The sequence below is a fragment of the Canis lupus genome, chromosome 17 (genome assembly GCF_003254725.2).
Source record: "Canis lupus dingo isolate Sandy chromosome 17, ASM325472v2, whole genome shotgun sequence".
NCBI classification, from domain to species: Eukaryota; Metazoa; Chordata; class Mammalia; order Carnivora; family Canidae; genus Canis; species Canis lupus.
In genome coordinates, this window is record NC_064259.1 from 7,155,103 (window position 1) to 7,416,501 (window position 261,399).

At 52.8% G+C, this 261,399-nt stretch overlaps 2 protein-coding genes, 3 long non-coding RNA genes and 1 other non-coding gene across 8 annotated transcripts; 3 read left to right on the forward strand and 3 right to left on the reverse strand.

Moving 5' to 3' along the window:
• Positions 1–25,353: 25,353 nt before the first annotated feature.
• Positions 25,354–29,227, reverse strand: LOC125752848 (uncharacterized). The gene is made up of 2 exons (XR_007403302.1): positions 29,156–29,227; positions 25,354–25,960 (listed from the first exon to the last, which is right to left on the reverse strand). It is a non-coding gene; the product is annotated as an uncharacterized LOC125752848 (long non-coding RNA).
• A 42,482-nt stretch (positions 29,228–71,709) lies between these two features.
• Positions 71,710–76,859, forward strand: LOC118351170 (uncharacterized). The gene is made up of 2 exons (XR_007403250.1): positions 71,710–71,828; positions 72,994–76,859. It is a non-coding gene; the product is annotated as an uncharacterized LOC118351170 (long non-coding RNA).
• Positions 76,860–86,339: 9,480 nt separating this feature from the next.
• On the forward strand, positions 86,340–199,623 carry HPCAL1 (hippocalcin like 1). 3 transcript variants are annotated; one of them, XM_049095970.1, is made up of 5 exons: positions 86,340–86,461; positions 172,854–172,939; positions 192,147–192,542; positions 195,028–195,133; positions 198,753–199,623. In XM_049095970.1, exons 3-5 carry the CDS (start codon positions 192,165–192,167, stop codon positions 198,848–198,850), a joined length of 582 nt encoding a protein of 193 aa, XP_048951927.1. In that variant the 5' UTR covers positions 86,340–86,461; positions 172,854–172,939; positions 192,147–192,164; the 3' UTR covers positions 198,851–199,623. The 3 variants fall into 3 exon arrangements, with proteins under 3 accessions (XP_048951927.1, XP_025310458.1, XP_048951928.1); XM_025454673.3 differs by lacking the exon at positions 86,340–86,461 and adding an exon at positions 87,263–87,549; XM_049095971.1 differs by lacking the exon at positions 86,340–86,461 and adding an exon at positions 98,486–98,572.
• Positions 199,624–208,494: 8,871 nt separating this feature from the next.
• On the reverse strand, positions 208,495–216,978 carry ODC1 (ornithine decarboxylase 1). Its single transcript, XM_025454672.3, has 12 exons — positions 216,823–216,978; positions 213,798–213,944; positions 213,579–213,712; positions 213,126–213,299; positions 212,758–212,930; positions 212,355–212,489; positions 212,156–212,237; positions 211,884–211,967; positions 210,781–210,943; positions 210,586–210,698; positions 210,281–210,495; positions 208,495–209,510 (listed from the first exon to the last, which is right to left on the reverse strand). Exons 3-12 carry the CDS (start codon positions 213,678–213,680, stop codon positions 209,366–209,368), a joined length of 1,386 nt encoding a protein of 461 aa, XP_025310457.1. The 5' UTR covers positions 213,681–213,712; positions 213,798–213,944; positions 216,823–216,978; the 3' UTR covers positions 208,495–209,365.
• LOC112665133 (small nucleolar RNA SNORA42/SNORA80 family) lies at positions 215,295–215,427 on the reverse strand. The gene has a single exon (XR_003140240.1). It is a non-coding gene; the product is annotated as a small nucleolar RNA SNORA42/SNORA80 family (small nucleolar RNA).
• A 733-nt stretch (positions 216,979–217,711) lies between the features above and the next one.
• Positions 217,712–228,589, forward strand: LOC112664840 (uncharacterized). The gene is made up of 3 exons (XR_003140035.3): positions 217,712–219,707; positions 220,262–220,357; positions 223,815–228,589. It is a non-coding gene; the product is annotated as an uncharacterized LOC112664840 (long non-coding RNA).
• Positions 228,590–261,399: the final 32,810 nt, after the last annotated feature.

The following is a 261,399-nucleotide window of genomic DNA, read 5'->3' on the forward strand; positions in this document are numbered from 1 at the left end:
AGGGCCCAGCAGTGGTGCATTTGGACTCTGAAACCTCAGCTTCATGGTCCTGGGCTCTCCCTCTCCGTGACTCAGCTTCCAGCCCAGCCCCCGCCACCGACAGCCTGCATCCTCCAGCAGGAGGCAGAGCGAGCGTCTTGGCCTCTGGCCCTGGGCCCTCCCTGCTGTCCCTCTCACTCAGACCTGCCCTGGGCTCCCTCTGCTCTGACCGCCCCTAGACAGGGAGAGGCCCTTTTCCTGCAGAAGAGGTGAGGAGCCAGAGGTCTCAGGTGGCAGACTCACTCAGGCCTTGTGCCAGGCCCTCACATCTGTTCCATGTCGTTCTGTGCCATCTGGGTCCCTAGGGGCAGCCTGCATGGGCTTGTCACTGACTCACCTGTCCCCTTGTGCCCACTGGGTTTGGCCGATGGGAAGCCAGAGCTGGAGATGCAGGAGCAGGAAGAGAGAGGCTGGAAGGTTCCTGGTGCACCTCCCTGCCTCAAAACTGCCATCGGGGCCTGGGCTTCTCCCTCCCCTTGGCCTGGGAGTAGTGCCAGTTTCCCACAGAGCCCGACGCCAGGGGCCTCAACGTTTCTCGCTGTTCTGCTGCTCCTCTCATTCTTCCCCACGCCGGCTGAGTGCACCTTCAGGAGCCTCACGGGGACACAGCACATCCCTACAACCCGGGCAGGGCTGCTGCCCTGGGCGGCACCCGAGAAGGGACTTCAGGATTTCTCGGCAAAACAGGCAGCGGTCACAGAGCAACCCTTTCTCACCCCAGGTCCGGGCTGGGTTGTATGGGAGCGAACACAAGATTGCAACAAAAGCAGAGCTGTGAAGTAGACCAGGAGGAAGGACGCTCGGGAATTAGCAGGTTAGTGGCCGCTAGGTTTGATGTCCCTACGCATTTGTATCATGGCTGGTCCTGGGCTGCAGCGTGGAATCAAGAGGCATTTTCACAAATTAAGATAAATCCTGTGAACCTTCAGCCCATTTCGATGCTTAATGCAAAACATAAACACATTAAGGTCATTTCAGAATGTGGAGGATTTTGAATAATTCAGGCCCCATCGTCATTTACTCCAAACGGCTCATTTCATTTTATGAGTCATCCTTGAAAGGAAAAGAAGAGAGAGATGTGTGGTGGCAAATGACTTGGGATCAGAACCCAGAAAGCTGGAACGGCTCAGAAGAGGAGGCTGCCAGCTCCCTGGAGGGACATGGCTGGAGCCAGTTTCGGAAGCAGGCCTGGGGAAAGTCTGCCCAGCCGGGGTGCCGAGAGGCCTCGGGGGTGAGGGGTGGGGGGGAAGGCCAGACTGAGTCTGATTCCTGGGGTTTGGGGGAAAGGCCTTGTCTGGCCTGGGCCTCAGTTTGCTTATCTGTGGGACTGGAGCATGAGTCCTGTGCCGGGGTTGCCTCTTGTCATCTGTTTTCTGCAGGGGGTTGGGGATAATATTGCACCTTCCCTCCCTCTGTGGGAATGAGCAGGGCTGGTGTCTGTGAGGCTTGGCCCCCCAGCTACCCCCCTCGGGTGGCCCATAACAAGTACGGTGGACACATTGGCCATTGCCCTGGTGTTGTCCAGCAGCAGTGTGCTAAAAAATGATGCCTGGAGCCACTGTAGCCACCTTGTAAGCGTGCAGGGCAGGGCAGATGACCTGATGCTGCTGAGTGGCAGCCCTGGAAGTGCAGACCGGTTATGTGCTATCAAATGGCTTCATTATTTAAGTAATTAGTTAGATAGGCTGCTTCTCATGGGCACACACGTTCCTAATTGATCCATTGTGTTAAGGATTTTGATTTTATTCTAGAAGCAATAGGAAGCTATTAATGGTTTGAACATTTGAAGAGGGCCATAATTATATCTGTGCCTTCTTAATATCACTCTGAAAATAGATCAATATGATCTGCTGTATCAACAGAATAAAGAAGAAAACCATATGATCATTTCAATAGATACAGAAGTATTTGGCAAAATCCAATAATGACTCATGACAAATACTCTCAGCAAATTAGGACTGGCAGGGAACTGCTACAATCTGATAAAAAGCTCCTACACAAACCCCACAGCTAATAGGATACTTAGTGATGGAAGACTGCTTCCCTCTGAGATCAAGAGTAAGACAAGGATGTTTGCTGTCATCACCTCTGTTCAATATCAAACTGGAGGGCCTAGCCAATGCAATAAAGCAGGAAAAAAAAATCATGCAGACTGGAAAGGATAGCTTCTATCCACAGATGATGTAATTGTCTTTGTAAAAAAAATCCCAAGTAATCTACAAAAATCCCTACTAGAACTAATAAGTGAGCCTAGCAAAGTTGCAGGATAGCAAGTCAAGATACCAAAATCAATTGTATTTCATTCTGTCTTAAGAGGTGGTGGTTTTGCAAATCTACACATGATAAAATGTTGTGGAATTATACATACACATTGTACCAAGGCCAGTTTCCCAGCTTTGATATTGTACTATAGTTGTGTAAGATGCAATCATTAGGGAGAGCTGGGTAAAGAGAACCGCTCTCTACTGTCTCTGCAAATTGTTATGAATCTATAATTAAATAACAATTTTAAAATACAATTATATTTCTGTGTAGCAGTGATGAGTGATTAGAAACTGAATAAAACACTGTTTACAACAGCTTCCCCAAGTATGAAATACTTAGATATAGATCTAACAAACATGTGTAGGATTTGCATGCTGAAAACTGTAAAACACTCAGGAGTGAAATTAAAGATTTAAATAAGTGGAGAACACATTGTGTTCATGAAGGGAAAAAAACTCAACCTTTTTAGGGTATCAGCTCTCTCCAAAGCGATCTATAGGTTCAATGCAATCCCAGTCAATATTGCTCTAGCCAGAGCCTGGACAAGGGCTTACAAGGGGGTCCAGGGAGGGAATGAGGAGTCCAGGTCGGAGAAGCCTGGCTGAGAGCTAGGTAAATGTGGACCAGAATGGCTGGGCTGGAGCTGGAGGTGGGAAGAAAAGGATGTACTGGGGGAGTTAGTAGAAGCCAAGATCTCTGGGACTCGGTGATGGGCTGGCTCTGCAGAGTGGGGGAGAGGGGAATGTTCGGGATGACTCACATCTCAGCTCATGGTTCTTTGACCTCCAGGAGGTGAGGCACCAGGTGAGGGGCAGGTCAGAGGTAGGAGAGGGAAAGCCCAAAGGGGCAAGGCCAAAAGGGCTATGCCCTCTGAGGGGCCAGGGACCCTGCTCCCCTGTCCCCTCAGATGTAACCACTGGAGATCAATTTCTTAGAATTTTAAGTTCTTTTCAATCCTCCAAATTCTCTTCTAAAATAAAAATCCCTAGTAGGGGCAATGCCTGGAAGCTTTTCTTCTACCACCACTTTGCCTTGGCCAGGACCCTGCTGCATCTGGACTCATGTCCTTGCCCGAGGCACAGCCAACAGGGTCTCCAGATGTGTGGGAAAGGAGGGCAGCCTTGTGAGACCAGGCGAGGGCCACACTGTGCTCTGACAGCAAGCCCATGGCTCTAATGGTGAGATGGGGTCTCCAGAGTGGTCCCCTCTTTTCCTTCCATGGTTCTCATGGCTCCTTGGAAGATCTGGGTTGATTCCCAGGAAGCTGCTGTATTAGGGATTGGCACACACCACCAGGAGCCCCAGAGCCCCCCCACCCCACCCCCGTGTGGCAGTTTCTGTGGCAACCAGCACGTGGGAGAGAGGGGCCAGGAGCAGTTCCTGAGGGTGCAAATTTAGGAAACCGTGACCAGAGGTAAGACTGCCAGCTGAGATCCCTGCCAAGGAAGGTGTGAAGAATCCAGCCTGGCCGCACCCAGTAGAACACTCACTGTGCCAGGCCCGGTGTGGGCACTGGGGATCCGAGGATGAATAGAGGCCCAAGGTGCTCCGAGTCTAGGCCTGCGGCAGGGCAGACAGAGCCGGGCAGTGGCCACCCAGGAGGATGTGCCTGGCAGGCCAGATGCCCAGCCCCAGCCAGGAGGCCTGGGACCACTGAAGGCTGAAGATGCCAGGAGCAGGGAGGGTGGAGCAGGGCTGGGGGCTCGAGTGGGACCCAAGGCCAGGGTCCCACCAAGACCTGGGGATGATAGAGCGCAGACCTCAGAGAGGCGGGTCCCCAGGGCAGTGTGTCCCCTCCACGACCACACTCCCCAAGACACTCCCCATCCCTCAAGCACTGACACTACCATTGGCCTTGTCTGGGAAGAGGCTCCAGGACCTGGGGGAACCAGAAATAAAGTGAGCACTTGACTCCAGAGGTCTCCATGCTCTGTTCCAGACCAGCCCGACCAGCACCCCAGGCCCAGCACCCCGCTGCAGACCTGGGACGTCCAGCCCCCCGCCCCCAGCCCCTAGCCCCCAGCTCGCTCAGCTCAGTCTCTGAGCTGTGGCTCTCCCTCTTTCTCCCGCACCCCTGCGTCATGATGTGACGTGGGTCAGGTGAGCTCACGGCAGGGTGCCCCCTGTGAAGGGCTGACCCATGCGTGCAGGGCGCTGCTGTGAGCTCTCGGTGGGAGCGTGGGCTGGGGCTGGGGGAGCTCCGCCGGCCGGCTCGCCCCACTTCTGCTCTGTCTCCTGTGCTCTTCATTCTGCCGTTTCCCCCTCCCCTGCCAGTCTGGGGGGTGGCGGGCAGCTGGTGACTCGGGGACAGGGCTGCACAAACCGCTCTGGGGGGACAGCCTGCAGCCGCGCTGGGCCACCCCAGCAACCCCCGAGGGGGATGGGGTAAAGGCAGGAGATGGCCTGCCAGACACAGGGGAGGGGTCAAGGACACAGAGGCCACCAAGATGGAGGAGAGAAATCCCAGTGCGGCATCTGATGGGCTTTGCTGGGCAGGTGGCCCCGGCAGCTCCCAGGCCTCTCCACCCCGATGTTTGAGATGAAGTCCTGTCTGTCCTGCTAAAACTTTCGCTCCCAGGCAGGATCTAGGTGGCTGTCGCCAGGCCCCGCTCCCTGATGTTCCCCTCGTCCTCTCTTTGATCCCCAGCATGGCAGGGGCTGCAGAGCCCTGGCCACACTCGCCTGAGGTGGGCCGTGACGGGACGGCACCGCGGGGGTGCTGCAGCCAGCTTCGGGTATGAGCACCCACCTGGCAGCTCTGAGGCCGGGGCCATGCTGCGGGTCCCCCTGGGCCAACCACCCTGTCCCCCTGCCCCCTGTGGCAGCCTCCTCCGGGGCGGGGCACAGATCTCCCCTGCACACCCCCGAGTGCTCCAAGCACGTCTGCCCTGCCACGGGTGTCAGCCCTGACTGCCACTCACCCCAAAGCGGGATGAAGCCCTCCTCTCTCCCCAGCGCCCACTTCCCCTTCAGGAGCTGCCCCTTGACTACCATGTAGGGGCACACGCTGACTTCCTGGGACCCCGTCCACAGGGTCACGTCTTCAGTAGGACAATCGTCCTAACATCCTTGTCTAGAACCAGGGCCACTCTCAACTTCTGCTCCTCCCTGTATTATTTTTTTTAAAAGATTTTATTTATTCATGAGAGACACAGAGAGAGAGGCAGAGACACAGGCAGAGGGGGGCCTGATGTGAGACTCGATCCGAGGACCCTGAGTTCAGAACCTGAGCCAAGGGCAAATGCTCAACCACTGAGCCACCCAGGTGCCCCGGCCCCTGTATTACTAACATCTTGTCTACATTTACTTCTGTGTGCTGATCCGGAGACAAACCCGGGTTGGCCTGATGAGCTCTACTCACGTGTTCCTGGGTCTAGTTGCTAAGTAGTTAGCACCCCCTTAAAGCTAAACAGCCTAGACGGCGGGACAGCCTGCCGCCAAGCTGGGTCTCACCAGCTTCCTGGCCCGTTTCCTGAAGCTGTGAACTCCCTTCCCGACCTTGCAAGACAACACAGACTTCCACCTTGTCTTCTTCTAGTGTTTGCTTTGGCTCTTGCTGCCAACGTTGCAGCAAAAACACAGTAACTTTTCGGGGCTGCAGCTTGGCCGAGAGGCCAGCGAGGGAGACGTAATTACCTTGGCAGTGACAGGTGTGCCGGCCGCCTTCGCCCCAGGAAGTATCTCCCATCCATCAGGTGGGGCCTGATGCCGCCTGCACCTGTCGGGGGGAGCAGCCCGCAGCAGGGAGAGGCCAGCTCCGTGTAAGTGTACGGAGTCATTCGCTCACTCGTTCAACACACATGTGCTTATTATACATCCCAGGGGCAGCTGGCTTCGAGGAGGATCTGGGCCCAATCTGGCTGTTCTCCTTTCCTGATGGCCACTCACTGGCTGTGGCTAGACCTCCCCACGCCTCAGTTTCCCCCACTGTAAAATGGAGGACACGAATGGTAGCTATGCACACGTTGTGAGGAGTGAGTGAATTAATACATATGAGGGTCCGTCGAACATGGAGTCCTACTCCAAGCCACAGCCCCTCTTGGTGAGATCAGGGATGTCACCACATGCCACTCACATTCATAGGCATTGCCCAGACCAACCAGACCAACCAACCGAGACCGACAGGGGGCTCTGTCGGAGGCAGAGGCATGGTCCCTGGAGGATGAGGCGTAGCTGGAGCACCCTCAGAACTAGTGGCCAGAAGCTGCTGTGTCATCGGCGCACAGTTCTATGAGCTGTCTTATGCAAACCCCTCTCCGTGGCTCCTTTGTCCTCACCTCCCTCCTGGTTTCTCTGCTCCTTCTGAGTCTTGGCTCTTGTCCAGACAAGTTCAGGCTGGTGGCCAGGAGTCAGAGACCTGGATGGGAGGGGAGAGGAATGAGGAGAGAGCATGGAGTTTAGAGCTGAGCCGGGACTGTGGGGAGAGGCTTAGAACTGAGGCTTATGGAGCAATCCATGAGGCGGGGTGTAGACATGACATCTCCAGCCGCAGCCCTCAGTACATTCTGGTGAAACCTCCTTTCCTTGCTCAGAACAGCACTGGAGGCAAACCCAGAGTTTTGTCATCACTGCAATCATGGGGGCCGGCTTACTCATATACCTCGATGTTTTGGTCTTGCACAGTGATTAACTTTTTCTGTCCTTCCTGGGTGCCATGGACTTAAGTCTGAGGCTCGTGAAGGTGGAGGGAGAGGCCTATTTTGTTTTATTTTTTACTTTTCAGGCCCTACCCTCTCAGGGAGCTCGGCAGGAAGAGAGATGCAAAAGGGACATGGGGGCCTTCCACTTTCCAGAACACGGCAGTTTATGTGTCTGCAGAAGGCTCATGGCACAGATGCTGGCTGGAAAGCAAACAGCAAGCAGTTTGGGAGTGTCTTTAAAAGTTAAACACACATCTAACCTGTGACCCAGAAGTCCTGCTTCTAGCTATTTACCCAGGAGAAATGAAAGCACATGTTCATTAATAAAACAGACTTGATAAGACTGTGCGTAGCAGCTTTGTTTATAACTAGACATCTATTAACATGTGAAAGAGTAAGCGTGGGATACCTAGCTTGGGATGCTGCCCTGGCATAAAAGACAGATGAAAAGAAGGTAGTTAGAATGCGGGACATGAAACACATAGAAGGGGAGTAAAAAGTCGAGGTGCAGGGTGAGAAGGTCCAATACGTAACAGGTGGCTAACCGGGGTTTCAGAAGGAGATAACACAGAGAACAGGGAAGAAGCAGTATGTCCAGAAAGGCATCAATCCTCATATTCAGGAGCATCACAATCCCCAAAGAGAACAGAGAAGCAGAAATCCGCACCCAGATACGTAATAGGGAAACAGTGGAACACCAAAGACAACGAGAAGATCTTGGAAGCAGCTCGTGTAACAAGACACATGCCCTCGAACAACAGTGAGTGGATTGACAGCTGAATTCTCGACAGCAATCGTGGGAGGCGCGATGTTGAGAGGAAATGAAAGCCAAGTAGAATCCTGTAGGTAGCCAGCATATTCTTCAAGGGTGAGGGCAACGAAAGGTATTTTCTGATAAAAACTGAGAGGAGTTGTTACAAAGAGACGTTCACTAAACGAGCCCCAAAATCCTTCTTTGGGAAGGAGAAGGCCTTCGGAAGGAGGAACTGAGAGGTGAGAAGGAGTAGCTGTCTCAAAGGCAATTCAGTGTGTCCTGCGCTGAGCTCGTACTCTGCTCGGCCCTGCCTCCTCTGGGGTTTTCTCCCCCCTCCCCCTCCTTTTTAAAAGACATTTCTTTCTTTTAAAAAATATTTTATTTATTTATTCATGAGAGGCACACAGAGAGAGGCAGAGACACAGGCAGAGGGAAAAGCAGACTCATTGTGGGGAGCCTGATGCAGGACTCGATCCTAGGAACCCAGGATCCTGTCTTGAGGGAAAGCAGATGCTCAACCACTGAGCCACCCAGGTACCCCTTCCTCTGGGATTTCCTACCTTGGTGAACGGTGCCCATAATTACACCGACCAGAAGCAGAGACATTGTCTGATGCCCCTTGTTTCTTGCCTCCCCTGTATCCAGTGTCCCTGAAGACCTGACATCTCTGCCTCCCCAGTACTCCTCAAATTCATGCACTTCTCTCCACCTGTGTGCTGCAGCCAGTTTCTGCTAATCTCCTGCAGCCAGACTTCCAGTCGCAGATGCCCCTCTGATTCTGTCTCCACGCTGCAGCCTGGGTGATGGTTTTGAAATGCAAATCTGGTGTCTCCCTTCTGTTTAAAACACAAAATGACATCCCATTACTCTCTGGATAAAGACAAAAGTCTTTATCACGTGAGAGTCTTTATCTGTACAGTCCAGCCTTTGCCTGCTTCTCACACTCACCTCTGCTGTCCCCTTCCCACCACCCCCCACCCCAGGCCCTCTGGACTCTCTAAGTCCCTAATGTGTTGTCTGTTTTGCCCACATCGGCTGTTGCTTCTGTGTTTCCCGCGGCACAGAGGGTCCTTCCTTTTTTTCTTTTCCTAATTAGTGACCCTCATCCTTCAGCTCTCAGTTTAATTGGCACTTAATCCAGGAAGTCTGCCTTGATTTCCCTGCTGATGTTAGCTTTCTCCCCTTAAATGCACTCATAGAACTGTAGTGTCCTCATCTGTGAGCATTGTTCCTGGAGCAATTTCACACTTATTTGTGTAATTAATTATGATCTGGCTTCCCCAGTGGACTTCTGTTCCCAATAGGGAAAAACCTTTCTCTTTTTTCACACATTAGTATTTCTCTGGGACGAACACAACCATGAACACGTAGCGAAATCTGCCAAATAACGGTAGAATTTACGAATTGGTGAATGGTGCTTCCTGTCCCTCAGTCCCCCTCGAGTGAAATTCTAGAATATGCAGAGTCACTTCTTTTTCACATCAAGAGAACATTGGTCCTCGTATAAATGAATTGTGAGTCTGTGCAGTGGGAAAACATTGGGAAAAAGGGACCGGGGATTGGGGAAAGGAAAGAGAGGAAAAACTCAGCGGAGCTCAGGCTGTAGCTTTTTGCAGTAGGGCATAGGGGAGACGCGGGTGGTCAAGAGGAGAGCACAGGCGGATGGCAGGTGTCTGGGCAAGAGGTGAGACCACCCAGCCTCCGAGGGGAGGGGTGGGGAGCAGAGCCACTGGGTTCTGCCAAGCAGGTTAAATAAGGACCAACAGGGGCTTCTCCCCATTTGAAAATGTGCAATTCTTTATGTCTCTGGGACTGTGGTGAGACCCAGGAAGCAGGAATAAACAGCCCTGAGTCATAAAATCATTAAGGCATTGAACGTTTGAGTAGACAGACACACAAATGTGCTTCGTCTACCCGTGGTACTTGCAGCAAAGCCCCATTTCTTTTCTTTTCTTTTTTTTTTAAGTAAAGCCCCATTCCTTCCACAGGCCTCTTATGGCCTCATCTTTGTTAATCTGAGATGTGGAAAGGGTTATCGATTCTCTCTTTGTTTCATAAGCTGCTTTAATATTTCATTACAGCAAACAAAAATATTTGTGCGGGGGTTTTTATGGGTTTGCTTGCAACCTCAGCCTCCCCTGAGCTGCAGAGCCACGTATCTGAGTGCCCGGTGGATGCCTGCGTGTCAGTGTTCTACAGGTCCTTCTGGCTCCACTGACCCCCCAGCCGATGGCTCCTCCTGCCACGGCCTCGTCTCAGGATCTAGCCACTCGGTACCACGCTAGCAACCCAGACACTGTCCTCGATGCCTCTGCACGCCATCCGCATCCAACAGATGCCCACTCAAGGGCCCTCGCACCTCTCTGTCCGAGACCTCCTTTCCCCCTGTGTCCTGTGAGATTGCCAGCCTGCTCTCCCCAATTCTGGTCTTGCTCCTCCAGTCCATCCTCCCCACTGGGATGCAGGGCAGAGGCTGTAAGGAGAGCTGCTGTGAGCAGGAGATGAGAGGCCCAAGGGAACAGAGTGAGGGGTTAGGCTGGCCCCCAGTGCCAGGCCTACTCAGAGCTGGCTTCTTCCTTCAGCCCATGCTCAGCTGAACCGACTGTGTTTCATGAAATGGGGAAGAGATCGTATTTATTTACTCAACAACTGTTATCAAGCACCTATAATATGTGCTGGGCCCTATAGTGGGCTCTGGGGTCATAGAGGCAACAACACCTGACATGGGCATTATGGAAATTCTTTACCTTGACATAAATACCAAAATTCTCACAGAGATCCCAAGGAGCTGTGACAGAGGGCGTCCATCACAGTGTTGGTGGTGGTCACCTGGTGTTCATCACAGGGTAGATGTGCAGGTGACACTTGGCAGATAGACATAGGGCTGGACAGCTGCCTCTTGCTCTTGGACTTCTCTATTCTCTCTGTGTCACCCCCATGTCCCAGATTCCCTCGCTAACCAGGTTCCAGCTATACTCATCCAACAGGAGGCCCTGGCACCAGATTAGAAGTCGGGCTGTTATGTAGGGCTGCCATACAGAGAGTCAGAGACTGGCCTAACTGACAGTGATCCTGGCTTCCAACAAGGTCATGTTCTCAGGTCCTTGGGGTTAGGGTGTCAACATACTAATTTTGCAGGGACATACTCAACCGTAATGGTGGGCAAAGGTGTAAGGCTTTGTGCTTCTAGTGGTGACTCTGGGCACAGGGGTGAGCTCAGGCTGCGGCCCCAGCCCAAGGGGGGGCGATAGCTTCCTTATCTCTATGTGCACCCCTCTATGTACCCACTGCACCTCCAGCCTGGAAGTGTAGCTGTGCCCTGCTCTCTGGGTCACACCGCCTCCTCTTCTCTCCATTATTCCTCCTTAAATTAAACACCTCTTTGTTTGAAATAGTTAGAGGGGTTTCCGTTTCCTAACTCGGCAGTGACTGATACACACACCATGCAATGGTTAGATGTCACAGACCTGATGTCACAAGGCAATTCAAATAGATTTGGAAGGCAGCATTGGGGAGGGTGTGTGTGTGTGTGTGTGTGTGTGTGTGTGTGTGTGTGTGACTTATATGGAAATGCAATGGGCCAAGAAAAACTAGATGACTTTAACAAAGGAAAACAGAACTGGAGGATCAATGCTACTAGATTCCATGCCTTATAACTATTATTTTTTAAAAGATTTTATTTATTTATTGGACAGAGAGCGAGGGAGAGGGCACAAGCAGGGGCAGAGGCAGAGGGAGAAGCAGACTCCCCGCTGAGCAGGGAGCCTGACACGAGGCTTGATCCCAGGACCCCGGGAATGTGACCTGAGCTGAAGGTAGATGCTTCATCGACTGAGCCATCCAGATGCCCCTCCCTGCCTTATTATGATGCCACAGCAATCGAGACAGCACGCTGATTGCCAAGGGTGGACAAATAGACAAATGGAGCGGAACAGAGAATCCAGAAGCAACCCACACATGCAGTGCCACCTGATTTTTAGCAAAGGTGTAAGCATTGTGTGATGGGGGAAAGGATCTTTTCTGTAAACGATGTAGGGTTCAATGGCTATTCATATGGAAAAAAGTTAATTTTGATCCCTATGCAAGTGTCAATTTCAGACGGATTGTGGGTACACATTTTCAAAGCAAAATAATAAGGTTTCTCAAAAGACACAGGGGAGAATGTCTTCATGACCGTGGGGCAGGCAAATATTTCTTAAGCAGGACACAGAAGGCGCTAGCCGCAAGAGTAGCAGTGGCAAACGGGGCTGTGTTAAAAGTAAGCACGTCTGTTCAACGAAAGACACTAAGAGAGTGAAAAGCTAAACCAAAGGGGTGAAAGAAACCTGCCACACGCACGTTTGACCTAAGACTTGAAATCGGAATGTATGAAGACCTTCAGATCCATGAGGCAGACGAGCCAACAGAAAAATTCGAACAGGGGCTTCACAAGCAGAGCATATGCACGTGACTAATAAGCAATCAGCTTTGTTAGTCCCCGGGAAGCGGGACATGACAGCCACCACGCGGTACCGCTGCGCCCCGGGGAGGGGGGCTCAAGTTCCAGGTCGCCAGTCACCAGAGCAGGAAGGATGTGAGCAATCGTGACTCGCCCGCATCTCGGGAGGGTGTTCCTGGCCGTGTAAGTCAAGCTGGGGGTGAGCACCCCGGTGACGCAGCAGGACTCCTCTGGGTGTCATTCAACAAATATGTGGACGCGGGCCTGGGGTCACCGAAGCACGTGTGTGAATGTTCGCAGCTGCGGCGCACACGACAGCCCAGACCCGGAGGCGCTGCTAACGTTGCCATCGGATCGGGGGAGCCCGGGGCGGTGGGCTCACACAGCGGGGACCCCGGCCCGGCGGACAGTGAGCCCCTCGCAGCAGCAGCGCCGATGATCCCGGTCAAGTTCAAGACCGGCCACCCTGCTCTGCCCCAGTAGCAATAAGGACAGCGTTTGCCCTTGGAAGGGGGCACGAGGGGGCGGTCCCAGCGACGCTCTCCTTCTCCATCTGGAGGGTGCTTCTCAGATACCCTCACTTTGTGGGGACTCATCCCGTTGGATGAACTGTTGCGCTTTTCACGTAAAGAACGACCCCTTGCAGGTTGTGTGCTGTTAAACTCTTGTATTTTTACACAGAATAAAACTGATTGCACGACTGACAGAATCAAAAGGACTCAAATTTCATCTCTTGGTTTTGAAAATCATCCCGGGTCCCCTCCCTCCCCACACACACACCAGGGCACCCCCACCCTGCACGCATGTGGCCCCCAGGCAGCATGCCCGGGCTCTGCTCCCACAGCCCTGCCTGGGCAGGAAATTCCCATGCCCGGGGTGCCTGGGTGCCCGGGGTGGGACAGTGGCCTGATGGGGAGGGGAAGGGGGCACAGGCTCTGAGTGGAGAGTCCCCTCAGCCCTGTGTGGCCGGAGGAGACTCAGAGCAGGAGGGTACTGGCCACCTGGGTCTAGGGGCAGTACCATGGGCTGCCAAGGCTGGTGGCCTGGGTTGCTGGCCTGGGAGCAGTGTGGGCACCAGTTCCCATTTCCTAGAGTGGGGAACACCCCCTCTACCCAAGGAAGACTTTAGAACAGGGTCGAAGCACCTCCTTTAAGCAATCCTGGCCTTGATTTTGGCATCATAGGGAGGGGCTGTGCATTTCAATGCAGGGGTGCTGGCTGTTCCTGTCTCAGAGGCAGGTGACACCCTTGGCCACGGTGGCCAAGGGCGGACCTGGTCCAGTCCAGGCCTTCTGCGGAGGTCTCCAGAGCTCTCTGCTTCCTACCACGTGGTCTGTGCCGGGACACAGGCCTTTAGCTCAGGGTTCTTAGCACCTCATCACAGGAAGTGCCTGTGTGTGTGTCCAGCACAGAGTCTCCAGGGCAGGGCTGGCTTCCCGAAAGTTCTCTGTGCTGCTGGCCTGGGAAAATGCACTAGCTGCTTGGAATCCAAGCCAAAAGGGACCCCCTTGCTGTGCGGGAATGGGCCAGGGCTGCCTGGGTGCACCTGGGTAATTATCCCCCAGAGACCCCACAGGTCTGGGAGCAGAGGAACCATACCAGGAAGTGGGACACGTCCGCACAGTCATCTGAGCCTGACAGTAATTTTGTGCTGGGCAATTAATGTTGCATATAATCGAAACCTCTGTTACATTCTCTACGAAGTTCTCTCTCAGTCTCTCTCTCTCTCTCTCTCTTTGGCCCAGGATAACGTACTTACTCTCTTTGAGCTTTGGTTTCCTCATCTGTGAGGGGAGGGAAAATCCTCTGAAACTCAGTCAGTGCAGAAAAATGGGCTTTTTTGTATATGAGTACTTCCAAATGTGTTGTGACATGTGAGTGTCTCCGTATATTAATAGGCCTTAATAATTTTTTTGGAAAAGATTCCTTGGTTAATTAAGTTCACGAGACACTGGGTTGAACAAAGTTAAACAGGTTTTCTTATTGCAGGATTTCTCAGGGCCTTTAAAACGTGGGTATGCGTTGTAGATTGCCAGGAGAGGGGTATTAGCTCTGGTATAACGTGTGTGTGTGTGTGTGTGTGTGTGTGTGTGTGTGTGTGTTCCACCTCACGGGATTAGTTCAGAGAAATCCTATGGTGGATTCCGTCAGCAAATGAAGAACGTTGTTCATACGCAAACACCAGTATTTCTTTCCTAGCACAAATGTCCCAATGCAAACAGAATATAACAAAATCTACCAGTTAGGATGAGGTTTACTCTGGCAGTTACTGTATCTACTGCCTGGGTGCTGAGGGGAAAGGCTGTGGCTCAGAAACCCCCCAGACACCTGGATGTTTGGAGGAATCTTTTGTTCAAAGGACTTGGGGGTGGTGCTTCATTTGCTTAATTTGGGCTCAGAGCAAAATTGTGACATGGACACCCAGACAGCTGGAAGCTCGTCCGCAGGTGGCTTGAAAAGTGTACGTGAGAAACAGGCCTGTTTTTGGCGAGTGTTTTGGTTTGTTTTTGGTTTGGGTGAGTCTTGAACAATCAGCTGACTTTCTCTAGGCTGCAAGTGAAAAATGCTTTTATCCAAGACGTTTAAATTATTCAAATTCCTGCAAGGAAAAGAGTGTGTTACTGCAAATCTGGAACACTCCAGCTCCTGACTCCTGATTTCCCAGAGTAACAAATGTTTTCCTAAGGGGCGCTGGGGCCACGTGAGGTTTCTTCGGTGCATGACTTGTAGGAGAGCTCGTCTCAGAGCAGAGCAGGCTGGGGTGGTCACCGGTGGCACCCGTTTGTGCGTCGAGGTGGGATTCTGTGTCCTGTCTCCACATCACTCTGTCCGCTTCTTCATCTGAAGGAGTGAAGCCTTTCATCTAATTTTGTCACCAATACTAAATGGCCTTTCTATATTTTGACACACTGAATCACCATGTCCGAATTCATTCCATTATTTATGATGGCTCATGTTCGGGGATGATGAATCATGGCTTTTTTTTTTTTTTTCTGAGCCCTTGCCTCCCAGAGCAGGGCCCTCCTTCCTCTCCTGCTCACTACTCATTGAAGGCAGACCCCCACATGTGGGGTCGCCCACCAGGAGCCCGGTGAGGGCTGGCCATAAAGATGAAAGGAGGCCTGGAACCTCCCGGGTCTGCAAGCAGGCGAATCCCTACCCAGCAGATGAGTGGCCGAACGGCAACGTGATGCTGCAGGCAAGCAGAGCATCCTGCATCCTCGGGAGTCTCCCGAGTCTCCATGGCAGCTGGGACCAGGACAAAGTAAGCACGCTCTGCGTTGAGCCCCGTGACTCTGAGGGGGCAGGGCGGGCCAGAGAGCAGAGCCCAGGCCGCAGCCTCTCCTCCACCGCACATCTGGCCTGCGTGTGACCGCCCCGTCCCGTCAGGAGCCCAGAGCCTTGAGGTGACTCCCCCTGGGTGGTGTGACCTTTGCACAGCTCGGTGTCAGTCTCCTCAACTTCTTTCCTTGCTGTGCTGGGACAGCTGCCCTGGGCACCCTGGACTTCCTTGTGCTTCTTTCTGCAGCCTTGGTCTGGCGACCCGGCCCGGGCTGGTGCGCCCGGGAGGCAGGGCCCAGCAGGCTGTGAGTCTGGATACTGACAGGGTTTGAGGTCATGCCATGCCCTGAGCAGCCACCAGAACCCTCATCACCCTGCCCTCCTTTGACTTGGTAACCGACCGCCTTGCTTTCTCCCAAGTCCTCCCCAGGAAAGCTCCCGGGACCTCTCAGCTGGGGCAGGACTACCCTGTCCCATCAGACCCTGAATTACCCTCCACTACCGTCGTCAGTCTGGGTCTGCCTCCTCCATTAGACTGGGAGCTTGCCGAGTAGGTGCTGCACCTTACGCGCCTTCACCCACCCCACGCCTCAGGGCACCTAATAACTCAGCCCAGTGTCTTCAGGTCAGAAGCCAGGCACCCACGTCGGCGTGCTTCCTCCAGAGCAGGTTTCCCGCCCTGGGAGTGCCCAGCCTGCAAGGCTCTGTTTGCCACTCCAGGCCACCTCCAGCCAGATCGCGGGGACGGGAACCGACAGTGCAGGGAACGGCCGTCCTGATGGAAAGGTGGCCCTGGCTGTCTAGCCTGGAGCTGGCCATGCCTCTGTGCTGGCACCCTAGGTGCTGGCCAAGTCTTAAACCAAGAGCATTTTCCTCAGGGTGGGGGTGGGGGCCCCTGTCCTCCCCCAGAAGGAGCCAGCCCTCTTCCTGGTGCGTCTTGAGCACCGCTCCCACCTCGCGGCAGCAGGGCTGAGGCCAGGCTGTGTCAGGCACGGGCTTCACTGGAGAGCAGTGATTAGGCCTTTGAGCTGTTTGTGCTAATTTTCCTATTAAGCCATTGTTCGCATCAGGGTAAGGCGGCCAGACTTGGGATAATTAACGGTTTTGCAGATCAACAGAGTGCGAAGGAGATTGTGCTGTTGGTAAACAGTTTGGCAATTTGAAGAGCAAATTGTGGCTTGCCTGCGCCGAGAGAATACCAGGCTATTCCTCTGGAAACGCTGGGGAAGGAAGCGGCTGTCCGGGGCGGGAGTGGGGGTGGAGGGGCCCGAGGAATAGGGATTAAACTCAGCGTGGACCACGCGCTCAGCCCTGCGGCAGGTGCCCCGCGGGGTTCTGGGGGTGGGTGGTCTCGTCCCTGGGATGTCGATCCAGCAGGAGACAGGCATGTGAGTGGGTTCTTAAAACAGCAGCACAAGCTCAGTGAAATAAATACCAGCTCACACGCACCAGGATGGCTATCATCAAAAAAGGGAAATGACAAGTGCTGGCCAGGAGGTGGAGAAATCGGAACCCTTGGGCGGTGGGAATGCAAACCGGTACAGCGAGAAACAGGATGGCAGGCCCTCCAGAAATTAAATATAGAGTTACCATATGGTCCAGTGGCCTGGAGGGGACATTTGCATATTGTACCCGTGTTCATAGCGGCGTCATCCACAGCAGTCTGAAGGTGGAAGCAACCCAAGTGTCCATCGATGGACAAGTGGATAATCAGTATGTGCTGTGTACATGGGATATTATCCAGCCGTAGAAAGGAGGGAAATTCTAACATGTGCTATGACATGGATGAACCTTGAGGACATGGTGCTAATGAGCCAGTCACAAAAGGATAAGTACTGCCACGATGTCCTTTGACAGATGAATGGACAAAGAAGATGTGGTCTATACACAATGGAATATTACTCGGCCATCAGAAAGGACGGATCCCCACCATTTGCTTCGGTGTGGATGGAACTGGAGGGTATGATGCTGAGTGACGTAAGTCAATTGGAGAAGGACAATCATCATATGGTTTCACTCATATGGGGAATATAAGATATAGTGAAAGGGATTATATGGGAAATGAGGAGAACTGAGTAAGAAAAATTAGAGAGGGAGACAAACCATGAGACACTCCTAACTCTGGGAAACAAATGGTGGTGGAGCAGGTTGTGGGCAGGGGGATGGGGTGACTGGGGGACAGGCACTGAGGAGGGCACTTGATGGAATGAGCACTGGGTGTTACACTATATGCTGGCAAATTGAATTTAAATAAAAACAATGTAAAAAAATTAATAGATAAAAGAAAAAAATAATTTTTTAAAAAGAGACAAATACTGTATGATTCTGCTTGTGTGTGGTACCTAGAGTCAAATTCATAGAGACGGAGAACAGAAGGGTGGTTGCCAGGGCCTGGGGGTGGAGAGGGAGCCATTATCTTCGTGGGGGACAGAGTTTCAGTTTGGGAAGATGACGAGGTCCGGGAGATGGGTGGGTTGCACAATAATGTGAATGCCCTTAATGCCACTGAATGTGCACTTAAAAATGACTAAGACAGTCAATTTTACATTAGATACATCTTACCACAAGAAAAGCAAAACACAACAGTGCTTGGGTGGGGATCTGAGAGCATAGAAGGTGCTAGAAATCAGAGTAACGGACGAGGCAGCAGCCAGCGCCCCCAGGAGACAGGTTCTAGTACCAAATACCCGTGGTGAGGATGGGCTGAATCATTAATAACCCAGCAAGTGCTGGGCACATCTTACCACACGCATCTGCTGCCTGTTGAACCCAGGACACGCCACCCTCCGGGGGCCCCAGACCCCGGGAGGCAGCGCCGACGAGGATGGAGGGCAGAGCCAAGGGCGTTCCAGGCCGTGGGGGCCGCCAAGGATACAGCAGGGCTCCCTGCGCGGTTTTCTTTTCTTTCTTTCTTTCTTTTTTTTTTTTTGCTATTCCCATTAGGCCCCCATCAATAGCGAAAGTAATTTCGGGTTCGGCGGAGAAGAATGCCCTCAATCACCCAGCGCCTATCATTTCCAGTAATGACTGTGTTCTGCTCACTGCGCTGCGAGATGCCCCGAAGCACTTATTTGCTCCAACTCTCAAGCAGCTGCTGGGGGGGCCGTGGGAGCTCCTGTTCCGGAGATCGTGGTCCGGGCCTCTCCGTCTCCTGCAGGAATGTCGCTGTCCCTGCTGGGCTGACCGGGGCCTGCGTCGGGCTCTGTGTCTCCAGGCACCTGCTCGGCCTGGCGGGTTGGAGGCTGGCTGTCACCTGTGGCCTCCCTCTGTGGGGAGGCTGTTAATCAGGATGATGATGACGAAGACGGTGACAGCCCCTTCAACATGCACGGCCCTTTACAGTTTATGCCTCACGTCCCCAATCGATATCTCATTTCATCTTCCCAGCCACCCTGGGGTTTTAAGGATTATCTGTATTTTCCAGGCGAGGGGCATGAAATGCCTCACCCAAGTGGTCATCAGTACAGATGACATTCCCCTCTGACGTGACCGACCCCAGGACAGAGTTCCCCCCCCATCACAAACAGGGTCAGAGACTCTGACTCAAGGACATGCCTCGTTGTTCTCCATAAAAAGGTGTCACAGAGGTGTCCCTGCCTGCCTCGTGGACATGGTGGGAGGGCCTAGTGACACGGGAGACGGGACAGGGACTCAGGAAACTGAGGGGTCATGAGTCTGGTGTGGTCAGGACCGCTGTGGTTATGCCTCACTTTGTTGGCACCCTCTGCCTCTGCCTCAGAGTAAATTCGGATACTGTGAGTCATCCTTATGTAGGGAAACGGGCTGGGGCCCAGGATCACCACAGCGATGGGGCAATTCACATTAGTTATAAAGGGATAAAAAGGAGGGACCCCCTCTGAGATACAATCAAGTGAGCTTCAAGTAGGAGCTGGTGTCATGGAGGGAGCCCCGCAGAGTTAATGGTGGGGCGACTGATTGAGGCCCTTGGGGGAGGAGGCTGGATGAAGTGGGTTAGTAAGCTGAGGTTGCCTGGTCGCTGGGCCCAGCCTGTGCCGTCCTTGAGGGCTGGGGGTCAGCAGACCTGGTGACATTATGTGCACGACCACAAGAGCTGGAGTCATCCCACAGTTTCCTTGGGCTTCCAGGAACTTGGTTAAGTATGACTAAGTCGGTGCCCTTGACTCATGCCTGACATAAATCTGGGGCTGGGGTGAGCAGAGAAGGAAGAGTCACCAAAGGCTCCTGAATCCAGGGCCTGGGGAAAGGCATTCTTAGCTCAACCAGACCGTCTTCCTCTTTGGGAGACCCGCTCCTTACCCACTCGCAGCCCTCATCCTTGGTTCAGGGTGGACCTCATGCTCCCTTGCCCTGACATATTCCAAAGGTGGGCATGAACCAGGTCTGGCCAACTGTAGGTCCCATGCTCTGGGTGGGGAGGGAAGGGACCCAAGCTGGAAAGCTGGCCCCTTGGCTGGAGCTGCTGGGGACAAGGCACGTCTTTCCTCCGGGATATGGAGGTGGTGAGTAAAAGGCTGCAGGTGCCCGTGGGCCCCCTTGCCCTCTCGTGGGCTCTGAGCTGAGGAACAGAAGCAGCTGGCAGGAGAGCAGCTGACAGAGGAACGGCCAGCCTAAGGACATCCCTCACTGGAGCCCCTCATCCAGCAGCGTCCGAACCCAACGACCCCCCTGGACTTAGCGTCGTGAACCAACACACTCCCTTCCCTCTTGGAGCTCCATGGTGCTGAGTTCCTGTCATTAGTGCCCAAGACTGTTCCAACTAAAAATATACCAGGTATTTTAACTTCTTTAAACCTAGTTCTAAATTATGTATTGCTCCTTTAAATATAATCATTAGTGGTTGGTAATAATTTATCTTCGGGTCTTTTAATAAAATGTTCTGTGTTGTAGAAAACCCTAATTGAGTGGAGAAGCATTTAATAAAGGCAGCTTTCTTTGCTACGACAAGCCTCGGGAGGCCTAGCTTGCCAAGAAGGTGGTCATTGCAGGGGCCTTCGGGGAAGTGGATCTCCTTGGGGGGCCGGCCCTGCAGGTAGGGTGATGGCCAGTGAGGTGGTGGGACTCAGGGAGGCCCAACGGGGAGGCAGTGGTCCCCACTCAGTAGGAGGAGAGGGGACGGATGCAGCTCCATGGATCAGGGGTCTGAGCCTCGGGATGCCTGAGCTCAGCCTCCTGATCCACTGGGTCATTTCATGCTCAACAGCAAGGCTACCACAAATGTCATTGTCCCCATCTTGCTGCCCAGAAACAGAGGCTCGGCCCCTGCTGATGTCTTCAGCTAGTCAGTGGCAAAGTAGGGACTCAAAGCCTAGTCTCCCCATCCTCTGGCAGATGCCCTTGTGGATTAGGAGGACAACTGTCATCTCCTTGGAAGCAGCTGGAAATGGATTGCTGGCCCCAGTCTACAGATGGTCACACTGAGGACCAGAGGATTAGGGGCCTTGCCCAAGGGACTGAGGACATCCCTGGGGTCCCACATTCCTATATGCTTCATTGGGTCTCCTCCCAAGGATATGTTAAGCTCCAACTCCTGGGACCTTATGTGGAAATTGGACTTTGGCAGATGTAATCAAAGTGAGATGAAGGTCTTATTGGAATGGGGCCCTAACCCCAAACTGAGTTAGGAACAGATGGGGCTAGGCAGGAAAAGATAAGAGAAAGGCCGAGAGTCAGGCTCCCATAGATCCCAAAGACCCCGAAAGGCCCAGAGTCACGCTCCTACCCATCCCAAGGAAGCAGAGATAAGGCAGCAAAAACAGAGAAAAAACTAAAAATAATAAATAAACCTGGCTCCCTAGCTCCAAAATGTTAGGGAATATCTTCCTTTGATGGATACCAAGAACCTACCATATGTCGACCACTCAAGACAGCACCAAGAATCTCAAGGCCACAAGCTGCCTGGTCAAGTTTTCAATAACAGAGCAGCCTAAAAAACCTTCAGTGGCAAAACAAAACAAAACCAAACCAAAAAACCTTCAGTGGCAACCCTGTCAGGACCCCTCTCACTCCTGAGAGCTCTGTCTATATTCTCACTTAACAAACTTCTATCGCTGTGCTCGCTTCGGCAGCACATATACTTCTATCGCTTTACTCACTCTCCTTTGTCCGCAAGATTCACCTTTCGACTCCGTGAGATAAGAACCTAGCTCTCCCATATCAAAATGACTGGTGTCCTTATAAGAAGAGGAAAGAGACACAGATGCACAAAGGGATGGCCATGTGGTGACAGAGGCAGACGTTAGGGTGACCCTGCCACAGCCAGGAGCGCCGGGGCCACCAGCAGCTGGAAGAGGCCAGAAGGATCCTCTCTGAGAGGAAGCACAGCCTTGCTGACATCTTGAGTTTGGATTTCAGGTTTCCAGAACCGTGAACCAGTGCATCTGGGTGGTTTGAAGCCACCCAGGGTGTGGCGCTTCATTAAGGCAGCCCTGGGCAACTCGCACACTTGGTACGCTGGACATGACCTGGCCACCAGGGATGTGCAGCTGGTCTGCTTGGAGAGAAGCAAGGCAAGTGAGGGAGGGGTGTGTGGGTTGGAGGTGACCGGGTCATGGAAACCACAGAGCGCCTTTAGCTGTGGCCTGGCTCAGTGAGGCTCAGCCCACGAGGAGGAGGAGGAGGTAGTCGCACCAGCCCACTGCAGAGCTGCCCCCTTGCCCCCGGGGCTCTGTAGCCCTGGGAGCCAGGAGCACAGGATGCTCTCAGAAGGGGAGGTTGTGACACCAAGAAAAACTCAGATGTTCGGTAAACAGACTTCCATGCACAGTGCAGACTGCATTCAAGGCTGGTTTACACCGAGGGGCGAGGGGCACTGGGCAGGGAGACAAGGCCCCCTGCTGGGTGAAGCAGCGGGGGCGGGGGGCTAGGATGGCCCTTCTACAGCTTTGCTGTACAGTGGTCGCGGGGTCACTGGGCGCTGTGGGGAGTGCAGCATCTCAGGCCTCACCCTGGTCCTCCTGGGCCAGAATCTGTGTTGTAACCAGTTCCATATGCTGGAGAGGCCGCACGCTTAGCGGTGTGGTGAGAATCAGTGAGGTTGCCCGGTACAAATAAATCATCAAATTTGGATGTCCTGGGAAGCAGGGGCAATTATTAGTGCTGATTTTTTTTTAAGATTTTATTTATTGATTCACAAGAGACACAGAGAGAGAGGCAGACACAGGCAGAGGGAGAAGCAGGCTCCATGCAGGGAGCCCGACGTGGGACTCGATCCCGGGACTCCAGTATCGCGCCCTGGGCCAAAGGCAGGGGCTAAACCGCTGAGCCACCCAGGAATCCCCCATATTTTTTTTTAAAGATTTTATTTATTGATTCACAAGAGACACAGAGAGAGAGGCAGAGACCCAGGCAGCGGGAGAAGCGGGCTCCCTACAGGGAGCCTGATGTGGGACTCGATCCCAGGACCCCGGGATGACGACCTGAGCCCAAGGCTGATGCTCAACCACTGAGCCACCCAGGTGCCCCTATTAGTGTTGATCTTTGAAGGAATTCACTGAGGTAGGGACAAGGAGGGGCTCAGTGATGTTTCCCAGGTCCCACGGCCGGGAGGTGGTGGCTCAGAGCCCTTGGCTCCCAGGCCTGGCCCTTCTCACTGCCGCCCTCCGCGGGCCCTGGCTCGGGACCACCGTGCAGCAGCTATGGTGCACCCTGGCCCTCTGCTGAGGAGTCATTGCCCCGGGCTCACACCAAACTGGGAGGCAGGCCCCAGCACCAAACTTTCTCTTTGTTCTGTGTGCCCAGCTCTGTGTTGTGTCCCAGACACCATGTGCCATCTTGTCCTCAGACATCAGAGAGACAGATGGTGCATGACCATCGAAATTTCTGGGCTGGGGTTCCGGTTCAGAGCAGGATCTCTGACTTAGCCCAGATGAGGAGGAGTGGGCACATGGAGCAGGCCACCCGAGTCATATGAGTAAGATGCCCTCAGCGCTGTCTGACATGCTAAAGAGGGACGAACACGCATGATGACCAGACAGAGAGTAGCTAAAATCCTGATTATGGTATAAATTAAGAAGTGGCTCTCCTTAGCTCTGAATTTCCCAAGTGGACACCCCGGGCAGTGAGGCCTTTACTCTGTCAGGGGCTATGGCTGATGCTCCCCACAAATGGGGCTCCATTTGGTTCTCACAACCCCGGGCGTAGGGGGTCCCGCCTCCCCTCCATCAACGAGTGAGGACATGGACTCAGGTTAAGTCGCTTGGGCAGGCCTAACAGTATAAAGTGACGGAACCAGATTCGGGCCCAGGCCTGCGGGACTCCAAAGCTTGGTGTGCCCCCATCCTCACCCCGTGTCTATCCCCACTGGGGCCTGGGGCAGAGTTAGGGTGCCCACAGCCTTCTCACGGTGACCCCCTTGATCTAAGGAGGAGGTTGGAGGCTTCCATCCTTGCTTCCTACCATGCCCGGGGGCCGGTCCAGTGTCATTTCACGGGGTCCTAGTCTCTCCCTCTCTCAGTGCTACATTAAGAGACTTGTTTAAAGTCCACTCTGCTGGGCTCAAAGCGTGAGCATTTGAACATGGTGTCCTCTGGAAGGACCTATGTTCCTGAAGTCTCGCCGAGCCCTGGTCCCCAGGAAACGGCCCCCCTTCCTGTTCCCTCCCCCCACCTGCCGTTACCTGCTGTTGTTCTGTTCCAAGGCCAAATGCCCCTTGTCCGCAGCCCACTCTGGCTACCTTGCTGGAGGCCACTGTCCCCAGACACCGGGAGGCCCCTCCCATCCCCCCTGCTGACCTGCGTCCTGTCTTTTTTGCTCCATTGGGCATCCCCCTTGTGGGCTCTCCCCGCGCCCCTGCTCTGCCCCTGTGAGCACGGCCAGGACACAGCAGCCATGAGGACCTGACCAGGTTTGCCCGACCTTGTGTCACCCCCTGGGTATCCCCATCCCGTGAAGGTTAGTCAAGGGATGGCTGGAAGCCCAGGTGGGCTGCTCCTGGGCCTGACCTCACAGCCTCAACTGTGCCTCTGGATTGAATGGCTGGGTGACGCGAGGCACGGCCCTGAACTTTGCAAGCCTCTGAAACACCGTTTGTGACCCAGAAGCTTCTGAAATATTAAAATCTCGTTAGCTCCTGAGCTCCTCCAGGGTTGCAGAGTCTATGACTTCCTCTGGTCTCAAAAGTCAATTCTGGATCGTGGCCGTTCACTTCTCTTTGCAGGGTGAGACTGGGCTGGGAGCAGATACCCCTCCTGGTCGCCGCTACCTCCCCTCAGCCCTTGGCTACCGGGTGAGGGGTCTCCAGGCCCTCCCTGAGCCACCCCGGCTGCTCACTCGGCCACAGCACCCTGCACACCGTTCTGGAGCAGCAGGAACTCACACAGTGGGTGCAGCTCTGATCCCCCTGACCCAGGGGACCCTGGGGTCAGCGGACCCAGGCTCCGTGGGCCTTGTCTCTTGCCCAAAGTTCTCTGATTTGGGGGTTTTGCCAGCATTCCACAAATCACTCAAATGAGGTATTCCAGTTACATTCTGCTGTGTAAGAAATTGCCCTGGGGTGCCTGGGTGGCTCAGTGGTTGAGCATCTGCCTTCGGCTCAGGGCGTGATCCTGGGGTCCTGGGACTGAGTCCTATATCGGGCTCCCCGTGAGGAACCTGCTTCTCCCTCTGCCTGTGTCTCTGCCCCTCTCTCTGTGTCTCTCATGAATAAATAAATCTTAAAAAAAAAAAAAAAAAAGATAGGGGATCCCTGGGTGGCTCAGTGGTTTGGCACCTGCCTTTGGCCCAGGGCGTGATCCTGGAGTCCTGGGATCAAGTCCCACGTCGGGCTCCTGGTGCATGGAGCCTGCTTCTCCTTCCTCCTGTGTCTCTGCCTCTCTCTCTCTCTCTCTCTCTCTCTCTCACTCTATCTGTCTATCATAAATAAATAAATAAAAATAAATCTTAAAAAAAATATATCATTAACAGTAAATTAAACAAAAAAAGATAGAAAGAAATCACCCTAAATGTAGCAGCCCAGAAAATGTCACCAATCTTTTTATTGTCTCTCATGGCTTCTGTGGGGTCGGGGATTTGGGAAGGGTCCAGCTGAAAGATCCTAACTCAGGATCTCATGTGGCTGCCATCAGACACGCTTCGAGTCGGAGCAGCACGAGCTGAAGGCCTTGGGGACCAACCAGGCATCACTTTCTTGAAGTCTCAGGGGCTCTTCTTACAGTCTCTCTCTCTCTCTCTCTCTCTCTCTCTCTCTCTCTCTCTCTCTTTCAAGCTGATTTGGGCTTCCTTACAACATGGCAGCCCCACGGTAGTCCAGCTGCTTGTATGTATGGCGGCTGAAGGCTTCACAGCTAATATCCCAGTGACTGAAGTGGAAGCCAGTGAGGGGGATGGTTGGGGGGATAGGGGCTGAGGTAGGTATGCTCTGCAAGGTGAGCTTGAGCACAAGGTGGCCTCCTGGACAGGCCACTTGGCCTCTGGCCTGTCAGCAGCGTCCCGGGTTAGCCGTCACTGGCCGCTCCACTGGGGGTGCGATGGCGTGTGTCCCGTCAGCCCCACCAAGCTCTCTTTCTCCTACTCCCGGGCCCTGCAACACGGCTCCAGCTGTCACCATGGACCTTTTTGTCTTTACTTTTCATTGAAGTGAGCGAGAAAAGTACATACATCGTAAGCGCAGAAGTAAACACTATTCTGGTTTTCAATGCATTTGCTTCATTTTGCCTGTTTTTTAAACTTAAATGGACTCATAGTGTATATTCTTTCTACGCATGCACCCCTCTGTCTGGATTCTTCCACCAACATTACGTCTGTGGGCTTCAGCTGTACCGCTGCATAGGATTCTAGTCCCCACGTGCTCACGGCTGTGAAGTCCCTCGCACGATTGTGGTGCTGTTCATTTATCCATTCTACTCTTTTTCTTTTTAAAGATTTTATGTATTTATTCGTGAGAGACACACAGAGAGAGACAGAGAGAGAGAGAGAGAGACAGAGGCAGAAGGAGAGGCAGGCTACTTGTGAGGAGCCCATTGCGAGACTCGATCCCAGAACCCCGGGATTATGGCCTACCCCAAAAGTAGATGCTCAACCACTGAGCCACCCAGGCACCCCTCTACTCTTCTATTTTTGATGGCATCTGCGTCATTTTGCTTCTTGGTTAATACAAAGAGTGCTGCTAAGAACATTCCAGTGCATATTTTCGGTACACAAGTGTACACATCTGTGTTGGGTATAAACACAGGAGCCTGTTGGGAGCAGAGGTAGTCACGTATTTCAGAAAGGTCTCCAAGGATCTGTAAAGATGAATCTTTTCACCTAGAATCCCTCACACTAGCGAGAGAGTGAGCAGAGCTTGCTGGGTCATGCACCAAGGCCAGCCTTCACCTCAACCCTGAGAAGCTTTGGAGAAACCCCAGCTATTGGACTCTCTGCACCTGGGCAGCCTCTGGGCAGACAGGGCTGCCTGCTGCCAGAACCCTACACACTACTGCTTCCTGTGGGCCAAGTCACCCTTTGAGGTGATGGGGGAGTGGATGTTTTGATTACAGGTTAATAATTAACCGTTGTCACGGTGAGGACAGAAGCCACAAGAGAGCAGGACTGGGACGCTCAAAGCTCTGTTTCTCACATCTGCCTAGAGAAATGTGTGTTCATGTGTGTGTATGTTTAGAAGAATGCGTCATAGGGATTGGAGGGTGGGCAGCTTGCAACTGTGGAGGCTGGGTAAGCAGTCTCTGGAAGGCTGTTATCCTTGCAGCTGATGCTGGAGCCTGAAGTCCCCAAGACAGGCAGGGAGGGAGGGAATTGAAGTCCCCAGGACATAAAGGTGGGAGAGAAGTAGACATCAAGAAAGGAGAGGAAGAACAAGTGGAACCATCGAGCGGAGCTGGAGCCCACAAGGATGGATTCAGATGTGCATCAGTTCTGTTGCCTCTGACCTTGGGGTGTGGGTATCCCCCAGCAGTGGCACCCTCCTCATACAGCCAAGTACACACAGCTGCTTTCTTCATTTCCTTTCTTTTCTTAATTGGTTTCTTAATGTCCTTTCCAAATTGGCCATTGGTAGTGGATAGCAACATAACTGTTTTTATGTGTTGATTTTGTGTCCTCCTACTTTGTTGAACTCATTTATTAGTTCTGATAGTTCTGATAGGGTTGTGTGTGTGTGTGTGTGTTTGTGTGTGTGTGTGTGTGAAATCTTTAGGATATCATCTGCAAACAGAGATCATTTTACTTCTTCCTTTCTAATTTGGATGCCCTTTATTTCTTTCTCTTGCCCAAATTTTCTGGACAGAACTTCTAGTACATATGTTGCACAGACATGTAAAGGTGGACATCCTTGCGCTGTTCCTGATGTTAGAGAGAAAGCTTTCAGCCCTCCACCACTGAATATGGTATTTCTGGTGGGTTTTCCATCCGTGGCTTTTATTATGTTGAGGTACTTTCTTTATATTCCTACTTTACTGGGTGTTTTTTATCATGAATGGGTATTGTATTTTATCAAATGGTTTTTCTGCGTTGATTAAGAAGTCATGTGGCTCCCCCACTTTCTTCTGTTGATGTGGTTTATCTCAGTGATCAGTTTTTATATGTCAAACCATCCTTGCATTCTAGCAAGAAATCCCATTTGGCTATGCTTAATTTATTTATTTTTATTATTTTTAAAAATTTTATTTATTTATTCATGAGAGACACACAGAGAGATAGAGACACAGGCAGAGGGAGAAGCAGGTTCCCTGCAAGGGAGCCCTATGCAGGACTTGATCCCAGGACCCCAGGATCCTGAATCATGACCTAAACCAAAGGCAGATGCTCAACCGCTGAGCCACCCAGGCATCTCTGGCCAGGTTTAATTTAGTTTGCTAGTATTTTATTGAGGATTTTTGTATCAATAGTGATGCAGGGATACCTTTTCTTGTAATGTCTTCATCTGGCTTTGCCATCAGGGCAGTGCTAGCCTCATAGAGTGACTTAGGCAGCATTCCCTCTTCATTTTTTTTGGGAAAGGTTTGGGAAGGATTGGTATGCATTATTCTCTAAATATTTGATGGGATTTACCAGGGAAGCCATTAGATCCAGGGAATTTTTTTTTTTTTTTGTCAGATGTTGATTACTGATTCAATCTCCTTACTAGTTTTAGATCTACTCAGCTTTTCTCTTTCTTTGTGATTCAGTCTTGGTAGGCTCCATGTTTCTAGGGATTGCATCTAGGTTGTCTTCTTTGTTTCATTTACAAGTGTTCATAGTACTTTTTATAATCCTTTCTATTTCTATAGGATCAGTAGTAATGTCCCCAGTTTCCTTTCTGATTTTTGTAATTTGAGCTTTCTCTTTTCTGTTTAAGTCATCCTAACTAAAAGTGTGTCTGTTTTGTTGGCATTTTTCAAGAACTTACTTTTGATTTTTAAAAAAATTTCTGATTTTTTCTCTTCTCTATTTCACTTATCTCAGCTCTGATCTTTATTATTTCTTTCTTTCTGCTAGCTTTGGATTTAGTTTGTCCTTCTTCTAGTTCCTTAAGCTGTAAAGTTAGGTTGTTGATTTGAGATTTTCTTTTTTTTTTTTTAAGGTAAGCATATATAGCTATAAAAGTCCCCCCGACTACTACTTTTGCTGCATCCCACAAATTTTGGTATGTTGCATTTTTTGTGTTCATTTGTCTCTAAGTATTTTCTGATTTCCCTTATTATTTATTCTTTGACTCATTGGTACCTTAAGGCTGTGGTATTTAATTTCCACTACTTCCCGAATTTTCTGGGTTTTCCTATTGTTCTTGATTTCTAAATTCATCCTGTTGTGGTCAGAGAAGATACTTTGTATGATACTTACCTTTTGAAGTCTGTTGACATTTCCTCTGCCATCTGGCATATGGCCCACTCTAGAGAATGTCCTGTGTGCACTTGAGAAGAATGTGGGTTCTGTTGCTGGGCACAATGTTCTGTGATGTTGTTAGATCTACTTGGTTTATTGTGCTGTTCAAGTTCTCTAGCTCCCTATTTATTTTCTTCTATCTATGAGAGTGGGATACTGAAGTCTCTATTAGGGTAGAATAAATATATGTTTTGGGGAGACACAATTCAACCCATAACCCCTCCCTCCAACTATAGCCATGTCAAAATGCTTAAGACCTGCAAATATCTTGTGTGACGTGGTACAAGGGACTTTGTAAGTGTGATTAAATTAAGGGTCTTGAGATTGGAAGATCATCCTGGGTTTATCGGGTACATCCAAAGCAATCACAACAATCCCTATAAATAAGAGAGAGACAGGAGGCTCAGAGTCAGAGAAAGAGATGAGAGGACAGAATTGGAGGTCAGGGGGCACCTGGGTGGCTCAGTGATCGAGTGTCTGCCTTTGGCTCAGGTCATAATCCCAATGTCCTGGGATCAAGTCCCGCATTGGGGTCCCTGAAGGGAGTCTGCTTCTCCCTCTTCCTATGTCTCTGTCTCTCTTTGTGTGTCTATCATGAATGCATAATAAAATCTTTAAAAAAAAAATAATCAGAGGTCAGAGTGACACAGGGCACAAGCCAAGATCCAGGGCAAACACTAAAAGCTGGAAAGGCAAGGAAACAGACTCTCCCCTAGAACCTCCAGAAAGAACACAGCCCTGCTGACCCACTGCAGCCTGCTACCTTCCAGAACTCGATGAGAATAAACTTGTGTTGTTTTAAGCCACTACATTTGTGGTGATTTGTCACCACAGCCTGTGGAAGCTGGTACAGTGCCCATAGCACCAAGGGTCTCTTGGGTATGGAACAACCAGAGCCCTGAGGAGGCCCTCCATTCTTGAACCCCAAATGCAGACTCTGAGGGGTTCTCTATGACCTAGGGAAGGTTACTCCCTCTCCTCTGCCCCTCTGTCATCTGTCTGTAAATGAGGGTGTGGAACCACATCCATCATTTCTAGATTCTGTAACTCCCAGACCCTAACATCCTCTTCAGATGGGACCCACAGAGAGTCACCAATTTCCCGTGATAAGAAGGAGGGACATTTACAAAGATAAGCAACTGCCCTCCACTCTCCCATCATCTCATGAACGAGGGGACGTGATCACACACTGCAGCACGAAGGCCGGGACGTCACAGTGGACACTCTCAGCTTTAGGAAAACCTCAGCCCACAGACATAGTTCTCCCTTTGTTGCAGGCCACCGTCTCTCACAGACTGTAGAGCAGGACTTCTAGTCAGGCCTCCTGATGGCATCGCCCAACCAGAGCCAGCTCCTAACTGGCTTTCTCCCGGCTCCAGGAGAGACGTCAGCTTGTTACATCCCCTCGCCTCCATCAGATTCCATCACGCCCTCTGAACTGTGAGATCCAGTCAAGGCCACCAATCTTAAATGGAATCCCATCAAGACCCGTTACCTGGGACACCTGGGTGACTCAGTGGCTGAGCATCTGCCTTTGGCTCAGGTCATGATCTCAGAGTCCTGAGATCGAGTCCCACATCAGGCTCTCTGCAGGGAGTCTTCTTCTCTTTCTGCCTATGTCTCTACCTCTCTCTGTGTGTCTCTCATGAATAAATAAATAAAATGTTTAATAATAAAAAAAAGACCCATTCACCTGAGTGTGGGGGAGGAAGGGGAGCTGAAGACACAGAGCCTGTATACTTGGCATGTGCTCCCACGCCCTCTGCTAGCCTGAGAATCTGGAAGCACTGCTGTCATCTTCCAGAGTGTAGACTTTTTGTCTCCCCAGGTTCTTTCTTTAAACTCACCTTAATGTGCCCCCTTGATGTCAGAGGCAGGACCTGGTAGCATCACTGGCTGTGCTAAGCCTTCCATCTGCCTTTCAGCTGGGCCCTTTCTGCCCCTATTCTTGATGACTCCATGCTATGTGGTGTCCTCTCAGCTTCCCTCGTGAGGAAAGCTTTTACTGTTTTTTGTCTTTAGTGGGACCCCAGTTTTAGGGCATAGGCTTTGCGACTCTGTTTTGACAACTAGGAAGCTTCCCTCCAGCTGTGTTGTGTGCCCACCAAGAGAAGGCATACAAGTGTCCTCCGGGCAAGGAGATGGTGTGGTGAGAGCCCATGGTGAGAGCCCAGGGTGAGGTGGGGGGAGTTTTGCAAGCTGCTTGTTCAAATGTGGTGACTTGGTGGGAGAATCTACACCACCGGAATTGGAACAACTACCCACCAGGCACCTGGCCCCATTTACAGTGATGGGGCTCCTGTAACCCTGGGCCTTCCTCATTTAGCTCAGCGGGTTTCAGTTCTGGCTCACAATGCAGTTGCCCGCACAATCCTTACCCCCACCCCAAATCAACTACATCTGGGACTAAGCTCTGTGCATGGGTCATTTTTTTTTTTTTTAGATTTTGTTTATTTATTCATGAGAGACACAGAGAGAGAGGCAGAGACACAGGCAGAGGGAGAAGCAGGCTCCACATGGAGAGTCTGATGTGGGGTTCGATCCCAGGAACCCGGGATCATGATCTGAGCCAAAAGCAGATGCTCAACCACTGAGCCACCCAGGTGTCCTGTGCACGGGTCATTTTAGTCCCCCGTGACTTTCATGTGCAAGCAAAGTTGAGAAGCCAGAGCAGAACCTCTCTTCAGAGAGGTTCACCTCCAGTAGACTAGCTGGCTGGGCCACCTCTGACGCTGTTGCTGGTTGCCCCTAGCAGGGCTGGGGTCAGTCTGAGGGGGCAGGGCGGGGCTGCTTCTTCATTAAGAAGGGCTGTTTGGGCAGCCCGGGGGGCTCAGGGGTTTAGTGCCACCTTCAGCCCGGGGCCTGATCCTGGAGACCTGGGATCGAGTCCCATGTCAGGCTCCCTGCATGGAGCCTGCTTCTCCCTCTGCCTGGGTCTCTGCCTCTGTCTCTCTCTCTCTCTGTGTGTGTGTGTGTGTGTGTGTGTTTGTGTGTGTGTGTGTGTGTGTGTCTTTCATGAATAAATAAATAAAATCTTTAAAAAAAAAAAAAAGAAGAAGAAGAAGAAGAAGGGCTGTTTGTGCTGTGGACCAGACCAGCCGCTGATTCCCAGGCTGGGTATTTACCCAACACTTAACTGGCTCTTTATCGCTTTCAACAGAAAGCACCTCGGGAACTCTGCCGTGGGGCCGAGCATATACCTTTCCAGGTTGCAAACACACCTGTCGATTACCCTCCCTGCTCAAGCGAGCCGCCACTCCCTGTGGGCCTCTGCCCTTGGGTGTGAATTGGGGCTCAGGAGGGGACAGGAAGCCCCTCCAGCTTTGCCCCTGGGGACTGCTCGGGCTGGAATCACCTGGTCTCTCTTCTCAGGAGACACAGTCTGAGAGGCAGAGCTGGGCCTGGAGCCAGGCCCCCTCGGGACACCACACTCCCTCTGAGGTGTGGGCCCCAGGGTCCCTGTCCCCAGGCTCCACCAGGAAGCCCATGGCTGTGACTGAAGTCCCCGAGGGGAAGTATGGACACAAGGAAAGGGTGGAGACCCTGGGGAGCTGGGGCCGGAGGGGGGAAGCTATCCACGTTGGAGGGTAGGGGGGTGCCTACCACGTTGGATATTTTCACCCCTCTTGTTAGCAGAGCCTCCAAGGTCTGAGTGGGGCCAGATCCATGTTCCTCTTTGAAATGACCTGTTTGCGGTGAGGACCTTGCCAAGGAAGTAGAGGCCTGCCCACCAACACGCCGTCAGCAATTCCGGCTCGTGGCTGGAAGAGCCGCAAGATGGAAGGAGCTGGAGTCACCTCGAGTGAGAAGTGAGGAGACCTCTGTTGTCGAGCTATCTTGTGTCCTGGACTGTTTGTTACAGCATCTGGAGCTGTCCTAACCAACACCGTCTCCCCGCACTGTTGGGAAGATGGAACAGATGCAGAAGAGCCTAGCATGGTGCCTGGAACACAGAGAGTGCGGGTACTTACTAGAAGTTACTTTGCTTCTTTCCTAATTAGTATTAACTTTTCCCCAGCACATGGGTAGACGTGGCCTCAGACTTTTCCTAGACTCTGGATTGATGGTTTAGCTCATTTTATAATTATGTTATTAATATGAATGATAATAAAAACGAGTAGAAACATTTTATTATTACTCTAAGCTTAGACTTTGTTACGAACCCGGTTTTTAAGGGGCCACTATTAGATACTTCGCATTCATGGAGCAGTGGCATCCAGAGAGCTTTGGGTTGCAGGTGACAGAAAACCATTTCAAACTGGCTTAAACAAATTAGGCAGTTGATTGATACGTAAATACACCAATAGGAATATAGATGCTTAGAATGTGTCATGCAGGTACGGCTGTATCCAGGCCCCTAGACGATGCTTCAGAGTTGTTTCCCCACCTCTCAGCTCACCTCCCTCCCCCCGCTTTTTTTTTTAAAGATTTTATTTATTTATTCATGAGAGACAGAGAGAGAGAGAGAGAGAGAGAGAGAGAGACAGGCAGAGGGAGAAACAGGCTCCATGCAGGGAGCCTGACATGGGACTCTATCCTGGATCTCCAGGATCACGCCCAGGGCTGAAGGCGGTGCTAACCTGCTGAGCCACCCAGGCTGCCCACCTTCCCCCTTTTTTTTGTTACTCTGGGGGAAGGTTCTCACATGAGTGGGCCAGTCCTCTGGCCACACCCCCTCAACTCAGCACCCAGTTCAAAACAAAACTTTTCTTTCCCCAATGCTACAGTTTTGGGGTGGATATTTAAAATTTACATGTCATACATTTGGCTGCAGGAACTGAGGCTCTGCAACTACCATCACGAAGCAGTTTTCCCAAAGTCTCCAGGCCCCTTTCTAAAAACCCAGACCAGAACCATCCTCTTATTTCTGCCCCTTGGGACTATGGGACAGAAAACTAGATCACAAAGGGCACAAGCTGAAGGGACAGGGAAAATTTTAGGCCAGAGAAGGGATGCTTGAGGAGGTCAGGAGAATCGTCTTCGCTCTCTGGAGAAGCAGTGTGTTTCTGTGCCATGTGGTTCTGGAAGGACACAGCTGGACGGACACAAGGAAGCTGGATTTTGCTCAACCCGAAGAAGCACTTTTTGCAAGACAGGGCCCCCCAGCACTGGAAGGGCGGTCACGGGGTAGTAGGTGGTCGTCCGCAGCTGTGAGGCTGCGCAGTTCGAGGGGAGGCTGCAGTCGGAGCCAGGGCCCCGGGGAGGAGTCTGCATCGTGGCTCTGCCATGGATTCCGGAGCTCAGGGTTTCTTTGGTCCCGAGGGGTAACGATAACGCCTTCGTGGAGATCCAATGATAGTAGTTGAGGTGGTGTTTTGCAAACAGGAGCATGTGAAACAAATACGACCACACTCAGTCCAGGAAGCTGCAAGGGCACAGGGCAGCGGGAGCTCAGGGGCAGGTGTGTGTGCATGCAGACTGTGTGTAGGCACACGTTTGGGGCAGAGTCAAGGCCTCAGAGGCCAAGGAGGGATGCTGATGCGGTGCCACTGGCCAGAGCTCTGCAGAGGCCTCAGACCACAGCCTTCAGTTTCCTATGAAATGCCAGGCCTGGCTCCCTGACATCTGGGAGCTCACCCTACAGGGAGTGGAGCCTGAGCAACAGACACAGGACATGAGCAAGCTTATTGATGAAAGAAGGTGTGATCAGTGCTTTGGGGGAAACGTGGAGCACGATCAAGGAGGCTAGTGTGTGCACCGGGTGCCCCATGTTCACAGGCCTCAACGAGAAGCTGGGGGCTTCCAGCAAGAACAGGAAGGATGTGAAAACTCTGAACCCATGCTCCTAAGTGGCGCTGGCACTGCCCGCCCCGCCAGCCTGGCAGCCCTGCTCCCGGCTCTGGGCCTCCCCCAGGTGGCCTGAGCCACTGGGAAGGGCCCCGTGGGGGTGGTGGTGAGGACTCCTCCTACAGGAGAGTCAGGGCTGAAGCTGTGCCAGGAGGAGAGATATCCTTCCCCTGATAGATCCAACTGAGCCATGCTCCTCCAGACAGCCACCGGGTCACTCGAGGTCACCAGGGAAGGGCTGGGTTCTCGGACACGCCAGCAGGCCTGCAGACATCATTTTATCAACGTCTCAGGAAACACAGATCCATGTGCGCGTCCCTCTGGCTACTTCCTGTCGGCTGGGCTCCAGGCCAGACCCTGTCCGCTTTCCTGGGAACATCCTAGAGGGAGGCTGTGGGCTGCAGGGTAGGCAGGAGAGGGTTCTAATCCCCATTTGGCCCTGGGGCTGGGGATTCATCTTTGGGGGCCTTCATTCCTTCACTGGAAATGAGGAAGATGGCAGCTCTTCTTAGGGGGAGGGTCAAACCGGTTGTGACCAAGGTGTGGAGTCGGTGACTGGCTTGTAGGAGCTGCTCAGGGATTCCCAGTGGAAAGGGGGGTGTGGGTTGGAGGCAATGGGCCTTGAGCGGCTCTAAGGGTCTGGAGCACAGCCCCAGGGCTGCCATCCTCCCAGCAGGACCGTTGGGAATGTCCCAGGAGATGATGATGGGACAGGGCTCCTCAGGGAAACAAGGCATTGCTGAACAGCCCTGTTTTGGGATTGAGAATCTTCTAAGGAGCTTCTCAGTAGCTCATTATCCCCAGATATGGCCTTCCTTGTCATCCCAGGATTGTTCCTGAAAGAGCAGGAAAATCATCCCATAACCACTTCCTGGCCTTCCCACCAGGAGCACTTCGTCATGAGGACATGAGTGTGACTTGTGACTTCGGGATCAGTGCTGAGGAGTTTACAGAGTGAAGCCACATCTGCTCTCTCGACTTGCTCTCAGACACCCCATGGGTTATGTCCTTCTGTACCCATTTCATAGATGAGAAGACTGAAGGCCAGAGAGGTCAGGTGCCATCCTCAGGGGTACACAGTCAGCAAATGCTGAGCCTGTGCTCACCCAGGTCTTCTGGAACAGGCTGAGTGCATAGCTGGTGCCCTGACTGTTCTGCTGGGTATCCGTCACTCAGGACCACAATTAAGAGGGCCTTCCCCACCCTCAAAACCACCTTGTTTGAATTCTAAATTATATGATCTGAAATGAAGGCCGTGATGGTTTCTACTATATCCCTGATGATTTCAAGGGGTTTAGTGTAATGGGAGGTCCCACAGCCCACGCTGTGGAACTGGGGGGTGAGAAAGGGGGAGAGGGAGGCTCTTCCCAGAGAGTCAGCTACCCCCTGCCCTCTGTCTAGCCTTTTCCAGCACCAGACGGGCACTTCCTGCCCACTGTCCACCTTTCCACTCTTCCCTCTCCTCCTCCATCCTTCCAGGGCTCCCTGCAGCTCTGGCCACCTGCTCCCCAGGCCATCCGCTCCCCGCGGCTCTCCAGGAGGCCACACTTGGGCACCTCTGCAGATCCCCACTGGGAATTCTCCAGGGATAGCTCTGTCTAAAGATGTGGGTATGGTTCAGTGGATCCTGACTTGTCCCCACCCCTCACCTCTGGGGACCCACCTTCATCCACCTCCATCCCTCACCACTTCATCCACCCCCACCCCTCACCACTGGGGACCCACCTTCATCCACCTTCATCCCTCACACAGGGGATCCATCTTCATCCAGAGGCAGAGCTCCAGGGCCTCCAACCAAGTCAGCCAGACACTGCCAGATGTCACTCCCCTGCTCCTTTCCAGCCACGTCTAACTCATGGTACCCATTGCACCGATGGACCATCAGATGCACGTTCTAGATCCAGGGGGAGCTGGGTAAAGGGGGACGGGAGCCCCTCCACTTGCAGGCCAAGCCTGTTTGGGGTGTAGTGGAGGCTGGGACCCTGTCTGTTGTAGCAGGTACACCCCAAATCTAAAGAGCAGACATGGGAAGGGACCCGTGGAATGCGTGGCTCCTGTCTGAGCGCAGGTAGAGGGCGGACGTGGGTGCGGGTGAGTCACGCGTGGCTCTGGGACGGATTCCCAGGAGTGCCCTGGAAAAGTACAAAGCCATTATTTACAGGGCAGTGTGACGCCAGCTTTTCCTTTGACATCGATTGTCGCCGGGCTGCTGCTGCATACATTTCCGAAATGCCTCCGGTGGGTGACATTTATCAAATCAAGTGCTTTCTAGTTTTATTCCCCAAATACATAGACAATTTTCTTTGTAGATAATGTTGCCAGCCTGCCCGGGCCTGCGCAGTGAATGATCCGATTGTGGGGGGGGCGGGGGGCGCGGTATCTCCTGGCAGCAGAGGGAAAGGAGAGCGAGGCCCGGGGTCCGCCGGGGGATATAAGGGCAGGTGCGGCTCGGGGTCCCCCTCCACTCTCTCCTTCCCCACAGCGGGGTGTGGGGGGGTGGGGGTGGGGGCTGCAGGCTCCTGCCCCCCTTGGCCTTGCGCATAGATCTTTGGAGACGGTCGGGCCGCCGCGGCCTTCCTGCAGCCCGAGCCCCGAGCTGCGCACCATGCCAGGCGGCGGCCGCCCTGGGGTAGGGTGTGGTCCATCCCCCACCACCGAAGGGGCTCCACTGGGGGCCAGCACCGCCCCCCAAGTCCACAACAGCACGAGGAGTGGTCGGCCCTGTGACCCCACCCCAAACTCATGCTCTCCTGCCGCCTGTTCCAGGAAGAGCTGGCCAAAGGGGATGTGGGGAGCCGCTTGCTGCCCTCCTAGGCTCTGGGCACACTCCCTGGGGGCACCCCAGGAACGTGTCCTGCACCCTCCCTACGTGCCAGGCCCTGGGCCAGGCAATCTGTGGCCATCCCGTCTACCCCAAGGGGTAGATCTTGGTCCTCTCCCTTTTTATAGGCAAGAATATTTCCTTGCCCAAGGCCACCCCTCTGGTGTCGGGCACAGCTGGGGCTGCACCCCTTGTCCCCACCCCGTGCTGCGCCCATGACCTTGACGGCTCCATCCGCTCTTCCTCCCCGCATGCAGGGGCTGCCCCGCTGACTGCTCCCTGGGCTGCGCTGCTCGCGGGGCCAACCCTGAACCTCAGGACACGCTGAGGGGCCGTTGGCAGAAGGGCGGGATGGAGGAAGCCAAACTGACTGAGATCCAACCCCCCGACGTCTCCCCCCTGCCCTCCGGGAGGCACCCCTCTTCCCGGGGCCCCCTCTACAGGAAGGGCACAGAGGGGCCGACAGGGTCTCCGGGCCCTCTGGCTCCTGCTCCCGCAGCTGCAGTGTCCTGGGTCATTCTGGGAGAGGCACGAGGCCGGTCCCCAGATGGAAGACGGTTCCTTCAGAGCAGCCTGTAGGCGACAGCGGCAAAGCGCGCCCTCGGTCACGGTGGACGGAGCAGGTGAGGCGATGGAGGCCGGACACGACAGCTGTGCCCACTGCCACCTCCACGGAACGGAGGGCTCCTGCCTCCTGCCTCTGTGTGAGCACAGAGCGGTGACAGCTGCGGCATCTCATCTGTGCGGGTCACCTGCTCCCGCCCTCCTCTGAGGCTCTGGCGGGCTGTAACTTGCCCACTGTGTCCCAGAACTGGTGGGAGAGCATCCAGAAGTTTCACCATCTTGGACACCTGTGGCTGGGTCGGTAAGATGACCCTGTCCCCCCCCCCCCCCCCCCCGGCCCTGACATCCTCCCGCTGTGGACGGCATTGACAGCATTGTTTTTTCTAAAGCTCCATCATGGGTCCCGAGCCCGAGAGGCTTGAGTGTCAGTCCCTGCTGTCCCCCCACCACGCGGAGAAGATCAGAGGGCCTGGAGCCCTGGACCAGCAGGAGGCCTGGTGCCAAGCAAGGCGGGAAGGAGCGTGGCTCCTCCGCAGACCCCACAGAGGCCTGGGGACCAGGTCTCTCTACAGCCCCCCACCGAGGAGGCAGTCTGCTGGTCGGTAGAACTTGCCTGATGAGACATCTTGGTCCCCTAAAGGAGCTGTCGTCTCTGGGTGGCTCCCAGAAAGGCCCTCCAAGCCCCCCTCCTCTGCAGCCCAGCGCCATGCAGAGTCTTCACGGGAGACCCTTCAGAGGCTGTAAGCTGGGTGTTGGGCTCCCCGTGGCTTCCAGCACACCTCACCCCACCCCAAGGTGCCCAGCCTGCATTTTCAACATCTGTTTTCTCTTTCAAATGGAAGGGGTAAAAATAACAAAGGAAAGGTCCCAGAAGATCTAAAAGGTTTTCAGTGCTGTGAGCACTTAGGCGGCCGGCTGAGCAGTGAGCGCCTGGGAGGACACTTGGGCCCACGAAGTCACAGACAGAATTTTCCATCTCGTCCTCCTCCTGCCGTGGTGTGCATCCCTGTGAGGGGGGCCCTCGGGACAGGGGTGTCCGGGGGGTGATGGCAATGGCCTCCCCCGAGGGAAGAAGCGCTGGGCGAAGCTGTGTCTGGGAGTCTGTCCTCCGGTGCCTGCTTCCATCTTCTTCGGGGCCCTGTTTCCTGCCGGGGGAGCAAGGGGGGTCCCAGCCCAGAGGGGTGGGCACCCCCTGCCTCGACCGTCCCCAGAGTGACCGAAACCCTCCTGTGTGCCAGCTGCCGGAAGCTCGGGGGTCACGGGCAGCTGAACGCTTTTGCAGGGCGAGGTGGTTAAAAGAGGCACAGAGCCCACACTGAGGTGTAGCCCCCTTGGGGACCCCTCAACTCACTCGCAGGCCCTCACGGTGCCCCCTTCACACCCCAGCAGACCAAGAACGGTGCCCACAGCACATTCATTCACATGCACTGAACCTACGTGCTGCAGCAGGAGGTACCCGGGCAGGTGCGTGGGCAGGGCCTGGGGGCTGTGGCAGGTTCCCTGACCTCTCCTGAGCCCCAGGGTCCTCGTGTCACATAAAGCTGGCCACCTCACCCCTCCACCCCCCGGGAAGCCTGTCTGTTCAACCAGAGGTGCCGGGAAAGACAATTACTGCTGCACACACCCTCTTACACACGCATTCACCCACGTACACACACGTTCCCCGGTGCACGCACGCACACACACATTAGAGAATCTACAGCTGGGAAGCACGGGGCTGAGCAGAGGTTGTGCAGGTAAGAGCAAAGTGAGAAAGAAGCTGGGGACCCGGCTCAGCATCTCCCGGGCAGGGTGGGGGTGGCTGGAAGCCTGGAGGGAGAGGCTCGGAGCACCTGCCCTGCCCGGTGAGGCGCTGCCCGGGCCGAGCTGACACTCTGCAGCCACAGGCCTCCCTCTGCACCTGTTTCCCGCAGCGTGTCCCTGTCCCTGAGCCATCCTGGAGTCCCTACCCTCCCGCCGTGTCCAGGTGGAAGTCTCAGATCTGGAGGAAGCGATAGACAAGTTGCTCCCAGCCTCCGGGCCTCCCCACCCCTCAGCACCCCCCACCCCCTGTCTCAGACGAGGCAGTGTTTGAGACACCCGGGGCCTGGGGCGGCCCTTGTAGATGCGGGTCCCTTCCAGGGGGCGCTCAGCCTGACAGCCCCGCCTTCCTGCCCCTTAGATCTCTGAGCGCCATCGTCAAGGCGCGCTGGCAGGTTCCTGCCCCTGGGGGGACCCCGCAGGACCCCTGTACACCACAAATCTCGGGGGGAGGGGCAAAGGGTGTCCCGGGCCAGGAGTGTTTATCAAGAATGGCTGCCTCTTCCTTCTTCAGTGTCTCCCGTAATTAAAAGCCCAGCCCGGTATCTGCAGTTTTCATTTTCCAGAGCTGTGGCCTTGGAGATTAATCATTATTTGCAAACACTGCCTCCTCCTCATGGTCACGGCAGGGCACGAACCACTGCTGCTGGCAATTCGGAAGGAATGAGGTGGAGGCTGCGGGGGCCGGGGGGGTGGGTGGGGCGGGCTGCACGGTGGGCGGAAACCCTGGCCTCTGTCCCCCAGCAGGCTGCCGGCCACGAGCCATCGAGCCATCGAGCCATCGAGCCATCAGCCATCGGGATGGGAGTTGTTCCTCCTCAGGGCCCCTGGCGGTGGGGCGGGGGCGGGGATGGGGGCTAGATCGTAGGTGAGCAAATCCACATCCAAGCCCAAGAGACCAGTGCCCTCAGAGTTCTCCCCCATGGCCAGCCCCTGACCTCCCGGCCGCATGTCTTTGCATCATTCGGGTGGCCTGTTCTTGCGGCAGAGATTTTATAAACCAGGTCAACCCAGGGCACTTCTGACTCAACCTTGTATTTCTAAGAAACACTCATACTCATGTGTAGCGTTTACCAGCCGCAGATCGGCCCCACGCCTGGGCTGCTGAACACACCAACACGGGTCCCCCCCGCCCCCTGGCCCAGCTCAAGCCAGCCGGCATCTGGAGAGAATCAAGGGACTTGCTATTTCTCCCAATTATTAAATGGAGCATTTAGTTTGCTGTGGATGTTGGAGTGTGCGCAGTGACCCCACTCTGCTTTCACTCTTTTTGACGCTGAGTCGTAGGATCCACGGTCAGAGCGGGCTGGATCTTCGCCTGCTCATACAAGCCCCTCTCTGTGCCCGCAGCCCCTACTGTGAGTGCGGAGCTGGAAGCAGAGACGGCTCAGGCCTCTCGCAGCTCTGGGCCCTTCTGAAAAGCAGCCAGGCCAGCGTTCACCAGCCAGGACTCAGCCTGGCATCAGCTGGGCGACTCCTTGCCAGCCGAGAGGCCCCACCCCGTCCCTACCCTAAGTCCTGAGCACCCTCCCCACCATAGAGCCAGGCCACAGATGCCATCTGAAGCACCTGTTGCCTCCCTGCTCCGGCAAGGTGGGTGTTGAGAAAGGGGGAGGCCCCAAGAAGCTGCATCTGACCTTCGCTAAAATTAGGTCCCAAGTCCCAAGGGGCAACTGAAATGAGGATGAAAAATGAGAAATTGAGGGCACTGGAGGATGTTAAAAATATGCATCTATATTAATGGAAGCCATGAAACCAGGGTTCCCATAGGCCGGTGAAGCGCTCGTGTGACCGTCATTATTATAGTAGCAGTCAGAAGGTACAGGGCCAGGGGGGTCCCCGGGGAGCACCTGCTCCTCCATGTCTCTTGTTCTGCAGACAGGAAAGCTGCCCGTGGGGCGCAGGGACGTGCCCGAGGCCACGACCAGAGCCATACCGGGCCAGGCACACACGTGGACCCAGACACCCCTCCAGTGGGAAGGACCCTCGGGCCCTGGTGTGGGACGGAGGGTTGTCTCCTCAGCCCCTCCTGGCTACCCAGGGCTTATCACGGTGCCTGGGATATAAAGGTGCCTAATAAACTTCGCTTATTACTTTCATTATTAATATTGACCAGTGGAGTGGAGTGACGTGAGGACACTGTTTGCAGGAAATGACTTCTCCCCCAGCAGACTGAGTAGGCAGAGAAAAGCAGGGCTGGGCCAGCCGGGGGACTGGGTGGGGAGGTGAGGGAGGCCGAGGGAGTGACGCCGGGGGTCACAGACAGTGGCAGTGCAGCAGTGACAGTGACCTCTCAGTGAGCACCTCCTGGGTGCTGGCGCTGGGCTGGGCTGTCACTCCCGTCCTTCCCTCGGTGCTCACACCGCAGGGTAACCACCTCCAAGCCACAGACAAGAGCCCCCACATTCCCGAGCCCGCCCTGGAGCACCCACCCTGGCTGTCCCCTCCTCAGCCCAGTCCCTGATCTGCAGCCTTCAGAGGGAGCCCCACGTTTTTTGCTCCGGCCAGGCTCCTGCTGCAGCTTTTCACCTCCTGCTTGTCTGCTAAACCCACCCTGAGCAGAGCTCTCTCCCGGGATGTTGCATGGGGCAAAGGCCTTGGTGATCGACAGCCCCCCTGCTTCACCTGGCCCTCTCTGGGCCTCGGATTCTTCATCTACTCTATGAGCCCCAATAACCCTAGATGCCTCTGGCTGGACAACGAGCCCAGGATTGCCTCCCGGCAGATTCTACAGGTCTAGTGCACCCTCCATGCCCCCGTGATGTCCTCTTCTACAGGCTGGGGCCCTGTGGGTTGGAAAGGGGGAAACTTTCCTTGTCCCCAGGAACTAAACACAGAGGCCAGGAGGGGATGGGGTGGAGAAGACCCAAGTAAGCCCCCCACCCAGGACCCCAGCTCCTGTAGGCTCAGACCTCCCTGGAGAGCCTGGCTCTGGGCTGGGGCTTTGGGGAGCAGGGAGGCAGAGGGGAGAAGAATGGAAGATGGGGAGCTCTCTTGCCTCCCTGGGTTCCACCTGACTTGTCTGCACAATCTGGAGGTGTATTGGGGTGATTTTCACTGCAAGCAATAAAACTCAATGCTAACTGACTTACGTGATAAAGTCAATTTGCTATGCTGGTCTCTATTTGAAATATTTCATAATACAAGTACAAACACAAGAATGGATGCCAAAGGGATGAACTGCTTTGTGAATCCATCAAGGAGGTGAAATGGCTCACCTACAGAAAGCCCAGTGATAGTCATTTTCGGGCCTGGTTAGAGGGGTTCTGGCTGTTTCTCTGCAGGTCTCTGGGCTCTGCCCTCTGCATGTATGGGCCCAATGGGGATGCTCCCTGCCACTGGGGTGAATGGAGTTGCAAGCGCTTTCCCACAACCTGCTTTGGGGCCGGGCCCTCATAAGAGCTAGCCCGTGGGCCTCAGACAGTGCCCTGAGCCTGGATGAGGCTGCTTGGAGCTGGGCTGGGCTATAGAATAGGCTAGGAAGCCCAGAAATAACCTGTGCTTGGTGGTCAGGGACCGTACAACAGAGGAGGCAAGAATGTACAATGAAGAAAAGACAGTCTCTTCAATAAATGGTGTTAAAAAAAAAAAAAGAAAGAAAGAAAGACCAGACAGCTCCATGCAAAAGAATGAAACTGGACCGCTTTCCTACACTATACACAAAAATAAACTCAAAATGGATCAAAGACCTAAGTGTGAGACCTGAAACCATAAAGCTCCTAAAAGCAAACAAATGCAGTGATCTCTAGGACACCAACCTTAGCAACATATTTATGGATCTGTCTCCTCAGGCAAGGGAAGCAAAAGCAAAGTAAACTATTGAGACTATACCAAAATAAAAAGCTTTTCACAGGGGCCCCTGGGCGGCTCAGTTGGTTAAGCATCTGCCTTCAGCTCAGGTCATAATCCCGAGGTCCTGGGATCCAGCCCCGCGTCAGGCTCCCTGCTCAATGGGAAGTCTGCTTCTCCTTCTCCCTCTGCCCCTCCCCCCACTTGTGCTCCCACTCACTCTTTGCCAAATAAATAAATAAAATATTAAAAAAAAAAGAAGAAGGAAAAGCTTTTGCCTAGTGAAGGAATCCATCAGCAAAACAAAAAGGCAACCTAGCAAATGCGGGAAGATATTTGCAAATGATATGTCTGATAATAGGTTGATATCCAAAAAATATCAAGAACTTCTACAACTCAACACCAAAAAACCCAAATAATCCAATTAAAAATGGGAAGATGACCTGAATAGATGTTTTTTAAAAGATGTTTTATTTATTTGAGTGAGAGACAGAGCGAGTGAGCATGAGCAGAGGGAGAGGCAGAGGGAGAAGCAGACTACCCGTGAGCAGGGAGCCCGAAGCGGGACTGGATCCCAGGACCCTGAGATCATGACCTAAGCCGAAAGCAGACGCTTCACTGACTGAACCACCCAGGCGCCCTGAATAGAGATTTTTTTCAAAGAAAACACACAGATGGTCCACAGACACATGAAAAGATGCTCAACATCGCTAGTCATTAAGAAAATGAAAATCAAAACCACAATGAGACATCACCACACACCTGTCAGAATGGCTGGTACCAAAAAGATGAGAAGTAGCCAGTGTTGATTAAGAAGTGGAGAAAAAGGAGCCCCTGTACACCATTGATGGGAATGTAAATTGGTGTCTGTCCTCTGCCTAACACCCTCTGGAAGCTTCAGTCACAAAGCAAACCCAACCTCATAACATCCTGTGAGGTGTGGGCCTGGGATGACTCCGCCCCATCCGGCTTCCTCTCCTGTCATCTCAGACACCGGGAGCTGCCACTTCCTCATCCCTCTGCTCTAGCTCTTCCCTCTGACCTGTGAAAGCTGGGTTCTTCCTATCACTCAGGTCGCGATGGCATCTCCGTGAGGAGGCCCCCCTTGACAGGAGGCACAAAGCTAGATAAACAGAAGGTTTGGGGTGATGGGGAAAAATAACAAGGAATGTGTCTATTGGACAGAAATGAACCTGGAGGTCCCATGTACCCCCTCCAGTTATCCCTCCCAAGGTTAACTTCTGATGCAACCATCATGCTTGGCCAGAGCCAAGAAACTCTCATTGTGCAATTCATAGGGCTCGTTGTGAATTTACCATCCACTCACTCACTCACTCACACGTGTGGGCGTGTGTGTAGGTCTATGCAACGGTGTTCCATGCACAGGCTTGTATAGCCACGACTGACATCAAGATACTCAATGGCACCCTCCCAAAAGTCTCCCCACATCAGTCCTTTGTAGTCACACGCATCCTCTCCTCTCCCATCTCAAAAACACAAGTCTGTTTTCCACCTCTGCGAGTATGTTATTTCACGATGGCTGCAGAACCGGAATAATGGGGTATGTGTCCTTTTGAGATTGCCTTTTTTCACCGAGCATGACTTCCTTGAGTTCTGTCTGCATTGCTGTGTATTTCAGTAATTCATTTCTGTGTATTGCTGAAAGGGTATAGCATGGTTTGGTTAACCATAAGCCCTTTGAAGAACGCAAGTGGTGTCCAGCTGGGGGCTCACATGAATAAAGAAGAGTTTCTGAAACATCCCTCCAGGCTATGGTGTGGAGAACTGATTAGAATGGAGAGAAGGAGAAGCGGGGAGAACACTGTGTTCACTGTGGTCCAGGGAAAAGGTGAGGGTGGATTGAACCAGGCCGTTGGTGGCAGAGATGGAAATATAGTTAGATCTACATTGTGCTTGAGGTGGAGTCGATGAGATTTACTGACATGGGGCATCAAGAACAGAGAGGAATCTTATGTTTTTGGCTTAAGGAATAGAGTAGATGGTGGTGCCCAGGGGTTTTCCATTTGTCTGAGTTGGAGGGAGGCATGACAGCCACTTGGAACATTCCAGGCCTGGCCTCTGAGACTCCGATTCTGGAGTCTGTGTGGTGCAGTGAGCCTGAGCTGGATCTTCCAGAGTCTCCCTGCACAGCCTGGACTGGCTACAGACATCTGGGGGGAGTTTTGGGGGCATGGGCCCCAATATGAGAGCCCCAGTTGCAGAGAAGCCTCTGTGCTGGGGTGCTGGGGGCAGGGTTCTTGGAAGGAGATGAGGTCTGGCTGTTTATCCTTAGCAGAGAAGCACGTCACCCTTGATGGCCTGGAGACCTCAGCCCCTGGTGAGGGTGACAGCAGGGAGAGAGGTTATCAGGGACATTCCCCTAAAAGGAACTCAGCTCCAGCACGGCGTATGTTCAGCTTGAACTGAGACATCCCAGGCTTCAAGCCGTGACGATGCTGGCACAGCCTCAGGGCCGGCTTGGGGACATCAGCCCAGCAGGCAGTGAGGGAGGAAACTGTGATGACCCCAGGCCATGGAGAGAGCTGGCCCACTCAGCAGTGACTCCCAGCCCCCCCTCCAAGAAAGGATGCTGCTCTTCTTGAAATGTCAGATCTTCTTAGCACGCTGGGCCCCTGGCCCCTGGGTCACTGGGGACACGGAGGGAAAAGCAAGGAGGCAGAGGTCAGTGGAGGGTGGCATGGCTAGGGTGGCCAGATAAAACAGAAGATGCTCAGTTAAATTTGAATTTCAGATAAACCCCAAATAATTGTTTCATATAGATCCCAAACAATGCATGGACACCTTATATCTTTATTTGCTAAATCTGGCATCCTTATGCACAGGACACCAGCCAGGGCATCTACTGAGTGCCTTTAATGTACTATATACTCTGCTGAGTAGACACTTTCTTTTCTTTCTTTCTTTTTTTTTTTTTTAGATTTTATTTATTCATTAGAGACACACACAGAGAGAGAGAGAGAGAGAGAGAGAGGCAGAGACACAGGCAGAGGAGAAGCAGGCTCTCTGCGGGGAGCCCGATTCTCCACTCAGTGCCGATCAGGACTGATCCCAGGACCCCAGAATCATGACCTGAGCCGAAGGCAGATACTCAACCACTGAGCCATCCAAGTGCCCCTTAAATAGACACTTTTAACTATGCCCTTTGTTCTGCTACCAAATATTGATGGGGTGCCTATTGTGTCCTGGGACCATTCTAGGGAGAGGTAGGGATTCAGCAGTGAGCAAAGCAGGCATAAACTCTGCACCCTTGGTGCTTGCATTGGAGGGAGGGGGCGAGAAGTAAATAGGCAGATAAAAATAGAATGTCAGATGGCAAAAGGGCTAACTAGAAAAGAAAGCAGATGGTGGAAGAAGGGGGCTCTGCTGCTAACCTCTGTAGGGAAGAAGGACGTCTACTCTGAGCAGAGACAAGCAAGGGGCGAGCGTGCCTGAGGGAGGAGGCGGGAGGAGCAGCATGTGCAAAGGCCCTGAGGAGGGAGAAGTAAAGGCGCGGAGAGGCTGGAGCAGAGTGAGCAGGGGCTGGTGCTGGGAGCACGGGGGGAGCCACCCCCGGAGGGGTTTGGCTCTGAGCGAGATGGGGGCCATCAGAGGCTTTCAGGGGAAGCAGCAGAGCACGGCTGTGCCGTGGGAAGGCTCGCTCCCACCTTGATATTGGATCCCATCCAATCCTCACGGTGGCCCCACACACCCTTTGGGTGGCCAGATGAGGGCGAGTGCTCCCGGGCCCTCGCCTGTCCTCCCTGCCTGCTGAGCTCCCGAAGCCAGTGGGAGCCAGGACTCAGAGGCAGCACCAAGCAGAGGCTGGTCTGAAAGCTGCTTGCTGGGAGGGAGAAACGTCACTGTCCACTGTCGTCCACACCAAGTAGCAGGAGGGGAGGGGCCAGGCAGGCCTGCGGTCACTGCTGTTAAAGTCCTGGCGACAGTGCCCCGTGTAGTCACCAAGGGCCCCTCGGAGAGCAGGCTGGGGCTCCCGAGGCCAGTGTTTCTCCCACATTCGGGCCCAGGTGCAGGACCAGGAGCCCCTGTGGCTTCCAGCCCCAGGAGGGGCCTTGGCGGTTGCTCCTGTGTTCTCACGCAGATATACCCCCACGGATGTTTCCTGAGGGCCTGGCAGGTGCCGAGCACTCTGCTGGATGGCATACAAGAGCATTAAGGAAGGTGACAATCACTGCAAAGCCAAGGTCAGGGCAGGGTAGCTCTTCCCCCCGCCCTAAAGGTGGCATCTAGAACCAGGAAGGAGAGCGTGGATAGAGCTGCAGGGAGAGGCCGTACTGAGCCCTGTGGCGTCTGTCACCTGAGGCGGGGATGCAGGTGGGCATCAGGAGACCTCCATGCCCCGGGGGAGGCATCGGGTGGGTGCCAGGCTGGACGTGAACCTGGCCTCGGGGATGGCAGTCTTCACTCTCATGGGCCACCGGGCTATGAGTGCTCCCAGGAGGGGCAGGGTCACCTTGCAGTGGTCAGCAGAGCCCAGGTCTCCCGGGCTGCTTCCCGCTCCACGCCCAGCACTCCCTCTGTCCGCAGCTGCGTCCCTCTGTTTCCGGTCTTGCGTGGCCTGCCTGTGGTGCTGGCACCCCAGCTGACCCCAGGTGAGCCCCCTTCCCTCCTGTGATGCTGGCACCCCAGCCGACCCCAGGTGAACCCCATTCCCTCCTGTGATCCCGGCACCCCAGCCGACCCCAGGTGAGCCCCCTTACTGCCTATGGCACTCGCGCCCTTAATGGCCTTCAGGTGAACACTGTGGCCTGCTAGGAGCCTTCCTCCTCCCACCCAGGTGCCAGCCCTGAGTTTTGAACCAATTCAGAGAGGTCTACTTTCTGGGCTCTTTCCCGGTCAGCATCCCCAGCGCCTAGACAGCCTGATGACACTCGGCTGGGGGGGGGCCCTCAGTGCCCTCAGGTCGGGGGTGGGCTCCAAGTGGCCTCTTGACCACCCCCTGGCAGCGCTCTCCAAACTTGGCAAAGCCAGCTCTGTGGCTTCCAGGATGGCCTTCCCCTCCCTTATTAGGCAGGGCCGCTGCTACTGCGGTGAGAGGAGTCACAGCCCGGCGGGTGGAGAGCCCTGCAGCCGGGAGCCACCTACTAACAGTCTTAGTGCCGGAGGGGCTGGGGGCACGGAGCAGACCCAGAGAGATGTGGGGAACCACTTGTCTCCCTTGAAAAATTCTCCAGGAAGAAGCTGTTTGCTGGGCTCTGTGTGTGTGTGCGTGTGGGGGGTGTGCATACAGGTATGTGTGGGTGTGTGTGTGCATACGGGCATGTGTGTGTGTGTGTGTGTGCATACGGGCATGTGGGGGTGTGTGTGTGTGTGCATACGGGCATGTGGGGGTGTGTGCATATGGGCATGTGGGGGTGTGTGTGTACACAGGCATGTGTGTGTGTGTGCATACGGGCATGTGTGTGTGTGCATATGGGCATGTGTGTGTGTGCATACGGGCATGTGGAGGTATGTTTGTGCATACAGGCATGTGGGTGTATGTGTGCATACAGACATGTGGGGGGCTGTGTGGTTGCGTGCGGTGTGTATGTGCACACGGGCGTGTGTGTGTGTGTGTGTGTATGCACGCACATGTGAATGTTGACCTCCTGGTGGACACTTAGGCCGTGGGGCCCGCAAACACATAAACACAGCTGCAGTCCTGGGGAGCCGGGGCCCGGGCGAGGGGCTGCGCAGGTGGAGAGGTTGGGGCTGTGTGCCCCGCTCCGACTGCTGCCCCAACCCCTCCCCTTCAACATGACCGCCCTGGCAGGGGACACCCAAGTCACACTCTGTGTCTGCCGTGTCCCCGGGGCCCCCCACCTTGCAGCCATTTCTACGCCGCTGGATTTCCTCCCCTTCCTGAGGCAGCAAGAAAAACTGGCAGACAGTGGGCGGCCAAGTGGGACCCAGAGACTGAGCCCAGACTGGCCCTTCCCTCTGTCACTGCCGCAGAGCGTAGAGTCTACTCGGTGACTGTCACCTACTACTCTCCTGCCACGGGTGGGGGTCCTTCCGCCGACCGAGGCCTCTTACTATCAGCCCACTTGACCGATGAGCAAACGGAGGTTGAGCGAGCTAAGGAATCTCTTCAGTGGCGGAGAAGCAGGAGAACTGGGATTCAGTCCAGGGCCGTCTGGCTCTAACTCTGGCTCCCCTCACAGTCCTCCTGACCAGGGGCCCGGGGGAGGTTGGCTTGTGTGGCAGGGGAGGTGGAGGCAGAGCCCTCCACGGGGAGCATGGGCAGGGTTGCAGGAGGAGAGTGTGGGGAGGACAGCGTGGGGAGGACAGTGTGGGGGGCAGCAGGAGGACAGCGTGGGGAGGGCAGCGGGAGGACAGCGTGGGGAGGACAGTGTGGGGAGGGCAGTGGGAGGACAGCGTGGAGAGGACGCGTGGGGAGGACAGCATGGGGAAGAGAGTGTGAGGAGGACAATGTGGAGAGGAGAGCATGGGGAGGACAGTGTGGGGAGGACAGCAAGAGTGCCGTGGGAGGACTGTGAGGAGCTGCTCCGGGCTGGTAGGCCCAGAGGAGTGGGCCCCCCAGGGCACGGAGCCTGGTTGTTGGGTGCAGGGCCCGGTCAGGGCGGTTACGGGGAGGAACAGACCCTTCTGCACATGCGGCTGCATTGTCTTGCTCCTAAGGACAATAACGTACCCTCGTCCTCGCCAGCAGAACGTGTCCCCTGGTGCCTGTGGCTGAGCCAGCACAGCCCCAGCAGGAGGCCACGCTGCAGTCTGGAAGCACGGCCAGCACCCACATCGCGGGACCAGAGCCCACTTGTCCGAGGGAGAGCTGGCCTCCAAGGGCAGAGCCGGCTCCACCATCAGCCTCTGGCCAAAGTCCAAAGCCTCCAGTTTGCCCAGAAACAGGCTCCCCGTCTACAAGGAGGGACGGAGTCTGCCAGGGAAGGGCAGAGAGCACCAGACCTGGGTGGGTGCTGGAAAGGGGGCCTGGGAGGGGAGAGGCTCGCTGCGGGGAGGGCACCCCCAGGTGACCCCTACGGATGGCCTCCTTTCACATGCCTCCGGGGGCCTGGCAGGGCAGCCCCTCTGTGCCTGTGCTCCAGGACGAGGTCTGCAGGTCGTTGAACTTGGCCCACTCTGAGGCAGCCTGGGAAGGCTTGATGCAAGGAGCTCCCTTCATCCTGGGGAGCCCTGGCACAGAAGGGGCGCCCCTCCCAACCGGGGCCCGGGATCCAAGCTTGTCATGTATTCGCTCGGGCTGCCCCGAGGAGGCCGCCACACTCTCCTCCTGCAACCCTGCCCATGCTCCCCGTGGAGGGCTGAAATCTTCATTCAAAAGCTGTCTTCTCTGTGTGGCCCGTTGTGAGGCCCTGGGGGGTGGGTCAGAGCACCAGGAGGCCGGGGCTGAAAGGTGGGCACGGCTCAGTGTGGTCATGGGAGAAGACCGAGTGCTGGTGGAGCTGCTGCACCCCAAATGCAGCTGAGGGGTGGGAGAAGGCAGCTGGTAAGAGGCAATGGGAGGAAAGTTCTGGGCCTGGAGCTGAGGGGATGGAACAGACTCTGCGTCCCCTTGCAGGACATTCCAGAAGCAAGTTAGGACAAAAGAGCCAAGATCCAGCTAAGTCCTGGCAGGAGGACACCTATGGCTTTGCCACGATGGAGACAACTCTGGGCCCTGGGGTGCAGAGGTAAAGTGGGGGGCAGACACCTCAGTCTTCCTGCACCTGTGTCTTAGACCAATATTAGGTTCTCCAGAGAAACAGAAGCAATAGGGTGCATGCATGTGTGCTGCATTTGGGGAACACTCTGTATTCCAAGGTGAGGGTCCCCCCGCCCCCGACCTACTGGAGGGGCTACTTCCTGAATGAATGCAGGGCAGGTTCTGGTAGACGGTTTCTCTGAGAGGCCCGGCCGTGCACGCTGCTGGGCCCCATCTCCTTCCCCAGTGCCCTCCAGCCCCTACCTGGCCAAGGTGGTAAGCACCAGCGGTGGCGCTCCACACCTAGCCTTCCTCTCTCTGCCACTCCAAAGGCCCGAAAGGTAGTGCATTCCTCCTGGAGTTTTGCTTTTCTGATCCTGAGCAACACTTGACAGGGGATGGACTGAGCCAGGCCGTGGGATGGAGAGTGACTTGGGTTGCTGGGAGACATAAATGTCCTAGAGTCTTCCATGGACTTGTCCTCACAGGCCCGGACCTGCAAAACCAAGAACAGACTTGTCAGACTCTCTCAGCAGTGGCCCCAAGCAACAAACAGAAAAACCCCACAAACAGCAGTGACAAGATTAGGTCCAGTGGCACACAATGTAACTGGAGCCTTACTGGAGGCGCATCGCATGGAGACATCGTGGGCTGACACCACAGAGAGGGAAGGGGGGAGCCACAGGAGCTCCTGGGGCCTGAAGGAGGTGTCCCCAACTGTCTGTTGGACGTCGCCAGCCCAGTGGCCAGGTGGGAAGGTTCTAGTACCACCCCACACTGCATGAGCACAGGAAAAACAGGCCCCAACTGCTAAGCTGGTCAGTAATTCGTGCTTCTTAAACGACCTGTGTCGGACTGGACCCAGAGGAGGCGTCCAAGATCACACTCCAGGGAGCGCAGAGTAAGCCCAAAGGCGGGTCTGCTTCCAACTGTGAACTTGCAACAACTGCCTAACAAGGTGGGAACTCACCCCACATGATGACCCAATGTGCTGGAACCCCAGAACCTCTCCAATTGAGGGGAGGCTGAACCACCCGTGGCCTGGGTCTGGACGCAGGGCCAGACTTGGGGAGCCCAGGATGGACCCAGTCGCCACCTCTCTCTGCCCGTGGCCTGAAGGATGGGCCCCAGGCATCCCGCCGAGGTTCCTGCCTGTCTCCTTCGCCGCCCACGAACTCGTCCTGGGTGCCCGCTTGGAGCCCGGGGAGAGGCAGCTGTGGGGAGTCCAGGAGGCGAGTGGATTAAGGATAAGGATGGCCTCCCTGGGCTCAGGCACCCAGGGGACTGGAGGCCAGGGCGGCTGTGTCCCAGGGGCACGAGGGAGGGCCAGTGAGGTGCCTTACAGGGCTGTCTCCCTGGACCCTCACAATAGCATCCGGGAAGGAGGTGGCCTCAAAGCCATTTTACAGAGAAAACAGAATTCGAACCATCTTGCCTGAGGCTGGCATTAAATCTCGGAGCCTGGGCATGGCTGGAGAAATCCCAAGATGCCTTAAGGGCGACAGAGGAACAGGGCATTCCAGAATTCCACCCCGCCCCGTCTGAGTGTGGTGGACACTCTGCCTCAGTTTACTCAACCTCACCTAGGTGCATCTCCTCTGAAACGTCCTGGATAAATCAAAGTTCATTTCCGAGCTGCAGGGCACAGCCTCACCTGCAGAAGGAGGGTTAACGCCCATTTCTCAGGGTCCACCTTGACCACCTGGCACCCAGGGGCGGGGTGCACGGTGTTGGGAGGGGTGTCATTAAAACTTTATTGCTCTGTTAAATTTTCCTGGGAACGCAAAGAGCTTCCACCAGCCGAGAGGCTCGCAATTACAGCTGAATGAATCACCGCCTTTTGAACAGCCCCACATTTCTGCAGAGCTCCGCGCAGCTCTCCCTGTTGGTAAATCGCACCACGCCTCGCTTTCCATGGCTCCCCATCCCCTCTCCCCTTCGCCATCCTCCACCTCCCCTCAAAATTGCCCTTGGACATTTGTGTTGATTTTGTAGTAAAGCCTGGATGAACGACGCTATGCAGGGAACGCAGGCCTTGAATTTATTGATCAAGAGCCGTAGCATCCTAGAAAGCAAATTGGACTGGAATGAGAATCAGGAGACAAGGCTGAGGCCTCCGCCCACCTATTGTGTCCTGGATTTTTCTAGAAAATACCTTTCAACCATCAACTGTAGAATCCTGTGGCTTTTCTGGTTAAAGCAGACAACACTGGACAATTCTTTCTGATTGGACACTTATTATAGAAAACTTAGAAATACTGATTGAGCCCAAGCCTGGTGGCAGGCACAGTGTAGTGCTTTGGAGACAAGGGTGATTTTTAGGCCATGTCATTGTTCTCTGAGAAGCTAAGGACATAGGGAGACAAGAGGTGTCTTAAGAACCGGGAGTCTGGGGTGTCTGCCTTTGGCTCAGGGCATGACCCCGGGGTCCTGGGATCGAGTTCTGCATCGGGCTCCCTGCAGGGAGCCTGCTTCTCCTTCTGCTTGTGTCTCTGCTTCTCTCTGTGTCTCTCATGAATGAATCAATAAAATCTTAAAAAAAAAAAAGAACCAGGAGTCTTCTGGGGCATCTGGGCGGCTCAGCCAGTTAAGCATCCAACTCTTGGTTTGGGCTCAGGTCGTGATCTCAGAGTCATGAGATGGAGCCCCCTGTCTGGCTCTGCACTCAGCATGGACCCTGCTTGAGATTGTCTCTCTCTCTCCTCCTCTGCTCCTCCCTCCCTTCTCTCTCAAATAAATAAATAAATCTTAAAAAAAAAAAAAAAAAAAAAGGAACCAGAAGGCTTTCAGTTGCCTATGGAAGAAATCTAGACCATTCCAAAAGGAATCATCTTTGGCTTGCATGGCTGGGGAGTGTAGGGGCTGATGCAGGCCTTAAATGATCCTGTCTGGACTCTCTCTGTCTCCTCCACTTCTCTGTTCTGCTTATCTCCACTGCCCTTGGTGCCTCAGCCTTGCACCCTCCTGCTTCAGACGTGGCCCAGACTTAGGAAGAAAGAAGGCTGCTCTCAGCCCTGAGCCAAACCAAAGAGAGGAAAGAACTCTCCCTTTCAGCAAGCATGTGGGCAATCTCCCAAGGAGGGTTGTTCAGTTAGTGTTGGTCCAGAGCAGACGTCTACAAAATTCGGCAGCTGATGTGTTGGCTGGGGGTTAGCCGATCCAGGCTGGGAGCTAGCTGGGGGTTAGCTGGGGGTTAGCTGACCAAGGCTGGGGGTTAGCTGGGGGTTAGCTGACCAAGGCTGGGGGTTAGCTGGGGGTTAGCTGATCCAGGCTGGGCTCTGCTGGGCTCTCTTAGGTTTTTGCATTCAGCTTGCCCCTGAGCTGTGGGCACAGGCCTGCTCCCTGTGTATCTATTCTGGCCTGGCTGAGGGGGCAGCAGGCACCCAGGAAAGCTCTTTTCATGCTGACGGGGAGGGGAAGTGCAAGAGCTTGAGTGGAAACACCTAGGCCTCAAGCCAAGGCTCAGAATTGGCACCTTATCTCTCCCACCCAGTCCCAGGGTGCAGTGGTCTGCATGTGGCCCCCCTTGCCACCCCTGTTCACACTGAAATCCTAACCCTCAAGGCAATGGCGTTAGGAGGTGGGGCCTCTGGGAGGTGCAGAGGTCTTGAAGGTGGAGTGGAAATAATGAGATCAGTGCCCTCATAAAGGAGACCCCGGAGAGCTCCCTTCCATAATCTCTGCGGAGGTACAGAGAAAAGATGACGGTCCAGGAACCAGGAAGCAGGCCCTCACCAGACACCCAAGTCTGCTGTGCCTTCATCTCGGATGTCCCAGCCTCCAGAACGGTGAGAAATAAATTTCTGTTGTTTATAAGCCACCCAGACAGTGGTATTTCTATCACAGCAGCTCAAATGGACCATGGCCAAACCCCAAAGATTAATGTGGGAGGAGAAACTTCAGTGTCATGTAGCTGAAGGTATGGCTATAGGCAAGGTGAAGGGTTGGGGCCAGTCACATCTGGACCACAGTTTTGATTGGCCTGACAGACACACAACATCCCACTGTGATGGGTCAGATCTGGGCCAGGTGCTTTGATAGATGGCACCCCAGGACCACAGCGAAGAGGGCGAGGGCCTTCTGCTCTCCAACTGGACAAGGGTGCTGGGCAGACGGAACCCCACAAACATGCCCTACACGCAGGAAGGCAGGTCATGGCCTCCCCGGGACACAGGGGGCGTGAAGCGGGGCTGCAGAAGCCCTTCTGGAGTGAGGCCCTCAAACTGAGCCTTGAGCATGGGAGGAGGGGTATACAGGCAGGGGACCCGAGCAGCGAGGGGACCTCCATCCAGGGACAGAGCACAGAGCCCAAGCTGGTGCAGGAGGGGCAGCGGTGGGGATGGGGACAGATGGGGAGGCAGGCAGTGCGCAGAGACCGCAGAGGGGCCAGTGCCAGGGGGAGCAGCTGGTAATGTGTCCCTGTGGGGGTTTAAGGAGGGACATGCACGATCCACCCCGGCCTGTGAGAGGTGACCCTGGCAGCAACAGGAGGGTAAATGGGGGTGAGAGGCACTGGGGTAAGGCCTGGAGACAGGAGACTAAAGATGCCGAGACTGGATGAGCAGCGAGGGAGTGAATCCAGAGACATCTGGCACCTGAATAGCCCTGAACCTGCTTCTCTCAATGGGAGATGAGGGAGATGGGGGGTCCAGAGTGATGCCCAGTGCCCCGGGCAGGGAAGTGCTGCTCCTCTAGCAGAGGACCTCACACATCTCAGGAGCTCAACACAGAAATCTTCTCTGTTGCTCAGACAATAGTACGATTGGGGTGGGGGGGGGCGGGGGCAGCTCTGCTGGGCAGCTAGAGGTGAGCAGAGACCAGAGACCAAGGGGTCTCCCATCTTGCAGACCTACCCTCTTGCCATGTGGCTCCCCGAGGTCACCCTGCAGGCTGCCTCCCCTCCAGCCCACTGGGAGGGAAGAGGAGAGCAGAGGGTGAGTGCAAGAAGGTGGCTGGGCCGGGCCTGAGAGAGCTGAAAATCACATCTGCCCCACTTCCTGGAAGGCCTGACGGACGGACGGACATCTAGACGTGTGTCTAAGTGACCGCACTGGCAGGAGTTGCGCCATGGAAGTGCAAAGAGCACAGGTAGACAATCTGGGGGAGGAAGACCTCTCTGGGAGCTCTGAACGGAGGCTGGAGGAAGGAGCTCCCAAAGGAGCCTGAGTCCAGGGAACACCATCCTTATTCTGGGGGCACTGGGGAGTCACTGCAGATCTTTGAGCAGGAAAGTGACCGATGCAGCCAGCTTCCAAAGGAAGGCCACCCCTGCAGCCCTGCAGGGAAGGGAGGGAGAGGGTCTAGAGCCCTGGGGCCAGCCTCAGTGAGTGTTCTCTGAGCCCATGACACAGGGAGGGCTTTGGTTCTTGTTAATCTTGCATGGAAGCTTATTCCTTTTCTTGAAGCTATTTTTGTTTCCTGATTAAAGCCAAATCCACTGAGAAAATTTTTGTTGAGAGAAAGCTTCAGACATTAGAATTGGGAGAGAGGAGGGTTGGTCTGGACTCGAGCTAATGGACGTTTTCTGTTTTAGGTTCCTTTATAGTTTCTGCAAAATACGTGACTGCTAATGTTTTAGCTTTCAGTGAAAGCAAAGAATAAGGGATTTAAAAAAATCAGGAAATTAATCTGCTTTTTTCTCTAATTGAGACCTAACCTATTTTCCCTTTCATTTTCTTTCCCTCATTTGTCATACACTTCCTTTATTCTATTTTCAGAGTCTCTTGTTTGTGTGTTACAAATCCTTCCTGAAGCCAGGCTCTCCATCCCTACATTTGTGCTTCGTGTCCTCTCCCCTCTGCGTGCGACCTGATTCCGAAGCCTGATGGCTGTCAGGTGCTTCGGTTGGGGGGGGGGGGTGCACAGCCTCCAAAGGAGCGTGGCCCCTGCCCTTCCCAGTCCACCAGCACCACCAGTTCCAAAGGCACATGACACCCTCGCGTTTGCCAAAGAGCCCTTGGCATCGTCCTCACCTGATCCCTATTTTGTTACATCTTCTGCCTGTCAACTTGGCCCCTACATTCTTTTTTTTTTTTAATTTAAATTAAATGAATTAACATATAACGTTATTGGTTTCAGAGGTAGAGTTCAGTGATTCATCAGTGAATGAATTGCGTATAGCACCCAATGCTCATTACATCAGGTACCCATCACCCAGTTACTCCACCTCCCCTCCAGCGACCCTCAGTTTGTTTCCTAGAGTTTAGAGTCTCTTATGGTGTCTATATACATAGACCACATCTTCTTTATCCATTCATCTGTCGATGGACATCTGGACTCTGTCCATAGTTTGACTATTGTGGACATTGCTGCTATAAACATTGGGGTGCAGGAGCCCCTTCAAATCACTACATTTGTATCTTTGGGGTAAATACAAAGTAGTGCAATTGCTGGGTCATAGGGTAGCTCTATTTTCAACTTTTTGAGGAACCTCCATACTGTTTTCCAGACGGGCTGCACCAGTTCGCATTCCCACCAACAGTGTAAGAGGGCTCCCCTTTCTCCGCATCCTCGCCAACATCTGTGGTTTCCTGCCTTGTTAATTTTAGCCACTCTGACAGGGGTGAGGTGGTGCCTCATAGTGGTTTTGATTTGTATTTCCGTGATGATGAGTGATGTTGAGCATTTTTTCATGTGTCTGTTTGGCCCGTACATTCTTGAGCTCAGCGGTGTCCTGAGTGGGGCTCCCAGGCTCTGGTTTAGTCATGGCTTCCCAGGCTTGAGGATAACTTCACCATGGATAATGTATTCGTCTCCTACAGCTGCAGCGACAAACTACAACAAACTCGGCGGCTTAAAACAATGCATGTTCAAGAGTTATGAGAACACAAGCCACAGACTGGGAGAACATATTTGAGAAAGACATACCTGATAAAGGACTGTTATCCAAAATGTACAAAACCCCTTAAAACTCAACAATAAAGAAAAAGCAACCTGATTTTTAAAAATGGGCCAAAGACCTCATCAAAGACGACATACAGATGGCAAATAAGCAGATGAAAGGATGCTCCGTGTCATATGTCATTGGTGAATCACAAACGAAAACAGCAATGAGATGCCTCTGCACACCTACTAGAACGACCCAAGTCCAGAGCACGGACACCGCCACATGCTGGGGAGGACGGGGAGCAGCAGGGACAACACTCACTCACCGCTGGCGGGAATGCAGAACAGTGGGGCCACTTTGAAAGACAGATGGGTGGTTTCTTACAAAACTAAACATACTCTTATCATATGATCCAGCAGTCATACTCCTTGGTATTTTCCCAAAGGAGTTTAAAACCGATGTCTACACAAACACCTGCACATGGATGTGTATAGCAGCTTTACTCATACTTGCCAATGTTTGGAAGCACCCAAGATGTCCTTCAGTGGGTGATCGGATAGATAAAATGTGTGGTTCATCCAGACCATAGAATATTATTCAGGACTAAAAGGAAATGAGCTGTCAAACCATGACAAGACATGGAGGAAATTTAGATGCACGGTCCTAAGTGAAATATTGCAGTCTGGAAAAGCTATATACTGGTGATTCCAACTACGTGACATTCTGGAAAAGGGGAAACTCGATATAATGAGAAGACCAGTGGTTTGGGGGGGTGGGGTGGGGGGTGTTGTGGGGAGAGGGGAGGAATGAATAGGCAGTGCACAGAAGGTTTTTAGGGCCAGGAAACTACTCTGCATATTATGACAATGGTGGACACATGCCCTTATGCCTTTGTCCAAACTCACAGGACGTATAACACTAAGAATGGAGCTTGATGCCAACTGTGGACTTTGGCTGATACATCTAACGATGTGTCACTCTAGAGTCTTCAACCCTTGACAGATGTCCCACTCTGGTGGGAGATGTTGTTGACAGGGAGGCTCTACGTGTGTGAGGGGAGGAGGTATAGGGAATTTTTTCCTCCTCATTTTGCTATGAACCTAAAACTGCTCTAAAAAATAAAGTATATAAAAAACCAAACACTGTACATTTATTCTTTTACAGTTCTGGAGATCCGAAGTCTGAAGTCAGGCTCACGGAGCTAAAACCAAGGTGCTGGGGTGGGGGGATGACTCCTGGGAAGTCTCTCTCCTTGCCTTTCGGTTCCTGTCCCATGGTTCCTTCCTCCATTGTCAAGGGCAGCAGTGGGGCATCTTCAGATCTTCCTTGTCTGTCTTCGCACCACCTTCTCCTCTGAAAAAAACTTCCTCTGCCTCTGCTTCCTAAGGCCACTTGGCATTGTGTTTGGGGCCCACTCTGATAATCCAGGCTAGTATCCCCATCTTAAGATCTTAGGCACTCCTGCAAAGACCCTTTTTCATGTAAGGTAACATTCACAGGTTCCTGGGTTAGGACATGAATGTCTTTGGGGGCTGTTGCTCAGCTGACCACAGGCAGACAGGAGCCCTGAGCCACACAAAACCCTGACGGGAGGCCAGGCAGTCCAGAGTCCCTCCCTATGGCAAGAACACCCCTGCCCCTGCCCCTGGCCCCCATGCCCCATGCAGTTACTCCCTGGGGTCAGTTTAAGGCCGGACCACATGCAGGCAGGACCTCTCCCAAGGAGGCTGCCCCTGCTCCCCCGACCCAATGCCAGAGGTAGCCTCTGGATGGACCTTTGCTCCTGGGCTTGTCCCCCTGGGTCCCGCAGCCTTCCTGGTGTGCTCACCTCCTCTGGAGGAAGAATTCAGCTCACCGCCTCTGCAGGCATCCCACTCAGATTTGGCTCTTTCCTCCCCACCTCCCCTGAGCTCCTAGGGAGGGGGCCCTAGGGACTCCAGCATTCTGCAGTCTCCCAGGATGGGGGCTTTGCTCTTCAACACAAGCAACAGGCTGCTGGGCAGCCAGCTTGGACCTCACTCTCCAAGGAAAGGGTCCAGGGTAGGATACGCTGACTCCGGACCAAGCTCTGTTTCCCTGAGCAAGTTGCGGGGTCTCCTGGGGCTCAGGGCTCCTTCTGGTACCAGGAGGGGAGCTCTGAGTTCCTCCCAGGGCCACTTCCCAAAGCTCCATGACTGGCCAGCTCTAAACTTGACCAAACACAAGGCAGTGATGAGGTCTTGGCTGTTTTTTGTTTTTAATCCCCCCCCCTTTTTTTTAAGATTTAACTTATTTATTTGAGAGAGAGAAAGAGAGAGCATGCACAAGGGGAGGAGCTGAGGGAGAGGGAGAAGCAGGCTCTGTGCTGAGTGCTGAGTGCGGAGCCTGATGCGGGGCGCAATCCCACGACCTTGAGATCATTACCAGAGCCAAAATCAAGAGTTGAACATTCAACTAACTGAGCCACCCAGGCACTCTGAGGTCTTATTTTTTGTGGTCTTTTTTTAAAAAAAGATTTTATTTATTTATTTGAAAGAGAGAGTGCACAGACCACAGGAGGGGCAGAGGCAGAGGGAGAAGCAGGCACCCCCCTCAGCAGGGAGCCCATCCTGGGGCTCAATCCCAGGACCCTGGGATCATGACCTGAGCCAAAACCAGACTCTGAACTGACTGAGCCACCCAGGCACCGCATCCCCGCTTTGCCCCAAAGTCTTGGTTTTTTAATGACTTAATAAAGTGGCTCTCAAACTTTTCACTCAAGAGCCCCTGGTTGGCAGGGGTTTGGGAATGAGTGGTCTGGAGGGTAAACATCTTAGGGTATCCCAGGGGGCCAGAGATGTTCTTGAAGATTCCCGGTTCTAATCCAAAACATACACAGTCATTTTTCATTCACTTCCATAAAGCATCTATGTTTGTTTTAACATAAAAATTGGGCTTTCCTTCCCAGTCTGTGAGCACAGAATGCCGCGGGAGAACCCAGCTTCTAAGCCCGTGCCCTGTATACCCCCCAGACCCCAGAGCCCACCTTCTAATGCCTTCACACACCAATTTGAAAAGCCTCAGTTTCTCAGATACTGTGTTCTTTGTAAAAGCAAAAACAAACAAAGAACAGAAAAAAGAAAAAAAAAAAAAAAGACCTTTATTGACTTAGCCTAAAAAAGTGAGTCATTTAATACGGGGCTTTCAGAAACTGTTCGAGGATTGCGGCCGAAAAATATGTGTCTATGGGGTTCTTTTCTGCATCTTTCACACCTCCTCCCTCCTTCACCCTCCGTACTCAGACCTGCCTGGAATGAGGATGAAGACCCAGACCCACAAGGCAGGCCGCCCCCCTTTCTTTGCTGGGTTCCCAGCAGTTGGGAATGACTGAGGAGGCCGCCCTAATCTCTGGCCTAGCTCCCTTTCAGCTTTCTGGAAGTCCTGTGAGCTTTCTAGAATTTTCTTACTCACAGCTGGCATCTCCACGAGGACACCCCTGAGGAGCTGCCCCAACCCCCCAATCCAATGCCACAGGTAGCCTTGGGATGGTGTTTTGTCCCTGGGGCTTGTTCCCCTGGATCCCGCAACCTCCCTGGTGTGCTCACCTCCTCTGAGGAAGAATTCAGCTCACCTCCTCTGCAGGCATCCTGCTCCAATTTGGCGAGTATTCCAGAGCATTCCAGCTGCCTTAGCTAAGAGTGCCCAGTGGGCTCCATTTTAAGAAAACCGGAAAATGCACACGAGTCAGTGAGGGCACCACCGGTCTCAGTTCGGATTAAAACGCCACTTGGCAGCTGCATCGCCCTGCGGCTCTGTCCACTGCCCTCCTCCCGGTGTATTTAAAATAGTCCATCCTCAGCTCCTATAGATGCCAAGTGCTGGACGGGTACTGTCCTGGGGGTCCCCGGGGGCACCAGCACCAGCACCAGCACAACTCCCTGTGGCTGTAAGCAGGCAGGGAGATGTGTCCAGGCTAGATCGGGGCGGCCAGAGCCATTGCCGACCAGAGGACGTCCCAGGGGGCTCCCCTGGGCCTGCATCTTCCCGAGCTGCCTGACTCATGAGGATTTCCAGATGACATGCCTAGTTTTGGGGCTCCCTGCCTGCTGGCACCGTACAGCTTATCTTGCCAGGTGTGGAGTCACTGCCAAACAGAATTCCCCCCTGCGCAGGATGACACCAGCCTTGCCCCACAACAGCTGCCCTGCGTGCCCACCACCCCCTCGCTCCGCCCTCCATCTGCTCCCAGGAATGGGCCTTTGCGAGCTAGGGTTTCCTTAGCTGCCCGGGGAAAACCTGCCAGTGCCCTTTCTCCAACAGCTGAGGATTGGTTGCACGCCAGGTCTTGGGCTTGGAGGCTATACGCGTGGAAAAGATAGCCTCCCTCCCTCCTTCCCGGTGCCCACAGCCAGGTGGGGAGGCAGGCCCGTGCACAAACAGTGCAACAGCTTGTCCCCGGACCAGTCCACGGGTCCTGGAAGGAAGACCTGAGATCCACCTGGCCTCCCAGGGAGGCGGTGAGCCGAGGCTGGGCCCGACTGCTCCTCCTGCAGCCTGCAGGCTGGCCTCGTCGGGGCTCTGCCTCACCCCTGCCCCCAAGCCTGTCACAGCTCTGGGCTGACATGAGCTGGCCCTCGGAGCCGTCTGCAGAGTCCCCCATCAGCGATCATTATAATCCAGTGTCCCTGACTCTAAAAGGCCACCTACTGAAAGTTGCACCTGCGATTACAAAAGAGCGTGGGGGGAGGGACAACCCAAATGTAGCTGGATTAGGATCAGGATTTTAGAAATAGCACCACAGTGGGGGCAGGGGAATGAAGCTCAGAATCAAGGAGATGTGGCGAAGGAAGATGAGGCATGAAGCAAACCATACCACGGAGAATGTAGTACAGCGGTTCTCAAAGTCTGGCCGAGGGGCACCCCTGGGGGGCTCTAAACTGGCCTCAGGGACCTGCAAGTCAAAACTATTCCCGTAAAAAGAGCAAGACATTATTTGCTTTTATTGTTCTTGTTCTCTCCTGAATGTACAGTGGAGTTTAAATGCACAATCCTCTATCAAGCCGAACATTAAAGATTTGCCAAAATGTAAAAAATGACATTTTTCTCACTAAATTGTTTTGTTTTGAAAATATAGGTGCAGGAACCCTGGGTGGCGCAGCGGTTTAGCACCTGCCTTTGGCCCAGGGCGCGATCCTGGAGACCCGGGATCGAATCCCACGTCGGGCTCCCAGTGCATGGAGCCTGCTTCTCCTTCTGCCTGTGTCTCTGCCTCTCTCTCTCTCTCTCTCTCTCTGTGTGACTATCATAAATAAATAAAAATTAAAAAAAAAAAGAAAATATAGGTGCTTTTTTCATTTAAGATGTTACTATGCTAGCATGTAATGGGCCCATTTTAAAGTGGATCAACAAGAAATTTCCTGAAATTGTTGTTCTAATTCCTAACATAATATCAATAAATATAACTCTACTTCACAAAGCATCTTTTGGGGTCCCCCAATAATTTTTAAGAGCATAGAGGGGCCCTGAGACCATACAGTTTGAGAATGCTAATCTCAAGCTAGCCCCAAAATACAAGCTATTGAGACATGACATGGGGAGGGGGGGGCGGGGCAGGGGAGCTGAGTGGGAACTTAGAGCAGGATACAAGGGCTTGTGGGCTCTGGGCACGTGGTTCATCTCTCTGCCCATCCTTCTCCTCTGCCCGGGATGGTAATTCCACTCTACACTCAGAGGATACGTGTGTGTGTGTGTGTGTCAGTGAGGGGGGGACATGGCTTCAAGCTGAAATTCTGTGCAAATGACAACTTTATCACCTTTCCCATTGCTCCTTCTGCCTTCCCTGGGGATCAGGAGTACGTATGGCCAACTAGAAGCCCAACTACGGAAGCGGCATAAGCGGTAGACAGGGAGTGGTTTCCTTTTTTCTGTTATACACACACACACACCTCTGTGGGAGGTTGCTCAGGTGCTAGCCTGTTTCTGGCCTCCAAGCTTTGGCAAAGCCAGGTGAGCCAGGTAGCTGGCTCTGAGAGGTGTGGAGGGCAGGTAACGGTACAAGGAGCAGCAGCTGGCCAGTGGAGTGACTTGGGGCATGTCTTTCTTCTTCCATGGCCTCAGTCGGCCAGCTGTGAAATGGGGGGGGGGGGGGGGTTGAAATCTGCTCTGGGATCTGGAGACTCTATGGGGGGGGGGCTTGCCAGGCTTCTACTGACTTGTCCAAGGGGAAGGTGCCCAGGGACCAAGCCCATAGGACTGCCTGGCTCCACCTGGCTGACCGGCCAAGGGTGTCAGCCAGGTCCTGTGAGCCATGCCAGCTGGCCTCTCTGGTGCCAATCCCCTTTCTTGGGCCAGTGCAGGAGCCTTATCAGGGTAGCCCTGCCCAAGACACCCAATCTAGAGCTTGTAGACCTGGCATCTCAGGCTGAGTGGAAAGCATGTGTGTGTGTATGTGCACGTTTACTCTCATGCTCTGCCTCTGTTTACGCCAGAAGGATTTCTCTAATTGGCTCTTCCTAGACCTCAGGAAAAGGCAGCGCCAGAGGCCTCCCAACATATCAGCTCCTGCCCCAAAGGGAGGGCTTGTCCCTGAGATGCTGTTGAGGGTGGGGGAAGGGAGGTGCTTTCTTAGAGCCCTGAATGCCAGGCAGGGGGTGTGGGCTATAGGGGTTGTGACCACACTCCCCTACAAGAAAGAGGTTTTGAGGAGTGCCTGAGTGGCTCAGTTGGCTAAGTGCCCGACTCAGTTTCAACTCAGGTCATGATTTCAGGATTGTGAGATTAAATCCCGCATCAGGTTCCTCTGCTCAATGGGGAGTCTGCTTGAAGATTCTCTCCCTCTGTCCCTCTGTGTTCTCTCTCTCATATAAATAAATAAATCTTAAAAATAGAAGTCTGAACCCAAAGAAAACAAAAAACACTAATTCAAAGTGCCCCTAAGTTTATAGCAGCATTACCTACAATAGCCATGATATGGAAGTAGCCCAAGTGTCCATCGACCAATGAATGCATAAAGGAGATGTGGTGTGGAATATTATTCAGCCATAAAAAAGACCAAAATCTTGTCATTCTTGGCAAGGTTGAGTGCAGCTAGAGAATACAATGCTAAGTGAAACATCAGGCACAGAAAGACAAATGCCATACGATTTCGCTCATATGTGGAATTCAAGAAGCAAAAAAGCAAAGGAAAAATGAGAGTCAAAGCAAGAAACAGACGTTTAGTTATAGAGAACAATCTGATGGTTGCCAGAGGGGAGGTGGGTGGAGGGATGGGGGGAACAGGTGATGGGGATGAAGGCGGGCACTTGCGATGAGGCACCAGGTGATGCGTGGAAGTGTCAGTCACTATCTGTACACCTGAAATTATATAACATTCTTCATTAACTAAGTGGAATTAAAATAAAAACTTGGGGAGAAAAGAGAGGTTTTGAGCATGCCCCTTGCTGTGTTCACCTTTATTCATTTGTGTATTATACACGAGTGTTCCTGTATTAACATATATTACATAAATTATAAAACATTCCCCAAAGAGAAATGTAAAGGGCGAATCAAATCATGCAGAGAAGCTATATTTTCTAACGTGGGTGGTTCCCTACCCCCACCTCAGGGGGGTCTACATTGCGCTTCGGAGACCTTTGGAAGGATCCGTCCTTTTAGGACCCAAGCCTATTCTACTTGTGGACTCAGGCTTTGCCTCCCCCGACCAGGCAGCGTAACCCTTTCCAGACCCATATCCTGGCTGTCCCCTGAGGTTGGCATTTTGCCAGGAACACCCGACCCCTGAAAGAGCCCCCAACCTGGGAGCATTTCAGCCTGTTTGAAGCCCAGAGTCCGGCCCTGATGGTCAGGCTCTGTCCTGCCCCACTTTAGAAGCAGAGGCTGACCAGCTCTGTAGGACTCTGAACCCATTCTGGGAGTGTGTGTACACTCTGTGTGTGTGCGTGCGCGTGTGTGAGCGTGTACCCTCCCTCTGCTTCCTGTAAGGGCTTCCGTTGTGAGGTTTAGCTCGTGAGAAGGATCGCTTATAACCCGCCTTTTCCTTCCCAGATGCTGGAGTCAAACACCCACAGCAGAGCTGGCAAGAGGAGACAAATCGAAGTTTCTTTGGAAGGGCGACGCTGTCACACAGGGCCAGACTCCATATATGCGGCCAGGCCAGGCCAGGCTGACAGCCTCCAGGGAGGCAACTACACGCACACACACACACACACACACACACACCCACCCACCCACCCACCCACGCATGCACGCACACATCCCTCCCTGGGCTGGCAGGGGAGAGACTCACAGGGCCCTGCTTTACTCTTTTCTTCAGACTGTCTGGCCGATTCATATTTTCCTAAAGTCCTAGTGACCTCACCACCTCTTTATCGCGCCTGTGGTTGTGGCTGGGTTAAAATGTTTTTCCAACTTCCTTTTACTCTTTCCAGCTGACTTAACTTTCCACGCTCAAGGCCAAATTACACACCAGTTACTCCCAGTGAGGAGCAGCAGTATTGGTTCATGCCTCGATGCAAGGTGCCGGGTTCTGAGGGGGAACCCCCCCTCCCCAAGCCCTGTTCACAGAGGTGGGAGCTGAAGCCCTGAGAGGGGAGAGGCAGGGCTGGGTGGAGGGGACCCAGGGACCCAGGGACCCGTTCTAAATTAGGAGGGCTTCTGCTTGAGCCCACATTCCATGCTGATGGCCAGGATCCCTCCTTCCCCTCCTAGCCACACAGAGCTCAGCTCCACGCCCCGCCCTGCCCTTGCCCAGGACATATTCCATCTGTCAGGACCTGGTTGGGGCAGCGCCTGCTCTGAAGCCCACTCAGATCTCCCAGGTTGGATTTGCTGCCCTTCCCCCTCTGGTTAGGGTTGACTTCTGTCCCCTTCAAATTCATACCGTGAAGCCCTGAATACCCACCCCAACTATCTCAGAATATGGCTGCATTGGAGACAAGGTCTTTAAAGAGGTAATTAGGGTAAAATGAGGTCATATGAGTGGGCTCTGCTCCAACAAGACCAGTGTCCTTAGCAGAGGTGAGGACAAGAGAACACGCAGCGGGAAGACCGTGTGCGCACGGGGAGAAGGCGGCCCTCTGCAAGCCAAGGAGAGAGGCCTCGGGAGAAGCCTGCCCTGCTGGAGCCTTGACCTCAGACTTCCTGCCTCCTGGACCGTGAGAAAATAAATGTGTGTTGTTTAAGCACACCCCCTTCCCCCAACTGTGGTATTTTGTGGAGGCCCCAGACAAACTAATACCCTCCCTTGGGGTCTTGCACCTCCTGGCTTCCCTCCGCCCCACTCCCGGGAGCACCTGGCTGAAGTACTCCCTCTACCTTGATGTTCCCCTCCCCAGATGGCCACTTCCCTGGCGAATTCAGCTCCTGTGGTTACCTGGATCTTCAGGTGCTCAGGAAACACTTCTTGGAGTGAACTAACCTTTTTTGGGGCCCAAACACACAGCCTTCGTACCGCTCCCTGGTTCACCAAAGGAATAATGGGTGGACCTGGGATCAGAGACTTTCCAACCCTCTCAAGGGCTCCAGGGGCACCAGATGGTACATCTGGGTCTATTCATCTCTTTCTGACGAGGCCCAGAGCGCCTCCAGCTCTCCTTGGCCTGCCCGCGTCCCTGGGCAGCTACAGCTGGCTGTACCTGACCACCTGTCAGTTGATTATGGTCCCAAATCCATTTATGTTAGTTACGCTTATTATTATAATGACATTGTGTAATTCAATATACATAAAATGATAAAGTAGGAATTCAAATCGAGGGTTTTTTTATGAACACTAAATTAAATGCTTTGAAAAAGATTCATTAAGGGCGAGTTGCTTTAAAAAATATTGCTGCTGAATTAAGTTCTGTAGGACAGCCGGTCTCCATGCTGGGCCTCCCCCCTCCCCCTCCACCTGGGGCCGGTTGCCTCTGGGTATTTGCACCTTCTTGGAGCATCCCCCACACTGCGAGACCCCAAGGATACAGTGTCCACAGCACTGCGTGTCTCCCACGGTGGAGTGTAAGGCACTGCGGCGCCTGCCTGACTGTCCTAGGTCATGAGGTAATGAGGTCATGAGGCTGTCAATACCACGAGGACACTCCAGCCTCTTCGGAGAGACCCAGTGGGCCCAGGGCAGGGCCCATACCTACCTCCACCGTGGGAGGGAGCAGGTTTGCAAGCTGACCTGGTAGCCCCAGGCAATTCTTCTCTGGAGGGCAGCCCTGGGCACCAGCTGGGCGCAGCCCCTGGAGAAACCTTGAGCCAACCTGTTCAATTCACCCAGTACCGGGCCACTCAGTACCGGGGTAATTTGTTGCGTGGCCAGAGGTAACTGGCACACATAGGGGAGGCCTCTGTGAAAGAATCATAGAAGAACAGTAAACATCTAACTGGAGGGACGCCCGGGTGGCTCAGCGGTTGAGCGTCTGCCTTTGGCCCAGGGAGTGATCCTGGAGTTGGAGGATCGAGTCCCACATCGGGCTCCCTGCATAGAGCCTGCTTCTCCCTCTGCCTGTGTTTCTGCCTCTCTCTGAGTCTCTCACGAATAAATAAATAAAATCTTTAAAAAAAATCTAACTGGAGCCTGTATTTCAAAAAATGGTAAGTAGGAGTCAGGAGTATGGTGTGGAGTGCGCTGATGTTAAGAGGGTCTGCTCATGCTCCAACCATGGGACTTCCACTTAGAGAAGCCTTTGCCTCTATGTTGACTGGTGAAATACTTTTGTCAGATTTAAGTTAAAAATAAAAATCTTAGGGGCACCTGGGTGGTTTAGTGGTTGAGCGTCTGCCTTTGGCTCAGGGCATGATCTCAGGGGCCTGGGATCGAGTCCTGCATTGGGCTCCTTGCAGGGAGCCTGCTTCTCCCTCTGCCTGTGTCTCTGCCTCTCTCTCTGTGTCTCTCATGAATAAATAAACACGATCTAAAAAATAAATCAAAAAATAAAAAGATAAACATTTTAGAGGTGCCTGGGTGGCTCAGGCAGTTAAGTGTCCAACTCTTGGTTTCAACTTAGGTCATATCTCAGGGTCTCAAGATCCTGCCCCTAGTTGGCTCCACATGGACTCAGCAGGGAATCTGCTTGGCATTTTCTCTCCTTCTCCCCTTCCCAGGTCCTTTCTCTTTATCTCTCAAATGAATAAATACATCTTTAAAAAAATTTAAAAATACAAGTTTTAAGATATGTTTAAGTTTTTAAAAATCATTTTCCACTTCAGCCAACTTTTTGATGAATTAAAGCGACACCAGCCCCAGAAGCTTGGGACAAGCCCCTGTTTCTGTGGACTTCTGCAAATACAAGTAGCTATCTCTTTGTGCAGTGACCTGAAAGGCTACATGTCAATCAGCCTGGAAACACTTGAATTCTACTTCAAACATCCAATCAGATGCTTTGCACAGAAAGGCCCATAATTAATCCTTTGACCTAATTTGAGTGCAGGTCCCGAACACAAGTAGGCTTGGTGAGGAAGGAGGATTCCTACAGAAAGCTGTTTTCTGCTGGTTCCCTTGTCCCTCCTGCCCTGCTCGCTTGAAGAGTTTCTTCCTCTATGTTTTCATGAACTGAAAGAGGGTTGAGAAAGGGCCTGGCACCTCCGCCAACCACTGGCTTTCTGCTTTCCGCTGGCATCTGCCCCACGCTGCTCCTCCCACACTCAGCCACCTCCTCCTGGCTGCCACCCCCAGCTGTCCCTGCCCCAGGCCCGGGGCCCATGCATCCAGCCACAGGCAGGGCATCTTGTGTGCGCCCACAGCTCTTGCCATGACCTTCTCTCCCTTACCCAACGCTTCACCCCTCTAGAGCCCTCTCCCAGACTGCTGCCGTCGGCCCCGTTTCTGAGCCAGGAGCCTGGGCTTGTCGCCTCTTCTCTTTCCTGCTCACCTCCAGTCACCAACCTTTCTGCTCTCATGGCCCAACGACCCACCAAGAGTAGCTGCCATGGGGATCAGCACCACCCTGATGTGCCAGCCAGGAAGAGGGCCCCCACCAAGAGCTAAATCTGCCAACACCATGACCTTGGACTTCCCAGCCTCTGGTACTGTGAGAGGTAGTTGCCTAAGTGATACCCCCACCCTGCGCTGCGATATGTTGTTCTAGTGGCCCAAGCGGACTACTTCAGAGACCAGCCCCAAGGTCTCAAGCTCCATCAGGAAAGAAGTTCAGAGACTGGCCATCCAGTGTGGGGACGAAGGTGATTCCCTCGTATCTGCCCTTCTGTGTGTCTCTCTCACACACAGTGTGGTAATACCACTGTCCCCTGACATCCGTCTCCTGGGTCTGCAGGATAGGGTCAGCATGTGTCTGAGCCCCAGCCCTGTAGAAAGGAAGCAAAGGTCAAAAAGCTGCTTCTTTCTTTGGAAAGCAGAAGCTCAGTGCTACAAGGGTAGCACACCAGAAGCAGGCAGTGAAAGGGGAATGCCAAGCCATGATGCAGGATGGACTGTGACCATGCCTGTGCCGACTGCTGCTTCCTCAGCGGGCAGCCAGGAGACACAGCAGGCTGCTCAGCGGGCATCCTGCACCCCCACATGGGAAGAAGGTCCGTGTCTGCCAATTCCAGCTGATCCGGGTCACCCCACAGGGAACACCCGTGGTCCAGGGTATGACGGCCTCTGGGAAGTGGATGGCAGGTTCTGCAGGTGCTTCAGCCAAGGTGAGCGTGCACCCGGCAAGGATAGTTGCCCCGAAAGACAGGGAAGCAGCTGGAGGCCCCAGAGCCTCGGAGGACGCAGGTGTTCTGGGCTGAATGGCCCCCCCACTCAGCTCCTCTGTTGAAACCCAACTTCAGAATGGCTCCTCCCAGGAGAATGGGCCTTGATGGGGGTAATCACAGCTAAGTGAGATCATGAGGTTGGTGCCTTGATTGGAGAGGACCGGGTCCTTAAAAGAAGAGACACTGGAGAGCCCTCTGTCTCTCCTCCCTCCCTTTCCTCGAGGACACAGCGGGAAGGCTGTCTCCCTGGAATCCTGGGAGAGCTTCCTCACCCGAAACCAAATCTGCCACCAACTTGATCACGGACTTTCAAGCCCCAAATCTGTGAGAAATAAGTGTGGGCTGCTGAAATCACCCACTCTGTGGTATTTTGTTACGGCAGCCTGTGATATTGTGATTTTTAATAAGGAATAGATATATTTGGTCTTCATTTCTCCCACCCCTCCCCACCCTACTTCCTGGCACAGAGCTCCTAAACCCTAGGAATTTCCTAAGTGATAAGAGAGATAAAGCCTCTTTCAACCACACCTGAGTTCATGTTGTTGAGGTGACTTTTAGAAAGCCCCTGAGGATGGGGGCTAGTTGCCAGGGAAACCAACCAAACCATTAGAGGCTTGGAACTCTGGGAGGGGATGGGGCTGGAGATTGAGTTCACTCACCAATGGCCAATGATCGAACCAATGATGCCTCTATAATGAAGCCTCCATAAACCCCCCAAAGGATGAGATTCAGAGAGTTCCAGGTTGGGGAACCTGTGGAGGTGCTGGGAGGGTGGTGCGTCTGGAGAGACCACGGGAGCTCCACACCCCTTCCCGCATCCTGGCCCTGGGCATCTCTTCCATCTCGCTGTTCTGAGTTGTATCCTTTTACAACGAACTGGTAATCTAGCAAGTGGACTATTTTTCTGAGTTCCATGAGCGGCTCTAGCAAATTCGTCAGCCATAAGAGAGGGTCATGGGAACTTCCAGCGGCTCGGTCAGAAGTGCAGGTGACAGCCTGAACCTGTGGCTGGTGTCTGAAGGGGGTGGGGGTGGTCTGGTGGAGCTGAGCCCTTAGCCGGGTGGGACCTGCCTCTGTCTCCAGGTAGATAATGCTGGGATTGACTTGTCGGTGCTGTAGAGGTGCTATAGAATTGCTTGATGCGGGGGAAACCCATAGGTCTGGGATTCTGGGATGCACAGTACTCTGTGAGCAGATGGAACCGAGGATTTTTTCTGAGACACAGCCAGGGTTGTGACCAATACCGTGAGCATGGGGTCAAATTCACCTCTGCTTCTTGCACAGTCCCTGACTGGGTGCAGGCCTGAAAGTGTCCAAAGGAGGAGATGAATGAGCTGTGTCCCCGCTCCTCCGTGGGGAGGAGCCCATCCATGTGCAATGAGGGCTCCAAGGCCTTCTCCCTGTGTGTTCTCACCCGGCACATCCCGGGGACAGGAGGGCCTCAGGCCATGACATCAGTTTGTCAGAGGAGCTAGGAAAGGTAGGGAAAAGGTGGGGGGGTTACAGCCCCATGAAGCCAACAGAGCCTTGGGCTGCCCTCCAAGGGCCCCCACATCGCCTCTCTTCATCAGCCGTCCCCCACTAACTCAGCTGTCAGGAGGTGTCACCAAGCATCACCCAGCTAGAAGCCTGTCATCAGCCCAGGCCTGGCTGGCTGATATTCTGGGCCCTTCAGCGAGGCTTCCGTAAGAGCCAGTCTGCGGGGAAAGGTTTGTTCCTCACGGCCAGCTGCTGGACCCCCAATCTCAAGGCCCACTCATGGTCTCTTCCCCCACAAGAAGCTCCTCATCCCCACTCACCCCTCCAAAATGGGCAGCTGGAGGTGTGGCGCCTGTCTTGTCTTTCACCCTTGTCTGTTTTCTCTTTCCACCTTGAAGCCCTATTCTCTCCTTTTTCTTTCACCTCAGACCCTGAGAGCCTAGATCCGCCTCTCTACAAAGGCCAGGATGGCTTAACTTCCAGACACTTCCTGGATATAAGGGAAAATATTTGCATTTTCTCCTGGGTGGTGCATTCAACCCCGAAATGGGTTGGATCCTTTTTATGCAACAAAGAAAATGAAGAGGAAAAAAAAAATCATAGTTTCCATATCAAACTAGGTTGTACATTTATTTCCTGTCTCACGTCAGCCAGACATTTGTTGTCAGGGCCCTAACAATAAGCTGGGGCTACGAAGGAGAATAAGAGCAGTCCCTGCCCTCAGCTCTCCTTGGGCTGAGGCCGGCATCACAGCACAGGTAGTGCTGGCTGGAAGGTTCCTCTGGGCCCCAGCAGCTCTGGCTGGCCCAGCAGGGGAGGGGCGAGGGCTTCTCTGGCCCTGGGTTGGGGGTGGGGGGTGCCTCATGACCCCCGGCCTTGAAGCGCAGAGGCAGGAGGTGCTTCAGCCTTTCGGGAGGGGCAAGCAGGGCGAGCAGGGAGCCGAGGCCTGTGATGGGTTTGCTTTGTGAGAGCCTGGCACAGATGCCAGGGTGAGTACAAAGCCACATTGTGTCCTCTGGCAGGAGCTAATGGACCCCGTGCAGCCAGCCGAAAACAAGAATGGAGCTGAGGGGGGCTGGCACCGGTGGATGGATGCTTCCACCAGCTCCATTAGCAGCTAAGCAGCCTCCCTCCCCACCCCCCCCACCCGAGATCTGAGTACACCACCCCCCAACACACACACACACACACACACACACACACACACACACACACACATCCTGCCTGCACGCCTTGCAGCCACCACCAGCCCCCCGCCGCCGCCGCAGCAGCCTCAGGACCCAGATCCAGATTGTCCAGGATGAGCACCTTTTCCCACCATCAGTCTGGGTGTCCTGATTCGGGGTTTGGAAAACACAACCACCATTGTGCCCCAAGACCTGGACAGGGAAGCAGGTCACATGGGACCTGTGCAACCTATTTATCTCAACTGCACTAACCTTTGCAAGCTTCCCTCTCACAGAGAACCTTCCAAAAGGTGGACTCCTTTGCTCCCCACAACGCCCATGAGAGGAGGCCTGTGCAGTCAAAGCCGCCTTCTGAAGCCAGAGATGGACGGAAGTGAGGGCTCTGCCTCAGGGCATATGGCAAAAGCAGGAATTTATGTTTGAGTTTGAACTTCAGTGAGGGACCTGCAGGCCGTTGCTTTTCTTTTGCCACCACTGAGCCTGCCCTCTTGTAAGAAGGAAAACTTGCAGGGCGCCTTCCCTGGGCCCTCCGTGGGGACACGGCAGGGCAGGCACCCAGAGGGGCACCAGGGGATACCTAGGGGCTATAGGGAGAGGGTGCACAGTGCTGGGGAGCCACACCTCTGCTCGTGGGGACACAGGGTGCTGGGGAGGAAGGTTGTCAGGGACTCTCGCCGGATGGGCTGCCTGGAGAGGCCACAGCAGGAGCACCTCTGCAGAGGTAAGAGAGCATGGCACCTGCAGACAAGGGACAGGACATCCAGGGCAGAGGTCATGGTCACTTAATTCCTGAATCAGCTCTAGGAGGAATGCTAAGACCCAGTCCCTACTTCCCAGAAATGAGCAAACCCAGACCCAGAGAGGTTGTGCAACATGCCCAAGGCTACCCAGCTGCAAATGGTATGTTGGAAGCTCAAGTCTGGCCCCTGGTTGGGGGCTGGCAGCCCCAGGCCCTAGAAGGCATGAGAGCTCCCTGCTGGCTTGGCAGGAGGAAGTGGCCGGGGTTCTCAGCAGGAAGCCTGCCTCCAGTGCTGAGTCACTCTGGCCCCTGGCTGGTACGGGGGCAGGAGGAAGGTAGCTGCCCAGCAGCCCTGTGGGGCCTGTGCTGCTGTGTACAAGCCAACCCACGCACCCCTCCCTGCAGGGCCTCGGGAGGCCCGACCCGGCCTCCACTGCTGCATTTTTACTGGGTGAGGGCTGCTGCATGCGGATGAGGGAGCCCCCACCCCAGCGTGCTCTCAGGATGATGGTGGGGGTATAGCCAAGTCACCGGGTATCACAAAGCCCAGGCCAGGCAGCGCCCTGGCTGCAGGAGAGGTGCCTAGGGACGTGGCATCCAGCTCTGAGACAAATTCTGCGGGGTGAAAGGTGCTCGATAAGTAGGGAATGTGGGGACGGCGTTTCGGGCAGGGAGGGGTGGGGAAGGCTGGCGTGGGCCAGCACAGAAGGAATTCCAGGGTGGGCCTGAGCAGAAGGGCCTGCGGGGGGGGGCAAGGGAGAGACGAGGCCAATTCTCTGGCCGCCCACGCCTGCCGTGGTGGTGGGCCCTGAACCCTCAGCCACTCCACTCTTACCAGGGCTGGGTGGGCTCTCGAGCAAGGAAGGCCGGCAGGGCTCTGGGCAGGATCCGGACTTGGAAACGTCTGCAAATAGTTTCCTGAGCTCAGAAAACAGTCTTGGGTGCGAATCCCCTAGGGGCAGAGGGTTCCTACCTTGTAGGATCTTTCCTGGATGTACAGCTCTGGTGGGGAGTCCCTTCTGGAGAGGCCTGGAACAGGGCCCGGGCCCGGGACAGGGCAGGGAGAGTGCCAGGCCTTCCTGCCTCCCCGCGGGCAGGCCCTGCCCTCCACTTGCCTCTGCTCTCAGCTGGGGCAGTGAGGCCCGGGGCTTCAGCCGGTCCGTGGGCACAGTCCCCTGCTCTCTCTGGGCAGGTGCATTCTCTGATAAACCAGGCCCGTGGGGGCGTCCTGGGAAGGCCGTTGAAGCAGGAACAGCCCCTCGAATGCAAACCGGCAGATCACCTGTCACCAGGGCATTCCGAGCAGAGCCTGGCACCCTTCCCGCTGACCCAGCACAGTCTGCAGCCCTGAAAAGAGAAACAAAATGAGGTGTTCTATTGCCTGCAAAGCTTTTGAGTTCCTTCTCTTGCTGGTGTCTTGTGCACACTCCTACTCGAAGACAGTGATGGGGAGACAGCATCTGCCCTGGGCTTTGGGGCAAAGCAACAGAAGGAGGGCACAGCATCGGGTGGGGAGGACCAGCCGTAGGCTGGGTGGGATCCAGAGCCCCAGTCTCTCAGCTACAACCGTCACTGGCACAGGGAGGGGCCTGGGTACACTCATCCTCTTCCACCTGTGACAGACATAGGTGGAATATTCCAGACCCAGACTCCCTGGAGCCGCCTCCTGTGAGCCTCTCCACCACATGCCTGAGACGTTCACACTAATATCTCAAAGCTGGGGGTTCTGGTGGCACCTGCTCTGAATCCAGGGACACTGGGCATAGAAGGGGCTGTCTCCTCCCCGAGGCAAAACCCCCCGCTGCCCAGCCAGCCCAGGCCAGGCCGGAAGATATAGCCTGGCAGGGCCCACGATGCCTCTCAGCCTCCATGCAGCTTTCCCTGGGAGCTAAAAGGAACGTAGGTTACTTCTTTGTTTTACTTTCTAGGACGTGGGGAGGGCAGGCAGGGAGACTGGGTTCTCTGGCTCTGTTCTTTCAGTGTGGAAGGGAGGATTGGACAAGAGCGGGTTGGTCTGCGACAGCCTGCCGCTGGCACAGCCTGTATCCAGGCTCTAGGTATAGAAATGAACTTACAAGAAACGTCCTGCCCCCAGGGAGCTCACAGTTTGGTGGTGGAGACAGGCAGATGTTGAGCATGTGACAAAGCCGCGGGACAGACTCCCAGAGGAGCAGGGCAAGCGCAGAGGGAAGGCTTCCCACGGAGCCAGGGCCTGGGCAGGGAGAGGGAGACGCTCGGCTCACGCCCAAATGTGAACGGGCACCGAAGACTCACCAGGACAATTCCATTTTAACGTCATGTTTTGAAAACTCCAAATTGATGTAAAAAAAAAAAAAATCCATGGTGAATAAAATGTCAAAAATTTAAACAGAGACCGACTGCTGCTTTTCGTACGAACCTACGCTATTGAACAATGGAATAAGTGTGTCCAATCCACCCAAGGTCACGGCCATGTCACCTTGTCCCCTGGACAGATTGACAGTGGCAGAAGGACTGAGCCACTCAAGGCTCTCCCCACAGCCATGGCTTCTGAGTGTAGAGCTTCTCTTCCCATAGGCATTCAGAAATGGGAGGAATCGTGATGAGTGTACAGGGGGACACACATCTTCCCTTCAGCCCGAGGCTGTGGTGTGGCTCAGGACTTCTGAGGAGCTTCTGGAGGCTAAATGGGTTTCTGGGTGGAGGGGGTACTGGGAGTGCCTCAGGCAGAGGGCACAGGGCCTGCAAAGGCCTGGGGGCAGGAATGCCATTGCAGGGGACCTGCCAAGAGAATACAGGAACCTGAAATCATTTTTTTTTTTTTTTTGGTAACAGCTTTATTGAGATATAATACACAGTATGCAATTCACCCATTTAAGTGCACAATTCAATGGTTTCTGTTGTTCACAGAGTTGTGTACCATCACCACGACCAATTTTAGAACATGGTCATCACCCCAAGAATGAAACCCATCCCCTTTAGCAGTTAGCCTGCATTTCACTCTGATCACTGCCTCCAGCTCTAGGAAGCCAGAAGTTTATTAAGAAAATAAAGTGATTTTTACTTTGGATGTTTGATCTTTGCAGATCCTAAACCTGTCTCAGTGGTATAGATACGGAGTTATGCTGACATTTTGATCTTGCACCTTCATTGGGAGAGCCCTGAGACCTTCCCATGGTCAATTTTCTGGTTTGAAGCTTTCCCTTTTAAGCATGCAACATATTCTTTTATTTAAAGCATTTTGTCATGGAAATCTTCTAAGATATTGTGAAAATGGGCCCAACAGTGATTCCTCTTGTCCCTTAACAACAGGATCCCAAATTTATTTGGAACTGCAAAGACCCCTTTAAGAGCTACACATTTTCCGGCTTCCTTGCTGAGGTGTATGACTGCGTTCTGGCCAATGAGATGTGAGCAGAAGCATTGGTGGCACTTGCCTTCTCTTTAGAAGGAAGGGCTGGCCCTTTTCCCTTTCTTCTTCATTCTGCCTAGACAAAGGATATAAATGCTGGAGCTTTTGCAGCTGTTCTGAGCCATGAGGTGACTTTAAGACCAAAGATCAGGGAAGATGGAGAAAACAAGAAAAGAAGAATGAATTCCTGTCATCTGGGACCATTTTAAGCCCAGACATCCTGTTTCTGGACTACTTAGAAACAAAAAAAAAAAAAAAAAATCAACTTTAAAGTTTTCTTGTACCTCTTTACATTCCATCTTTGCTCCCCCAGATCTCCATACACCCGTCCTGGGCACCACCTATCTGCATTTTGTCTTATGGAACAGTTTTGCCTTGGGTTGCTTCTTCTTCTTCTTCCTCTTTTTTATGATTTTATTTATTTATTTGAGATAGTGAGTGCATGGTGAGGGGGGTGGGTGTAGTAGGGGCAGAGGGAGCAGGGAGCCCAGTGTGGGGCTTGAGCCCCAAACTCTGGGATCATGATCCGAGCCAAAGGCAGATGCTTAACCAACTGAGCCACTCAGGTGCCCCACCCTGGCTGCTTCTAAACAAGGAAGAACTAAATATCTATTTGCCGAAGCCAATATTTTTGGGATCTTTGTGATTTGCAGCTGATTCTAACATAGAAGTGAACATAGATATATTACACGCAGCCTCAAAAAGAGGCTCCTAAACACATTGTAATATTGTCTTGACCCTTGTTAGAGATCCCATGTCCTAGATTGTTCCCTAGGAAACAGATTTGGAGATGAGATCTTCGAACCAGAGGTTTATTAGGGAGTGCTCTTGGGCACACACCCCTGCAAGAAGGGCCACAGGGTGAGGGCCGCTGCATCAGAGCCTCAGCTGTCCCCACAGGGAGCTCTGAGGCTGAGGGAGACCTTCAGAGATGTCCTGGGCTAGGTCCCCAAGTTGCCAGTCACTGGGTGGGGGCTGACCCTGGGGAGCAAGGAACCTTAGGCCAGGCAGCTCTTTTCACTCAAGGGCAATTTCCAGAGAAGAATCAGCCAAGAGCCATGAGCAGCCATCACTCCCAGCAGCTGAGGGGTGCATGTCTCAGCCCTGATGGGGAATCTGGGAGGCATGTCACGGCAGCCGTGACACCGTGAGTTGTCCTCAGGGGTTCCTTAGCTGTGTGGGAGCAGCCTGTACCTGCCTGCAAGACCTCATGCCATTGATGGGGCAGATGCCTGGCTCTGTCCCTCTGCAGGGACAGCTCTGAGGCTGTCCCTCCTGGCTTCCCTCTGCACAGAGTCCCCTCACACCTGGGAAGCTGTGGTGTCAGATGATTTCTCTCCCTGTCTCTCCAGCTGCCCCCTTGCTGGGCTGTCTCTCCACACATTGACTTTGGCAGTGCCTCCCTGTGTCCTGGCCCTTCCTTATTTTGAGCTGCACATTGATTTCACTGGTCTCTAGTCCAGAGACATGAGGTTTAGCATCCTTCTGAGCTACTGGCATTTCTCCGCTCTGAGAATAGCTCACCGTGTTCCATGATTCTGCCTCATTTTACCTACTAAGGCTGAGAGGCATCTACAGAATTCAGGACCTGGGCTGCATAATGAACTTCCCCTCCATGGCAAGAGCTCTTCCCTTTACTTGGTTTTCAGTGCTGAGTTCCCAAAGTCGGGGTTCCTGGCACTTTGACTTTTAAATTCGCTGGGCACGATCGTAAATTAGAATCCAGACTTCGAGACAGACAAAATGAGGGACAAGAGATACTGTTCGTGTTACTTTTTTTAAAATGAGAAATATTGTAAAACACAGATAAATATAGAGAATAATATCTCAGACACATACATATCTGCAACAGAGTTTCTATCTGAACAGATTGGCTTCATATTTTTAGAAATACTGCACGTCAGGTACCCTGGATTAGCACTGTACTGTACTGTACTCTCTTTCCCATCTTGCCCTGGGCCAGGAGCAATCACTAACAGGAATCAATGGGCTCCCTTTCAGTCCATTTTGATACTTTTGCTATGTTTGTATACATTTACACAAATGTACTTTGTATTGTTGTAGGTGAACATTAACAGTAACATGCCATTCTGTTTCCGTTCCTTATCTTTTTTTAAAAATCTGATTTTTTTTAAGATCTACCCATGTCGATTCAGACGTATTGAGCTGATTTTACTGCCATTTATAGTAAACCCTCGTATGAATATCCACCTGTTTTGTTCACTCCATCCCCCCCACAAGGCACATTGAGGCTGCTTCTCACTCCTCCTATGTTGTGATGTGTTCTTGCACATGGCTTTTTGGCTTACACACAGAAGTTTTCTTGGGGTGAGTAACCAGAGTGGCTGAAGGGTATTTGTCTCTCCACCTTCACCAGATATTGGCAAATCATTCTCCAAAGCAACCATTGCCACTTATCCTCTCCCCTAGAGCCTCTGAGGGCCCTTACCCCCTATCCTCTCCATTACTCTGTAGCTATTGTGAAGAGTGCTGCTATCAACATTCATGCCCAAGTTTTGGAGTGGAGATGTATTTTCCATCCTCTCCCGTATACACCTCGGGGTAGAACTGTCAGGTCACACTGTAAACTCTAAGTTTAACTTTTGGAAGAATTGCCAAGCTGTTCTTCACAGCCAGCACACTGTTTTATGTTACCACCAGCAATGGATGTGGGTGGGCTCCAGTTTCTCCAAATCTCTGCCGACATTTGTTATTGTTTGTCTTTTGGATTATGACAACCCTGGTGTATGTGAAGTCGTCTCCCAGAGTTTTTGCTTTGTATCTCCCTGGTAACTAATGATGTTGGCCATCTTTACACGTGCCTACTGGCCCTGTGTACATCTTCCTTAGAGAGACGTCTATCCAAATCCTTTTCCACTTTTAAATTGGGTCATTTGTCTTTTTATTGTTGAGTTGTAGGAGTTCATTATATATATGCAATAGAGGTTCCTTATTAGATAGTTTGCAAATATTTTTTCCCTTTCTGTGGATTGTCTTTCATTTTCTTGATGGTGCCCTTTGAAGCACCAAAGTTTTACATTTTGTCGACTTTTCCTTTGATTGCCTGTACACTTGCTGTCATAAGGAGCCGTTGCCTGATCCGAGGTCCCAAAGATTTATGCCTGTGTTTTCTTCTAAGACTTCATAGCTTTAGCTCTTACATTTAGGTCTTTGATCCATTTGGAGTTACTTTTTGTAAGTGGTGTGAGGTAGGGGCCCAACTTCATTCTTCTACAGGTGACCATCTGGGACCACCCAGTTGTTCCAAAATGACTTGTTCGAAAGCCTATGCTTTCTCTCACTGAATTGTTCTTGGCACACTTGTCAAAACGCCAGTTGATTATAAATGTGAGGGTTTATTTCTGGACTTTTAATTTATTCCATTCATCTATATATGTAACCTTATGCAAGTACCACACTCTCCTGATTACTATAGCTTTGTTGTAATGATATAGTTTTCCCAGATGTAAATTATAAAGCATGTTTCGTCTGCCTCAGAAGACTGCGGAGGCCAGTGGTTCTCAAAATGTGGATTCCTGACCAGCAACATGATCATCAGCTGGTAATTTGTTAGAAATGTAAATTCTCAGGCAACACCCCAGATTTTATGAATCATTAACTCTGGGGGTAGGACTTAGCAATCTGTTTTTTTGTGAGCTCTTCAGGGGATTCTGATTTACACTAAAGTTGGGGATCCATTGCTCTATATCTGCACCATCCAGATGACAGCCACTGGTCGCATATGGCTATTAAGCACTTGAATTGCGCTAGTTTGAATTGAGATGTGCTATAAATATAGAACACATACTGAATGTCAAAGACTTAACATGAAAAAAAAAGAAGGCAAATATCTTATTCATAATTTTTAGAGTGACTACATGTTGAATGACATTTCCTATACATTGAGTTAAAAGAATGTATCATTAAAATTAATTTTGCCTGTGTCTTTTTATGTTTAAAAATGTGCCTGCATATGTGGGTCACATTTTCTTTCTGTTGGAACTTGGACAGTTGGCTAGAAGGTGAAATGAGAGACAAGCAGGGCTGTGGGGGTGTTACTTCCACTCCACATTAGCCGCTGAACTGTTTCAGAGCGGATGCTCACCTACTGCCCTGCTCAGGTCATGTACCGATTTCTCAGGCTCCAGGAGCTCTAGTTCTCAGAAGAGAAGCCATCGGGAGCAGAGCTGGAAAGGCAAGAAGCCTTTTCCGGTTCAGACTGGTTGGAAACAGCGGTCAAAGCCACTGTTTGTGTTTGGCTTTGGGTTTCTTGCTTTAGCAGGAGTGTCAAGCAGCCAAAAAGACTCTTGGCTGCTTCCCTCATGGTTCACCAACATGGAAAAGATGTCAGGCCTGGTGTGCAGCTCCCCAGGTGGGGGGCTTTGGCTTTACATGCGGGGGGCGGGGGGGCCTGGCAAGCTGCTGCTGGGGTGTGCTCCTTTTACACCAGGTAATCGTGCAGGGCACGGACACAGGCCCCCATCGATCCAGTTGCACAAACCAGCAAGGTACCCCTGTCCCAGGGGCTCCAGTCCAACGCACCATGACCACTCCTGGTGGAGCCATGACTTCAAGATCAGCATTCACGGAACCAGGCAGGCAGGCAGGCAGGTACTTCAGCAGGGTACCAGGCCACCATCTGACCTCCTCTTTGCTCTGGTCACCTGAGGCAGTGCTGTCCTGAGGAAACAAGCTCCCGGGATTTAGGTGTCTTATTCAGGTGACATAGCCTGAACGTGTCAGAACTGGGACTAGACCGGGGGTCTCCTGAGATTCACTGGGATGCTTTCCTCTATACATTTGTACTGAGTCAGTCCGTCTTTGATGATGATGCTGACGATGTAAAGGGAAGGTCCTTATCACTTACTGGGTACCGATCGTGCCTTGGGGTCCTTTACACTCATTGCCTCTTCTAGTCCAAGGGAGACACGAATACCCACATTTTATAAATGAGGAAATTGGAACCCTGGGTTAGGACTCAGTTGGGATTGCTGGAGAGAATGTTCTGGATTTGCTAAAGTTGAAGGAGGAAGGAGCAGGAAATGAAGGAGGAAGGAAGTTATTTCCAAGGTCCCGATGGCGGTGACTGCAGGAACAGACCTGCCTCTTGGTCTGCCTGACCCGGAAGCCCCCTCACTGCCCCTGGACCTCAGCAGCAGGTGTGCCTTTGGTGATGCTGAGAGACAGCCCAGCTCCTGAGCCCTTACAGGCAAGCCGGGCTCCCTCCCACCTCACCCCCTTCCCCAGGGAGCAGGGGCAAGTGGAAGAGGCACTGCTCTAGGTACAAAACAAGGTCCTGAAAGACCCTGGTCCTGAGGACTGGATCCGGGGGACCCACCCTTGCAGCTAGAGGCGGGGGCAGCTGGGCAGCTGGGCAGGAAACAGAGGATGAGAAGATATATTGGCATGTCTTAGCTTGTGCTGCCATAACAAAATCCCAAGGCTGAGGGGCTTACCGAAGACATTTATCTCTCACAGCTCCAGAGGCTGGAAGTCCAAGATCAAGGTGTTGGCAGATTCAGAATCCGGGGAGGGCTCCTTTCCCGGCTTGCATATGGCTGCCTTCTCTCTGTGTCCTCACAAGGCCTCTGTGGGCGGAGGGAGAGATCTCATTCCCTCTTCCTCTTCTTACAAAGGTCCCAATCCTATTGGATTAGGGTCCCACCCTTATGACCTCATTAACCTTAATTACTTCTTAAAAGCCTTCTCTCCAAATACAGGTGCTCGGAGTGTGTCAGGGCTTGGGGTATGACTTTTGGAGGGACATGCCTCAGTCCATAGCAGGGGAGTTGCTCACGGCCCACTCCAGTCCCAGCAGCCACACTTCTCCCCTCTGTAGTTGTAAGGACACAAAGGGACAGAATCAAAAAGAGGACCTGGAGACAATGGGCCTTTACTTCCCGAAGCATTCAGGAGCAGGGGTTTGTGAGCTAGAACCATGTTTATTGGAAAGAACCTCCTTAGTAGGATGTGCATTCAAGTTCATCAAAGGACTGTGAATGTTTTTTTTTAAATAGTATTTTTTAACTATATTTTTAAATTATTTTTACTATTTTTATACTATTTTACCATTATTTTTAACTAGTATTTTTCCAAAGCCTGTATGGGCCCAGCCCAGTGACACTGAATCTGTCTTTTGGACTTGGCTGCCCCTGATGCTAATATGTGTCCTTGGACATTTCCTTTCTCCAAGAGTGTGATCTCATCTGTAAAATGTAGTAATAATCTCAAGAATGTTGGGAATAGCATATGTAAAAGTGCTTCGAGAACAGTAATGTCATAAAACTAAGTCAGATAGTATTAAGAATAGTCAGACTCACTCCTGACTTTTAGTGTTTACAGCCATATAACTGTAAATAGAAGGCACACTGTATATACAGCATGCCACCTGTTAGGTGTTGAACTGTTCCCCCATAAAGATGTTGAGGTCCTAATCTCCAGTACCTGTGAACCTGACCCTATTTGGAAACAGTGTCTTTGCACGTGACCAAGGCCATTAGAATGGGCTCTTGTCCAATAGGACTGGTGCCCTTATTGGGAAGAATTGGAAACAGAGGCAGACACACACAGAGGAAAGGTATTATGAAGGTATGGGGAGAAGACGGCCATCTCTAAGCCACGAAGCACCTGAGCCTACAGGAGCAGGGGACAGGCTCGGGAAAGATTCCCCACCAGGTCCCTCAGAAGGAATCAACCTTGCTGACACATTGATCTCGGATTTCCCAGCTTCCAGAACTCTGAGACAACACGTCTTGGTTTGAGCCAGCCAGCTTGTGGTACTCTGTCGTGGCAGCCCCAGGAACCTAACAGAACACCATACCCCGAATTTGTTTTTTGCTTTGCTCTAGTTCATGAAATTCAAAAGTACTTATCGAGTAACTACTATGTGCCCTTCCTCTGAAAGAATAAAAGGAAGAGGTCAGGTTGTATCTCACCTGAGGGAGACCCTGCTCCTTTAGAAGTTCAGGGAAGGGGGAAAAAAGTTCAGGGAAGGGAAATGCATAGGAGCTGAGAGGTCAGAGCCGGTGAAATCTGAGCGGAGCCCTGAGGGGTAGGTGGGTTCCAGATGGGTGGGAGAGAAGGGCCCAGGCAAAGGCCCCGAGGCCCACTGATAGGCGGGGTCCAGGATGTGCCTCTACCCACCTCTGTACTCCCTGAGATTCCTCTACCTGCCTCGCTCGGGATCTACTGAGCTTTCCCCTCCTCCTTATATTTCAAGACCCAGTGAAACCGTCACCTGCTCTGTGAACCATTCCTGACCCTCTCCCCCATGAGCTGATTTTGCGGCGGGGAGAGGGGGCACGGCGAGCTATAGCGCAGTCCTCGATGACGGTGTTATCATGCCCTATATGGATGTCTGTCTGTTGCCCTGTGACTGGGCTGGGGAGACCCGTGCTCTGAATCTGTGGCAGAGACACTGTGATGTGCTCACCCAAATGACCGTTTCCTCCTGGGCACAGAGGAAGGCTGTGATTGCCGGACCCCTTGCAGCCCGGTGGCACCAGTTCTGGTCATTGACTGCGGACCCATGTGATGTGTGCCTCCTCCAGGCCTGGCTCGCAGTGACCTCCCACCCCCACCCGGAGACCCCCAGCTCGCACTATCCCCTCCCTTGTGGCTGGCTGGGAGTCAAGGGGTTGGGGGAGACCTCAGAAGCCCTGAGGGAAGAATCTCTAGATGGGAGAGATTCTGGTGGAATCTCCAGATGGAAGCGGCTGGAGTTCCTGAACATCGGGAGTGTTCCCCGAGGAGTCTTCCCCGAGCCCTCTGACTTAGCCCTGAACCGCAGCCTGAGTGAGAAGTGGGTCTTACGCGTGACCCCAGCAGCACTAGCCTATGCCAATCAACCCAGTATCTGCAGTCCCCCTGCTGATGGGCCTGGGCTTGACACGTGGCTGGGGGCCTCTCACCTGTAACCCCACCCTCTGCACCGACATACTCAGGGAAACCTGCTCAATGACCCTGGCCCCTGGTCTGCTGAGAAAAAAGGGTGCTGCCCCTGGGTACCAGAGCTGCTCTGTGTGACATCACCACAGCCCCATACCGGTGACGGTGACGGGTGACGCGGGCGCTCACAGTCATTATTGTATTTAATCCCCACAGCAGGGCTGCCTAGGAGACTAACTCCCTCTGGGGTTGCCTTTGCCATTTGCTTGCTGAGAGAGGGGTCTGGGCTCAGACCACCTTGCCAGCCAGCAGAGCTCCCCCTCTCAAGCCACCCACCAGCATTGCTCCCTGCAGCCTCCTGTGTAGTGGGAGTTCACTCACCGTGTTTTTGTGGAGGAGGATTTGCAGGAGGATTTGAGTTTTCCCCTAGAGACGCCAGAAAGACAGTCTGTCTCAGCCTAACACTAACGCCCAGCTCCACATTCAGGGCTGTTTCTGTGGTTACCTTTCTTCGGGGATGTTTGGGGTGGGTGGGTGGTGGTAGTGGTGGGTGTGTGTATATATTTGCTTTTTCCAGGGCCCAGATTTTCAGGAGCTACTGGGGCGAGGGGTTCTGGGAAGCACAGTCCCTCATTCCTTCCCTCAGGGAGGTGCCTTCGGAGGGGGACAGAGGAAGTCTACAGGAAACACAGGTTTGTCTCTCCCTGCCACCCAGGCCGCCTGTGTCTGGGACCAGGATGTCAACCAAGGACCCGCAGCCCGTGAGGGAGGGAAGGGCCCCGGAAGAAGCCTGCTCCGCCGCCTGTGCATTTTATAGGTGGGGAAACCAAGGCCGCGGGAGCCTCAGGGACTTGCTGAAATCGCCCAGAATTGGCAAAGGCAAGCAGAACTGGAACTCAGGCGTCCCTCCTCCCGGTCCTCCGCTCCTTCCCCGAAAGAGGCAGGCGCGGTTGGTAGGGCGTGTCTGCGCAGGGGACTGGCGGTGAGGGTGCCAGAGGGCGCTGGGAGACAGCCTGGGGCGACTCCGGCCTCTTCCCTTTCTGGGCCACCCGGGCCGCACTTCCTGCAGAGGCCGGGGAGGGGGGGCGCGGAGCTGGCCCCTCCCGGTGCCGCCTCCCCGCCTCTCCCACGCCCGCAGGCCAGAGGCCAAGGGTTAGGGAGGCGGCACCGGTGCTCGGCTCCGCTCCGGCCCCGAGATCCGCCCGGGACCGGGACCGGGCTGGGGCCCGGGCGGGGCGGAGGGTGCAGCGGGGAGCAGGCTCGGAAGCCCGCACCCCGGGGTCGGGAGGGGCGTGGCCAGGGCCGGGGGCGCGACCCACGCAGGCAGGTGGGCGGGGCCGAGCCCGGGGGCGGGGCCGAGCCCGGGGGCGGGGCCTGGCGGGGCGGGGCCTGGCGGGGGCGGGGCCGCAGGGAACTCGAGCGCCGGCCCCGCCGCACGCCCCGCCCCCGGCCCCCGCCTCCGGGTCCCGCCTTCGAGTCCCTTCCTTCCCGGCGCTGGCAGGCGGGCCGCGGCGGCTGCAGGCGGCGGACGGGCGGGCCGGCGGACGGGCGGGCGCCTCCACCTCGCTCGCTCCCTCGCCGCCGGCTTCCTTTTGTCTTTCTGGGAGGCGATGAGCGCAGGGCCGGCGCGGAGGCTGCGGGCGCTCGGAGGCCCGCGCTCCTAGCCACCCCTCCCGGCCTCGGCGCGCTCGTCCCGGGCAGCGGCCCGCGCCCGCCCCAGCGCCAGCCGCGCCGAACTTGGGCTCGGGAAGCCGGCGGACCGCGTCCTGCGCCGGAGCAGGTAGGGCTGCGGGGAGTGCGGGCGTGTGCACCGGCGTGAGCTGCGACCCGGCTCTCTGCGTGTGCGCGCGCGCGCGTGTGTTGGGGTGCCTCTGTCTGCGTCGTGGAGTTGTGGATGACCGCGGACGGTGCTGTGTCCCCGGAATGGCGTGTCCTAGTGGGGATCCGTGTGTACAGTGGGTGTGCACATTTTGGGCTGCGTTTGTGGAATTGTGTGTCGGGGCGCAGTTGCTGGTGTGAGCGGCTGCGCGTGGGGCGCGGGTGGCGGGGTGGGCGTGGGCGGGCCAGCCCTGCCTGCGGAGCCCTCTGGCCCCCGCCGGCCGGCGCAGTGCGGAGCTTCAGGCCACCCCCCCCTCCCCGGATCCCGGGGAGCTAGCGCGGGCCTCTGGGCAGCCTGGGTTCGCCCCGCCGGGGGGCAGGTCCCGCAGCCCACGTGGGTGGCAGGTGCGCTCCCGCCAGGGTAGGGGACGGCGGCCATCCTCTCCCTGCTCACTAGGCCCAGGGGCGACGGCCGAGCCCTGCTCCGCAGTTAGGAGCCCTGGCCTCGCCGTGACCCGCACTGCGACCTGAGCCAGGCACGCCACCTTCTCTGGTTGAGGTTTGCTTCTCTCCCTCGGGGTCTCTCATGACATTTGAAACGAGAACGCGCTAAAGATAGCGCTTGGCCCAGCGCTTGGCACACAGTAGGTGCGTAAGTTAATTGCATTAGTGTCAAAGAGTGTCTCTTTTTTAATCCTTTTTTCCCCTCTTTATCGTGGGTGGTGCTATTACAGCCCCCTCCCGCGAATGTTGTGTGCCTCCCTCACGGCCCTAACTTAACCGCGAAGCACCGAGATTCGAGAAAGTTTGGGCTGCCGGGTGCGCCGCCAGCTCTGCGCACCTCCCGGGCGGCGCCGCCTCGGGTCTGCAGGAGCGCGCAGCGCCCAGCCGCGAAGGCTCCGGCGCCCGAGCTGGGGGTCCCTCTCCTGGCCAACTGCGGCGGCGGCTGCTGGAATCGGGAGCCTTTTTGTTCAACAAGTGCCTAGTCCCTGGGGCTTGCAGCTCGCGGAGTCTGGCGGCAAGGGCGTGAAAGTGGCGCTCCCCGCAGAGACGGACCTTGGGCTCCCAGGGCATCCCGGCCGCCCGGTCAAGCAGAAGGCATCCCCTCCGCTCCCGGCCAACGCCGATTCCCCCTGGAGGGGGGTGTTTGCCAGAACCGCCAGTCCTGCATTGGGGCCTGGGCGCTGGACACCCTCTGACCCTACCCCCACCCATCCAACTGCGGCTCTGATGGATCAGCCTCGCGCAGAGGAGGCCAAGGGCCAGTGGGATCCTTCCTCCTAGTCAGTCCTACACCTTAATTTTTAAAATATTTAGTTTGAAGCCTACGGCCGTGTAACATTGAACTGCAGTGAATGTGCGCACCCTCTAAGCACGATTCACTCTCAGGGAGAGTCCTGCCAACCGCAGCATATCGCTTGCTCAGACCCAGCGGGGCCAGCTGGCCCTGGCTGCCCTGCTGCCTTCTGCCAAAGCTGGTGATTCCTTCCCTCCCTCGCTGTGGTTTTTTTCTTCCTCTCAGGACCCTTCCCAGTCGGAAACACAAATAACCTTTCACCAAGAGAGCTGTGGACCTCATGGTGCGTGCTGCTCTCAAAATGGAGCATCTGCATGGGATGGGGCTGGGGGCATGGAGATCATCAACTGGGCTGTGCGGAGGCGTGGGATGCATTTCCTGGGATCACCTGCTCCCGGTGGGTGTGCTCAGGGAGCTGGAATCCTTTGCAGGCTTTGATGACACAGGAGCAGAAACCTCTTGCTTGGTCTGTCTTTACCAGCACCTTCTGCTGAGGCCTCAGTGGTAATGGCAGGCCAGGGGATCAGGGGACCTGGATAAGCCAAATTTTCATCCGATTTGGTGTCAGGGCACACTTAGAATGCAAGCTGCTTTTTCTGTTTCATAAGATGATTTTATATCCAAGAGGAGAAAAGGGCTTTTCATCTGAATCCTACTCTCTTTCCCATAATCAGATTGAATAATATTGAAAAAAAAATCAGGCTGGCTTCATCAGCTCAGAAGACAGATCAAAAGCTGGGGTATTTGTTGTTGTCGTTGTTGTTTTGTATTTTCCTGCTTAAAACCAGCCCTTTGTCTCAAGCAAAGCAGTGTTTTGGCCCTAGATCTATTTCTGTTTCACTTTTGAGAGCGCCTGTAATTACTGAGCTCTTGAGGTTTTATTGGATAATGTGCCAGAGGGAAGGCCCAGGGGCTCTGGCTCTCACTTGCCGTGGGATGTGGTGCGTTGTAGCCTTGCCTGCTCCCTTTGGGTTCCACTTTGATGCTTTTCATAAGGTGGAAAATAGATGTGAATGTGTGATAATAACTTGGGACACCTGGCATTGGGAATCAGATGCCTGGAAGCTCAGACTTGTGGAGACACAACAGGTCAAAACCCCAGAAGAACAGAGATTTGCCCAAACCCTAGCCAGTGATCCATTCATTTCCAATAAGCCTTCTAGAGGGAAACTCTGAGATATAAAGGAGCTTGGACTAATTCCTTCAGAATTTATCTTAATGCCCCTTTCTGGCCACTGGGTTGTGCAGAATTAGAAATACAAGCTGTTGAGTGACAGGAGTGGACTCACCTCTGCATACAGTCCCCATCCAGGCCTCCTCCTTACCGAGCTCTGTCTCTACCTGGAGCTGCTCTGGAGTTTCATCATGGTAAAGCAGTAGTGCTGTCTTTCTGGGCTCAGACCCACTGCCATTGGGGCTCCACATGCATGGTTCCTAGGGTTGCCTTTTCGCAGAAAATACCCTATTGTGTATTTGTGTGTGAGGCAGTCTGTCTCCCCCTTATGCCTACCGTCCTTCCTTATACTTCTTCTAAGACCTAGTATTGCCACTCATAAGTGGTGAAGTGCCCAGGTCACTTAGGAACCAGTGTTAATCCCTGATACTACCAAGGAGCCCCAGAGTTTATTTGGCACCGGAGAGTAAGCTATTTGGCAGCTGAAATTTTATCTAGATCAGGATCAGGTTTGTGTTAGAATTTAGCATTCCAGCAAGCCTGAAACCAAGCTTGTTTGTTATGGGATAATGCTTCTAATTTGTGAGTCGCTGGCCCAGGCCTGATGGGGGATTATGTGTATTTTGCTAGTTTGTCAGCCCTGGATGTCATTGTATGTGAAGGGAGGGCACTTGTAAACTTTAATCATGCTCTGTCTACTTTGGGATTCACTATCCTCCCATAGTCTCAGTGGGTTTCTTTGGTGTTTTCATGCCCATGTGTAGGGCTGTGCATCTGTGCATCTCACGTGGCTTTTGTTCTCTTCCTTTGGGGTTGAGTTTCTAATCAGGGGACAACAGGTCGTGGTGTATGGAGATAGATGGCTTAGGGGCCATCTTGGTGATTCTTGCTCCATGGGGAAAAATGTTTCTTTCAAATCACTTGGTACCAAACAACAACAACAAAGAATGGAATCTGGTGACATGGGTTTTAATGTAACTTCTGGTAATCGATACAGTTTGACAGGTGAACAATTTCTTAGGCACTGATGAGCAAGGTGCAAGTCTAAAGAATTTTTTTTTTTTTTCCATCATCAGGAAAGCACAGTAAATCCTTTAGGAGAGCCCTGCCTTGGCCATGTCCTTTCAAGTATAATTGAATTTCAGAGGCAAAGCTTCATATCTCTGCATTTATGAGGTATGACTAACTGAAGACACTTTCCGAGAGATCTCAGGCTCTCTTCCTGTGGCAGCCCTCCCCTGCCAGCAGCAGGTGGGCAAAGATGCCTTCTTGGGGCTCTTTTCATTTACCTTTATAAGCCAAGCGCACCCCCGACACCTGCTAATCCAGCAGCTGTGTTTTCCGGATATTTGTTGCTTTTCAGCTCTTGAGGTGCAGTTCAGGTTGGCAGGAAGCCAGGAGCCGGGTCGGGGTGCTGGCATCCATCCCACCTGCCTCACTAGATGAGAAGTTTCTGAGGAGCCAGTGATGGGTCTGTGACCCTTGGCTGAGAAACACTTGGGATTGTTAAATTCGTACTCCCTGGAGGAAGCCGCCGTGATTCTGAAGACAGGGAGAAGGCTTTTGGGGGTGCGTGGTTCTCCTCGTGGAAGTCTCCCGAGATTGCCTCAGTACCCGGTGGCCCAGCTGAAATCCGTCCTTGCTGCGTGCCTCTTTTGGCCATGAGGGTGTCCCTTAGGTGCTCTTCTAGTGTTTTCCTTTCAGCTGGGCTCACGCTGTGCGTTGGCGGCCGAGCAAACCTGAGCTCTCCCTACACCCAGACCCATGGCCCTCATCATGCAGGCTCCATGCTACTGCACATCAAAGCAGAGCCCAGAACTTCCTGCCACCCCCAAGCCGGTCCCTCTACCTGTTGTAGTGAATGACTTGCCTCCTCCATCATTACAGCTAGAAATCTCAGGAGTGTTTTTGGGCTCTTGCCCCCCTCTTCCTCTGTCCATAAATCATGATGCGGTCAGTCCTCTGTTGTCCTGGTTCCTTCTCTCTGTCCCCAGGGCCCCCCTGTTCCTGCAGAGCAGAGCTGTCTCATCCCTTATCCTGGGTCCTGGAGACCCACTTCCAGTCCAGTCATTGCTGTCATCAGGTCCATGCTGAAGACAGATTTTGTCATCTCACTCAGCTCTCTGGCCAACCACCCACTCCGAGTTCATGCTCTTGCTCAGTAAGTGTTCTTCTGAACACCTGCTGTGTGCCTTGCACTGAGCAGAACTCTGAAAGCCCCATACAGGCTTCCTGCCAGAGCTCAGCTTGGGCTGGGGGTTGGGAAGACCTCCAGAGGAGTCCTTAGAGCTTGACAGGGGCTCCAGGGAAGCTCCACCCCCTGGGCAGAGGGGGCATGATGTGGGCTTGGGAGCTAACCTTCCAAGCTGTGCTGGGAGGGGTGCAGGTGTCTGGCGGGTGGGGAGACCGCGAGGGTGAGGGTAGCCGGGTTGCCACAGCACCTGCCTTCTCTCCCACCCAGACTTCTCTATGTGCTAAACTCTTACTCATCCTTGAAAAAAAATTTTTTAACAGCTTTATTGAGATATAATTCATATACTGTGAAGTGTACCCATTTCAAATGTACAATTCAGGAATTTTCAGTAAACTTACAGAATTGTGAAACCGTCACCACAATCCGGTTTTAGAACCTTTGCATTACCCCCAGAAAGCTCCCTCCTGCCCATTTACTGTCACTCTCTGTCCCCGCTCCTACCCCCAGGCCACCAGCCAATGGGCTTTGTGCTTCTAGATTTGCCTTTTCTTCCTGCCTCTCATTTTATAGATACGGCTCCAGGGCCTCTTCCCTGAGGCTTTCCTGGGGTTTTCCAGTGAGAGTTGATTGCTCCCTCAGGCTGATCAAATAGCCTGGGTGGTTGCCCACCTGTGGGATGGCCAGCTCTGTGACGCAGTGACTGTGTCCATCTGGCCCCCTTTCCTCCCCTAGCACAGCGCTGGGTGCCTGGGGTGCACACAGGGCCTGTTGGCTGCGCTCAGTGAAGTTGCTTCCCTCACATTTCTTTTGTCAGCTCCTGAGTATCCAGCAACGAGTTAAAATTTAAAGTACGAGGTGGGGGTGGGGGAGTAATGATGATGTGGGGCGAGAACATGTGAGGCAGAAGAGGTCAAACCCATTATTTTTTAAAAATATTTTATTTATTTATTCATAAGAGACACACAGAGACAGGCAGAGACACAGGCAGAGGGAGAAGCAGGCTCCATGCAGGGAGCCCGATGCGGGACTCGATCCCAGAACTCCCAGATCACAACCTGAGCCAAAGGCAGATGCTCAACCACTGAGGCACCCAGGTGCCCCCAAACCCATTTTTAAAATTTTATCTATTTATTTATTTGTTTATTTAATTTATTTTTAAAGATTTTATTTATTTATGATAGACATAGAGAGAGAGAGGCAGAGACACGGGCAGGAGAAGCAGGCTCCATGCCGGGAGCCGGACGTGGGACTCGATCCCGGGTCTCCAGGATCACGCCCTGAGCCAAAGGCAGGCGCTAAACCGCTGAGCCACGCAGGGATCCCCCCAAACCCATTTTTTAAACAAAAAAATCCAGGATGCCCAGAGCACAACAGCTCACCCAAAGCCGTCGGCAAGAAGTAGAGGAACCAAGAATTAAGCCAGGTCACGTTCTCTCCCACCCCCGTTTGGTAGTAAGGATCTGCTCTTCTGGGGCTCTTCCTGGAGTGTTTAGTTTTTCTTGTCATAGCCTCCAAGCCACATAAATTCTGTGGAGGGCACAAGCGGTACGTAGCACATCTTCATTTGCCCCAGTGCTTGGCTCACAGCTGACCAGGTAGGAGTGACTTAAGTATGCGTGGGTGCAGGGTCTCCTGGGAGACAGACGGACAGAAGCCCTGGGAAGGGGGTGCACTTGCCCGGCTTGTACATTTCAGAAGACCTTCTCTTCTTGGGTTATTTTTGTAAAATAAATAGGAAAAAGCAGAGGAGGAGACCCCATTTTACAGATTGCAGATTGAGTCACAGAAATTGCCTATGCAGTGTAGACAGGTAGATCTGGGCCTGGTGTGTGGAGACCAGGTCACAAATGGTTGCTCTCCACTGTATGTTAACTAACAAAATTAAAAAGACAAGCCAAACAAAAAAGAAACACTCCTATAAGAGGCAAAACAAAACAAAACAAAACAGAAAACACAAATAGCCCCTCTCTCCTAGCGAGGCAGAGAACATTCACAGTGGGCAGCAAGAGTGTCTTGTTTCTTTCTGAAGATCAGGGGTGTTGGGGTCCAGCAGCCCTGGTTTGAGTCAGGCTCTGCTCTTGTCACTTATCAGCTGGGTGATGCTCTCTGGGCTCAAGTTTGCTCATGTGCAGGAAGGGGTTCCGGGGCCGCGTTAGACTATCACAGGGAACCTGGACGTAGCGAAGCCATGGAGTCTTTGGCTGGTCACATGTGTGGTAAGTGGTGGTGGCCATTGTTGCTATTTAAACGTTCTTGGAGGGACCCCTGGGTGGCTCAGTGGTTTAGTGTCGGGCTCTCTGCAAGGAGCCTGCCTCTCCCTCAGCCTATGTGTGTCTCTCTCTCTGTCACTCATGAATAAATAAATAAATCTTAAGAAAAAATAACGTTCTTGGGTGGCAGTGCCTCCTCTGTCACTAAGGATTTCTTTTCATATTCAGGTTTATTAGGCATCTTTTTGACCCAGACTGTAGTAGCGAAGCGTTTGATGTGAGAGCCTGTGACTGTGTGAAGGCTCCCGGGGGGGAGCTGCTGTGGGCCGCGACTGGGGGCTGAGGAGCCGCCATTTTGGATTGCCCAGCTCATGCCTTCTGAGAAGCCTCTCTGAGGGTCGCCGACACAGCCGAGGTGACCCCAGTTCAGGGGGCTGCACGAAGACATAGAGGTGAAGTCATTCCTCAGACCCAGTGAGGTCCCGACCTCTTGACCCCCTGCCTTCTAGAACACTTGGAAGCATTTCTTGAGTTTGCTTGTGAGCGTGCTCATGTGCCTATGGCTGCCCGGGGACTCTTGGGAACCCCGGCAGAACCACGATTCTGTGCGGCCGTGTGTATGGATCACAGCACTTTTTCCCCCTCCGGCAGCAAAATGCTCAAGTCTCTGCTTCCTTCCTGTGCGTTTATTAGACACTTCCAGAAAACAGAATTGACGACAGCTCCCCACCCCTCCCTGTCACTCCCATCCTTTCTCTTTGCTGTGCTGTAATCCATTTTTGAAGGGAAGTGAGAACCTCTCAAGATCCATCACCTGGGTTTAAAAACAAATCATTCCCAACACCGTACAATTTTCCATATTTACGTGTGGGGCTGGGGGGTCAGTCCTGCCAGAGTGGTGTGCGATGTCTAGAAAAGCCTGTGCCCCAACCATGGGCCCGAGGCAGGGCTGTGGGTGGGCAGGACTGGTGGCTCTCTCTCTCTCTCTCTCTCTCTCTCTCTCTCAGCCCTCTCCAAAGCGTGGGGTGGCAGTGGCAGGAATAAGACTTTATTAAAAATCCTCAGTCATGCAGTGCCAATCCCATGCTTGGTGACGCAGCCTGGACAGTCTGGCTCAGCTTCCACGGGTGGGAGATGAAATGTGGTGGCTGCTTTGGCTTCTTTGGGTGTCTTTCTTTTCAGTGAGTGAAGGTAGAAAGAGGCCTCAGACAGATGTTGACGTTTGGCTTTCTTTCATGCTGGACCTTTGGCACTTATGATCCATTCTTATTCTCCGGGGAGTGTTTGTCCCTCTTCTTTCTCTCTGAAGATGGGATGAAAAATTGCTACTTTTATTAGCATATGTTCTTGATAATATGCTATTATCTGCCCTCAAAACAATATGGCCTCAGTGATTGTTTTCAGAGCTAGCTGTAAGGTGACAGCTTATGCATTTGGGAATGATTTTTACTATCACTGGAGGAAGTACGGGAGGCAAGTTGTAGTACAGGTGAAGTCCAGGTTTTCTCGGCCGGGGCCCCCCAAGCAGTGTGAAGATCTCACTGCGGCCCATTGCTCCTTCTCCCTGTGCTTTGTCCTGGGTCACATGCCGGCTTCTGAGTACATCCACATTATCATTTTCACCATCACCACCCCCATCATCACCACCATCACTATCATCCTCCTCCTCATCATAGCTATCCCCATCATCACCACCATTACCTCTATCACCATCTTTGTCCTCCTCCTCATCATCACCACTATCACTGTCATCCTCCTCATCATAGGCATCACCATTATTACCACCATCACCACCATTGCTGTCATCACCATTCTACTCCTCCTCACAATCAACACCATCACTATCATCCTCTTCCTCCTCACCATCATCACCATCACTGTCATCACCACCATCATCATCCTTCTCCTCATAGCCATCAGCATCATTACTACCATCACTATCATCACCATCCTCTTCACCATCACCACTATCACCATCACCACCATCACCATCATTTTCTTCCTCCTCCTCCTCCTCATCACCATCACTATTGTTACTATCACCATCCTCCTCCTTCTCCTCTTCATCACCATCATTACCACCATTACCATCATCACCATTACCATCACCACCACCATCACTGCCATCACCATTGTCATCTTCCTTATCATAATCATAACTATCAACCACCATCATCAGCATCACTGTAATCATCATCACCTTTACCACCACCATCACCACCACCATCCAGTCTCTACCTTTGGTTCACTGCTTCACATAGCCCATTTCTGTTGAATTAAGGGTTCTTTGCTGGCAGGTTGTGGGAGGACACCTACTGTGAGGAGGGTAATGAGGGGGAATTAGTACAAGATGATGGTAGGTATGGAGTGGATGATGGAATGTTACTCTAAAAGAGGCCTTATGAGACTCACTAATCTGGAGTAGTCTTGGAAAATCCCACCCGTGCTAGTTAATTTTATATGTCACTTTGACTTGGCTATGGGATGCCCAGATAACTGGTAAAACTTTATTTCTAGGTGTGTCTATGAGGGTGTTTCTAGAAGGGATTAGCATTTGAATTGATTGATTAAAGAAGACCCCCCACCCCCACCCCACTCCCAACAATGTGTGCAGGCATCATTCAATCCACTGAGGGCCTGAATGGAACAAAAAGGCAGTGGAAGGTGGGATTTACTTTGTCTGCTTGAGTTGGTGTGTCTGTCTTCCGTTGTCCTTGGATGTTAGTGCTCCTAGTTCTCAGGCCTTTAGACTCTAACTGGGACTTACACCATTGGCTGCCTTGATTCTCAGACCTTTGGACTTGGACTCAATAACACCAGCTTTCCTGGGTCTCTGGCTTGCAGATGACAGGTTGTGGGACTTCTCAGCCTCCAAAGTCACATGAGTTAATTCTGATAAGTATCCTCGTATATGAATCTCTTATTGGTTCTGTTTTTCTGGAGAACCTTGACTGATAAACCACCTATTCTGCAGGCCAAGGAGAGAGCCAGTGGTACCTATTCTGTTGAGCTCCCCATTGCCCTTCCAGGGAGGACAAATTTGGCTCCCTATTGTATTCTCCAGGCCCTTTGCTGCCCCTCTTCACCAGTGCTGGCTGGAGCCTGACCTTGCTCGCTGGACACTGTGCTTGTTTGCCTCTCCCAGGACGGTGGGCCTCTTTGCATGTAAGACCTTGTGATTTCTCCTCCGTGGCTCCCCCCATTCCTGGCACAGAGCCTGGAACAATGGATGTCCAGATGTGTGGCTAAACCACCACTCCCTTCCCTTGACTGTAGGATGGTGGGAGAATTGAAGTATTTATCCTTAACACCTTCGCCAGAGGGACTTGCTTTTGCAGGCCTGAATGTGTGATTGGCAGGTCATTGTTGTTTCCCATGCTCATCACCGAGTGGTGAATGTTTTACCTGTTTGCTAAAATTGCAACATGGTGGTATAGAAGCCATCGAGGCTTTCTGGGCTGACAGAACGATCCCCATCTGATTATCCATGTCTGGCTCTAACTTGGTGTGTGTGTAGTTTTTCTTCTCCAGATCTCAGTTTCCTTATCAGTTGGAGCTCAGGACTGGGTAACCTCTACATTGTCTGTCAGCTCTGTGGGCCAGGAGAAATGTTTAAAAATGTATACTTGAGGGGCTCCTGACTGGCTCCGTCCCTCGAGCATGTAACTCTTGATCTCGGGGTCATGAGTTTGAGCCCCATGTTGGGTGTAGAGATGACTTAAAATAACATCTTAAAAAAAATGTAAACTTGAATTTTAGGACACATCCAACATGAAGCAAAGAGAATTTTCTTAGCTAAACCGACTGCAAAAAAAAAAAAAAAAAGAGAGAAACAGAACATTTTAGAACACACAGATACCTTAGCAACTGCCATCTCAATCTCAAGAGCCGGCACCATAATTCAGAAGAAGCTGAGCGTGTCAAGGAACAAATTTGTGGAGCACCAATGAGAAGGAAGGGGAAGGGTCAGAGATACTGAGGTTGAGGGGGTGAGCTCTGTGTGTTTCATCCACCCCTCCGTCCATTCAGCAGGTTCATATACATGTCCCAGGACCGGTGTTGTATGTGAAAGAAGCTGAGATGAAGAGGATGGGCTCGAGTACAGAGGAGGTGAGTGATGTCAAGGGGAGCACAGAAGGCTGGCAGCCGAGCTAAGTTCTTAGGCTCTGGATCTGGTGCCTGATTTAGAAGCTGTTCACTATCCCTTTGAGAGGACACGCCCAAGGAAAACCAGTGCAGAGGATGCAACCCTCCTCTTTGTCATGGTGCGACTCTCTTCTTTCTGGGAAGCCCACTGATTAGCAAGAAACTGGTGGACTGAACTTTTTATTGTTGTTTTTTAAAAGATTTTATTTATTTGAGAGAAAGAGAGAGAGAAAGAGAGAGCACAAGCAGGAGGGAGGGCAGAGGGAGAAGCAGACTCCCCGCTGAGCACGGAGCCTAATGCAGGATTCCATCCCAGAACCCTGGGATCCTGACCTGAGCCCAAGGCACATGCTTAACCGACTGAGCCACCCAGGCGCCCCTGAACTTTTTGTTTTGACTAACTGTGAGTTAGGGGGAATTAGGGAATATTATAGAAGACAGGGAATTGTGTTATAGACAAAAGTATGTATTAATGCAAACTCCTGAATTAATTGAGTTAATGAATTATTAAGAATTCTTTGAGGGGCGCCTGAGTGGCTCAATCGGTTAAGCATCCAACTCTTGGTTTTGGCTCAGGTCATGATCTCAGGTCGTGAGGTCGAGCCCTGTGTGGGGCTGTGAGTTCAGGGCAGAGTCTGCTTGAGATTCTCTTCTTCTTTCTCTGTCCCTCCCCTGCTCTATAAATAGATAGATAGATAAACAAACAAACAATAAATAAAATCTTAAAAAAGAGTTCTTTGAAATGAACACATTTGTGGTTATAGGCTGGTAGGTTTTTGCTAAAGGGGTTGAAAATGAGCAATTTAAACATTTCTCCTAAATATGTGACTGGGAAGCCAGGTATAGAACTATTTAGACAGTTTCATTCCAGTTATGTTTGGGAGGGGAAAAAAAGTTAGAGAAAACAGATGAGAAGGGCATACACCAAACTTTTAACTTTTATCAGGTTGACTCTGATGGGATCATGAGCGGTTTTTCTTTCCTGGTTTCTCATATTTCTCTACATTCTGAATTTTTACCAATGGGTGTGTATTACTCTTGCACTGAGGAAAAAAAAAGGTTTTAAAAGGAACCCCAAGGACACATTCCTCTGATAACCTTGTTTACCTTATTATTTGCTTAGCAAACTTTCTTTTTAATATAGTCAGACTGGCTGGAACCCACAAATTCCATAGTTGTGATGGTTTGGATTAATGGAATTTATCATAATGCATCATTAGAATTTGCTAATTTCATCTAAATTCGATGCTGAGTAACTTTATTAACTAGAATATGAAAAAAAATATTCTGAGCCTTTCTAGAAACTTGCCATTTCAACATGGCAGAGGGTGGAGTTTGTTTATTGTCTAGAATATGTTTTTTCTTTTTTACTTGGCAGACCCTTCACCACTCCCTGTGCTGCTCCTGCCTTGGACCTTGCGTTGACTTGGGTTAATGTTGGGTTGGTGTTGGGTTGGTGTTGGGTTGACTCTTTATTTACTGGCTGAGAAGCAGGATCCTCTCAGTCCTTGTTAGGGCCATGCCTGACTTTTGGTGGTATCCTTCCAGAGGCTTCTTAGGCTGTTATTTTTTTGGAGGTTTGATCTGTCTGAGTCAGCAGTGGAAGAGTATGGAGTTGAGGCCAATCATCAGAGAACTTGGCTGATATGAATAATTAATTTCAGGGTGAATGAGGGAGAGACACTGGTGGCTGGGCTGGCTCTCCAGGCAAATAATACCGCTATATAATGTGAAAAACTAGAGGTTGCCTTTGCTCCTAGCTCAGTGTCTGCGTCTAGTTTCTTGGATTTGAAATTAAAAAAAAAAATCCCATCTTTATAGTCTGCTGTCCATATTTCTGATCTTGAGCAAGAAAATACTTGTCAGCAAAATTCCACACACATCTGGTAAACTATTTCAGGATCTGAACCATAAGGAAACCATGTTAAAAAAAAATTAGGATGGCTACAGTGTTCAGAAATTATTATTTTTGAAAGCTGGGTCCTCAGTTTATTGTAGGATTCGGCACAGAAGCAGGAAGGAAACCCTCCAGTCACTGGAAACAGGTAGGTTACCATGGAGACTGGGTGTGTCCCTGTGGTTTCCTGGGTATCCCAGTTGTCCTGGAGAAGGAATAAGCCTGACTTCTATTTCTGAAATTGTGCGCGTGAACGAAATTTTTCTAAACAAAGGTTGCGTTTTGTGGACTTACACTGGTGATTTCTGACATAATTTTGCCCTCCTTTCTGGTTGCCTAATTATTAATGCTGTGTACCCTACCTTTCCTGCCAGAAACTTGAAAATGCATCAAGAGAACACCTACCTGAAACAATAACCAGAACAAAATCTTTTAATAAAGCTAAGGACTCTCTCTTTAGTGTGAACGATGACTACTCAGTACAATTCGGCAAATTAGTTCAACCCTTTTTTTTTTTTTTTTTTTTTTTTTTTAATATTTTTTTTCAATTTTTATTTATTTATGATAGTCACAGAGAGAGAGAGAGAGAGAGAGAGAGAGAGAGAGGCAGAGACACAGGCCGAGGGAGAAGCAGGCTCCATGCACCGGGAGCCCGACGTGGGATTCGATCCCGGGTCTCCAGGATCGCGCCCTGGGCCAAAGGCAGGCGCCAAACCGCTGCGCCACCCAGGGATCCCTAGTTCAACCCTTTTATATTGTGCGCCACGCTGGGCTCCAGGCCCTGGGGAATGACAGTGAGTGGGATGTTGGGGGTCCTGCCCCTTGAGCTTATGCTATGGTTTTGACCCATAATAGAACAACATGAAGCCAAGGAGGGGTCCTGGGCCCATCCACTCCTGGCTCACACTGGCAGCTAGTCCCCCATAGCATCAGCAGCTGGAGGCTCGTGGCCGGCATCCCTGGCCTGTCTCTGTCTCTCTTGCCAAATGTTTCTTTGTGGCCACTTCAGCAGAGGAAGTCACGTCCACTCTTTGTCCTCCCTTCTGCAGGTCTGTGTCCCTCCCTTCTGGCAGGGACCTCAAGTGGGCTTGTCACAGCCTGAAGAGGCTACATGTGGGCACGGGGAAGAGCTGGTGGCCACACAGGACATTGGTGATGTTGAGGGCACGGCAGGCTCCAGCCTCTTTGCGTGCCGTGATTTGATCAGTGAGCTTGGTCTTCATGGCCGCAGAGGATGCTGTCATCTGAACAAGAAAACAATCCTCAGGCCCCCAGTGGCCTGGGCTTCGAGGAGACTTCCTGTCTCACCGAGCCACAGAGGGTGACTCCAGACTAGAGATGTTTCTTCTTGTTTTTTGTCTTTTTTTTTTTTTTTTTTTAAAGTAGGCTCCACGCCCAGCATGGAGCCCAACGCGGGGCTTGAACCCATAACCCTGAGATCAAGACCTGAGCCGAAATCAATAGTTAGATGCTTAACCGACTGAGCCACCGTAGAGATAGCTGAGCGGCCCTAGAGATGTCTCTTCTTGACACTGGACTGACTTCTGTTCTAATGGAAGTAAACAGACTGTTGTTTTCAAAAAGAAAAAAGGCACCTGTATGGATTTGGTCAGCAGCCACCATCGTCTTCCCCACGCAGGTCCCTTGGGTCTGCTGGAGCACTTCCCAGTTCTTCATCTGAAATGGGAATTATAAAACCTCTCTCCCAGGATTGTTGTAAGAAATAGCCATTAGACTTCTTGTAAACTCTAGAGTGCTGTATTTGTGGAAGGGCTATTGCCATCATCATCATCATCATCGTCGTCATCATTATCATCATTGATCTTTTTATATTCACATCCTGCAGCCCCTGAATACCTGATGGTCTAACAGGACAGGTCTCCTTGCTGGGTCTTTATCCCCACCCCACCCCCACCCCCCATGGAAACTGAATTCTGAGTCTTCTGATCTTTTCTTTTCTCCTAGTCTGGGGTCAACCTGTGGTTCTCCTTTCCCTCCTGTGAGGTGTCAGCCCACAGAAGAGGCCCAGAGAACAGATTGTCCAAGACTCACAAAAGACATGGAAATTTGTACTTGCTCGCTCATCCTCTGGGACTGTCCGATCAGCTCCATCTTTCTGCCTGCCAGGCAGGGGAGTCACTGGCTGAGTGTGTGTCGGGCAGCCTGGAAACTTACTGGTCAGATTAAAAACACTTGTTCAAATACAGACAGTCCAGCGTGGCTCGTATCAGGGTATGTATTTAGCAAGCAGCTCTCCCATAAACCTGCTCCCGGCTTACAGCCAGCTGTGTGGTCACCTTTGTTGGGGACCAAGGGTGAGGGTGGGGGTGAGTGGGGCAAGGACTGGGGGTATAAGACTCTCAGGGATTTTTTTCACTCTGACTTTTGCCTGCTAAGTGGAGCTGGTCCTGGGGTGCAGAGTGCTCCCCGTCTTGGATCTTGGGTCTTGGTTCATGGGGAAAGAAAACACGCACCTTGACTCTCATCGTTCGCATCATTTGAGAAGAGAAACTCTCCTCCCGCAACCTGGTGAGCACCCACACATCCTTCAAGAAGCTAGTGGGGCTTCATGTGCTGGTTGATGCCTTTTCCCTGGCCTGTGCCCTGTGCCCCTGTACTCGACTGTCATTTTATCAGTGTCTTTTAGAGGCAATGACATTAAAAAATAAGTCTGTTTTCCCAGCAGACAGAGTCCCCTGGAGAGTGGGGAGACCAAACACGACCCCATTCATCTCCATTCCCCCTTAAGCTTTGCATTGCGGCTGTAACTGGCCCTTGCCATGGAGGGACAGTCAGTGGAGTTGTCGGTAGTGAGCTCCAGGTGAAGGCCCCCAGGTGAGCCCCCCACACTTGCACCCCTTATTCTTACAGCCCCAGAAACATGCCACCCTCTCCAGCCTGGAACTGCAGCTCACTTAGAATGAAAATAGTAGAAGCCCAGGTAACTGGCACCCCCTAAATGGCCCTTTGCCGCAGGCAGTGAGAATGAGCCCTCATTCATTCATTCAACATGCAGTTACCACGGGTGCCCGCTATATGCCAGGGATGCGAGGCACCAGGGACGTGTCTGTCCACGGCAAAAAGAAATCTCTTGGAACTCACGTATGCTTCCATCGTCGCCACTCCCGCACACCCTGAACTAACACACAGAGCATCCTAATCAGATTTATTTCTTAATGTGACACGAGGATGATCTAAAGGATGAAATTCAACGTGCAAAAGGTCCTCCCGTCTTCTCAGAAAAAAAAGAGAGAGAGAGAGAGAGGATTAAGCCAAAAGGTACTTTCAGAAAGTCAGTGAAGGATTTTTCCAAACAGGAAAATACGAAATTACTAGCTTCCTTCATGCTGCTGTAAGGGTCCCCTGATTTAAAAAAACTCACTCACCCTGTTGTTATTAAGGGTGAAACCAAGACGTTTAGTTATGTAAAAGCCAATTAAAATAAATTAAATGCAAATACGGTGTCATTGTAATGTAAATTCTGAGAACCGGATCAATCAAAGGTTGTGGAAATGCCAAAGTTGTTAAGACTTTGGTTGCCATGACAACAGTGCTCTGTTACGAGTGGTCTGTTCCCCGGGAATTCTTCTGGGCCTGGGCCTGGCTCTGGCAGTGACTGCATCCCTGGGGGCCAGCGCCGAGCTCTCTGGAGGCCGGCCAGGCTACCTGTCTCATGATCTTGGGAAGAAAGCCACTTGCCCCAGGCCTCAGTATCCTCCCCTAGGGGCAGCCACTCGGTGGCTCCCAGTGTCACATAGTCCTGCAGCACCTCTCAGAAGTGACCGCGCTAGTTTTGGGGATTCCGAATTGGCATGCTGGTTTTCTGGCCGCCTTTTGGGGAGAGCCGAGGGAGGGTGGAGGAGCTGCATCCTGGTCCTGCTTTGTCTGTTTGCACTGACCTTGGCTGCGGGTGCCATCCTTTGTCATCTTGGCTACTGGTCAGCGAGAACCTACCTGCTCTGTTGCTCTGTTTTTGGGGTGTGTATGTGGGGGGGGCGGGAGTTGTTGGGATTTGACCCACCAGCCTCTGGGGCTATCATCATGTTTCAGGTGAGGGATTTACAGACATATTGGGGTTCAGAGGGCTCCCTGTTGAAGGTGTCAGGGCCCTAAGGCGGCCGTGTCAGGATTTCCATGGGCTCCTGAGGACCAGGCAGAGAGGGTGCTGTGTCCCAGGGAGGCCCGGAGGGGTCCACACTTCTGGGCCTTTCCCCGTACCTGCTTCTGCAGAGGCTTGCCCAGAGCTGGTCCCAGCCACCCCTCCTTCTCCAGATTCCCACTGACCAGCTCTCTTAATCCCTAACACGGGGCCCAGAGTCACCATGATGTGTTTTTTGGGGTGTCCCTGCAAAGAAGCTTCCTCACATGGTATGTGCTTTTAGGACATCGAGATCCAGAACTGTGAATGCAGATGAAGCCTCTGCTCTCTTTGCTGGGAGGAGGGCCCAGAAGCATCTGCTCGGTGCCACCTGGCCGACTCACCATCCCGGCCCCACGCTCCGGCTCTGCGGCTAATTAGTGCCTCTGTCCAGGTCCTTATGGAATGGGACTTGACGGGGGACAATGGTTGGGAAATGATGTAGCAGCTGGGGATTTTTAAACTCTGTAGGAACTAGGTTGCTGCCCTGACAGTATTTTACCCTCCACAGAACAGTGTGACTGTTCACACCCAAAACAGAGCGACAGTGTGACCGTCCGGTGGAACGGGAGACCCCGGAGAAGGCAGAGGGCGTGAGATCGAGGGCTGCGTGTGTGCCATGGGCCACGATGCGTCCCCTCTGTGCCCTGACCAGAATTCCCCTGGGGGTGACTGCCTGCCAGGTGCCCACGGACCACCTTGGGGGAGCATGACCCCAGAAGGCAGCAGGTGGTGCTGGAGGAGACAGGTGCACTCCTAGCCTGGGGGGGGACAGGGGGGCCTAAAGCTTAAGTAGCCACGTTTTCTTGGAGTTGCTTCTCAAAGTAAATACAGAGGGGATCTCTCTGCCTCACACGGCCACTAGCAGATGCTGCCCTGGCTCCCCTGTAGTCGATGGGGAGGTGGGAGGTTGGTTTTAGAGCACGTCGAAGGAGCCTGGCGTGTCCTCTTCATCATCCTCAGGCTCTGAAAGTAGGTGGTGGGAACCCTGTGGGTGATCCTGCTTTCGTGGACCCTTGACCTTTGAAACTCTTTTCCTTGACCTCCAGAACCTCAGGGAGGGGGTCAGGGGCTGTAGGTGGGACTCTTGGGCCAGGAGCCAGCGAGCTGGGGGTGCGCCGGCCCGTGTGCCTCCACCTCCACCCCAAGGCCCAGCGCTGTCGCCTGTGAGTTAGGCCCTGCCCGCTTTCTGTGACTCGGGGTGGGGGGGTGGGGGGTGAGGCTGGCTTCAAGCCCCTGGTGCCCCACGTGAGGGATCCTCTCTCCTTCTCAGCGGCGGCGCTGATAAATATATGAGACCAGTCGTTTCTCCCTTTGGGGAGAATTGGGGCAGTGTCACTTGACACATATTCCATCTTTTCGAGAACACTTGCCCCTCTTCCTCCTCCCGTGCATTTTGAAGTTGGCTGGTGCTTGCTAACAGATGCTCCAGGCTCTCAGCCTGGGCCGCTGGCCACCGTGTCCTCCCCCAGATCCACCCTGCGTTCCAGCTGGGTTGGACTGTCGCCATCCCGCAAACACACACATCGGTGTGTCCTTCTGGCCTCCAGCTCTTTTGTCTTCCCTTGTCCCTCCCCCACCAAGCTAGCGTGAGCTTTTTGTCCAGGTGGCCAGAGCACATGGGGCTGATCCCTACACTAGCCTGTGGGCCCCATACCTTAGAGGGTGATGGTGCCAGAGCCCCTCTGCTGCAGCGTCCCCAAGGACTGAGCCGAGCCCATCTGGGGCCCGAGCTGGGGCTCATCCTTGCCCCATCCAGCATGTGGAAGGAAGGGCTCCTGTCGCCCGAGTCTACCTGGAATCCCACTTCACTTTCCCATCACTCCTGTGATTTGCAGCCATGGCTAAGAGCTGGAGAGACACCTGGCAGCGTTCTAAATTATGTTAGGATTGCAGTATGAGTGTTTTGTGGATAAGGGTCCTGTCACCCCAAAAGGTATGAAGCAGCTCCCCAGGGGGTATTGTGGGCCTGCTATAGGAGGGACCGCGCCCCTTGCTTTTCTTGATCCCTTGCGATGGCCAGTAGAGGGTTTAGACCTTGGCTCCGTTTCTGGGCCCTGTGAGGGCCCTGAGGCCTCAGTTTCCACACTTGGTGTGTAAATGGTACTGACCTGGAAAGGCTGCCTTGAGGACCAAATGCCCAGGTTTATATTAGGGTGCTCCGTTCCTGCTAGTTTATTCACATCAGGGCTCCGTTGATTTTCTGAAGCACTTTTAAGGCCGGCCCAGAACCAACTTGCCAGTCGTCAGTGGGTGTAAGTACTCTCACCTTCAGACAAACCCTTGATTTTGGCCAAGAGCCTTGTCTGGTTCCGCTAGAGAATGGTTCAGAGCCCGGTTGTACGGGACTGAATTCTCTGGGTGGCATTCTCTGCAGGTGGCGTTAACTGAGCTAATGCCTTACTGTCTATGTATTCACAGGTGGGTAATTTATGGTTGACATCTGACCTGTAACTTCTCATTTCCTGACTGATGTATCAGAAGCTTTGTTCGTGGTGGCCTGTACGACTTAGTGAGTGTGAAAGACAGAAGTTGGGGCCATCTCTGTCCCCAGCTGTTCGTGTACTCCTGGAGCAGCCTGGCCCCCCCGCGCACTTGGCTGTGTGTGTGGGTTCAGGCACTCTCCACGGTAAGCAGGTGATGGCCAGGATCCCTCCTCACAGCGAGGACGCTCAGGCCCAGAGAGGTTAAACGACGCCTCCGAGGGTTCGTGGCTCGATAGTGACCGTATGCACTGGGGCTCGGGTACGTCCGACCCACTGCCTAGCTTGGACCAGGTGCTTGGTTAAATTTGTTGTCCACGATCTGGTTTACTGGCCCACCTGGACGCTCTGTACCCCAGACGTTTGTTCCTGTTGTGGGCTGCGGTGGGGGTGTTGGGGCAGATGATTGAAATGCAGCCTCCTGGCCCCAGCGCACCTCTCCAGCATCAGGGGTGATAGGAGTGAGCCTCCAAATGCCTCTGAGCTGCCCTGGGGCTTTCTGTGCCTCCAGAAGTGAAAAGCCACTGCTCTGGCTTTGGAGAATCCATCCCCTTAAGGGTCTCGTGGCAGGCAGGACCCCCCACCCCGGAAGGCTGACTGTACCCCCTTACATGGTAAAGGGCTTTGCAGTGTGATTAAGATTGGGGATCTTGGGACGCCTGGGTGGCTCATCAGTTGAGCATCTGCCTTTGGCTCAGAGCATGATCCCTGGATTCCAGGATCAAGCCCCACATCGGGCTCCCTGCATGGAGCCTGCTTCTCCCTCTGCCTATGTCTCTGCCTCTCTCTCTGTGTCTCTCATGAATAAATAAATAAAGTCTTTAAAAAAAAATTGGGGATCTTGGCTCAGGGACAGTAGCCCGGATAATCTGGGTGGGCCCAGTGGCGTCACCTGAGCCCTCGAGAGGGAGGAGCCTCCCCCAGCTGCAGTCAGAGTGACGGTGATGTGAGTAAGAACAGGCCACCACGACTGGCTTTGTGGAGGAGGACAGGGCCACCCGCCAAGGATGAGGGCGGCCCTTGGAGGCTGGGAAAGGCAGGGAAGCTGAGTCCCCTGGGAGCCTCCAGAGCAGAGGCAGCCCTGTGGTACCTCCGCCCCAGACCCGTCTCTTCCTCATCACTCCATACTTTCCCTCTGGTGTTAACCCTTCCCATCACCCCTGCCTGCTGGTTCCACCCCTGCCCCCTGGGTCTCACTTCTTGCCCACTGGGTCCTTCCCCTGCCCTCTCGGCCCCACCTCTGCCCCCTGGGTCCCACCCCTGCCCCCTGGGTCTCACCCCTGCCCCCTGGGTCCTATCTCTGCCCCCTGGGTCCCACCCCTACCCCTGGGGTCCCACACCTGCCCCCTGGGTCTCAACCCTGCCCCCAGGTCCCACCACTGCCCCCTTGGCCCCACCCCTGCCCCCTGGGTCCCACCCTGCCCCCTGGGTCCCACCCCTGCCCCCTGAGTCTCACTCCTGCCCCTCGGCCCCACCTCTGACCCCTGGGTCCCACCCCTGCCCCCTGGGTCCCACTCCTGCCCCCTTGGCCTCACCCCTGCCCCCCCCAGGTCCCACCCCAGCCCTCTGGGTCCCACCCCTGCCCATGCCGCCCAAATTCCAGCCACAGGAACTCGGAACTTAAAGATCTCACTGACAAAGTGCATTTGAAGTGGTGCTGGTCCCAACATCTTGGCCTCAGCCTGTCGCCTTTTTTCTGAACAAAGTGGTCCGACTGCGCGGGGGTGCGGCCCTGGCTGTGTCAGGCAGAGCAGGGTTCCAGGAGTCTGGCTCCTTCTCTGTAGCACACACTCTCCTTCTACCTGCACACATAGTCTGCAGCCCTTAGAACATTTCCTGTTATTTAAACCTTGGTCCTTTTGATTTTTTTTCCTTTTAAACTAAACACTTGACTACAATTTTTGTGGTAAGCCACACAGGTTTGCTTTTTCCAAGTGGCCTGGTGATCTCTGTGCGAGGAGGGCCTGCAGAAGGGGGGGGTGGGGGGGTGTCTGGTAGGCCCACTGGGTGGTCCCTGCGTAGACACCCCTGGTGAGGACAAAAGATGATCAGTCTTGAACTTTTGGGTGGATGTTAACTGGGTACAGAATATTCTCGCAGGATATAGTCTTAGTCCTTTGAGGACAGTGGTTGGGAGCATTAGCTTTGGAGAGGTTGGGAGGAGTGGGGTCTTGGGGTCCATGGTGTCCCTTCCTGCCTCTTACTGGTAAGTTCCTTGACCATGTCACTCGCTGGCTGGGGCTTCCACATCACAAAAGTCTTCTCATGGTCCTGGAGGCTCCAATCTGGAGGCCTCCTGAGCATTCTGAGCCCTCTGAGGCCTCTATCCTGGGCTTGTGGACAGCCGCCTCCTGACTGGGTCCTCACATGGTTTCCCTCTGTGTGTGGCTCTGCCCTGACTTCCTTTTTGGGTAAGGACACCTGTCAGATTGGATTAGGTCTTTTTTTTTTTTTTTTTTTTTTAAAGATTTTATGTATTCATTCATGAGAGACAGGGAGAGAGAGAGGCAGAGACACAGGCAGAGGGAGAAGCAGGTTCCATGCAGGGAGCCCGATGCGGGACTTGATCCTGGGTCTCCAGGATCACGCCCTGGGCTGAAGGCGGCGCTAAACCGCTGAGCCACCCAGGCTGCCCGGGTTAGGTCATTTTAATCACTTCTGTACAGAACCGGTCTCCAAGCACAGTCACATTCTGAGGTCCCGGGCTTAGGGCGTCCCCATATGAATTTGGGGTGGGGGGATACATACACCTCAGCCCATAGCTGGGTTCCTATTCACATGGGAATTATGGTGCTCACCTAATACGCTTGGTAAGAGATTGGTTTAGATGCTGATGCATTTAAGTGCTTAGCACACTCAAGAGGTGGCAGCCAGCGCTAGCTGTGGAAGATTTGAGGGATTCTTCTGGAGTGCCTCTTGCATGCCAGGGCTGGGTTCTTGCTAGACATTAACTTGCTTAATGCGCCGGTGATGGCCGTCTGTGCTGTGTGTCTCAAAATGTGGGTCATGACCATCTATCAGAGATTATAGATTCCTGGGGTCCCACTAGGCTTTTGGAGTCAGAAGCCGCTGGGCCAGGGCCTGGGAACCTGCGTTGTGAGCACTCCCGGTCCGCTAACTGCAGTCTGACAACCGCACTCCGTCCTCGGCCCTCTGGCCTGCTGCCTTGTCATCGTTTTGGTCCAGGCTTGTCCCTCTCCTGTGGCCTCTCCCGTGGGCCGGGCTGTGTCACGTCCCTGGCTGGCTCCATTTCCATCTCACACTCCTGTCTGTTCTCCTGGCTGCAGGGGTGACTTCTCAGAGCCACACGCGGCCTCCCTGCCCTCCTGCCACACGCTTCGAGGACTTGCCAGTAGTCTGCAGACGGCAGCTCAAGCCCAGGGGACCACCCGGGCTCCTGCCCACCTCCCAGGCTTCGAGAGCCAAGTGCCATCTGCTGAGCCCGGCACTTCTCCTGCCTCCTCGACATCGCGTGTGCCCTTCCTTGCACCCAGCACCCCTCCCTGGCACCCCTCCCCAGCACCACTCCTCCCGCGTTTCCTCCCGCCTGTGTTCTCAAGCTCCGGGCTGGGCCCTCCTTCGTGTCCTTTATGGTCCTGAGCACCATTTCCGAACCTGGAGACACTCAGGAAACGTCTGTTGGCCGAGTGGATACAAGAAGGGATTTGCCGGGTAGGAAATGAACTCCCATCACTTTTTTGAGGCTGCGTCATGGCCAGTGGCCAAGCCGAGACGGACAGCCTGTCTTTTTTTAGGCGTGTTCTTCAGGCCAGGCTGGGCTTGCCTTCCACCGACGTCCCCAGACTTTTGTGAGTTCACAGATTTTGTACCATTTCTGTCTCCTTTGCTCACGGCTCTCGTGTTACCTCCAGCTGCTCCTTCCTCCCCATCTGACGTGTTGCTTCCCATCTCCTGTGAACTTGGAAGTACGCTGCCATCGGTTGCTTAGCCACACTGGCCACATGGTGGTGGCCCCTGACTGAGCTGGCTGCCGGTGTTGGTGAAGCGCCCTTGACAGGACTTGGTGAGTGAGCCCGGTGTCACCTGTTGTCATTTCACCAGGGAGACTCCGTGTCACTTGTCATTTCACAAGGGAGATCTATGTCACTTGTTGTCAATTCACCAGGGAGCCCAGTGTCACCTGTTGTCATTTTAGGAGGGAGCTCTGTGTCACCTGTGTCATCTCAGGAGGTAGCCCTGTGACACCTATCGTCATTTCACACCCTTGGCTTCTTGCTGTGCTATAACCCGGCGCACACATGGGCCACCGGCCCCGAGCCTCAGCGTGAGTGCTGCTCCAGGCAGGCGTGGGGTCTGGTTGAGCTGTAGGTCACTGCTCTGCACAGCAGCCCCTGGGGATGCAGGAGGGTGGGGGTAGCTGGGGCGGAGTGAGGGGCGAGCAGCTCTACCTGCCTTACTAGCTCAGCCCCCCCAACCCCCCATGCATACATTTTATTTTGAGGTTCTGGGTGAAGTTTCATTTAAAAATCCTTAGCAAAGTGTCTGAAAAAACTAACCCAGGAAGTCTCTAAGGCCTTCCAGTGCTAACCTTCTTTGGCTTATAGAACAAATCCCTTCATAACTGTGGGTGGATTCAGTAGAGGTCACTAAGGTCAGGTAGGCCTGTCCCAGCTGTCCCTAAGAGCTGTCATGGCTGCCCAGAAAGGGCGGGTGAGCATGGCTGAGCGTGGGGCATGGTGGGGGGGCTGGCATTTGTACTGGCCTTGGGCATCCACAGTGTTCCCCCACTGGTCACACTTGGCAGAGGGGGCAGGCAGGGAGCTTGCTCTTGGCCAATGGCTGAGCCTCGGGCCTCAGCCTGATGGGGCTACAGCTTTGGGAGCAAGGTGACACGTGGGGGTCCACTCCCCAGCTGGTGGGCTGTGGCAGGTGCCGGAGGCTTAGCGCCCTGGGCGTCTGTGCCTGGTCAGCAAGGGCCCCTGGTCATCCTGCCGACCAAGCCTGAGACAGAAATTGCAGCCTGCCAGTGAGCTGCGACGGGCTTTCCAAAGTGTGTTAAGTCTCATAAAGCCTGCTGACCTCAAAAGTTTAGTTCTGAGTGTGGATTTGCCCGGCGGTCGGTGGAGACAGGCAGCCCTACGTGGATTTCCTGTGTCATGCGGTGAGCATCCTGAGTGTGTCCCCCTCCTGGGGCAGATGAGGCCCCTCTGCCGGATGGATGAACGGATGGATGGACAGGAGAGTGGAGGATGGGAGTTCCTTATCTGGTGTCCTTTCCCTTCCTACTTCTGTGGAGGTGACAGAGTGCCATTCTGTGATAGTGACTTGCCCAAGGTCAAAGTTGAGACCGCGCAGGGACTGGAGCCCTGTCCTGTCACCACTTTTCCCCACGCCTCCTCCAGCTGGAGGATTCTCATTGAGCTTGTTGCTCAAGACAGACTAAGGAGTAAGAAAGCATCAAAGGTCGGGGTGGGGAATGCGGTTAGGCCACGGGTGGTCACATGGGGGAGGGTGCAGGCCCCTAACCTGGCCTTCCTAACCTGGCCCAGCTGGGCAGGTGGCAGCCAGGGGGGGCTCTGCGGGAGGGGTTGCGCTGGGCTCCCTCTTACATCAGCCTCCTGGGCTTGTGGATGCAGACAATGGTATTTCTCTTTTTAAAGTCACTTGTTCCCCAGTGATGACAGCCATGTGTGTTCACCGTAGACTCAGGAAGTAGAGAGGGGCATAAACCAGGCGGTCATGGCTAATTGTCGCTGCCCGAGCCTGTGCTCAGGAAGGCGGTTTGGCGGTTCTCCTTTTGACTCCTTGCAAATCTGTGAGCCGTGGGCGTGGGGACAGGGATCCAGCCTGCGCTCGGGGCCCAGGAGCCAGCCCCCGGGTGTCAGCAGCCTCGGGTCTCCGGGCACCGGCAGCAGGGAGCCCTTCCCTCTGGGGTGGGAGGCGGGAGCTGGCCGGGGGCCTGACGTCAGGTGCCACGTCCCCGGGCCACCGCGGCGCAGGGCACCGCCGCCTAGGATGAGCTTCCCGGGCCCAGGGTCCTGTCTTCGCAGGAGGCAGGTGTTTTCTCCCCAAAGCCTCCCCTGCAAGCTGGAATTGCGTTACGCCCCCAGAACTCGTGGGCTCCGTATTCAGCTGTGTCCATTTTGCTTTTGTGCTTGACTTAATCTTTGAAGAAACGATTCATTTTCCTGCACAGAATTCTGCATCCGTTTTGGTAAGATGGGCAAACACAAAAAAACAAAGGGAAAAAAAAAAATCCTGCATAAAATTGTAAACCTCCCCCCTCCCCGCCCCCCAACCTTGTTAGGGTTCTGTGGTATACCCCCCAGGACGTGCTACTCTCTCCGGAAGGTGTCCATGGTGTCTGCAAACGTAGGCAGGTAGATACAGCGTCCTCTTCAGTCTGTAAAGGAATAGAAGAATGTCCTCTGTGTCCAGATGTTACAGATGTCCTATACAGACATATAATTAAAATTGTATGGATTTTATGTTTTACAGATTGTATTTGTTCATTTCAGAGGAGAGAGAGAGAGAGAGCACTAGCAGGGGTTGGGGGGAGAAGCAGACTCCCCACCGAGCAGGGAGCCCGACGTGGGGCTCCACCCCAGGACGCTGGGATCAGGACCTGAGCTGAAGGCAGATGCTTAACCAACTTAACCCACCCCCAAATTGTATGTATTTTAGCAAAATGAGATCATAATTTCATTTCATTCTGACTACTTGTTGTATAAAGACCTGGAAGCATGACGGAGCAGCCAAAGCCCAACCTCTCCTCCTCTCTGCTCGCCCCCCCGCCAGGGCTCCCCTCTGCCCAGGGATTAGGGCTCTGTCCACCCGTGTTTTGTGTTCTTGCCACACGTGCGGTAAGAGCTTTAAACAAACATTCATTTTTAGGTGTTAGATATACTCATCCGTTCTAACTCTACTTATTATTCATACCGTTCCATAGCTTGGCCTTTGACAACATATCCAGCACTGTCTTTGGGGTTAATCATAGTGACACACAGATGTGGTTCGTGGTCTTCTTTTCCCTTTCGTTTGTGAATTGCAGCCTAGAGTTCCATTGTCTCAATAAAGCACACTTCCCCATTTCCCAGGTCATGTACAGTTAGGTTGTTTCTGGGGTTCTTTTTCTTACCATTCTGGAGAAGGCTGTAACGAGCTCTGTATTTTTCTCGAGTGCCTTGGAAGGCAGCGTTGGATGTGGCACCCAGTGACCCCTGCAATCCTCTGTGATCCCCTGCCTTCTGGTGTGGACTGGACTTAGGGATTTGATTCTAAGATGGAAAATAGCAGAGGGTTCCATATCACTTTATTAGGTTATAAAAGAGCTGTGGCTGCTTATGTGGTGGTTCTCTTGCCCTGGAGCAGACCAGCTGCCACACTGTGAGGGCTCCTTGTGGGGAGGCTGCCAACACCCATGTGAGTGGGCCTGGAGACAGAGCTCCACCCCAGCCAAACAGCCCTGGACAGAAACCCGGCTGGACCCACAGGGAAGACTTTCCACCAGAGGCCCCCAGCTATGCTGCAGCCAGATTCTTGCCCGAAGAACCTGTAAAGTAGGGATGTCTGTTTGGGCGCCTGGGTGGCTCAGTTGGTTAAGCATCTGCCTTGGGCTTGGGTCATGATCCCGGGGTCCTGGGATTGAGTCCCATGTGGGCTCCCTGCTCCGTGGGGGGCCTGCTTCTCTCTCTGCCTCTGCCTCCTTCTCTCTCTCTCTTTCTCTGTATCTCATGAATAAATAAAATCTTTAAAAAAAAAACAGGAAAGAAAAGAAATAGGAATGTTTGTTTTAAATATTGCAAAGTTTGGGGGATACTTTGTTACATAGCAGCAACTAGCAAAGTATACTGTGAGAATTCCTGAAGCTGTATAGACTCTAGCAGTGGAATCGCTGGAGCCTGTGTTGGGTTCCTGCTCACTGTTACTGTTTCTATTAAATCAATCTTCACAGTGTTTGTGGCAGTTTATTGTCCCCACTACAAGGATAAGCAAGTTCCTTTCCCCACACCTCTCCAGCACTTGTGTTCTCCGATGTTAGTGTGTTGACTCATTTTTCTGATGGATGTACAACAGTATCTCATGGGCTTTTAATTTGTACATCCCGAGTTCTAGCGAGGTTGAACACTGTTTCAACATATATATATTTTTAAGATTTTATTTATTCATGAGAGACACAGCAAGAGAGCAGAGACATAGGCAGAGGGAGAAGCAGACTCCCTGTAGGGAGCCCGATGTGGGACTTGGTCCCAGAATCCTAGGATCATGATGCTCTGAGCTGAAGGCAGACGCTCAACCACTGAGCCACTCAGTCATTCCTCAACATATTTATTGCCCTTTCTGGTTTCCTCCACTGTGCCTGGCATGTTTGTTTCCTTTGTCCAGTTTCTTTTTTGGGGGTAAATTATCTTTTTCCTATGGATTTGTAGATATTTTTATGTTTTGGAGACTAATCCTTGATCAGTTATACTATTTTATCCTCTGCCTTTTTAAGTTAACAGCATATTGAGAATGTTTTTCTATGCTGGTGAACACATTTTTGGCTATGAGCTATGAACATTTTATTGGCATCATATTGTAGAGATACATATGTATACACAGATACATAATAAGATAGAGTATATTTATATATAAACATATTGTATATAGCACGTATACAACATATATAAACATTGTATATATTGTACAACATATAGTGTGTTATTTGTTAGTACTTGTGTGTATTATGTTATTTAGCTGGTCATTTAGGTTCTTTTCAGTTTTGCATTAATGGGAACATGGGTGTGTATCAGCTAGATTATGCTCTGGTAACAAATGACCCCCTAAATCTTTTGGTTTGCAACAATGTAGGTTTTTTTCTTGCTCAAGTTACATGACCATTGACTCTTGGCTATGGCTCTGCTCTTTGCCCTCATCCCCCTGGGACCCAGACTGACAGAGCAGCCTGTGTGAGATGTTACTGGTCTCACGATGGAGAGAGAAAATGTGGTGGTACAAGGTGATGGTTAAACTTCTCAGAGTGGAAATTGCTTGTACTGCTTGTTGATCCCCCTCAACTAACTTACTTACTTACTTTCTTTCTTTCAAATTTCAGGGAGTTTCAGTGATTCATCACTTACATACAACCCCCGGTGCTCATAACAAGTGCCCTCCTCAATCCCCATCCCCTGTCTAGCCCCAACCCTTCTCCACATCCCTCCAGCAAATCTGTTTGTTCTCTGTTGTTGAGTCTCTTATGGATTGTTTCCCTCTTTCCTTTTTTTCCCCCCTCTTCCCATATATTCAGCTGTTTTCTTTCTTAAATTCCACATGTGAGTGAGATCATAGGTATTTGTCTTTCTCTAACTTATTTCACTTAGCATAATACACTCTAGCTCCATCTGTGTCGTTGCAAATGGTTAGATTTCATTTTTTTGATGGCTGAGTAATATTCCATTGTGTATAAATACACCACAACTTCTTTATCTATTCATCAATTGATGGACATTTGGGCTCTCTCCATAGTTTGGCTACTGTGGATAATGCTGCTCCAAACATACCCTTTTGAATCTGTATCTTTGTATCCTTTGGGTAAATACCTAGTAGTGCAGTTGCTGGATCATAGGATAGCTCTATTCCCTTTCATATTTCACTAGCTAAAGTAAGCCATATGGCAGGGCTTGATGTTAGTGGGCCAAAAAGTATCATCCCCCTGCCCCCCAATCGAGAGGGATGATGATGATTTTGAGTAATGAAGTTTTCCACATGCTGTGATGAACATTTCTATACCCTTTGCCCTCACTAGTTTGTGTAATTATGCCTCAGGATTAATTCTCAGAAGTAGAATTGCTAGGTTAGGAACATTCACATTTGTAAAGCTTTTGCTCTTTATTATGTTAGGTTTTAACTATTACTGCATTCCTGCTGTGAAATTAGAAATAATTATTAGTCCCGATGACTAATTTTTAAGGGAAAAAATACTATTGCTTGGAAATACTCCCCTGCACACACTCCCACCCCCATGACTGTAACAACTTACTTCTCATAGCTGCTTTGTGAGGTTTGGTGGTGCAGGTGTTTCTACAAGTGAGAAGCCTGAGGCTCAGAGAGGTTGAGAAATTTGCCCATGATTGCACAGTAGGTAATGATAAGAGGCTGTGACTTCTGCTCAGTCCTGGACTCTTTCTCTGTTACTCCAGTTTTTGGAGTCTGTAACTAAAATCCCCCAAACCCCATTGTTCCCACACCCCCAGCCCCTGCTCCTGTGTCCATTTCTAGATGTGCCTGGTGGCTGGTTGTGTGGTCCTCAGAGAAGCACCAGGCCCAGGCCCCGTGCTGAGGAAGCCCATCAGAGCCTGCTGTTTGAGGATGAGCCAACCACCACGGTATTGGCTTAATCTGCATTAAGGTATCACTGACCATCTTTGGACTTGGGGAGGGGATTTACTATTTTTAGAAAAATGTAAGGGAGCGTTGTAAATCCTGTTAGTCGGCGGAACTGAAGAGGCATGCTTGTTTATTGAGGAGGATGAGTCTTTCATAGGAATGGCACATTTTAGACTGGTGGGCTGGTTTCTGTGATGGGTGAGGGCTGAAATCTAGGTAATGCTCACAGCAGGGCCAATCTAAATGACAGGATTCCTTTCTTGGCCTCTTGTGGGACCTCAAGGGTCTGCTTGGTCTCTAGACCAGAGGAGAAGCTGATCTAGGAATAGTGCCTTGTGCTCTTGATTGCTTTGAGACTGATATGACATGCTGTTGTCTTTGAGTCAGGTTATTCATTGTCTTTGGGCCTGCAATTTGCTCATCTGTCAGATGTAAAATTTGGGGCACCTGGGTGGCTTGGATGGTTAAGCCTCTGCCTTCGGCTCAGGTCTTGATCCTGGGGATCTGGGATTGAGTCCTGTGTCAGGCTCCCTGTCAGCAGGGAGTCTGCTTCTCCCTCTCCCTCTGCCTCTCCCCCCTTCCCCACTCATACTCTCGCTTTCTCTCAAATGAATAAATAAAAATTCTTTTAAAAAAATGTAAAATTCTTTCCTGCCTCCTTTCCGTGCTTACTGTGGGAGCCTGTGAGATTTCACAGAAGTGCAGTGTGAGCTGTAAATGCCCAGACTATAAATGGATATACCCACTGGGATGGCCAGACCCAAAAGATGGACAATAACAAGTGTCGGTGAAGATGGGGAGAAATTAGAACTCTCATTGGTGGTGGGAGTGTACACTGGAGCACCACTTTGGGGAAACAATCTAGCAGCGTTCCTCAATTAAACATAGAGTTACCATATGACCCACAGCTCCATTCACAGATATGTGCCCAGGAGAATAGAAAGCACATGTCCACACAAAACGTGTACATGGCTGTTCACAGCAGCATTATTCATAACAGTTAATAGTGGAACAATCCAGATGTCCCTCAGCTGGTGAATGGATAAACAAAATGTAGTCTGTCCAGGCAATGGAATGTTAGTGAGCCATAAAAAGGAATGAAGTGCTGCTCATGCTTTGACATGGATGAGCCTGGAAGGCATGATGCGGTGTGGAAGATGCCAAAAGCAAAAGGCCTCATCTCGTATGACTTCATTTATATGAAACATCCAGAATAGGCAAGTCTAAAGCTTGGGAGTGGCTGGCACATGGTTTGGGGCGTTTTAGGCGTGGCGAGAACACTTCGAATTAGACAGTTGGTGATGCTGTGCAACCTTATAGATATGCGAGGAACCATGGAACTGTATCCTTTCAAAACAAAACAGGAAACAATAATGGACAATATTGTGATGAGTTATTGGAATCATACAAGCCTGGATATTAGTTGTGTGATTTTTGTCTTTTTGAGCCTCAGTCTTCCCACTTGTAAAGTGGGGGAGTTGCCACTTTGGGGTGGAGTACGGACTCGGCAGGGTGATGTTTGCATCGCTGGGCACTGGTGGGTGCTCAGTTCTGTGTGGGCAGCAGGTGCATGAAGACCATAAGGCACAGTCTCCACCTACGGAGCACACCCAGGCACTGAGTCAACTTGGTGAGACCTCTTGACACCATGTGCTCAGAGGGTACTGTTCAAAGAGCCCACCCCAGTATGATCTCTCTCCACCCACAATGAAGTTCTGTCCCTGATGAACCCATCTCAAGTTGAAAATGCTGTGAGTCGAAAATGCATTTAATACACCTAACCTACCAAACATCATCACTTAGCCTGGGCTCCCTGAAACACGCGCAGAACACTTCCATTAGTTTATAGTTGGCAAAGTCATTCCACACGGAGCCTATTTTAGTATAAAGGGTTAAACATCTCATGTAGTTATAGAGCCCTGTCCTGAAAGTGAAAAACAGAATGGTTGCGTGGGTGCAGCGTGGCTGTTAGCATTTGCCCTCGTGATCGTGGGCCTAAGTCAGGGTCTGGCTGTGTTCCATAGAGCTTTGATGCCTACCCATGAAGTGGCTGAGGCAGGTGACAGTGGCCGCCCTCCCTCCGTGGGAAAACCAGGGATGCATGGAGATCATAGTAGCCCAGACTGCCTGAAGTGTGGCCCGGATGGTGCAGTGCTCGTGTCGGCTCATTTATTTAATAATAGCAAGGAAGACGAGCTGCTGGTTCTTGAGTACTTACTAGGCAGGCTACTGGGGTCTGAGTGCATTATTTGTACCGTCTCTTTTAATTCTTAAAGCAGCCGGCTGAGACAGCTAGTGATGGATTGGGGATGTGCTTGCCGGGGAACGTGGGGTGTGGGCCTGGAGTGTTGCAGAAAGGGAGGGAACACCGTTCACCATGTGCTGGCATCTGAAGCCAGGTCATGGGTACCCGTCACTCATTATTCGAGTCTCTCTGTTTTGTATGTATTGGAAATTTTTTATAAGAAAAAGTTTAGGGACCCCTGGGTGGCTCAGCGGTTGAGCATCTGCCTTCAGCTCAGGGCGTGATCCTGGGGTCCTGGGATCGAGTCCCGCATCGGGCTCCCTGCAGGGAGCCTGCTTCTCCCTCTGCCTATGTCTCTGCCTCTCTTTCTGTGTCTCTCATGAATAAATAAAATCTTAAAGAAAAAAAAAAGTTTCAAAACCAACATGGTGAGGTAAGATGCCATGATCTTCCTTTTACAGAAGGGGAAATCGAGGTACAGGGTGTGCAACGTTGCACAGCGAGACTCCGCTCTTGTGGATGAAGTGAGGCTTAGCATCCAGGGGGGCGAAGCAGGTCCCCTGGGCCAGTGGTCCTCCTGGGGTTTACCTGAGACCGGTTCTTTCTCCTGCCAGATGCCTGGAGGGTTCCTGCATCCCCAGCCCGGCTGGTACTCTGCTCTCTTTTCCTGTCGTGAGAGATCTAGGCTGGGCACATGTGTGGGAGGGGCCGGAGAGCCCAAATGCCTGAATTCGGGGATTCTTGGTTGTTCTGGACTTCACGATGTCGGGGGTTCATTCACTAGATTATATCAATCTGGGGGAACCCGTGGGCACACGACATCGCTTGGCTTCTCATACTGTGATTTTTCAAAAATATGAGCACTGAAGAGGAGGTGGGTGCGTACCTGCCCTGCCCTCTCCCCCGCCGTTCTCTTCCCCGCAGAGCAGAAGCAAGACATATTCATACCTCGGTGTGAAATTTAGTCCCTCATCTGCTGTGCGGCTTTGGAGAAGTAGCTTAACCTCTCTGAGCCGTTTCTTCTCTTGAACAGAAAGGCTTTTAATGCTTCCTTTACTGATATCTGGAGCTCCTCCGTGTAGGCTTCGAGACTGTTCTGACCACATAAAGAATAGAGCTGTTCTGTCGTAGGGGCCCTGTTGCTAAAAACTGCACAGTCTCGGTAAAGGATAATGTCTTGCAGAAGTTGGCAGAGAAATGTTCTGGTTATTAGCGTCTTTGCTGTTGGATACACCAGAACGCCGCTTACGATAGAAGGGAGGTGAATTGGGAGAGACCAGCTGTAGGTGGGCACGGGATGCCCCTGAAGGGGTGGTGCCCCTTTGGTCCCAGGGAGGCTCCTCTGGGCCTTGGGCTGTTGGAGAAGACACCCTGCTTCCTACACGGCCCCGCACGGGTACGCCTTGCTGTGTCCCCGGCCACCCCGGTGCCTCCCTGTTGACTGTCCTCTGGGTAAGAAAGAGCTTTTATAATCCTGATGATTTTACTAAATTAACCCTCAGCCTTCTGTTCTCTGGGCTTAATCAGCCGTCCCACCCCAAACATCTGTTATAAATTCTAGATGCTGTATTGGAGTCGTAATAAACTGCAAATAAATTACATGTGATGGTCCGCTACACTGTAATGCATCCAGAGGCAGGATTTCAGCAGGGTCATCCTTTAAAAGGCCCGTCCTGGCAGTTTTTCTTACAGTCTCGGTTCACACCCGGGGGTCTAGCTCCATAACCGGAACCGTGGTGGAGACTGAACTACCCGCGTGCCGTCAGGCCCTCTCTGTCGGGCGTGGCTGGGACCGCGGGGTGAGGGCCTACAGGGCTGGGGTCCCGAAGCAGGAACTCCCCGGATACGCTGGCAGCTGCCCACAGGCCCAGAACCCTAAATGGGAGCCGTGAGCTTTGTTCGAATTGGGAAGTGATCCTGTGGCCGCCTGGTTGTGTTGTAACCCCCGAGGGAGGGTGGGGCCGGGTTGGGGCCCCCCTGCTTCCTGACAGATGCCACGGTTTTAGGGGCAGCACCCTCCGGATTGCCCTGGAGAGAATGCAGATATTTCAAAAAGATCCCGAGGTTTGGACTTTAAGGAAGGGGTCCTTCGTTTTTAAGTGGTGCTGTTTGATTTAGACAATGGTAAGATTCAAGATGGAATTTCATTGCCGGCGAGGAAAGCCTGACTCCACACGGATTGAGTGTGGTGGTGGTGGGGGTGTTGGTGGGGGCAGGGGCTGCGCTGCTTCTCCCCAGGGGGCCCACTGCATTCTCCCCAAGGTCAGGCTCCTGTATCCGAGTACAAGGCCGCACAGTTCTGGGCCCCAGGCTAGGGAGATAAAGAGCTACAGCCCCTGGCCTCCAGCCCTATGGGGGGGGGGGGGGACATAAATAATACAGCCCACAGGGACAAGTGCCCAGAGAGCTCCAGGAGGGAGTAATTAACCCAGCCTGGGAGGGGCTCGGGAGGCCTCCCAGGGAGACACGCTTGCTGGGTCTTTTAAGGATGCTGGATTTTGGCATAGGAAGAAATTGGGGCAAGTACATTCCAGGCATAAGGAACAGCATGTGCTAAGGCATCTGGGCTGTAAAGAGCCAGATATGTTGAAGCCACTCAGGAAGCTCCTTTCCGTGGCACTCGTTCTCTACTTGAGTTTTGTTTTGTCACTGGTCAAGGAGAAGCACAATCTGTTTCTGGGCTGGGCCGGCTGCCCTCCAGGGGCTGGGCCAGAACGTTCTGGCCCGGCCTGTGATGATTCTGTCTGTCTGTCCTGTGGCCTGAATCCAAGGCTGTGGCGTAAAAGTGGCCATGTTTCTCCCCTCGTCCCCCTTCATCCCCCTCATGGGTGGGCTGATGCTCAAGCCAGGGTGTGGCTGAGCCACACTGCAGAGACGCAGGCTATCTAGATGGCCCACTCCTGACCAGGGTCCCACATGGGAAAGGAGGGAGAAGGAGGAACTGTTTCCTTCTCCCTCCCTAAGGTCATGGTTGAGGATGGCAGGGTTTTAGGACCACAGAGACAGTCATTCCTTTTTATCCCTCTTTGCACCTCCTCCCCCCAATTTGTGCATCCCGCCAAAGACTCTTCTACTCCAAGATGCTCACTGCAGCAACCCACAGAGGCCTGTCACACTCCCTAAAACATAGCACACTCGTTACTTGTCCCCCTGTCCCCTGATCCTTCACTAAGAAGGCCCATCCTCAGAGAGTGGCTCTCTTCTGGAGCAAGACGAATGCAACTTGCTGGTAATTCTCACTAGCATGTGAAGGGCCGATGGCGCCATATCTCCCCCACACGAATGTTTGAATGGTGGGCCGCCAGGCAGGCAGGTGAGCCAGCCTGGCATCTGCCCACGGACTTCCACGTAAACTACTCCTGCTGTTCCCAGGGTGGTTCTTTCTTTTGCTTCTGGATTTGGAGGTTTCTTGAAGTCTGTACCCTTTTCAGGGTGAGAGGTAGCTTGGGCTAGGGGATCTGGTGAACAGGTTTGCAAGCTGCAGCTGCCTTTGAGCGTAGACCCTGGCTTGAGTGAGGCCACCACTGGCTCAGAGTGATCCAGCTGGAAGCATCTAAAACCTAGTTTGAAGGCCAGGACCAAAACACATCCTTAGAGAGGGGCATTCAGATCGGCCTCGGTGGCACATGAGGTCTTGGTGCTGTTCTCCCGTTGGGAGGCGGGGAGAGGAGAGACCAGAGAAGAGAGTAGAAGGGTCAGTCTGCAGTCTCTCGGCATGGCTGGTGCAGGCTGGACGAATGGCCCGTGGCCACACTCTTCCTAAGCAAGTAATTTGAGAGCCAGCCTCTGGCCAGAGAGGCCCGCTGCTCTCCGGCTTATTGAGAACATGAGCGCACCCGCTCTTTGAAGTGCAGAGCCAGCGAGCCCAGGGCCCCGGAGCCCATCTGCACCGAGCCCTGACCTGTTGTTGCTGGGTTTTGTTTTGTTTTTGTTTTTTTTTAAACTAGGTTATTGAGTTGTGAGGGACTGGGGATGAAGGGTCTCTTATTAAAAACTAAACAAGAAACAAAAAAGGCAAAACCAGCCGAGCGGGAGCCTGAGTGCTCCGGTGAACTCCTCGGCCCTGCGGCTTTGATCTTGGAGGGCGGGGAGGACGCGGGCTTTGATGTCGCCCCCTCCGAGGCCGTCACTGAGGCCGTCACCGTGCCGCCGGGAGTGTGCGCCTCCCAGCCGGGGATTAATTATGTAACGGAGCTCAGATCCTGGCCGGCAGCGCCGCGAAGGGGCCCTGGCAGGCTGGGCCCAAGTGCCCCGGGTGCCCCGGGATTAGCCCGCGGCCCGCTGACCTGGGCAGCAGGACGCACGCACATCTGTCAAGCAGGTGCACCGAACGGCCTTTCTTAAATTCTACGGTCATTGTCTTTGTGGAACTGCAGAATGGCTTCTTGGGTATCACCCTTCAGTCCCTGAAATGGAGCCCCGTGCAAAGACATTAAGAACAGGATTGGGGCATCCACTGCCACTATTATACCATCTGGTGGCTCAGAAATATTTTATAATCAAATGAGTAAGATGGACAGGCATCTGGCTCGCCGTGCGTGCGTGGCTCCCCCCCTTCCCTCTCCTCCTGCGCACTCTCTGCTGGCTTTGGGAAACATTAGAGAAGCCTTTTCCCAGGCCTGAGGACACCGCTTTTTCCGCTTTGGCCGTGGGCTGGCCGGTGAACTTGGGCCCCTCTGTGGGCTCTCTCATCCTTGATCTCAGTCCCCTTGTGACGTGGAGGCACTTGTGCCCAGGGCTGTTAAGGGACTCCAGTCAAGGTGAGGTTAATGCGTGTGTCCTACTATGAGGCTGTACGTACTACTTGTGTTAGAAAGGCTTGTAAAAATTGTACACTTGAACTTTTTCTGAATATAAATGTGATATATGCCTGTTCACTGTAGAATATTTAGAAAATAGGGGCGCCTGGTGGCTCAGTCAGTTAAGTGTCTGTCTTTGGCTTGGGTCAGGTCCTGGGATCGAGTCCTGCTTCGGGCTCGCTGCTCAGTGGGGAATCTGTTTCTCCCTCTGCCTCTGTTCTCTCTCTCCCTCGAATAAATAAATAAAATCTTTACAAAAAAGAATATTTAGAAAATAAAGTAGAAAATGAATTCTGTATAATACCCCCTCCCTCCAAAGGGGTGACCACTGAGAACATTTGGCCACATTTGGGATGGTTTCTGTTGTAGCTTGCACACACACACACACACACACACACACACACGGTCTGTCTCCTAAACCACAAGGAGTAATTGTGGACACAAATGGAAGTGTGAGTCTGAGTGTATGTCTGAGTGTGTGTGTGTGTGTGCACGTGTAGGGTCCTCGGAGCTCCCTGGGCCAGAGCAGGGCACTGGTGCGGTTCCATTTGTGCCTTTCTCTGAGAGAAAGTGGGGATGCCGGTGGTGCAGAGGGGCGCAGGGGGGCCAAGGCTGGCCTCCCCTGTTCTTTCTCAGCAGTGCTGCGGACGACGTGGTCAGACTCAGCAGAGGCCAGACAGGGAAGGAACCCTCACCCCGGGATTGCCGGTGGGTAGAAGGGGACAGACCCACACGTGCCCATGTGTCTTGTTCAGGACCAGCCTTTGGAGGAAGAGTTCCCTCATCCCCAAATGCTAACTTTGTCTGCCTGGCCCCCCACCACACACCACCCTTTGTGACTTCTTTTTTTTTTTTTTTTTAAGATTTTATTTGTTCATCAGAGACACAGAGACACAGGTAGAGGGAGAAACAGGCTCCTTGCAGGGAGCTCGATGCAGGACTAGATCCCAGGACCCCAGGATCACGCCCTGGCCAAAGGCAGATGCTCAACCACTCAGCCACCCAGGTGCCCCTGACTTTTATTTTTGTGTCAAGAGGCAGATCTATCCTCTTGAGACAGTTAAACAAAACAAACTTCCTTATACCTGCTGAGGTTAAGTCCTGAGCCAGTTGTTGTGAATGATCCTCCTAGAAAGTCCCCCACATTGGGGTAACTGGGCACCTGACCTGTGGGGAGAGCGCTCAGGGTCATCATCAAGCAGAAGTTGGCCCTTGAACAGGACGGGTTTGCGCTGCACAGGAGCGAGTCCACTTGTAGGCGGGGGTTTTTCATAAATACAGCACTGTGTTGTCAAATGGATTTTCTCTTGTGATTTTCTTAATAACATTTTCTTCTCTCTAAGTGGCTTTATTGTAAGAATACGGGATCTAATACATACAGCATACGAAATATGTGTGAATCGACTGCTTATATTATCAGTAGGTTTTCCAGTCAACAGTAGGCAATTAGTAGTCAAGTTTTGGGGCAGGGGAGTCAAAGATTATACACAGATTTTTGACTCTTGTGAGGTGGAGGTCAGCCCTGCACACCCCTGCATTTTGCAAGGGTTGCCTACACTGTATTTCAACTGGATCATATAAAAGTGAGAAGATGACAGTGTATCACTTTCTCTCCTCCTCCCCTTTGTTAGAATATACCTATTAGGCTCCCACCCTTCCCCAATACACCCATAGGCACTGGCCCTGCTCCTCCCTCCACCTTGTCTCTCCTTCCCGTTGGAGACAGGACCACTCTGATATCATTCAATTTTAAGCATTTGTTTTTCTGGTGCTTGAGTGGCTCAGTCGGTTAAGCATCTGCCTTTGGCTCAGATCATGATCCCAGGGTACTGGGATCGAGTTCTGCATTGGGCTCCCTGCTCACAGGGAGTCTACTTCCTATGAGAAGTACCCTTCCTCCCTGCTCATGATCTCTCTCTCGCTCTCTTTCTTTCAAATAAATAAAATCTTTAAAAAAACAAAACAAAAAGCATTTGTTTCTCCCTCTCCGCCACCCCCACCCACCCACCCAGACCATTTTCTAAGACATTTATATCTGCTTGTAAAGTGGAGCAAAGTGTTTTCATCCTCATAGGAACAGAGCACTCCTAGAGAAACCCGAGTATTGCATTGCTGGAATTCACTCTCAGAAGTTTCTAGAACCCCTACCCCTGGGGCTGGCCAGCGGTGGAAGCTGTTTCCAGGAGTTCAGCCTGACATGCAAGCTAGCATCAACGAGAAGGAATGTGTCTGACCACCTGGCTCTGGGGGCTGAGTGGTGGGCCCTCCTCTTTAGGACCCCTTGCTTGGTGTTCTTTGGTTTGGTCTTGTTACTAGCAGCCTACCTCTCAGAGCAATGCCTCCGTGCCAGGCTCAGCTGCATCTGGACTGCAGCGGGCAGGACATCCAGAGAAAGCTTCCTCCCAAGCTGGTAGCTGGTTTGGATCACAATGATTTCATGTTTGGTATAAGATGTGCCTCTTGACACCTGAGAATGCTCCTTCCCCTGAAGCTCCAGCCGCAGGTGTGGATCGAGGGGAGACAGAGGTCGGGGAGGCACACCTTTTAAACGGCCACACCTACCACCCTCTTTTGGAAGCACCTCTTGCTACCTGGGGTTTCTGGATCTGATTTGGGGGTGTCATTCCCAAACTACATCTTTCCTTTCCTTCAAGCCCCGCTTAGACTCTCTGGGTCCTGCTGGTCCTCGTTTCCCTACAGGTTTCAACACAGCTTGGTTATCACCTCTTTCCATAGCACTGGGGCCATTTCTTCGTGTCTCAGGGAGGTTGCGAGTTCCCAGAGGCCCCCTTCCTACCCTTGGGATCCACTGTGTGCCTGGCACAGGACATTGACCACATCGACTTGCTTTCTGCTACCTAGACCCTTCATTTCTGTGTCCTCGGGGTTCAAACATAAGAGCTGGTAATTATAAGAATGTGGGGCTGTGGGCATGGGGTGGGGTGTGTGTGTATGTGTGTGCAAGCTCCAGCAGCCTCTGCTGTTGGAGAAGCCCCGGGCTGCAAGAGAAGGCCCAGCGTCCTGATAAACAACTCTTAGGTGCACATTCAGTCCATTCCGTTAATAAATATACGGTCAACCTAGCACGGCTCTAGGTTGGTGGTGGTGGAAGTATTTAGGTCCAGGAGATGCACCTCTCGGGCCCCTTATCCTGTGCATAGTGAAGCAGAAACACTGCATTTCTTTCTTTTTCTTTTTCTTTTTCTTTTTCTTTTTCTTTTTCTTTCTTTTCTTTTCTTTTCTTTCCTTTCCTTTTCTTTTCTTTTCTTTTTTTCTTTTTCTTTCTTTCAGATTTTATTCATTCATTTGAGAGAGAGAGAGCGGCAGAGGGAGAGGGAGAAGGAGAATCCTGGAGCAGACTCCACGCTGAGCGAGGAGCCCAACACAGGGCTCAGTCCTGGGACCCCAGGATCATGACTTGAGCTAAAGGCAGTCGCTTCACTGACTGAGCCACCCAGGCACCCCAGAAATGCTGTGTTTCTGTAAAAAATACTCTGAATTCTCATCTCCCAGGAAACCGAGATTTGCCTGCTGTGGTGTTACTTGAACCTTCTTCTGAAAGCAAGCCTGCCTTTCAGCAGATGAACCAAAGGGCTCTGTGAAGGGGCCTGTCTCAGCTTTTGCCAAATTAAGGAGTCTGTTTCAGTGTTAATTAACTCTCAAAGAAAGTGGCAGTGCACTCAAGCCAAGGAGTCTTGATTAGTTTTGTGTTCTGTGTTGTTCCTTTTCCATATTTCTTGTTTACCTTCGTAGTGTAGGGATGCTTCATTGCCTCCAGGGATAATGCTGGCCAGGGCAGTGTGGGATTTCTAGATTCCTTCCCATCGTTAGCAGAAAGTAATAGAATCTGAATCTTAAAAAAGGTATTTTATTGTACATTTTCACTGCTGTAAAAGCAATACGTACTCATTAGAATGTCTTGAGAAGAAACCAAATGGTAAAAAGGAGGTAGGAAAAAAGTGACATCTTGTCACACCTGCCTGGGTAATCACCTTTGCATTTGTGTCCAGAAGAAGCCCTGTTCTGGTGCCATTGATCCCTGCAGTGAGTTGCTTGATTGAAAAAGATTAGTAAAGAGAGGATCATAAAAATAATGCAGACCTCCCTTGAACATTATATTTCAACATAAAACATGCATTCATTCCACCTGTCCCCTGATTTAAGACTGAAGCCTTTCTTGAATTATGGGTCTACTGGAGGATGTCCATATTATCTTTTTGGTATTATTCTTTAATGCCCCCCCACACTTTTTCTGATTCTCAGTTTCTGTTTCTATCAAGTGAAATAGGGACTGAGAACCCACTACTTGCAGATTTTCATACACTGCCTAATATCCAACAGTGATTTTATCCATGCCTAATTTAACAGTGATCTTCTCCAAATATTCAGCATTGTTTCATAAAAACAATTCTTTTTAACTCCTATTCCAATGGTTTTCATAAAATTTAATTAAGTTATGTAATTACATAAGAACAGCCTATGCTGGCAGGTTTGAGAACAAGCACAGCTAAGTCTTGGTGAACTCAGAGAGCAGCCCACCCCAAGTATCCAGCAGGCCCTGTTTCTTACAGGGAATGCTGAGCATCCCTTAATCCAAGGGCAGTTTAGGGAAAACACCTATGCTCACTTTACACATAGAACATTTTGTGTGATACCTTCTCTTAACTGCTTAAGAGAAGTCTTATAATGTTATCAATTCCAGCCTGAAATTTTTACACTTAAACACATAACAGCTAATGTCATACTTAATGGTGAAATACTACAAGCTTTCTCCCTAAGATCAGGAATGAGATAAAATTGGCCACCATTCCCACTTTAATTCAACATTGTACTGGAAGTTCTAACCATAGATAGCAGTTAGGCAAACAAACAAAAACCAACCGCACAAAAAACCATAAATAAATAAAAGACATCTACATTGGGAAGTAAGAATTAAAACTATTTACAGACAAGGTGATTTTACAAATAGAAGATCCTAAGGAATCCACTAAAAACATTATCAGAGCTTATAAACAAGTTCAGTAAGGTTGTGTGGTAGAAGACCAGTATAAAAAATGAATTGCATTTTTATGCACTTGTAACGAACAACCTGAAAAATAAATGAAGAAAATAAATCCATTTGCATAGCATCAAAAAGAATAGAATACTTAGGCATACACTTAGCAAAAGAAGTGCAAGGCTCACTCTGAAACTGACAACATCCCTTGAAAGAAGTTAACAACCTAAGTAAATGGAAAGACATCCCATGTTCATGGATCAGAAGGCTTAGTATTGTGAAGATGGCATTGCTCCCAAATTAATTTACAGATTTAGCACAACTCCCTATGAAAATTCCAGCTGAATTCCTTGCAGAAATTGACAAGCTGATTCTAAAATTCATCTGGTAATTCAAGGAACCCAGAATAGCCAAAACCGTCTTGAAAAAGAGAAACTAAGTAGGAGGGCTTATACTTCCTGATTTCAAACCTTCTTACAAAGCAATAGTAATCAATACAGTTTGATGCTGGCACACAGAGAAACATACAAATCAATAGAATAGAATTCAGAGTCCAGAAATAAACCCTTATATTTTCGGTCAATTGATTTTCAAAGGTAGCAAATAATTCAATAGAGAAAGAATAGACTTTTCAACTGGTACAACTGAATAGTCCCATGTAAAAGAATGAAGTTGAACCCCTACCTCACACCACTTAGAAATATTAACTTGAAATGGATCAGAGACCTAAATGTAAGAGTGAAAACTATAAAACTCTTAGGAGATAAATAGGTGTAGATCTTCTTGACCTCTAATTAGGTAACTGTTTCTTGAATATGATACCAAGAGTGTAAATGACCAAAGGAAAAAATAGGTGAATTGGACTTCATCAAAATTAAAAACTTTTGGGACACCTGGGTGGCTCAGCGGTTGAGCGTCTGCCTTCAGCTCAGGGCATGATCCCGGAATCTGGGATCGAGTCCCACATTGGACTTCTTGCATGGAGCCTGCTTCTCCCTCTGCCTGTGTCTCTGCCTCTGTCTGTGTGTGTGTGTGTCTCTCATGAATAAATAAATAAAAATCTTTAAAAAAATTAAAAACTTTTGTGCTTCATAGGACACCACCAAAAAGTGAGAAGACAGCTTACAAAATGGAACACAATATTTGCAAGTCTTATGTATTCTACACTTGTATCTAGAATAGATAAAGAACTCTTAGAACTTAGTATTAAAAAAAAAAAAAACCCAACCAATTAAAAGTAAGGTAAAGACCTTGAATAGACATTCTCCAAAGGAGATATACAAGTCCATGAGAAGATGCTCAGCATCATTAGTCATCAGGGAGATGCAAATCAAAACCACAAGATACCAGTTCACACCCACAGAGATTTCTACAATCAACAAGTCAGATAAATCTAAGTGTTAGGGAGGATTTGGAGAAATTGGAACTCTTCAATACCCTTCGTGGGAATGTAAATGGTGCAGTTGCTTTGCACAATAGTCTGGTGGTTCCTCACAAGGTTGAACAGTGACGTAGCAATTCCACTCCCAGGTGTACGCCCCAAGGAAAGGAAAACTTACATCCACATGAAACGTGCACATACATGTGGAGACAACCCAAGTGTCCATGACCTGATGAATGAGTAAACAAAATGTGGTAGATCCATGCAGTGGAATATTATCTGGCAATGAAAAGGAAGTCCCGTCACATGCTATAACACAGAAGCTTGCATGCGATATGCTGAGTGAATGAAGTGAGCCACGAAAGAATCAGATTGTGTGATTTCATTTATATGCAGTGTCCAGAATGGCAAACCTGTAGAGACAGAAAGTAGGCTCGTGGTCACCCAGGGCTGGGGCTGGCGGTTTGGAGGGAAATGGGAGTGACTATTAATAGGTGTGGGGTTTCTTTTGGGGGAGACGAAAATGTCCCTAAAATTGATTGTGGTGATGGTTGCACAACTCGCAACAACTTATTTATGTACTTTAGATTTGTGACTTGCGTGCCTTGTGAATTATGTCTCAATAAAGCTACTATTTTAAAAATGAACAAAAAACCAGGAGCCCTGCTGCCTGTCCACACTATGTCCCCCACCTCCCCTCTCCGACCGCCCCCTTCCCAAACATCTCAGATTTCTAGTAGAGGGAGGTTTTGCATCAAGTTCCACTTGCGGTGTTTGGGACCCTCCCTCTCCCCTTCCCTAATCCCTTAAGCCCCTGAGGTTGTAGAATATACCCTGATCCCCACCCATGTGTTCCTGAAACTTCCCTATTCTGGTTTTGAATCTCTTTCTTAATGGACTGATTTCCCAGTAGGTTTGTGTCTGATTCTAAATTAATTATCTTGGAAGCAATTGACATCATACCCTGTTGGCAGCTGGTTCCGTTGGCACAGGTCATACGTGCCGGGGCAAGACCCAGGCATGTCCCTTTCTCTCTGGTCTCCTGGGGATCTGGTTTCAATCCTGGGGGGTCACGAGAGCTCCGGGCCTCCACAAGGAGGTGGGGAAGGAGCTCAAGGCCTGGCACTCCCAGTAGGAGCTCCTCCTCACCCCTCGCTGCCAGGCCTTCTGCCCAGATGTGGAGCGTTCCACCTCTCTGCGCTCTCTGGAGCACAATTAAAAGAAACTTACAGTCTTTCTGGCCAGGTAGTAAGTTCTTTAAAGGCAGGTACCTTTCTTCACATTTAAAAAAAAAAAAATTGTGAGCAGGTTTGACTCTTTTCGATCCCAACTGGTCACTGAAAACACAGACTTCTCGAAGATTATGCTTTGTCAGTCTGCCAACAGAGGGGTCGTTGGGTGTGCGGTTGACCAGGTTACGATGAAAGCAGAGATACTCCCCACTGCCCTGGGCTGGTGGTCCCCTCACAACTACGCTTCTCTGCCTGCAGTAGGTTTTCTGGAGGACCAAGGAAAGGTCACTTGGCCTTTCTCTATTTCAGTTTTCTGCCTCACTAGCCTCAAAGGTTTATTTGAGAACCAACAAAGGCCTGTGTGCATGTTGGGTATGGGACCATGAGGTCGGGGTGGTATCCCATGGCAAGGCAGGTCCCCTACCCTCCCTTGCCTCCACCATGGGCGCCCACCATGGGGCTTCAGCCATCCTGAAGGCTAGCAGAGGACATAGGGGCATCACACAGGTGCTTCATGTGGGTGAGGGGTGAGGCTGGTGGGGTGGTGGTGAAGGGAAGACTGAAGAGAAGTTAATTTTTAAGACCCAAGGAGGGGGCAGGGGTTCCTGGGATTTAGGGTTCTGTGAATTGGCAACTCAGCCAATCAATCCATCAGTCAGGGCCAATATAGGGTTGCTACCTTTAACTTTTGTCAAATAAGGACATAGAACATTCTCACCATATTATTATTCTTTTGTGATAGAAGGGACATTTTCATAGCAACAATTATAAGGGGAAGCATGATCTCAGAAGGAAATATAGTCCTCTGAAAGGGTGCCCTCAATCGTAGTGGCATCATCATGCAAATCTTTTCCTTATTTTTCCTCAGCTCACAGGTCTTTGTTGGTAGCCCCTTGTGGGCCTCTGCAACCCCCTCCCCATGCACAGTCCTTCAGCCTACAGCTGTGCACTCATTCTCATTCTCCTCCGTTCCCTCCTTCATTCCACAGATGTTTTCTGAGTGCCTCCTACTGCCAGGCTGTTAAAAGGCATCTTGGGAGCCTTGTAATGCCTTTGTTCTCCCCTTCACTATAAGTGGCCACTCCACTGCACCTCTCACTTGAACAGGGCCTCAGATCTTCTCAGAAATTCCGAGGCTGACCTTGCCACGTTAAGGCGGGATCAGGGTCAGCTGCCTTACAGGTTCCATTGCCAAGGTGTTCTGGAGGCATCACTGTGCTCCTTGTGAGGAGGAGTAAACTGAGGCTCGCCAGCTCAGTGCACAGCCAGAGGCCGAGGCACCCCGGCTGCAAGCCAGGTCTTGGCTGCAAGCCTCACACGCTTTCCGTGGCTTCACAATGTCAGGGCGGGGATGGGCTTCTGACTACTCAGAACTCCTTTCTGCCTCTCTCTGGTTTCTTGGGTAGCTCCGGAGATGGAGATTGTGGATGGGGGCTTATTGTACAAGGGACCTAGATTTCCCAAGAGCTTCTGATACTATGTGCAGCACTGTGCATGGGCCCAGTGTAAGAACTTGTGATGTGACCTTTGTTTTGCAAACTCTCGTTGGCTCCTCCTAGCTCCTTTACCTGACAAACTCGCTGAGCCTCATCCGTGAACCAGGCACGGTGTTAAGTACTCCAGAGCACATGGTGGGACAGACGGTGTCCTTGTGGCCCAGGAGCTCACAGGCGAGGAAGGCCAGGAGGCAGACACACCTGTGCACTCAGCCTTCTGAAAGCCCCGGGGGCGGGGGTGGGGCGAGCCTCGGGACCTTCCTGGGGTGTGTGGTGGCAGCAAAGAGAGAGGCCTTTTGGATTGGGTGTTGAAGGGTGCGTAGGAATTTGTGGGACAGCCACACAGTGAACTGATCAGTAAAAAGTGGGGAGTGACAATGGGTGCTTGGTCATGACAACTTTTCATGGTGACTATTTGCAACTTTGTTAGTTTGTGCAGAAACATCCGCCGAATGCCTGGGAAAATCAGTAACGGTCTGACTTCCTTTATCTGCTTACCACCACCCAGGGCTCAAGGAGATGGAGAAGCTAGTTTCCCAAAAGCCTGGGAACATTAAGTTCCACGTTAGACATATGCATTTTTTCTAAGTAGATAAATGACCTTATGCAGGTTGCTTTTGGCTCCATGTGGAGGAGGGGCCTGCCGGCATCACTCAGAGGGGCTCGGACATGGGTACCTGTTTTCTCTTATTGGGAGAGGGGAGTTCCTGGTTGAGGTGCTGGGCCATCTCGGAGAGTGCGTTCTCTTCCCCAGGAACATTAGTCATGAAACAGTAATTTATCCCAGGAACTGCACAGACTGGGATGATAGTGATTTGTGGGCCTTTCGGCAAAACATACTTGTTCATAACTGGCAAGAGGAGCAGCCTGGAGACGTTCTGCACAAAGCCTGACTGCATGGTCGCAGAGGAGGTCCTGCGGGGCTCTCCAAATAGGGGGGAGGGAGGTGGGGAGAGGGATGCTATTGGGGGGTGCGTGTGGGAGCCACAGAGAGAGGGGTAAGCAGAGAGGGAGACAGAGAGAAAGAAGGTGGGGAGGGGAGCTGAGGAGACAGAGGGAGATTGGCCGGTGCCCTGAGTTTGCCCCCACCTGCCTTTTCTATCTCCATGGGAAGCACCCTTTGGGGTAGGGGGGCCCCCAGGCCCTAGATCCCCAGCGTCCCTGCCTCACATCTGGGACGGGATAGTGGTTTCCCAGCTTCAGGGGCTGGCTCTCCCTCTCTCTGAGGAGGGGTCACCCTCCACTCTCCACCCTCCACCCTCCACCCTCCACCCTCCACCCTCCATGGTGGGACTCCCTGGCCATCTGCAGTTGCCAGCTCCCATGTTCCAGGCTTCCGCCGGGCTGGGAAGTCTGCTTTCCACTCCCGGGAGGGGCAGTTAAATCATGTGCATGGAGAGCTCCCTCCTGCATCCACATCACCGAGCAGTTGCCCTGCACCAAACGCTGCGACAGGAGCACCCCGTGCCCGCTTTCCATGCATGGCCGCGTTGGTGTGCCCCCAGCCCATGAGGGGCTCAGCCCTGATAATTGCTGACACCTCCCACGTGCTCTCTCAGTGCCAGGCCCTTTCCTTGTTTGTTTGTCCTTATTCACTCATTTGCTCTTCTGATTCCAGAAACAACCCTCCGAGGCAAGTATTATGGTCTTTGTTTTATGCATAAATTGATGCCCAGCAAGGTTAGGTAACTTCCCTAAAGACGCACAGTGCCTAAGTTCATGGTGGGATGCCCCTTCTAGCTTAGGGGGTTGGAAAGGATGGCTTGAATTAGGCCTTGAATTCAGCCGAAAAGCTGGAGGTGAGGAGGAGCACGTAGGGCAGTGGGGGGCAGCAGGAGGGCTGCTCTGTGCTGGCGCCCGGATGGGGCATCACACGCACTGTCCCCTTCGTCCTGCAGCCAGCCAGAAAGACTAAGTAACTGGTCCAAGGTGTAAAGGTAGAATGGGGGCCCAGCACTGTTTGGTGCCATGGCATGTCCGTGCCCTAGATGCCACAACACCCTGGGGCTTGGCCAGCAGGCAAGGGCCCTTCAGTGTTGGTGGCACAAAGTGAGCAGCAGGTGTCCAGAAAAACCCACACCTTTGTTCTCTGAGGTCTCCCATGGGGTTCTGGCCCCAGCCCCGGCCTTCCCCCAGGTCCAGCTCCTGCTCTGCCCCCATGCGGACCTCCCCACTACACACACCTTAGGCTGGACCACATTTGGGGGTTGGCACCTGCAACCATCCTGCAAACCCGAGCTGCATGTCCTCATCTGCAAAACTGTGTAAAATAGTAGTGATCTCTGTACTTGGGTGATAGGCACCTCCTGCTCCCCTGAAGTACCCGTGCCGTGCAGTCAGGGACTGCGTCCTGAGGTCCAGGTGGCAGACGGGGCTGAAGGTGGTGTGCTGGGGACACGGGAGAGCCCAGGCAGCTGGGGGGCGGGGGAGGGGAGAGGAGGGAGAGCCGTGGCGGGTGAGGGCCCCGGATGACATTCACAGCTCCCCGTGTAGCCCAGCTCTAGCCCGGGCTCTGCACGGTCAGGCTTGGCTCCTTTGCGTTCATGCATTTTCCTTATTATGTTGCAGCATTTGCTTGTCTTACTTCTGCGGCTTGAGCTGTGCGCCGTGAGGCCGAGTCTCGTACCTTCTGTGGCGCTGCCGTGGCTGGGAAGCTGCCACTGGTGCCAGTTCGACCCCAGATGGAGGCGGGCGGGAGGCCCCGCGTGGCGCGGTCCTGCCCTGATTGGTTCACGCCGTGGCCCGCGATGCGTTTCCTCCAAGGAGTGTATTAGGAAGAGCAGAAGCGCCTCTCGCATCGTTATTAGATCACCCTAGATCGAGATCGACACAGAACCAGCAGGTTCTTTGAAACCTCACGACCTTCCCTCCCCATGAGGTGTCTGCAGAGCAATGGTATTTGCGTCTGCTCTTTCCCCGCCTGCAGTGGAGAGGAGAAAATCCAGAAACAGTGTTTTTCTCCACCACACAATCCCATCCCCACCAGTAATAACAGCGGGGCCGTCTTCCTGTTACCACATGGTGCATCGGCTTCAGGCAGAGAAGTGTGTGTTGTGTTTGCCGAGGAGGGAGCCAGCCTAAGGAGCAGCTGGAGGTGGAGGGGCACGGCCGGGCCTCCCCGGGCCTGCACCCCTCACCCCCAGAGCTTCTGCCCCTTGGGGGCGGGGTACGTGGCTATGATTCGGAGCCGTAGCACCTGCCCATCACCTTCCCCCGAACCCGCTTCCTTTCACGTTTCAAACACAGGACGCCTCTCCGGGGCTTGCCTGTGCGGTCCTGAGTAACGGAGGCCTTCTCCTAGGCCCCGGGGGTTTGCTGCAAGAAAGAAGAGTGTTTGGCTCCAGTTTCCTGCTTACTCGAGGCCCTGATTGCAATGACTCTGGTCCCCCTTTATACATGGGGGACAGATGTGATGTCAGGGTGTTGGGATCACTGAGATGAGCCCTCTTTTTTTTACATAGAGAGCGTGGGGAGAGAAACAGGATGAAGCAGTACGGTGACTATCTAAAGTGGCTTTGGAATTACGGTCTTTGGAAAATTCCAGGTGATGGACGGAGATGGTGGCCAGAGAGCAGCAGAGGTGCATACTGGCCACCAAGCGGGTTGGACCGGTGGCCCTTGGGATAGAGTCCAGCCTCCAGGCAATCTGGCGTCCCCGGCCTCGAACTTTTGAAGAGTCAGTGGGGCTGCTTCTTACCCGGCTTCTTCCACACCTGTTTTCCCTAGTAGATCCTGCAGGTGAGATACTGCAGAGCAGTGGCTGAGAAGCTGAAACCAGGCGGCTCTGTCCCCAGTGTCTCCTGTCCCCGTCCTGCAGCCTGCATGGCAGCCGCGAGTGCCCACATTGGCACAGGGGACTTTTCTTCTGCCCTCTGCTTCTTGGGAAGTCCCTAAGCCATGGGGCCGTGTCTCTCTGGCCCTCTCCCAAGGTCGAGGTGCCCTACAGCCCTGGGGCAGTGGAAAGAAGGTGTCAGACCATGAACGCCGACCCCACCTCCCAGGCCCACTGGGTGGCTGGGGCCTCACTCTCCACCCAGACAAACTGCAGCCCTGGCTTCCTTGCCTCCCATGACCCTGACTTGAATCTGGCGCTGCGGGGTGTGGGACACTAGCAAAGGCCCCCTGGGGCCCTGGGGGGCAGGAGGGGGCAGGCAGGGAGGGCGTTTGGCCTTGGGAAGCCTCACCCAGGAGACCGAGGTCCCCAGACGCCCAGCACCCGTGAGCTGGACCTGTGAGCCCAGGGCGTTGCCTGTCCTGTTTCAAGAGAGACTTTTTCGCCAAGTTACTGAGTGGCCAGCTCCGAAAGAGGAACAATGGAAAGCAAAACCAAAAATAAAACAATCCTCTCATCAAAATTTCCTTTGGAAAACAAATCCTGTGTGACAGGAGGCCAGCCATCTTCCCTGTACCAGAGCCAAGGCCTGTGCATATTCTAGGAGAGTTCTTTGGGATTTTTTCCCTCTCCTCTCCTCTCCCCTCCTTCCTCCTTCCCTCTCTCTATTTCCCTTTGAACTTTATTAATTGCACCCTTCAGCCCTTGTCCATCAGCATCAGTAGAGACGTCCGGGATCCTGGCGTGTGCCGCGCATGTGCCGAGTGCCAGGGATATGTGGGAACGAGGTGACCAGACGTGGGCCCTGCTCTCGAGGAGCTCACCATGCAGCCTGTTGGCCGGGGGCCTCTAGTTCTAGAATACGAACTGAGGATGGGTGAGACTCCCCTGGAAAACCCGGCATGTAGGGCCACCCCAGGGTGCCGTCGCATCCCTGAAATTTGAGTCCGTTACCCTACTTGCCTTCAGATTATCAGAAGATGGGATCTCTAACCAAAGTCTCAGCTATCTGGATGTTTGTCGTGCCTCGTTGTCCTTGGTGCTGTGAAACCGTCGTGTTTGGGGACTTGAGATGAGTGAGTCACAGATTATTTTAAACCGATTCCTTACGCTGTGTCCACCGTGCTGACCATTACGATTAAAGCTCTTTCCATCTGGCCACGATTGCTCTAGTACGTCAGACGGCCAGGATCTCCGTTATGGTGACTGTTATCTTTTCATAATAACATCGATGACATTTCTGTAGGTCTTGAAAGCTTGCCGATCGCTTTCCTGTACTTCAGCTAACTTGATTCCCGTGAGGGTCCCATGCCCTGGAGTTACCATCTCTCTCGTACCAGGGAAACCGAGGCTCAGAGAGGGTAAGGAATGTGCTCAAGGTCACACAGCCAGCGAGTGGTGGAGAAGGGCCCAAGGCCGGTTCCACTTGACTTTGCCTCGTTGAATTTGAGTTGCTCAACCAGTGGGTCTTTATTGAGCACTTGCTGTATGCTAGCATTACAGTGGAGAGCGGGCACATGAGTGGGTGAGGCAGGAGCCAGCAGTGCTTGGGTGTGGCAGCAACAGAGGGAGGGTGACAGCTGTGGGTGGGGGACCCAGACGGCTGGGAGGAGCCCTTGGTGGCAGGGACATCCTAGGGAGGGTGACATGGGTCCTGGGTCCTGCTTCCCTGCGAGGTCAGGCCGGAGTTCTCAGGGGTTCTGTCTGCAGAGAGATGCTCAGGGGGGTGTGCGGGACGGAGCCTCCGGTAGTGGAGAGAACCCGGGAGGACCATTTCTGCTTCTCCCTCTGTTCCCTTATTTCGATGCATCTTTGTTCCTTCTGGAAAGAGAAGCGGGCCCTGGGGATGGATGGAGGGCGGCTGAGGCCTCCGCTGTGTCCCGTCCTTTGGCCAGCTGGCAGCCCGACGAGGGACATAGCAGTCCCGGGTGCCTGTCTGCAGATACGAGGTCCCGTTTCTGCTGCTGTGGGAGTGAAGGGAGGGCAGCCCAGAGGCCGTGCAGACTGCGCCCTTGTGTACCGAGGGGCTCGCCGGCCTTTCCCCCGGCCGCGCTCTGAAGGGCGACGCTGAGGTCCCTGGTGGTCCTGGGCCGGAGGGAAGTGCCCACTAATGGGACTGATTTGAACGGTGGCTTTTGCACAACCAGGGCCTGCATCAGGTCGGGTTATTCCTGAACAGAGAATCTCAGGCTCAGAGGGGGAAAGCGGTTTCCCCCGAGTCACACAGCCCCAGTCTTACTCCAGCCCATGCTGTGTCTATTTTTTTTTCCCCCTGAAGTAGACTTGAAGATGAGAAGGTTTTTTAATTTTTTATAAATTCAGTGAAGGATCAGGGCAGCAGAGAAACAGATTTCTCCTAGCGCTGTTCGGAGGTCGCCGTGACACCGTGGTGTCTGACTCTGGAGACCTCTGCCGTGTGGAGCAAGCAATGCGCCCTGGCGTGGGGGTGCCCCGAGGTCTGTGCCCCAGCAGCCCCATTCCTGCTGCCCTGAAACTTAGGTGGTGCGAGAGATACCTGGGAATTTTTTTGACTGTTCGTAGGAGCTGCTAGGAGGGACCTTTCTGGATGTGCCAGCGCACGGTCAGGTGTGTAACCTCTACTTGTGGCATTCCAGTTCAGTGACATGTGGGGGTGTCCTTACGTTTCTGAAAGGTGTGGCCCACCTTCTACTGGAACCACCAGGCCGCTGGCGGATCGTGATGCAGACTCCTGGGTCCTCTCAGGCCTCCTGATCAGAATCTCCAGGGCGGGACGAGGAATCTGCATTGTCAACAGGCTCTGAGGTCACTTAGAGTGAGCGGTTTCCCATCCCTGGGCCCTGGGCTTCTGGTCTGAAAGGTGGATATGCCACACCTACTGTTTGAGGTCACAGTCACCTAATGTGGAGACCGTGTTCAGTGCCCAGCGAGTGGTGGCCTTTAGGGTCTGCCAAGTGGGCAGGGTGTGGAGGGGGATGCAGGCACCTGGGCTGCGGGTCGTCCCTGCCGGGAGGGTGCCTGGCCAGGATTGGCAGGGGCCCTGCTGGGGGAGTGTGGGCCTGTGGGAGCGGGGAAGAGGCTGTAGTGATACGGGGAAATGGTATCTTCTTTGCCTCTGCCCCAGGGCATAGGCTTCAGAGCCCAGGTTCCAGGGGGCACCCAGAATGAGTGTCGTGTTTGGGGTGGCCGTGTCAAAGCTGGGCCCAGAGCCCACATGCTTGCCTTCCGGATGGAGTGACAGGGTGTTGCCAGGAAGACAGAGGCTGGGAGTGGGAGGATGTGTGAGCAAGGGCCAGGGGTGGGGGACACTGGGGAGACGGATCTGGTAAGTCCCATGGGAGGCACCCTCAGGGCCGTCCGCTGATTACTGGAAGGAGATGCTCCCTTTGCTGTTGGCTGGTTTTCGAGAAACTTTCCTTTCCTCCCCGGACTTCTTACCGAGGAATCTCCTCCTGCCAGGTCAGTTCTCCCTCTCCTCTGGCTGCTGCCCTCCCCTGCCCCCCAGCAGGTGCAGCTCCCCCTGTAAGGAGGGGCTGTTTGAAGGAGAGGAGGCCCTTCTCACTCCCTCACCTGTGCTCAATGCTTGTCTTTTTATGGCTGGGGCCCCAGGCACACGAAAGCCAGCCATAGCCCGAGCCACATGCTCCTATGTGAGGTCACCTGGGTGTCACCAGGTGTGTGCATCCTGCTCCTCTGACCCCTGGCCTGAAAATGACCCTGAGGCCTAGGGAGCTGGATGCAAGAGGTTTGTGGTTCCTTCCCGTACATGTGTGTGCACACACACACACGCCCAGCCCCCAGAGGCACTTGTGAGCAGGGCTGTCCCCACGCTCCAGAACTTGCTCATCCACATGGTTTCCAGGTGAGGAAACTGATGTCTTGAACCAGCACTCAGGTTCCCTAACCCTGCTCCTGCTCTTGTCAGATGATGCTCTAGGACAGTAGGATCCTGGTTATCTCAGTGGGTGGAGTGTGTGTGGGGGGAGGTATTTGCGAGGGACTGAGCCCCGACTCTGGGACATGCTTGGAAATAAACGTACCCTCCAGCACCGGGGTGCACAGGTGGGGTGTCTGCTATGTGAACAGACAGCTCATAGCCCATGAGGGAGACCGAGTGGAGCTGACGCTGGCCTGGGGAGGGACAGGCAGGTCTTCCTCAAGAGATGGCTATTTCTGGGGGTTGCTGCTGGGATCCATTCCTTCTCTTCCCACCCGATCTGGATGGTTCTTCATCCCTTCTATATCGACTACAGTGGATCCCACCTGGCCCCGTAGTCTTCACCTCCCTCCTCTGCCACCGTGTAAGTCGTCACAGCAGCTAACTGGCCCCAGGCTTTGCCGGGCATACCCGCCCTCACTCAGGCTCCCACTCATGTGAGTGACCTCTTGTCCTTGCCTCACAAACAGGCTCTCAGAAGGTAGAGAATGAGAACACTGAGCTGTTGGTCTGGACCAGCCCCAGGTCTTCTGCTTTCTGGAGAGGCGGCCTCACCTGCGGGATGTGAGTCTCCCTTGCTGTGTCCTGCAGGCCCTCCCCCTGGGCTCAAGCCAGACCCGAATGTGGACTGGGGAGGGGCGCTGCGTGTACCACAGAAGCTCTCTGCACGGCTCCCATAAATAGCACAGCCTCCCAGTTCACTCTGAGATCTAGTTTTCCAAGAGCACATCTGCCCGGCACCAGGAAAAGCACCCATGCCGAGCTCGTGGCCCTGGCCCGTCCTGGCACGCTCCTCCCCAGCCCACCTGCAGCCCCATTCTGTCACATTAGGGCTCAGGTGTCCCCTCGGGAGGCCTCCGATGCCCACCCTGCCTGCTTCGGGCTCCCCACCTCGGCTGCTGTCCTGGTTTCCACTCCTAGATGTGGACACCGCTGCATCAGCCTCCAGCACCACAGGGAGCCCTCAGAGTGCCAAGAAAGCACCCCAGTTTGACTGTCAGAGGATGTTGGAGGCCATGGGAGCCCCGAGTACATCTCATATGGTGCCCTTGTTTGAGGGGCTGCATCGTCCTGGGACTTTCCAGGGGGGCAGCCAGCTGCAGGGCAGACACTGGGCCCCTCAGTGTGTGAGGATGGGGTGTTTGGCCGGGCAAGGGGTGCTTGGAACCACACAGGGTGGCTTAGAGCCCCCCGAGTCGCAGTGGGGAGCCCAAAGGGCATGACTCTGTCTAGCTATTACCAGTTGTTTCTCTAGTTTATTGTCATCTGCCGGGGACCTAAGGAGAACTTCTTCCCGTTATATGAGATATTTAATCCACGGAGGGAGGGCAGATACGGGTATTGTTTTCAGGGGGCACTTTGTTGTCATAATTTAAACTAAAATTTTCATCTCTTTCCTATGGAAAATTCCTCAGCTTTAGAAAGAAACCAGTAAAGCAAAAAAATAATCACCATAATCTCACGTGTCAGTTCTGATGTAAATTGTAGGCTTCCTGGCATAAATGAGTCAAAGTGCCAGAAAAGCCCCTGTCCCCTCCCACAGCCCCCTGACTAAAGCTGCCACAGAAAACTGTGGAACTGTGGTCACAGTGAACCCTGTGCCGGGTGGGGCATGTCGATGCAGCCTCCCTGGAGCCGGCGCGGCCGTCTGCCACTCAGCCTGGGCCCTGTGCCGCGTGGGATCTTCATGCCTCATATGGTCCTTGCCCTCTGTACCGTGGGACCGTGTGTACGTGTGTGGTGTGTGCACATGTGTTTATGCGGGCATCTGTGTGCACAGGTGCGTGTGTGCATGTGTGTTTATGTGCATGCTTGTGTGTCTACAGGTCACACATTCATGTCAGCATGTGTACGTATGCAGCTGTGTACAGGAGGGCATGCATATGTGTGTGTGTGCCTCTGTGCATGTGTGTGCATGTGCACGCGTGTCTGTGTGCACATCTGTGTCAGCGTGCGCATGTGGGTGGATGACAGACAGATGTGCATCCACATTTACTAGAGCTCCCTGAGGACGGGGCGGTGGAGTTTTGGTGATACCTGTGGCCTCTCTTGGGAGCCTCCTGACTCCCCCAGATATCCGGGAGCCCCCTTTCCTAGAGCTCAGTGTGGTCCTCAGCGTTTCCCCAGCGGCACACCTCTTGTGGCGTTGTCAGTGCTTCCCTGTGGCCGGGCCTTCGTCCCTGGGGACCGCGGTCCCTCGGGCCCTGCCGGCCGTGGCTTCCTCGGGCGCGGGCTCCAGCACAAGGCCCGGCACCGGGGCTGCGGGTCAGCGGGGGTGTTTGGGCTTGAACGATGATGTGTTTACTGAGCTTCTCTGCCGCCTGCGCCAGCAGCTCCAAATGACATTTCAGGAATTGAATTACATTTCAGTGCTTGCAGAATCCAGGAATAGATCATTTGATTGTATCTGTTGGAAGTCATCGCCACAACCGGCTTCATTTTCTTAGCCAACATCTATCCCGAGTGGGGAGACGTGGCAGAGGAATGCCATCATGTCCGGATTTTCCCCAAAGCACGTCTCCCGGGCTGGCGGCGGGCCATGCTCCCCCCGCCAGACGGCACTGGGGCCGCCTCCAGGCAGGACCGAGACCGGCACTGCCCTGCGCACACGCTGCCCGGCCTGCCTCAGTGGCAGGACCTGCCCAACACACGCCAGCCCAGTCCCACTGAAGGTGTCACTTCGCTGTGGCTGGGCCAGGGAGCTCCGTGGGGCCGGCTGGGGAGGGACCGTCTCTTCCACCTGCCTGTGCCTGATTGCCCTGCCCCACCTGGCTTCTAGGGGTGTGTTTCTCGGGTCTCACACTTTGCCCAGGGCCCCCCGCAGCCATCGTGCCTCGCTGCTCTTCTCTCGACCCCTTGGAAATTCTCTCTGGGTTTTCCCAGCCTCACGGTATCGGGAGAATCTGTAGAAATCTCGGGATGCCCCTCCTGGCCCTGCAGGGCATCTGCCTTCCTGCGGCCCAGGTGCTTGGTGGCGGCAGAGCCAGGAGGCCGGGGGCTGGTGAGTGTAGCCACTTGCCCTGTGCTCCCATTCGGGTTCTCCGTGGAGCTGCGCACGGGTCCAGGGTACGAATCCAGAGCTGTGTGCCGCTGCAGAGAGGTGGGAGCAGTGGGCAGGAAGTGGGTTTCAGCTCCTCCCGTGTGCCTGCTACCCCTGCTGCTTCCAGAGAGAAGTGAGCTTTCCCAAGGAGCTTCAGAGGGGAGGGCCGCTCCTCCAGAAAGCCACTGCCAGCCCTGTGCCGGCTCCTCTGCCCCTTCCCTTGCTCCAGCGTGGGGCTTCTCTATTACCACCCTTGCTGTCGGCCTGAGGAAGCCGGGTGGGATTCTGGGGTAATTCGTGTGTAGGGTCAGACTCCAAGAGATCAAGGCCAATGGCCAGGCCTCTGATTTGTCTCCCACCGGGACCTCTGCCCGGTGTCACCCTAGGAAATGAGAATCAGGTCAGCAGTGAAGTCCGGTAGTTGATAAAAACATGCTTTTGTGTGTTGTGGTTTTAACAAGTAGATCTAGATACATGTGCTAATGGATAGTTCTAGATGCATGTGCCCGTGCATAGTTCTAGATGCGTGTGCCCATGCATAGTTCTGGATGTGTGTATATGTGGATAGTTCAATGCGTGTACGTGTGGATAGTTCTAGATGCATGTGCCTGTGGCTAGTTCTGGATACATGTATGTGTGGATAGTTCTGGATGCGTGTGCCTGTGGTTAGTTCTGGATATGTGTACATGTGGATAGTTCTGGATGTGTGTATGTGTGGGTAGTTCTAGATGCGTGTGCCTGTGGGCCTCCTGGTCCCTTCAGCTCCACCTGGTGCCAGAGCTAGTTCTAGAACTGCAGGCCCTGCCCTGCCCCCTGGGGTTGGGGGCCCCAGTGTGGCGGGAACCCTCGAAGGGCTCCCAGGGTGAGGTGGCAACTGGGCAAGCCCATTTTATCCGTGGGAAACAATTCTCTATGAATCAAACAGTAATGAATATGCTGTGCTTGGATCCACCAGGGAAAGCGGAAGGTGAGCTAAAAGGCAATGTGAACTCATGCAGGCCAGAATTACTCAGACTTTAAGACGCTCAGTTTATGGTTTTGAGAAAGGAGAAGGCTCTGGCCTCATTAGGCCATCCCCCGTGTGTCCTTGAAACCTTTTCCCTCCTTGAAATGTGCTTCTTGCCGTTCTGGAAAAAACAACTTTCTCCTTCTATATATAGTCCTTATCTGGACGTGCAGATGCATACCTGGTCCACTTATCTTCAGCAAACTACTGGGTTGGGCCCCGGGGGGCGGTGGGGACACGGGTATTGGATTTGGCATGCTGCCCGGGCAGAGCTAAACACTTGCCTTTGGGCCCTTGCTGGAGAGGGCGAGGAGCCCTCTACGACTTCCATGCCCGAGTTTCTCCTTCCCCTTCGAGGGGACGACTTTCCCGGCTCCCTGCAGCCCTAGGGCCTGGCGGGGTGGGCGATGGAGGAGAGAGGGCCAGCTCGTGTCATCCCCGTGTGCTCGCGGGTGCACGCATGGCAGTTGGATGGGGGACCGGTCTTGGGGGTTGGGGTTTCGGCCTGGCGGGCTTCTGGCCTGTTTTGTGTCTTTTCCCCCACCTGTGGCATCCTAGGTCCTTGCGCAGAACTGGACTGTCTCCTCGAGAAAGGTTAGTTTGTTGCTGACAGGAAGAGGCTCCAAGGAGCGGCGGACGCGCTGGCCTCAGGTTGGGTGGTTCTGTCTGACTCCAAGCAGGGTCCCTGGTGTAGGACGGAGGGGTGGCTGTGAGCTGGCACTTGGACAGGCTCCCCTGTGATGCTTGGACACTGAGGTCGGCCTCCGGACTTGAGGGGACCACTGGCACTGGCCCCTCGCAGGCCACAGGAGCCTGGCGGAGGATGTGATCCAGGGGTACCCAAGAGGCCCACCAGAGCCCCCTCAGCTGCTGAGAGGTCCCGAGGGTACATTCCCTTGTTCCTTTGCTTCTTGAAGGGCTTGCTGGTGGCGGCCATGTCCAGGGAGGACAGGGTTCCAATTCTGACCTCCATCCCTGTGGTCCTCAGTCTCCCCACCTGTAAGGCGAAGGGCCCATGTGAGGCCATTACCAAATTAGACATGTTATGGGGCTGAGCCCTTTGCCTGTGGGGGCCTGAGCTGGTGCCCCTGGGATACAGGAGCTGGTGGTGAGCGGGGCTGGTGGGCAGGGAGGGGTGTTACCCCGGGCCCTGGAGTGGCCCTTGTGTCATGCCGGAACCGGTAAGGCAGGTTTAGGCAACAGCATGGTGTGTGTGTGGCCCTGCTGTTTGCAGTTTGGGGGTTTGGGGGTGTGGCTGGCTACTGGGCTGGAAGGGAAAGCCAGTCTGAATATCCATCCGCCCCTGGAGCCGGGCAGACAGGTGGCACTGCCATCCGCATCTGCCTCCGGCGTGACCCGTTTCTTGGCTCTCCTCTGAGAAGAGCTTTTCTTAGCAAACTGTTCCCCTCGTTCGCTCTGTGGCTCTGTGTCCCCTGAACGCAGTTTCCCTGGGGCTTTGAGGCCCAGGCAGCTCGTCTGGTTCTGGGGCAGGCAGGGGTCATCTCGGACTGAATGGCCCGGCTGGGGAAGGCAGTCCCAGGGTGCTGGCCCACCCATGGCCCTCAAGCCATGGCCCTGGGGTCCCCATCAGGGAGAGGGGACCGGGGAGGGACCGCGTCCTTCTTCCCGGGGCCAGTGGGTACTAGCCTTTGTTTTTGGGCGGCCTTCTGCTCCATCTCCTCTCCCCATGCTCCCCATTTTCCCTGGATGGCTTCTCTGTTCATCTGGAGACCCACCTGAGTGACTCAGGTGGGAGTGACCACCCACCTGAGTGCCTCTGCCTGGCCAGGCCTGTCTGACCCCCAGGAGGCAGCGTGCCGTGCAGGACAGAGGCCGGGCTTCCTGCGATGCTCCTTGGCTGCCCCAGGGCTGCCCCTGGTCCTGTTCAAGAAACTGACACAAGTACTCCTGGGTGACATGGGGACCTCAAGGTACAGGCCAGCCGCCCCCTCCTCGGGTCACGATGGGGCCTGCTGGCACTTTGCACTTTCCTCTCTCCCTCAGAGGCCTGTTTCACCTTCTTTGCTTCTTCCTGCCGAGCTTCAAAGAAGAAGGAACACGCGGTGGTGGCCTTTCTCTTGGGGCAAAGCAGCGGCAGTGCGCTGCTGAGATGGTGGCAGCGCCCCGAGGTCTTGGCCCAGTGTCACGACTGGCTCTGATTTCACTTCTGCTTTGTCTCCACTTCTGGTCATTCCCCACCTGGGGCTACAAGCAGCAGCACTGCATGTCCCCGGCATGAGCCACACCAAGAGGGCCCAGTGGCCCCGAGGGTTGCACTGGCCGAGGAGAGGGGGAGAAATCGCGTGAGACGCACTCGATTGGGCGCGGTGTGACGCCACTTGAGTGTGTGGAGCACCCACTCTGTTCTGCGTCCATCACTAAGCACCTGTTGTGTTCCAGACACCGTGTTCCAAGTGGGGGAAACATAATGGGTGAGGCTCAATGCCTGGGAGCCTCCAGTTGGGTGGCGGGGAGACAGGTCACTAGGGCAGCAGTGCAACTCCCTGGCCCGGAAGCCAAGGCTGGTCCTGAGAGGGTAGCCAGCTTTGGGGTCCCCCCCGCCCTGCTTCAGGAAGCCTGCTGGGGCCCCCACTCATTCCCTCCCTTGGTGCCCTCCCCAGTGAGCAGGGCAGTGACATGGGCCCCCGACGAAGGGAGTGCCGCCTTGCTCTCTCCTCCGGGTCAGAAGGTCTTGAACAGATGTGACACAGGGCGCCCCAGAGCAACAGCCACAGACCGGGCCTATGAGGACAGCAGGTCTGAGTGGCCGAGGATGCCCTGGGAAGAATGGCCCATGGCCAATGGGGCCGTGGACCCGAGGGGTCGGAGGGACAGGTGGGCAAGATTCCCTGATGAAGGGGAGGCAGGGACAGGAAACTGAGGCCCTGGCGGAGACGCTCGTCCAGGAAGGGGCAGAGTGGGGCCTGCGAGCAAGCTCACCCTTTTCCACTCTGTGCCCGCCTGTCCATGAATAAGACATGTGGTGGGCGGGGGCCTGGAAGTATCTTCGTTATCATCGGGCTGATAATAGGAAGATTAAAATTTAAAATGATCTACAGTGACAAGTGACAGGAGTGTTCCTAGAAACCGGAGATGAGATTGGGTGCCGGAGCGGATCTCAGTGTAGATGATCCCATCACAAAACCCCCTGCGGTCAGTGCGGTTTTAATGTTTTGGAATTTTTTTTTTTAAACCAAGAAAAATAAGGTCTCTTGATTTTGGAGGTGGTGGGAGTCCCTTAGTCTTCGCCACCTTGTGCCCTAGCTCAGGGATCAGAGTCACAGCACAGGGTTGCTTCTTGAGTGGAGTCTCTGCAGCCCTGGGCCCCTGGGCCCCTGGAGCTGGCACCCTGGGACCCCAGGCCCCTGGACCCCTGGAGCTGGCACCCTGGGACCCCGGGCCCCTGGACCCCTGGACCCCTGGAGCTGGAGCCCTGGGACCCCAGACCCTGGACCCCTGGAGTTGGCACCCTGGGACCCCAGGCCCCTGGACCCCTGGAGCTGGAGCCCTGGGACCGTAAGCCCCTGGGCCCCTGGAGCTGGCACCCTAGGACCCCAGACCCTGGGCCCCTGAAGCTGGCACCCTGGGACCCCAGGCCCCTGGACCCCTGGAGCTGGACCCTGGGACCATAAGCCCCTGGGCCCCTGGAGCTGGCACCCTAGGACCCCAGACCCTGGGCCCCTGGAGCTGGCACCCTAGGACCCCAGACCCTGGGCCCCTGGAGCTGGCACCCTGGGACCCCAGGCCCCCGGACCCCTGGAGCTGGTATCCTAGGACCCCAGGCCCCTGGGCCCCTGGAGCTGGTACCCTAGGACCTCAGGCCCCTGGGCCCCTGGAGCTGGAGCCCTGGGACCGTAAGCCCCTGGGCCCCTGGTCTTCCTGCAGCTGGTGCCCTGGGACCCCCGACCCTGGACCCCTGAAGCTGGCACATAGGACCTGAGGCCCTTCTTGCCTGTATTCCCCACCAGTCTTGAGAAGCTGGCTCTCTTCCCACTGGCCCTCAGCCTTCTGGGACCAAAAAAGCCTCCCAGGCTGGGTGTGTCTGGGCCTTTGGGTGCGCTGGGAGCCCCGCTGGCCTGGCAGCAGAGCCTGGACAGGTCCTCAAGTCCCCAAGTCTCCTGACTGGCTAGTCCAGGAGCTCGAGGCAACCGGGCCACCTGGTCAGCAAGGTTGCCTGCTCCCCATGATTCCAGGCTGGCCTGTCTGTCTTCTATCTGTCCTTCCTTCCCTCCCTCCTTCAGGTGTCCTAGTTCGTCCCCCTGACTCTGGGCCATGTGCTCAAGGCCAGTGGGCCAGAACACCAGAGCCCAGGGAACACTGGGCTGCATATAACCCTTACTTTAATTAGAAAAGTTATGTAACAACGTATCAGAAAGTTAGCGAGATATAGGGCAAAAAAAATTCACCGATTGTGGCCTTCCAACACAGGTGCTCCCCTCTGTGTGGTCCCTTCTGGTCTTGTTTGTCATCATTATGATGGTGACCCCTGCCTTGTGGGGTTGCCCATTGACCCCTGACCTGACCGTTCTCGTGGTCCGAGGGGAGGTGGGCAGACCTTTCCGTCCGGTGGCATAGAGGTGGTGTCCTGGCCCCGTCTCCTCACCAGAGCAGAAGCTCCACAGGACAGGACTTTGTTGGTCTGTCCCTGGAACAAGGTACCTTGAAGTATTAAATGGAAAGGTGGGCAGATAGGCAGGTGCCCATGGGCTGGCCACACAAAGGTGGTGTTTGGGAGATCTGAGCCTACAGGGTCTTTGGGAGGGTTTGGGGGGCTCTGGGCCCAGAGGTCTTTGGGGGGCAGATCTTCCCTAATTAGCTGTCTTTAGAGAAGAAAATCCTACAAGAACAAAGAGGTAGTGGCAGAGGGTAGAGAACTCCTACCGGTAATCCCAGCACAAGAGGTAGCATTCTGGTGTATGTCCTCCCCCAGGTGCCCCTAGCAGGTACATGGTCCTATAGATGTAGTTTCGTACGTGAGATCGTTCCTCATGTACTGTTTGAAAACCTGTTTTTTTTTTGTTTTGTTTTGTTTTTGTTTTTTAAAATTTATTCAGTGACACTTTGTTCTCTGTAGAAAGAACTCCCCAGGCTGGATGGGATCAACAAGGAGCATTTCTCTCCTGCCTGGACATTCCGCTGCTTGTCCTGGGGCGGGGGGGTGGGGGGCTCTCCAGGGCTTTTCTCATCCCCAGAGCTCTGTGTCGGAGACGTCAGGGTGAAGGAAGAAGTACAGAAGCAAATAGGGCAGAGGGCATGGGATCGACAGCCACACTATTTCATGTGGTGCAGGAAACTCACGGCAAGGCAGTCTCATAAGATGCAGAAAGAACAGATTACAACCACCCCATCCGTTGTCGTTCATGGTTATAGCGGTGACTCCTTCCTTGTTTGCTGGAACGAACGTGACTTCTGAAGTCAGAATCCACCTGATGGGTGGAAGTCCCAGATTGTCCTCTTCACGGCTCTGCAACCTTGGGCAGGATAGACCACTTTCCGACCGTGGTTTCCTTACTTGTACCTGGACGTAGCACCTCCCTCAGAAGATTCCAGGAGAAAATGGGACCCAGGAAAAAGTCTCCATGACAGCACCTTACACCTATGAGGCACTTAGCAAGCCTTGGCTTCCTTTCTTGCCCTTCTTTTGTATCCAGGGGAAAAAAAGAGAAGAATCAGTTGCAGAACTATCAATTAGTGAAATAATCAGGAGAGTAGTTGGAGAGAAGATAAATATTCCTATTAGCCGTGACTGCTTATGAATATAGAATTTTCAAGGATCCCATTCTTGTGCTGAAAATGTTAAGTTGGTGGTCACCCAACTATAGACATTTGTCAAAACTCACTGAACTGTGTACCTTAAAGGGATGAATTTTAGTATATGTAAATGATACCTTAAAGATCTTGCCTTTACGAAAAAAGATCCCGTTCTTAATGCCAACAAAGCATATGAAAAATACCCAGGTCTAGCATTAAGGGGAAACATGCTTGATCCAGATAAAGAAAAGAAAAAAACCCGATATTTAAATTTTTTTGACATTTAAATATTTTGCTATTGTTGTTCTCTTATTACAAAAGATAGACACGCGACTTGAACAGGTGTCTGTTGAATGCCTACTACGTGCCAGGCACCGTTTTAGGTTCCGAGGATGTTCATGAAAAAAAAAATAACAAAGCTCTTGCCTCAAGGATGAGGCATCTAGTAGGCGGCCAACATGGTAATTGAGCAAATTCCATCATGTTGGGAGGGAGCTGAGCAAGGTAATGGGGAAATGGGGAGGGGGACTTTGGGGGTAGGGGTTGCAATTTGAGATAAGTCGGTAGTGGCCGACCTCGTTAAGAAGGTGATACTTGAGGGGTGTCTGGATGGTGCGGTTGGTTGAGCCTCTGACTCTTGATTTCAGCTCAGGTCTTGATCTCAGGGTCGTGGGATCGAGCCCCACGTGGGGCTCCACAGTCAGCTGGGAGTCTGCTTGTCCGTCTTCCCCTGCCCCTCCCTTCACTCATGCTCTTTCTCTGTCTCAAATAAATAAATAAAATCTTCAAGAAAAAAAAAAAAGAAGGTGATATTTGACCAAATGTGGGGACACCTGCCTGGGAGGATGGTCCAGGCAGAGCCAGTGAAAGACCCAGGCTGAGAGTGGGCCTCCCAGCCTGACCGGGTAGCCCCGGATCACACTGCCTTATACTAGTCTCACGAATGTCAGAAAATGCACGTCTCGTTAAAGTTCAGTATAATGAGACTGTGTTTTTTTACATACTGCATTGTAACCTGTTTAGCATAACTTACTGAAAACATTCTTCCATTTTATTAAAATCATCCTTTGTGGCCCGATTCTGTAGGCTTTAGCTGTATTTCATTCCTGGGCACGTGCTGTTTACTTAACTAACACCCTCCTGCCGTTCAGCGCTTGGTCCTTCTAGAAGGAACCATGGAGAGGTGGGGTGAGCTGTAGAGCATAGGCCACACCCGCCCATCCTGGATGGCCGGTGGGAGGTGGTTGAGCTGAACCACAGCTGAAGCATGGTACCCTGTATGTCCAGACCTGCTGGGCACTCGGGATTTTTTTTTTTTTTTTCCCGCTGCTTTAGTGCTTCACCCGGAGAGGTGTATGGATAGGACTTGAGAATGTCACTGCCTATGGCTCATGGGTGGGTGTGGACTCTGGCACCTGAGTCCCCAGCCATACCGGACTCCCCCCACACACACATCCTGTCCCCTTCTGGTCCTGACACGTGCGCTTCCCCCACCCTGAATGCTCTGCACTCCTCCTGGCTGGCCCACATGCAAGCCCACGTCCTGGAAGGTGCCCTTCGTCTCGGCTCACATCATCCCTCCGCCTACCTGAACGGTGTAGGCCAGGGCCAAGTTACCATCACACATGAACCAGGCCTGCCGGCCCCTCTCACTTCTTCCTTTCGGCCCAAGCATTGGGTTTGGCACCAAAATACAGTTATTAGGGTGTTTTCTTCTGCAGAACAGTCAGCCTGATGTGGAAGGTGAACAGATACATACATGAGCTCATCCACGGTCCTCCTGGGCACAGCAAGCTGCCCTGTGACGGGGCAGAGGAGGCCTGGTGTCTCAGAGGAGAGGACGTCTGAGCAGCATGCAGAGACGGGGCTGCAGGAGGGGAGGCACAGGCCTCGCTTTGGGCTGAAGGCCTTCGTTGAGCCAAGTGCTCACTTCCAGGCCCTTGGCCTCCTGTCAGTGTGGATGCTGGCGGCCAGGATGACACCGGCTCTTGTTTGGTTTTGGGGCTCTCAGTGGGATTTGTGACTTAGTGGGATCCTGAGGGTGGATTCAGCTGTCTGAATTCCCCGGCATCTGCCAGTGTCGCTCTGCACCTGCCTTGTCCACGCCAAAGATACAATTTCATATTTGGGTTTTTTGTTGTTGTTTTTAGAGGCTGCTTTGAAAGGAGGTGTGGGACGCATTTGTGTGAATAATCAGCATTTCCAAGGTGCTCAGGGCCGGGGAAATTTGGTTGCAGCTGTGTGTTAAGCCCCTGCCCCCAAAGTAGAGTGCTGCCTGCCAGGACCCAGCGGCTGGGGGGAGGTTGCGGTCTGTTAGGCACCTGTGGTGGAGAACCGTGTCCTTCAAAGTATTTTTGGTCTGGTTATATATGTTAGACGCTCATTGTGAAAAAGGTGAAAAATGCAGAAAAAAAAAAAAAAAAAAAAAAAAGAAAGCCAATCTAGCCCGCAATCCTGCAATTCAGAGAAATCACAGCCAACATCTGGGCCGCTTCCTCTGGTCAGTATTTAGTCGCGTACAGGGCGGTGAAGGGACACAGAGGCACGTCGTGATTGATCCCATACTACTTATTCACTTCATATCCCACCGTTTCCAGTTGGCATCCTGTCCCATTTCCCCGTGTCAATAACAAGTATTTATAGACTTGACTTTTAATGGCAAATCACAGAAGGTTCTGGACATGGACATGATTCAGTTCAGCCTCTTGTTTCATGGGAGGCAAGCCTTGCGCCCGTGGCGGCCTCCTCGGGACATCAGGGGAGTGCGGGGTGTGGGCCTGGAGCCAAGGTTGGGAACTCCCCACCTGCCCACCTGTCACCTCCCGCTGGAGCACCTTCGAGTCTCCAGTACATAGGCCGTGACCGCAGGCCACCTGCACACGTCAGGCATTCCAGAGACCAGATTATCAGTCTAGCTGCTTCTCCCAAACCCTGCCTCCCGCTTTCTGTTTGCAAAATGTCCTTCACTGTGTGTTTCTCAGAAATACTGTGGAGGTGGGCGAGGTGTTAGTTCTGGAGGTTACTCTGATGGTGCGCGGCCCCAGAGGGGGTCTGAGGGTGGCCGCCCAGGAGGGCACACGGACCGGGCTCCGTTCTTGGCCGGCTGGGCTGTGACCTTGCCCTCTCTCTCTAGGGGGGTGCAGAGGGGCCCCTGGCAGTGGCGGCTGAGCAGTGGGCCTCAGGGACGGTGGCATGACCCGCCCCTTAGGCCTTGAGCCATGGGACCCCGGGTGGCCCTGGACGTCTCTCACAGGTGCTCTGTGGCTCTGCCGCAACTGTGTCAACATCATCACCCGCTGCTGTGCATGACGTGGTACCTACGTCATGGGGTCTGGGGGTAAAAACTGGGGGCATTACCCACCAGAACCTCTGCTGGGTTAAAGAGAGAGTGGCAAGTAAGATGAAATTTAACAGGGTCAAAGGCCAGCTTTGCACTTTGGTTTAAGTGTAGATTTGTTCATTCATGAGTGTACAGGTTTGAGAAGAAAATAAAAAGACGTGGGAGGCGAGTGCACGCCCCGGAGTCAGCGGCTCTTCCCCGTCAGGCTGCACAGGGTGCATCGCGGCCCCCACCCTGGAATCGGGAGTGGGCCCGGTGGCGTGTGTCCCTTGGGCAAGGTCTCTTTTATAATGTAAAATCTTTTAAGATTTTATTTATTTATTTGACTGAGAGAGAGAGCAGCAGGAGCCACAGAGGGAGGGGGAGAAACAGACTCCCTCGTGGAGCAGGGAGCCTGATGCAGAACTCAATCCTAGGACCCCAAGATCATGACCTGAACCACCCAGGGGCCCCTGGGCCAAGTCTCTTGTAAGGGAAGGTGGACTCCCTGCCCCGGGTCCACCTGGAGGTCCAGACAGGAATTGTAATCACCTCCGACAAGCTCTGCACAATGTTAGCTGCCCCGCAGCCCACCAGCCGAAGGGGTCTGTGGAAGCTGGGTGCGCTCCTCTGGCGCTGCTTTTCCCTGGGCCACAGTAAACTTGCAATAAAAAAGAAGCATCCAGCTCTCAGGACGTGCGTGAGGTGAGCTCCGGGTCTGGAGACACCAGGCTCCTTCGCTCCGGGGCTGGCAAGAAGGTGCGTGGGCAGGTGGGTGGAAAAGCCCCGGGTTTCAGCCTGCCCTCGTAGTGGGCGCAGCGGCCGTGAGAACCAGAGAGGATCTAGGCAGGGGTGCTGCTGCGGGCAGGGCGGGGGTGGAGGGCTGTTTGCGTCTTTAGCAGGCCAGCCCTGCTGGAACAAGCCTGCGGGCGCCTGGCTGTGAGCCTCCCTGACTGTGATCCACCCAGGTGCCTTTCACATGGGAGTTGGGGGCCCTGACCGCAGGGGCCCACTGGCCGTGGTCTGTCTGTGGAGTGCCTGGGCCTCTCGGGCCTGAGTTACCCCAGCCTGGGTGAGGGGCTTCCTACAGCCCACCCTTCTGCCTTTCCTCTCTCTGCATGGCTCTTTTTTTAGACAAGGTCTCTGTTTAGATGTCGCCACCTCCAAGAAGCCTTCCCAGATCCTTAGGTAGAGCTGCAGGCCTCTCAGTGCCCACGGCCGCCAGCGTCCTGCACGTCCCCTGCTCATGGCACAGGTCACATTGCCCTATAATCTCCTGGGGCACTTTCGTGAGCACCTTCAAAGCAGGAATTGTTCTTGGTCACTCTTTGTTGCATTTGTAACCCACAGGACAGTGCCTGGCCCCTGCTAGGATTTCCTTTAAATGTATTTTGAATAAGTGAACGAATGCTTAAAGGGGACTTCAGTTCCAGCTCAGAGACCAGCCCATCACCCTGACACCCTGGGCATCTTGTTTGGCCCAGGTCACCTGGGTCACTGCTTGTCCCTGACAGAGGCAGCCCCCGTCCTCTTGGGGGTTAATGGGCAGAACGAGAGGGCCAGGCAGGGGGGCTGCTGCCGTCTGTCTGAGGAGCCTGGGTGCTTCCAGCTGTGAAATTCCAGGTAGCCCTTGGCCCTAGCAAGAAGCCACGTGTGGCTCCTTAAAGACCAAATATTGCGCTTTGAACAACAGGGCAGGCCAGAGTCCTCTGAGCCCCAGGAGAAGTCTTGCGCAGGGACCTTGAATCTCCCCTCCCACTCAGACCTCTTCCAGCCGCCCACCTTCTCCGGCCCAGGCGTCCAGGTAGGGAGGGCCAAGTGACAGCGTGAACGTGACACTCTCTCTAGACTGCTGTGCATGCTGCATGGAGCGGATCGATCCGTCCATACTCGTGGTTCAATACCAGGTGTAGATTCTCTTGTTGGGCAGAACTAAGGTGTGGTGTCTAAATGGGGTGTCTCTCCCAATGACAGGACCTAATATCCCTAGAGCTCTCAAATAGAACATTTGAGACTTTGCAGAAAAGACCCCATCCTATATGATCTTTAACAAACAAACCGGGCTCAGAAAGAAATGACCACGTGCCAAGTCTTGCACTAAGGCTGAGCTTCCTCAAACGCGTCAGCTGGAGCAGAGGCCCCGGGCAGCATACAGACCCTGGCCCGCGGGGGATGAGCGTAAAGCGTGGGTACCTGCTGTTGCTGCTGAGCGTGGTCTGCGCCAACCGGCCGCAAAGGCTGCACACCTTCCTGTTCCTGCCCGGCTGCACAACGGGCCCTGCTGCAGCCGACGCCAGTCCTGAACGATCGAAACCCGGCTTCCGAGAGCATGGGGAGTGTGGGCTTGCTACTGCAAGACGTTCTAGAACAGTGGGCGTGTGGGGTGGCTCTGTGCCCTGCAGGGGAGTGTGTCTGCATCAGGGGCTCTGGCCCTCTGGTGCTGCTGAGGCTCTGGCTGCATCATTCTTTGTTGGGGCGGGAGAGCATTGTAGGGAGGTTCAGGGGCATCCTTGGCCCCCGCCTACTAGATGCCTGGAGATGACCCCCACACTCCAGCTGTAATAACCAAAAATGTCTGCAGACACTTCCGGATGCCCCAGGGGGGCAAAATCATGCATAGTTGAGAACCACTAAATTATGTATGTTGAGTGTGCAAGAGTGTGCACGTACACACACACAGACACACCCACACACGCCTCTTGGCAGGTAGCTGTGGATGGGCAAGCCTGCTCTATGGTCAAGTCAGCTTCCTGTTACTTGTCCACACTCTTTATTTATTATTATTATTTTTTAAGATTTTATTTATTTAGGGCAGCCCCGGTGGCTCAGTGGTTTAGCGCTGCCTGCAGCCTGGGGTGTGATCCTGGAGATCTGGGATCGAGTCCCACGTCAGGCTTTCCTGTATGGAGCCTGCTTCTCCCTCTGCCTGTGTCTCTGCCCCTCTCTCTCTCTCTCTCTGTCTCTATGAATAAATAAAATCTTTAAAAAATTTTTATTTATTTATTTATTTATTCATGACACACACACACACACACACACACACACAGAGGCAGAGACACAGGCAGAGGGAGAAGCAGGCTCCATGCAGGGAGCCCGATGCGGGACTTGACCCCAGGACTCCAGGATCATGCCCTGGGCCTAAGGCAGGCGCTAAACCGCTGAGCCACCCAGGGATCCCCTTTGCCCATGCTCTTAAAAACGAATTTCCCTTTCATAGACAGCCGAGCAACTGCTGGCCTGCACCCTCTGGGGGCAGAGTAGAGGAGATGGGGACCCCAGGCTGGGATGTCATTTCTTCAGGCAGGTCAGAAAGCCACTTCTTCCCCCATGGAGGTGGGGGGCTAGAAACCTGCAAGGGTGGTTCTTGCACAGATCTGTTGGGAAGGGACAAAGCCCATCTGCTCACATCACACGTGTCAACTCTGCAAAGAGAAAGTGGTTGGTTTTCACGCTCTACACTGACTCTGGAGCTGTGAGCCCTGGGGTAAGACCTCAGTCCTCTGCTGTCCCTTCCCTCGTGGGGCTACAGACGCAGGTCAGCAATCCCAGCAGAGTGTGGTGCTGTGAAAGTGAGCACCTGCCCGGAGCTCCAGGGCCTCTCTGGGGAGGGGTCCAAAGGGTCGTGGGGTTCTCTGGGCACACAGGGGGCATTCTAGGCAAGCACAATAGCTCGTTTGGAAGGGGTGTTGGCACCCAGATAAACCTCACGGGCTCTTCCCGTCCCAGTTGTGACCCGACCTGAGGAGACGGGAATCACATAGAAAATTGGAAGCGTGAGGCTATGCAAAGACCCAGCTGGGAGTGGCCTCTGCGGAGTGCCAGTGCATGAAAGTGCTTTGCAAGTGTTCTTTCTTGCCATCCCCCCAAAAGCCATCAGAGCACCTGGGGCCCCAGAGGCAAGAACCCGACCCAGGGCTGCCTGGTGGTGCGAGGCTAGCTGGGCTGTGATTGATTGGGGTGATTCCTCCCGGGGGCCCCAGTTGGGAAATGCAGTGTCCCACCCAGCCAGAGCCCGGGAGGTGGTCTGGGCCCAGAAGTCTGCATGCGGGCCAGCAGGCCGCTCCAGGCTGGCGTCTCTGACCGGGACAGTGACTCGGCTCCCTGGGGCGTGGGAGCGGTCCTCAGGCTGTGCGTAACCGCCAGACACGCTCTGCACAGAAGCCCCGCATCTCCCAGGCCAGGCCGGGCAGGGCCAGGCTGTGATTTTCCATTTGACGCTGGACTGATGTCACTCGTGGCTGCAAAGTGGAAAGCGGTGTGGGCAGGTGTCGGGCAGGAGCTGTCTACATGCGGAATCCGGCGTCCGCCCCGCAGAGCGGTGTCACTAATAGGATTCGCTGAGCCTTTGGGGTGTTTGTGGTGCAGTGGCTGTTGCAGGAACCCAGGGGCTGCTCATTTGTGGGGAATGAATAATTTATTTGTGTTTTCAGATGACTTATTCCTTCATCACAGAGACGGCAGCCGAGCTCGGCATGCTCCGTCGGCTCCTGAGTAAGTGGCTTTCGCAGGAGAACTAGCCTTAATCCCAGGGCCCTGGGCGCCCATTTCCCGGCTGGCGGTCACCGCTGCGTTTCAGGGGAGTCAGTCTGCGCCCCTTCTGGGCACTTCCCTTCTGTCTGTGGGGCAGTTGTCCTTTCTCTGCTGGTCACCTGCTTCAGGAAGCACGGTCCCTGAGCACTGGCTGACCCCAGGGTCCTTGGAGTCCACCGGCAACTGGGACATTGAGACCAGCCATGCAGTGAGTTCTGTCTCGGTGGGGCTTTGTTTCCAGTTTGTGTGTGACCGGCTGCAAGCTGTGTGTGGTCACAGTCACCATTGAAAATGTCCATTTTTACAAATGCATGTGCCCCAGTGGCTCATCCCTACTTCCCCTGACAGTGGACTTTGTGCTGCCGTCCTTCCTGTCCAGCCTGCCAGGCTGCTCTTGCTCCAAATCCGTGCCCGCGAGCACCACCCCCGTGGCACCCTATTGCCAAAAGCGATGTGAAGCCCAGTATTCAAAGGCCTCCGTGTTCTGGCTTTTGTGGTTTCTCTGCAGCCCCATCTCACTTTTTCTCGGGGCTGCCAGCCTCCTGACCATTGGTTAGTTGATGGAGAGCCCCCCACGCCCCAGGTGCCATGCAGGGGGCTTGCTGGAAGACGTGGAAGCACAACCCTGCCCTCTGAGCAGGGACCAGAAGTCCAGCGGGGCCAGGAGCCCCAGCAGATGGGTCACAGGCAGGCCTCCCAGACCCCTGGGGCCCTGGAATGGTGGGGACCAAGCAGGCTTTGTGGGAGGGAGTCTCAAAATTTTTGGCATCTTTAATCTGCCACACATGGCAGAACTGGAGCCTCCAGTGCTAAACTGCAGAGGCTGGGGGGCATCTTGTGCCCCCCAGTGGCTTCTGTGGGACCCAGAGTCTGGCTCCTAGAGCTTGGCCTGAGGAGACCACCCTGCAGGCGGTGTGGCCCAGAACCCCTCCATCCACCCACCTCTGCACAGACCCCACCGCAGGCCTGCCCTTTGCACTGGCTTCCACTCTCATTGCTTAATTACACGTAGATACTGAATTGGGCTGCTTTCCTCATTCCTTTGTCGATCCCTGAGGGCAGAGTTTGGTCTCTGGCATCCCTGTGGCCTGTGGGGGAAGCATGGCCTGCAGGCCAGGTGGTCTCAGTTGGCGCAGTCTCCTGCCTGGCTGTGTGACCTTGGAGAAGTGGCTTCCTGTTTCTGAGCCTTGATTTCCCCATCCGTAGTTGGGGGCGGTGACCCCAAGAGTGAGACAAGGTATGGTTTTGCCCAGAGGTCCTGAGCTTTAAACGCCACATTTAGACTCCAGTGTTAGGCGCAGGGACTGGTAGTGTCCATGTGATTCATTGCTTCCCGAGGGCCGCAGGCTCTCAAAAGCAGGAAGCAGCCCCAGAAGGAGAGGTCACTTGCCCTGGGCCACAGGGCAGTACATCAGAGTCCAAATCTGACATGCTTTGGGCCACTTGCACGTGAAGGGGTGCTTGGTGTCCCTCCACCCCCAGCACTCCTGGTGCTCTGAGCATCTGCTGTCCCAGAGGCATCCAGGCGGGCCCAGGGACAACCTGTCAGGGAGTAGGTTTCCCAACCTCTGCCACCTGGCCGTGGCCACCGTGGTTATGGGAGCATGGGACTTTGGCAGGTGCCCCTCATGCCCCCTCTGCACACCTGGGCCTCCATCTAGAGAGCAGAGATGCCCCCGTACTACAAGGCTTGGCTCACTGTCACCTGGTGACCTCTTCCTTGGATCCTGCTTAGAGTGACATACCCCCCTTTTTTTCCCCCCACAGCACCTGCAATATGTGGTATGAGCCACGCAGGAGGGCAGGGCACTGGGTCTGGGGCTGTCTGCACCTGGATGGCCACTGGCTCGTGGGCCATTGGGTGAGGGATGGAGGAATGCATGGCGGAGAGGGGCAGAGAGGCAGATGGACTGGCCGGAGGCAGCTCCCACCTCAAGTCTGGGACCAGACTCCGTCCTGGCAGGAGCAGCGCCTGGTGTGGGCAACCCCGGTTGGCCACCAGGTTGCCTCCTCTGGGGGTGGCAGCGCCTCATCACAGTTCCCTGGGTTGGAGTCGGGAGCGCACACTCTCCTCCTCTTCCTGGCCCTGTGGCCCCAGGCAGGACCTTGAACTTCTCTGGGCCTCAGCATCCTCAGGCATGATGCCGGGTCCCCGGGCTGTCACAGAGGCCACCTGGGGTCATGTGTGTGGACCCTTGGCTGCCACTCGCCCGTAGTGCACTTCCCGTGCTCTCCTGTGCCATGGGCTTTCACGGGCAGTACCGACAGCTTGTCCCCAACCCTTTCTCTCTCTCGTCCAACATCCTGATTAACGAAACTCTCAGGATGCTTAAGGGAGAGGCCCGTGGCCTGGCTCATGGGACGCATGACTGGCAGGAGACAGGTGACCCACAGCCTGCCCAGCAAACCAAAGTGCATGCATCCCTCCAGGAGTTTGGGGCAGCTCGTCCCTGGCTCTGTGCTCTGGGCCGAGACCCCTCTTGCTCAACTGCAGAATGAAGGGGATGGACAAGAAGCGTGGCTTTGCTCTTCTTTTTCTTCTTTGCCGCTGAACCTTTTCTCCCCCAAGCAGAATCATGGACGAGGTCAATGGGCAGGGCACGTGAGGTGGCTCTGCAGGGTGGAGGGACGGTTGGGTGCTGGCCTGGGTCCCTGCACCCCAGACTTTCTGAAGAGTGAGGCCTGTTTTCCAGCTGAGCCGGCGAGACACAGGCCCCCAAATAGAAACCAGGGATCAGGTTGGGGTTTCTTGCTCTCCCCTCCCCGGGGCCCACTCGTGTTTCCCCTGTGGCTGCCTCATTGTTGTGATGTTGGCAAAGGCCCACTTTTTCTTCCTCTGTCCGGAACAGGACGCGCCATAGACGCCGCCTGAGAAGAACACCAGGGCAGGGGTTCTTGGCCTCTGGTCCAGGGGTCAGTGGCATCGGGAGGCGCGGGAATGGGGGTGGCGGCGGCTGGAACTCAGGAGGCTCCAAGAATTCTGTTAGTGGGCATTGAGCCATTTTATTTTCTTCCCTGGAGAGTTGAGAGTGAACAAACTTGAATTTTCCGTCTCAAGGAAATGCAGCTGGCGAAGGGACCTCACTTCCTTGCTGCCCTCGGTCCAGGGGCTCTTACAGTCCCTTCCCCAGTGCCTGGTATTTTAGCAGCACTCTCTGCTTTTCAAAAATTCTTCTGCCACAACTGTGCTTAAAATCAAATATTTAAAAAAAAATTTTTTTTTTTAACTGAAAGGCTCAGGTGGGAACATCAAGAGACCCCTAAATGCTAAGCAGTTTGGAATTGAAAAAGTCTGGAATTCCAGCTGGATCCATTTTCTGAAATGTAGTTCATATCCTCTTGTCCCGTAGTTACTCCATGAAAGTAAGATTTCTACAGCTAAACACACGGCGGGAGGAGTCAGGCGTGCCGTTACACCCCCAGAAAGATTTAGCACAGAAATCTTAGTCACACAGACCACGAGAGACTCCTAACTCTGGGAAACGAACAAGGGGTGGTGGAAAAGGAGGTGGGCGGGGGGGTGGGGGTGACTGGGTGACGGGAGCTGATGGGGGCACTTGACAGGATGAGCACTGGGTGTTATGCTATATGTTGGCAAATTGAACTTCAGTAAAAAAAAAAGAAAGAAATCTTAGTCACAGAGATTGAAATGAAATAAATCGGCTGTACGTTAAAGGGTCTGAGAGGTCCTGCAGCATAGACACCAACGTAACTGCGGCAGGAAGTAATTTGCACGTTTCTGTGACCGTGGAGCATCTCTTACCTTCTGCGTCCTGTAGGGCACAACAGCCCAATCTCATTTTCCTTGGAAGATGTTTTTGGGGATACCGTGTGTAAACGGGAGCAGGGAGAGGAAGACATTTCAGCCTTCACAGGTCCTTCTGCAGAACAGCGAGCCTGGCGGAGACGAGGTGCGGTCGTACTTACCTTCTGAAGAGTGACAGGCATCTTACAGCGGCTCCGACGCTGTTGGAAGAGGTGGACAGACGGTCTCCCAGTGGGTTAAAGCCAACACGGGGGATTTAATACCGCACAGCGCTGAGGGGCCGGGGTCGATGGGTTCGGCCGCGCCGCACTGCTCCCGTGTGCAGAGCCCCTGTGCGCTGGCGCGGGCCCACCCTCCGTGTTGTGGGGACAGAGCCCCCTCTGTGGTGCAAAAGGCAGGGGTCCCCATCAGGTGCAGTGAGTTGGGAATGCGGGCAGTGTGGACTCCTAAGAGGAACTGAGGATTGTGCTTTAGGAGGGAACGGGGCGGAAGGGTGGCGGGTGGCGGGGGGCACTGTCACAATGCCAGAACCATCATCTAGGGCATTTCCCTGGTTCCTTTTGGTGCCGTGCTGGCGGGGCTGGAGGGGGGCAGCTGGAGGAGCAGCTCTCAGAACTGCGCCAACCAACGCGCAGGACGCCGGCCTGAGCGGGAGGCAGGAGGAGTGGGCTGTGCACTGGCCCAGTTCCCCTGTTGCACTGGGCGAACTGGAGAGAGGCCCGTCGTCGCTGGGGGGACCAGAAGGCAGACGCTCTTGGAAGAAAGAGCGAGTAGTTTGCACTCGCAGGAGCGCCCCGAGGGTTACCCCAGCCCTCCTGGTCTTTGCTGGTCCTCCTTTTCCTTCCAGATCTCCGAGAATCCCAGTCTTTACGAATGATCGCACAGGACCCCTGGCCTCCGTGCCTTGGTTCTAAGACGCCCCTTATTTCTGGTGCCTGCTGAGAGGTGGCACACGAATTATGATTTATTATAAAGGGGGGAGATACTTGCCTTGCAATCCGAGGTGGTAGTCAGTGTAATTTCCCTCCTCTCCGCCGTGACAGTCATGGCAGTACGTATGTGTGTGTGCAGGTGCAGTCTATGTGTGTAAATTTTTTTTTTTTTTTTTACCTTTTGACCCCCTTTACACATTTTTCCTGCCCCCTCTCCATTTGCGTCTTGTTACTGGAAGGCAAGCCCTTTGAAGGCAGGGTGCTTGCCAATACTCAGGGATCCCCGGTGGCACAGAGTTGCTGTTCATGCATGGGCTGACAGTGCGGGGAGGGCAGGCTGGGTGCTGGTCCCACAGGGTCCTTACTTTGTGAAAATTCACATCCTCTAGAGCCTCCCCGGACAGATGTGGTGAGGAAGATGGGGTTTTACAAGTGACCCAAAGACACCCTCGGGCTTCCAGAAGTTACCACTGGGCATCAGCCAGGCTGGGGAGTGCTGGGACCTACCCCAGGTGGGCAGGGGATGGATGCAGGAGTGACAGTGGCTGCTTCGCTATCTTTGCTTAGCTTTTCACTGAAGTTTCACCTGTCTGCATTAAAGTGTGCATTTTCACAAGAGGAGCAGACCTGAGTCCCCTCACGACTCTTTCTTCCTTTTTTTTTTTTTAATTTAAATTCATTTTTTTTTATTTTTTTTTAATTTATTAATGATAGTCTCACAGAGAGAGAGAGAGAGAGGCAGAGACACAGGCAGAGGGAGAAGCAGGCTCCATGCACCGGGAGCCCGACGTGGGATTCGATCCCGGGTCTCCAGGATCGCGCCCTGGGCCAAAGGCAGGCGCCAAACCACTGCGCCACCCAGGGATCCCTAAATTCAATTTGCCAACATATAGTATAACACCCAGTGCTCATCCCATCACGTGCCCTCCTCAGAGCCTGTCACCGTTACCCCACCCCCACCCCATCTCCCCTTTCACAACCCTTTGTTTGTTCCCCAGAGTTAGGAGTCTCTCATGGTTTGTTTCCCTCTCTAATTTTTCCCCACTCAGTTTCCCCTCCTTCCCTTATGGTTTCTTACATCCCACATATGAGTGAGACCATAGGATAATTGTCTTTCTCCAATTGACTTATTTCTAATCAACACCCCCACCAAGACTAGCTGGTCTTGATTTCCACCACCGTGCATTCATTTTGTCTGTATTTATTCTTTTTTGTAAATGGAATCATACAGCGTGAAGTGTTTTGTGCTTGGCCGCTTCACGCAATGTTATGTTTGGAGATTCATCTGTGTTGTGTCACTGAGGTTCCTTCTGTTCCCTCTGTGGCCTTCCGTTGAATGGACACACTGTAGTTCATTAATCGATCTGCTGCAGATGGACGTGGGGAGTTTCCAGTGGAGGCTGTTACCAATCCTGCAGCTACGAGCACCCCTGCATGTTTTTTTGGTGGACATGTTCCAATCTTTCCGTCGGGGGTATAGCAAGAAGTTGAAATCTTAGTTTAATGGGATGTGTGTGGTCATCTTTAGCATGTAGGATGAACAGTTTTTTAGAGGGGTCAGAGATAGGCCCCTTTGGTTTTGTGGCACAATCACAAACACCTGGTCATGGGGACGGCCATGGGAGCTACAATCAAACATGGCACACACTCACCGGAAGTCAGGGATGGGGTGGGCCACCACCGGGTGGCCCAGGTAGCCAGGGAGGGTGCTGGGCAGCGGTCATGGTTGTGCGGGGCTCAGGGTTCACTTAGATGTTCCACTGGTATCTCCTCCAGCCCTGTTCCCTGTTGCGAAATTTGCAGCCTGGGCGACCTCACATCTGTAGGACATGCAGCCCCTTAGTACTTGAACTGAGCCGTGGAGGAACGTGCCTCTACGAAGTGGTGGTTGTGCGAAATGTCTCATGAAAGTATTCTGTGAGCATCTGCCCTGAGACCTGGGGACCGTGGTGGGATTAGTCACCTCCGAAATAGTCATAATCTGCAGTCATCTCCGAAATAGTCATAATCCAAAACCCATCCGTCTTGACTTCAGACCCCACTCTATTTTTCTCCCTCGAGGACTTTGCTCTCTAATTAAGTTAGATTTCAGGATATATTAAAATAATTTGTCAGCTCTGGAGCACACATCCGCCCCTGGTGGGAGCCGGCAGGAGAGGCGCAGAGCACAGTCAGGGCGGGGGAAGCCTGCGCCTGGGTGTGAGGAGGCATCGGGCATGGAAGGAAGATGCTTTTCTAGCTGTTTTCCCCAGGACTGGCCAGTGAGGACAGTGGGTGCTGAGTCCCTCAGTGCCTGGGTCCAGGAACTGGCCCCCGAGAGGCCCCAGAACTGTAATCCCTTCGGTGGTGCCCACAGTGCTCTGGGGTGGCCGCCTGGGCCATTTCAGGAGCTGAGTTGAGCAGCCAATGGAACCTCCATCCCTGAGTGTGTGTCCTAGGGACTCCCCCCACCCCGCCCCTCCCTGTGCTGGGCTGGATCACCCCCTTGGCTGCAGAGATAGCACTTGTGTCTGTGTGCCCAGCCCTGACATCTGGCGCATACCTGGGTGTACCCCACTGGCCGTGGGCTCCTCAAGAGAGGGGCTGTGGTCCCCACACCTGACACACGTGTTGGGTTCACAGCAAGCATCTGGAGCACATACTGTGTCAGTGGGTTGGGGGGGGGTGTCTCCATGGTGGTTTTGCACCTCCGCCTGCAGCGCGTTCCTAGGGGCCACATCCCCAGATCAGAGGCCACTGGGTTCTGGTGGCAAGCTGGGGTGATGAGAACTGAAGCACCAGCCCTGGGAAGCCCTACAGTTTGCCAGCCTGCTCTTTACCCTTCTGTCCAAAGACCCTGACTTAGATTCCTTTTTTGTCCCCCCAACAGCTTTTTTGAGATGTAACTCACACGCCGTGTAATTCATCCATTTAAAGTACACAAGGCAGTGGGTTTTAGTACATTTACACATATGTGCCACCATCACTACAATTTTAAATTTTTCTATCACCCTGAAAGGAAACCCCATACCTTTTAGCTCTCATCTTCTATCTCCCCACCCCCCAGCCTAAACAACCATGAATCTACCTACTGTCTCTATAGATTGCTTATTCTGGATATTTTATATTTAATGAGATCATGTCGTATTTATCCTTTGGTGTCTGGTTTCTTTTTCTTTTTAAAGATTTTATTTATTTATTTTGAGAGAGAGAGTGAGTGAGAGAGAGAGCACGAGCAGAGGCAGAAGAAGAAGAAGCAGACTCCCCTGCTGAGCAGAGAACCTGACGTGGGGCTCGATCCCAGGACCCGAAGATCATGATCTGAGCCAAAGGCAGATGCTTAAACGACTGAGCCACCCAGGCGCCCCTGTGTATCTGGTTTCTTCACTTAGTGTAGTCTTTTCAAGGTTCATCTATGTTGGAACAGGTGTCAATACTTCATTTCTTTTTTATGGCTGAATAATACTCCACCATACAAATATACCACATTTTGTTCTCATTCATCTGTCGATGGACATTTCGGTTGTTTCCACCTTTTCATTGTTATGAACAATGCTGCTGTGAACATTGTGTATGAGTCTTTGTGTGGCCATATGTTTTCATATCTTGGGAATATACCAAGACATGAGTTTCTGGGTTACATGACAACTATATGTTTAATCACTTGAGGAACTCCCAGACTGTTTTCCACAGCAGCTCCACCATTAAATTCCCAACAGCAGTGTAGGAGGGTTGTGATTTTTCCAAATCATTGTCAACGCTTGTATCGCTCTTTTTGATTCTAGAAATCTTCGTGGGTGTAAAGTGGTATCTCATTGTGCTTTTGATTTGTGTCTCTCTAATAACTAATGATGTGGAGCATATTTTCATGGGTTTTATTGGTCTTTGCATATCTTCTTGAGAGGAATGTCTCTTCACATCCTTTGCCCATACTTAATTGGATTATAAGTCTTTCTATTGAATTGTAAGGGTTCCTTATGTATTCTAGATACAAGTCCTTTATCAGTTATAAGATATGCAAATATTCTCACCCATTTTGTGGGTGGTCTTCTCATTGTCTTGTCTGCATCCTCTGAAGCACAAGTCTTAAATTTTGATGAATCCCAATTTATTTATCTTATCCTAGTTATTTGGGCTTTTGGTGTCATATCTAAGAATCCTTTGCCAAATCCAAAATTATGAAGATTTAGCCTATGTTTTTTTCTTCTTTTCTCATCTTGTACTTTTTTTCTTGCCTTTTTGGCCTGGTTAGAACTTCTAGTAGATTGTTGAATAGAAGTGGTGAGAGCAGGCGTCCTTGTCTCATTCCTGATCTGAGGTAGAAAACATCTATCTCGTCTTTGACCATTAAGTGTGATGTTAGCTGTGAGTTTTTCACAGATACTCTGTCAGGTTGAAGAAGTTCCCTTCTACTCCGAGATTATGTAGTGTTTTTGTTATGAAACTGTTGGATTTTGTCAAGTACTGTTTCTGCATCAGTTGAGATAAGCATGTGACTTTTGCTTTTTATTTTTGTTGTTATGATGTACTACGTGCATTGATTTTCAGATGGTAAACCAATCTTGCATTCCTGAGATAAATTTCACCGGGTCAGGGTGTATAATTCTTTCTATTCTTTATGTTGCTGGATTTGGTATGCTAGTATTTTGTTGATTAATTTGTTTGCTTTTGCATCCATGTCCATTAGGGACACTGGTCTATGCCTTTCTTCTCTTGTGAAGTCCTTCTGATTTTGATATCAGGGTAGTACTGACAAGTTGGGAAGTGTTCCCTCCTCTATTTTCTTTTTTTTTTTTTTTGGAAGAATTTATGAAAATTGGTATTGATTCTTTAAATGTTTGTAGGATTCAGCAGTGAAGCCGTCTGGTTCTGGGCTTTTTTGTGTGTAATATATTGATTACTAATTCAATCTGTTGCCTTGTTATAGGCATTTCAGATTGTCTCTTTATTTCAGATTGTCTATTTTTCTTGAGTAAGGACTGGTAGTTTGTGTCTTTCTACTGGCTTAGATTTATTTGTTATTTATTTATTTATTTATTATTTATTTATTTTTGAGATTTTAAAAAATTTATTCATGAGAGACACTACAGAGAGAGGCAGAGACATAGGTAGTGGGAGGAACAGGTTCCCTGTGGGAAGCCCAATGTGGGATTTGATCCCAGGACTCCGGGATCATGACCTGAGCCAAAGGCAGACGCTCAACCACTGAGCCACCCAGGAAGTCCCATAGTGGCTTAGATTCTTATAAGTCTGTTCCTTCTGCTCTTTCAGTCATTGTTGACATGTGAGTTCTTCCTATGTGCCAAGCATTTTGTGCATTAGCTCATTTAGATGTTACAAGAACTTGATGAACTAGGTAGGGCGATTATCATCTCCATTTTACATACCTAGGAACTGAGACAGAGAGAAGTTAAACCATGGGTCAGGGGCCCACAGCCAGGCAGTACTATTGCCTTCTACTATTGCCAATACTACTACTACTGCCAATACTGTTGCCTAATCTACTATTGTAGAGCTAGGGTTGGAGCCCCGGCAGTCTGGCCACACAGCCCTCTGTGCTGTCCTTCTCTCTGCTCTCCTGAGGCCTTGCTTTGTGCTCGGAGCTGGGAGAGTACAAGAACGGGTCAGACCTACTCTGACCTACGCAGGTCACTCTCTGGAGGCCCCCAAACCTAAGAGAAGGAGCTGTCTTATGTCTAACATGAGCAAGGGGCTGGGGAAGTTGGGGTGTCAGAAAGGGCCCCATGGAGCAAGCGATGTGTGAAGCAGGCTTTGAAGGAGGGTCCTGTGCAGGGGTGCATGAGGCTGAGGTGTGAGTGTGCCCCCTCCCGGGCTTCTGTCTCTCACATCTCTCTCCCAAGGGCTCGGCCAAAGGGCCTCACAGACAACATTACCCTGGATGCTTATGCGCTCTCCCCGCCCTCAGGAGTTCGGAGCAGTGGGATTGTGTCCACTATGTCTATTGGAATCACCCAGGCCTCGGCAGTCAGCTCTTCTGGAGAGGAAGAAGCAGACCATTTGCAAGACAATTGCTAGACAGAAATCAGGAGCAACCAGACATAACTCAACATAATTATTTCTGCATAATGACTTCTGCTACTTGATTCAGTCTTGAGCAATGACTGTAATCTTTATCTGTCACAGGAAAGCTGGTGGCCGGGAAGCCCCTGTGGCTTAGCGATAGAACCAGAAGGAAATTTGCAATTTGAGTTAATGGAGTGTTCCCGAGCAGCCAGGGAGCCAGAGCCTTCAAGGCCTCTGCAATGATGGACCTCCTTCTGCTAGGAAGCCTGATGTCGGAGCTCATCCCCGAGGGGGGATGCAGCCCACGGGCTTTGTCCAAGAGGGGGAAACAGAATGGCAGAGATGACAGGGCATGCCCAAGTCACAGGGCCACTCAGCAGCAGACACACACCCAGAACCAGAGCTTCTCCTCCTCTGCTCTACTGCCACCCAGTACTTTCCCCGGAAGAGCTGATGTGTGTCTCAGTGAGACAGGAAGGGCTGTGGCCTCCCCAGAAGGTGTCTGTGTGGACTAGCAGTATTCTCACCTGGCACTCCTGACACTGAGCTGGTCACTGAGCATGTTGATTGTTGAGGACTGCCCCCAGGAGGCTGGAAATGGTAGGGCCTTATAGTGGATAGCCGGCTCACCTGCACCCGAGCGAGGTCCGTGGCACTAGTCACGCAGTGTGGCGTGTCTGGGAGGGCAGGGTCCTGCTGATAGGGCTGAGGGCTGGAGGAGCACCTGCTCTGGCTCCAGAGCCCCCCCTGGCCCGAGGGGGTGCTTGCTCACTGCGTTCCCACCGTCTCCTATAAGCTCCTGTAACTAATGGAAAGAACAAGAATAGGTTTAGGAGTTGGCATTTTTGGCATCCCTCTTAGCCACGTGTGACCATGGCAGGTGTCCCCAAGTATGTTTGCTCCTCTGGGAACTGGGCGTCAGAATAGGCCCTCTGTGCCAGGACCATGAAAAAGGTAGGATGATAACATTGTGCCCCGACACAAAACTTCCTGTACATTCTGCTGCTGGCTGCTACTGGGTTTGGCAAAGGCAACCCCGGGGACGACCCTTGACCCTATCTGGGCCTGATTTCCCCGAAAAAGCAGGGCTTACAGAGCTGCGGGATGGCTTAGCCAAGATCATTGACTTGAAAGTGCCTAAAAAAAATACAGGATGAGGGGAGCACGGAGCACTTTTAGGGCAGTAAAATGTCTCTCCGTGATACTGTAATGGTGGATACACATCATCATACCCTTGTCCAGACCCACAGAAGGTACGCCACCAAGAGTGAACCATGTGAACTATGGATTTGGGGTGAAAATGTGTGTGAGCGTAGGTTCATCAACTGTGGTAAATGTGCCCTGGTCTCTAGTGGGATGAGTTGATAATGGGGAAGGCTGGGCATGAGGGGGCAGGGGGGCAGGAGCTCTGTGCTTTCTGCCCAAGTTTGCTGTGAACATTAAACTGCTCTAAAAAGAAAGTCTATTTTTTAACATATACATTATATGATGAAATAAAATGTATACATAAAATATTTTATATATACACATATATGTGTGTGTGTGTATATGTACGTGTGTGTGTTTGTGTGTGTGTGTGGTGCTGTCTAAAAGTGCAGTGACCTTCCAGTGAGAATTTCTGGTGGGAAGATGTATGGCTTTTCTACTCGAGGTCTTAGATCCCAGCAGTGAGTCTAAATAATGTAGTTGGCTTATAAGTTCTATATTGGTGGAAAAGGACAGAATTTTCTAGTAATGTCCATGTGATGCATCTGGGGGCCTTCATTGGTCAAACATCGATTACTTATCGAGTGCCACTTGCGTACCTGCGGCACAGAGGCAGAGACGGTGCTGCCCCGCCGTCCTGGAGCTCAGAGGCCACTGGAGGAGATGCAGCACCTCGTTTTGCAGGAACAAAGGAGCGAGGGGAGCCCTGCTGGCATTTGCACCCTACCCTACAGAAAATCACCCTGTCAGATTTTTCTGGGTCAAATGAGCCACTCCAGCGAGTGGGTATAAATCATGATCATTGCAGGAGATCACCATGTGTTATAATAAAAGAGCTGGGACATGCGTTTAGGAGGAAGAGTGGGCTCTCAGGTGAAGAGACCTGACAGGGGCCTGGGGGGTTGAGAAGGACCCAGCCAGAGGGGAAGGTGGGTAACCCTTCCGAGGTGTGAGAGCCCACACCGGCACTGTCCAGGCTCCATTCTGGCTCTGTCACTTGGAAGATGCATGCCCTTGAGCAAGTAGTTAGCTTCTCTAAGCCTCAGTCTCCACATGTGGCAAATGGGGTTCATCATTATGCCTGCCTCATAGGGCTGTTGGGAGGATTGAATTGGATAGTGACGTAAATGTATAGGAAGCTTTTGGGGGGCACCCGGCGGTGTAGGGACGGTGACCATGAGACTATTATAATTACACACCACATACACGGTGCAGCTCGTTCACAGAAGGGAGTGAAAGAGGCGGTCAGCCATCCATCAAGCATGCAGGCAGGGTGTGTGGAATGTGCGGAGCTGGCGGTGATGGTTGAAGATGGGGAAGGGGAGTGGTCGGGGCACCCGGGATGCCCACTGTGTGTGGGTTTCTCTTCTCATAGTGACCAGTGTGACTCTGTGAGCCGTTGCCTAGAGGTCGGTGATGCCTTCTGACCGTTTTTGCATGCAGGGCTGGGAACTTGGCTGGGGGAGCTCCCATGAGCCCGCCCTGGGCTGGGTTGTGGTGTGCACAATCCCCTGGGCCCTTACAGTGACCCTGTGGGGTCACTGTCACCAGCAGCCTGGTGACAGGCCACAGTGACTCAGTGATGCTGCCAGTGCTCAGGCTCTGGGTGTGAAGACCACAGAGGCCATGGGCTCCCGGCCAGGCCTGGCTTTTGCTCCGGCTCGTGATGGCTGGTGACCTCACACGGGGTGGCCAGGGTCTCCCTGGGAGATGTCCCCTATTGGTACTGTGGTAAGCTTTCCTTCCTCCCACTGCAGGGGGTACATGTGCTCATGGCCCCTGCCCTCGATGGCTGGCCGGGGGCCCAGGAGCCAGGGCTCTCCTGTACTTATTGTGGGGCTTGCAAAAGCCGTAGTCCCCACCGATAGGCACACAGAAGACACCAGAAAGGCAGTGAGCTCTGGTCCCAGAGAGTCCACATCCTAGGTGACCTGTTGTTTCTCTCTTCCAGGGCATGGTCTAGCAGCCCAGACAGGGACGTGGAACCAGCCCCCAGAGCTTCTGGTCCCAACTGTCTCCACCTCCACTCGGCCTTGGGTAAGTCGCTGTGGGAGGCCACCTGGGCCTGGAAGCAGGTGAGGGCCAGAGGGTGGGGGTGGGGTAGGGGACCTGGCTGTGGCTGGTGAGGATTTCACGCAGCTCAGTGGGAAAAGCAGGGAAATCCGGGAGTCGAGGGCCAGCCTACCCAGCACACCCAAGAGGTATCAGGAAACTGAGACTCTGGGATGTAAAGCACCCACCAACGTCCTGTGATCCTCTCGGTTCTCGGTTCTCTGTTCCCTGTTCTGGCCTGAAGCTGGCCAGGCCTTCCTGTAGGTCATTTGTCCTTGGGTGCTTTGATTTGGGAATTAGAACTTTCCTGAAAGCTCCTATCTCCCACCCCCGTAGAGGCAAAAGAGCTGTCTTCCCAGGGCCCCGGGGCTGAACCTCCCCCCACACCTCTTGCTCCCCTCTCCTTTCCTCCCTCTTCCCCCACCCATCCCCCATGGCCTCACTAAGCTTGGGTTCAAACACCCCCCCACACACCTCTCTGGCCGCACCCCTGTCCTCCCAGACTTTTCTCTGGCCTCTCCACTTGTCCAGCCTGTCTACTTTGCTTCCCTTCCTGCCTCCCAAGCAGACTGGCCATGGGACCCGCTTCCTCGCTCACAACCTCAGGTCCCTCCTGCCTTCCCTGACAAGGCCTGGCCCCTAAACCTGGAACCAGCTGCTGTCGTCTCAGACAAGGGTTCAAGTCCACAGTAATTAGCATGATCCACAAGCCCTTGGTCTGGACCCACCACCCTCCTGACCCCGTCTCAAGCCCCACTGCCGGCTTTGGGTTCCAGGGAGGCTGTAGTGACAGCAATGTGCCTATGATGTTCGAATGCGCCGTCCATCCCCCAGGCCTTTGCTCCCCAGTGGCCTCTGCTCAGAACACTTTCCTCTTTCTTAGCCTGGCCCATTCCTGGCCATCCCATCCAGCCAAGCTCAGGGGGTTTCATCCTTTCTCAAAGCCTTCCTGACCCTGGGGCTGAGCCCAGTGCCTGTCCTCTGTCCCCGAGAGGCACTCCGTAGGGCTCCCTTGCCAGCAGATGGCTCTCCCACCAGGAAGTGCTGGCTGCGCACTGAACAAGCGCTCCTGGGGGCCCAGGACCCTGGCTGCCTCTGCTGTGCGGCTGTTCCTCTTGCTGAGTTCAGTGCTGGGTTCTGTTCCCAAGTGAGGAAGTAGGTGGTGGTGGGAGAAAACCTCTGACCTCGGGTTTGTGCACACAGGATCCCGCTGGGCCCACTTCACAGCCTCCCCGTCTCGCCTGTAAGAGGGTCAGTCACACCTCCATCTTGGGGTGGTTGCAAGAGCTGAGGTGTGGGGAGGCCTCAGCTGCCCGATGGCCCTTCCTCTTCCTCCTCCTGCCCAATTTCTGGTAATCATCACAGTGGCTGTCATTAGTCATTGGCTCTGCCCTGCTTGGCCGGCCCACCCCAGAACTGCGAGCCCTGTTTGAGGCCGGGAGTGTGGGTCCTGTTGCCCACGACAGGAGGGAGCAGTGTGGGGTGGGGGCGCTTGGGGCTCAGCCCTGTGGGGCCAGGCCCAGCCCTGGAGAGCCCACCTCCGAGCCCTCACAGGAAGTCTGGGCGTTTCTAGGCCTTCGAGGCACATAATTCTCACCTTCCCACCCAGGAATCACCTTTAGGGCTCAGCTGTGGGGCTAAGATTTGGACCCAAAACCTACTGAAGTGTCACCACCTTAATTACCACCTTAATAAATGATCTTAAGGTTCCTGGGTGCCCAGCATAATAGCCCTCAGGGAGTCTGAAGGGGCTTGAAGGGTCTGAGGGGGTCAGAGTGGTTTGGGGGGTCTGAGGGGTTTGGGGAGGGGTCTGAGGGGGTCTTAGAGGCCTGAGGGGTCTCAGGGAGTCTCAGGGACCTGAGGGGTCTCAGGGGTTTAGAGGGGGTCTTGGTTCTGACAGGTTCTGAAGAACCTGAGGGGGTCTCTCGGGTCTTGGGGGGGTCTGAGGGGGTTTGAGGGGCCTGTGGGGTCTGAGGGAGTCTCAGGAGTCTGGAGGTTCTGAGGGGTCTGAGGGGGCAGCAGGCGAGGAGGGCAGGTGCCGAGCTGCTGATTCCACGATCCCGCCAGCAGATGCAGGAGTCGGCAGGTGGGTCAGACCATCAGACCCCCAGCGGCAGCCCCCAAAGAGAATTGCTTTCAGGCCAGGCCCGGGCACTGTGGCACTCCTCCCTGCTGCCCGTCCCCCCAGGAAGTCTCCCTCACATGTAGGACCCACCCCCCCTTCATGTGGTTGTTGGGGGTGTGCCCTCTGCCTCGCCCTGCCATCTCTCGTGTGACCTGTTCACCTTTGTGAAAGTCCCCCTCCTCGGGTTGGGACACGAGCCTCAGGCAGGGCCTCTGCCTCGGGATAGTGGAGCGGGGAGGCCGCTGCTTTCACCAGGTCCATCTGCTTCCACCCGCCCCGTGGGGGCTGGGAATGGCAGAGAATCGGCTGTGTCGCGTGGACATCGCGGGCAGGCACACCTCGGCCCACACCATAGTTTCGGTTCCAGACCGCAGCAATAAAGCGAGTCGATGTATGCCCGGTTTCCCAGCACGTGTGTGCTATACTGTTTTTTTTTTTTTTTTTATTGGTGTTCAATTTACTAACATACAGAATAACCCCCAGTGCCCGTCGGGGCGAGTGTCCCCAGGACAGGAGAGCCCCGTCCCGGAGACGCAGGAGCTGCACCGACCTTCCCCGGGCGGAAAGGGGCTCGTGGGGAGTTGGAGCAGGACCCAGAAGGGCGAGGATGCCCTCGGGCTCCCGGGGACACTAACAGACACCTGCTCGCCCAGGAGAGTGCGCCGAGCTCCCTAAGGGCTGCAGCGCGCACCGCGGGACCCAGCGGGACCCGGAGCAGCTCGGAGGGGTTCGGGCGGCGGCTCCGCGGAGGGGGCTGCACGGCCCCGGGAGCAGCTCGGAGGGGCTCGGGCAGAGGAAGAGGCTCCGTGCGGAGGGGGCTGCGCGGTTCCAGGAGCAGCTCGGAGGGGCTCGGGCGGCAGCTCCGCGGAGGGGGCTGCGCGGCCCGGGAGCGCGAATCCACCAGTGCTATACTGTTAAGTGTGAAATAGCATCACGTCTAAAAAAACAACGTAGGTGCCTTATTTTAAAAATATTCTGTTGTGGGCAGCCTGGGTGGCTCAGTGGTTGAGCGCCGCCTTCAGCCCAGGGCGTGACCCTGGAGACCCGGGATCGAGTCCCACTCGGGCTCCCTGCACGGAGCCTGCTTCTCCCTCTGCCTGTGTCTCTGCTTCTGTGTGTGTGTGTGTGTCTCATGAATAAATAAATAAAATCTTTAAAAAAAAACAAAACAAAACTCCGTGGCTAAAAGAGGCTGATCACCATCCGAGCTTCCAGCGAGTCGTAATCGCTGATCAGAGATCACTGCCACAAATGTGATCGTAATGAAGCAGTTTGAAATCTTGCAAGAATTACCAAAATGTGACACAGAGACACGAGGTGAACAAATGCTCTTGGGAAATGCCACCGATAGACTTAATTGATGCCGGGTTGCCACAAACCTTCAGCGTGTGAAAAATGGGTTATCCAGGAGGTGCAAGAAAGCAAAGCACAACCGAGGTATACCTGTACAGGTATCCCAGCTGAGGCTCGGGGGTTGGCACAGGTACACTGGGTTGGGGTTGGCAGGGATGCTCCTGGCCAGGTCAGGTCTTGCGGAGGCTAGGAGCCAGATGTCAGGATGCTGGAGCAGACACAGGGGCCCAGATGGGGTAGAGGAGTGCTGGGGGGAGAGAGACACTGAACTCAACAAAATATAGAGAAAAAAAATCAAGTAGGACAGGAGGATAAAGAATACGTGTTGGGGTTTGGGCTTGGACATGGTCCGAGGGAAGTCCTTGGCGGGAAGCGTGTTGGAAAAGACCTGAGGATTGTAAGGGAGCAGTTTGATATCTGGGGAACAGCCGGTGCAAAGGGCCTGTGGCAGAAATGCACCCAAGTCATTAAGGAGCAGCGAGATTAGCGTCGCATTGTGGGGATGGGCAAGTGCAGGATAGGAGTCGGGCCAGGCAGGTGGGAGCAGGTGTAGGTCAGACACGAGGGGCCGGACACTTGCAGCACTGACCCAATGAGGAATCGGGGTGATAAGCAGCATCTCAGTGCTTCCAACATGGGGCCAGAGAATGGACCTCCTCGTCCTTTACATAGTGACCCCCTCCTCAAAAATTTCATAATTGTTGCCCGCAGAGATCTATGTAGCCACAATTCTGCTGGAAGATGTTCTGGGACCAGGGGCACGGAGCTTTGGGGTCCTGCAGAGCTGGACAGGAAAGCATGATGCCGGGTTAGCCTCTCCTCTGGGCGCTGGGCTTGCAGCCCATTGAAGTGTCGCTGGCGTGCAGGTCCCGGGTGGGTCTCAGAGAGCCGTCCTCAGGCCCTTGTGAGGCGGCCGCAAAGCAGAAAGGGCTACGGTTCTGAGGCAGGACATTGGAAGGGGGAAATCCTTCCTGTGTTGTAAGGGGAGGGTTATTTTTATAGTGACTTGCGATGACTTTGCAATATAGCTTCCTGTGGGCGTCCCCTTTGGGCCTCAGCCACAGGGGCGGATCCTGCACGGCAGGCCTTGTGGGCAGATGCCTGCACAGTGTGCACCTGTGTGCGCGCGTGCACACACACACACACACACACACACTGTGGGCATGCATGACTTGGCTTGACATTCTCAGCCACTGGGGAATTGGTGGAGGGACTGCCAGCACCGGGCAAGGGAATCACTGCCCCTCAGCACCCCGGGGCGGAGGTTTCTGTGTTGTGTTGGGAAGATGAAAGGTGGAAATAAAAAGAAGGGTGTCTTAGCTTCCAAGTCCGCCCTTGCTCGGCAACGAAAGAGCAGGACACATCGAACAAATGAATGAATGATTGAAGACCCCAAGATCTCGTTGCTTCCTGGCTCCCTCCAGGCTGGCAGTCCGCGTCCACGCAGGCCCTCCCGCTCCATGATGCAGGCCTCTCAGGCCCTCCTGCACTGATCTTCTCACTTCCCAAAGCCCAGATTGCCGGGTCAACCCGGATTGCATGTTTTCTGTGCTGTGGACCCCTTGACTATATTCTTGGACCCGTCAGGCCGTATGTGCACATTTGTAGCTGAGAAGTCTGGGAACATAGTCAGCAAAGGTTTGCTCTGGCGCCTGCGCCTGGGATCTCCGGGGGGTCTCTGGGAGACTGGCTCTTTCTCTGAAGTTCTAGACTCTCTGGGTCGGAAAGTCTCGGATGGGAAATCCGGAGACCTAGAGTCCCAGGAAGATGGGCTCCATGGGGCCAGCCCTGCTGAGGTGCTGGGGGTCCTCAGCGCCCCCTCCCTTGGCTCCCTCGCTCCCTGACTTCCTTCTTCTTACCAAGGGCCACGCACTGGGGCCACCCTGGGTACCAGGCGCTGTGCTCACTGGCTACAGGCGTATTCCCAGCCGCGCTCTGCGTGAGTGCACCTCAGCTCCGCGTCCTTGGGGAAGGGCTCAGGAAAGGACATGGGCCTCCACCTGAAAGCCAGAATCTGGGGTCCCTCCTGGAGCCCTGCCCCTCCTTCCACCCAGGCCCAGAGCTCCCACAGCCAAGAAAGAACTCGTGCCTTGCCTCCCCGGTAGACCGTAAGCTGCCCGCGAGCACCCTGTCCTGGTACTCGCAGCACCTGGCACCGCGTCTCTCACTCGCTCCTGGCTCTCTCTGCACAATCTCTGGCTTCTGATGTTGGGATTTAAAGAGGAAGAATGGCAAAGGGCCGCTTTTATGAGCCGCACGCGCTCCTGATTCTAAACACTGCCCCCGTCACGGCAGGCCAAGGCTGGGTCAGGAAGGGTGGCTGGCCCGTCACCGTTCGAGCGCCTTCGTGTTTTAGCCGGGCTGATGCCATTTATGTAGAGAAGGACCTACCGTTTTTGTTTCTTCCCAAAGACATTAAACATTAATCAAATAGCATATGATATGCTTCACTGGAAGTTTCCTTCCAAGTTTAAAAAAAAAAAAATGAAAAAAATTTCTGGATTAGTGAGCTGAGCCATAAGTAAGCGGCACCAAACCGGCCTTTGGCGGCGGCTGGCCCCCCGGGAGCTCTGCTGCGGGCAGCACCCCCTTGGGTGGACTTTCCTGCGGACAGAGCCACTTGTCGGCGCCCACAGAGCCCCCGGGGCCCACATGTGTCTTGAAAACGTGGAAATCTAACATCTATGATGACATTTCTTAACGACAGTTTCTATCCGAGATGTCTTAGAAGGTGGCGAGAAGCTCCTTCATTTGGGGCACGTGAATTCAAAATTTGGGAGCCGTTCGTTTGGGGCCCATGAAAAGTGAATTCTGGTGTCACTCAAGCGGGAACCTGGCAGGAATTAGCTTTCCAACATCTACTAGGGAGGGAGCTAAGCCGATGGATCTGCCAACCAAGATCCTGGGGAGAAGGACATACATTCCAGCCAAGCGAGTGGACTTGCCAGGTCCTATAGAAGCTTCCACGGGGCTCAAACGTGCCTCGGGGCCATGTAGTCCAAAGTCATCATCCACAGACGAAGAAAGCAGTGCTTCGAGGCACAGGGCCTCCCAGGCCTCTGATCTGAGGTTGGGAATGACAGCTGTGCTCATAGCAACTAACTTCTCTCCTTGCTACACGTGCCCACTCATCTACCTCGCAGAGCTGTCGGGTCCAGCCCTTGCCCGTTACCTGAGGAAGAACTCAGAGACACTTTTTTGGTATTTTTTGACTCGAACATGACAAATGTGAGCTACCCTTTGACTAATTAGTCTGAATTCCTAGGATTTGATGGTATTTTTTCTTCTGTCCCCTAGCTGCCCCTCCTCCCCATTCCCTACATTTGTTCATCTAACCATTTGTCCCATACTGTCCTATACCGTTCAGTACCATTACATGCTGGGCCAGTCGTTGCTCATGAAGGTGCCTCAAGAGGTAACAGCCCCAGGCCTGGGAGGTAGGGCCCAGGTGCTTGCTGGTGGTTCTCCCTGCACCCCCAGGATAAAGTCGCAAGGCTGGCCCTGCCCAGCTCTCGGCCACGTGCCCTGAGCCAGCCTTTCTCCAGCCTGCAATGTGCTATTTCACGCTCTCACCCACACCTCTTCGAACACTGTGGGCTCCTCCTCGGACGCCGCCTTCAACCCTTCCCCATTGGGAGAATGTCTCCCCAGATGGCAGCTCCGAGGCCTGTCCCCCACCTGCCGCGGCATATGCTCCGGCCTGCTCTTCATGTTGGGCCCACAGCGGCTCCCTTTTTACAGCCTCGGGTCCTGGTGCGTAACGATTCTGTGCAAGTTCAGCGAGGGTCAGATGGCCATGGAGTGAATGAGTGAATGGTGAACGTGGCCCATCCTATTTTCTTTTCTTTTTAATTGTGTTTTTTAAAATTTTTATGTATTTATTTATTTGAGAGAGAGAGATACCGAGAGAGCACAGGCTTGGGGAGGGACAGAGGGAGAGGGAGAAGCAGAGTCCCCACTGGGCAGGGAGCCCCACACGGGGCTCGATCCCAGGACCCCAGGATCATGACCTGAGCCAAAGGCAGACACATAACCGACTGAGCCACCCAGGTGCCCCTACTATTTTCTCTAAGCTAAGAACATTCCCAGGAGTGAAATCCCACTGATTGTTGGAAAGGCCCTCGTCCTGGCAACAGCCTCCACCCGTGCCCACCCAGGCCTGGGTTCTCTTCCACTGGGAGCCAGTGAACAGACTGAGGCATTTGGACAGTCAGTAGTGGGGTACCACACCCAGTATGGACGGAGGGGGGGGGCATGTTGTGTGTGCTGTGTGCATTCATGATTATATATATGCGGGGTGTGTGTTGTGTGTATGTGTATATGTGTGTGTGGTGTATGTGCTGTGTGGCGTGGTGTGGTATGTGGTGTGGTTCGCGTGGTGTGCATGCATCAAAGATATGATCAGTGTGTGGGGGGGTGCCTGCGGTATGGCAGGGTGTGGTGTGTGCGTGTGTGTGTGTGTGTGTGTGTGTGTGTGTGTGTGGTATCTGGTGAGGGGCGTGTGCTGTGTGCGACCTGTGTGTGCACACCCCGTCCTCACAGATCGGAGCAGCTCAGCCTTCTCGGAATGCTGGGTTTTGCTCTGGGCGAGTTCCAGACCTGTGCCTCAGTATCTGCAAAGCTCCCTGACCCTCAGGACATTTGTCTTGTGAAGAAACAGGCCCCTCCGTGTACCTGCTTAAACGGGCCCAAACCACGGAGAAGCCACAGACTCCCCAGGAGACGTCTTGCCCTTAGAGAAGGGCCCATCCGCTCCCTGAGGGGCTCCCCCTGCCTCTCTCTCCCCCGGGGTGGGGTGGTTCACAGGGCCCCGAGGCCAGCTAGGGCAGAGAGCCCACCGGTCCTCAGGCGGCTTTGCCAGACTTGCACCTCGGGCAGCACGAGCTGGTTGGAGGCTCTGCTGTGCCATCAGAGGACGTCCCCTTCTTCTGTCCTTTCCCCTCACTTTCTCTGAAGAACAGGAATTAGATTTCACTGACCCTCACCCGCACTGGATGTGTCTGTGCCTCTGGGATCCCAGGTTTTCATGCTTGGTGCTGGTCATGCGGGCAAGAAGTGTCTGCGAGAAATGCAGGCGACCCACGAGCTCCAAGCTCTGGCCAGCCTCAGCCTCAGCCTCAGCCTCCAACCTCAGCCTCAGCCTCCAGCCTCAGCCTCAGCCTCAGCCTCCAGCCTCAGTCTCAGCCTCAGCCTCAGCCTCAGCCTCTAGCCTCAGTCTCAGCCTCCAGCCTCAGTCTCAGCCTCAGCCTCAGCCTCCAGCCTGGCTCTTCTCAGTACTGCAATTAAACTCATTAAGTGCCTCACACATTTCTTGTTTCCTAAAAGCTGTGACGTAACCTCCAGATATTTGTGTGATGCTTTAAATTGGTCAGTCCCTTTACGCCCATCGTTTCCCTTTATCCTCACGGCTACATGGTGACACCAGCAGGCATGGGCTGTTCTTCCCATTTACAGTTCAGGAAACTGAGGCCCAGAGAAGTTAGGAGACAGCCAAGACTGTAAGGCCAGTTAGGGGAGCCTGGGAAGGGTTGGCTGTGCTCTTTGCACCTGCTGCCCTGTGTGGCCCCTTATGTGCAGCTGCCACCCGAGCAGGCATTCTGGTCCCATGACAGAAGAGCAAGCAGACGCTTGATCTGAGGTCCCTGAGGCTGGGAACCCCCGCACCCCAGGGTCTGGCCCAGTGCACCCTCTGCCCCCAAAGAGCTGCACCCCTGGCCAAGGTGTGTAAGCGCAGCCTACTAGGGTGCGTTTCCCTCCTGCAGGGGTGGAAGGACTGGGGTTCACATCCTGGCCGGGAGTGTCAGCGTAGAATCGCAGACTCACTCTGCCACAGGCCACATGGGTCTGTCGCACGCAGGCTTGGTCACTGCTGGAGACCTTCTGCAGCTGGACACGAGGAACCTGGGGGATGTGTGGGGGCTGGTGTCTCAAATCCCCACGCGTGAGAAGCTCAGCTGAGCGGGGTGGGGACCCCTCCACCAGCTCCGTGCCCCCAGGCCTGGCTGAAGCGGGGTCAGATCTATGGAGGGGATGGTCAGGGGGCTTCTGAAATCTCAGACCAGCTCGGGCCTTCAGCCTGCTAGGGCAGCTTCCGTTGAAAGAGCAGTTAGCCCTGCTGGGCTCCGATCCCTGTAAGGGGCATTTTGGGGGGTTCGCTCGATCGTGTGGACGATCGAATAGTCATAGTCTCTGAGTCCTCGGCTGCTTGTCTCATCCTGAGCGCCTCATGGGGCTTGGGTATTCACTGGGGATGGTGAGGGGCGCTGCAAGCCTTGCCTGCCGGCGCTCTCCCGGCTCCCCCCACACACACACACCCTGTCCTCAGGGCTGCCCTGTTCTACAGTCCTGCTCACCAAGCACGTCGCTGTGTGGCCTCGGCTGGGCTCTCTCCCGGCCTCCTGCGCCCTGGCACACGCTGTTCCCTTCGTCCGCCCACCTGGAGAGCCCCTGGAGGCCTGGCTCAGACCTTGCCTATCAGACCTCCCAGCCGATGCTTGGGGACAGGCTGGCTCTGCTCCCGCCCTGCACTCCGGGTCCCCCCTAAGTCAGCCTCATTGCACACGTTGCCCCCAGGGCTCATGGAGGGTAGGGGGCCAGAGGGGCTTCGGGCACTGAGAAGGGTCTTTGTTGTTCATCCAGGTGATCCCACACCTGGCACAGAAGGGAGATTCAGAGACTTCACTCCCACCCCAGCCTGGCAGTGGGGCTCTGCCCCCGGGAGCCTCAAACTCTGGATCTCACATACGGATGGTCGTATGTGGTGGTTTGGGTGTTAAGAAAAATCCCATGGTCTTGTTTTGGATCCTGCCTAGAGTTCTTTTCCTGTTGTGTTAACAGATTCTACAAGGAGAAGATCATTCTCCTGAGCATTTCCTCTTCCTCTCTCCTCCTCCTTTTCTCCCCAGAGGCTCATTTATGTCTATTCCACTAACCTATCTTCCTCCACTGGGCAAGCAGCTCGAAGAGCTCCTTCCCTGGAGACTCAAGTAGCAGTGATGTTGTTCTGGGTGAAAGATCCCAGCTGGAGGGGGCGGAGAGGACCCTGGCCAGGCCACGTAGCTGGGGGCGTGTTCATGGGGCCGGGAGGAGATGGCACCGGTTTGGTGAATGGACGCCCGGGTCTGACCTGCCCCAGGCAGGCCCTCTCCTCTGCTATGGCTGCTCTCGTGCCAGTAAATGGAGCTTTTCTTTCTTTTCTTTTCTTTTTTTTAAGATTTTATTTATTCATTAATGAGAGAGAGAAAGAGAGAGAGGCAGAGACACAGGCAGAAGGAGAAGCAGGCTCCATGCAGGAGTCCCGATGTGGGACTCGATCCCGGGTCTCTAGGATCACACCCCGGGCCGAAGGCGGTACAAAGCCGGTGCAAAGCCGCTGAGCCACCCGGGCTGCCCTAAATGGAGCTTTTCAAAATAGCCAAGTCTGAATTACAGAACATTCCTTCTTGGAGCTTCAAAGCTGAGCAAGAGAGCGCTTTGCCATCCTGAGCCATGATGTTCCTTCCTGTATCCCTAATACTGGAGAAGTCACAAAATGTTAGAGCAAGAGGGTCCTGGAAGAAACGCATTCACTCATTCATCCACTCGTCCATCCAGGCCCAGTGCTAGGCCCCTGGAGCAGACAACCATTGCTTCAGATATATTAACCGAGCACTCATTGTGTGCCAGGCCTCGTTCTGGGCAATGTGGGGATACAGTGGTGAACAAAAGGAGGCAGGGTCAATAATTGTGTCGGTACAGTGCCAGGTAGTAGGAAATGCTATGACCAGGGGGCAGGGGGAGGGACTAGGGTGTGAGGGCTGATGCTATTTGAGATGAGTTCCTTGGATGAGGCAACCCCCAAGAGGATTCCAACAAAGATATAAACGTTGAGGGAATGTACCTTGAGACCAGGCAGAGGGAACAGCAGATGCAAAGGCCCTGAGGCTAGAACATGCTGTGGCATGAATGAGGCATTCTCTTTCCTCAATAAGCTGAGGCTTATTGAGGAAAGAGAGGGGGGAGAAAACACAAGTAAAAAATGTTACAAAAGTTGAGATCATGATAGAAATAGGTAAAAAAAAAAAAAAAAGTGGCATTAGATGCGGAGGAGAGCAATTGCTGGGGGCTGGGATGTACATCCTGAATAGATTGCATGTGAATTGGGCTTTGGTGGTTGAGTAGAAGTTTGCTGGACAGCTGAGGCGAGCAGCCGTATGGATGAGCCTGTGTTTTCAGAGGCACGAGGTGTATGGGGAGAGGCACGCACAGTTCCTCTTCCTGTTGTATTAGCTTCTGCGAGGGAAAGAACATTCTCTTGGGGGTTTTCTCTCCTTTTCTCCACCTTTTCCTTTCACCCAGGCTCATGTAGAGCATTTCAACCTCTGCTAAGTAGGAAGGAAGGGTCTAGGCGGGAAGGGGAGTTCTAGGTCTTGGCCAGCTTCCTCCCCTCCCTCCCTCCTTCTCTCCCTCCCTTCTTTTATGTATTATTTTTTTAAGCTTTGGGGAGCCCTGAGGATTTAAGCTGCTGGGATGGGTACAGAAGTCAAGAGGGTTTTCAGTTAGATTTCTCAACCAGAGGTCACTGGCCTGGAGCCCATCTGGCTGATAAAACTGGATGCAGCAGGTATTCAGGAAGCCGCCTGAAAACAGGCTCCTGGAAGTCAGTGGGCTGAATTTGGATCTGGGCGCACCCTATAACTGTCACTGACCTCCTGCCTCTTGGCCCAGATCTTGCTCGGGGTGGCGGGGGGTGGGGGGCTTCAGCTGTCCTCCCTCAGGGGACACTTTTTGCCACTCCTGACCGTCCACCGTACACCTTAGGGACCTGCACCATCATTGCAGCCGGCCTCCAGGAAAGTTCTTGAAGCTGCTGAAAATAGAAACTGGGAAATTGGGAAATGCAAATGCCGTGATCCTTCATTCATGGGCACCTCCCCCCGCAGGGCTGCCGTTAGCCAGGAGGGCCTGAAAACAGAGTGCTAATGAGCTTCCAGAGTCCGTGTTGGTGGCCCCAGATCCAGTGTCCCAAGGATCTACCCAGGGCTGAGCAGTCAGTAGAAATAGAGTACGGGCCACATTCATATGTAATTTTAACTTTTCTAGTAGCCACAAGAAGAAAGTTAAAAAAAAAAAAAGAGAGAGAGAGAGAGAGAGAGATTAATGTTACCCACATGATCCACTTCCCTCACGATATCTCAAACGGTGTCACTTATCATTCCCCATGTAAGCAGGATAGGAAAATTACCATGAGATATTTTACATTATTTTTATGTACTAAGCTGTCGAAAGCCAGCATGTATTTTTACTCGTAGGGCACATACATGAAGTCAGACGGGCCACATTTTACGAGCTCCATGGCCACGTGGGGCTGGTGATTATGTATTGGACAAATCTGGTTTATGGACAGAGAAACTGAGGCACCTGTGGGGTGGAGGAGGCGTGGCGGGGCTGGGAAGCCTGGTATCTGCGCCCCTATTGTCCGCCCCAAGCATGCGGCTCCCTCTGGGGGGGCCCTGGCCTCGTCCCAGACCCCATGGCATGGGACTGGCCCCTCCTCAAAGCAGCTGCACTAGAAGCCAAGGCTGCATGCCGCTTGCCTCTCACCCACTTACTTGCAGAAAATTCTCAGCATTTGCCCATTTGTTAATGGGTCACCAGGAGAAAGAACCGTGGGTCTTGTGACGCATGAGGAACAGCCCTAAAGGCCTGTTTCCCTCTTGTCCTTCCAGCCTCTACTCTGCTGTCCTACCCCGGGCAGGATAAGTGCTCGTCTCAGGAGAGCCCTCTGGTTCCCTGAAGGTCAGATTCCCCAGGGATGCGCCTCCAGCCTCATCCTGAGCTTTGGCCTTTATCTAAGGACTTGGTTCCTTCCATCTTTTCCATCACTTTCACTCCAAGTGTTTGGAAGTCGGCTTGGCCTGGTGAGCTCTGGAGATCGAACCTGATGGAAGCATTTTAAAGCAATGGATGAAATGTCGACCCACGCCAGCAGCCGGTGTGGAGCGGTGATTAATGACACATTCAAGTATTGGGTTCCCAGGAGCCTCACCGAGTGGTTGGGAGAATTACGCCATTAAACAAGCTTTAATTTGCAGGCAATACCTACTTCGGGTTAAATATTTTCATAAGGCTCCCCAGCTACACGTCCGCACTTTTTTTCCTTCTTTACAATTTAGCACATTAAGAACAAATAACCGAGTAACCAAGAGCCAGAGAGATGGATGGATGTAAGCGCTACATTAACTCTCTCCCCATTCTTTCATTACTGGGAATTAAAATGTTATCTTTGACATGCTCAGAAGGCTGTTGCCTGTCTCATCCAAGCCCTGCGTGGTCACGAGGCTTTTCAAGCCAAGTGAGAGGTGGCTCTGATCCTGAATTGATCGCCCTTCCTGGCACGCCCCATTCTTCACTCCATCCATCAGTGGAGATGAAAGCAAGATTTTCTGGTCTACAGATGAAGGATGAGCCCTGACCACCAGGGCTGGGGGTGGGGGGTGCATTTCTGCTGAGAAACGGGGTGGTTGCTTTGTTTTTGCAGAAAGGCTGGCTTTTTATCATCCATCTTCCCAGCCAGCCAGTCGTCAATAACGGCTCCTTGACTTAATTAGTAAAGATAGGGGTCACCGTGCATGTAGCGTCCCACCATCCTGGGTCCCTGCGAGGCTGCGTGCTTTGGGCCGAGAGCCTCCAGGAGAGAGATAAAATGAGGCTCTTTGTATTAACTATTTCATCTGAGTCTTTGGTAAGCACATGTGAGCTGGCTCAGTTAGGGACTGGCAGTGTACATGGGGCTTTATTTCATATTCATGGGCTCCGCTTCATGATGGGGTAGATACCAGCTGGGAGCACCATAGTGGCCTCATCACTGCGCACTGACCTGGGCAATGAAGGGGGCCACAGGGAAGGTCACAGACCAGCATGTGTCCCCCCTGGAAACCTCACTTGTCACTAAGACAAGATAACTTGTCTCTAAGATGGAGATAATGTTGCACCCTCCTACCCTGGCCAAGCATGGCCCCCACCTTCCCAGTGCCTGGAACCTGCCTAGAGGTGGCCTTTGAGGGTTGACCTCCATGGCTTTTTGGTTTGGGTTTTGGGCTTGTTGTTGTTGTTTTGGTAGGCTCCGTTCCCAGCGTGGAGCCCACTGTGGGGCTTGAGCTCACAACCTTGTGATCAAGACCTGAGCTGAGGTCAAGAGTTGGACTTTTAGCCGACTGAGCCACCCAGCTGCCTCAACCTCCAGTGCCTTTTAAAGTCCTCCTTGGGACAGCCCGGGTGGCTCAGCAGTTTGGCGCCGCCTTTAGTCCAGGGGGTGATCCTGGAGACCCGGGATCGAGTCCCACATCGGGCTCCCTGCATGGAGCCTGCTTCTCCCTCTGCCTGTGTCTCTGCCTCTCTCTCTCTCTCTGTCTCTCATGAGTAAATAAATAAAATCTTAAAAAAATAAAAATAAAAAAAATAAAGTCCTTGTTGTTCAGCTTTGATTCCTCATGCTGTCTTCCTAGGCAAACTACCTACACACCCCACGGGAATGAGGAATCACTCATTCCTCCCTGGAGCACCCCCCACCATGAGTCACTGTTTTGTGCCCCATTCATAGGCACCTGTGTCATAAGCAGCCCAGAGCACTGAGAACCAGGAGGTGCGTCCCTGGGCATTCAGATGACCCAGTGGGACTAGAGTAGACTGCACACCCACTATGCACCCAGCCTGGCGCCAGGCCCTGAGAACATGCTGAGGGCAAGGATGGCTTGCACTCCTGGGCTTGGGCTTTGCAGGAGCAGACCACTGGCAGGGGGACACATGTGGGCAAGCATTCCCATGGTTAAATGACTCAGGACACGGTACAGGACGTGGTGAGGCACACAGATTTGCACACCACATGTTTCCAAGTTTCTTCCAGGGAACGCTGTACCACCGTCCTGGACTCCTTTGACGTCATCACCTCTTGTATGAGATGCTCCCCCACCTCAAATGCAGATGCAGGAATCTTCAGCCTGGGGCCTCCAGACCCAGGGATCTTAGGCTATCAGCCCAGGAAGGAACACAGGAGGCGACATTCTCAGTCTCGTGTATCACCTTCCAGGGACACACCACGTGGAAAGGAGTTGGGAAAGTGTGAAGCAGCTTCCCGGGCACACCCTCTGCCTGCTGTGACCTTCTAGCTTCAGGTTGACCTCGCTTGTCCCTCTTCCCAACCTGGTACTTTCCTTTCCATAAACATTTGCCATCTTGGGCAGAGGAGGCGTGAGGAGTTTGGCATTTCTATGGAATCTGGAAGAACCTAGGACACAGATATCAGTAGTTCTGAGGCTACTGATACATCATTCTGAGCTGTGATTTGGTCGCAGTCAGGTGAGTGGATTCTAAGGGGACCGGTCCTGAACTTCACAGAAGGCCGCTTGTCTCCATGGTGAAAAGGGCAGGACGCTAACCAGGCAAAGGATGTGCCGTTAAGGATCCAAGGCGGCCTGTTGGCGAGCACGCTGGCCTCCCCTGGACCGGCCTCCCCATGGGCCAGACAGACCTGGGCGGGGTGCTGGCCTGGCCTCCAGAGCCCCCGGGGCTGTTTCTTCTTCGCTGCTGAGGATGAACTGATCTATGTGGCATGTCTGACAAGAGGCCGAAGTGTCCCCCAGTCCACAGACCTTCTGGCTGTCCCTGCTGCTGGCGGGTCACATCGGGGCCTTGGGAACCTCCTCGGAGCCTGGCCGCCTGGCCCTGTCGTGACAAAGTAACGCAGCCCTGGCAGCTTCCAAAACAGGAATTGGTTTTTTCACTATTCCAAAGGCCAGAAATCTGAGATCAAGGTGTCGGCAGGTCTGGTTCCTTCGGAGGCCTCTCCTTGGCTCGCAGACGGCCGTCGTCTTGCTGTGACTTCACGGGGCCCTTCCCTCTGTGTCTGTGTCCCAGGCCACCAGTCAGGTTGGATGAGGACCCACCCCCATGACTTCGTTTTACCTCAGTTACCTCTTAAAGGCCCCTTCTCCACATCCAGCCACATTCCGAGGTGAATTTGGGGGGCCCGGTTCAGTGCAGAGCAGAGGAGAGGCAGCCCGCCCTGCTCACGCCGGTCCCCTCTGGCCGTGTGCCAGCAGCAGATGCGCCCCCTTGGAGGACACGGGGCCACACGCTGCTGTGCGCCTGGCTCTGGCGCCCTCGAAGCCTTGGATAGGAGGTCCAACGGGAGGCCTCAGGCCAGCTGTTCGTGTGCCCCCCGCCCCCCTAGATGCTGACTAGCACCCATCCACAGTTTTCGGGAGCAGTGTGGAAAATATGCAGCTTTGAGAACAACTGAACTGATTAAAGGATTGGAAGCACAGGCAACACTGGCCTGGAAGCGTGCGATGTTTTCAGGGTGTCCCAGGTCACATCCGGGAGCCCCGGGGCGGGTGCTGCTCGGGGCTCTGCAGACCATCACCCACCTGATTGCTCTGCAGACACAGAGACGTGGGGCTGCCCGCAAGAAGCCGCACAGCAAGTCGCCCCGTGTAGGGGGGTCTCAGGCCCTAGTTTGACAGTCCGGACTGTTGTTCAAAAGTCCTAGGTGGCAGGACCCAGAGGAGGCCGGGAGGCTGTTGAAACAGAAGCGACAGGAGCAGGGGTGCAATTAGCAGGTTGATAAAGGGATCGTGGACTCTGAGGTTCCCCTGCTGTGTAGACGTGTGTGCGTGAGAACATGCCCCTGAGAGGCTGGCGTGGGCACAGGTGTCTCAGTGATGGGCCCAGCCTCCAGGAGCGGGTCTCGGGGTCTCGCCCAAAGCTGCCTGAATCTGGGTGGCACCTTGGAGTGTGGGTAGAGAGCCTGTGGATGGACAGATGGACGGGCAGAGGAGGATGGCACCTGGCCTCACGCCCCAGCAGCACCCAGCTGGCTTCCTCCGGTGCCCTCGGCTCCGGTCCTCGGGTTCGGCGGGCAAGGGGCTTCGGCTGTGGGCTGAGAGGCACCTGACCCAGCGAAGCCATGCACCTCCCTGCTGGCTGCTGTCGTACTCGGCTGCCCCGATGATGCCACAGACCTGGCGGCTTAAACGGCAGGAATGTTTTCCCTCGAAGCACCAGAGGCTGGAAGTGAGGAACGAAGGTGTGGGCAGGGTCCTTGAGGGCTGCGGGGAAGCATCTGTTCTAGCTCCTGAAGGCCCCTGGCCTTCCTTGGCTTGTACCTGGCTGTGTGTCTCTTCTCCCTGTCTCTTCGCATGTCTTCCTTCTGTGCGTGTCCAAATGTCCTCTTTCGATAAGGACACCCCAATAACCTCATCCTAATTTGATCATCTGCAGCCTCCATTTACAACTAATGTCCCGTTCACAGGTATTAGGGGTTAAACCTCAACATCTTTTTTTTTGTTTTTTTGGTTGTGGGGGCCACAGTTCAACCATAAGCTGACTGTGCCTGAGGAGACACACCTCCACACGGGGTCGTCCTGGACACCCTGCACTGCAGGGTCCTGGGACACATGGCCCTGTCCACCCAGAGGGGCTCTCTGGGCACAGAGCCATCCTGGAGTGCCGTCATCAGGTCCTCCATGGTGACACCTGGAAGGACCCGGGAGCTCATCTGGGTGGGCCCCCTAAGAGCGATTGCAGAAAATGCAGGAGCTCCAACCTGGCCTAGAACTTTTCTTCCAATAGGACAGAGATCTTACCGCATCTTGGTGGTTTCAGCTCAGGTCATGATCTCAGGATCCTGAGATTGAGGCGACATTGAGTTTGGTGCTCAGTGGGAAGTCTGCTTGAGAGTCTCTCTCCCTAGCCCTCTGTCTCTCCCCCACCCCTGCTCGTGCACCCATGCGCTCACTCTCTCTCAAATAAATAAATAAAATCTTAAAAAAAGTAAAGCCATAAAGATAAGTACAAACAGGGGTATGTATTATAAAGTTAATAAAACCCAGGAGGGGCCAATGGAGGAAGCGCCAGGGACAATAGACGAACCGCATCTGTTCCCTTTCCTAATGGGGGTGCGGCGGGGGAGAGCTTATAAGTAACAGAAGCGGTTCAAAGTGGACACCTCTGGGACGGGGGCAGGAGACACTTTACATTTATTGTCTGTTCTATACACTTGAAAAATGATGACTGTCCTGTGTTACTGTCGGAGCCGGAACGTGAAATGAGGCGGTGAAGTGAGATCCGCGTTAGCGTCTAGAGGTGCTGCCTCTCCAGGGTCAGTCCTCTGTCCAGCGGTGTGGGAAGCTGCTGTGGGGGGGCAGGTTCTGCGCTCCCAGGGGCACCTGGCCTTCCACTGCCAACATGCGAGACATCCTGGGCTGCCTGGTGCTAATTCTAGAGCCACCCCTCGGCCCTGGGGAGTCTCTCCGAGGCAAAATAGGAGGCTCCTTAAACGGTTCTGGACACCTGTTCTGGACACCGGTTCTGGACACCGGTTCTAAAAACAGAATGTGGTGCCTAAGAAAGGATTGTTCAGAACCCAGGGCTCTGGGGGTGCCCTCAGCTCAGCAGGCGCTGTGCCCGGAGCTGATGAGGCTCAGGAGAGTGAGGATTGGATCCTCCAATCTTGTACAGCCCCAGATAAAGCCCTCATTCCACCGATTTTAAGTTGCCCCCCCCCCCCACATCTTGCCCCGGTGCCGCACGATGGGCCCCTCTTCCTGCAGGGCGGCCCGGGCGGGCTGAGATACCCTGCGCACGGCTGGGGGGCTCTGGGCCCGGGTGCGGGACACCCAGGGCCCACCGCTCGGCCCCCCGCTGACGCCCCCCCCCCCCCCCGCCGTCCCGCAGGTGTAGCCGGCCGCCGCCATGGGCAAGCAGAACAGCAAGCTGCGGCCCGAGGTGCTGCAGGACCTGCGTGAGAACACGGAGTTCACGGACCACGAGCTGCAGGAGTGGTACAAGGGCTTCCTCAAGGACTGCCCCACCGGCCACCTGACCGTGGACGAGTTCAAGAAGATCTACGCCAACTTCTTCCCCTACGGCGACGCCTCCAAGTTCGCCGAGCACGTCTTCCGCACGTTCGACACCAACGGGGATGGCACCATCGACTTCCGGGAGTTCATCATCGCGCTGAGCGTCACGTCCCGGGGCAAGCTGGAGCAGAAGCTCAAGTGGGCCTTCAGCATGTACGACCTGGACGGCAACGGCTACATCAGCCGCAGCGAGATGCTGGAGATCGTGCAGGTAGGGCCCCGGGAGGGCTGGCGGCCTGGGGTCCCCCCACCCCGTCCCCTGGGTCCCCCCACCCCCACCCTAGTCTTGAACCTTCACTGCCACATGGGCTCACTCCCCGCCCGGTGCCACCTGCTGCGCCTCATGCAGGTTTTTTTTTTTAAGATTTTATTTTTATTTATTTATTCATGAGAGACAGAGAGAGAGGCAGAGACACAGGCAGAGGGAGAAGCAGGCTCCATGCAGGGAGCCCGACGTGGGACTCGATCCCGGGTCTCTAGGATCAGGCCCCGGGCTGAAGGAGGTGCTGAACCACTGAGCCACTTGGGCCCAGGTTTTCTTATTTTTAAAGATTTTATTTACCTGTTAGAGAGCACCTGAGCAGGGCTGGGGAGAGGGAGAAGTACACACACCCCCGGCCCCAGCTGAGCAGAGAGCTTGATGTAGGGCTCCATCCCAGGACCCCGGGGTCATGACCTGAGCCAAAGGCAAATGCTTAACCAACTGAGCCACCCAGGGGTCCCCTCCCCATGTACCTTTGAAAGTGACCACCAGTCACCTGACCAGGAAGGTCCTTGCCATTGGAATGATAAGAGCCAGTATTTCTGGATCAGGCCTGGCCTAAGGGCTTTGATCCGTCTTCTTCACACCCCTGGGGTGGGGGGCGGTCCCTCTCTGCATTTCACAAAGTCTGAGGCTCAGAGAGGTGCTGGAAAAAATTTTCAGCTAGAGCTGAAAATTATAACGGCAAGGTCCTTCGATACTTGCAGAAGGCACCTACTAGACCTTCTCGAATCCCCGTGTTTGAGAATGCAACACTCAGCTTGTCACGTCCCCAGGAACGTGCCCTTGTGAAGGAAGCCTGACACGCTAGCGCCCCAGAATAAGCTCTGACACTGGAGGAGCACCTCTTTGTGAGACCTTTTGTCCTCACCTTCACACCTGTCAGCAGCTCTGGTGGGTGAGGCTGTTCTTCGGAGAGAAACCAAGTTTTGTTCACTCCGTCGGGTGCCTAGGCATGTGTTAGAGTGGAGGACCCCAGAGCTGCTGCCCTGGTGTCCCCCTTGCGCCCCCACTCCTGGAGTACATTCTCTACACGTAAGGGACTTAGCTCAGGGCTAAGTCTTGAGCAAAGAGCGTCAAACCCGTGAACTAAACCAGCCTCCGCTGGCCTGAACAGTGACCAACCTGTTGCCCTAATAGGTGGTTTTCATGCAGAATAAATCAACACAGGTTTGGGGAACTCTGCGGTTCAATGGTCACTTTGGTTCTTAGCTATAAGGGGATAGAAGTAAGAAATCTTTCTCCCTAGAACCCTAGCCTGCCCAGCAAACGGGCATGCCTGTCTGGCTGAGCAGACCGGCCTGGGCAAAACCGAACACACAAGTGGGATTGTTCAAAACAGCACGTACGGGGTGGGGCCAGGCACCATGCCTGTCCAAATAGGATCTGGCTGCTAGGCCCCGAAAGCCTGAGACCCTTCCGCTGGCCCCTTGCATGGCGCCTCAGCCTGCTGGCTGGGACACCCACCTCCTATACCTTTCTCAGCATGGACTGTGTTTTAAGTACTTGAGAAGCCCACCAAGACCTTGGAGGGGCTTGGTGCTGCCTCTGGCTCTGCACTTGGGCATGCTGCATGGCCCGGTCCCAGGGGGATGTCCTGTCCCAGGGAGATGCACCTGGGTGCCACCAGGCCCGGAGACGCATGCTGCCTGTGCTTGAGGTTCTCTAAACAGGTTTTCCATCCTTCTGGAGACACCTGGTCACCCTGCTGCCTGGCCTTTCTGGGGCTCGTGATGTGGTTCTCCCTATGGGTCTCAGGGGTGAAATCTTTCTTGTTTTAAACGGAGGTACAACTCTGTGTACACCTGGGTGGCTCAGTGGTCGAGTGTCTGCCTTCGGCCCAGGGCGTGATCCTGAGGTCCTGGGGTCGAGTCCCGTATCGGGCTCCCCGCAGGGAGCCTGCTTCTCCCTCTGCCTGTGTCTCTGCCTTTCTCTGTGTCTCTGAGGAATAAATTAAATAAAATCTTTAAAAGGAGGTATAACAGTCAGAGTAAAATGCTCACAGCTAAGTGTGGAGTGGGTCATGTGCATATACGCCTGTATGACCGCCACCCTCGTGAGTTACAGACGTTCCCAGCCCCTCCCCACCAAAGGCTCCCTCAGGAACCTTCCTCTGCACTATCCCCTCCCACCTCCCTGCCCCCCGCCCCAGACAGCCCCCAGTCTCAGGGCCAGTCACTGTGGTGGTGTTTTCCTTGCTTTCAAATTTCACATAAATGGGTCTGGCTTCCTTTGCCCAGTAGGCCATCTGTGATAGTCACCATGGAACATTCTAGAAATGTTCCTCTAGAAAGCTGAGGAAGGGTCCTGAAGGCCTCTCGCATCCGCATCTCTTCGTGCCTTGCTGTGGGCTGGGCAGAAGCTCACCCCTGCCCCATCGGCCCAGGAACATTCCAGAATCTTAGAGCACATGCTTCTGTGTGTCTCTTTGCAGGCTATATACAAAATGGTGTCCTCTGTGATGAAAATGCCCGAGGACGAGTCCACTCCGGAGAAACGAACGGACAAGATCTTCAGACAGATGGACACCAACAATGACGGTAAGGAGGAGCGGGGGCGGGCATCCCGGGTGGCTCAGCGGTTTAGCGCCGCCTTCAGCCCAGGATGTGATCCTGGAGACCCAGGATCGAGTCCCGTGTCGGGCTCCCTGCATGGAGCCTGCTTCTCCCTCTGCCTGTGTCTCTGCCTCTCTTTCTCTCTGTGTCTCTCATGAATAAATAAATAAAATCTTAAAAAAAAAAAATAAAGTTTAAAAAAAAAAAAAGGAGGAGCGGGGGCCGCTGAGAGCCGCAGTGTGTTGGGGACCCTTCCCTCCCCATCAGCACTTCCCAGGCCTCCCCCGGTCACCCTGGCCTTGCGCAGCCAGGGCAGCTGGACGGCGGGAAGAGCTGGGATTCAGGGTCAGGGAGGGAGACACGGGCCTGCATCCTGGCTCTGTCCTCAAGCCATGGTCTGTCCACCCTGAGCCGGAGTGTCCCCGCTTCTAAAACGGGGGAGACTGTCACATAGATCATTATATGCTCATGAAAATGATTTCTGTGTATCCCAGCAAGCTTTCCTGAGTTAATTAACTACTACTAAATTGGCTACGTTCTCTGGAAGTGGAGAAGTTGTTAAGAAGTTGCTAAGAAAATTTAAAGAAAGATTGAGTAAAATGGAATTCATACCCCTTATAGGAAGGAAACAGGTCACTTCTTGATCCTCTCTGTTAAAGAAAGGAGTTGAAAAGTTTTATTTTCAGTCTTTGGCTTGATATTTAGGGAGTGTTGTGTATATCATTGCATATATTGACTTTTTGTTCTTTGAAAGGGGCATCCCTGAAAACCAAAGGCTTTGTTGATCTAATAAATAACTTTCTGCAGGAAACTGACGCACCGTACGGGTGTGTCTCTGTCTCAGGGGAGGGAGGCAGGGGTCCCGGGGCACCTGGGCCCTGTTCAGGTCAGGGGGATGGTGAAGGATCAAAGGTCGGATGGTGGGACCCTTGCTGTCATCCTGAGACTGCAGGCTCCCCGCTGGCCCCCGGGGGCTCTGCTGGGACACAGTGGCCTTCAGCAGTTGTGCCAGGACCCCCGGGGCCGCGCTGCCGCAGAACCGGCAGGTGCGGGACAGGCCGCGGTGGCCGCTGCTGGCGCAGGGATCACATGCCCCCATTTCTCCCTCTGCCGTAGCGGGGAGCTTCCGTGGGACCTGGGTAAGGGCAGGTGGCCGCGACACGACACGGCGGGTCCGTGCCTCGTGGGGCTCTGTCAAGTGCAGTCCCGGAGACAGGTCTGATTTGCTTTCAAACAATAAAGAAGGGGGACATTTAGAGAAGAAAAGGAAATGCCCCCCGGCTGGTGCTGGAGATGCAAAGTAAGCTAATGCAGGAGGAAGTGCTCTGTAAACTCTCAAGTGCTTTCAGCAAACAGCTCAAGGACCGAGCCAGCCCGGGGATGGGTTCACTGTGTGACCACAGGCGACAGAAAGTACACTGGACGCGGCACATGGCTTTACAAACGTGCTCACGTGTAAAACAAGACAGCCTTGTGCCCGGCATCGCTCTTGGGCGGATTTAAAACCTGTCCCCCCCCCTCCAGGGTAGCAAGGCACGGGCCCGGGTGCCCACAGGCCTGCCCCGAGCCTTGGCTCTCCTGAGCCTTGCTTTGCTCCTCTGTGAAAGGGGGTGACAAAGCCAGGCTCATGCGGTTGTGAGGATGCAGTGAGGTGCTGCCCAGAAAGTGTGAGCCCAGGGCCCTGGGCACTGCTCTCCGGCCCCCCCTTCCCCGGCCCGCTCCTCCGCCTGAGACCGCCCGCCCGCCCCTCCGAGAGCCAGCTGGGCCTGCACCTTCCCAGCTCCTTGTGAACCTGAGTCTGACGTAGGGAGTCGGGGCACCTGTGTGGGCCCCAGTGTCCGTCTGTCCCGCAGCTTGGGGACGGAAGGGAGACTCAGTGGAGAGACAAGGGTGAAGGCAGGGGTGCGGGTGGGGCCCTGTGCTTTGTCTCACCTTCCCTGCCTCCCCCAGGGGTCAGGGGCACCTGGCAGGTGTTCTCCAGCACAACCCTCTCCTGTTCACACCCGTCCTGGCCGTACCCGTGAGCTGAGACCAGCGAGCGCCGGGAACACCCTGACAGCCGCCGAACAGCCCCAGACCGTGCTCAGGAACCCCCAGAGCCGTTCGGGGCCCCCCTCGGTCCCTCACCCGCCCCTGCTGTCTGCCAGGAGGCGGGGGCTGTGCTTTCAGGAGCTCCTCGCCCTGAGTGGTCAGAGGGTGGGGGAGTAAATGTCCCCACCAACCATAGGAAAGCAGCAAAGCCCAATAGCCCCCCCTGCCCCCCAGCCGTGTAAGTAAGCAGAGGGTCCTGGAGAATTTCCCTGTTGAAGGGGGTGCTTCCCAGCCCATCCTTCAGCCTGGGTGTTGTTTCATCTCCCCTGGAGCCAGCCTGCCGGCCCCCTGCTGCTCGCCCCCCAACCTAGGAGGAGGGGGTGTACCTCTCCGGCAGTGGGCTGCTGGGAGGTCTCTGCCTGGGAGCCTGGATCCCCCTTCCAGATCCTGGATCCCTCACCTGGCTCCCTGGCAGAGGCTCGCTGAGTGCGTCCTCCGGGCCAGGTCGGGGCTGAAGATCCTGAGACGGGAGAGGGTGGTAGCTGGCCCCGGGGCGGCGTGGTGGGGGCCACGAGCTCCTTATTCCTTTACTGCTGTCCTGTGGGATCCACGTCAGCACAGCTCACAGCCCCCAGAACAGAGCCAGCTTCAAGCCTAGGTCCTTCCCCGTGTATGTCCTGGGAAAGGGGCCACCGAGGGGGACACCCATGTGTCCCCAGCATCGGCTCCTCCGGAACGCGCTTCAGTTTTAAAACCCGCTTTCCTGATCTTGGTTCCAGCAGTCACGGGGTCGGTGGTGCAGGAAGGAGAGCAGGGAGGGAGCCCCAGCTGGACCCATAGCGCGCCAGCCTGCCCTAGTCCCTCACCCCAAAGGGCGATAGTACGCAGCACAGAGCGATCCTGCCAGCGAGCAGCCAGGGCCTGCTGCCTCCAGGGGAGACCAGGCGCTGGGCAGTGAGGGAGGGGGACCCCAGCTGTCCCCCTGTACCCGCCCTCCTTGAGCCATGGTCCCCTCAGCTGAATCAGTTATGGATGAGATACAGGCCTCTCATGTTCTTTCCGGGTAAGCCACGGCTTTCTTTTTCTTTTCAAGATTTTATTTATTTATTCATGAGAAACAGAGAGAGGCAAAGACACAGCAGAGGGAGAAGCAGGCTCCCTGCAGGGAGCCCAATGCAGGACTCGATCCCGGAACCCCGGGATCATGCCCTGAGCCGAAGGCAGACGCTCAACCTCTGAGCCCTCCAGGCTCCCCAAGCCACAGCTCTCTTGAGTAAAGCCTGGGGTGGCTTCTAACAGGATCGAAATTGTCCCACAAGCCACAGCCCCGGTCCAGCTAGGTGGGGTGTCCTTTAAGCCATCCAGTGCTTTGCTGTGAGCCGTGGGAGCCAAAAGGGATTTTCCAGAAACGCGTGCCAAGTGAGTGGAGGCTCACTGCCGTCCAGCTCCCGGAAGGTGCGAGACTTAGACCAGACGGGGCGCCCCCGCCACGGGAGCAGCGTCCCTGACCTCGGGAAGCGAGAAGACCCCCGAGCACCGGCTCACCCCATCTCTCCTCTCTCCCCTGCCACAGGCAAGCTGTCCCTGGAAGAGTTCATTAAAGGTGCCAAGAGCGACCCGTCCATCGTCCGGTTGTTGCAGTGCGACCCCAGCAGCGCCAGTCAGTTCTGAGGGGCCGGGCGTCCGGACAGTGGCGGAGAAACACAGGCTTGTCTCGCCGTTTCAGCTTTGCTTGCAGAAGTGGATGCCTCCTCCACCATTCCTGCTCTCCGGCCGGGCCCGGGTGACACGGCACCTGCCCTGGCCTGGTGGCTGCGCCTCCCTCCTCCCCACTCGGGCCTCCTCCTGCCCCCCTGCCCCCCCCAGGGCGCCCCCCGGGGATGTGTTTACACGCAGGGCTCACAGATCTGGCTCCTGGGGCACCTCTCCTCCCCGGGAGCCCAGACGCCGCTGGGGACACTGATGGGACTTCCTAAGATCGAGACAAGGCCAGCTATTCTGTTTTGTGATCTCGCAGGTGACCGTGGGAAAGGTGGGGACAAGGATGGAGCGAGAGCAGACGGGCAAGCCCTCCCCGTGCATGGCTCCACCTCGCTCGTCCGTTTCCTCTGACCAAAGCTGCTTGCACGTACATATACTGTGGCCTCCTTTCTTCTCATGTGTAAATTATGCCTCTGGTGAAGTGAGATGTGCCCGTGTAGGTCCCGTATTTCATGCCTCCGTTGCCCGTGAAAGCGTGGTTCCCTCGTGGCCTGTGATCGCCCCCGAGCCTGGTTATGTTGTGGTATTTATGCGCTCTCAATCTGCCCGTTTCCAAGGAAATGCATGCGTGCCCAGTGCCGTGGAGACCGTCCCGTCCACGTAGTGAGCGCAGGCATCTGTGTAGGGTCTGTCCTCCCTGTTGATTGGTCTGGCATTTCCCATATTAAAAATGATCAAATAAACGGAATTCTCTGAGTTTTGTGTTGGCCCGTGAGAGCCCCCGTTGCCGCCCGTGGTGCTCAGGACTCTGGGGTCAAGGTAGATGCAGCGGGTCAGGTTGCCGTTGGTAAACTCCGCTCCTCTCTCGTGTCCCTGTAGCTCTCCCTCTGTCTGTAAATCTCGGGCAGCCTGTTCTCCAGGATCCGCCCCATTCATGCCAAGAAATATTTGTGGAAATAACAGATGACCGTCCCTGGCAGGTTGGACAGTCAGGCTTCTGCGTGCCTCCCTCCCCAACTGTCCCACCCTGTGCCCATGTCATCAGCAAGGTCACAGGACAGCACATGCCCTCTGAGGACAGAGCGGGCACCAGGGGCTTCAGCGCGGGCCGGGAGGGAGACCTGGTGACTGGAAGGACACCTCTGGTCCCAGCAGCAGAAAACCTAGCAGGAGGTGCTTCCATCACAGGAATGTTTGATTCCTACGTCGAGAGGTCCAAAGGCAGCGCTCTGTAGGCTTGGCCAGTTCAGCAGCTGGCGAGAGCATCCCCGGGGCTCCCAGGTTCCCTCCACCTTCCCCACCGCCCTGCCTCCCCCCGCGCTGCCTCCCCCCGCCCCCCAGTCTCACATTTAGCTTTGGTCGTCACGCTTAGCTCCTGTGGGTCCCCACAGTACGGCTGACACAGCATTCCACAGGCTGGAAGAGGAGCAGCCCTCTTTTCTCTTCTTCCTGGAGAGGGAGAACTTTCCAGAATTCTCTCCCCCGCCCCGTCCTCACCAGCTTCACCTCTCAGTGGCTGAAACCCACATCAGTGCCTTAGGTGGGGGTGTGAGGTGACCGTGATGGGCCAGTCAAGATGCACCCTTGGCTGAGGAGGGCCTACCTTCTCCAAAGGGTGTGGCGGGGGGGAGGGGGAGGAGGATTGGCATTCCGTGTGTCTGTCACCCCTGCTGTGGGCTGCGGGACCTCTCAGAGCCTCAGGATCTTCACTAGTGGAAGGGGGTGCAACTCAGAGGCAGGTGGTCTAGGTACGTGGGCCGCGCACGCAGCTCAGAGCCCGCCTCACAGGCTGTCAGGGACTGTGGCTATTTTGTTGAATTTAGTGATCTTTCAAGGCCCGCGCCCCCGAGCACAAACAACGAGCCATCTGTAAGTGCCCTCTGAGCCGGTGGCACTGCCAGGGCCTAGTTGGTGGTGCAGCTCCCCATGCAGCCACAGCTGTGGGCCTTGGTGGGCAGCACCCTCCGTTGCTACAAAATGGCAAGAGGGTGCCTTGGCAACTCCGCCTGGCCCAGGGGAATCTCCCCCCACTCAGGGAGGGACTTGAATTTTACAAAAATAGGTTAAATGCATATACTGCTTGTGGGGGAGGGCTTCCATGCTAGGCATGCGGAGGCATGAATGGAGGCGACTGGCCTCGCAGGATTCTCCAGAGACACAGAACCGATAGGAAATCAATAAGCTTTACACACACACACACAGAGTTATTCTAAGGAATTGGCTCCCGTGATTCTGGAGGCTGCACAGTCCCAAGATCTGTAAGCTGGAGCTCTGCCCCGGAGAGCCGAAGGCACAATTCCAGAACGAGCCTGAAGGCAAGAGGTCAACATCCCTGTTCAAGACCCTCAGAGCAGAATTTCCCTCCCTGACTCTTGTTCTATTCAACAGGCTGGATGAGGCCCACCCACACTGGGAAGGGCCACGCGCTTTACTGGACCCCCTGAAATGTTAATGTCATCCAGAAACACCCACGTGGACACACCCAGAATCATGTTTAACCCAATATCTGGGCACCCATGACCCAGTCAAAATGGCACATAAAGCTATGGAGGGGGGAGCCTGGGTGGCCCCGTCGGTTAAGTGACTCTTGCTTTCGGCTCAGGTCTTGATCTCAGGGTCATGAGATCGAGCCTCACATCAGGCTCCACACTCAGCACAGGGTCTTCTTAAGTTTCTCTCTCCGTCTCCCGCTGCCCCTACCCCCTGCATGCCCTTTCCGTCTCTAAAATGAATAAACAAATCTTTAAAAAACAAAACAAAAACTGAGTATCACAAGTGCTTCTGCCGAAACTTGGTAGATGTGGATCTGGGGGTCCTAGTTGACCCTGCCCCTGCGGGAGCTCACAGAGGTCAGTGTGGCCTAGGGAGTCCTGCTGCCTGAGAGGGAGACGAAGCAGCCCCAAAGGTGGTATCCATGTGCCAGGAAAGCTCAGCTCATCAGAGGAGGAAAGAACCCAGAACTGAACTCAAAACCGCCTGGTCCAAGCCAGCTTCCCAGCGGGAGTCCTCTTCTTGGAGCAGAGCTGCCCGGAGTCTCCTGCCCCTCCCTGGTCATTCGCAGTACAGGCCTGGGCCTGCCCCTTCCTCCCCGCTCCCCATCCTCCTACAAGGGTCTCATCCTGCCTTCTCCCTGCCCTGGGGAGCCCAGACCCTCTCCATCCTGCATGGGTGCCTCAAGTTGGCTAACGTTCTTAGGGGTTTCTTATGTATCCCTTAGACTCTAGACTGCACACCTAGTGACGTTTGTGTCTCAAGCAAATCTTCAAAAAAGTGACCCTGGGCTGGTCTGCATTTCCTAGGACTCTGCCCAGAAAATAGGATCCGAATGCACCCCTGGGTGGCGGGCCAGCAGTGAACAGAGCCCAGGTTGGCTTCGAGGAGCCCACTGGCCCGAGGGGAGACCCAGGCATCTAGAAGAGGCCTCGGCTCCGAACCGGGCTGACTGCCCCTCGGGCCAAGGGGAAGGGGGCCGCCGGGAGGGGCAGCGGCAGGCCTCGGCCTGTGAGGCGGACGGCCCCCCGAGATCACAACTGGGCCTCCCACCCGCCACCAGCCTCGGGCGGCCTGACCGTGCTGGTGCTGGGCTCGGACTTCAGTGGGCCCCGCGCGGGCAGGTGGAGGCGGGGTCCTGGATCCCTGGGGCTGCGGGCAGAGCAGGCCTGGCACCTCGGGCTGGGTGCAGTGGGGGTTCGAAGTCCGAGTCCCGTGGCACGGCCTTCTCCTTGGCCTGGGAGGTATCCAGAAGGCCTCTCAGAGGAGAAGGGGTGAAGGTAGACTCAGTGGTGCAGGAGCCCTGTGAGCCTGGCCCTGGAGGGAGGCGTGTTTATGGAGCAGACAGTCCCAAGGGCGCGAGCCTGGGCCATGGCCCAGCAGGACACCACCCAGGACCAGGGGCCAGAGGAGCCACGGGGGGAGTGTGGGGCCGGGGTGGGGGCCGCCTGACCAGCGCGGGGTCCAGGGGAGGAAAGGCAGCTGCCCCTGGAGGGCAAAGAGTGGGCCTCTCCTCCTCCATCGGCTTTAGGCTCTTTCTAGCAGCTTCCAAGGCTGGGCTGGGGGTGGGCGTCCCTGGGCTCAGGCCCAAAGAGGAGCCATCTCTGAGGACCTGTGGGCCACCTGACCCTTGCAGTCCACGAAAGGGCTCCCTTGGGCCCATCCTGGCTGGTCTCCCCTGCTTGTGGCTGCGTGTGCCCACAGCCCGTGCAAACACTCTCCAAGCTCGCACGCTCCGGGCATCGCTCATACAGGACTGTTCTGTCTACAAGGGCCTTTGGGCTGATTCTGCTCCACCTGCAGGCTCAAGAGGCCCGGGAGAGGGAGGGGACCGGCCCCGCAGACCCCCCACCTCCCAGTTCTCCACTAGCCATCGGCCAGGCCCCTCAGGCTCGCTCGGGTCCCAGGAAGTCAGTAGCAGAATCACAACTGGCCAGATCAAGACCCCCAGACGGTGCCCCTTGCACTGTGTGTGCATGTGTGTGCATGTGTGCATGTGCGCACATTGTGTGTTTGTATGTGGTGGGGGGATGGGTCTGGGTGTGCTTGGGGACCACAGACCCAGCCTGGGTCTCCACAGATGAGGATTTGGACACGGACACACATCCAGGCCCGTTCCACGCAGAGACGTGGCATCCAGAGTCTGATGCATCTGGGCCCGTGTTGGCGACGGGTGGCTCCTGAAGACGTGGGAGAGGCTGTGTTGAGTGGCGCCCCTGGCAGCCCCTGCTGGGTGGGTGCGGTGGAGACCACCCTGCCCCTGGCCCTCAGCTGGCCCAGCTCTGCTGCCGGCAGCAGGGCATCCACCGTTTCCATCCCCAATTTGAGCGACAGTGGCCTTCCGGCCTCCGCCCTGAACTTCATACTCACCCACACTCCAGGGCCTTTCTGAGACGACGTGCCAACGTCCCTTCCTCCAGAGAGCCACCCCCGCCTCTCCCCAGAGAGTGGCTATAGCCCCCACGCTCCCCTCACTCAAGCGCCGCTGCCCTCATATTGACCTTATATTGTCAGCTCATCTCTTTGCGGTCGCCTTTGCCCCTGGATCCAGTGCCAAGCCCCGCACAGGCCCAGCTGCTGGGGGGATGATGACTGAGAGTCAGCAGGGGGCCCATCCGTACCCACAACAGCCCTGGACACGGGGGCAGAGGTACGAGTCCTAGCTCGGCCACTCGTGAGCCCTGTGGCCCCGGACAAGGCCCTCCCTGTCCTCCCGGAGAACTGTGATGTTGGCCCTGCATGTCGGTTGCAGAGAGAAGGGCTGCAGGGCCTTAGGGTAGGGTGAACCCCCCTGGGTCGACACCTGCCCCATAGGCTCTCCAGCTCAGGGTGAGGGCTACTCAGTGGCTCCTCAATCCCCCAGATGTGGGGGCACGGGGGCCAGAGCCAGGGTTAGGACCCGATGCCCCCAGGGGGCAGCTCTGGTGGGGGAAGAGCATGGGCCTGGGGCCATGCCAGGATGGGGCAGGGCAACACTGGTGCCATAGGTGCCGATGCATGGAGACCAGTGGGACCCGGACCCCGGCTCCAAGGATAGCCAGTGGGTGGCGTGGGGGTGGGTTCCACGGGAGCAGCGCCCCCTGCTGCCCAGAGCCACCCACATTCAGGGGAGCCTGCCGGCACTGCCAGGGCAGGGTGCAGGCTGTGGACGGCGTCCAGGGCGAGAGGGACAAGCGGGCAGGGTCACCGGGTCCCCTCCGGAGGTGGCTGGGGTGCTACCCCCTCCGGACAGGCAAGGGCCACAAGGCTGTTCACTGGCTGGCACAGCAGGTGTGAGGCAGGAGGGGCTCCACCTGCTGGGGCTCAGGAAGTTTTGGGGAGCAGGAGCCTGGTGGTGGCCGCAGCTGCCTGGAGCCCCTGTGGCCGGCCCTGGATCTCCGTCTGAGCCAGAGCATGCTCCTGTTCCCACGGCCCTCCTGGCACAGTCAGGGCTCTTGGCCACGCGTTTGCTGAGTGACCCTGTGACCTGGCAGTTTGGTCACAGCGCCCAACCTGGCCGAGGAGCCCGGCGCGCGGGGTGCTGCTGCCCCCTGGTGGCCGCGGCCGGGAGGGCGCTCCGGCTCGGGCGGCCCAGCGGTGGGGCCGCTTCCCAGAGCCGCCGGTCCCTGCTGCCCTGGAGCCGTAAGGAGGCCGAGGGTCCGGGCAGCCCCGCGGCGTCCAGGCGGGGCTGGGCCTGCAGCCAGGGCTCGGAGGCCCTTCCATGGTTGCCCAAATATAAAGCTCAGATGCACAGCAAGTATACGGCCCTGCAGCATCTTCTATTTTTATCTGCCGAGCCTGGCACCTCCGCCTGTCAAGCCAGGGAGCTGAGTGCGCACAGTCCCCGCACAGTCCCCGGGCAGGTCAGAGCTGCAGGCGCCAGGCCGCCCCCGGGGCACGTCGGTCACGACCCTTCCCATTGAGAGTCAGCAGTGAGGATGGAAAAAAAGCCTCCACTTCCAGAAATGGAGGCAGCAAGGATTTCTCAGATGTTTTCACTCGGCACTAAATCCTGAGCTTCTCCGACCCTCCCTCGCGACCGGTGAGGGAGTCCAAGGCCTCGCTTCTCGCTTCTCAGGCTGGAGGCCCACCAGCGGGTGCCCCCCTGTGCGGGGCTTGGGAGCCCCGTCCCCGCCCCTGCTGGGAGAGGAGGCTCATTCCCGCGGTGGCTCTTCCTTCAGGGGCACAGACGGGCCGGGAAGCAGAGACCTACGTACTCTTAGGTCCTCCTGACTCGCCCGCCTCCCTCAGTCGAGCCTCTTGGCCTCTCTGGGCTTCAAGTTCAGGAGAAGCACGGAGCAGGTGCGGGAGCCCCTGGCCTTCCGCTGCCCTCCGCCGTGGGATGAGACGCGAGCCATTTAGTTCTGAGCCTCTCTCCTCCCTTGGGAGGCTTGTAATTTCTTTACAATCAGTAATGCGGACACGTGGAGACGTGTCGATGCAGTCTCCACTCCCCTCGTGCCCCCAGTTTGTCAGTCTTCCAGAAAGGCTCTGTGCACACGGGCGTATGTGCCTGCACACACGCGCTTCCCCAGCTCCTCTCCCCGCAGCTCGGAGCCGGGCCGTGGGTTCCTGCAGGTGTGTGTTCAAGCGGCCACAGTCCGGCCCAGGGATCATCTCGCCAGTCCCCTCGATGGACGCGAGGGGCATCTCTGTGTGCCCTTACGTGCACAGTGCGAAGCCCGTAAGGGGGTTTGGGTCAGAAAATTCTTAGAATTGCTGGGTCGGAGTTTGGATGATCTGGAATGTTGCCAAGCTGCCTCCAGAGATTATTCCCACCGTCCCGTCGGCGTCTGGGGTGTGAGCACGCCTGCTTAGCCGTCAACCTCGGAACCCCTTCATCTGCCTCCCTGACATGCGACACGGTGCCTTTCTCGAGTTTGAAAATCTCATGCCCAAAGAGCCTTTCTGGGAACCGTGTTCATGTCTTGCCTACTTTCTACCACGTCGTCCTTTTATTGACCGGAGCTCTTCTAACATGAACGGTCAGCCCTGTTCCTGTGGTTCCCCGTTACTTTTTTTTTTTTTCTTTTTGAAGACTTTATTTATTCACGAGACAGACACAGGCAGAGGGAGAACCAGGCTCCCTGCAGGGAGCTCGATGCAGTACTCGATCTGGGGACTCTGGGATCACGCCCTGGGCCAAAGGCAGACAACCGCTGAGCCACCGGGGTGTCCCACCCTGTTACCTTTTTACATCACATTTTATTATTTAATTTTATTTATTATTTTTAAATTTATTCAGAGGCAGAGAGAGAGAGAGAGAGAGGCAGGCAGAGAGGCAGAGACACAGGCAGAGAGAGAAGCAGGCTCCATGCAGGGAGCCCGACATGGGACTCGGTCCCGGGACTCCAGGATCACACCCCGGGCTGCAGGCGGCGCTAAGCCGCTGTGCCACTGGGGCTGCCCTAACGTCACATTTTAGTTTTGCAGTCTGCTCTGTCCCAACGTTCACCTCCAATGCATCACATCAGGAGTTGGGGAGCTTCGGCTCTTTCCAGGTTTGCCCGCCTTCCCCACATCACCCCATCTCTGGAGCAGGGGGTGCGCCTGCCATCTCGGCTCGAGATACTCCCTGAGTGCACTGAGGCAGAGCCTGCCAGGCTGAGACCGCTGCCTTCATCCTGGACCGATAGCTTGGGATCCCCAGGTTCCTCCCCACCAGGGGCCCTGTCTCGAGTCTCCAGCACCTTCAGGAGGGAAAATTCACCGCCTGCCAAGGTTCCTTGGTGGAGGCCATAGTTGCTCACTTCACACAGTAAGCCTGGAAGTGTCAGGTTTCTGTGAATGACTAGACTATGCCTTTTTTTTTTTTTTTTTTTTTGAGAGCACAAGTGACGCAGCAGGAGGAGCAGCAGAGGGAGAGGGAGCAGACTCTTCGATGGAGCAGGGAACCCAACATGGGGCTTGATCTCCACCCCAAGATCATAATCTGAGCCAGGTCAACTGAGGTACCCAGGCGCCCCTAGGCAGTGCCAACCTTATCAGTGGCAACAGGTAACCGCACACGGCAAACTAGGACTTAAGAGGGTGTTGGAGGAGCGTCGACACACACCCAGCATCTGAGCTCTCCATCCTCTTGGACTAACTCACTCCCAGGTGTAAGGACCAGAGGCCATTTGGCCTGGGCCAGCCTACCTGCCCCTCCAGGCCCGAGCGTGGCCTTGGCAAAGCCCAGACACTGGGGACTCACAGGCGCTGCAGGAGGCTCTCGAGGGGACAGGACCCTGGCACGGTCAGCTGGGCAGGCTGCATTTCACCCAACTGGCGGAGGGAAGAGCTCTTTCCAAGTCCTTGGCATTCAGAGTGGAAAGGACCTCCCCCCATCTTCTTCTCCATCTAAGCTCCCTGCCTCTACTCCAAGCTCCCCTTCCCTTCCTGCTCAAGTAGGCCTCATTCGCCAACATGCAGCGTGGTGACTAGCTCCCGTCTCTCACCAATTCCTTTATTCTGAACATCCTGAGTAATGATAAAAGGACATGCTCAGAGAAGTGAGACAAACCGTCAGTTGCAGAGGTTTGTCCCTCCCCTTGGCCCCTGCTCCAGTCAAACCTGTTTTGTTTATAGCTCCTGAGAAACTGCGTTCACCTACGGCAAGGAAAACCGTATTCTCAGGTCTAGGAGGGGAGAGCGGACCTGGTGACGTGCCAGGCCCGAGTCTGGCTGAGCAGCCAAGGACGAGCTAATTCCGTGATCACAGCAATGCAGTCAGTCGTGCAATTCAGGTGTTGGGAGGGAAAGGTGGCTTAAGAAACGGCAGTCATTCCCCTCAGATTGTTTGGGAGTGAATACAGCACCAGCTGCAGGACTTGGCTCCATTTACTCCCCGAGGTGAAAGGAGCCACAGCATTCCCTCCCAGCTGGACTGTGTACAGGCTTCCCTGGCCCTGTACTGTAGCTGGTGACGCTTGGTGCCGCGCAGCAACAGGTGAGTAACCAGTGGCTTCCTAGAACCACATCCGGCTCTTGCATGGCCAGCCTTCCCCACATACAGCTACTGCAGGGATTTGACATTCTCATCTTCGGGGTTACACACAGTATGAGAGCCTGATGTCCTATTTTGGGGAGTGGGGTTAGGAGTTGAGTAAGGGAACGTAAAAGGCCAGTGGTCAAAGTCAAAGAAGGTAGAGAGCTACAACACAGGATAATTATTGTTGAATTTATTAAAATAAGTTGACTGCCAAATGTTGTACCACATTCCTAACTTGCAGCTATGCAACTTGTCCAGGAGAGAAGACAAGTGGGAAGGAACATCTGTCCTGCAGGCAGCGCTCAGGGGGCTCCATGGGCCTTCCCTGGGCCCCAGCCCTGACACAAGGCAGTTAACAAATGGCCCTGAGCACTCCATCACAGCCACTTCTGTGTACACCCGGGGCGGGCTGAGCTGGGACAGCAGCACAGGGGTATGGCCTGTCTCCTCCTCGCTTTTCCTTCTACCTACATGTGGGCTAAATTCACTGTGCTCTGTGAGAATCCAAAGCAAACGCTGTACAAGACTCATGTACTTGAAATAAAAATGTTGACTAGGATGATGGCATTTTGATGGATTTTCAAAATATTGAAAACCACCAACTCCTAAGTCCTCTGGGATAATTTTCTCAGCCGGTGGGACAATCTCCACTTACAAAACACATTCAAGGTGAGCCGTTTGGAATGGACACACTAAAAATTCCCCAATGCCTAATTATTTCAAGATACTTTATTTTCAAAACAGGTCACAACACTAAGCTTTTGGCCCATTCTGCCAACATACAAGCTACAAACGCTTGCTCAGCAGCTGAGGGGCACTCCTTAGTAGCATGTTTGAAAATTGAATAAAAATCCATATAAAACAAATATTCAAATAGTTTCCATAGGAACACAGATAAGTGACCCCATCTCCTAGTCTTCCATACTGTTGCATTCATGCCAACCCTACTTACAGACATCTCAAAACTAGCAGTAATTAAGTTAAACGGTCCCCCCAAATCCCACAATTCAAGCTAAACTCGAAGTTAACAGCTACAGGAGTGGCACCTACACGTTAATGCTAGCTGAAGCACAGGCAGCGGGGGGACGTTTCATCCCGCTCTCCCAAGCACAGGACACTGGCAGAGTGCTGACGTCTTGCTCCTCTACTTCGGGCGGGAAGTCGTGGTTCTGGATCTGCTGCATCAGTTGCCTGAAGGACAGAAGTAGCATATTCAGAAACCCTGAGTCACCCCGTAACTGGGCAGCTTCACACAAGAATCACTTATTCATGAGCCTATTTACTTCCTTGGTTACTAGGTCATCAGGAAGCAACTCAATGTTTCTAAAGCAAGCCTTTCTTCAGGACCATCATTTCCGTCACAGGGAAACCACAAGTCACGTGCATTCATTAAACTATTCTACTTATATATAAATACACTAATTTTTTTTGAAATAATTATACCTTTGCAAAAATCTGAAACCAAATACAGATCAGTATTCCCAGAAGGATTTTCTTTCCATTTGTATTTTCTGAATTTGACAGCATATATTCTTTTTTTTTTTTTTTTTTTTGACAGCATATATTCTTAAGGCAGAAAGGAAACTATTTTTAAAAACCTGGTTAGTGTTTAAATCTATTTTTTTTAAATATTTTATTTATTTATTCATGAGAGACACAGAGAGAGAAAGAGGTAAAGACACAGGAGGAAGGAGAAGCAGGCTACATGCAGGCAGCCCGATGTGGGACTCGATCCCGGGACTCCAGGACCACACCCTGGGCCAAAGGCAGGTGCCAAACCGTTGAGCCACCCAGGGATCCCCTAGTGTTTAAATCTAAACGAGACAATTTCCTTTTAAACCAGACAACTAACTAACTAACTAACTAACTAAATAAATAAATAAATAAACCAGACAACAGCCAGCAGAAACCTGAGGAAATCTGTTCTTATTAAACCATAAACATGTGTTGCCATCACTAACCATGTTGGCCCCGACATCACATAGTAGATAGTTGGCCTCTGGAATCCATTGAAAGTAGAAGCAGCAGCAACAGTGTAAGCACCCATGTTTTCAAAGAGCATCCAATCGCCCACGTGTATCTCCGGCAAGTCGCAGCGCTCAACAATGCGATCCAGACCATCACACGTGGGTCCCCATATGCTAGTGGAATAGTACTTCTCATCTGGTTTAGGTCTCTACATTCGAAGAGAGAGAAACATAACTAGTTACCCTTGTTATTATGACCACACATCTTAACTGCTGCATATGCTATGTTCAGAAGGTACCTTCTGCAGAAGGGGCTTCACGTGGGCATGATCATAGAGGATGCAATTAAATGATCCATACACTCCATCGTTCACGTAATACATAAAGGTTTGTTCACTCGACTCATCTTCATCTAGAAAGGCAGAGTAGTCTCTATTACCACTTTCTGTACCAACTTACAACTATGTGTGCAGTGATTCATCCTTTATACGTACCATCGGAACCTGTCTGTTCCTTTAAGACGAGTTTTTTGGCAATGATGTTAACTGCGAGCGTGAAGGCTGACGCAACGTAGTATCTGCCGGGCTCGGCTATGACCCTTACCCCCGAGTCAGCCGGGAAGTACTTGTCCAGGGCTGGGTTGATAACACTGGTGATCTACAAGAGTGAGACAGACAAGGACAGTCATTATCAGGGGGAACTAACAGCAAAGAGCAGAAACCAGTGCTGTGACAGGACAGGATAAAAAAACGTTGAAAGCAGCCACCAGCAGGGAGGTTTATTATCAAGCAACCACAGAAGAAAAACAAACCAGCATCTCCCTAAAAAAAAACCCTGTGGTTTCACTTAGATTCCCCTCTGGATACCTCCCCTCCTTTGTAAGATGTTATGGGTAGGATTCTCCCCAACAATAAATCACCTCTTACTGAGATATCAAGGTACCAAGTACTTTAACCTATCAAACTCACACCAACAGGATAAAACTCTTAATTCTTGTCTATCTCACAAAATCTCAGTAAGAAGGTGATCTGTTTCATAAATTCAACCACCACATAAGGGTCCACTTCATGAGATATGAAGTATTTAACTTCGTAATTAAAATGTTTAAAGGAAAATACAGTATCTAGAAGAGCACACTTGGGGTAACGACATATGGTCCACACACTTTGCACAGCAACATTTCCTAAAGTAATCAACTGTTTTACACGATTGGGTGGGGGCAAGAGACTCATTTCAGTTTGGAATGCCAAAGCACACTAAAATACATAAAAAAAAAAAAAAAAAGACTATTTATTCATGAGAGACACAGAGAGAGGCAGAGGGAGAAGCAGGCTCCCCGTGGGGAGCTCGACTTGGGACTCAATTGCAGGACCCTAGGATCACACCCTGAGTCAAAGGCAGACGCTCAAGCACTGAGCCACCCAGACATCCCAAAATACAATTTTAAATAACACAGAACTCACTGAAAATATCCTACCAAGACACTATTTCTAGGTTTGTACGATTTCTTTTGAAATTAGTTAAAACACTTAAGTTCTGAAATACTCCAAAATGGAACGTGCTAAAATAGCTGTTACAGTTTTTTGTTATAAATTACCTCTTCAAATTTAAGCTTTACATCCTCAGATCCAGGAAAGCCACCACCGATATCAAGCAGATACATGTTGAAACCGACCTCAGCCTAGAGTCAAGAAAATGAAGTCAATCGGGTATAGGCAGACTGATAACAAGTCATGAAAATGTATGCAACAAATGGGTTTAATCCTCTGGCATAAGGGATGACTTTTGCAAAAGGTTAATTCTAGAGCCGAGCCTAGTTACTGTCAGCCCTGGGCCTCCTCCCCAGCATGCTTGAGTTTATATACTCACTCCCATGTCAAAGACACAACGGGCATCAGAGATGGCTTGCACAAAGGTCTCAGGATCGGTACAGCCACTTCCCACGTGGAAGCTGGGGCAAAGAAAGGAGAATATGCTATTTTTGAAAATTACTACTTACAGCAGGAGAAAACTTGTAAAACATGCATTGTCTAGTATCTTAGCCTCTACGCCACCACCAAGATCTCACCTGACACCAATGACGTCAATATTTAGCTCTCTTGCCCGTTCCAAAAGAAGCCTACTGGTTTTGAGTGTGGCACCAAATTTAACACTGAGGCGACAGACTGCTTTGGAATCATCAGTGGCAATCCGCAAAACCAACCTAGAATCAGAAAAATGGTATTAAACTTCCCATGACAGAAGACCACTTAGAGCCATGGTTAAGATAAAAATCCGTGGCTCTGATACCCCATGGTTGGAATCCCACACAGTTTTATTTATCAAGAGGATTTAAGATTTTCTACTCTGCCCCTGACCCAGGACATTTTTACATTTTACTTAAAGCATAGGAATCTCAAAACTGAAAATCTGAATTTGACAATATGCAGGTCCCATATGTGACCCTGCCCTTAAATGGAGGAGTAACTCACTTTGCCTTTGGATGTGCCCTGGCAACTTTCATCAATTCAACTTCACTATCAAAAGTCATCATCTGGACTCCATTATTTGAAGCGTACTTAATCTGAGACACTTGTTTACAAGGATTTGCATAGATAATCCTCTCTGGAGGCACCCCGAGACTCTGTACCAATTGTATTTCAGTCTGAAAAAGATGAGAGTATATTATATATACATAGTTCATCAATGAAGGAAACCGAGTAACACTGGAGTTCACAGTCCCCCCCCCACCCTCAACTTTCATTACTATCTATTGCCGAAGAAACACAATTTTGATCTGCCCTGTTGGGAGCACCAGGGCCATTTCAGATCATTTTGGAGTCCTGCTGTTTTTGCTTACCTTGCTGGCACAGTCAAATCCTGTTCCGATGGCAGCAAGGGTCTTCACTATGGTTCTGCTATCATTGCATTTGACTGCATAAAAGGGGGTGACCCGAGGAAGAGCTTTTAACCATCTCAGATGTTTCTTTAGAATGTCTCCCAGGTCAGCAACATAGAAGGCATCCTTATCATCCTACAGCAAAAGTGGGTACAGGGAACTTGTTGGCTGCCTAATCTCACATCCCACAGGCAGCCTCAACTCTCATTCCCACCAGTCTCAACGGATCCTCAAGTTTTTAGCCTGGGCACGGACACAATGTCACTATCATATGGAATGATCCACAGCGAATAAATTCTGAATTCCCTAACCGTGTGAGTTCCATTACATTTCCTGAGGACCCCAATGAAGTTTCTCAGTCATCTGCCCAGCATTTTCAAAGCTGCATGGCCAGCATGGACTTAAGATACTTACAGAGGATGAAACTTCATTAATTTTTTGGTCCAGAATATCCTTGGCAGTAAAGCCTTCATCGAGGAAATGGCAGTCGAACTCTGCATTATTAAAGTTGTTCATGGTTTCTCGATGCTCCCCCAAAACTTAACAAACTGCAAATAGGATGGAGATATTTAGAAGCCATAGCCATACCCAGTACTTCGTAACAAAAACCTGCAAACTACCACGAATACTTACACAGAAAACTAGGAGATGGAATTTAAAGAAATTATTGCCAGTTTCTCACAAAAGCCAATTCTCTGGAATTCCAAGTCCCACTGAAAACACGTGTGTCCCTGGGGCCGCCGTGAAAATGTCCTGATCGGCAGAGAATTTGCTGTCCACCTTAGGAACATATCAAATTGAAAGATCAGGCACTGACTGCACATACACAGGAAGCAAGGCCACTTACACACACTCTGTAGATAGCTCACTCACTGGATTTGGGAATCCCATTATTCCAGGGATAGGTCACAGGATTCCATAAAGCTCTGCACTATCTAAAGACACCACAGGTTCAACGCTAAACTTTCTCAAGGTGACAGGCTAAAATCCCATTGTAGTACTTAAACACCGCAAAATAAGCATTTTAAATATTCATGCTAAAAAACCCATAGGAAGCATGTTTCAGGGGCACCTCGGTGGCTCAGTGGTTGAGCATCTGCCTTTCTTTTTTTTTTTTTTTTTTTTTTTTTTTTTTTTTAATTTTTTTATTTATTTATGATAGTCACAGAGAGAGAGAGAGGCAGAGACACAGGCAGAGGGAGAAGCAGGCCCCATGCACCGGGAGCCCGACATGGGATTCGATCCTGGGTCTCCAGGATCATGCCCTGGGCCAAAGGCAGGCGCCAAACCGCTGCGCCACCCAGGGATCCCGAGCATCTGCCTTTCTGTCTTTGGCTCAGGTCGTAATCCCAGGTGCCTGGGATCAAGTCCCACAACAGGCTCCCCAAAGGCAGCCTGCTTCTCCCTCTGCCTCTTTCATAAACAAATAAAATCTTTAAAAAAAAAGAAAAGAAAAGAAAAAGAAAGCACATTTCAGAATCTTCACTTAGTTCTTTAAAACAGGAAATTTTTTTAATGGTCAGTTTGATTTCAGAGAAGCTTTAGCTCTTTAGAACCTTAAAGTATCATTTCAGTAATTCTGAAAGATGCCTTATAAACACCTTGCTATCTCCTGTTGTCACTAAGTCTTAAACGGAACAATCTTTAATGACTGATGGAAATGTCATGGAAATGTCTTAAGGCTAACCTTACTGAGCGCTCCTCAGTTCCTTAAGAATTTCACGAGCTAATTTTTATGCTATTTTATTTTCATGCCACGCACGTATTTTTCCAGAGAGTAATCACCACATCAACAAAATGTATACAGTTGTGGGATCTGATCAGAAATCAGCGTTCTTAAACCAGCGTGGCTGGGCGTCAAGTCAGTGATTCTGCAAATCTCATCTGTCCTTACCGGCACCCTGATCCTTGCTTAGCTAGGACAATAATCACATGGAAATGATTTTTGGCTAACTTTATGAATAACAAAAATAAAAAAGCAAACAGGAATTATGAATAAGCAAAAATAAAGCTTGTAACATTCTGAGCCACTGTCCTCGGTCTTTGTTACACGTGACGTTGGTAAATGAGTTATCTTAAAATTATTGATTTTATAACCTTTTTAATTTCTGTTAGGCAGGACTTTCTTTCCACTGTGCGACCCACTTCAGTGCCTGCAGCCTACGGCAGAGGCCAGGCAATGGTTCGGGGCCATGGTTTGCTCTGGCATGGGACACTATGAGAGGCCCAGGGGGACGAGCCTGCCATAAATCCAAACCCATGCGTGGTAGAATTGGTCTTTTGATGTTGTGTGACTTTTAAGACTTTAAAACTTTCTTTTAAATCTCTACACCCATCGCGGGGCTCGAACTTAGAGCCTCCTGATCAAGAGCCGCCTGCTCTCCCGCCTGAGCCAGCAGGGCGCCCCTAGTAGAACTTGTTTTAAGACTTGATCTAGTATGACTTTCTGGCGCAGTTAACCTCCTGCGTTGCCTGAAGCACCTCTAGGGGAAGTCGAGAGACTAAAGGGACAGCAAACCCATCCTGTCTATATAATGAACACTTATCACAGGCTTGTGCAGTGACAGACCGGGATCGTTAGTTAGGGTCTTGTCAAATAGCTTTCAGGGCAGTGTTCAAGCTTAAACTTGGGCAGTTGTCACCACTTTGAAATAAATTGCTCTTAAGTACCTCTTAAAGCTTCATTTGAATAACTTGCAACACAGAGCCATTCCACTTTGTAGTGCCCTGTACAGCGAAGTTGACTTAAAAGTCAGGGCGGGTTAACCCAAGACAGCGCTCCTCTGCTACCAAATCCCTTCCTGCCAATTGCGAAGTATTTTGCCAGAGACAGGGACCAGCTTAAAAAAAAGTCACGAGGCAGCGAAATGATGCCCACTTTTAGCTTTAAATAAAGTCAACACATTCTGTCCTCCCCAAACATTTCTGAGAGGTTCTGCTTCCCACACTTACACCAATTATTGGGGGATCTCAAACGACCACAATACATTGTTTTTTTTTTTTGTTTTTTTTTTTTTTTGCAAACCCTTAAGGGCTGCCTCCTACGTGTAGGTCTGTTCTCCCGAACTGGGCTCTCAATAGTCTAGGCCTTTCTTAAACCTCTGAGTCCTGCAAAGATCCCTTCCCGGACCGTTCCGAGCCGCGGCTAGTGGAGAAGGCATTGCCACGGCTCCTGGACGGCCGTCATATAGCTCCGCTCGGGCGAACTTCTAGGTCGGGTCACGTCCTCTGCACGAGAACTGAGAGGAGCGAAGGTCCGCCTCACCGCAGCCCAAGTGGGCCGAGCGACGGGAGCCCGAGACCCGCACGGGCCCGCTCCCACCTCTCCTGCACCTGCTGCCGCGCGAGTCTTAAAGAAGAAGAATAGCGGTTGAGGAAACCGCGGGCCTGCCCGGCAGCTTCCGGCTCCGAGTACCCCTGACGTGGTTCGGAAGCGGGAGCCGCGGTCCCCTCCGGCCGCCGGGCGCTCGCGGGGCCGGGGCTCGGCTCCCCGCTTCCGGGGGGACAGCAGGCCCCGCAGGGTCGGCAGCCGCGGCCGGCGCCGGGACCACGTGTCCCCCGCGGCCCCGGGGTCCTCCCGGCCTGCGGCGCGGCGCGGCGCGCGGGGACACGTGGCCGGCCCCGTCCCTGCCTCCCCCGCCCGGACGCGCCCCCTCACCTCAGAGCGCGCGGGCGCCGCGGGCCAGTCCCATGGAGATGCCGCCGCCGAGCGCGCAGGACCGCCGGCCGCCCCGCCGCCCCCGTCCCCCGTCCGCCGGCCGCCCGCCGCCTCGCTCCCTCCCGCGGAGGACCGCCGGCCCGAGGTGGCGCCGGAGCTCTGGCTGAGGGGCGGCGGCGGCGGACGCTGAGGGACTGACAAAGCCGCCGGGCCGGCGCTCCGCTACTTATAGCGCCGCGCGTGTCGTCATGGAGACGCACCAGCTCAAACCAGCCGCGATCGGTTCCGTCCGGGCGTCCTCCGAGGAAGGGGGCGGAGCGCGGCGGCGGCGGCCAACCCGCGGCCGGACGGAGGGGCGGGGGGGCGCGGGCGACCCGACGTCAGCGCCTCCCGGCGCCCCTCGGCCCGGCCCCGCCGCGGCCTTGCGCACGCGCACGACGCCGCAGGGCTCCCCGGCGGCCTCGCGCCCTTCCCGGCCCCGCGGCGGGCCGCGCACGCGCACGCGCACGCGCACGACGCCGCAGGTCCCCGGCCCTCGGCGCCATCCGCCGGCCGCGCGCGCGGAGGACCTCGGCCTCGGGGCGGGAGCGGCCGCCGCACGACCGCGGAGCCCGCGGCGGACCGATGCCCGGCGTCCGCGCCCGCGCCGGGCAGCACTGTGCCCCCGCCCGGCTGTAAATGCCTCGTGCCCGGGGGCAGGGGCAGGGGACCGCGGGGCCCCGAGGTCCACGTGGACCCCGCCAGGTGGACTCCGGCCCCGCCGTCCCCGGGACGGGACCTGCCCCATCCGGCCCCGCCCCCCCCGCCCGGGCGCAGACCCACGGAGGGGCAGGTGCGCGCGTGCTGAGGGTCACCTGGCAGGTGGTGGGCGCCATGGCCCGGTCAGCTGTGCCCCGACCCCGACCCGTGGCAGGCGGCCACGCGAGGCCGCGCGCGGCGTTAAGCCGGAGACTTGTCTCAGGGCCTCGGGGAAGGACGTGGAGGGGCTGCAAGCCAGCGAACCCCTCCGCTGCCCCTACCCACGGGTCGCCAGTGCAGCCGTCTCCGAGGGCGGCTGCCATTGCCTCGCTTTGAGGGCACAATGAATACATAAAAAACCCCAAACCCTGGGAAATCTGCTGTCCCTTAGAGCGTGAACCCTCTGGTGCAGGGGGGAACCTCTTTGGGGAGCGGGCACCCGCCGCTGGCCCCAGGGAGGGGAGAAGGAATGTGGGGGGCTTCCCTGTCTTTCATTTTACCATTCTTCCCCTTGAAGGCGAAATGCAACACTCAACGTCCCACCCTAGAGTGTGGGGTGTGACCTACCTGAGGGCCACCTGTGAGGATGTAAAGGACGGGTAAAGCTGGCCCAGGTGGGGCGGTTGGTGCAGAGGGGCTGCGGAGGAGCTCGGCGCTCTCCCCTGTCCCTGGTGCCCACTTGCTGTGTGATCTTGGGTCAATGACCTCCCTTTTCTGGGCCTCGGAAGAGGTTTGACTAGATGACCCAAGGATCTTTGCAGAGGCAAAAAGCCTGTGAGGTTTGAAAAGTTTCCCTTGCAGTGTCCCCCCAGGCCTAGGGCATACCTTGTTCAACTTTATTTTTACGTAGTCCTTGAGCAGCTACTGGGGGGGTGCCAGGCACCACTGGACTAGGGACAAGAGAAAGGGAGTTATCTCCACCCTATGGAGGATGAGATCAAGAACCCATCACAGGGATCCCTGGGTGGCGCAGTGGTTTAGCGCCTGCCTTTGGCCCAGGGCGTGATCCTGGAGACCCGGGATCGAATCCCACGTCGGGCTCCCGGTGCATGGAGCCTGCTTCTCCCTCTGCCTGTGTCTCTGCCTCTCTCTCTCTGTGACTATCATAAATGAATAAAAATTAAGAAAAAGAGAACCCATCAGAGAATGTTACAGCCCAGACACTAAATGGGACAAGCTCTAGAATCATGGTGAACACAAGGATTTGTCCCCCCCTCTCTGTGAAGAAACATTTTGTCCCAATGACAGAGTTTTTCCCACATTCCAGAAGTCTCCCCTGTCCAGCACTACGGCCAAACAGGGATCAGTGCCCACACCCCCAGTTCTCCTTGGCATGTCAATCAGCCAGTCACTGCGAGACGAACACTGTCCCGGCTCTGCAGCCTCCTCCAGGCAGTGGGGATGGGATGTCTCCACACATGGGATCCTGGTAGCAGCCTGGCATGGGGGGGGGGGGGGGAGGACAGTCAGCCCCCATCTTGCCAGCAGCTTACTGCCATGTGAGTGTGACCTGGCCGCCTCCCTGACTCTCTGGGCTTCTCTTTCTCCAACCATTAAGGGAAAGTTTAGGGCCAGATCTAGGATCCCGTTTCAGCTCAGTTGTGTGATTATATTTTAGATTTAGAGGTATTAACTGAAATTAGAAGCAATGTCTTGATGGAGGAAGCCAGATAGTCTGTCCCTCTGTTGTACCTACGTGCTGCTCACACCCAGGTCACCCATATATGCTGCCTCTCCTGCTAGCCCACACTGAACATGCAAACTCCTGCCCACATGCCGTACTTTCCTCTGGGGAGGCCACGTCTTGCCCCGATGATCCATCTGACCCAGTTAGAGAAACAGAAGCAAGAGAAGGAGGCAGTGCTGCTTCCTTGAGTACTGGCCCAGCTGGCTACAGGGAAGCTCTTGGACAGAGGCCCTTGGCCTTGGGTCTGGGAGTTAGCAGGGCCTGAGTCATTAAACCCAGCTCCTAACCTGGATTTGAGAAGATAAATCGGTGATGACTAAACCTGGCCTTATTCATATGCATGGCACTAATGTCTTTCTGCATGTTTTCGGTAGACTCTGTCGTCTCTGGTACTATTTCTTTCCTTGGAGAGAAGCAACAGATCCTTGTAAACTACGTGGTGGCTCCACCTAACGCAGAGGTGAGATTTTTGTGTTTGGTGCAGAAAAGGTAATGGCAGCAAACAAATACGTCAAAAGCCACATTGGATGTGCCAGTAAGAGCTGTACCCTTAGTCATCCCACCTAAGTTCCGGGACCAACTCCCGTTTTTTTTTAGCTACCCTCACCACCAAGCTCATTCTGGAGCCCTGGGCTTCCCTTCCCCTCACTGGGTCTCAGCTCTTTGTGTAAAGCGCTCTCTGGCTAGATCAGAATCCAGAAACATGCAAGCTCTTGCTCTCTGATCTTCTGAGAATCTCTAACTCCCCCTTTACAATGAGGCTTATGGATAAATCTGTTGTATATGTTTTTTGAACCAAAAATGAGAACACGTCTGAAGAAGGAGCTGCTCACACGAAAGGGTTTATAAAGGTATATATAAAGACAAATTTAAGGAGGCATCTTTATGGGAAATAATTAAATAACATCAAGGAGAACACTCAGCAAACATTTACATATCCATGTAGTGATTGTTGGAACGTTAGGCATTGAGGGCTTCCTGGAAAATGAGTCTGTGTTCTGTCCGCATGTGCAGGGTCATCTGCTACTGCGCCGAGTTTCTTCCCAGAAACACAGAGTTGACTATGGAGTGAGGCTCACAGCATCCAGTTCCATGAGGACTTGGGAGACGGTAAGGCCTGTCCTTACAGGGCGCCATAACTCAGGCCACCTGGGAAGCAGCCATGGGACACTCTAGTCACATGTGGATGTTGGACCAGAAATAGTGCTCTGAAGCTCCATCACTCACCAGCAGGCTAGCCTTGCCCTTGAATTGCTTGAGGTGTTTCCAAAAATCCAATCCGCCCTCCAAGGTGGAACGTGTGCCATCTTTGCCAATATCCAAATGATGTGCCCCGGGCACAGACAGCTTCCGGGAGGCCCTCCTTGCTCTGAGCAACACAGGCATCATCAGAGAAAGGGAGCACCTCCAAATGCCTCTGTTGGAAGCTAAAGACACCCATGTGGAAGTCCCAGGACGTTTGTTTTATAAAGTGTTGTATCACTGCCCCACCTTGCCCCCGCCCTGGTGTGGCTCCCTGGGAAGTTGCTGGCACAAAGGCCATCTGGCCGGAAGTGGGCTAGCCCTCCCCGCCCCCAGAGCCCAACAGCGCCCCCTATGGCAGGTCGGTGGCCACACGGTACATTGCGGAGAAAAGGTGGCTCCTGTCCAGATGTTAGGAGCAGGAGTTCATCTGACTGGCAAATTGAGGTCAGCAATGCTTTGCCCCTCACAGTCTGCCTTCTGAGCAGCCTGAAGACAGAGTCCCGGGATGCGTGTGCTGAGCCCGCATTCCCATAGGCCCCCTCCCACCCATGTGGGCTGACAGCAGGACACAAGTTTTCAGATCTGACCATTTCACTCGTTTATTTAAAACTCTTCACTGGTGGCCTTTGGCCCAGAAGGGAAAGTCTGAATGCCTCAGCCTGGCACGCAGGACCTTCGGAGGTTTGCTCACTTTCCCAGTCTCCTCTCCTGCGCTGGGCTGTGCTCCAGCTGTCCTCAACTGCTTGGTTCTGTGGACTCTGCCCGCCTGTCATCACAGCATGCATCACACAGTATGGGCACCTTGGGTCTTGTCCCCTCCCCCTTCCTACTCCCTTTGAAGTCAGGACCACAATTTACTTATCTCCATACGTCCAGGTTCTAGTACCTGGCATGCGGAAGTCACTCAACATTGTTAGGTTGGAATGAGGGCTGCCCTGAGAAATCTGTGACTTGTGGTTACACGACAGATTAGCTCATTAGAATTTCTCCCTATGTGCCGTCAAAAATTGGAGGAAGAGAAGATTCTGAATATTCTTCCTTCGGGCATTCATTCATTCATTCATTATGTGTTGTTGTTGTTTTTAAAGATTTTATTTATTCATGAGAGACACAGACACAGACAGAGGGAGAAGCAGGCTCCATGCAGGAAGCCTGATGCGGGACTCGATCCTGGAACTCCAGGATCATGCCCTGGACGGAAGGCAGATGCTAAACCACTGAGCCACCCAGGGATCCCCAGCCACCCAGGGATCCCCTCAATATGTGTTTTTCTGGAGTGTCTCCTACATGCAGTTGATGTGCTGGGTGAGGGAGGATCCACGAGCTGCAGCTCTGGGCTGGGTTCTTGGTCACCTTGGCACACTTGCTAAGGGCCTGGCCTTACCCACTGCCTTTTTTGATTTTTTCCTAGGCTTCAGGTGACTGCCTCTGACCGCACATGTTGTAGAACCTGTGCTGGGTTTTGCCACTGGCCTACTTCTTGCTGGAGTTCCACCATAGAGGGGCCCCACCTCTGGGAAGCCCCAGAGCCCACAGAGTTCTTCCTCTCATGCCAGGAAATAGCATGTGGAGGGGCCTTAAAAGCATGTACTCTGCCTGGCGTTGGTGTGAGCTCCACATTCCGGCCAAGTCAGACTCAGGACTGAAGGGCCAACAGTATCGTGCTGGGCTGAGCCATTGGGTCCGTAGGCATAAAGCAATGGGTGTCTGGGCTTATCAGGAGAACCTATAGGAGCATCTCAAGGGGTTTCATGTTCTCTCCTTTCAAACAATCTGTGAAACCTTATTCTAGGCCAGGCCCCCTCTAGCTGCCAAAGAGGAGATGGGTCAAGGAGGTCTCTGTCCTCAAGGAGCATGCAGTCAGAGAGGGAGGCCAGCTCCCAGGCTTGCGCTATGTATGTCTGGCCACCAGGACAGTGACCACACAGGGTACCACCAGGGGGGCCCAAGGACAAAGGCATAGGAAGGCTCTGGGTAATAGAAACAGAAACATGGGCTTGGAAAGGCTCACCCAGGGCTGGGCTGAGCTGGGGAGGGGCCGAGGGCACCCATGATAAGGGCTCGTAGAGAGGTAACCATCCATGTAGCTGGCTTCACTCGGGTAGAGAGAGAACTGAGGGCTACATGAAGGGACTCACTCTGGGGGCAGCCTCTGACCCCCAGGGGCCCTCTCCTTTGTTGTGTAGACAGATCAGCACTGACCTCCATCTGCATTTCCCATCAGCCCAATCAGATCCTTGCTGACAACAGGACCCAGGGATCTCGAAGGGCGAAGGGCGGGCAGAGGGGCTAGCCACCATAGGCAGGTATTAAACACTCCCCTGTGACGGGCCATGCCCTGTAGCAGGGCCCCAGCCCGCAGTTCAGCAGGGTGCATTCAACATGGGAACTAGTTACAGAAATAACAGAATATCTAACAGCTGCACAAAGCTCCTCCCACCCATAGGGCTCGACATAAAAGGGAGGAAGGGCCCCCAGCAGAGCTGTGGCCACCTGGGGGCTGTTCAGAGACACAGTGACCAGAGGGGCCTGGAACCACCGAGAGAAAGCAGCCAATGCCAGGGACGCTGCTCAAAGCAGAGAGACAGGAAGAGAAGGACCCAGCTTCTCCCTTCCTCCATTCTCTTACTAGGGCCTCCTAGTTGGCAAGAGAGCTGGCAAGCGATTTTTGGAGCTCAGCCCCCCATCTCCATCCACCCAAGAAACAGAGCCTGGCCCTGATGGGATCGGGCGACGGGTGTGAGACCAAGCAGGCTAATGACAGGCATAGTTCCTTTTCCAAAGGGTATCTTCCTTTGGAAGGATAAATAAAATCTTCCTGCCTACTTGAAGGATGCTTCCTAAGAAGAGTTCCAGTAAGCCCAGTATCACGCTTCCTATTGGCTTCAGCAACGGGAAAGTAATCCTGTCACATACCAAGAAGTCTCAAGGAAGGGAGGCTCCAGCTTCATTCATTGAGAAATTTAGGAACAACACCAAAGACCCAAGTCCTGTTTGGTTTCTCACTTCCATGCTCAGAGTGAGGACCCAGCTCCCTTCATGGTTCTCAACAGCTGCCCTGGTTCCAGGCATCAGACACAGATAAAGCAAAGGCTCGTGGAAAGAGGGAAAGGGCATCGCTTCCTCCATCTCTCTTCTGCCAAGAAACAACTCTCCCCAGTATACTTCCCTTCCTGTCTTGTTGGGTGGAATGGTCATCATATCCTCTTACCTTCTCAATCTCTAGGAGGGAGGGAGGGTGGGATCTCCCTGGTTGACTTAAACTGATTTCTATTCACCCACTAGCACTAGAAATGCGTCTCTTATCTGCTGCCTCTTGCAGGGCACACCCGAAAATGCTGTCTGGGTTGGAGCCACCTGAAGGACCTGGGTCTGGAGGAAGCCAGAAGTCCCAGGAAGAGCCCAGCTGGGAGCTGAGCTGGGAAGAGTTAGAACCAGCTGGACAAGAAAAAAGAGAAGCGACACAGATTGTATTTTTTTACAAAGGCAGCGGCTCCAATGTGTCAGCCCCCTCTTCAAGAGTGAAGTGGAATCTGGGCTGCCTTGCGGCTTGTTTAAACCTACAGAATGTGGCAAAGGCAGGGCAGCTGGAAGCTTCCACCTCGCGAGCTGGGATGCTAGCCTTTGGAGCCCTGGGTCACCTTGAAAGGTGGGAAGCTGTCTGGAGGCCACCACGCTGGGGGAACCCCAGGCCAGGTGAAGGGCCCACGTATAGGTGCTCTGCTCACAGCCAAGCTGAGCTCCCAGTGAGCGGATAGCCGATGCCAACACATACAATCCAGCCCCAAGCCAGGGAGTCACTCGGCCTGCCACCTCTTCCCCACTGAGGACCCAGACATCGTAGAGCAAAGACAAACCTGGCCCTACCGTCCATGACCCACCAAATCTGCACATGTAATAGATGGTTGTGTTACCCCCAGCAAAGTTTGGGGGTAAAGCCCCCATAGCCATATAAAACTGAAACAGACAGCTATAATATTCTTACAAAAAAATTCTGAGTGGGGTGCCTGGGTGGTTCCATTGGTTAAGTGTCTGACTCTTGGTTTTGGCTCAGGTAATGATCTCAGGGGTCATGGGATCGAGCCCCGTGTCAGGCTCTGGGCTCAGCAAGGAATCTACTTGAGATTCTCTCTCTCCCTCTGCCCTTCCCTCAACTGATCCACTCTCCGCCCTGCCCTCCATCTAAAATAAATAAATCTTTTTAAAAAAATATTTGGAGCTGGGTGGGCCTGCATACCCTGGTGAGCAGCTCTCTCTGGAAGGACCCAGCTGGAGGTCTAGCACAGGAGGCACAGAGTGCGCCCTGGTGACAGTGCACGCATGAGAATCCCAGCCCTCTCTGGCAAGTCAGTTCATTACCTTGAATCTCAGTCTTTTCATCTCTAAATGGGGAAAATAATAGAAGTCGTGTCTTGGGGTTGCCACGGAGATTAAATGAGATGATTTATGCACAACACCTATCTACTGAGTTTGACACCTGAAATGGAAAACTTTTTAACACCCTCCTCCTTGATACAACAAAGTTGTTTTCTGCTAATAATGTCTGTAAAAACCAGCAGCAATTATTACTTTCTTTATTTGTTCTCTAGGTTTAAAACAACAAAAAAATCGTTTTAAAAAAATCGTTTTAAAAGAAGAAACTTCAATTCTACAGGTATTATTCAAATGAAATTAAATGTTTCACGTATGAACTAAAATCCGTACCCACAGGACACAAGTATCACATCGTGCAGTTGGCACCTCCACCGCTTACACTTTCCACAAGGAAAATACAAGTAGAATGATAGAATTGAAATAATTCAAGCTCTGTTCCTTTGCATTCACAACGTTGTGACATTGTTATTTCAAATCTGTCAGGGGAGCTGGAGACATGAATTGTTCCGGAGCTGAGCTCAAAGGCAGGGATGTTCACTGTCAAAAGCAGCAAAGTCCTGGGCGATCGGGGACCGGCTGGTTAGCCTCCAGGAGGATTGCAAACCACGAGAAACTGAACAAACACAATGCAGTCACGTCTGTGTGCATCAGGGGCCAACTATAGAACAGAGAATTTTCCAAATGAACCTAGGTGCAGAATAGGACGTTTACGATCGGGCAAGCAATGAAAATGTGAACGTATTCTTAAAACTCAATTGTAACCGTGGTGATTGTTTAGAACAAAGGAGTTTTTTCAAGGAGGAGTATTTCATCTGTGACTTCGGATAGAATTGATGGGCCCAGGGACAACGACAAACAAGGCAGCTTTTGGTCCATTTCATTATTATTTTCAAATTGCCTACAGACATTGCAGGTCCCTACTGCCTGTACCGGGGAGGAGGGGGAGCGGGCAGGTGCTCGGTTGTCCGTCCCGTCTGAAACCACAGCTCCCGGTGAGCAGACACTTTAGTTCACATTACAGCTGCCCCTGGGCTCTTGGGGAAAGTCTTTCCTGCATCTGTGAGTGGGGGCATCTAGCTGTTATTTGGTAGGGTGGTTGGACGTAGGAATCTGTGAGGTTGTTGGTTACTGAATTATTCCATAGATCATAAGGTGCCTGCCTGGCTCTGGCCCTGACATTTGAGAGGGGCTCAACCACCAGCAGTTGAGAACTCTCATATCTGCTTCCATGTCTACCCCAGCCAGTTCCCGTCCCAGAATGCCTTACTCTTAGATCTTTCCTGATTGCAATTTGCCTCATCTCAAATCAGTGCAACCCCAGGAACTACATTCCTGCAGGTCTGTTTACCTCTGCCCTTCTCCCGGGTCCCTTGGCCGTATCCGGTCTTGTCTGGTCTTTGCTGCTTTGACAAGGCAGGGTATTAGCATTCAGGTGCATTTGCTGGCCTGTCACCCCACGGAATCGCATGTTTCCTGGACGATGAGGCCATGTTTTCCCTTTGCTGCCTCCCTTTAGAAACCAAACACCCACAGTCCCTGATAAGGTCCTCGCTTCTGATGTTTGAGGTCACATTCCATACAGACTCTTGGTGCTGATTTTAGGGTAGATATGTGGTCCCAGATGACGTGTCAGGTGGATGTAAATCCTGGTTTGCCTGGGACAGTCAGCTCTGGTTTATGCTGTTGTTCCCACATAATGAGTGATTGTGTTCCCTTCTCTCGTGTCCTGGTTTGGCTGAGAAGTCTCATTGTCCCCTCCCTCTAGGTGATCCTCGCCTTGTCTCCCTAGTCTTCTCATGACCTCATGGGCACTCACCTCCTCCTTCACTGTCTCTCTCCAGAATGCACCTGCCATTTCTGGGATTCTGGGAGTTCGACTGCCAATGACCTTTCAGACGGGTCTGAGCCAGCGGCCTGGGCACTGTTACTGCTTTAAGCCAAAAGCAGTGCTTGGAGATTGAAAGCAAGATGAGAGCAGGAGGAGGGGAGAGCCATGGGCAGATTCCCTCTGCCTGGGACGCTCACAAATGAACCTGTTTGGGCTGCGGGTGTGACCGTGGCTCTCTCGTACAGCCAGGAGTAAAATCGGTATCACACTTACTAAGCACAATCCCATAGTAAGGATGAGAAGCCTTAAACATGTTGCACCTTTCATCTAGCAAACCCACTTGTAGGGCTTTATCTAGCCACAGATATACTCTAAAAAGCAGGTGACGTTTTAGTCACAAAGGTATTCATGAAAAATGTCATTTATAATTTTAAAAATTGGAAACACTTCAATTATCCAACATGAGGGGCACCTGGGTGGCTCAGTGGTTGAGCATCTGCGTTCGGCCCAGGTCATGATCCCGGGGTCCTGGGATCGAGTCCCACATCGGGCTCCCCGCAGGGAGCCTGCTTCTCCCTCTGCCTGTGTCTCTGCCTCTCCTTCTGTGTCTCTCATGATTAAATAAATAAAATCTTAAAAAATATATATCCAACATTAGTGGAAGGGTGATAAAATTATGCTGTGGCTGTAGATAAAACAGTACTCAGTCTTTATGAATGTTTTTAATGACTTGGAGAAATGTGCTATGTGATAAAGTGAGAACAGCTCCATAAAACTGTGTATCTGGTATGAATTATTTTTCATTTTTCATTGTGGCACAAAATGTAGCTCCTAAAGCCTACTATTGTAACCATTGTTAAGTGCGCAATCCAGCGGCATTAAGTACATTCACAAGGTTGTGTGACCATCACTATTCTCCATTTCCAGAACTTTTTCGCCATCTACCATTCACCAAAACAATCACTGTATATAAATACATATGAATAGATGGAATTTTTATTCTTTTTTTATGCTATTCTATATTATCTTTTTTTTTTTTTTTAAGAAAGAGGAAGTGTGTGCAAGGAGGGGAGGAGGAGAGACAGAGACTCCCAAGCAGGCTCCATGCCCAGGGAGAACCCCACTCGAGGCTTAATCTCACCGCCCGGAATTCACGCCCTGAGCCAGAATCAAGAGTCAGACGCTTCACCGACTGAGCCACCCAGGCGCCCCTATATTATCAAACTTTTAATTAACAGGCTAATTACTTTGTTGATTTAAAACATATTTCAAATGCTTTCTAATGGGAGCAATGCCATCTTCATCTTCAAAATAGCATGTGAGCGCTGCCTACAGTACTCTGGAACCATTTTTGCCACAGTGAAATTTATCAAGAGAGTAAAGAATTGTGAGTTTAGATTTCCTTCGTCATGTTTGGGACATGTGCACATATGTTAGCATGGTTGCCTGTTTAACTTGTGTTTTCCCCACCAGACTGAGCCCAGAGAGGGGGCTTGGGGTCTGTCTCATTGCCAGGTTCCAGTGTGGTACGCAGGGTAGGGTTTTAGTGGATGCCCCTTAAAAGAAGGATACTGGAAATTTTATGTCCATTTTAGGCATGGAAGTAAGGGGGTATTTTTCCTTTTTAAATCAGAAGTCCTCTACTGTGTGACCCTCTTATAGTTCAGTGGATCCATTCAGTGTACAAATATTCATTGAGCGCTTTGTGTAGCACGGCCCATTCTCAACACCTGGACACTATAAATTTAGGCTCATGTCTTGAATTTCCAGCTGAATTCGATCACTTAAAAGATCATAGAGATGTTCGCCGTTTTGTTTTCTCTTTTCTGACGATGCTGAGGATTTCTGAGTTATCTCATGCCAATTTGTACCAGAGAGACAGCTATTTCCTCTATCTCCACCCTCTCCAGAGCACCTGTGCCTTCCATACAGCCTTGGAAGAAATCTACCCTCGGGCTCAAGCGATTGATACCTGACCCAAACCTGCCGGGCCAGATTCCCTCTGCCCAGAGTGTTGACACGAGTGCTGGTGCAACGGAGCTAGAAGGCCTGGAGTCTGATCAGCCAGGATCAACTGTGCACAGGCTGCTGAGGAAACTGCAGGAGTCTCTGTGCACAGAGCAACAACCCTGTGGGGGGAAGGCAGGGCAAAGGGAACTCAGGAGGGAGACAGGGTTGTCTCGGGCTAGCAGGGGGCCACTGCCAGCCCTGTGGGGCAGAGCTGCCTCCCTCAGATCTCATGTGATTTCCCGGACTCCTTAGAATAAATTTCCCTTTGCTTCATCAAGGTCGATTTGGCTTCTTGAAAGTGACCATGTCCTAGGGATAAACAGGAACATTTTCTTGGAAGATCATGATTTGATTTATAACCATCTCTCCATAGTTACATTTCTAGGACCAAAAATGCAGGCGAAGTGCAAAGTAAGAGACTGCCTGTAATTCGTTTGTGTCCCCACCACGTGAGGTCTACACAAGAATTCATTCTGGGCAGAACTGATCCAGCACCATGATGTAGCTGGTGGATTTCTCCCCGGAGGATGATGTCATTGTCCCCGGGTCTAGATTTCCTGACCACATCTTGACTTACAGACTTTCTCACGTGCTCCTATGATATGGGCCTTCCTGAGTGGCTCCCGGGGTCTATAATGATACGCTCTTTGCACTCCCTCCTGCCAATGACACTCACTTTCTACGTCTGTACCATCCATTGTGTGATGATGGCTGTGTTGGCTATTTCTGCTGTCCAGTATGGCGAGCCGCTAGCCACGTGCGGCTCTTGAAATGTGGCTGGAGTGACTGTGAAATCAAATTTATTTATTTATTTAAAGTTTTTATTTATTTATTCATGAGAGACACACAGAGAGAGGCAGAGAGACAGGCAGAGGGAGAAGCAGGCTCCCTGCAGGGAGCCCGATGTGAGAATTGATCCCAGGACCCCGGGATCATGCCCTCAGCCAAAGGCAGATGCTCAAGCACTGAGCCCCCCAGGCATCCCAAGAAATCAAATTTATAATTATATTTCATTTTAATTAGTTTAGACTTTTAAATAGCCATGCCTGGCTGGTGGATAGCACGTTGGACCCTGAAGCTTAGGCGAAAGCTATAAATGTTGATTTCAGACATACAAATAGCAAAATACCCAATGGCATTTGCATTTTGAAGACCACCTGAACCTACTGGGCCCATGCTGCCCTTTCAACCTGGCCCTCCAGGAACTGTGTTCTCAGGATGAGACTCTGGCCCAGGACCGGATATTCCTTGGAAAGTCTGTTGACTCAGCGCTTTAGAAGCAAGTGGGAACGGCTCCCTGAGCCACAGGCTGGGCATCCTCAGCCCTGACCTCCCTTTGGAAGAAAGCACCCCTGTAACTCTCTCCTGAGGTGTCATACATGCCGGAGTCTGAGAGCCACCCCATGACATAATTTTAACTTTAAAACCACTTTTTTCATGCTGCTGGACAAAGGCAAGTCTTCCTGCTTATAAAACCAAACCCCTTATTACACTAAATGGACTCTCATCTAACCATTACTTTTGTGAAGCACACACTGGCCTGGATGAAGGATCCGGAAGGATGCTGAGTTGCAGATTTGAAGCACAGGGGAAGTGTTCGCATCACTGTCACACCCTTGTGAAGTCACACGTGGACAACTCCCAGTGACATCACTGAACGCAGCTCACAGAGCGGCCTTGTGGCCTGAAGACTGCAGAGGGGGGAATTACAGTGCTCTGACCTGTACCCTGCCTCACTTTTCCGGCCTATAAAATGGGAGGGAGGGACCACTGACCAATGAGCCCTAGGGTCTTTACAATGCTGACTTTGTCCAGGTCTGAAGCGAAGCAGAAGGAGGGGAAAGACCTGCCCCGCAAAGTGAGTGGCCCATCTGGGCAGGAGCTCCAGCCTCCCGTGCACAAACAGAGCTGTACTTTTGGTACTTGGCAAACACCAGCATCATGATCCACCTTCACAGAGAAGTAAACCAGTCGGTAAAGCTTAGATTATGTCCACCAAACGCCAGGGACCTTAGCTGGAGAAGAGCTTAGGTTTTGAGGCAGACAAGCTTGGGTTCAGCTCCCAGGCTTGCCATAGAATAGTTGTGTGACCTTGGACGAGTCACGAATTCTGTGTGCCTCTGCTTCCTCGTGTATAAAATGAGGATAACAATATCCATTGTATAGGCTTATCGCTTCTTGGTGCCCTTTGTTCTGCCTTTAATTCATATATAATAACTGATAATATTTAGCATTAGTCAGAGTTGATATTTTGGTGCTGAGACCACACCAGTTGTTTACGTATTGAAGTAATCCTGCAGTCCTGAGCCTTCTGGCCCCTCAGCCCCAATCATGGGACCCTCTTCCCCCTCCCAACCCCCCCATGATTCAGCAAAGAAAGAGCTGCTGCCTAACCCCCTACCCCATCTGATTGGTCTGTGTCTGCATAAAAACCGTTGTTAATTAAAAAAAAATTAATAGGTTTTGTTTTTCAGAACAGTTTTAGGTTTACAGAAAAATCCAGCATAAAACACAGAGTTCTCATATACCTGCACCTCTGCCCACCCACATTCCTTATTATTATTCCCTGTTATTAACATCTGGCATTCATGCGGTCTGTTTGTCACAACTGATGACCCAATATTGAGATATCAGTACATTATCATTAACTAAAAGTCCGTTGTCTACATTAGGGCTCACTTTTTGTGTTGTATGGTTGTTAACTATTTGTAATGCCATCCCGAGTATTAACAGTGGGCCAAGCTTTGTGAACAGCTCTGTGCCGGATGCTCACTCTTGTAGGTGTTTCCCAAACACCTTCAGTGAATGTTTTATCTTAATCAAAAAGAGAATATAAAAATTGTGTTTGTTTGAGAAGTCTGCTGGCCTAAAATGAAATGTCCTTAGTTGATTATTAGGATTAACCAGTGGGAGCTTTCAAGATACACCAATGCCCAGACTCCCACCTCCACCATGAGAGCAGGAAATTTTGAGGGGAGTGGTACCCATGCATGACCTGTAAAGCCCTGAGGTGGTCCTACCGTGCTGCCAGGGACAAGTCCACAGCTCCACAGCCCTGCCCTTCAGATGGAGGCCTATGGTCTCACCGTAACACTGGGGGTCTGGTAGAAATATAGACTCTCAGGTCCCTCCCCAGCCTTTCTGAATCAGAATCTGTGTTTTAAGAAGACCCAGGTGATCTGTGGGCGCATAGGTGTTTGGGAAGCAAAGATCTAGAGCAGGATCCTGAGTGAATATGATGTGTGATGTCATGTGAACCCTTCCATGGGTCAGGGCCTCCCCTGGGAACCCACCCAAATAATGGGCAGTGGGCCTCTGCAATAGGTCTTCATATTTGAACCAGAATTAAGAATCATCCAGGATCTACAGGAAAGAAATCACCCATGCTGTGATGTCATCTCTGTAGGCCACGACATGGATACCTGTGCAGGGGGGGAGGAGGGGATTTTCTTTGTACACTTTATATTTCTGAATTTAAAAAAAAAATTATGAGAAACCTGTCTTTTGTTTGTTTATTTTTGGTTCTTCTTTTTGAGTTCACCTTGTGTTGGTTGGGGAGAGGCACCATTTGGAGGCGGCAGTGGATCTACACATTTGGGTGATTACTAATTTTTGCCATCAAGAAACCAACAATGAGACCCCGGAAATCTGGCTACACTCTTCCTGTTTACTTATCACTTGACCTGTACCTAGCGCCTTCCAGTTCACAGAGAGCTTTCATGCTCTTGGTCTTCTTTAACTCTTGCCACGGCCCCGTTAACAATGAGGAGGTGAAAGCCGGGAAAAACCTGCGCTCCTAGTCAAACAGCAGGGTGTGAATCCAGGTCTTCTGTTCTAAGATAACTGCCAACAAATATGCTTCTCCAGATCTATAGCTGAAGAACAAGCACACGGTTGATACCCAGTAAATAGCTATAGGCTGAACAAACAAATTAAGGGTAGGGAGAGGTACTCTCTGGTTCCCCAATCCTGAGTTCTGGAAAGTTCTTGTGATGGCATCAGCAGAAATGACCAGGCACCAAGGCATCTTTTGCCCCCAGTGAGACCCTAGCTTTATCCACCCCTGTGAATGAATGTGGGCCAACTTTCAGATCTGACTGGAGTCTGCTAGGGTGAGCTGTAAAGGGACCTCACTGTACTGCCTGCCCCACTCAGCTTCCCTAGAGGCCACGGGTGAGGGTGGGCCCAGTGGGCTAAGGGGTCGCAAGGTTCAAGATGATGGTGCCAAGGCAAGGCTGCCCAAGGCTCCCCCAGGCAGTAGGCTTATGGCTCAGCAGCCCCAGCCATCTTGCATGAAAGCACCCACAGTGTGGGTCCGTCTGCTAGAGAGAGATACGGGGAAAGGGACACTCTTAGGGGGCTGGAGGTCCCGTGTGAGCAGGTGGGGTAAGAGCTACTGAGAAGGCACTTGTTATTCTGCACCTGCCTATACCTCTAGGAGGTTAGGACCATCGCTGTTCTAGGGCCATTATAGTCTAATTTTTTTTTTTTTAGTCTAATTTTTTTTAACTGATGTGTAACATTGCAAACATTTGAGCTGACTCAATTTTGGGGGCGATTTTGGGCAACAGGGTACCCTTCACAGGAGTGTTTCTAGTAAAATACACCTTACATTCCAAATAACTAACTTCCAAATAAAATCTTAGAACACAGCTCCCTCTTCTAAATTCTAGAAGGCAGGGTTGGTGGAGGAGATGCTACAAAGGAGGGAAAAGCAGCAGATGGGCTGCCCACGCTGCAAAAAACACCATCCATCCTCTGAAAATGGTGACGTGGACCCCACTTCCACCAACCTGTGTGAATGACACGTCTCCTTAGCACTGATCGCTTGGCCACTCCTGTCCTTGGGCTCACACTCTCACTCTGAAGGTCTGTGCATGTCTAATTGGAAGGAAGCCTCTTCGTGGGGAAGACAGGGTCCCCCACTGTGGCCTTGGTGCCCGGCTAACTATCCCCTCACCATGTGATGAAGAAATGAGTCCTGCGTGGCTGGGGGCACTGGGGGCGGCCTGGGACAGATGCCATGCTTCTGCTCCACAACTGCTGCCATCTAGCAGGGGAGGTCAGCTCTGCAGAGAGCATTGCAGCCCAGGGTGGAAAGGGACAAGGACAGAGACGCAAGGACAGAGGGCTTTGGCTCCAGCAGCAAGTGTGGAGAAAAGATTTACTAAGAGGAGCACCTGGGCCGGGTTGGGTACAAAAGTCCCTCCACTGCAACAACCATAAACATCGCACCTTATCAGGTGCCGTGACATCACCACTGACCTGGCAACAGAACTTGTGGCTGCAGAAAACCCTGGTGACTAGTGGGCAATGCCCAGCGGCTTGGGGATGTCAGGTGGGCAGACTTTCTGCTGAGGGGACACAGCCATCGCTGGGAGGCTTTGAATCAGCTGATGCCTGACCCCAAAGACAGTATCTGAGACCCTTCGGTGATGCACCAAGCCTTCCTTCTATTCTGCCGCTGATGAGAATGAGGCCGCCTGAGCAACTGCAGGGGCGTGTGTGTGCAGGAGCCAGGAACCAGACCTGGTGCCACGGTGACTGTTCCAGTTGGACAGTTCAAAACATTTGTTTTTGGTAACATACACATAACATTTACCATCTTCAAGTTGCAATTCAGCTGCATTCAGGACATTTGCAGTGTTGTGTTACCAGCACTGCTATTCTCCTTCCAGAACCTTCTTGTCTCCCCAAGAGGAAACCTCACAACCACTAGGTAGCCTGGCAGTTTTAATGAGGAGAATGACCTGTGACAACAAGGGATGGGGGTGTCCCCAGAGCCCCTCCCAGCCACCTGCGGCCACCGCTCCGGCTCCCCAGCCAGTGGAGGCAAACTGGCTAAGGCCCCATGAGGGGTGTCTCGTGAGGGCACCAAGTTTCCATGGTCTGCCCCCAGGCAGAAGTCCCACAGGCAGGATGGTTAAATACATGGCGGGGGAGGTTTGCAGAGGCTGGAATCCTGCACAGTGACTGAAAGGATGGCTTCAAAGAATGCTTCATGACCAGGGAAAAAAGTTTAATATAGTGTTTAAACACAGAAAGTCGGATACAAATGAATGCCACTTGGGCCCAATTTTGTTGAAAAGGTGGGGGTGGAGAAGAAGATTACATTGGAAGGAAAAGCATAGAATATAAATTGTTTTGGAGGGGGCTCCGGGCCTGCCTGCAGCCCGCCACCCAGCCTCACTTGTCCCCAAGGACCAGGCACCCACCCAGGCCGGAGAGCTCAGGAAATGTTACGGTCATTATCACCCCCAGATGGAGGGATTCCAGATTATCTGAATTTTTCTCTTCATATTTATCTGTATTTTCCAAATTTTCTATTACAATCAAGTTTTAACTTTTACGATCGTAAGTACTAAATGTGAGGGGTTGTTTTTCTTTTTTTTAGATTTTATTTATTTATTCATGAGAAACACAGAGAGAGGGGCAGAGGGAGAAGCAAGCTCCCTGTGGGGAGCCCGATGAGGGAATCGATCCCAGGACCCCAGGGTCATAACCTGAGCCGAAGGCAGACGCTCAACCACTGAGCCACCCAGGTGCCCCTAAATGTGAGTTTTTTCAGAAGTAATCTTCCTGCCCAACGTGGGGCTCAGACTCACCACTGGGAGAACAAGAGTGGGATGCTCTAAACACTGAGCCCACCAGGGGCCGATATTTAAGGATGAAACACTGTTGCTTTTGGAGCTGAGCACTTCCAAGCCAGACCAAGGATGAGCCCATCTCCCTTCTCACTCCCTCACTCCCTTCATCTGAGAGGAGAGGCCTGGCCCTTGGGCTGGGCTGGGCTTTGCTGTCTCAGGGTCATATTTGTAATCTGGTTTGAATGAGATACTTCACATGGGATCCCAGGAGCCACATACAGGTGTGTATGTACACAAAAACACACACACATGTGCACACATGAGCACCATCCTCGCTCTTCATGATTGTCCAGAAACTTCTAGAAGGACACATTGTGGTAAAGAAGTCTGATTCCCTGGACACCTGGGGAATCAGACTGGAAGGATTGGTTACATGATATCAGCATGGGAGTTCAGGAGGCCAGTCTAGGCACAAGGGCTTTGCAAATATTTATTTAATTCTGCTACTATTTAATAAGAAAGGCCTTCACAGAGTGCAGATGGCCCAGAGAATGGGCGGGGAGGACCCTGGGGGGTGGACTTGGGTGGGGTTGGCCAGGGCCAGGTCTTTGATTTTGCACCCCAGAAGCTCCCCACTAGTCAAGGCTCAAGGGTCTGGTTCAGGTCAACCCATGCTGGAAGGGGGTGGGAGTGGGCAGACCCACCAGGGAGCAGAGGACCAGAGGCAGCTGTGGGTACGCTGGGTGCTGGGCGGGTGGCTCTCCTCGGCGGGGGGCATCTCTCTGTCAGAAGCTGCCTGGGGATCCCACAGGCAAACATGGGGGTCAGCATGATAACTGTATTCACTTTTTTCCTCTGAGGGGCAGGTTGTCTGGAGCCCAGCTCCTTCTGTCACTGGATAGGCCACCCTGGGCAAGGTTGGGTGCACAAGGACACACCCTCCAAGCCTTGACCTTCTTGTGCCCACTGTCTAGTGAGGGGGACCGCAGGGTGGTGGCCCAGGATACCAGCCTAGGAAGCCTGGTGGCCCCGGGCCACCCTGAGGCTCCAGCACCCCTGCCTAATGTTGTTTCAAGGCAGTGTTTTGTGGCCTGCACTCCAGCCTCAGCATTGGGGGGCACTCTTCAGGGTGCCTCTGGCAATGCTGACCCCGGACCCCCCTCTGGCAAGGAGGAAGTACTCATCCCTCTCCTCACGGGCCTCCCTACTCTTGCTGCCAGACCCTTGTCCCCGACCCACCTGGCCCCTCCACCTCCTCAAGGCACCTTAGAGCCTCAAAGCTGCCCTGCCCCTGCCAGCTCCCGTGGGGACCCTGACCAAAGGCTCTGGGCGCAGGTTGGCTTTGCTCCGTGTGGTGGAGGACAGGACAGGCCACCCAGCCTGCTTGCGGCTGGGCCAGAGCAAGGGCAAGTCCAGGACGACGTCTGAGTATCAAGCTGACCAAGACCTTGATGTGTCGGGGGAAGAGTCTCTTGTGATAAATTAAGACTCAACAGTTAAGCCTAAAAGAACTAAGAGGAGCCCACAGGTAAAGAAGAGAGAGAAGGTAGGGCAGGTATTCTAGAACTTGTTCAAACCTTAAATGTTGTGTGACGATTCTTATTTTTCAGAGATAATCTGATAGGAAACTGTGTTTGGCTTTCTCAGATTTGCCACCCCTGAGAGAAGTCTGAGCGTTCAGGCTGTGGGACTGGACCCAAGTGTCCACCCCTCACCCAGGGGCATTGGCCTTAGCTTGCAGCTCGAACACGGCCGGGGCAGAAGGGATCCTGGGACGTAGGGATACATCTTAATTGCCCTGGCCCATTAAGCTCACTGAGCTCATTGAGTCCAACACTCCAATTTAGGGAGGAGGGTCTGAGTCTCAGGAGCTGCAAGAGGCAAAAGCAGCATCCATCTCAGATGAGAGGCAGCGGGTGCTCACAGGGGGCTGCAGCGAGGGCTCTTGTGACCACTGGTGGGTGTGCCAATGACCTGGGTGAGGTACACCAGGGCCTCAAGAGTCTGAGCCAGGATGTTGGCAAAGCCAACAAGGAAAAAGAATTGGGTGGCACTGATGTGAGTCATTCAGTTCCACGATGGTAGAATGTAGGCAACGACCCAGCAAGAAGAGGAGGGGAGAGAGGACATTAATGAGCACCTACTATATGCCAGACCCTGTGCCGTGGGCTTTTGTGTTCATCAACTCATTTAATCCTGGCAACACGTCCTCTTACTGATGAGGAGACTGAGGTGTGCAGAGGTTGGGACTTGCCCAAGATTAACCATAAGTGAGCACAAAACCAGAATTCAAATCCAGGCTTGTCCAACTTCAAGAGTGATGGTGGAGGAGAGTGAAGTATGGTGAGCCATCCCAGTGTCTCCAGCCCAAGGGAAGGAGTTTTGCTGCTGGTGCTGAGAGGTCACTGAATGAGGAAGGAGGGGGTGGTGGGGGCAGGCAATAAAAGCCTTGTGCTGGCATCCTCTGGGAAGGGCCTCTGGAGGAACCATGTCCCTTCCTGAAATCTTGTTTTGTTTTGTTTTTTGTTTTAAAGATTTTATTTATTTATTCATGAGAGACAGAGAGAGAGAGAGGCAGAGACACAGGCAGAGGGAGAAGCAGGCTCCCCATGGGGACCCTGATGAGGAACTTAATCCCAGGACCCTGGGATCATGCCCTGAGCTGAAGGCACCGCTCAACCACTGAGCCCGCCCACCCAGGTGCCCCCCTTCCTGAAATCTTGCATGTAGTGAGACCTCCCTAAGAGAGTTCCCTGATAATTCACGCATCCAAGAAGAGAAGCTATTAGCTTGACCAGGCTTACAATAACAATAGAAACTCTTTACTCACCCACTCAGAAAGGGAGACAGAACATGAAAGCCTCCTAACTCTGGGAAAGGAACTAGGGGTGGTGGAAGGGGAGGTGGGCGGGGGGTGGGGGTGACTGGGTGGTGGGCACTGAGGTGGGCACTTGACAGGATGAGCACTGGGTGTTATTCTGTATTTTGGCAAATTGAACACCAATAAAAAATAAATTTATTTAAAAAAATAATAAAATGAAAAATTTTTTAAAAAAAAGAGAAGCTCTTTACTCACCCACTGATGCCCCTTGGAAAAGCCACAGCCTTTCCTCTGTGACACAGCTGGATGCCAGTTGTCAGCTGCTTGAGCAACAAGATCACTCATCTTTGAGCCAGAACCCGGTTGGGGCTCTGGTCCTTCTGTGTGATCTTGGATATACCCCTCCACCTTCTGAGCCTCTGGTGTCCTCATCTGTAAAAGGGGGTGGGGATCACAACATCATCATAGGATGGCCATAAGAATTCATTTAGAGGACATGCCACAGGTCAAGTAGCCTCCATCCCAGCGCCGGGCACACAGCAGATGCTTAGATGAGTCCAAATAGGGGGGACATAGGGAGTCTACTGGCTGAGACGGTTTGGTAGCAGAGGAGCATTCTGATCTGAGAAGTGGGTTTGCAGGCTTTGCCCAGCTCACCTGAAGATAGGCCAGGACCCAGGGGCGAAACATGAGTCAGCTCCATTAATTCCCCATAACGCCTGTAAGCCCAGCAACATGTATTTAACATGGGCCCTGCAATCAATTGAGGCCTCCTCATCAATCACGCCCGGGGGCCTCTGGGGAGACCGGCGGGGTAGCCCCAGCCGGCCAAGGAAGGCCTGAGACGGGCGTTTTGCGGTCTTGTTCAGACTTAGCTACTAAATGCTTTGGGGCCTTCGGCAAATTACTTAACTTCTCAATGTCTCGCTCTCCTTATCTGTAAAATGGGGTTAATAATGCTTACCTACCTCACGGGGCTTGCTGCAAGAATTAATTAAAGTTTATGAAGTGCTTTGAGATTCCCGGATAAAAGGCCCTACAAAAGTACAAAGTATTATTATCATAATCTAGTAGGCTATAAAAGATAATTTTGCAGGAAAAGGCAAAATTTTAATTTCCATACAAGCAGAAACAAAGGCAGATATAGTCATAGAAAGTTAAAAAAAAAAAGCCTAGAAGATAATTTATATAATTTTTAAAAATTATACCATGTTTGCTCCCTGCCAATAATCAATGCAGCATGATAATTATAGATTACAGTCCGAGGCCAGCACATCGTAACAGTAAGTGTCTCTACTATGTGTGCCGGGCCTTGGGTGAGGGATTCTCTCCGAGTCATCTCTGGAAATCCCACGAGGGGAGTATCATCGTCCCGGGAGAGGACTCCAGGACAAACTCTAGAATCCTCTCCTGGCCTGGGCCACTGCTCTTGCTGCTCGAGCTGGGAGGAGGCCTTGGTGACATTCTGATTCCCCTTGGCAGGTGGTCTTTAAGCAGATCTGAGATACCGCCACAAAGAGAAACAGAGACAGGCGGGGGTCAGGTTCCTGCCGGGAACACAGAGCTGTTGCCACTCTGCTTCCCAGCTCATGTTCAAACGCCCCTCCTGGGAGAAAGCTGCCCAGCCCGCACCTCTAGGCTACTTGCTTCATGAGCAAAAAAAGGAAATACCGTCTCCTCTTGCCTCTCAGCTGTGTTGGGAGAGTCAATTACCTTCTTTTAAAAACATTAATAGACGATAAATAGATAGGGCTTTCAAATGAGAGGCCTGTGTGTGGAAAGTTCTATATTGTTGGTTCTTTCATCTCCACTTGAAGACTTTGCATGTGTGCAATTAAGCCCCAGGCTGGGGAGCCCCGGAGCAGGTGGGCAGGCAAATCCAGGCCCTTGGGCTGGTTCTCTCTTGGGGGAAGCGGAGGCAGAGTGGGGTAGCCTCAGGCTTGGGGGTCTGAGGACACCTAGATAGATTCCAGCACTGCCCCCATCGGCTGTGAGATTTGAGGGTGAAGGCTAAGCCCCTGGTTCTAATAGTCAGTGCTTGTAAAGCACCTGATCTTGAAAAAGAAAGTATTATTCTTTTGTATATTTAAAAACATTTTTTAAAGATTTTATTTATTTATTCATAAGAGACACACAGAGAGAGAGGCAGAGACATAGGCAGAGGGAGAAGCAGGCTCCCTGCCCGTTGCGGGACTCGATCCCAGGACCCCCGGATCATACCCTGGCCAAAGGCAGATGCTCAACCACTGAGCCACCCAGGTGCCCTATTCTTTTGTGTATTAGATACACAGAGAAATGGGAGAATCAAGGTAAGCAGAGTAGTCATACGATTTCACAGCTTCTCTGGCAAATTAAAAAAAAAGAAACACAGAGACTTGAAAATTGTAAAATGAATGAGAATCCACAGAACAGAAAAGAGTGTAGACGCTTCGCTCATTCCAGGACCCTGTATGTCTGGGGAGAGGTCTCTGCAGGGCAGGGGGAAGCTGAGAAAGGACAAGGTGGGGGGCACGTAGAGGCGAACCTGACAGCGGGGTCCTGGGAGGGCAGACCTCTGAGGCCGGCGGCCGGGTCACGGCCACCCACGCTGCTTGCTCTGGGCAACAAGCGATGAAGGGCCAGTCGTTCCTCATCCCTTTTTTCAAACGTCAGCTTTACCACCCGTTCTCTGTGATTTCAGGAGTATTTTAATTTCTCTGGGTGTTTCCTTCTCTGGAGAACGGGGACACCCCGCACCGCCCACCCCATAGCGCTGCGACGACTCCAAGGGTCAGCGCTTGGGGACGTGCCCACGTACAGGTGCCCGCCCCGCAAGGACCCGCCGCGCCCTGGTCCGGGCCAGCCCCTGGCCAGATGTGCTTGTACAAACCTTACTTCATCGGTTCCCTTCAAGGAATCTATGATGAGGTCAAGTGTTAGCCCCTTAATTTTACCTTCAAGAAATAATCTCCTTCTTCATAAAGAAAGAGAGCAAGATAAAGCTGAGACGTCCCGGGACAGGCGTGAATCCCTGTCTGATGTCCAGAGCGCACGCAGCAGCCTCCTGGCCAGGACGTGGGCAGGAAGCTTGCGTTTGGAGAGCACCTGGCAGGCAGAGGCGCAGAGACGCCCTGTCATCTCCCACAAGTGCCGGCATTCCCGGGCAGGTGACTAAGAGCCAGGGAGCGAGAGCACCTGGAGACCAGGCCAATGGGGCTGCGATCCCACCATATATGGGCACCCAGACGCGGCTCAGACCCCCAAGGCGGGGTTGGCACAGATAAGCCAGAAGGAGGAAATCCTTTTTTCCCCAATTCTTGGAATTTGAGGAGTTAACTAAGCATCGAGGGACTTTCAAGAGAGTCTAATTTATAGTTAAGGAAGCTGGGCCTCAGAGAGGCCTGGGGACTTTCCTAAGGTACCAAAGTAGGGGACGTGCCCTTCCTGGACAGGGAAGGTCAGGGTGCCCTGGTTGCATTTCCCACAGACTCTATAATTTGGGGGACCTCTCAGGCCCTGGTTTCCCCATCTGCAAAGTTGGGGTAACGACAGCTCCCCTGCCTGCCCCACAGGGTGGTGGAGAGGCCACCTGGGGGCTGCAAGGGCCGCGGGGATCATCTATGACGGAGAGGGGGCTCTGGTACTCCTGGGCCTGCTCCTGGAGAAATGGCCACTGAGGGGCTGCTGGGACCTCGTCAGGACTTTGTCACCTTCTCTCGCCTCCTCTGCTGATGGCTCTCTGTTCATTCCCAGCACCTGGCCCTGAGCCGACGCAGTCCTGTTCCTGATGAGGAAGCAGGTCGGGGCCTTCACCCCGCTCCCTGGCCTGCATCCACTCCCCCTACCCTTCGCACCCACTTTCCATCGGCTGGCGTTCCACCTTTGGGTGGCTGCACCCAAAAGGCCACGTTGATAGACGTAGTGCTGCTGCTCGAGGCGGGCCCGCCCATCGTGTGCAGGAAATACTCGCCTCGATTCTCAGCAACCTTGCCCCATCCTGCAGGGGAACGTGCAGGGGGATTCCCACTTGACAGTGAGGGAGGGCACTGAAGCTCAGCGCTGTCAGGTGAGTCACCTGAGGCACACAGCTTGGGATGGCAGAGCCATGACCTCAGCCAGGTCCCCACTGCCCCTGCCCCCTGCCCCCTGAAGGCAGAGCCCGATAGTCCATCCCTGTCTGTGGGGGACCAGGATGATGGGCCACAACCGGACACTTACCCCTCCCAGCCTCAGGCTGCTTGTCTGTACCCTAAGCCTTTTCTAGCCACCATTCTGGGGCCTGTGGTCTGGACGATGAGGCCTGGATGAGGTCCCCAGGGGGCTCTGGCCCTCCTCCTGTCCTAAGGCAGAGGGTGGCACCCATATGCCCCAGCCTGTAGCCTTGGGAAGACCTGTGTTCACCTCAGTGGACTCTGCAAACTCCATCCATCTGTGAATAATGGAAAAAGTCCTGGGCTGGACCTGTGGTCTCTCCGGCCCCCACATACTGGGCTCAGTGGACAGGCAGGAATCTCTGGCCTCAGCATCCTTACCTGTCAGAACAGAAGCGTTGTAGGTGCTGGTTGTAGGACTGAAAAAAACCTTTTCATATTCTGCTAAGGAAGAGATTTTTAAGATGTTCCAAGAAAGAGAGGTATGGTGCATATGTACCATGCTAATTTAACAATTATAAAAAAACAAAAGATGTATAGGTATGATATAATATGTATATATACATAGTATGATATAGATGCACATTCAATATATAGACTCAAGAGATACATTTGCTCATGTTTCACAAAGAATTGATACAAGAGTGAACCAAACACTCATTTTAAAGGGTGGCCTGTCAGCGGAGGGAGACAGAGGGGGGTGTAGAGGGGGCACGGGCATGGCAGCCAGACCTCTCCAGATGTGCCTTGCTTTTCTGTATTAATTTTGGAAACTGCACAAACTTACGATATTAAGAAGAAAAAAAAAACAAAGGTAAGCAAAAAAGAACCACAAAGCAATCCATAAAAAATAAAACACTAATTAAATAAATGTTTGCATATGAACTTGGTCGCACAAACTCCCAGAGAAGAATGGTTTCCATTGACACTGCTATGCTGGTGTTAACAATCACGCCAAGGGCGCCCCAAGGGGTCCAGACTGCATCCAGTGGCCATCCTCGAGGTGCTAAGGTGGACTCTGTTATTCCAGAATGACTGTATACATGAACACATGGGGTAGGATCCATGTTGATGCTGTTGAGAACCAAGGTTCTCAGCGTCAGAAAAAAAGGGAAGCAAATTGCAGGCCAAATCCAAAACCATGAAGTAAGTGCTTCTAGACCTGTGTGTCTCCGAACCTGACGGTTCCCTGGGGAGACTCTAGAGGTTTTGACCAAACCCTGCCATCCGCCTGCCTCTAGCTCTCAACACTGCCTTTGCTGGTTTTATAGTCTCAGGGGAGCTAATGGCTTAGTTTGGAAGAATGTTTTCTTAAAGAAGAGCCATAGTCTGGAACCCTATGCCGACGTCTCCTGGTTCTGTCTCCCCACTCCCTCCTCCTCAAGACCTTGTAAAGTAGAGATTATGGGCTCTGTTTTCTCAGGGGAGGTGGGGGAGTGTGAGAAGGCTAAATGACCCAGCCCTGGCCCCAGCTGGGCAATGATGCGGCCAGAGACGGAGCTTGGCCTGACTGACCCCAAGGCCCATGCTCCTCCCCTGAGCCCTTAGTCCCTGTCACAGAGGGCATAGCCTCCTGGCTCCTTCTAAACGTGTAAGACAGGCTGTGAACTAGTTAAGCCAATGTCAAGAGGACTTCGTAGCACGTTGGATTCTCTTGTCCTGGGATTGGCCCATCCTCCCTCGGCTGAAGAGGGAAGGGTAGACACGGCGAGATAAGCTACCATTTATTAAGCTCTGCTCTGTGCTGGAAGCCACCTATGTTAGCTCACTGAATCTCCACCATACACATGGGATAGGCATTCTCTGTACACAGATGGTAAAACCAAGGCTCTGAGAGACGAAGCAGTTTGCCTAAGGTCCCAGGATGAGGAGACATAACTGCAAATTAGGCACAACATTGCAATTGAGCCACAGAGACTTAGAATTTCAATCTCTCTTTTTCTTTTTAAAGATTTTATTTATTCGAGAGAGAGAGAGAGAGAGAGAGAGAATGAGATCGAGCATGGTCAAAGCAGGGGGAGAGGAAGAAGCAGACCCCCCTCTGAGCAGGGAGCCCCATATGGGGCTTGATCCCAGGACGCGGAGATCATGACCTGAACTGAAGGCAGAAGTTTAACCAACTGAACCACCCAGGCAGCCTTGTAATTTCAATCTCTGTCTTCCCACTACAGGCTAGGAGGAGGCCAGCAACTAGCTAGAGGAGGGATCACTCTCTGACCAAGGAAGTCTCCAGAGTTGAGGCTACAGGTACCAAACTTTGTTTAGAGCCAAAGAATAGACTACGGGTCTAGCCCAGAATTCTCCACTGAGGGTGATTTTGGCCTCCCAGGGGACATTCAGCAGTGTCTGGTGACACTTGGTTGTCACAACAGGGGGGTAGGGTGTGCCCCTGCCGTCTCCCTGGGGAGAGGCCAGGGATGCTGTCATATGTGTCACAAAGCACAGAGCAGCCCTCACAATGAAGAATGACTGGGCCTTGATGTCAACAGCACCGCTACAGTTCAGTGAGAAACCCACTGCGGTCCAGACGCTACAGGAGGCCCTCCCTCTGTTTCTCTTTTTGCTTGTTAGTGTTCCAGAACACTTCGTTTTCAAGGGCAGGTAAGCCACTTGCTCTTCAAAGTTTTCCAGAGCATCTCCATTGGCATCGGAGCCAGGTCAGGTATAGGGGAAGTGCCTCTTTCATCTCTCCAGGAGGGTTGGATGCTGGAAGACTGTGTTTGTGAGCACCACGTGATGCCAATTATTCAAATGGGCTTCTCCTCTGAGAATCCGCTCTCCTCTGAACTTCAAACATCTTGACCAATACTAATTTAGCAGCAGAGCACCTCAGGAAGATTCTATCAGCTTCCAAACCAATTAGTTTAACTCTGGGCAAGTTTACCAAACATTCTTCTTTGATCAAGGAATTAATTTTTTTCAAAGGGTATGATCTTCTACCCATATGTCTTTCTTTGACATTAATTGATAGACCAAAAAGGAGGAAGAAAAAAAAATCCCAGTTTTAGAGATGGCATTAGCATTCGGAGTCAGGTTTAAAAATGCTGTAATATTTTTTGTTGTTTTGTACTGTTATTTCTATCAATGGGTACAGAGAGAGGAAGAATCGTGGAGTTTTGAGGGACCCATGAAGCTCTCAGATCTGAATGCCAAGTCTCAGGCTCTGCCAAAGCAGAAGGGATGCTAAGTCCCTTCTGGGCCAGGACAAAATGGATCCAGGCAGGACCAGCTGGATGAAGGTCTTTGTTTGAATCACTCTCTATTCACTGAGTGGCCCTGCCTGTATCAAGCCATCGTGGGGACCTGGAGCTGCCACAGAGGAAGGAAGTGGCCATCTGTGCGCTAAAGTTCGCAGTCCAGTGGGCAAGACACATAGCCTAACAAACAACGAGGGTTCTTCTGTGTGTCTATGTGCTGCTGGCCCACCCCACTGCTGGAGGAGTCTGAGCCCACTGCCTTCCCCCTCTTCTCAACATCTGTACCTGCTGGTTCTTCTCCTGATGAGGTCTACCCATCCTTCCAGACCCAATGGCAGTGTCAACTCACCTGAGGAAGCCTCCTTCTGTCCCAAGTTGAGTCAGTGGCCTACCTGTCCATCAAACTGGCCAGGCTCCCTGAGCTCCTCTCTTCCAAGACACCGGGCACTGGTCCTTTGTTTCCCCCCAGTGCGAGCTCCTCAAGGTGGGGCCCTAGGTTCGTTGTGTATCCTCAATGCGTGGAAGATATTGGGTACGTACGGAATGAATGAGCGAGTGAATCCAGTTGGGGTATGCAGGGTAATAAGAAGTAATGGTGAAGAAACGCTAAGGTAAATAAAGGGAAGCTGTTCAGCTGATGCTTTGTCATGACTTTGTTTGCTGGTGCAGTTCTGGCATTTTCTGTCTAGAACAATGCTGACAGGCATCCAATCAAATAAATTAATATTCCCTTCCCACCATGAAAGACTCATTTGGTGGGAACAAGTCCACACAGCAGTGTGTGGGTGTGTGCCCCACACATCAACCCCACCAGAAACCATAATGTGTTTGCCTGTGTCTTCCTGTTAGCAAGAGATGAGGAGGGTTCTGCTTACCTTTCTCATGATGGCTGTTGACCCTGGCCTGACCTTGCCACTCTGTAATGGCGGGAAAATGAAGAAGAGGTGGGAAATCAGAGACGAGAGATGAAAGGGAAATGTTGCCACTGTGTGAAGGTCATAAACTTTGTGCCTGTGGAATGTTCTCCTGGAAGTTTCCATTAAAAAAAATCACTAATTTTTTTTTGTGAACAGAAAAATGGAGATTCTCTTCAAGATAGTAGAAATAAATTTCTCTGGTTACATGCGAGTTGGATTTAGAGCTAACAGTGATGGTCACATGAATTCCTTCATACAGAGGTTAAGCCTCCTCTTGATTAAAGGTGATATTTGAATTGTTTTATTTTATTTCGTTTTTAAAGATTTTATTTTTATTTATTCATGAAAGACACACACACAGAGAGGCAGGGACATAGGCAGAGGGAGAAGCAGGCTCCCCTGTGGGAGACCCCAATGAGGGACTTGATCCCAGGCCCCCAGGACCACAACCTGAGCCAAAGGCAGATGCTCAACCACTGAGCCACCCACGTGTCCCAATATTTGATTTTTTGAAGAAGAACAACCAATATTAAGTAGTTTTGGGGCCTGTAACTCCACTCAATTTGGCATCAGTTATACTCACTTGAAAGCATTTATCAGCATTTTCAAGATGGTGAAATGACCTACAAATTTTTAAAAATTTTATTTTATTTAAATTTAATTAATTAACATGTAGTGTATTATTAGGTTCAGAGGTAGAGGTCAGTGATTCATCAGTTGCTTATAACACTCAGTGCTCATCCCATAACATGCCCTCCTTAATGTCCATCACCCACTTCCTCCCCTACCCCATTCCCTCCAGTGACCCTCAGTTTGCTTCCTATGATTAAGCACCTCTTATGGTTTGCCTCCCTCTCTGATTTCGTCTTGTTCTATTTTTCCCTCTCTTCCCCTATGTTCATCTGTTTTGTTTCTTAAATTCCACATGAGTGAGATCATATGATAATTGTCTTTTTCTGACATTTCATTTAGCTTAATATCCTTTAGTTCCATCCACGTTGTTGCAAATGGCAAGATTTCATTTTTATGATGACTGAGTAATACTCCGTTGTGTATATACACCACCTCTTCTTTATCGATGAACATCTGGGCTCTTTCCATAGTTTGGCTATTGTGGACATGGCTGCTATGGAACCCCGGGTGCAGGAGCCCCTTGGGATCACTACATTTGTATCTTTGGGGTAAATACCTAGCAGTGCAATTGCTGACTGACCCACAAGTCTGCCTGTAGCAAATCATGATACCCTTTAGTAGCATAACGTGATCTAAAGTCTATTAGTTCCTCTGAAGGTTATTGGTGAGCGGAGAAAGACAGATAAACACAAATGTGCAGTGTCGTGGAAACCAATTCATCACTTCGTTTGGTCAACAAACAAGCACTGACTTGACTTCTGATAACCAGAATGTTCACAGAGCACTTGCTAAGTGCTTGCTACTCACAGACCGTGTGCTAAGTACCCGAGACATGTCCCCTCAGCAGAGCCCATGGAGTGGAGGGGCGGGGGGGTCATGATCACCACCTAACAGATGAGAAAGTCAAATGAAGCACCACCTGGGGTACAGAGCTCGTAAGCACAAGGCTAGATGGGAGCCTCGCGGCCCGTATCCATGAATGTCACATTCCAGGGAAAGGGTGACAGCAGTGCCCGGGACACAGGCTGTTGCCGTATCCAGCACCAGCAGGAGTCTGTTCTGTACCAATATTCTTCGAGGAAGGAGACATCAGAGGCACATGGCCCTTGCTCTTCCAGAACCCATGGGAGGCTGGAGTCAGGTGCCATCGCTCTTGGCAATCCTGCCTCCTCAGCCATATGGTCACTCTAACCCCAGCTCAACATGACCTCTCAGTGCTAAAGCTTGCAAACACCAAATGCCTGGTCCTAGTGTCTCCTCAGTTTCCACCCTCGCCCTGATTCCAGTTGGCCTGGCTCAGCTGCCAGTGGATAAGCTACCCAAGTCAGGTGGTCCTTGTGGGCAGCAGGCATTGTGGAGAACGAGGTTATCCAAGAAAGGATTCACGGTGTCGCTCACTCTTAGGAGGGAGGGACAAGGTGAGATTTTCCATTACCTGTCTACTGCTAAGGTAGCTACAGTGGGAATGTACTGACCAGTCTGAGTCATACTAGCATAAGCCGATAAGCTTATGTCTCCCAGTTTCCACTTGCTAAATCTGAGAGGAAAAGCCTCCATGCTGGGTCTTTATTGTGAGATATGGCAAATCTCACTGGACTTCCCCTGGGCCCAGGCCAAGGGCAAAGGCCCAGAACATACCATCCCCACCCTTTGGTTTATTTTTCTTTTGGGGTGCTAATTTTTTTCCTTTCCTTTTTTTTCTGCCAGCCCTCCATGCCCCTTCTAACTCTACCCATAGCAACTTTCCAGAATGTCTATGCTAACAACCTAAATACATATTCTCCTTGCTCATATAGTAATGTAAAAGCACATACAAGATTTTAATCATACTGTTTACAAAAACAAGGTCCTACTTTATACAGATTTTAGCACCTCCTTAGTTTTCTCAAAGATGTCAACAGTTATAGCCCTAATTGATCCCTATTAATGGTTATATTATATTCTAAGGTGAGAAATACTCTGCTTTATTCAACCTCTCTTATTGACAGATTTGTATTCATTTTGTTCCCACATTTTTCCAGGATTTTTTCCTTTAAGATTAATTTTTTTAAAAATTTATTCATGAGAGGCACACACAGAGAGGCAGAGACACAGACAGAGGAAGAAGCAGGCTCCCTGCAGGGAGTCCCATGCAGGACTGGATCCCAGGACCCCAGGATCACACCCTGAGCTGAAGGCAGACGGTCAACCACTGAGCCACCCAGGTGTCCCCAGGGCTGCGGTCTTGAATATAAAGCCTAATATGCTGATGCTTTTATTTCTATGCATTGGATTCTGAGACATGGGATTGTTGCTGGGCTGAAAGGATATATATGTATTATTTTAACAGAAGTTATGACATTGCCTCTCAATTAAGCTGTAACTAGTCACTGAGTATTCATTTTTCCATATCCCCAAGAGTAAAAGGCATGATTGCTGTTTTTAGATTTTGCTAGTTTTACCATTTTGGAGAATTATCTCAGTTAATATAAATTGCATTTCCTATACTATGAGAGTTTTGAGAATCTTTATTAACAATTGTTAGTCACTTGGATTTGCTCTTCTATGAATTGTTTCTCCATATTCTTGATCCATTTTTCACTGGGTAATCGTCTCTCATCAATTTCTATGTAATAGATACTAAGCCCCTGTTCTCTGAATTGCAAATATATATAATTGGCAACTTGTTTAAGCTATCTTGTGGCATAAATAATTTTAAGTGGCTTAATATTAACAAATGAGCCTCTTTTTGTCCTTTTAATAGCTTCTGAGTTTCTTGGAAAAAATTTTCTTATTGCTAAATTATTATGTAGCTTCCTAAAAAAAGAAAAGAAATAAAATATTTTTCTGAGATTTTTATTACCTTTCTTTTTATATTTGTCTTTATCTGAAATAGGTCATTGTAAAGTTGTAAAGTAGAAGACCAGTTTATCTTTTTCCATTAGTAAAAGACCATTTTTTCATGTATTATATTTTTATATTGCTTTTAGCTTTCTATTTCTACTTTCTCATTTTGTTCTAGATATGTTTTCTTCCTATACCAATACCATATTTATTTGAATAGAGTGGCTTTCTAGTATGTCGTCAAATACAAATTCCTGGGCAGCCCCGGTGGCTCAGTGGTTTAGCGCCTACCTTCAGTCCAGGGTGTGATCCTGGAGACCCAGGATCAAGTCCCACGGCAGGCTCCTTGCATTGAGCCTGCTTCATCCTCTGCCTGTGTCTCTGCCTCTCTCTCTCTCTGTCTTTCATGAATAAATAAATAAAATTTTAAAAAACCCCAAAAAACAAATTCCTCTATTCTTTTTCAAAAAGTTGGTATTCTGTTTTTCCTTTTCTTTAAAGAGAGAGTGCACTCACACACACACATATGTGTGGGGGGGGCAGGGGAGGGGCTGAGGGAGAGAATCTTTAACAGGCTCCACGCCGAGCACGGAGCCTGACATGGGGCTGGAGCTCACAACCCTGAGATCATGACCTGACCCCAAGCTGAGCTGAATGCTTAACCAACTGAGCCACCCAGGCACCTCTCAAAAAGTTGGTATTTTTAAGAATTTATTTTCTCAGATACATTTTTTAAACCATTTTATTTATTTATTCATGAGAGACAGAGAGAGGCAGAGACATAGGCAGAGGGAGAAGCAGGCTCCCTGCAGGGAGCCCGATGTGAGAATTGATCCCAGGACCCCAGGATCATGCCCTCAGCCAAAGTTAGATGCTCAAGCACTGAGCCCCCCAGGCATCCCAAGAAATCAAATTTATAATTATATTTCATTTTAATTAGCTTAAACTTTTAAATAGCCATGCCTGGCTGGTGATATTGTCTTTGAATTGCTCAAACTTTGTTTTTCAAGAACAGACTTTGATGCTTAGAAATTTACCCAGGCATATATCCTGTTTCTCATTCTTTGTTTTAATTCATTTGTATGGTTTAACAGAGACAAAAGTCAAGCAAAAGATATTTTCAGAGACTAATGTCATGGGGAGAGAATTGTGAAATAAGTTACAGTGGGGAAAAAAAACCCTAGGATGCAAAACCTTACACAACATGATCCCAATTCCTTAAAAAAGACATACTCATCTATATAAGAAAAATTTCAGGAAGGAAATACATAATTTTAGTAGAAATACGGATGATTTCTATATTGTCCCTTATAGTTATCTGGATTTTCAAGATCTTCTACAATAAACTTGTCTTGACATTATAATCAAAAGGAAAACCATATTTTAATTTTGAGATGACAATGGCAAGACTTTGATGTCTCCTTCAGGTGCAAACAGCACCTAGGGTTTTCATGATACAGCCTGGTTGTAGCTCAGTGAAGGATTGAGGCTCACAGATCTGCAGGGCTCAGGGGCATGCCATCTCTCACTACCACACAATGGTTTCATTATAGAGACCCAAATTACAGTATTTTACTTAATCCAGAGTTCCTGCTCATTCCAGCACTTGCTGACTCTCCAACCCAAAACAGTGCCACCTGGTAAGAGGCTCTCTATGACCTAGCTTGAAATGGTAGAGCTAAGTCTGAGATTCAGTCAAGGAGACCAGCCCAGTCTTGGCTCTGTCCTTTTCCTGGTGTGACCTTGGGAAAGTCACCTGGCATCTCTGAGTCAAAAAATAACTCCTTGCTCATAAAACAGAGGGGAAATCATACCTGGTCTTCTTTGTACAGTTGGTTGTATGGATCAAAATCTAGAAGAGACCGTACAGCTGGGGCTGTCTTATTCACCACCCAGGGTAGTACAAACCCAAGGGATTGTTCTTGCCTCCACAGAGAGAGCTCTTTACCATCATCTGAACAATTGATTGCAAAATAATTCTATTTAATTGGATTTATCTGAGTAGGTCAAATAATAATAATAATTACTGAGAGTGGTAATCATATCAAGAACAGCTCACCATGCTTCTATTACATAACCTGAGATTCTCTCCAACGCCCCGATTTGAAAGCCTCTCCCATTCACCCACTTGTGACTCAGGGATCACAGATCAATCCTGTGCTTGGAGAAAGGCCTTCAGCCTTCTCATCCTTGCCTTGGTGTCTCTTCACACCCAACCACAAAGTAAGTATGGGTGGATTGCTCAACCTGCTCTGAAACACATATTCTCACTGCTTCACATACAGGTGTGACAACAGATGAAAGGTTTTAAGGAGGCCAAGGGGGGGGCGGGGATGATGCCATGGTATCTTCCGTTCTTTCAGCCAAAATGCATTTAAAGCACCCCTCCCCCACCCATCACAGATTGACCGTGGAGTCTTTAAAGGTCCCTTTCCACCATAGTTCCTGATGCCCCTGTTCCAGAATCTGGTTCTTTTCTCCAGGTCCCCAGGGAGTTAGCAAGTGTTGGGGGGTGGGTGGGTTTTGAGGGGGCCTGGACCTCTATTGGAGTTCCTGTGCCCAGGCTGGACTTCACTTCTCTTTAGTAAACTTCTCCACTGATTAGATCCCGTTCCAAGTCCAACATTTCCTCCCGTGACATTTGGTTTCAAAGAAAATCTCAGGTGGTTCCTAGGGGGGTTCAAGGAGGGAGCATGCTTCAAGAACTGTTAGGGGACCCCCAGAGCACAGGCTCTGGTGCTGTGCCTGAGTGGCAGGCATGCAAAGCCTCCCTTTTAATTCCATCTGCAAAGCTTCTCACTCACCAAAACTCTCTTCTCTTACATTTCAAGGGCAAAATGACTATTTACAACTTGTCAGAGAAATAAAATTAAGCCATTTTCCCAGGAAAGCCTTGGTCATCGATCCATTTGCATTTATTGTACTGTACTTCTGTGCCATTCTGGACACTCGGGCCTTTAGTTTGGGAAACTTTTCTTGAATTATTTTTGTCGGTTACCTCCTCTCCTCTTTTCTTGGCTTTTCTTTCTGGAATGTATTTTATTCTATTCTATTGTAACTGGCTTCCTCTACTAGGCTGTTAGTTTAGTTTAGTTTAGTTTTGTTTCTTTTCTCCTGTACCTTCACTTATCTTTTTGTTTTACTTCCTAGTAGAGTTCCCAAACTTAAATTTCTCATCCTTCTATCAAGCGTTCTGTCATTGCTTCTTTTTGAGTGGGATGAATATTTCTGTATCAGGATTTTAATAAGAATGACTTTTTTTTTTCTTTTCCATGCAAAGACTACTTCTTCTGCCTTATTTGCTTGGGTCTCTACATTTCCAGGTCCTGGGTCCTTGGTTGTTTGAGGTGCTGAAATGGTAAGGAGAAGCCCTTGGCATGTAGACAGGGCTATAGGGTCATCGTCCTAGGCTTTTTCTTGATGAGGGGCAACCATGTGCATATCCTTAGGTCTTTACTTTGGCGCTGGTGGAAATTCCAAAAGGCAATGAGGTATGAAGATACAATTGGGGGTTTTTCGCCATCTTTTTCCATTTTAGAGCATGGCCACAGGGCCACAGTGTGATCCCCAGCCAATCTGTCAATAAACATATGAGAGCAGATTCACACAAAACATGATGTTTGTAAATCCAGATTTCTGGGGTGCTCTAAGAAAGGAAGATACCTCCATAATGTAGGACCAGACCAAGTAGTGCCAGTGACACCTAACTTGGAATTTCCATTGGGTGAGTAAAATCACCCCAGCAACATAAAGTGAGGATCCAGACTCTTCTGTTAGTCAAAAGAGAACATGCTGTACCCACTAGGTATCTGGAGACCAACAGGGCATCAGTGACCTGGCCAGTGGGATTTGTCTAGGTAGCCTAACTCAGTGAGAACCTCTCAGGTGAGGAACATGGACAGAATCTCAAGACGATTCACAGCTTGATTCCCCAAGGAGTCTCTCATTCATTCAGTCTCTGGATCTAGTTTACAACATATCCAGTGTCTTCTGTTCTGACTGGTCTTATTTCTGCTCTACTGGGGATACTTCCGATTATTTCTGTCCCCTGAGACATTGTATCTCAGAAACAGCACTCTTAATATTCTCCTGAGTCTCTCCTGTGACTGAGTCATGGTTCTCACTATTTGCAATTCCAATCTGAAGGTGTTGCATGTTGCCTGCAGGCGTTGGAAGGCGCCACCCAAACCAAACATTTAATTTAAAGACTTAGCCCCCAGGAGAAAAGAGTATTATTATTATTATTATTATTATTATTATTATTTATCACATTTAAAGTGTTCCATCTCTGAGCCTCTGGGTACTCATAAAGTGAACAATGGTCCTATTTAAGAACCCAAGTTAGAGCTAAATGTCCTGAGTCTTCAGTTTGAAGCAGGCTACAGAATGAGAGAAGAGGGATGGGAATCTCCAATAGTGCTCAGATTGCTTGGTTTCCCAAGAGAGAGAGGGATTTTAACTCACAGACATGCCATAGGATCAGCAGTGTCCTGGAGCATCTCCAAGTGTACTCTTTGGTGGAATCCATGGCTCTCTAGATCCAGAACAAGGGAGCTGCCTTGTTCTGTAAACATTAACGGAAGCCCTGGAGTCAGACCCTGGAGACACAGAGGTGACTGAGCCTGGGTTACTGTCTCTAACTAGTTCACAGTGTCCTCGGAGAGGCAGATGAGTCAACCTTGAGGATCAGCATGCCGGCGCCTGGGAGCAGGTGCGTTACTGGAGGTCAGCATGGCATCCTAGGGTGCCAAGGGGCTCCCAGAGGAGCAGTCCTCTTCCCCTGCCATGCAGGCCAGACTGAGAGCACTGTGCTCAGGGATTCTCTGCTCCACACCATCAGAGGGACTTGGACAGACAGGAACACGTTCAGAGGACCAGCCAGGAGGCTGAGGGGCTTATACATACCCACGTTGTATGTGTAACCTGGAGGAACTGCAGTTTTTTGGCTGGAAGAAAAGTTTCAGTGGGGCCAGAAAGATGGACAGAACATTGTTGAAAGAAATTAAAGCAAATCTAGGTAAATAAATAGAAAAACATCCTAGTAGATGGATGTTTTTAGTAGTAGGATTAGAAGATTTCATATTGTTAAGAAGGCAATACTTCCCAAATTGATCTATAGATTCAATGCAATCCCTATCAAAATGCCAGGTGCAGATTTTTGTTTTTGGTTTTGGGTTTTTTTTTTTTTTTTTTGGTAGAAAGTGACAAGCTAATCTTCAAATTCATATGGAAATACAAGGGTTGCTGAATGGCCAAAGCAATATTGATAAGGAGGAACAGAGCTGGAGGACTCACACTCCCCACTTTCAAAGCTTACTACAAAGCTATTAGTAAGGGACAGACATATCAATGGGATAAATTTAAGAATATAGAAAGAAACTCGTACACATATGAATAATTTTCAACGATGGTTTAAGACAATTAAATGGGGAAAGAATAGTCTTCTCAACAAACGCACTCAGACAAATGCATAGCTACATGCGAAGGCATGAAGGTGGACCCCTACCTCACACCATATACAGAAAATCACTCAACATGGATCAAAGATTTTTAAATGTAAGAGCTAAAACTATAAAACTCTTAGGAAAAAAACCCTTATCTATAAATTTTTGTGAGCTTAATTAGGCAATGGTTTCTTAAGTGTAATGCCAAAAACACAAAAGACAAAAAACTAGATAAATTTGGGACACCTGGGTGGCTCAGCAGTTGAGCATCTACCTTCAGCTCAGGGCATGATCCCGGGATCAAGGATCAAGTCCCACATGGGGCTCCTTGCAGGAAGCCTGCTTCTCTCTCTGCCTGTGTCTCTGCTCCTTTCTCTCTCTCTCTCTCTCTCTCTCTCTCTCTCATGAATAAATACAATCTTTTAAAAGATAAAAAAATAAAGCCTTAAAAAATTAAAAATTTTTCAAATCATCATGTTGTACACTTTAAATATCTTACAATTTATTGTCAATCATACATCAATAGAGCTGGAAAAATAAAATAAAATCTTTGTGTGTCAGAGGATACTATCAAGAAAGTTAAAAAAAAACTCACAGAAAAAAAAAACTCACAGAAGGACAGAAACTATTTGCAATCATATATTTTATAAGGGTTTAGTATCCAGAATATATAAAGAGCTCTTACCACTCAACAACAACAACAACAAGACAAATAATCCAATTTTTAAAATTGGCCAAGGCTTTGAATAGATATTACTCTCAGGAAGATATATGAATGGCCAGTAAGCACGTGAAAAGATGCTCAACATCATGAGCCGTTAGGTAAGTGGAAATCAAAACCACAATGAGATACCACTTCACACCAACTAGGATGGCTATAATTTTAAAAATAAACAATACCAAATATTGGAGAGAAATCATGAGAAGGAGAAGCAGCAGCCAAAGGGTTTGTGTTTAAATACCTGGAGGGCTAGCAGATGGATGAGGGCCCCGTGGCTCCACAGAGTCAGTGCAGGACCAAACAGACCTTCTGGGGTGATTTACTTTATCCGGGGTGATTTACTAAAATTCACATAATAAGAAAATCTATCAGTGTAAGCTGCTATAAGACAGTTCTGACCTCTTCGTAAGGTAGTGAGTTCCTTGGCACTGAAGGGTTTATTTATTTATTTATTTTTAAGATTTTATTTATTCATTCATGAGAGACACAGAGAGAGTGAGAGAGAGAGAGAGAGAGAGAGAGAGGCAGAGACACAGGCAGGAGAAGAAGCCAGGTCCATGTAGGGAGCCCGACGTGGGACTCAATCCCAGGACTCCAGGATCATACCCTGGGCTGAAGGCAGGCGCTAAACCGCTGAGCCACCCAGGGATCCCTGGCACTCAAGGATTTAACAAGGCAGGGGTCAATCCACTTTCTGGCTGAGCCACTAGAGAGAAAATTCGCGCACAGGTTTGGAAGGCAGGGTTGGACCAGACGACCATACAAGTCCTTTCTGACCACAAAACACTACAATTTCATGACAGGGTAAGAGAAACTCTCATGAGCATATAGCAGGTGTTTCGTGCAGTGTTTGCTGCGTCCAGCTGCTCGTGAATTTCCCCCTCTAGGCCCTAAAGCTTGTGCTGTCTTCAAGGTACTGAACCCTTGAACTGCAAGGAACAGATGTCTCATCCTGGAAATGACTCGACTTTGTAGGTTCAGAGGCAGTGTCTGTCTTTCCCTTGGGCTGGCTCTTTGAGACCCAGATAACCATAAACACGGGAGCACACGGGCCAGAACCACCAGTGGCAGTTTCAGGAACTTGTGTCCTACCTGGGCTGGGCCCTACGTAACCTTTCACTGGAAGTGCCTACCTCAGCAGCTGGCCTTTGTTTGCACTCCTCACGGGCTATTTGCGCAACCCAGGCAATGACGCTGGGATGGGGCACATGCAGAGGGAGCAGAGACATCCTGGAAATAGGGGAACCCCCAGGAGAGAGGATGATTACTTAACAGGATGTGTACACTGTCTCATTGATTCACCTGGAAACCATTTAGGGAGCCATCGGGGCTAAGCAGTGTTTACTTTCTGCAGAATGTGGGACAGTGTTGTGGACTCGGGTGAGTCCTGGAGAAGCCCGTGTGGCAGCTGAGGTCCCTGAAGCTGGTGGCTCACCACAGCCCAAAGAAGACCACTGTAGCCCTTCACAGTGGGATCATGGAGACTGACCCTTGACACACTGAGATTTATTCAAGGGAGGGAGCCCTGCAGAGCACCCCATGGAAATGAGGCCAGCACGGCCTAGCGAGACTCAGGCTTCCCTTACGCACAAATGGACTTTACCACACGTGGAGAATGTCTACCTGTGAGACCTTGCCCAAGCCTGGTAATGACCCAATGCGCTTACTGCCCATTTCACTGTTGAGAAAATTGAGGCTTGGTGGAGCTGTGACAAGGATCTAGGTCTCTAGACACTTTCTGTGACCTCCTTGGATGACTTGTTGCTCCTCCTTTGAGTCACTGGGCGTCCATGGTGTGAACAGCCCAATGTTGTGATTGGGTCCAGGCTGGCGTTGGCCTCGTGGGTGTGCCTGTGGTTAGGACAAGAGGCTTAGAGTCCCCTGCAGAAGGGTGAGGCTGTCTCTGAGAAACTTAGCCCACCCCAAATAAACCCTGCTGTGGCCCCACTGCTCCACCTCCCTCTCCCCTTCCTCCTTCTTTGCAGGATTCACCTACACCACCATGAGGTCCATGACCTGGCCTCCTGTGTGCTACAACCCATGGTGTTTCAGCTGTAGTGCCTTCTCCATCCAGGCAGAAGTCTCCAGCAATGGTGGTGTTGTCAATCCGATGAGCAAATTTCACGTCTTGCCAGCCCCCATCTGACGTAGAGACTGCTCCCAGACCCTCTTTCCATCTTAGTTTCCACGACATCCTTTCCACTACCTGCCCCACTCACACTTTATGTTCTGGAGCCCTTGACTTGACCCCCACTCTTCTCACTTTGGAGGTTCCACTTGAGTGACCCATCAGCTTTGGCTATCACCTCTCCACTCACATTGCCAACACTGAGCTTGATGCATCCATCTCCTGGAAAGTTTCAATAGCAGGTCCTTTGGGAGCCAAACTTGGCCTTGGGGTCCATCCCACATGCCCTCCTCCCCGCTATTCAGATTCCACAAATCATCCCAGGCAAGAATCAAGGTTGGGGTGCCCAGAGCCCGGCCCCCACCTCCATCTGATCCAAGCCTTGCCCTGCTGATTTTTCTCCCAAATGTTACCTTCCCAGCTGGTCTTTGGCTCCCTCGAATCTTCTGGCCATGGCTGTGAAATGAACTTTCTGAAAAACATCTCACTGCAAGTCCTTCTCCTAGATGATGGGAGCCCCGGGGCTCCTCCTGTATCCAGATAAATGCCCAGCGACACAGGCAGCCACAGCTGTCGCCCGCTGCCTGCCACCTGCCCGGCTTTGTCATCTGCCACACATGGTGTCACAGGTCACCCTCGTCCAGAACTCCTTGGGGCCCACTGTGCACCCTGCATATTCGTACAGGCTGTGCTCACTGCTGAAATGCTCTTCCCTGCCTTGAGCGTGGCTTCAGACCTAGAGCAGACCTCATCTCCTTAGGAAGGCCCCCCTTTTGTGCTCATCCCTAATAAATGGCCTGTGGACGTGTCTCTCTTCTATTACACTGGAAACGCTCATCTCCATCTCCGCAGCCTGCCACAGCATCAGTCCTCAGAAAATCTGTCCCACGTCGGTCAGCGTGAGCATCCTGAACCAACCCCAGTGTCGGCCTGACTCACACGCTATGATTTTCATTCATTTAACCATTTTGTAATGAAAAATATCATACATACACAGAGTAGATGGAATGGTGAGAGGACCCTGTGTGCCCCTCGCCTCGCTCGCACAGGTATCATCTTTGTTCCCTCCTTCCACTTCCCTCCTTCTGCTACCCATGGCCTCCCAACCTGAGGACTTTTTAATAATTCAAAATGAAGCTGACTTTTTTCTTTCTCTTCCCCACATGACTATAGGTCACTGAAAAGAACATTTGCATTTGGCCATCTGACCGATCACAAAGGGAAAGAATGGTCGAGAGTCACGACGGCAATTGGTGCTAGCCGTCTCATGAATGAGCTCTGGCTCTGCATCGGGCACGTGGTGCGAGGGCTCCCTAGCAGTGTCTCATTTAACTTGAGATGCTGCGTGAAGTAGTTGCCATCATCCTCCCAGTTCTACAGCTGATGGAACAGCTCAGAGATGCTAGAAACACGCCCAGAGTTACAGGTCATCAGTGGCGACGCTAACTCCCAAGCTGGCATGCACCCCCTACCCGGTCCCTTTGCATCAGTTAAGCCAAAGACCATCCGAAGCTGTCTCCTGGGCCGCCGGTGGCTGGTCCCAGAGGCCTGCTGGGAGAACCCCGGATCCCACGGAGCCTGTGCAAGCATTCTGAGCCACCTCACCCCAGGAGACAGAGAGGCTGCTCACGCCACACTCCCCATAATGATCTGGGTAAGAACAGGAGCCAATGGTGCCAAGGCAAGACGGGGCCCGCCAGCTGTTTAGGGAGGCAGCAGGGAGTTACCGTCATGATGCATCACTGGCCGGGACCGGGGCTGGGGCGTTGGCCAGCGTGCTGGGTGGGTGACAGGCGGCCGGGCGTGCGGGCTGTGATGTAACAGGCTGCTGCCGCTGCCGACTGGCAGGGCCACTGACTAACTTGCCTCCTCTGTCAACGGCCTGTAATCGCCTCCACTGAGAGACGGGGTGGGTGTGGCGGGGCCCGCCGCCAAGACAGCCAGCCGGGCACGGAACACCAGCCTCCGTGAGCAGCCGTGGCTCGGCTCAGCCCTGGACCAGGTGCCCCGCTGGTCGGCCCTGGCTCAGAGCACCGTGTAGAAAGAGGAAGAAATGCGAGGCCGACCCCCAAAGCGGGGCATCTGTGCGTAAAGGAGTGGGTCTGCAGCAGGGCTTTCTGCTTCTGACCTCGAGAAGGAGGTGCAGTAAGGAAATGATCATATGTCGGGTACCTCCTGGGTGCCAAGTGTGGTGTCAGCACCCGTGTTAGCCCGCCAAGGCTTCACTGGTGCCCAGTGAGCTGGTTTCCTTCAGTTGGTTCATTATTTACTCAAATATTTCTGAGCACCTCCTAGGTATCACCACTCACGTGGTTTTACGGGTAAGGAAACTGAGGCTCAGAAACACTCTGACTCCCCAGGCAGGGCTGGAGCTGGTGCTGAGAGCCGAATGCCTGTGCTCTAGAAGGGAGCACCCCCAGGCACGGGGCTTGGCGAGTAGACTCCTTAGCCAGGAGCCTCCAGCTCTGCCCCCAATACCCTTTGGCCAGTGGGCTCTACAGCCCGGGCCCTCAACATCCTGCCGCCAAAGGACTCGTGATGGCAGTCACCTTCAAGGACTCTCTGGCAGACTCTACCAACTGAGACAGATGTCTCTGGACTTAAAAAGGAGACAGAAGTGCTCTTGGGGGACAGCGAGCGGTCCATGAGCCCAGGAGGCCTGGAGGCTGGAGGGAGGGGCTGGGCCCGCTCGGTGGAAGGGACAGGAGTAAATGCTGGGTCCCGTGCCCATGCGGGTGGCGGGGCATGAGCGATATCCCATGTAGACGTGACTGCAGCTTTGGTAGGTCCATGTGCGTCTTGTTCTCTAGCAGCTGAAATGTTCCGTGGAAAAACCTAAAGGTTGGTGTGGGTTGCGCTAAGGATGTATGTGTGTAAACCGCTATGGGGAAAATTGAACATGTTTCTGATAAGAGCCATTGAGAACTGGAAGGGGCTTCCTTAAACGTAGTGAGCTCCCCGTCATGGGAGGTGTTCAAGCAAGGCCAGGCTAGCCACCTGTTGAGACCACATTTGTGTCGCTTGCATCAAGGGGACTTTCTGATGGCACAACTCAAGGATTCTGATGTGCCTGATGAACCCATTTAGGGGACTGCATCGAGTCCTTGTGTCAGAATTCCCTACTATGCCAGTGGGAACCCTGGAGGTCAGGCCCCTGAAGAAGGAAGTGAAGGAGGGCTGGAGGAGGCATGTGCAGCTGTCCCCCCGAGCTGGCGGGTTTGCGCATTTCTCTGGGGGCTCGGGCAGGCCCTTGGCACTGCCACTGCCAGAGCATCTCCCAGTGGCTACTCCCAA

Excerpts from the sequence above, each read along its gene's own strand:
- HPCAL1 (XM_049095970.1), top strand. The coding sequence starts at position 192,165 with ATGGGCAAGCAGAACAGCAAGCTGCGGCCCGAGGTGCTGCAGGACCTG. Across the intron at positions 192,543-195,027 it reads AGATGCTGGAGATCGTGCAG|GCTATATACAAAATGGTGTC; the intron begins GTAGGGCCCCGG and ends GTCTCTTTGCAG. Across the intron at positions 195,134-198,752 it reads GATGGACACCAACAATGACG|GCAAGCTGTCCCTGGAAGAG; the intron begins GTAAGGAGGAGC and ends CCCCTGCCACAG.
- ODC1 (XM_025454672.3), bottom strand. The coding sequence starts at position 213,680 with ATGAACAACTTTAATAATGCAGAGTTCGACTGCCATTTCCTCGATGAA. Across the intron at positions 210,944-211,883 it reads TAAAGCTTAAATTTGAAGAG|ATCACCAGTGTTATCAACCC; the intron begins GTAATTTATAAC and ends TCACTCTTGTAG. Across the intron at positions 210,496-210,585 it reads TGAAGCCCCTTCTGCAGAAG|AGACCTAAACCAGATGAGAA; the intron begins GTACCTTCTGAA and ends CTTCGAATGTAG.